The following is a 243,558-nucleotide window of genomic DNA, read 5'->3' on the forward strand; positions in this document are numbered from 1 at the left end:
AGTGACTGTTGTACCTGTCCAACTGCATTTCAAAGAAGGACTTGAAAAGATACTGTTGACCTTATAGGCTTTCCGTGGAGGTCAGCTACTGTGTAAATAACAGAGACACAGAGCCACCTCCTTCCTCAAGAGGATGGTCATCACCAGCACCTCTCCTACGGTAGCAGAGATGCTGTCGCTGGATCCAGGGAGACAAGCAGGTGCTGGGGGAAGCTATGAGGGGAGGTGTTGGTATCATGGGAGTCTGCTGAGGATGAGGATTTGAACTTTCAGGATGAAAATCCACTGGAAAAGCAAGATTCATTAATTTGCTGCTTACAAGAAACCTCCTGAAATTGTTCTCACAGGGTTTTCTCATCTGCAATGAAAGTTGAGTTTTTGTCAGGAAAAAGTAGTGAAAACACACAACTAAAAGGCTTGGGACTGGAGGTTGGTAAGCCGCTCCTAGCCATGACCAAGGCTTTCCATACAGCTTGTATGGAAAAGTAACAAGTAACTTAATTTTTGCATGCCTCAGTTACCTCATTTATAAAACTAGAATAAAGATTACTTTTATCACCAATTACCTTTGGTAGCTCCAAATAATATTTTTTAATCAGTGCCAGGTGTATATTATCTGACAAGCTTTTGACTACGTCTTTTCATAAATTCGGTATCAGATTCCACCTTTTAGAAAATAATCTCCCTTTCTGTACAAGTACTTAAAACAATGACATAGACTGTGATAGAGACAATGGTATTTAAGAAGGCAGCTGTTTAAAAACAGTTGCCTGACAGCGAAAGATTAGTCGAGACCATACTGTCAAAGCCAAGTCGTCTTCTTGCTACAGAGGAAGACCCACTCCTTATTGAGATGCTGATGATAACGTCATCAACCGAGGAAGGAGGCACATTAGCCCCTAATTGCCAGAGCCACCCCACTGAGTGTGCCCTCAAGGGAGAACAGATTTACCAAATACTGCTTAAAGCTCATTCTGCCTTTCAGGGGCATCACATGCCACTCAGGAGATGAATTCTCGCAGCCACTACGCTCTTCCTTTTTCAGCTCGGTGCTTTCTGTGTGAGATTGTTCCTCTCAGAAAGTGTGTGTATTCTGCAGTGGCTGTGTGGGATAAGATACACACAGTGCCTTCAGCAAAGGGTCGGTCTGTGCCTGTCCCCTGTCCCCAGCAGTGACTGAGCGTTGCTATTCGGCCTTACTCTGGATGGCTTTTTGGACTTCATGTGCAGAACACCACGAGAGACTATCATATTTCATCTCCTCCTTTATGGGTAACACCCGAGGCAAGGACTTTACTATCACACACCGTGGTTTATAGGGGAAAACTCTTTTACCTCTTCTCTCCAGCTTCTCTACCAGCCTCACTCACCAAATTCCTCTTCCAGAATTAAAAGCTCAGCATTTGAGGGAGCACGTGTCCAAGCTGGTACCTCCTTTTCTTTCCTTCCAGGGCTTTGCAGCTTACCTTGCAAAACCAGGCCCCTCCAATACAAAGTTCAAAAATTACCAACGTGGTGTAAGGGTCAGAGGGAAGAAATGTGCTTCCAAATAATACCTTTGTGTGTCTGGATGGCCTCAGATTCAGCCAGTGACCTTTTCTTTCCTGGTGAAGTCCTATATCCAGAGGGAACTGACAGTGAGCTATATCTTAGTTAGCCAGGAGTTTTGTGATTCTTTAAAAATATTGTAATGAACTATGTTTAATTATTTCAGGAATGTTTGAATGTTTTATTTTTGCTAGTTTTGATTTAGGTCTGTGTTGGTTGAGTGTCAATAGAAAACTAAGAAATTACCTCACTGCACCTGCAGAAAGGAACTCTATGGACACCTATCCCTTAGATAACTTATTCAATAGATGTATAACAAAATTTATTAAAGAATTGTTTGATGGTTATCATATAACTAGAGATAAATTAGATGCTATAGAACAAGAAAAATACCATGAGGAAATTAAGTAGTTAAAGGTCTGTACACCCCAGAAAATGTGATTAATGCATTGCAGGTGCAGTAAGGGAGCCACTCTCTAGGCTTGTACACCCCAGAAAACTTAATCAATAGTAATTGTCTAACCAGGACAGCAACTTTAATAAAGTGCTGTTTAGCTGGATAAAACTTGTTATCCATTAACCAAAGATAGATGAGGTGTCCTGGTAGTAATTAAAAGAAACAAAACACCTATATACCATGATCCAATAAACTGGATGGACTGAGTGTCTCTTAAAAAAACTTCGATGTTATAGGGTATAAAAACGTCTGAAAATTGTTATTTCTTTGAACATGTCTGTGGTGAATAAATTCTCGATTTGGTCCAAATTTTGACTCAAGATTTTTGTTAGGAATGTTTGTCTAACCGCTTTCTTGTTGTTAGATTTAAAGCTCTTTAGTTCAGAATCTGTGCACCTGTAAGAAAGATCATGCCAGGAGCCAGAGAGGTCCATATTTGCAAGGTTCACAGAAATCCCCTGGAAAGGCTGTTGGAGGCAGATGCCTTCACATCCCAGCAGGACCACCCTCCTTATTCACCCTCCAAACTCTTCAGCCAGCGTGAGCAGCACATTGTGCCTGGCAGCTGTGCTCTGTAAAGTATCCCCTGAGCTTTCAGGTTTGGCAGCATTTCTGAAAGGGTTCTGCTTACTCTTCCCCAGTAAAGCTGTTCCTCCCTTACTCCAGCACAGAGCCCTTAAGGGCATCTGCTTTCCTTGAGCCAGCCTTCAGCCTCCCCTAACCAGCAGCTGCGCAGGGATCTGCCACACCAGACTTAGAATGCTGAAAGAACAAACTAAGGAGCTTCTTGGCTTTGAAAGAAAGAGATCCTTATGAATATTCCTGTTAACCTAAGGAAAAGTGATTGTATATCTTTTGTCTGCCTCAAACCCTGTGCCAGGCTGTCTTCACCTACTCCCTTCTACCACAAAGCAGAGATTCAGGTGGACTGGAGCGCTCAATTTTGTGCAGAGAGAGACCAAAGATGGCCCTTATCCCTGTCCCCTGGGTAACCTTAGAACATGCAAACATGGATTGGATTTTGTGGTTGTGCTCATAGGATAAGGACTGAACTACTTCACTAAGCTTCTCAATGCTCAAGGAACACTAAGCCCAATATAACTTGCATGGTGAAATGTTATTTATACAGAGGATTAACAGATCGCTCAGATAAATGGGTTTGTTTTGATTGCTTATCTGCCCTGGGGAGGGCAGAGAAGCAACCCACATGATTTTACATCTAACTGCAACAGCCTTTTCAAAGAAAACTTCAGTAGCATGACTGGAGTTAGACTGCAAATCTTCAGTTTCTGTTGAATCCACTTATAGTACATGACATTTTCCTGCTAGGTTTTTATTTCTTCTTTGCCTGTAATATGATTGCTGGGTTTGGTTTTGTTTTCTACTTTTCTGTAATGCTACACTGCGAGTTACCTATCTGTGTGTTCTGGGCTGATAATCTTGGTCACTCTTTTGGTGATGGGAGAGGAAATAATTCATGATTGGAATCAGTTCAGGCTTCACAGCATTACACACATCACTGAGTATTACTGCTCTTGTCTCTGGAAGCAGAGTCAGACTACATCTGCCAGAAGCATCTGGCTTTCTGAAACTGGCATAGGTAGTCCCCAGCTCTCTGCAAGTGGTTAATTTGCCTGTGTTTGGAGGTCAGTCTGCTTAGTGCAAACCTGATTTATCTAGGTTCTGACTCCCCCTTGGATCTTCTCTGTGATGCTACAGTTTCTAAGGCTTTGTCCCAGTTATCATTTGCCAAACAAAGCATCTGGTCTGCAGCACCCTGTGAGATATCCCCTGGCTGCATCTCCATTTCTTTCCTTCCAACGCATTTACTGCTTTGCCAGGGCATGATCCTCCTCAGCTTCACATGTCTGATACCCAATGAGAGCTTCTCATGACAGCAACAGTGCTCATCCATGATAAATGGGCAGCTGTTGGAAGCACTGGGGATCTCCAGGTTCCCTCTGAAGCCAGAGGATGGAGGGCAGTGGGGAGACTGGGAGCACATGGCTGAAGGCAGCCTGACACAACATGCAAGTGAGCTGGAAGCCCTGCCCAGGAGCCCAGGTCTGTGCTCACCAGACATGTGTGAAGATCAAGGGCCAAAGAGTTTCTGGGTTATGCCTTTCCTCTCTACAGAATGCTTGATTGTAATCTGTCAAGGCTGTGGACCAACTTAATGACTGTGGCCAACAACTTCCGTTTCATTTTGTTTGAAAATGGACCATAATGGATTTCAATGTTTTGAAATAGCTGTTTGTTTAAATCATGGTGTGTTAGACATAAAATTCATCTCTAACTGTGACCAGGCACCAATACCTCTGTCTGTTGCATCTCTCACCTGACCCCTTCCCTCTTTCCTGGAGCTCAGTGTGGGTGCTGAAGCCCACTGGAGATGTGCAATGGACACTCCAGCAGCTTGTGTCCCTAGCTGAAACCCACTTCTCTAGGGCTGCGTGTGAATGGCAGGCCTGACCTTGCAGCAACGCTGCTGCCTTTGAATGCAGGAGGTGTTTGGAGCCCTGAGGATCTTCAGCAGCCCACAGGTACCAAAACCCTCTCTGACAGCACATGAGGCTTGGCAGCAGGACAGCAGCCAGTCATGGCACGGTGGGTAGGATGGGGATTTTTAAGCTGGACTTGAGGCAGAGCGCTTTAAGCCTCTGGGCTGTGGCATCCCAAATGGTAGGGAAAAGGTGTCATGTTCAGGCCTCCTTCGGGATATGAATAGCTGAGAAGTTCTGCAGGTGAGCTACTTTGGGTGTTGAGCTGTTCTTTGTTCTCAGGAATGCTGCACAGCTCCCTGGGAGAAACCTTTCCACCTCTGAATTTCACAGGGTTTTAAATTCATCGGTCAGATGACAATCAGGAAGACCAGATGCTTGTTTGTGCTCCCCCCCCCCCCCCCTCCCTCAGTAGATGAGATGAGCCAGAGTAGGAGGCTGTATCTGCTATCCAAACCATTTTTTGTTCCTCCTTTTTGAGGTTTGTTCAAATGAAGGGATGAAGGAGCCCGTTGATATTTCATTTGCAGGTCTCCCCTCCCAGGCAAACGGAGCAAAATACAAGAGCTTTTTCTCCTCCCCAGCTTGCTGTTCTTCCGGCTGAGTTCTCAGGCTCCCTGGGGGTTGTGTTCTGCATGGAGCAGACAGCAAAGGCCAGCAATCTGTCAGCTGAGCTCTGGTGCTGCCCTGCACACGGCCTCACCAGCACAGACCGCATGTCACTGGCCTGCCCAGAGTCTCTTACAGTTTGTGCCAATTCTCGTGTCTATGCCATCGTCAGAGCCGGACACAAGTAACTGAGGTGCACATTGTGTTCAAGAGGGTTCAGTTAAATTTTGGATGAAAAATAGTAAGGGACAGGTAGCTTCACTGATACCAGGGAATGGCTCTATACAACAGGCTTGCCGTGTCCATCTGTGCAGGTATAAATCTACTGACTGGAGCATGGTGATAGTGCTTCCAATTTCCAGTGAGATCCAGCTGTGTGACTTCAAGGCTATGGTGTAGATGCGCATAAAACACCATCTGGATATAAAGGGGGCATCCCATATGGAGTGTGTTATAAATGATCAGAGCCAATATCCAAAATCAAAGATTTATTTAACAAATTTGAAAAGCAATTTCGGGAAACGCCACGATAAATCAGGACAACATCGATCGAATGTTGGGTGGACAATCCGGGAGCAGGAAAGGGTGCTTCTCCGGAGTACTGCCCACAAATTCGGGGTCTCAGGGTAGGTGTTTTATACCATTTTTCTACCTTGAGGAGAAAACAAGACGGTAACAAAGAACCCGAAGAACACGACATCATGTACATAACATAATCATTGAAATGTCTGGTGTCCGCAAGGGGTATCTGAAAGAGTTTCCTGAGAAATTGAAAAGACGTCTGAATGAAAAGTCTCCGAATCTTCTGTCGGAAGGTTTCTGCAGCCCTCTGCCCAGATTGGTATCGGATCTCCTGATGAACTGTGAAGATGTGGTCAGTCCATGCTTAATGGGCCGTTTCCCGGTTATCTCTCTGGCAGATGTCGAGGTAACACCTTTGGACTGTGAAAAGACTGTGGTGTGCAAAGAGATGCCCTGGAACTGTTTCCAGGAATTCAGGGGTTTTTACATTCCACTGCAAAGTTTTAATACACACAATTTTGATCCACGAATTTAATACTATGTATCTATTACAGAGTGGGAAGTAATACCAGCAGATGCAAAAGCTAGAGACAATGCTCTCCTGTGTATTGTTGGCTGTTGAATTTACTGGGTCAGAGCTTTGGGATCCAAATCTTCTAATATTGCAATTTTTACTGGTTCTTGAGCATATCTGACAAATTCACAGCAGCAATTTATCAACTACTCTGCTGCTGATAAACCTCAGGGTATAAATAAATAAATCAAGGTATAAACCTCAATGCAGTTTGATTCCCTAGGTCTTATCTTCTATAGGAATTTCTGGTTTAGGTGTAATAAAGCTTATCAGTGTAAGTGTATTAGGCAGCAGCCGTGGCATAGTTAATGCAGCTGATAACAGCAAAAAAGGCACAAGCATATGCCGATCTTGTTTAAAGAGTTGAAATAACCCATCAGATTAATTTTTCAAGATGCAAACCTCATCTATAAAATGAATGCCCACCCACCTTGCTGAGAGGAGATCAGGCTTTAGCTTGGGAACCTTTTGAGGCATGAATTGTACCCTCTCTCAGACCCCGTAAGAGCAGAGCCGTATCAGCGCTGCGGTTAGAAGAGCCTTCAGGCTGACTTGTCATACCACAACTTGGGTTTCTCCCATGTGAGCACTTAATTAGATTGAACTCTGCTAATTTAAGATAACAAGATAAGGTTAGCCCGGTTAAGTGTATGTGGCGATTTTATCTGCTATCAGCGGCAAGCTTTGTCTTTTTCTCTTACGTGTGTTTAATTTGCAATTCCCCACAAGGTGTTATCAGCACTCACCTGAATGAGAAGAAATCAGCAGCTGCAGTTCTGCAGGCAGCAGGCAGCCCTGGAGAGTGAGCAAGTCATGGAGCACTTTGCAGACCTTCAGGGGGTGACAATGGCCCTTGTTTAAAGCAGGGTGGGGGCTCTGCCTGTAAATAGTTCTCACACACAGAGGCACACACGTGTATCTAGCTAGACACAACTCTGCAATTTCTCAGACTCTGGAAAATGGAAAGACCTTTTGAGCTTTTTGTTTTTTAAAAGCCTTTTGATACCATGTTTCGCACTCTGTATGAAGTGAGGACAAAGACAAAATGATTCCGTGATTCAAGGGAAGCTGAGATTCCCATATTATCAGTTACTTTCAAGATAACTGTTAAAAAGGTAAAAAGAGGGCGGTGATGTAAAATCATAGGCTGAAGACACCACAGCTGAGTGTTTTCTAAAGTACGAGAGATTTCCAAGGTGGGAGCAGAGGTGCACGTTTGTGTCCAAGTGTGTTGGAAGCCTCGGCCCTGACTCTCACGAGGGCACGGGAGCTCACTGCTAGGACGCCAGCAGCTGCTCTGCTAAGCCAGGGAACTGCTGATCCCAGAGTACCTGCTGTTTGTGTCTGGAAACAGCTACCAAGATTTCCTCCAGAAGCTGGAGATGTGAGACGCTCCCAGATGAGCAGCATCTCCTGGTTAGTGACGTGCCATTGGGACCCCACATCTGCTCCTCTGTGCTGGTGTTGACGATCCAACGCTCAAGAAATCAGGACAAACTCTTAAGTGCTCTGACTACTGGTTGTGATCTCATTGCATCTGCCTGGACCTGCAGGGGAGCTACAGTGGGAATAGCAGCATTTCCCTAAGCTCCATTTGCATTTTGTAAGAGCTGACTTCAACCTGCTCCATGGTTTGGAAGGCAAAAGGCAGAACAAGGATACAGGGCTCAGGTAACACTATTCCTCTGTCGGGAGCAATGAAGATGGAATGAATCAGCATAGATGAGAGAAAAGCTATTTTTGCTTCTTTGTTCTTATTATATTTATTCTCATTAGCATAATTCTCAGAAGTGTTATAACAAATTAATAGTGTAACAGTATAATTATCATATAACACATAAACATATATAATAACTATTATATTTGATGATTATGTTATTATATAATGAGATATACTAATAAGCAATTAGTATAATTATTAACAGTATAATGCAGAAAAGCTATGTGCCTTCCTCCCCTGAGAATGGTCACCTCACATCCAAGTATAGTGAGAAACGCTGAAGGAATGCAGAGAAAATGTCCTCCCTTCTGTTGTGTGCTATCTCATAATAATAATTTGGGACTTCAAATAAGGAGCATAAACTCCCTCAATCCTGTACAAAATAAACAATAAGAAGAAACAGTCTCACCCTAGAAGTGTCTATAACATTTGTATAAGGCATCTGTCCTGCAGAGAGAGGGTGTTGTTTTGGAAAGCTATCTCTATGCCTTGATTTTACGCACCATATTCAGCTGAATACTTGCACCTTATTTTGTTACAATTCTGGAATATGTTCAAGTTAACCTTTCCAGTTTCTCCTCATCCTGTGACTCATGCAGGTGTCTCAGCTCATTTAGAAATCAGTCCTATCTGAGGTCAACCTATCTACAAAATCAACTACTTGGCAGATGTCGGCACCTCAGCAATTGTGAATTACCTGCTGCAGATCACTGATAATATATGTAACCTCCAAGATAATTTTGTCATGCTAAAGCTCACTATTTCTTCTTCTTTTTTTTTTTTCTGACTTTCTGAGGTTAGAATCTGTAAAAATACATGAATACTGTAATGATTCATTTTTCTCATCTCTGTAGTTTCTTGAAGCTCTCATCTTCATAGTTTTTTTCAGATGTGGTTGACCCAGATCTTGACTCACAAGCTGTCCACTTCTCCCCAGCTGTTGTCCATGATCTTCAAGTGTGCTTCTCCCCTCCCCTCCTTTAAAGATAGGAATTGAACTCTTTTTACATGTTTTCAAAGGGTTTGGATTTTAACCATCAGCAGATACAGTGATCAGTCAGTTAGCATCCCCATTTTGAGACTAACTTCAGTAAATGGCAGTAGCATGGGACAGATTAGGTGTATAATGTATTGTCACTATCACATTTATCTAACACTAATCAGATATCTGTAATTCTGTATTCACTAATTGGTAAATGAACTTGTGCTGCCAGATAACATTCTCTTTTTAGGCTACAGAACAGTTTAAAGGTCCATGTTTGGCACTGGGTATTGTAGCTCAGGAGAAAAAAAGTTGATGCTGTTAACTGGTGGTGCTGACTGAAACGAATGCTCCCCTGCTCCTCTCTTTGTTTGCGCTGAATGGCACCACCACAGAAGCAGCAGCCAGCGAGCATCGAGAAACAGCCACAACCTTTCTGTATGTGCAGCAAAATGCTATGTTGAGAATAAATATTTGTCATACCCTACAGGTCCTGCAAGGCTGCAGATGAAAAAAAAATCTAGTTTCAGGCAACAAAGAAATTAGTGCTACAGCTAGTCTTTGCCTATATTTATCGACCACATCCCCATGTAATTTTTGCAATGGTTTCCAGTATGTTCCCCTGAAACATGAGAATGGGGGTTAATAATATTAAATATTAACATAGAAGCTGGGTACTAATGCCTGACCTTATAACTAGTCTAAAATTGGATATTTAATAACCATGAGACAGGGAAATCTCTTCTAATAGCATCTTGAATCTTTAAAGTGCGGCTTCCCCTGCTCCATTTCCTGCAATGAGCTCTCATCACAGCCTCTGCAAGTATTTGTCTAAAGTCTTAACTTCACGCCAGCTCTCTTTAATCTTTTAAATATTGGTGGTAGCACAGGTTTTAGTGTATTAGGTCTTAGTGCAAAGGTCTCCTTTGCTGCCTCTTCACCTCTCCTCACCTTGCCTCCACATGAGGAGACAGTTCCTGGCACGTTTAATTTACTAATACAGTTGTAAACAGCGTTCCCAGCCTAGGATGCTGTCGAAATGGGTTTGCATTTAGCTTTTGCCCCTGAGCTGGGCCTGTGTTAGCTTCTGTGTAAGTAATAGTTTTGTTTCCATCAGTGTAGACAGAAGATGAGCTTGGACTCAATGCCAGCTTGGGACTATTGCAGAATGCAGTGCTGCTTTTTCTGTCTCCTCCTTCCTCTGAAATATTCCCTCTGTGTTCCCTTTCTGACAGCTTGCTGCATGTTTCACTACCAAGCTAACCCTGAAGCAGAAGAAGACAGATGTGGTGAGATGTTTCTGGTGAAGGCCTGGTATGGCAGGCAGTGAGGGCAGCATTTTTCTGCAAACCTGCATGAATACCACAGGGTCAGCACGTGGTGTGATCAGACGTGTGTGACCCCTGTTATGTGCAAAAATGGAAGTGCCAGCTGCTACTCACAAACTTAGGGGGTGGGTCAACTCTTGGAGCTCCTGTAATGAGTAATGCAATAAATGGACACATCTGAGAGCCAGGACACCATCCAGGGGGACCTGAATGAGCTTGAGGAGTGGGCCCATGTAAAACTGATAAGAGAAAACCAGGCCAAGTACAAGGCTCTGAATCTGGGTCAGGGCAACCCCTGGTGTCAATACAGGCTGGGGGATGAACAGATTGAGGGCAGCCCTGCTGAGAAGAATGTGCTGGTACTGGTGGCTGAAAAGCTGGCTGTGAGCCAACAGTGTGCACTCACAGCCCAGAAAGCCAGCCAGGTCCTGCATCCAAAGAGCCCTGGCCAGCAGGTCAAGGGAGCTGATTCTGCCCCTCTACTTCAGTCTGGTAGGACCCCAGCTGTAGTGCTGCATCCAGCTGTGGGGTCCTCTGCACAAAAACCCCATGGACTTGTTGGAGGAAGTCTAGAGGAGGGTCACAAAAATGATTGAAAGGTGTGAGCACCTTTCCTATGAGGAAGTTGAGGTTCTTCAAGTTGGAGAAGACAAGACTCCAGAGAGACCTCATGGCAGCCTTCCAGTACTTAAAAAAAGCTTATAAGAAAAATGGAGAGAGATGTTTTAGCATCCGTGACATCTGGCCCAGTCAAGGCCAGACTGGATGGGGCTCTGAGCAACCTGGTCTGGTTGAAGATTTTCTTGAACATTGCAGAAGGGGTTGGACTAGAAGACCTTTAAAGCTCACTTCCAACCCAAAATGTTCTGTGATTCTATGTAATGACAGATGTCATTGCATGGTTAATGTCTGTGACTTTCTCATGAGATTGCTTGTGTAGAATAGCTTCTTGAAACTGTATTTTGCTAACTTCTCTCCTGTACAAAACCATGGACTTCATCAGTAAAAACTGGCACTTTCTATCAAAGCTTAGATAGTCCTGTAGTGGTTTTAATAATATTAATGCAGCTTGCCTAAGAAATGCATCAATTTTCATTTCTTTCTTCTACTGGCTTGCCTTGCTAACATGGTGAACAACGTGATATACGGAGCACTGCCTAATTGTCTTATTCTAAGAGAACCCGTTTGTCTTCTCTTACATAAGAAAGGCTTTTGGTAAGGACTGTATTGAACTCTTGATACAAAATAACTGCTTAGCTGAAGGATGACAGTGGAGACTGAAAAGTAAGAGCTTGGTGCCAAATGAAAGCCTTGAGGTGGGGATTAGTGTGTGTGACTCATGTCAATAAATCCAGCCCAGTGTTTAGTGTGGGCTCAACCATAAGTAGTGTCCCCTTCAGGTTCCCAAGTCATCTTTGCAGCCTTGGGTTATTAGGGTTATTAGCTCAGTTATAGTCTTGCTTGGCCAGTCTCTTTACTGCTTCTCTCAAAAATTCCAGTATGTAGTGGGGATCATGCAGCTCCCTGCATCACCTCCTTTTCTGAGGCTCTCTGGATGGCTCCAGGGGGAAACACAATGCAGAAACACAGGGCAAGGGAGATGATGAGCTCCAGTATGCTCACCCCGGAGGCAGAAGAGTGCACTTGCATTTGTGTCAGCATTTGTGCTGACGTTGGCGCTGTGCCCTGGCTTCCACCGCGGTGACCCTGGAGCAGCACTGCACAGATGCAAAAGCCATGGGAGGAGGCAATGGGAGAACCACTAAAATAAACATGAACAGAAAAGGATTATTGCAGCATAAAAATCCTCGTGGCTGATTTTAGCAGGGGAAGACCACAACAGCAGTATAGTTACATCCAGGAAGGAAGTGTGTCACTTGCAGAGATCTTTAAGCACAGACAAGCGGTTCAGAGTGGGTAATGCATAATATAAATAGCTCCTTAAAGTCTAGGCTGGTGCAAGTTCACCTGGCCATCTATCCTAAAAATGCTTAGAAAGTAGTTCTAAAAATACCACACGCAGTTGCTGTGGGATAAACTGAACTTAAAACTTCCATTATGTTCCTGTAAATGAAGATTAAATTAGTGAGATGAGCACCAGTCCACTAAAAGAAAGGAAAGAAACTCCCTTCTTTGCTCCTGAGACTGGCTAAGGCAAGACTGGAGACACATTCACACACAGAACTGTACATAAACTGTGGAGTTTGAGTAAGGGAAATGAGATCAGTAACAGTTGTTAGTTATGAGTCATCCCTTCACAGTTTTTTGGACCATGGGAGTGAGCAGCATGTTCCAAGCAATATGCTTACTGGAGTAAAAAATTCAGTCACCACAGCCTATTTACATCAAACAATATTATTGTGGCCATGGCCTCCAGGGAAGTACAGAGCTGAAACCATAATGCAACTTTTGATAGCAAATAGAAGTAAATAGAAAGACTGAGAGGAAAGCTAATTTAATGCATGTCGTTTAGTTAAATATTTATAGAAAAAATTTTGCTCCAGTATGCATTCTACTGAAGGCAAAATGTGACTCTCCCCTGTTTAAATTGTGAGGTGAGTAATATTTAATTTAAACTGAAAATGCTTATTGTTAGATCCTGTAAGGTTGTATTGCAATATCTAATTTCTAAATGGCTGCCTTCTTTCTTCTGCATACAGAATGCAGAGCTAAGCACCCCAGCTTCCTTTCTGGTGTACCAGGGAAGAAGGAGAGGGATGCAGAAAGAAGAAGCTGCATACTTACTTGCTGGGCTTTTTTGTCAGCTGCAATTTGTTGTGTACCTGCAGCTTCTTTGTTCCTACACACCACACAGGGAAAACTCTTCTTCTAGTCTAAATTTGATCTATTTCAAACAGTCTTTTGCTTTGTAAACATTCCTTTAGTTAAGGAATGTGGTTCTGAAACATATTGTCCAGTTGTCCCCACTTACTGCATCTGTAAACTAGACCACTCTCAGATTAAGTTAAACCACGAGATTCTCCAGGAGCACATTTGGTGTGTGTGAACCACAAGTGCATGTTCACTCCACTGGACCAGACGAGCTGGTTTCAAGTAACCCTCCTAAAAGGCACCTAATGTAAATTTCAGGGTTTCAGCATGAGTTGTTTGATTCTGCTGATCCTTCCTATAATGCTGCATTACTTGTGGTGCAGACAGAGCCCTTCTCTCAGGTCACTGCAGGTTGCTTGGACTGAAATGTTTTTCTGCTTCCCATTTAGCAGTGGCCTATAGCTAGTTCTCACCTTCACCAGCATTCAGCTGTCTTTCTGGAAATCATATTAAAAATATATCTTTCTCTATAAAGTGCAAATCAAATATTAGCAGACAGCTGACACATAGTGAAAGCAAGTCACCTGATTATGGAAATAAAAGTGAGAACCAGCACTTCACTGATTTGTAAGAAAAACATCTTTAAAAGTTCAATATGTGTCTGCTTCGCATCTCCTTAGCTGCATAATCACTCATACTTTGAACTCTCCTGAAAACCTGGTAACATAGCTACACGTGAGAGAGCAGATTTCTGGCAAATCCCAGCTTCCCTGCATTGGAACAGGCAGGCATTTCTTAGATACCCGGATATGATTGTCCACAGCCCTGATTAGCACTGTTAATATGCTATGTAACTGAATGCCTCCCTCACTCAGAGGATCAGGGGTACAGAAGGGATTTGTGTCTCAGAGTGCTGCTATTGCCAGTCTGGCAGGCCCTACCCTCTCTGTTCCAGCTATCATTTCCTGCATGAAGAACCACACTCAGCGAGATGGAGAAGGAGACCCTTTGTTGGGAGCTCACCCAACAAAGTGGTGTGTGGGGCATGCTCAGAGCAGAGGGTGTCCCTAGTGCAGGTACTGCTGTGCAGAACCTGGTTTCTCACACTCAGGAACTTTGGTGTTAGGCTGAGTTGCTCTCCACTGCCAAGGCAGAGCTACACCACAACTCTGAAGCAACACTTCAGGTGTTTGCGACAGGATAAATAGGCAAGAAAATGGAAGCAGCTCCTGAAATTAGGAATTTCCCCAGGTAAGCAGAGCTATGGAGGTGGAACAGGTTGCAATGAACATAATTTCAGGGCACCTGAAGTTTCTGAACTGAAACCTCTTTGAACTCACTGCATTTTAACAACACAGGGGGAAGTACAGAATAATTAGTGTGCAGAAATACAAACTTCTGCTTATTTCAAATAATTTTCCATTGTAAAATTTCTCACGAATACTGCCCTTTAATTACCATTCACACAAGTGATTTAAAGCCTATCTTACTGCTCTAGTAGAGGCTATTTAAATTTGAAATCAAATAATCTTCTATAGGCAAAAGGCAGAGACCTCATTAAGAAGAGTGGGTAACCTATGTAGGATTTCTCCAAGCCAAATGGAAAGAGAAAAACAGCCTCTGAAGGCCATGGCAGCTCAAAATGGTAGGAACTTACATAATACATTGCATATAAGTGTGTCAGGAACTACAACCTGGCCTGATGGAATGAATTTGAAATGCTGAGGAAGGCATGCTGGCTGCTGAAAGCATATTAGAGGCTGGAAGCCAGGAAAAAATAAGGAAAAGTAATGGAGAGAGTTGTCCTGGGACAGATCTCCTGGAGACAGAAAACTTGGGCAAGCAGAGCTGAGAGGAAAAGCTGTCTTGAAATGAGTGAGCAACACAACAGGGTGCTGTTCATTTCCAGATTGTTTTGGGAACATAGGCATGCATGTACTTCCCTGTAAACAAACAGGACTGCACAACCAAGAATAACCTTACTCATATAATCTTCTCTTGCTAGAAAATAAACCCACAGTGCCATTGAGTATTGGCTGACTGAAACAAAACAGTCATATAATAGGAGCATGTTTGGACAGCCAGCTCCTGCTGCATCAGCTGTTTTGTTTTACCTGGCCCTTCATGCACAGGAATGCGGATGGAGGAGGGTCCCTTGTCCCTGGGAAGTGACATGTCTGGTGAACCAACCCACCTCTGATCAACATCTTAGCTCTGAAAATGATGCCTTCTGATTGCATAATGGATATGTGATCAGACAATCTGGCCCAGGGCTGTCTTCAGTGAGCAGGAAGCAGCAAAGCACTAAGGTGTGGGAAGTTGCACTGTGGTGACAGGGTCAGCTGAGCACTCTGACAGTGCTTCTTAAACCAATGTGTATTCCTACAGCGTCACTGATCTAAAGGAAGATCCCAGTTTTAAAGCCTTGGAGCACAGCCAACAGGGAAACTTTCTGTGACAACCCTCCTGTAGCTCCTCACAAATGACACTTTCCCTGTGCAGGCAGGATGCTGGAGGCAGTCCTAAACATTACCTCCAGCAAACCATGGGAGATACACAGAATTTCCTGTGGAAGATTGAGTTGGTTTGGATTGGTTTGTTAGGGTGCATGGCATTTAACATATTTTGCAATGGCCTTTTACAACAGAAGGGTGAGAACAGAAATCTAGCTAATTTAGGAGTAAGCTTGCTGAACTTGTGCAGGGACTTAGATGATGTGGTTGCTGTAATAGCAAAGGACTGGCCTCAGCCTGTTTAGAACACCCCCATGATCCTCCTGCTGCAGTGTCTTTGAGGCTAAGCTTTCTGGCAGTTTATATGGTGTTGACCTTTAATATCACTTGGAGGTTATATTCAGGTATTTTCAGGTGCCACAATACACCTGTTGTGTAATACAACTTCATGGCACAGGCAGGAAGCTGGGCTCTCACACAGGCATTACCTTGTTACAAGAAATAGAATCCACTAAAAGTATGGTAGGGACCTGAGGGGGGTTTCCTGAGCACTGGAGGAGAATTTCACACCAAGGTCATCTTGGAACAGCTGTAAGATGTGCCCCCTCAAACTTACCTCAGTCCTGTGCACTGAGAAGGAGAAAACTGTCCAGTGAGCAATAAACTGTATCACCTGTAATCCCTGTAGCTCATGCCTCCTCCATGGTTATCAAACACTGCAGGTCTTTCCTTGCTTAAAAACTCTAACACTGATAGCTGAACCCCAAAATGTTGTTTTCCTGACAGAGACCTGCTGCACAGATTTGGGCTGTGTCACTGCCTGGTGTTGACACCAACCACCTAGTTCCCTAGATGACACGCTCTCTGTGTGTGTTTACATAAGGTTACCACCATTGGATACCTCTGCACCTGCCACACATACTGAGGCTTGTTCCTGCTTAACAGTTCCCTCCACTGTCTCTTCCGGTTCCCTATCCAGCATGGGAGGCAGGTCTGGCTTGCCCCTTGTTTTTGTATGACCACCAGCACAGCTGTGCATGCACATTCCCAAGGGCACTGTGCACAAGAAAAGGAAACAGCAGAAGGGCACTTGGCTGTGGTATGTGGACCCTACCTACTCCTGCTGCTCCAATCTTTGTGTTTGCTCCATGGCTCTGTCCTCCATCCCAAGATGTGATGCATGATAATTCCCACGGGATCCACGTGGAGCTGTGTCACCTCCAGGCTGGGCACTCCCATCTGGGTCTGGGAGCAGACCTCAGAAATACAGTTCAGGACGAGTTGCATTAGGATGACAAGGTAATGTCTTGGAGACAAACAAAGCAGGACCCTTTGGGCTCCATGATCAGCCCTGCCACATCCACTTTAAAATCCCTGCCTCCCACCAGGGTCTGTCTTTGGCTACTTCCCAGCCTTAGACCTTGCATAGCCTGATCCTGCATTTCTGCACAGCCAGCTCTTGAAAGCAGGTAACAAGCCTGGTATTGCACCCTTTTGTGTGGGCTGGCAGGGAATTTCCAGGGGCTGCAGCTTGAGCACATTCTGCCAAGCAAGTGGTCAAGGCATCAAGGGACCAGTAGGGAAGCCCATGCAGGATGTTTTCCTGCCTGCTCTGTTGCCCTCATGCCTGCCAAGGTGCCACAGTACCTGCCAGCCTGCTCCCAAATCCCTGTCACTGCCAGTGTTACTGCCACGGGTCACCCACTCCTTGCTACATATTCACTCATGCTTTTATGGAGGTATCTGTAATATGCTCACAATGTGGTCTCTTTGGTCAAAGTCTTCTATGCTTAGAAAATTTAAAAAACAAACAAACAAAAAAAAAAACCCAACAAAAAACCCCAACAAATTATTTGAACAGCCCTGGTTGCATTTATCCAGCAGTAGAGATGGTGAGGAGAACTATGCCATACCAAAACTACTGCAAACATACTTTATCCTGCTCATACCTGTACCACATTCCTATGAATGCCTGAGATAAGATCTTGTCCCATACAGGAAATCTGGAGCGTCCTGATCTGTACAGACTCCAATTTAGGCTGAACCTCTGAGTTGGACGACCTCTGTAGCTGACATGTAGGTCAATACAAATGCATTCAGGTTTTGTGGTCACTGCCCTGAAACTCCAGACATCTAACTCCTTCCCAGTATGGGCGATCACCTTTATTCCCCCTGTAATTCTGTAAGGACTTGGTGTACAGTGCCCACCTCTGCATCACTCTATGTGTGTGGTATGAATAAGTCAGAGCATTGGAGGAGATGATACCTGGAGGGCCTTGCAGAACAACTTGCAAAGACTTACCAGAAAAGTGTCACACCAAAGAGCACGGGATTTGCACAGGAGCTGCAGTTCAGTGCTTCTCCAGTGGCACCCTCTGGTTGACCTCCCTGAGCACTACAGATATGACTCATGATTGCTCACAACACCAGTCATCAGCAGGGGGATTCCTTAGGTGTACTTTCATTTGCTGTGACAAGTTACCGTTCTGCAGAACTACGAAGGTCTTGGCACTCAGAAAACATGAAGAAATTTAAAGCTTTGTTCAAACATATAGGCCAAAGCTATGCCTGCAAAATATTCACATGGCTCAGGCTGTTTCAGGGGTGACTGTGCAAACCATATGCTGGTATAAGCTCTCTTGAAAAGCCTCAGCAAAATGTATTTTAGTTTCAGGCTCAGCAAACTGTTACTGACATAATTCAGTCAAAATACAACATGCTCAAAAGGAATATCACTGTCTGTTCACTTTCAGGGCGACACCCCTTGCCATTTGGCCATGAGCAGGTTGTCTTGGGAAAACCCCAGATGTTACAAAGAAAACTAAAAGTCATGTCCACATGATATAACTTTCAAAGAGATTGAACCTGGGAAGTTTTACCTGGGTCTTGCCCAGGGTAGTCCATCTCAAAACCAGATGTCCTTTTCCCCACAGATGTCTCCAAGGCAGCTATTTCCAGACCTTTCTTTCCTTAACTGTATTCATGTAGTTAGAGCTGCAAAAGCCAGGTGGGTCAAATTCCTATGGTCAGACATAGCCACAGTGACTTTCAACTTTGTGCTTTACTGACCCCCTGAAAGTCCAGCAGGGAAGAGTTCTTAGTAACAATCTCATGTTTGCTGGATGTGGGATGGACTCTTATACCAGCAGCACAACTGTCCAAGCCTGCTCACCACCTGTAAGGTGGACAGATAAAAGGGGGGTTGGACAAGGAGCCAGGATACACACATTTAAGTAGGATCTTTGGTATAAATGAGTCTTGAGGAAGCAGATCTGTTTGAATACAGTTGGTGGAGATCCTATTTTCTACAGGGTCCTCTATGGAGACCCACTGACCAGATTGTGTCCGCAAGGACAATGATAGTGTTTGCTGCTCCATAAAGATCTCTGGTGCATGCAGCAATGAATCTCCTGTTTTTAACATAAATGAACATTTTTAACACCCTGCTTAATGGTACATTTATGGCAAAGAATGACTGCAGCAGAGGATACAAAATGCTACGTTTAGGGACAGACTTGCCTGTGAGTTGGAGGCCTCTGAGTAATGAAACTGTCACCTTAGACTCTCACCCCTCAGGAAAATGGCCAGTTGTATCAAGCCTGCAGACAAGAAGTGGTGACAAGATCAGCTCTTGCCAGGCCTAGAAAAAGAGTTCTTCCATCAGCTTCACATTGCTGGCTTAGGAATGAGAGGAGGATAGTGGAAATTCTGCCCATCCTAACAGAAAGTGGTGATGTCATGGCTGTTACACCATTTGCTTCAAAAAGGGATAGAAAGCAAAACCGTAGGGACATCTGAGGTTGTGGGTGCAACTCCATCATTGTTGGTGTTTGTTATGTCACAGTTTTACCCCAAATCCACAGAAGTCACAAATTATTGTTGGCTTCATTATGGGAAATAATGCCCTTTTTGAGCAGTAGGTTGCAACTTGCATATACCAGGTAATGAGTAAAGACCCAAAAACCCCATGTGTTGCAAGTAATGCTGTAATTCCAATTAATAATTGATAGGTAAGGAGACTGAAAATGCACATTCATTGAAAACAAATGTTAATTCTCAGTTCCATAGTTAGAAGAATGAGTGACAACAGTGACGTGAGGAACAGATTGAATATAAATGGAACATGACCAACAGCAACATTTGAAGTGGCTTCTAAAAATGGGAACAGGAACTACAGAAGGTCAAGCAAAAAAGCTCAGTACTTTCCTGATGATGTATTACTACCATGTAAAATGGGCTTAAGCCACAAAAACTGTCAAGTGTGTAAAGCACAGGCAAGCCTTCTGTTGAACTGTGGGCTGAAACAAAGGTCTCATTTAGGCAGAAAGAATTTCTGTCAAAACAAAAGCCTGCAGTGTTACCTATCTTCCTGGGCATCTTTAATCGCCACAGATTTCTAAACATAGGCCAGGAGCCTGTGCATAGCACAAGGAGAACTGTATTAGCTGTAAAAGGGAGAGAAACCTCCCACTGTGCTGCAGGACCAAGAGAGAAGATGCCTTCTCCTCCTGTAACTTTAGAGGTAATCCATTGACTAAGGAACCTAGAGAGCAGTCCAGCTGTCATATGATCATCCAGGGCAGTAAATGACCCTCACTACTCAAGTCACTCATAGGCTGGAATCCTGCTTGTTCTTTGGCAGTGATGAAGAGCATAATCCTACTGCCTTGAGGGGCATTTAGTCCAACCTGGTGGAAATGCTGCCTCCTTCTGTTCTTAGCCTTCATGTAGCTCAGCTCCAACTATTTCAGTTTTATTTAGAGGCAAACAGGAGGAGCCTCATCAGAGGTTACTTAGCTCTGTCACCTGCACCCCCTGCCTTACCACCCATAAAACAATCCAACAAGAGCACTGTAGGCTTTGGGGCAAAAAAAAGAGAGCATTTTTCCAGGTTCTACGGCTGATCCTTGCTACCTAGGCACAGAGAAGCCCTCTCTCCTTCCTGTTTTCACAAAGTCTTATTTCACATGCAGCACTGACAATTGTGTAAGTATTGTGCTGTAGTTCTAGACATACAGCTCCAAGCCAAGAGGCATTTTGAGGCTGTCCTGCCTGCTCCCCATGGCTATGCATAGAGCCCACTTACAGCTCTATGTAAATGGTTTCTCTGTCCACAGCTCTGGACAATCTGCAGAGGTATCTGCACTGTGGCCACTCTTCCCACTCCTCACCTGAGGGCTCTCATCCACATCTCTCACTTGGGAATCACAGAATCACATAATGTATAAGGTTGGAAGGGACCACAGCAGGACATCTGGTCCAGCCTCCCTCAAGCAGAGTAATCCTAGAGAAATATTAACAGAATGAAAATGTTAAAACAGAGTGGAAGGGAATGCAGATCAGCCAGCACTGTCTTTATCTACCGACCAAAGGAGTTGAAACTGACAACCCTTAAACCCCAAGAAGAGTGGAAAACACAAATAATGGGTAACTGTATATTTTCAAAACATTTCAACACATGCTCAAAAATGTCAGAGGCACAATGAAAAGGCACAGTGCTGTATATTTGTAGCTAGATTTGGAAGTGAAATCTAATCATTGTTACTCCAAAAAGGGGAGTTTTATTGACATACTTTTTTGACTTATCACAAGAAATGAAAAATGGAAAGATTGATCTGCCCAGGACACCCTCCAGACGCAGTACAAGTGAAACATACTTGTGGGGTGCAGCATTTCAGCATTTAATCTATTTTATTCTTGATTTGAACTGCCAGCAATGAAATGTGAGACTGGGCTCTGAGAAGCAAAGATCAGGAAAAACCTTGAACAATAATGTGATGATAAATGGAGTGGAAATGGATAATAAATCACAATGGATTAACAGCAAGAATAATGCATGAGACCTAGTGACTATCAAATTATGTGAAGTCATTTGCTGTGAAGCAATTACCTTCCACAGCATTTCCGATTCTCACAGTAAGTGGCCAGCTCTATTGATTCAAGATACGTTTATGATGTCAGGAACTAAAAAAAGTGCTTCCATGCCTTGGGAAGGTGATTTCTGTTAATGCAGTACTAGGAGATACTGCCACCGAATGTGGGACAAAGTAACAAGAACACTGACTAATGCCAGGGCCATGTTTACTACAACTGTGTTACTTGTACAAAAATGCAGAAGAATATGCTCACCATGCTGATTAATTTAATTCTAGTTGTTACTTTAGCTTTAGTCTCAGACTTGCTATTAATTCAGTTGAATAATTTTAAACTGTTTTCTTTCAGGTAGAATTTTAGAGGGGAATCTCTGCACTTCTATATTTATGAAATGTTAACCTGTGCTAAAAACACAAGTTGCTATAAAGCCACTGTTTGCCAAAAAAACCCCACCTAAATAAATAATAAATAAATGCAAAACATAATTTACTATTACCTGAGAAAATTTACCTGTTATCTGCTGGTGTGAGAGTATTAGCTAGCAGCTTAAAAAAAAAAGATGTTTTCTGCTATTTAGGTTAAGCACAAAGAGATGAAGTGTAATTTGCTCATCCAATTTTTGCACTTCCTCCCTTCAGTACAGTATCTTTGCAGGCTTCAGGACTTAGGCTGGGGAGCTTTATATCAATGATACTGCATGGCTCGTTACTCTGCAAGCCAAGAGGCAGATTTCAAAACTTGAGTGTTCACATCCTTTAGGAAGCAGGCACACTGGTGGGCCCTTAGGGTGCCATTACACAGGGGTTACATTTCTAAAGGGACATTATTGTGGTTGTACGTGGGCTCTCAAAGGCCAAGGAGGGATGCAAAATGAAAGTGTAGGATTTGTCTGCTTGTTTTTGCCCAAGAAAATAAAAAAAATCTAAAAGAAAATGCTTTGGACATACAGTTTAGTCACGACTGCAGATCAGCAGTCAGAAAGGTCTGAATTAAAACCCAGATTGGCAATACCTTCTAATGAAAATGATACTGTTCCCATTTGCTGTAGCACTTTAGATGCCTGAAAGTCACAAAGTCAAAGACATTAAAATATTACACAAACAAACAGAAGATAAAACTTACAGGGGAAAATACAGTTAAATCATTGTGCAAAGCCAAAAGCCACTGCAAACACAGAATTCTGAGAGGATTTATCCAGCTTCAAAAAATTAGAAGTGGTGGGGAAGTTCTCATAGCATGTACAGCTCAAATTCAGCTACATCTCTCATTGCTTGGAACTTCTGTGGCTGAGCAGGTCAACTTTGAAGCTATCTTCAAAAACAGTCTTTCTGAAATCTGAATACACAGTGGCTAAACGAGATATAGGGTATAGATTACCTTTTCTTTAGCCTTTGCCTCTGATTTCTGCAGGGAAACTGCTGCTCCGGGTTCAACCTTTTCAAGGCTTCTCTGTCCACAAGCACCACTTTGAAAAGGTGCACAGTGAAATGGGAAAGGAAAAGCAGATTGAAACGTGCTTGTGAGCATGAAATTAACAAAGCTGCCTGAGACAGCATGGTGAAGCTTTAGCTGTGTTGAGGCATCACCTACATCATGAAACCATATACTACTAAGTTGCTGAGGAAGGTGGGCAGCAGGCACTGATATCTCCACTACAACCTGCACTTTGCTGTAGAGTTACTGGCGCTTTTTAGAGCTTAGACGCCAAAGGAAAATGGTATAATGTCTATAGAAACACAAAGGAAAAGCATTTAAGTCAGTCCTAAAGGTACAGCTGGAAGCCCTCTGGCAGAATTGTGCACATTCCCTCCAGCTCTGAATGTCACAAAAGACACCCACCACCTTTCCATTGCTTGTTCATTCTTTACTGAGGCTGCTTTGTGCTCACCAGGTGTGGTCTTCAGTTGTATCATCTTTGTAATTGTGCAGGATGTGATCTGCTTCGGGGATTAATTACAGCTGGTGAGGAGGCTGCAGTCTGTTCCCTGAGACCTTTGCTTTAAATATTGCAAAAGTTTGCTTTTAGAGCACATGAATATGAGAGGGAAAGAACTTCACTTTACACTGCAGGGCAGGCTAGAGCGCCAGGCTCTGCATTCCCCTGGGAAACAAGATATTAAAAAAAAATCATTAATGGGATAGAGTAGCAAGGCCATGCTAAACTTGACATGAAATGATCGGCAGCACTGTGTCAGCACTGCTATGGCTGAAAATGTAAAACAAGAACAGACACAAATTTATTTACATACTTGCATCTGTGAAAACTATGTGTATTTAAAGGGTCAATGAAAGTTATCTTGTAGTGTACTTGAATAGGGAAACCAGTATTAGCTGTGCTAATGAAATAGCACTTTTGATAATTTAAGCTGCGTCTTTCCTAATACTGCCTGGAGAAGTGAAAGGCTTTTGTTGTCAAAGATAGAATTATGTGGTTTCGGGGAAAAAAAGCCCATGGAGGGGGTGTTGTTAAGAAGAAAAGTATTTGGAGTAGAGATACTGCTGATGAAAGCGGGTAACAATTCAAACAAGGAAGAAGAGATAGAGAGAGCAGCATTCTTCTTACATTCCTTTAGCAATCTCTTCCGAGGTGCCCAGTCACTCGTTTGGGAAAGCCTTTGTGTTCTCTTGGCTATTCCTGCTCTTTCACCCTCTGTCAGACTTCAAAATGATACTTCCCAAATCTCTCAGGAATGCTCTGCTAGCTTAACTTTGTTGGGGTAAATGGGACACAGTGTACAAAGTGGAAACATGATCCTGCTACGGCTGAATGTATTTACAGTGAATTGAGAATACGGAGAGGAGAGCCCAGCTGTTCCTAGGGTGACAACCATCATTATGCATCTTCAACTTGTTATTAAAAAGCCTGTAAACAGGCAGCTAGAATGGATCATCTGAAGTATTTGCTAGCACTTTTATTGGAACAAAATTACATACCATTTCTTCCAAGCTACCAAAAAAAAAAAAAAATTAAAACATGCTTTGGCATGGCCTTCAGGATGATTAATGATAAGAATGAACATTCCTTTAGGATATACAAGTAGGAAAAGAGTAAAAAACATCTAGGACTCCATTGCTGTAGCTGAATTGCAATTCTGTTTCCATGAAGAGAAAACAGACTCAGAAGGGAGAGACATTTAGCTTTGGGTTCACCAGAGGACAGATGTGATCCAAGGAACGAGGGGTTCAGAGAGAAAGAAAAACACTGGGAACAACAGTAGGCAGGGGAAGAAGCAAGACAGGTGCTCAGCCCTCCAATTTGAGATTGTCCTGAAGGGCTTGGCCAAAGCCTCTGTTTGTCTCAGTCACCTCAGTGCTGCTGGGATGGCAGATTTCCTCACATCCCAGAGGAAACTGGTGAAAACTGCCACCCTCACTAAGTAACCTTATAATGCAGTACTCACTAGGCTGGGCCCATCCCACCACCCCAGCCAGGAGCACAGGAGCACAGGGGGCACATCCCTGGGGATGGGGACAGGCTGGGACATGGGCATGGCTCGGTGGGACCTATGGCCAAGGAGGGCAGGGCTGTGGGGGGCTGGAGGGCTGCTGGGGGCTGCTGTGGGCTGCTGTGGGGTCCTGGGCCCGGCAGGTTGTGAAACCCAGTGTGGCTGACAGGGTCAGGCAGGGCTGTGAATGCCCTCAGGGCCTTGATGCTTTTTTCCCTTCATCTTCTCTGGGACTTTTAAATTATTTTGCTGTTCCTCTTGAAATTTTTCACTTCTTTTTTCCAGTCCTGATGCGTACATCTAGGTCAGCAAGTGGTTCCTCCTGATCTGACAGTGGGTACAGCAGGCACCCAGTGGATCCTTCCTTTTCTTTCTTTGCTCTGGGAGCCTCTGGGGAGGTGCAGGGCCAACAGACCTTTGGTCCAGGCACTGCCCAACCCCCGGCATCAGGCTGAGGCAGAGGGGCCCTTCAAAAGCAGGGTGTGAGGGTTAGCAGGAATGAAAGGAGGATGAATGATGGAGGAGGTACTGACACGTGGATTTCCTGTAGTAGAGGTGTCAGAGCTCTATTACTGTGGAAATACAATAGGGACAATATTTTGGGGAGAGAAGGATTATTCTGAAGCACAAGGTCGCTTATTCTTCCAGTTATTTCAAGTGCTGTAATAAAGGCAAAGGCATACTGTCAGCCTAAGGTGAGTGAAAGTGTAAACAAGGAACTGGAGCAACGTCAGTGTGGTGCCTGCACAGCCTCCTCTTTATACCAACCCATGTAATTAATTTATGCATTTGGACTTGCTACATTTCCTTCTCCTTTCTCCCTGCTGCCCTCACTCTCTGCAGGACATTCATTCCTCTTTCCTGCCTGCCGTCCCACGTCGCCTCTGGCTGCCTGCCCCTGCCTGGCCTGGCAGGGCTGGACAGGGTCCCAGGGCTCCCCAGCTCCGCTGCCACCACTCCTGGGACCTCAGGAATGTTTCAGAGGTGGCTGTGGAAATTTTACAGTGTGATAGTTTTCATGGGAAAGGTGGGTTAATGAAGTCATTAAATACTTGCTTATCTCTGGCAGGTAAAATTAGAGAATCACCTTCACTGGAAGTGTTTCAAAAAGAGTTTCACTGCTGTTTCCTCCTTGTTTCTCTTCCACACAGACCCCTGCACTGTAAAGCACTGTTTCAAGCTTTAAACTAGCTTGTGTTATGTTTTGGTTCATCTTGTGGTTTGCTGGACCAATTCTGCTGTAACATTTTGGAACATCCCAAAATAATTTCCTTTTTTTCCTCTTCCACTACTGCATCTGTTATCAGGAGTGCATCACCATCTGTTTGGTTGCTTTCACCTATTTTACAAAGCAAAAAGTTTTACCCATAAACATAAAGAATTTAATTTGAACAATTAAGGAAAAACAACTTAACTGGAACCCGCTGCCATAATTTCAAGACTTTTCCCCCAGTAAGTAGTTTGAGGAAATGATGGCAGCTGGAGTCAGTGATGATTTGGTTTATTTTTCCAAAAGGGATTGAGTCTGGCTGAGTTGGTAGTCTGCAGAGTTGATCTTAAACTGCTAAAAAGGCTTTCCAAACAAGGTGATGAAAAATCTGAGAATATTGTTCTCTAAAGAAGGAAAATGTTGTTCCCCATAATGGCAGAGTGACTGAGTTTCTGTTACCTTTGAAAACAATTAGGGCTTAGGAATACATATTGGAAGGGTTATATCATAGATTCTGCAACAAACATTTAAATTGTAAGTTTTCCTTCATTATTTTGTGAAACAGTCTTCTAATTTTTATTATTTTTATTAGATTCCTCTGTTGGAAAATTATAAAGTCATTTTCAAATGGAATTTGCAAATAACTTCAGTTTAAATTCAAATAAAGCATTGTTAAAACCCCAAACTCATTGGTCTGAAAATCAGTACATGCATTTGGAGGAATAGAATGAGATACTGTGTCTTCATTTAAATTTTTTAACTCTAGTGGCTGAGACTTCACATTTTCAGGGTCTCTCAAATATGAAGGAGATTTTTATTCTTTAAAATATTGTAAAGCAAAGTTTTAAATTCCTTAAAACCAAATAATTCCTAGAAACTTTAAAGAAAATTAGTCATTGGAACACTTTCTATAGAATTTCAAAAAAGCAAAACAAGTCTCATTGGCTTGTAAGACTTACTTAAAGCAAAAAATATCTACATCTGGGTTTTTTTTAAAAAAACCCAACAACCAAACACCCCTCTCTCTCCCCCCAACCTAAAAACCATCAAAAAACCAACAGAAAGAAAACCCAACAAAGAGTGAACCTGGAAAATTCCCAGTCTTCTCAAACAACCCTGGTGTTCTTCTCATGCAGGTATTGATCTGGTGGTATTAAAAAGATGGGGGACATGTGTGGTGGACTTCATTACATCCTTTGAAATTCTTCCCCTGCTGCATTTCAGTTTTAAATTTCAATTTTCGAGTGCGATACTGCTAACCTCAGAATATTCATTATTCTCTGCTCTACTATTTTGGTACTTTATAGATAAATTTAATTTCAAAATAAGGTTAAAAAGTATTCCTTACTATAAGGATAGTCTTGTGAGGAGCTCTTTTTTTTACTTGCTTGTTTGTTTGCTCAGGAGGCTGTATTCAGCTGGAGTTGCCAAGTCCTCTTCTCTTGTAATTAAAAGGGAAGAAAAGGAAAGTATGCAGTGGTTTGTTTATTCAGGAGAAAATGTTTGATTTATTTAACAGATTATATTCTTGAAAAGGAACAGGGACAAAAATAGATCCTGAGCCAAATTCTGCCTTGAGTTACATCTTGCTTAAGCACAACCAGAGCCGTGCTAGGGAGCAGGTCCCTGAGACAGGGAGGTTGTGGTGGGCTTGAGTTCCATCTCTGCAGGGACATGTGGGGAGATAATAAACCTGCTTCGATAGCTGGAAACCTGCACTTTGTTCTGCTCTCCTGCCAGCTTCAACATCTGCCCTTGCCCAGGGGACGAGCTGGGGAATGTTCTCTGCACATGTGGCACCCCCATGGTGAGGAGGCTCCCAGGCTGTGAGTGACTGTGGAGAACATGCCATCCTTACTTTCCTTCCTTCTCAAGTCCAGACCTCCATGGACACAGCAATAAGGGAGTGGAGGGGGATGGGAAAGAGTGCAGATAATTAGCATTAGTCTCTACTCTCTTCCAAAAAAGCCCAAACCACAATTAAGGGATTTAAATTACTGGGAGATGTAGCTGCGTATTTAAGGAAATTAGGATATTCCAGTCAATTGCAAAATAAAAAAGAGAAAGGAAATAAAAGATTTCTTAGTGTTTGTCATCTACTACACATTGCCATGATTCAGCTTTTCCCTTTCTTGGGTGGAATGAGATGATAATAGGACATTTAATGTTTTAGAGCTTGACATCCTAGAAGAGGAAACTGATAACAAAGGCCAGTGCAGGAGGGGTATTTCTCTGCTACTCACTGAGAGAGACCAACAGCTACTGTTGAGGATGTTTGTGTTCAAGCTCTGCAATTCTATCATTATAAAGGTTTGATATTTTGATCCTCATTTCAATCCCTTCTTTACATGAGGCAAAAAAAAAACAAACAAAAAACAAACCAAACCTGAACAACAGCAGGTGCAGAAGGTAGAATAAAAACCCAGGGGGAAAAAACGAGATGTTATGTAAAGTATTTTTCTGGTCTCCAGCCATTTGCAGCTTGGGATCACCTTAGATAGAAGGGGTGATTAATATTAAACAGTATTTGATGGCTTTTTCTTCCTTTTTTGTCCAATTGATCTCTCAACTTATAACAGCTTTCCAGACTGCTGGTGACAAAGAGCTTTACAGCTTAATGGTGTACGGTGTTAGGAGGTACTTTCCATTACTTTATCTATTTTGTTTCATGTCTTATGATTTTTTGTGTTCTAAGAGAAAGTTATTATCTGTTTTTATTTCCAGCATCAAAGATGATTTTATCAGTCTCTGCCATTAAGTCCCCTGCCCCCTTAATTTTCTTTTCCCTGAGGGACGGATGACCTGGAAAATAGAAGGGGTTATGAAATCCTCCCAGGTACATTTAACAGAACACACAGCCACAAACTGTCTCCCTGCAAAAGCAAAAGCAACAGCCTTAGACTGCACCACTGAGTCTTTCTTGAAGGAAGAACGTCTTTGTGCAGGGTAACACTCAAATTTGAGTTCTAAAAGCAGGACCTTGACCTTCTGCCAGTCTAGTTGAACCAGCTTTACAAGTATCATAAATCCTGGGCTGGTTCAAAGCTCTTGAAAAACTACACTTTGTTTTGAATCACAAGCAGCAACAGGACTTTTGCACTGCATTCCTATGACTACTTTAGGGACAAATTTAAACTTTGGAGAAATAAAATATTACTTTAAAGTTTTTAGGTAATGGATCTATATTGGGAAAGTATTTTTAATATTAGCAGCTAGTGTTTCTCCTCTGGCTCTTCTTTCTTTAGCATTAGTTGGCCATATTTCTCATCAAACTTCAGCTGCTCTTCAGTATGGGTGGGGGGGCTTTATTTTCCAGCTGTATTTAGGATATGCAGGAATCAGAAGGTATTAGGAAGGTCTGATGCTATTATGCAATGGTTCTACTGCCCCACCTGCAGGCCTTGGGGTTTTTACCTTTAAATCTGCTTTGTTTGAACCAAAGAATTCTGCACTTCAGAGGCAGAGGCATGTTTAAACAGTGTCCTGACATGGGTGGAATTGAAGACCTGACAAGACATTTTATTGGGTTTGGGTCTGGGAATAATTTTACATTGGAGAAGGTCAAAACACTTGTATTACACCTGTAAACCACAATATTTGGTTCAACTACGGGTGTTTTCCTGCATCACTTTGCACTCCCAGGTTACTCTGGTTACATCTGCAGATGCCTAAGACCAGTCTGGAAAAAGGGCTTTCAGAGGTTGTAAGATAAAACCAGTCCTTGCTTCCCTGCAGCAGGACTTTGGCATGAGACCCCAGAGTGAAACCACACTTTATCTCAGACATAGCTGAGAAGCTCAAGGATAGAAAGGAGGATGGGACCAGCTGGGAAACACTAAACAAATCAGCCTGCATGCTCACACCTCATTCTAGTCAAATGGCCTTGAAATGTGTTTACGGATAAAAGAGCTGTTGTACTCTTTGGCTGTGCTGGGAGTTACCGTAGGAAATCAGTGTAGAAAGCCTGGGTTAGTTTATTAGCTTCACAAGTCTTAGCAAGTTATTTTGATTTCTATGAAAATATTATTGTATTAAGAGGCTTTTGATAATGGGGCCTTTCTATGTAACATCACTTTTACTGCTGGTCTTATTCTGGTAATAAGCAAAGTACAAGGAACAAGCACATTGCAAAGCAAAGCCACAAACCCCTCTGACTCTGGAACTGCTTGCAAAGCAGGACTGATGACTGGATGAGGAATCTGATCATGGCCACAAGGGAGACAAAATGTATTTCAGGCCCTTGGCTGAGCACACTGGCAGGAGGCCACAGTGTGAGGGGCACTGGCACTGCACCTGCCTTGTCCTGATGATGGTTCACAGGTGCACTTCCTGTGCTGGCTCAGAGTGTGGTGTCTAACAGGCATGAAGCCTTGCAGAGTAAAAACACCTAGCACCCCTTCGCCTATCTTTGCAAGCAGCTCTCACCCAGATGATCCCTGAGACCTCCCTTGCTTGTGCTGCTAATTAGGCTTCTAGTGCTGTAGCCAAGAACCAGTACAGCCTCTGCCAAGAATCAATAAAATGCAAAGCAGCCCGCAGCCAGTATGCAGCCCATTAGATACCAGACCCTCATGCCAGCGTGCTTTCCTGTATCAGCATACTGTGAAGCCTGAGAGGAATATCTGAAAAGGAGTCACTGCCTCTAGGGTCTTACATGTATGTGCAGTGTCCTTGGGATATGGCTTTCCAGAATGGGATGTGATCAGATTTTTAGCACTGTTACTGCAGAAACTAGGCAACCTGGAATGAGCTGACTCCTGATATCCCTCAGAGTCATGCTGCTCCTGGCACAAGAGTTCTCTGCACAGCCTCAAAGAGAAAATGTGCCCACTGTGACTGTGAGCCCTCTCCCAAACTTACATGATCTCAGTGTAAATCACTTTTATTCAGGAACTTAAACATCTCCACAGTGTACAATGTTATATTTACTCCTGTTTGCTTTTTTCAGTAGGTGCACTTTAGGGATACTTTAACTGCATTCTGTTTATGTATTGGAGTATTTCTATGAACACTTTGTGTTTCTCATGGAGAACTCACAAAGTATTTTCAGGACAGCCTTTGTATGGATTATGAACCTCCCTTGGCCTTGTACCCCAGCCCTTTATATTCACAGGCCACCAAAGCACAACAGGCTGCACTGATAGTTTGTAACACAATCAAACGTGATGCAACAATGAGGGGTATGCATCCCAAATAATGTGTCCCACATGGCCAGAAGGGACATCAAAACCTCTGGCAGTTCCTTGAGTCTTCAGGTCCCAGCGAAGGCAAAATCCTCTCCTTTGCTTTCCCATGTACTGTGCAAGATGCAGTGCAAATTATGAACTGAAACAGATACTGGTCAGTTTTCTTAATCTCCTTGTCAATACATGCTATGTACAGCTCATCTTCCCAGGCACTTTCAGTCTTGTCCTCAGGGAGGAGAGTTAAACAAGTTTTGCTCTGTGAGGCAGTAGAAGGCTTCATTGCTTTCTGCAGGAAAGGATGGTGTACTCTTATCCAGAATAAGTGCAGGAAGGCTGTTTGGGTTACCATTCATCAGACAGAAGAGGTTATGGTGCTTCGGGCTCCCACAGTGTGAGGACAAGCCCTTGAGCTGGAGGCTCACATGACCCTATACTCAACATCTACCTGCTCTATGACATTCATTCTCCCTTGGAGAAAATACCTGAGAGATCTTGAGACACCAGCAGTGGCATTTGGTGCCTTAACACCATCACAGCATGCAGAGCTGCCACATCCACAGCCATCTGCCCAGCCTACCTGAGCAGTCAGGTGGGGTGGGGACAGGGGAGCCCTTCAATTTGTCCCATAGAATGATGTGAAGTTGCCTCTGCCGTGTACTCCAAGAAGACTTGCTGAGCAATCCTGCAGCATGCAGAGCTCAGCATAACACAGAGACATCACTGCACCAAGCACACACATGATGGAAAATCCACAGTGCATTCCTAAAAAAGCAGTGAGAAGCACTTCTGTAAAAGGTTTTTTTAATGGGGTGCTCCATTTCACGTCAGATAGTCAGAACCTGAAGGAAATAATTTTGGAAATACATCCACCCAGGCATGCAAAGCAGCCTGGAATTAAATAACATTCTTGCCCTTGGGGTGACCTCTCCCTATATATGCCTCAGTATCTGACCTTTACACAGTATTTTTGTGGGGAGGCACGCACAGCAGAAAAGATGGTGAAGGAGAATTCCTCTCTCCAGCACTTTGGGCAAGCCTGGTACTGCATTAGAGCTGCAACATTTCTGCTGTTAGTCAAGGAGGAAGGAAAAGAGAGGCAGCCCTCGCAGCTGGTTCTCCTCTACCTTGGCTAATGTTTGCATGGGAGCAGGGAGAATCATTAACTGCCCCAGACAAGTTTTACTGCCTCAAGGTCACAGAGTAATGGTGCACTGAAAGGCCACAGAAATGCAGCAAAACAAGTCTCTTCGTGCTGGGGAGACCAGAGCACTTTGTCCAGGAAAGGTAGACTCCTGTGTACACCTGTAAAGCTGCATCCAGGTTTGCTCCTGGGATCCTTCATCTGTGATGCTGGCATGGCACAAGGACATTAATGGTGGACTTTCTAAAACCAGTTTCATATTTATTTGTTATTTATTAATTTATTTTAATTTTTATCATTTATTGCAGTTCCAGGGGAGAAATTAGCCCTAGATGTCTAACCTAGGTTGTCACCTACTAAATTTCTGTCATCCTAGTCTAGTAGTCTCCACAGCCTTGTTTTCCCTTTTTTTTTTTTTTTTGCTTCCTGTTCTCTGGCTGGTATCTGTGTTGCTAGGAGGATTAAACTCAGTGCTCCCCTGTGAACACCTGGCAGCTCCCCCACTTGCAATGTGATTAATGAAACCTCTCCTCCTGACTGAGAGCAAGAAACTTACCTCCTTTCTCCATGCCCTTGAGCACAAGCAAAGCCTTTATCTGAGGTCACAATTTTCTTGTAGCCCACAAAGCACAAGCAAGGCTTGTCCTCTCAGTGTGTGACCACCTTTAGGCCCTATTTCTCACTCCTCAGGCCAGGTGGAGATAAAGAGCATTTGTGAAGGAGGAAGGCAGATTCCACCTCCACAGCTTCAATGGCGTGCCCTCACCAATAAACAGGTAGGTGCTGCCCTCCCCTAAGGACATCACCTCTTCTATCTCCCTTGATTATGAGTCAAACTTCACCTGTTCCACCCACCCTGCAGTGCTGGCATCCTATTTCCAGGACAGAGGTCTGCTGCTTTCAGTTGTGCATGGTGCCTGAGGTCCTTGAGCCAAGGACAAGTCACAGCACTGCAAGCACAGCTGCTATGCAGTGTCCTTAAGTGCTTAAGACTTCATTCCACAGATGTCAGACCAAGGTCACAGAACCTTCCTCCCCACTCGCCTTCCTCCTTCTTTCCTTACAACATGACCTGGTGCATGGTATCCATGTGAAGTAGCATCCATCCGTCCATCCATCCATCCATCCATCCATCCATCCATCCATCCATCCATCCATCCATCCATCCATCCATCCATCCACCCACTCCTCAGTCTTAGAATTTACAAACTTAAAAGGTCAGTAGATCTCACTTGGCATGAGCAGGAAAAACACACAGCCAACCTGTAGAAAGAGAGATGTGTTACTCTGTGTAGGTTTCCTTTGTGTAATGTAAGCACGACCCTGAATTTTCAAGGCTTCTGCTTACCTGCTTTTTTGTTGCAAGAAAGCTGGAGCTGTTAAATGCTTCCAGCATTCAATGCCCTCATATAATGCAATTAACATTTTGACCACTGGATGCTACTCTTGCTCCAAACATCTGCACAAGGGACTGCAGGGTGAAGACTTACTGGCAATACAATCTTGTAATTTTTTAACCTAGAACCTAGTTAAATCAGTCAACGACCTGTGAAGAAGTGTTTACTGCCTGCCCATCAACTGAAGATGAACAGTTAGGAAGTTGTTATGGTGATATAAAGGAATGTCTGCATCAGCTACACACAAGCTGATGATTAAATTAATGGTAATGGACTGAGATTTTAGTAGTGAAGGAGCAAGTGATTTTTCAAACCCCTTGGCCTGGGATTTCTCACACATTGACCAAGATAAAGAAATGTTTTTGTATGTATTATGCCAGTGGTGCCCAAAGCCCAGAAATAAACTACATTTTTTAAGGTACTTTTGACAATTTATGCTGCTCTCTGCTTACTATCACACCTGCCCTAGAACAGTTAGTAAGCCTTATGTGTAAGCAGGCTCTTTTACCTTTACTATTATTAGTCGTTATCATTATCATGATCATCATTGGCAAGCATTTTTGAACATTTCCCTTTCTCTACTTATTTTGCTCTCTATTACAAGCCTCTCCCCATCCTTCCTGCATGGCTCCCACACACTTTGTCCCTGCTGCTTTCACTGATGTGAAGCAAAGCCTCCCCATCAGATAAGCACAGTTGCTATGGTTGAGATATGCCCAGAGCAATTCATCATTTATTGATTGGTACCTCTGTGAAATACTTCCTATGTGCACACTGTGTTGCAGGAGCTCCTGTTTTCATCTTCCCCAAAGGAGGAGGAAAGCCTTTTAAGTATGCATGATAATTTGTCCACCCTGGGCACCATGTGGGGAGCTGATATATCCTCCTACAGGTGGACACAGCCTACACCCCATGTAAACTGAAAACTTCTGTATGTGGCTGCACACCAGTTGTGCACAAAGATGATTTTTCAGTACTCGGTGTTTTCTTTTGATTCTTCACATATTGCAGGAAACATCCAGGAACAGTTCCTGGAGCAGGGCAGTGTTTTCTTACAGTATAATTCTATCTAGAGACCCAGTAACTTATTTACACATTTTCTTATCATTCCACCGTCCCGTATCTGCAAGTAGGCATCTAGAAGAACAGGTTTTGCAAGCTTTTCTGAGGTTCCCACGTGATCTCTGGGCCAGTTTGCCATGTCTGCAGATACACCTTGCTTGAAATCAGAGGTAAAACTGTTCACGACATGAAAAGTATGAATCCTCACAGACAATACCCAGATAGGGAACAACTCAAACGTAATTCACATTGCCTGTTTTAGCTGCTTTATGTAAATTCTTAATGCTCCTAGAGGGGTGAGCCAACTCATACATGGCAGAAACCTAATCCAGGAAGAAACGTAACTCATGATGGAGATGCTGGTTTCTGGCCATTTGTGTGTTGAATGGCAAAGGGAAGGCTTAATCCCTCTGCATACCAGTGCAGCATAGAGTTGTTAAAACCAAAACCAAGCAAGCAAAAAAGCTTTCTCTTTTTGACTCAGTGTTATCATTTACAAAGTGGCCGGCCAAAAATTCTGAACCACTTCCTTAATCTCATCCTGATAAATTCTTAGAGAAAAGATACTGAAAATAGTTTATTTATCAAACTTCCTCTCTCTCCATTTTGTTTCTACCTTTTCTCTGGAAGACTGCTAGTGGGCTGATGTGATATTGTAACACAGAAAATGTGGGAGCTTTTTAAACTGACATGTAAAAATTCTTTCAAATTTGAACTTCTTGATCTAACTCAGCTTGCTTGCTAGGACAGAGCAATCTACAGCTGTTGCTACACTCTTGCCCGTTGTCATGATTTATACACCAGATTAAGGAGAAGGATAATAAAATGACAAAGTGTAGCTCCATAGCGCATGATCCTCAGTGCTTTAAATTAGAACTGTCTCTAGTGAGCACAAGAGAGGAGCAGAATTTGACCTGCAGGCATATTTTTCACCACCCCATCTGTTGCCCCAGATACTAGGGAGGGAAATGGCCATTTTGCCAATTTTTCTTTCCTTTAAAACGATTTTGCTTATCTTTTCTTTCTTGAGACTCTTCCAAATGACATAGGAAAACAACATTCAAACCAGGGCACAGTAGTGGAATGCATGCTACAAGCCAGAACAGCATAAAATATTCAAAGAAGGAATACATGAGTATATTCAGGTCAAGCAGAGAGGGATTCCTGCAGTCAAGAATCCTTTCAGTGGCTTGAACAAATCATTACTCCTTAGTAATCATTTCCCTAGGAGGCCTTCTTCTTTTAGCTCTCTTCAAATGAAGAGCTGGTGGCCTGACATTTGGTCCCTGGAGCTTTTCCATCAGATTTGCCTTCATCCCATGTCAATCTCTTTCCAAGCACTTGAAGAAACAACTTTATCTTCCTGTAACTCAGAGTAAGGAATGCAGGACACCCAGAATGGAATAGGTCAAGTCCAAAGCATGAGATTATCCTCCTGAATTTAATCAAGAACTGGTTTCTTTGGAATTGCTCATGAGTCAGTCAAAGCGGACTCTTGGCCAGATTAGCTCTGAGAGTTTCAGAGAGAAGGATCCACCTGCAAGCCAGAGCAGCATCTACACCAGCTTTACCTATAAGAGCTTTGCTTTCCCCTCTCCCTTTTTTCTAGCTTCAGGACCATTATTTCCTGCTATGAGCTAGAAAAACATCTGTTCTGGGTGAAGATGGAAACAATGGGACACTATTATTGTGAATTATTTGCCTTTTACTAAATCCATTTGATTCTCCATTCTGGCAAATTCAGGGCCAACAGTCTATTTTGAGGTTGGCTAATTGCGAAAAATTCCCTCCACAAATACTTTTGCCTTTTTTTTCTTCACATATTCTGTATGTGAGATTGCAGGAGTGACAAGCCTCTTTGCCATACTTGGATCTTGCTTAGAGCAACCAATATGTGGGAGTTCAGAAAAGTTCAAGCTGCTCATTTACCACAGCAATTTACCAACTTATGGAATGAAAGCTGCTAGATCAATAAATAAACATAGTCAGGTTTTCAGGCTTTCACATAGAAATATAGGCCTAACTCAGTAAATGTCCACACCTGAATGATTGGACACTCATGCATTCATCATTTCATGTAACTTTTCAAGTATTTATTCCTGAAATACTCCTGAGCTCTATTACTTTACAGATAAAACTTTGTAGTTCTATCCTGCCCCATGGAAAAAGCCAGCATGTACCAAATACTGATCTTGACTTACACAGATGTAGGTTTCCTGGAGGTCCTGAGTTCTGAATAGCAACATCCAGGCTTCAGGTTCTACCAGCTGCTGCTGAGAAAGAGCTTATTTGGAGTCTGTTTTCAGATCTTAGAAATGTGTTGAATGAAAATGGGGGAAAATGTCCCTAATTTTCTTATCTCCCATTCAATCACAAACAGTATGTCCACTGCTATATCTAGAAAAGAAGAGCCCTGGACAGTCAGTCATTTCAAGTCCAAATTATCTGACAGTGGTTGCTTCAAACACTGCTGCTCTCTGGTGGGATCTGGTCCCTGTAAATATTTCTTTCCATCCTCAGAAGCAGATAAGTGATATCATATTCCTGCTGATTCAGCAGGGAATCACTGGCCTCCACAAGCAGGCAGGTAGTTCCCTCTTCCCAGGGCAGACACTGGGACATTACTCCACCAGTGAGGAGTCCAATGAAACATAAGAATTAACCTCTGGGTCAGGATTTCCCTGTCTGATTCTGCACACTCCCTAATTTTCCCTTTCTTTAAACCTAACATATGCTCCATCTCCAACACATTTAAGTAATATGACAAGCACTGAAAAGTTTGTATATTTAATACTGTAATTGGTCCACATGTCCCCTCTCTGGCTCTCAATGTGCCCGTTGCCTTCTTCATTACTGCTTCTTATCACCACACATATTTATGCCTGTACATAGCATGCAATTAATAAAATGAAAGCAACCACATTAATCAGACTTCTTCTCTTTTCAGAGGCATCAGCATTTGTATAGAAGACTGAGGAAGGAGAGCTTGCTCCATATGCACTTTCATCTGGTGCTGCTGGATCCAAACCCAGCACTGGTGTGCAGAGCTGTTCCTAGCAAGGGAAGCTGCCAGGCTGCCCATCTACTTCAAGCCTACCTGAGATACCCATCTTTAATTGACATTAAAGCCACATTTACAGCATCATCCCCCCAAAGTGGTACATGTGCTTGGCAGTGGGAGCAACAGTAGCAATAACATGTATTTTGTATGATTTTTCACCAGGGATGGTGGACCAGTTCCTCCAAACAGATTATTTACAGAGATACTCCCGGTTTTCATACTCCCTGCAAAGAGCAAGCAGCACGTCAAAAAGCTCTTCTTCTATCTAAACCTGTCTTCTAATCCCCCAGACGTATTCTTAAAACTAAAATACACTTGCTTTCTTCTTTTATTGTGAAGTCACTCAACAATTAGCCTGCTGAAGACTTGTGAAAAATTTAATTCATACTAATGAGGTGCAGTTCTGATTGACATCTGTCAAAGAGGGTAGGGGAAGGTGGAGAAAATTGTATTTCTAAACAGGGATGGCAAAATGGAACCTCCTTGCGAGAACCCTGGGCAAATCCCCTTCTGGAGCATAGCAGGTTATATCCAAGGTCAACCAGCCTCCACTGATAAGGGCTGTTGTGAAGAAACACAGCAGCTCAGGCCTGCCCTCCTGCCTCCTGGGAGCTGTTTTTAGCTGAGACTTTACCCCCGGCCCTGCTGTGCTGCACTGCTGCTGTGCTACAGTGATGCTGTGCCCTGGCTGCTGCTGCTGTGGTGCTGACCCTGATCCAGCTCCTCCAGATCAGTTTCATGGCTGGCCCTTGTACATGTCCTGCTGTGCAGACTTGCTTGGTGACCACTCATCTGTGTCTGATGCTGATTGCTGCCCTGGACCTGATCCTGTCTTGCCTTGTCAGCAGCCCAGCTCCTTGTTGATGAGGACTCAGCTTTGCTGGCCGTGCTGCCAGGGAGCAGCACTGTGCTCCTCACAGCACCCTGACTGGTTTTGGGCTTTCTGGAGAATGATTTAATCACATTCTCTAAAATTGCCTTCAATTCAAAACCCAAGTGAAACTGAATTGCCTCGTGTGGCCACATGCTGAAGCTGTTTCTGCCCAGTTCATTATTTCCAATGAATATTTGTCAATATTTATACTGCATCCTTAGTAGAAGTCAGCTTGTCTAAGCTGAAGTCAATATCAACTATACTGATTCATGCTGGTTGAAAAATCTGTTCACATTTTCTAAATGCTTCAATTGAGTTAAAACCCTTCCACCTTTAGAACAAGAAATATCTTGTGTTAATATCTCCATGTTAATATTTTCCCTTTATGTAGATCAGAGGCTTGAGGAACGACATTAGCACTTTTCTTCAGTGCCATTTATAGCTTTTGACAGCTTCCTGACATTGATAAAGCGTGTTATGAAAAGCAGAGTCAGCAGGCTGAAGACACTGACTGGGTTATGTTTTTATTAAAAGCATTATTCAGCTGTCACACAAAGTCACACGTAAGTATTCTCGCGACATTCTAGCAAAGCAATGTCATATAAGCAAAAGGTCTCCGTTTACCCTGTTGCCTTTGCTGTAAGAATACCACACCAGTTGTAGGACAAGGGAATGGGGGCCTTGAAGCTCAAATCCACCCCTCCTAGTTTGTGGGTGTTCCTGAGTTCCTGGGCCCAGGACACATGAATTCTCAAGCTATCTAAGAGAGGTGTTACCCTCCAGATAGACATTCCAAAATCTAAACTAATATTTAGAACCACTATTTTGACTCCATTTTTCATGTGAATAAGTGCTGTCAGATTGATCTGTGTTATAAACTCACCTCTGAACTCAGTTGTAATATCAGTGGAGATTATTTGGACTACTTCCATTGCAGCGTGTACCTTATGACAAACAAGACACCTCTTTGCATACTGGACTCACCACTAAAGCTGTGTCTTGTGGAGGTATGCCCTAACTAGCTCAGGATCTGATTATGTGTAGCTGTGCAAACCCAGGGCTCATCTGCTGTTTATATTTCTGCTTCCCCATGGCTAGATTACAACCTGCAATTCAGTCTCTCACTCTGCAGCTACATTACTGAAAATACCAGAGTTAGGTACTGCAGAGCTGGCCTGGAGTAGCTGCAGTGATTGGCACAGCAGGTCCTCCTGCCTTGTCTTGACACAACAGGGTGATGGACAGCAAGAGAGCTCCATAGAACAGGATCACAGAGTCGTTTACATTGCAAAAAACCTAACATCACCAAGTTCACCACTAAACCCTGTCCTCAAGTGCTACATCTACCCATCTTTTGAATACCTCCAGGGATAATGAATCAGTCACTTTCCTGAGCAGCCTGTTCCAATGCTTCATAACCCTTTCAGTGAAGAAATTTTTCCTAATAACCAATCCAAACCTTTCCTGGTGCATCTTGAGGCCACTTCGTCTCATCCTGTCACTTCTTACTTGGGAGAAAACTCTCACTACCACTTCTTTTCAGGCACAGGGAGTGGAGAGTGATAGGACCCTTTCTGAGCCTCCTTTTCTCCAGGCTAAACAACCTCAGTTTTCTCAGCTGCTCCTCATAAGAGCTTTGTGCTCTAAGCTTTGTGTGAGAATATATATACTAATAAAAATTAATAACAATAAATAAATATGTCTCTGTTTATTGCAGCATCACAACTAAAGATGCAATGTGATTGACTGGGCCTGCAAAATGTGTTTCTGTTTGAATTTGGCATCGTTCTCAGGTAGAGATAATAGTAATAAGCTTGTAGGAGTGATATAAAAATAGTAACTAATGCGTTTGGAAAATGAGTTCTGAGCACAAGACATCAGATCTGTGGTAAGTCTTGCAGCTTGATGTAAACATAATATTTGGTGTTTTTCCCCCAAGTGTCACTGTCTCCCAGTTCTTGATTATGTATGGCATTCAGCTCCATTTTTCTTCTTTTCTTTATGAAGTAACATTAATTAAGCTGTTTTGATCCCAGTCTGCACATGAACTAGTTGAGGACAACACTGTGTCATTAGAACTGCCCAGAAGGCAGAAAGGTGAGTCTGAGGGCAGGAAGCTCCCTAAAGTTTCTTGATGGGAAAAGAAAGTTAAAAGAATCAGAATTATATCAAATGCCACTTTAAAAACCATTTTCATGATTTTGGAGACTTTATCTTGTCTTAAAGACGATAAGTGGCAATAAAGAGGCTGGAGTCTGGCCACTTACCACTGCTCACATGCTCAGCACACACACATCCATTAAGGCTATGAAAGGGTACATTCTTGCCAAATCCTTTTAGTATTTATATTTCTGTTGACTATAAAGAAGAAAAGATAAGGTAAATAAAGACAAGCCATGTAAGAAGCTTTATGAGAAAGGAAGGCTGTTGGAGCTTTGTCTTTTTTTGTCTCTGGCAATGCTGCCTCGGAATGTCTTCCTCCATCTGCTGTCTTAAGGGCTGTTTTTGTTCTCTGGTCTGCTGGTCTCTCCTTTCCTCCTGTTCTGATGGGAGTGAGGGATCCATAGGGTTGCAGGGTGGGAAGCTGCAAGCCATGCATGAAGAAGCAAGAAGGGAATCCACTGTCAGCAGACCAGACTGCTGAACTACCACCCCTGTAAAAAGGCATTGCACAGCACCTGGAGGTGCTCTGGGGGAAGCTCATAAACATCACATGGAGGGTGCTGGCATTTTCCCTGGCTTGATAAATAATTCCATGCACCTTCCAAATGTTGTCCGAGGACAGTGAGACAGCGCAATGGCAGTGAGGTGGCAGCTGCCACAGAAATGGGTCGCTGGAAGAGTCATGCAGTCAAGGCAAGTAAAAGCCAAGGAAATCATCCATGTGAAAACTGACTTCCTAAATATCCACACCTTCTCTTATTGTGTGCACTTTTGTGCAGAGAGATGGAGAGTGTAAATTGGTGGGGTACTTATAGTCAGACAATTTGAGACAATTGTAGCTTTGGTTTTGGTTTTTTTTGGGGGGGGGGAGGGGCAGTGGGCAGGGCTGACCAGAAGCAGTGTACATCCTCTTTAAATATGAAAGAAATGACCACTTAGAGGAAGCTCTTCTAAAAGCTCTGTGTCCCCCGGCCCTTATTTATTATTTAGTTCTTCAGCTGACGTATTTAATACTGCAAGGCACTCGGAGACTCTAGTTTGAAAGAAATACGCTGCACAATATCAAGCTTCCTCACAGGAACAGGATACATCTTCAAATGTTAATTACTTTTTCATAATTAGGCAAACCTCTTTTTTACTGCTCTGCTCAATAAGGAAAAAGAATGTGCAGCATGTCTTTATTTTCTTCAGGGTGCATGCTAAACTCCCCTCTCATTTTCTGTTTTGATAACAGTGAAAACAGCACACCAGTGAATTGACTCTGACTCTGTCTTGGTACAGAAGAAGAGAATTAGCTGTGTTATTTGTGATATTTTCTCTTAACGCTGAAATTGGCTGGAGACACAGAGCCTCATAGTGATTTACTTTATTAACCCTAAGGACAAACCATATAAAAGCTGCAAAAGAAACTATGGGCCCTGTCACAGGCTGTTTTATGTTGACAGCAGTAGATAATTAAGTTGAATGCACACCGAAGATACCATTATGTACCATTATCACAAGAGAAATAAAAATAGAGAGTTCAGTGTTCAGAGACAACAGCCACAAATATTAGTTTTCCACTCAGAAAAGCAGGGTCTGGCTCCAGGCTGAACAACAAAACCTTTCATATGCTTGTTTCTTTCAGCAAACCAACACATTGCTCATAAAGCTCCTCTGAAGACCTCGATTAAATGATTAGTTATCATGAATCCGTGAATTGCAGGACCTGCTGCCTTTGAACTACAGTGCCTAGAGGTGTCTGTGAGTGTAGGGGGGCTGTAAAGCATTGATTTCTGGTTTTGAGTGAAAGGGAGCACATACAAATCCTTTCAGCAGAAGAAGGGAGAACAGGCAATCAGCTGTTTCCTCAAACCTCCTGTTGTGCTTTGCATTCTCCCAGGGCTTTACAGAATGGATTAGGAGTTTGCTCTTGCAGCACCCCTTACTGCAGTGCAAAGTGAGTGTCATTATATGTAGCACATCCCTGCTTGGAGCCAGGAGCTCAAAGGACCCACTTGAAAGAGATTTAAAAGCACAAGGCTGTGACCAAAATTCTGGGTTGCTTTGTGGGGTCCTGCCCTGCAGTGGGGTACGTACATTGACGTGCCTGGAATGACTTTCCCCCAAAACAACAAAGGAAAGCCGTCTTCCCGAGTGCACACTCCGAACATTCAACAGCCTCTGCTACCACGAAGGAAACAGAATCTGTACTGAAACCAAGTCTAACTATTATTCAGATTCATATGAGAAACTCTGACTATTTATTTAGTGAAGTAATGGGAATGAAGAATGTGTAATGAAAAAAAAATTTTGGGAGAGTAGGGGGAATTTCTCAGACACAGGAGGTTCACAGTTATTCATCCAGTTCACATTTATATATTGATCTGGAGAGCTGCTGCTGCGGCAGTGAGGACTGAGATTGAAATTCTCAAAGCATGAACTGAGGACAGCCTGAGGTCAAGGAGGAGCTGAGACATACAAATTTGGAATGAAGGCATAAACATTTATATGTGGCCCAGCTTGTGCTGTAGGAGGGCAGGGTACTGTTTTAAGAGGCGTAAATTCTTTGGGTTAGGGGGCAGGTAACTGCACATGCACTGCTCGCCATCCGCCAGAAGTGAGGCTTTACCACAGCTTACGTCCACAAGCCTCAGTAAATGTACGGACAAACAAGAATGCCTTCATTTAGCACATGCAGCAATATATAATTCAGACACAAAACCTTCAGGCTATTGCAAATGAAAGGAGTACAGTCATTTTCTCTTTGAAGGGAAAAAACTAAAACCGGAACCCACTTGGGCTGCGGGCTGACTGGTGTCTGATTTCACAGAACCACACCTGTGCCTCCTTGCTGGTGACCGGCAGGGAAGTGGCTGACCCGTTTTTGAGAAGTTCTGGTGGCCGTTTAGGCTCTCTGAGAAACTGGATGAACTCTGGGCTGCTTTTAAACAAATAGATATGTTATAGGAAAAGAAAGGAGGAGACTTGCTTTATCTGTTTTGTTATGGCTGAAATTGGAAGTACGGTCTGTCTTCTTTCGGGAAATTTCAAGGCACGATTTTTGCAAGGAGTTTCAAAGTGAGCTTTATAAGATCAGGTGGGAACTATGTTAAGACGTAGCATAGTTGGCTTCACAACAGTCTGGAGGAAAAACTGACTTACATGAGCTGTATCTGATTTGTGCATCTCTTACTGGAAACATTTCTAAGTGAGACTGTGATGGAACTGCCTACTCACTATAATAATGGCAGCAGGGAGTAGACAGAGTTACTAGTAAAATATTAATGAGGTGAATGAAAGTTTAATCTCAGTGTTCATAGTCTATTTTGTTGCTCTTATTTTCACTTTACATTGTCTAGCTCAGTGGAATGCCTTTTCAATGAAAACAGCTATATACTTAGAAGCCTGAAACACAGATTATGTCTCTTCAATAGTCTAGATGTTACATTATCAAGGAGCCTTGACTTCTTGTTTGTAAAATGGGTAAGGAAAAAATGTCTGAGGGAATTCAAAAGGCTGGAGTCCTACGGCTTCTGTTATGCAAGCAAGCAGACTTTCCCATTAGTCTTCATTCTGCCTGTAAAATACATAAACAATTTGAGCAATTTTAGTTAATTGGATCATTGCTTTTTTTTTCTTCCCTTGTAACTGCACTCCTACATATTTCTTCTGGCCTTAGTTCTGCTTTTTTTTTTTTTTTTTTTTTTGTCTGCCTCTAAAAAATAATAAATAGTACTTGTGTTTTGGTTTATCAGTAATAAAGTGAACCTGGTAGTACACATTCTTCTCACAAAAACTGAAAGTTATACTGAAAGTTAACTACAATTCAAACCTAAATCCTCTGGTTTTTAATTACCATGTAGTAACTGTACAGCACTGCAGCCTTAAAAATAATTTAATAATGAGTTACTGAAGACATGACCTCATTTTTAAAAATTTTTATTCCCAGTATCAATTTTAGAATGTGAAAATGTTCCATTTCATCCGTTTTCTGAAATAGAATAATTGTGACCAACTAATTAGCAGCAGTTAATTGACATGGATTTAGTTTAGCTAAGGCTTTATCTACAGTACATTTACTACAGCATTAAAGCTTGCTGTAGATGATGACACATGGTAAAAAGAAAAGACTGTGCTCTCCAATCAATATGTTTGTGTCATAACTGGAAACAGCTAGAAGGCTTGAGAACACTTTATCACATCATTCCTGGAGCTATAATTGAGCAAATGCTATCAAAGACAGTTGTGGTACAAGAGAAACAGGTAATGAAAAGTTAAAAATGTTTCTTCTGCTCACAAGTGAAAGTAGCGGGCGGGGGGGGGGGGGGGGGAGAGGGGGAAAGAGAAATATGAGGTATTTCTAGATATACATTTACAGCATTCGTGCATCTGTGTGCACATCTATGCCAAATTTCTCGTATGTATCTCATGCAAAATAAGGTGTGTTAGGATATTTGAGGACTTAATTAAAATAAGCATGTACTCTTCCGTCGTTGGGAAATAATGAAATAACCAAGAGAGACGCAAATTCCAAACTCATGTGGTGCTCTAGCCCTCCCTCTAGTGCCTCTGTAGCAGATTTAACACGGGATTTATTTATTTATTTATTTACTTACTTACTTACTTAAAAATTTTACTTCCCACCCCAATTTTTACTTCCTTTTACCCCACATTTGCCAGCACCTCTACACAGTGGGTGCCGAAAGCTGCCATAGGTGGGAGGCGCAAGTCCCAGCTAAGTCTTTTGCATGCATGCAGTCAGATTAATTACAGGAAACATGCTCATGTAGGCAGTTGAAGCTTGGTCCTTTGATGGAAGTTTTAGTTCCTGTAAGGATTTTGGGATTTGACCCAGGACAAATAACAGTCTCACAGCTAGCTGACCACTCTGTAATGCTCGTGGAGGCTTCTTTGTGGTGGTCTACTTGGCTGAAGACCTCCAAGTTCTTTTGGAGGCATCTCCAACAACCCTGGCCTCAATTCAAACATGTTCTCACTCAAGTGCTTAGAACTGTGGAGTGTTCGGCATTTAACCAACTTAGGATTGGTTTCAAAAGTGGCCTTGGACTTGGAGACACTCAAGCATTTAAAGAGGTGGAAAAGCACCCACAGATATTTTCAGCGACATTCTGCATTTTGCTTGTAGTGAGGCATGATCCTACAGGATTTTAGAATCCCACTAGGCATCTGCTTATCTATCCCAGTGGGTACCATGGTATGATCTTGACCTGTAGACACTAAGAGGTGTGAAGAATTTATTTTCCACAGAAGAGTTTTAGCAAGAAATACATCAATCATAACTATAAACTCTTTGACTTGTGAATCAGATGATACCAGCCTAAAAAGGGTCTTACACGTTCAGTGTCTCTTTTTGATTGTACAGCTAATTTGGCATAGGCAGATCTGATTTTAGGGACTTTTAATGCTTCCTCAGGAGGGACATACTGCATAGCATTTCTGATCCAGTGTATGTCCCTCTTCGGCTGCCAGGACTTTGATCCAATTAAGTGCTTTATGGGTTATGCTTGGTGCATCAGGCAATAATCTAGAGGGAGGGAGTGTGCTTGCTTGTCTGTTTTCCTTCCACTAATATCCCGGTGATATTCACCTGGCATATGGTAAATATAGGTTCGTTACAGTTTTATTTACCTGTTATACTGGTGGTTCAGTGTCGCCCCAACTTTGCCTGCTTTTCAGAGTTTGTTCTCATGCAGCTTCAAGAAAACAATGTATATTTTTAGAATTTATCTTTTTGTTTACATATTTCTCCTCTGGGAGGAGAAGGGTGACTGATGGTCTTCACCAACGAGGTCAAAGAGGTGACAACCTATGTAGCCAATCTTGGGCCTTCTGAAAGAATTGTATATAAGATGGAGCCAGAAAATTAAATATAGAACTTTCCTGTTGACCTTCTTGCTGCCTGCCTCATTCTTTCGTGTCTCTACTGGAGACAGTTCAGAATGTATATGTGCCCTTTGCTAACGGGGTTTTGAATTTTTACTTTGCAAGAGAGTTATGAGGAAGAGGCTACAAGGTGGGCCAGAGAATGATGTGCTTAGCTGCATCACAATGAATATTTATAAATGTCTTCAGAAGAACACAGCTGAGCAACATGGCTCTTCTCTCACTAAAGCTGAATGTCACACCCTTTTGATCCTGTGAACTTTTTTTATATGCACTGGAACCATTTCCATTGGAGATTCTGATCATGATCCTAACCCATGGCAGAATGCTTTCCCCTGAGCCTGGGACAGGTTTATGGGAGCTAAGGGCTTAATTCTCTGCCCAGAAGAGGTAGTTGGGTGGAGGTCTAGCTTAATAAAATCATTCTAGGCTTTGAAAGAAGCCAAGCCAATGGCGCTCTTTGCTGCATTTTGAAATAAAATGAAAATAAGAGAGTCTTAAATGTATCTTCTTCAATATACATTGGCTTCAGCAGTATTAATACTTTGACACCTTGGTCTTTATTCACTTCTGACTGTCTTGCCAGTTATTTTCAATAAACAGCTGATCTAGGGGGAATGTATTTTAAAACTGGGCTCTGACTCCACAGCAGGAGACCAAGCCAATCAGAACAGCAGAGTGCTGGGAAGGGTCCAGGGTCATGAGTGGGAAATGAAATGTGACATACAGCCATAATGTCAGGTGTTTCTGTGTTTGCTGCTCTAGCCATATTCCCTGGCAATAAACATTCCCTGCACATGACAGGCCCAGTACCACTCGGGACAAAGTTTTCAAGTCCTACATTTAGGTGATTAGAAGTTCTAATAGGCTTGCCTTCTATAGAATCATAGAATGGCTTGGGTTGGAAGGGACCTTTAAGATCATCTAGTTCCAACACCACTAAAGTAGACAAGGACACCTTCCATTAGACCAGGCTGCTATACAACATATACATATTGTATATATACACATATACATGTATGTGTTTGTTTTTATTTTTTATTACTGATTGGAGGAAACACGAAATCACAGGCACTGAGTTCACCACACCCCTAGTCCCATTGTCCTACACTTCTGTCCTTTTTCACAGACACAACGGGACCTTCAGGACAGATCCAGTCTTTTCTTCTCAGTTCATGTGTTCACGTTCTGTGATCACAATTGGAGCCTGTAGGCAACAGTCACACAACTTTTAACAGGCTTCAGTTTGGGTAACAGATGCTTGCTACAAAAATTCCATCTCCTTGCTAGTCAGAGCAATGTGTAAAAAGGCAAGACGTTGTATTAGGAGATGGTGGGTTTTGACTGTCTCTCTTGCATCTAAAATTTTTCTGGGCAGGACATCTGGAGATCTGCTTGGGATCTGGTATCACATGTAGCCTCACTGCTACTTTGAGAGGGCCACAGCTTCTAGGGAAATTGAACAGCAGAGTATCCAGCAGGACTGGGAAGGGGATATTTCTAAGCTTACACACTGAGTTCAGCAAACTGGGAGCAAGACCGTGCATTCAAGCTGCACTTGGATTGAACAGAGCAATCCTTCTCTGGGTGGGTGGTGAGTGAATCAGCAGGGCTCTACTTTGCTCAGACTCGGGTGGGCTGGTGGGAGTGTCACTAGCAGAGGGTACTGAATCAGCTCTCCAGGTAGTCCTTTCCTGATACCTAGCCCTTGCTTTTCTGGATGTGCTAGTGAAATATCCCTTCACCTACAAGAGACAGTGAGATGCTGACAGCTTCATTGCTCTGCAAGCTGGTTCTTGACAGGCATTACAGAGTTGCCAGGGCTGCTGGTAGTGAAAAGGACCTGCAAAGGAGGACAATTTTTATTGCTACTGATATTCTTCCACTGTGATTATAGATAATGTATCACATATCAGGTGGTCAGTGGGAAAGATTGGGACTTCACGTGGAGTACTGGGGGGGGAAAAAAATCTATTTTTTTAATAGAAGCAGATGTACCCTCTCAAATATCCATTTGAATTTCTTTTTTGAAACAGCCATAAAACATATCTGACATATGTGGGATGAGTTTGTGTTGAGAGTCATATATTTGGGAAAAAAATATAAACATGCAGGGTATATTTTGATTGACTTCCTATTTTCATGGCACCACTAGAATAACCTCCTGCTGCAACTGTGCATATCCTTGAATATAAACATGCTTTCATTTTCCCTAGCAAAAGCTCACATTCCTCAGCTGCCTTGTGGATCAAAAACTACCTGGATTTGCTGCCACTGTTTGTTATCCAAAGCAAGGACATTCTGAGTTGGCACCTCATGACTCTCTATTGTGCTCTGCTTTAGCATGTGACCGTGCATGCTGAACGCTGGGGACAATCTGGCTATTCACACAGCCCTACCGTGGAGGCCTTGCCGCTCATTCTGCACAAACATTGATCTTTTCGAACAATCAAATCCATAGATGTCAAGGCCAGGGATTTGAAAAGGGTGAAGCAAAGATCTGTTTGGTAGCTTAATATTCTCGGTAAGGCAGCCTGCCAGTCAAAGTATATAATGAAAACTTCTCTGCACCTAATGATATTTTAATAGAAAGAGCTGTGATTGCAGCTAGGATTGCAGCTAGAACAGTTGTTTTCCTTTCAGATGCTTTAGTCTCTTTAAGGCAGCCATGACCATCAGGTTGCCTGATGTAAATGCTAGTGAGTTTTCCAGGGCAAGCTCTAAAGTGGGAATAAAATCACAGCTTAACTCTGTTAAGCAGCACAATTTGTGTGGGTGAGTATATTTTGATATACAAACAGAAAAGATTCCACAGCTGCACAAAGGTGCTGGGCCGTGTCCAGAGAAGGAAAAAAGCTGGTAAAGGATCTAGAGCACCAGCCTTGTGAGGAATAGCTGAGGAAGCTCGGGTTGTTTAGCGTGGACAAAGGGAGGCTCAGGGATGATCTGATCACTCTCGACAACTACCTGAAAGGAGGTTGTAGCCAGGTGGAAATCTGCCTCTTGTCCCAGGCAGTCAGCAACAGGACAAGAGGACACAGTCTTAACCTATGCTCGGGGTGGTTTAGATTGGACATTAGGAAGAACTTTTTCACTGAAAGGGGATTAGACGTGGGAATGGGCTGCCCAGGGAGTCACCGTCCCTGGAGGTGTTTAAGGAAAAATTAGATTTTGCACTTACTGCTATGGTCTAGTTGACAAGCTGGTGTTTGGTCATAGGTTGGACTCGATGACCTCGGAGATCTTATCCAACCTACCCGATTCTGTGAACTGGATTTCTTCGGCGGTAGCTTCCTCCCGCCCGTCGCACCAGCTGCGGGCAGCAGTTTGGTTGTGCCTCTCCACACCGAGCCGGTGCCACGCGGTGTAAGCCAGCACAAGCCGAGGTGCAGCAGCACTGCAGAGCCAGGCGCTGCCCTGGAGCCAGGGTACAGCCGGTGAGGGTCTGGCGAGGGGCAGGCTCGGGGGCGACCCACCCGTGGGGGCCGTGCGGCGCTCACCTGCGCGGGGCGGGCGGCGCGGGCTCACCTGGGCGGGACGCGCCGCTGAGTGACGGGCGGCGGCCCCGCCCCGCGGGCACGGGCGGTGCCTCTGCTGCCACCCAGGCGCCGGCGGGGGCGGGCGTCGAGCCGAGCCGAGCCGGGGAAGCCGCGACGGGCAGCGGGACGGGCGTGGGGCCGCCATGGAGCCCCCGAGGGACCAAGGTAGGACGGGAGGTGCGGGCGGCTGGCGGCGCTGGCGCGGCGGGGACGGCGGTGGCTCTCGCAGCCCTTCTCTGCTCGGCCCGGACCTGCCCAGCCCAGCCCTGCCGGACCAGGCGGCGCTGGGGCCCGGGGCGGTGCGGACGGGGCTGCCCGCGGCCTGGGCAAGGCTGTGCCGGCCGTCGGCTCGGGAAATGCGGAACCGGGGCCGGGCGGCGGAGCTCGGGGCAGCCGCCGGGCCCCCCAGCCGCGGATGCACGGGCAGCGCATCCCGGCCTTCCCGCGGCGCTTCGCGGGGAGAATAAACTTTATACTCTCACCCTGCAGTAAAAGTAAAGCTCTACCATTTTACGAGTGTGCAACTTTTGATTGACCAGCGCTGTTCGCGGGGTTTGTTCCCTTTTAATTCTCTCCAGCCCGGGGTTGCTCCACAGCTGGCAGCAGCGTTTGGGCAGCTGTCCCATGGCCCCTGAGCGGCAGCAGGGCTGAAGCCTCTGTGGCTCTGTGGTGTTTCGCTGGTGTGCATTTTGCCTGGGAAGACTGTTGTCTTGGCTGCCGTGGCTGCTACACTCTTCCTAAAACTTCATGGTTTTTTGAAACGCAAAAACTTTGGGACTGCTTGCCCAAGAGAGTAGTTGGTGCTCTGACGAAAACTGACCTGAATTCAGGCAAAGCACGTTCTCTTGTTCTATAAGCTTATGCCACAGAGGTGTATTACATTTATTCAACCCATTCATGAATCACTTGGAGCCTTTTGTATGGTGTGGTACTGAGCTACATGCCAGCTGCTTTCCACTCGATGAGGTAGGATAGGCTGGGGTCACCAAGTTACCTGCAGTAAGCTGGCAGAGCTGCTTGGCCCAGCTCAGTGTCTGCGCCCTTGGGCTGATTTCATTCAGGGTTTTCCTGCTTGGCATGCTCGGGATGGCAGGAAGCGTGCACCTGTGGCGGCTGCGATGGTGGGGGTGGCTGAGCTGCTGGGAATGTACCCCTTACTCTGCAACAGTCAAGCTCTGTGCTCTGCCAGGTGAGCTGATTCGAGTGCCAGCCTTGGTTTGCTCCCAGTCAGATGTTTTGAGGATTGTGTAGTACACCTATGCAATTAACAATGCCTTCTGAGTTCCTCTGTACTTACAGAAAAGGTCAGGCTATCTCTGCCTGACCAGAACGTAATCTGGTGAGGGGCTGAATCACCTCAGGGAGGTTCCTTCAACCATTTTGAAGTCCTGTGTCTATCTTCAATACAAACATAAATTAAAAACAAAACAACCCCCTGCCCCCTCTCCCCCCTCCCCCCCCCCAAAAAAAAAAAAAAAAAAAAAAAAAAAAAGAAGGAAAGAAAACAACCCCCAAACTCTATTCTTGGGTGCCAACAAACAGAATTGTGGCTGGAAATAGCACAACTGTCAGTTTGTTCAGAATTTTAATTCCAACTGCAGGAGCATTAAAACTGATTTCAGTGTTTGTCCCAAAGTTCTTGAGGCTCTCCTATAAAAAAAGGCAAAGGTCTTTATTGCATCTGCAGGGTCTTGAACAACTTCTGATGGGAAAAGGAGAGTAAAATAACATGATCTTTTGAAAAACTTTAGTGGCTGTCCTGACACTTACTAGAGGCTTGTTTGGCTATAGTACTCATTTCTGTTATAAATTGCTTTGTGCAAGGAGGGTATTGCACCCCAGGATGTTTATCGGAGTAGTGTACCTAGTGTGATGTAAGGGACTGTTACAGAGCAAACATGGTGCAACACCTTCTTCCTCTGCCTTCTTTTTGGAATAATTATGCTGTTTTCTCTTCATGGTGAGGTGAAGATCTGCAGGTACGGTGGGAAAATTTAGAATAGTCAACACATTTGTGCCAGTTAATTAAAGGCTTCTAATATCTTGCCAATGAGACTTCAAAGACCACCTTTCTTGGCAAACTGGAGTGCTTGCATTGGAAACTGCTTGATGATACAATATTATTACTCACTAAAGCCAGCCTATGTGGTTAGAGTCCAGGCTGCCAGGCCCTGTCTCTGGGGCCAGCTTAAACATTCTGGATTGCCTCTTCCAGCCAGAAATTAATTTGTTCAAAATTGCAAGTCAGAGAGGTTGCACACTTTGTTGTTACGGTGACAGCTTTCTCAGCTGTAGTTAGGAGGTAGGAAGAAAGTCTAGGTTATTGTTAAGACTGCAGCCAAAGTAGACAGGGCTAATGCTCCAGGTATAGAATGTGCTTAAGTCTCTTCTCTTCTCTTGAGCAATCAGGTTTGGTAGCAGTCCTTAAAAAGTTGTTCCTACCTACCTACCACCAGCAGCATCAGAATCACTGAGCAACTTTTCACTTGAAATGTCTTTGTTTTCAGCAAAGGGATATATGGACTGGCTGGATAGCTCCATGTGGTTCTTGGTGCACTCCAACAGCTCTGGAAATAGTCTCTTGCTCTGTGGTTACAGGCACCAAAGCTGTAGTGTCAGCTCAAGCCAAATGGATATAATATTATCCTGAGATGAGGAGTCCCTTGTTCTGTTGCTTTGCTTTAACTAGTCCTGAACAAAAATCTGATTCACTGTATGGACTTAGTTGCTGAATAGATTAATAACTGCAGTTGTGCTTTCACAAAGATGATGCTGTCCCCTCTCCCTCCCTACTCCCCATCCAAAAAAAACCCAAAACAACAAAAAAACACCAAAACAAAAACCCCAAAAAACAACCAAACCACCACACCTGATTTTGCTTGCAAAAACAGTTTCTCTCTGACTTTCCACTGTTACTGTTGGTGCTGGTAGAGTTTACCAGTGGAAAAATAAGGATGAAGCTACTCCTCCTGAAGCAGTGTTCTGAATGAGGATATTGTGCCACTGAGCAGTCTCACAAACACAGGCACCACAGCACAGTTACCTTGTAATGATCCATCTCCAATGTTGTGTTCAGGGGTTCCTCTTATGCTTCAGCAGCACTTCCCTTATGTAACCCAGTGTCTTTCCAAATCTTCATGTTTTTGTGGTACTTTAAAAGAGTCCCAAAACACTGCATGTGATTTCTTGAGAGACTATGTAAGCCTTTCTTTTCCTGTAGCCTTGACTTCCACTTTTGGGGCTGACAGAATGGACTTTAATATTCTTTTTTTGTGCAGAAAGAACTTGTTGCTGGCAGTAGGACAAGTTTTCCCCCATTGTCCCATTGGACAAAGCTGCACCTTTTCCCGCTGCTTTATTTGTTTTCTTATCACTAGGTACTTGCAGTACTGTAGGTATGATTTTCTTTTTCACTTAATGTGCAATTGTGAAATCAAACACTTGTAAGTAAATGCAAGTGGACAGCTGTTGTGGGAACTGCAAAGGAAGAATGATTTCACTGATCTGAGCTTCTGTAGAAGTGACTTGAAGATGACAGAAATGTCAGAAGACTTACATGAGTAAGTTCCTTGAACAGCAGCAAGCTTTCATTTCTTTTGCATGAAAAACTGTATTGGTGGGGGAAGTCTTGTTCTGACTCAGGCTGAGGGTCCTGACTTGGTGGGGTGGCATTACATAGTTATTTGATGGCATTGCTGTCCTCCTCTCTCAGCCAGTGCATGAATGAGGTACAGAAATGTGGGGGATCAGTGTGCTGTGTTGGAGGGACGCTGGAGCAGCTGATGCATAACTTGGGTGGGCAGCTGGAGGCTGGAGCAGTGTCAGCTGTTCCTGCTTTCTGTAATGCTCCAGCACTGAAGGGTAACTTGAACTCTTCATTCATGCTCACACCCACTTCAACAGGATATGGATAAGGGGGCCAGCCCAGTGCTCCAACTGTGGAAAGAATCTGTTGCCTGTGGTATGCATGGATCCCTGTCTCCTACAACGAGTGCTGTCCCAAGCAGTCAATACAGTCCTTTAGTCAGGCAGAGTAAGGTCTACTCTCAGACCTTTTGGTGCAGGGAAAGCTTAGCTAAGGATCTATGTTCTTTGATCCTTCAATGAGGCCAAGCTATAACAGCTTGGGGCTTTTAAAATCCAACATGAAACTGGTGCAATTCCTTTTTGTTCCAGTTTCCCGCACTTTGAAGCAGCCCTCGGGTTCCTCCTTTCTCCCACTGTGAATGCCCACCAAAGCAACATGAGGCCTTGGAGGCTCAGGCTGACATTTCTGGCCTAAAATAAAGCACTGCAACTTGGCTTTGGTTTAAGAATGTGCTGGTGGAGGCTGAACAAGTGCCTTGCTCTGCTTGATCTGGATGCTTTGTGGGTAAAGTGGGAACAGCTGGTTTTCATGGCTGAAAGTTGGCTGCCATATGTTAACATCTCTCGTGGCCTGGGCACGAGTGCTGTTGAGCTGCTATAAACCCTGCCTCGTGGCTGTAGAGCACAGCCCCTTCCATCTGCAGGGGCTGTCAGTAACCACATACTGCACTACTCTGCCTTGGGAATGTTATCTCTATTCTTTTTTATGTTGTTCATATCTCTATTCATGCTCCTGTCTATCTTGTATGTACATTTTCCCCCCTTGTCTTCTACAGTTGCTGAATACAGCAGCTTTTTACTGACAGCTTCTGCTCTGTGAGCCGTATGTCAGTGTAATCCCAGGAGGAGCTGGGTGGTAAAGGAAGTGGGTGTTGGGGCTTTTGATGCTCTCTGCCATGCACTGACCCTGCTGGGTAAGGACATCCCAAAATTTGCTTTGGCTGACCTGAGTGTTGTAAAGGCTGGGAAGGGAAGGCTTTGTCCTCTTTCTTCCCAACTGTTTGCTCCTTTAACAGGAAGATGTCCTGCCAGTTTTTATTGGTAGGAAGTCCCTCAGCCGGTATAGAGAAGTCTTGTGGGAAAACAAGGGACTGGAATTACCATGTAAAATCAGTGAGCTCTTTGTGCATTGCTGATTCCTGAGGGTGCTGGACATTGCTGCAGGTAAGGGAGGGTATGAGCTATATCTCTTCAGAAAGTGATGTTTCCATGGCAGCAGATACAGTGCAGGGAGTGTTCTTGAAAGGCAATGTTTCTTGACCAATTTTCAAAAGAAAATAGCCCAAACTTCTCCTAAATTTAATAGGAGAGAACAACAGTGTCATTTGCGGAGTCCTGTGCAGCAGACACCTGATGGGTGTGGCATTTTTGTGCTTTTACAAGATGGTTGCCTCCAGGTAGGAGAATGATGACCCCACTGTTGCCTCCACTGGCATCTTTGTAATATAGGCACTTCTGATTTGAAATTTGCTATATGGAGTAAGGGAGGTGTTTACCCTTGTTCTTTTAATATCCTGCAGTGAGTAAGCAGAAAAATGTCAAACAAAGGGTGACTGAAAGGGAAAGCAAGCATTAAGTGAGATTAAGCACTAAATTGAAATGCTCTTGTTCAGCCAACACTGTCACTCTGTGTCAGCTTCAATTTAAGTCTCCAGAGGGTCATCTTTCTCTCCTGTTAAAGGTGGACAGTGTCTTCAAAATTGCTCATATTTGTGTGTGTTAGCCAGAGTGATTGGGAACCTTCAGTCAAAATCCTTGAATTGGAGGACAGGCTTTCTAGTGCAAGCCTCCTCTTCTGAAAAGGGCTGCAGTACTGGCTGCAGACCAGCTACCCAGAACTTTCTAATCTAGATCTCTCCTGAAGGTTCAGTGTCATTCCTGCCATTTTCTCTTACTTTTCTTCCTCCTTTTCCTCTGCCTCTGGTTAAGGAAGCAGAAGTGAAAGAATATATGGCTGTGTGTTGGCTTTGGCTGTTTGGCAGATGATGCCATGAGTTGGGCTAACTGGTCTGGAGTATCCTTGCCCTGCTATGAAAACACTTATTTCTGGCAGAGGTGTAGATGGCTGTATGGATTTTGTGCTAGTACAAGTGGTGGCAATCAGCTGCAGGAGTCTGCAGCCACTTGTCCCTGGCTGGGGTGGGGGGAGAAGCACAGCACTGACTGCCAGCAAATGCTGGTGTGTGGAAAAATGCTCATTGTGCTGTTACTTGTTCCTGAGCAGAAAGGGGTGGATTGATGCTATCCAGAGAGAGGCCAGGGCTACTGCTGTGGTGTGAATGCTGTCACTGAAAGAGGCAGCTTTCCTGTTTTGCAAGCTGACTGCTCTATTTTAGAGTGTGAGAGCAGAGCAATTAATGTCCTTGGATGCTGACTGACAGTGGAGTGACCCAGCAAATGCTGCCTTGGCCAAACCTGGACTGCTCCCTTTTCTGCAGAACTGAGGTCTATAGGAGCGTGCAGTGACACATGTTTTGGAGTGACAGGCCTCTGAACTGTCCCTCTCCCAGGAGAACAACAAATGTGTGCTGTACTTAAAAACTTCATAGATAAAGAGGAAGCACACTTAGTGCGTGTACATGGAAAAAAAAACCCTGTTTATTGTTAGTGTAATTAAAATTTTAACAATCTAATTCAAGAATTCATTTAGAAAAAGACTATTATGCAGATGAAGTCTTAGTAATAATAAAGCTGACATACTAACTTAGTTTCTGCACCTTTTTCTTGGTGGTTTACTCATCTTTCCCCTGGCTTCTGAGGCTGGTAGTATCATTTTGATGGTGGCAGGGGTATTAGAGCAAGTTGTCCTATTGTGACTCCTTTTCTGGGAGGAATAGGATGGTAGTGGTTTCTTCCTCACTGTAGGATCCACTGGAATCCTTCTGTTATATTCGTTTTTTACACATCTGCTGTTTCTTTCATGGCTTTGCAAGCTCTGTGTTTCATCCAAATCTATTATATAAAGTGCCTTTTATATATGCTAGATATTATCCCTTTGCTCTCTGTTATCTCTAAAATCATTTTGTCCAACTGCACATCTCCACTGGTGACTGATGATTTTCTTACAGCCATGGGGTCTCCACTGTCAACCCTGTGCTCTTTTACTTCCCGTGTTGTCACACTGTGTCTCTACTCTGAGACACACCAAGTAAAACAAAGCCGCAGGCAAATTGAGAAGGATAGAGACAGAGCAAGCCTGACAAGTTTTTAGTCCTGGGGCCTTGCAAGCTTGGCTCAAAGCTTATGTCCTGTCACTAGCAATGGCAGTTGTTGTACTGTGGAGTAACAAAGAGGCTCGGGAACACCTGCAGCTTGCTGGGGGTGATGGGTTAGGCAAGCAGCGGCAGAAAAGCAGGTATTTTTCCTGTTTTGCTTTCCCTTGTCTAGCAGCTAGAGGGAAGTGTTGCTTCATCAGAACCCCTTAACCCCCAGACAGAGATGAAAAGATGTGCCAAGGGAGGCAACCTGGGCTGCAATGAGTGTTTTCAGACAGGTGCTCCTCCTGTGCTTTGCTAGGATTTGAGCCCATGTGTGACAGTGATGTTGGTTCATGAGAAAAACCTCAAAAAAGTTGAAAACAAAGCTTTGTAAGTAATGTTTTTTAACTGCTCCCTAGCCTGGCAAAGCTGTGTATTTCAGTTGTGAGCATTGGGGATGTTATTTATGTCTGCTTTGCATTGTTTACTTTTGCTTAAAGTATTTTAATTAAACTGTTAGTAGGGGTCCCAAGATGAGCAAGAAGTGATTCTACTCATCTCTCTTTGTCTGTTCTCTGCCTAAATGTGTAATACATCATGGCATTAGAAAGTCTTGATTTAGTTGATCAGGATAGTAGAATTTGAAAGAAACTCCCCTTATGCTTCTACTGGAGTCATCTCTGTCTGCTATTCATTCAGTGTTCTACAGCACTCCAGTCCTTGGGAATAACTTATAGTAGTGGACAGTTGCAGCTGCTGCCTTTGAAGAAGGCGATTTCACTGAACTCGCATCTTCTGATACCCTGTAGTCCCTGCAGGAGTACATCAGAGTCCTGATGTGTCCCTTGCTTTTCCTCACACAGGTTCCCAGTAATGGAGCTGTACAAGGACTTGCCTATAAGTATCTTTAAAGAAGCTGTCCTTTAAGTAGGAACCAGTACTTCCTACTCAAAAGAAGGGTCGGGGTTATGAAATGAGCACAGCTCCCACTGGCTAGAGTGCACCTTTCTCTCTGGTGTCTGTATTGTTATGCAGAAGAGAAATCCGTTCAACACATCTCAAAAGTGTTTTGTCTACATCTGAGGAGTCTCGAGAAGCAGGCTGAAGGCAGAGCAGAAAGCCCCCAGATCAATCACAGTTTTTAACCTGCTGACTGCTCAGAGTGCTTTGATTCCTGCTGACAGAGGTTAGTTCAGTGCCTGCACACACACAGGCCTCAGTGTGCGTGAGTGGATCACACGCTGCCGTACAGGCTGTTTCCATAGCACCAAAAAAATCTGCACCAGGCAGTCCCTGAAGAGGCTGCAGCTGACGTGCATTCAGGGGTGAGGAGCATCAGAAGTAGTACCAGCCTAGGCATGGAGTGGGAATGGAGCCTGGTTTAAATATTGACTTTCCTGTTGCCAGATGTTACCCTCTTGGCAGAAGGAAAACAGGCTCTTTTACTGCAGTGTGCTTTGCTTGGAGCTGTGTGCGCTTAAAAGCACCATTCATGCTCTGTTTCGTCTCCTCAGCAAGCTACTGCAAGTGTTGTGCTCCAATTTTTTTTTTTTTTTTTTAACAGGGAGTTTGTTCTTGGTTAAAAGGAAAGACCTGAAATGACTTCTTGTCTTTTTCTTTAGACTGCTCTGGTGCCTGCATGGCAGGTATTTTTACCTTCTCGTGCTCTGAGCTGTGACAAGCCATTTTGTTTGTTGCCTGGGCAGACTCTACAGGTGCCGTGCAGCTCTGGTATCTTAAGTATGTCATGTATGGGCCCTCAAGAAAGGGATGGGCCCACCTGCTGTGTTCAGAGCATTGCCATATGGTCTGTCACCACCTCTGGAGACACTTGAAGGAACAGGGAATAGAAGTTCCTGCAAAGGACCCCAAAGAGAACTGTCTGGACATCTGATGAAGGTCACAACCCTAGCTTGCTGTTGTCTGAAATGGCAAACTGGTGTTGTGCTGCTGTTTGCCAAGCAAACGTTCATCCCTGGTCTTCTTGTTGAGCCAGACTGAGCACATTGTGGGTCTGGCTCCCTACTTCCAGGGCTCAGGCCTTTGTTGGATCCCTGCTCACTATCTTTTTCCACCAGCTCCTGGTCCAGGGCGTGTGGAGACCTCAGCCCCAAGCTTAGGCTGGGGGGTTGCGTCCCAAACCTGGATTAGGGTGTGTTGGAGGGATCCTGCGTGTCATAGAAGTTGTTGTTTATGTAGTTTACCTGACAAAAACTCTACTGCACTTCCAGTTGGCTGCTACTGTCATATGATTTAAGTGCTGTAATTTGGAAGGACTGTGAAACGTTACTGTTATTTTCTCCAATAAAGCAGTCCTTAATTGCAGTAAAGATGTATTTTAGATACCCACTATAAACCTCCTTGCCTGAAAACTCTGATGAAGGAATAAACAGTTGCTGCTACCATTTAAACAACTGTTTGTAGCAATCAGTCTTAAATACTAGCTTTCCCTAAAATACATTTGAATTTCTTAGTGTGCTTCCAGTAAATGCTGAGGTGCAACAGAGACACCTGTATGTACTTAGCAAACTGCTCCTTGGACTTTGTATATTGGTCTCGTTAACACTTGATGTAGCAGAACTAGTGTGGACACTAAGCAGGTCCACACTAAGGTACACTTCTTTGGAAAAGTAAAATGCAGTGGCTGAATGTCTCTTTTTGAATATTGTCTTGATTTTTAGATGCAAACAAATCTTGCTTTCCTGCCCTTCAAGTTAATCTTTAAATAGTCAGCTTAGTTGTTTTTGATTTTCTGGAGGAATCTCTGATTATTGTAGAGGGAAGTATTCGGTTTTGAACTGTGGTGTCTCCAACAGTTGACTTTTTTCCAAAGAAATCAGTCTACTGCAAATGCATTCTTGATTACTCCTTTCCAGCAACCAGTGCTGACATTCAATATAAACTTGTTTAATTATGTTTAATATCAAAAGAGGAAAAAGCCAGCAGCTCACCAGGCAAGTAACAAGTGCCAGAGAGGTGCTTGCATGTATTACAGGACATGGCCACTGTGTGCTGGGCTGCACTAACTGCCCACTGATTGGGTTGGTTGGACAATACAGAACACTTCTGCAAAGAAGCAGGAGTTTCATGGTTTTGTTGTTGTATGTATGGGGATCCTTCAGGTTTAAATGTGGTTTTGAGGAATTGGTTTTAACAGTCCAGCAATCCTGCAGGGAAGGTGGTTGGTGCTCTCAGAGCACAACTGCAATGGTAGGTGAGCCTTCTGCCTAATGTATCCCTCTGGGTGCATTAAAACACCAGTTTCTGAGCTGCAAGTTGCTCACACTCTTAAGTGTGTAATTTGTTCCCGTAAATTATTCTGGTTTAAGGCAACCTGCAGTATCAGTACAGGCTGGAGAATTAAGGGATTGAGGACAGCCCTGCAGAGAGGGATTTAGGCTGGTGCTGGTGTATGAGAAGCTGGACATGAGTCAACAGTATGCACTTGTAGCCCAGAAAGCCGTAACGCATCCTGGGCCTTGTCTAAAGCATCAGTGGCTAAGTGGTCAAGGGAGGTGATTCTGCCCCTCTTCTTGCATCTCATGGGATCCCGCCTGGAGTATTGTGTCCAGCTCTGTGGTCCCTAGAACAGGAAAAACTTGCACCTGTTGAAGCAGGTTCAAAGGAGGGCCATGAAAATCATTGGAGGGATGGAACACCTATTGTATGAGGAAAGGCTGAGAGAGATGAGCTTGTTCAGCCTGGAGAAAAGGTGGCTCCAGGGAAATCTTATTGCAACCTTTCAGTAGTCAAAGGGGGCTTATAAGAAAGATAGAGACAGACTTTTTAGCAGTGCCTGTTGTGATAGAACAAGGGGTAATGGTTTTAAGCTGAAAGAGGGTAGCTTCAGACCAGATACAGTGAAATTTTTTACGACGAAGGTGGTGAAACACTGGAATAGGTTGCCCAGAGAGGTGATGGATGCTTGATTCCTCAAAACAGTGAAGGTTTTTGGTGGTCCTCTGGACATTTGGAAGGTCCAGTGGAAACACTGGATGGAGCTCTGAGCAACCTGATCTAGTTTAAGATGTCCCTAGCCGGGGAACTGGAACTCCCTTCCAACCCAAACCATTCTGTGGTAAAACACAGATACTGACCAAATCTTTAACTGTGAAACTTACACCACCCTTAAAGGGTGTTTGAGGCATCCTGCTTTGCTGCCTTTGTGTGTGAATTGCAGATGAACATGAGTACTATGGTTCATGAGCAGCAGTGAGCAGGGAGAATTAGTTTCTGCACATTTCTGTACAGTAGCAAGTGAAACCAGCTGGAGCTGATGCTTTGAAGCTGAGTGGTTTCGATTGGCTTCTGTGCCTGTCACCTTGCAGGCTTTTTGGCATGACAGATTTTTGGAGATTGTATAAGAAGGAAAACAAATTGAGTGTCCGTGGAATCAGCAGAGTGATGTGCTGAGTACTTCCTCCGTGGTGAGGAAGTGTTTTTGGGGTAAATGATAAAAGGGAGAGCTTTAGTGGAGTGAATGTGCAGACTTCTTTAATTCTGTTTTAGCACACTGGTACCTGAAGTCTTTAGTATGCTTCTGTTTCTTATTTACAATTCAAGACCAAACTTCCCCTTGGTGAATCCCGGAAACATACTTCCCTCCCATCCCAATAAAGAGTATTTTCTTATTCAAAAGCAACTTTTGAGAAAGTGAAAATATGAGAAGAGGGATACAAAAGTCAAAGCAAGACCTCTGTGTTTTGTCAAGAGGAGCTGAGAAGACTTTTTAATATTTTTAGAAGGGAAAACTGATCAATTAAGGATAGAGCAAGTGTCAAGCAAAGTAATTTCTCTAGTCTTCCTGTTCCAGGGTAATATTACTGGAGAGACCTTATTTCCCCTTCATGCAAGGTGATGCCAGCAGCATTTCTGAGGGATGTGATGGTTTCTTAGTAATAATGCTGTGTCACAGCCCCCTGCTACAGGCACACTTGTAGATGGGCAACTGAGGACTAGCAGTATGCAAGGCAGTATTTTGACTTCCACCTCTTTAATATCCTGGTCAAGTTTTTTACCAGAATTAAAAATTGTGAGTTGCATTATTCATAGCTGTTTATGCTCTGAGTTATTCTGAGTGGTTTTTTTGGGCTGATGGCCGAGCTTTGATGTGCCAAACCTGATGTAACAATAACCTGGGTACCAGCTAGAACAGTCTTTAAACGTAGTTTGAAAACTTTATGGATCCATTAAACTAGGGCATGACCAGTACTCAGAATGGCTACAAATATATGTATTACAGTTGTGAAATGGGCTGTGTGGTGGATTAGCTTGTCCAGTAGGGAGTGATGCTAAACTTAGATTTCATGTAGCAGTGTAAAGCTTTATTCTTGGAGTTTGCGCTGATGTTCTGTTTCAGGTCAAATGCTGGGAGGAGGCAACTTGTGGAACAGTGCAGGTCTGCAGCAGCTGCTCACTAAAATCGGTGGAGGCGTGCTTTTGTTACCAAAAAAAAAACCAACCCAACCACAAACCCCAACATAAAAAACCCACAAACGACCAAACCCACATAAAACTAAAAAAACCCCCAAATCATCCCTTTCCCCTCTTTTCTTTCATTTCCTGACTACTTGTAGACGTGAAGCTCAATATCCTTCAAACTTTGGTACTTTAAGCCTGCACTTCTTTTCTCCCCTTGTAGTTTCCATCACATCAACTGCACCAGAATCAGGAAAAATGCCTGCCTTCGTGTTCATTAGATAGGTCTTTCTAGTTTTGTCCACTATCATATATTTCAGTAAAATGAATGGTTAAACTCACTCTGCTTACTTTGCTGTGCAATATAAATGAGGAGCCTGGATACGTATCTAAGCATGCTGATATTTAGGAAAACTTCCCTTTGTGTGGAATGGACTGGAACACAACAAGATGGTGCATAAATATATTAATATTGCTTGGAGATCTTGAGAGATTAGTACTTTCATGATCTGATCCTGTGTAGGTTGTTAAAAAGGAAATACAGGTTTGCCTGTAATGTCACCCAGCAGCAAAAAGTGGCGTCTCATGTCCAAAGTCTAATCTGATAGAAGTGAATTTGCTCAAGTCTTCTAGGATCTGGAAGTCCTTTAAAGCTTTATATCTTTTTGTGGAATCATCACTGGACAAACTTGGTTGACCCTTTTCTTTGCCACCTTCAGCTTTTGGAGTGATTAGTGTTTTATGACTGTCTGTTGATTTATGTGACAGCAGTATGTCTCTAGGCTAACAGTTTCATTTAATTTACTGTCCTAGTGTGACTTGGATGGGGGCAAATGTCTCTTAACAGGATTTACTCAGCTCAAGCAGCATTAAAAGCCAGTCAGGGACATATCAATCGGATAAAATCTCAGAATACTTATTAATATAATGGCAACTTCAGCGGTTATAATACTCTAAAGGTAGATGCATTATCTGCATTATATTAGGGAAAAAAAAGCTAGTCAGTGCATTTGGTTTGTTAGTGAATTGCTGCTGGTTGCTGCATGCACAGTTGCAGGATTCTCCCTCTTATCTCTTAAATGAGATTAGGAGCTGTGCAGAAGTATTCAAGCCCATGTCCTGAGTTTGTCCAATTTGCAGCTCTGGCAGGATGTGTCCAAGGTCCTTTAAGTAGTGATAGCTATTGCTCCAAATCAGTTTGGAAACACTGTAGGAATTGGTGCTGCACAGCTGGATGTGGAGTTTAGCAGTATGGGCAAGCAGCAGCCACACTCCATCTGGAACAGGACACTTCAAGCACTACATAGTTGAATGGGTGGCTGGTCAAGTGCTGGACTATAAAAGAATAGGTAATGTGTCTTGTTTGATGCTGCAGGGAAAACAACACAACTTTGAGTTTTCAAGTGAGGGATTCCCCGTAATAGTGAGCTGCTGCACAAGTACTTTATACCAGCCATCTGGTGGTGTGCCATTAGCACTGCTTTGTTAGCTCTTCCTTCCTTAAGTTTAGGAGGGTGCACTGAAACTCTGCAGTGTGAGAAATGTGGATGAATAATAAGAGCTCGTCTTCATTATGGGCTTATCTGCTTGGGAAAGCTGAAACTGGCTCAGTGCCTACTGTCAACTTTTAGGACCTCTTGGACAGGCTAGTTCTCTGAAGGGTTTGTAGCAAACCCCATTACTGGTCTAAAGGTGTGAATTGACTGGCTGAAGAAAGGTTGGGAGCAGGTTCTCATGACCTGAGACATTTCTGGGTCGTATATGTCTGTGCCTTTATCGCACTAGTGCACTTTGCTGCTGATTAGGCAGAGTTTTACAGCTTCACAGATATTTCATACTATGCTCTCAGATAAGCCTAGAGCAAAAATGTTAATAGGATTTCTATACAGCTTGCTGCTTGCAGTTGCTTGTCTTTGAGAAATTGTACTTTAGGTTTTATGTAATTACACTTGTTTGACAGCACAAGTCAAAACCACAAGCTTAGTCAGGTCTTGAGAAAGGAAAAAGAAACTTGTGGTTTGCCATTACTGCTATGCAAAAAGCTGATCTTTATCATGGATAGCTGAATAAGGTGCCAGGCTACAGCAGGAGCGCACCTTAACCACGCAACCAGTAAATTGTGTGTGGTAAAATTAGCAGTGGTTTTAGAAAATGTCACTCCTTTTGGTGTTGTGTGCATCCTTTGTGGAAGCCCACATGCAGATTACTGTGGTCTATTTTGGGGAGATTTGTGTGGTTGTGCTAAAAATGACTGTGTCCTGAGTGCAGAAGTGACTCTCCCAGTGCTTCTGAAGGGCAAGCTGACATCTCTAGATGAACTGACGTGTTTGGAAGCTTTTGTATCAGCTTTTTTATGGACTGAGGAACTTTGCTAGGGGAACCTGAGAGCATGTACTAGAGAGAGTTACTGGGAGGATAAAGGAAATTGCACTGGAGTGGATGAAAAATAAATTGAGGAGTCTGAGAAGGAAATTCAAAGGCTTAACTTGAGCCTAGTTTCCTTGGGCTTTGTACAATTCATAAAGGGTAAAAGGAGGAGAGGCTTCTGCTGAAAGGCTACTTTAGCTCAGTGACACTGGTGGTTTATTTATCTACTGCAACTTTTTCAGTCTGCAAGAGTGAACTCTTCCTGCTGCAGTGGCATACATTCACTTCCCTCCTGGAGAAGGGGTGTGAGGGGGAAGTAGATGGCTTTTGTACTTGGCAAGAGCTGCTTCTGTGTCTGGAGTCACATGTCAGGCCCAAAAAGTTGCTTACTCATTCATTTAGTGTGCAAAGTTTAAGCCTGGCCCTTTTATGAAAATACAGGAGACTTTTTTCCTTTCCCAGAATCTGTCAGTTACCTTTTTCCTGCAGCCTCGTAACAGAAACCAACGTAGTCTCTACTGCTGCAAATGCTTTTGCTTTGCTTGTTAGCCATCATAATGCTCCTGTATGCTGGGGAAATGTGTGGAAATGAGAAGTCTCCCATGAAGTGTCTGTCCATATGTCAGTTTAGAAAGTGTGGGAGAAAATGGAACTTTATTCTGTCAGCAGGTAGGTATTTGTAAATCTTCACATGATGAAGGGTAGGCCACTGACCTCCCCTAAGGCAGGGTGCCAGGACCCTTTGTGTTCTTGAAGAAGAGAGGTTCTTGGAGGAACCTTGGAGAATCTGGAGGAGCAGCCTGTGACTTACAGCAGCCATTGTATTAATCACAGTATAGTTGAGGTGGGAAGGACCTCTGGAGGTTCAGCCCCTCTGTTAGGGCAGGGCACCTGGAGCTGGTTGCCCAGGACCATGTCACAGAATGGTTTGAGTTGGAAGGGACCTTAGTGCTCAGTTCAACCCCCAGGCATGGGCAGGGATGCCCCCCACTAACTAGGCCACGTTACTCAGGGCCCATCTAACCTGACCCTGAATACTTCCAGGGATGGGGCTTCTACCACTTCTGGGCAACCTGTTCCAGTGCCTCCCAACCCTCTGAGAAAAGATTTTCTTACTAATTTCTAATGTAAATTTCTCCTCTTTTAGTTTGAAACTGTTCCCCCTTGTCCTGTCACTATCTACCTGTGTAAAAAGTTCTTCTTCCTCTTTTACAAATCCCCTTTATGTACTGGAAGGCTGCAATGAGGCCTCCCTGGAGTCCTCTTCAGGCTGAACAACCCCAGCTTTCTCAACCTTTCTTTGTAGGATCTCTCATAGGGAGATCATCTTTGTGACCCTTCTCTGGATCAGCTCTAGGAGGTCAATGCCCCTCTTTGCTGAGAACTTCAGAGCTGGATGCAGTGCTTTAGGTGGTATCTCACAAGGGCAGTGTAGAGGTGGAGAATCACCTCCTTTGACCTGCTGGTCACTCTGCTTTTAATACATCCCAGGATGCATTTGGCTGTCTGGGCTATAAGCACACTCTGGTGGCTCATGTCCCGCTTTTTATCCACCCAAGTCCTCTTCTGCAGGGCTGCTCTCAAGGTCTTCTCCCAGCCTGTGCTTGAATCTAGTATTGCCCTGACTCAGGTGCAGCACCTTGCACTTGGATCTGTTGAACGTGATGAGGTTCTCATGGGCCCAATTCTTGAGTTTCTCCAGGTCCTTCTGGATGGCATCTTGTCCTTCTGTTGTGTCACCTACATAGCTCAGCTTTGTGTCATCTACAAACTTCCTGAATGTGCAGTTGATGCCACTATCTGTCATCGATAAAGATATTAAAGATTACTGATCCTTGATATCCATGTCCACCTCGATGACCATGTCCAGGTGGCTTTTGAGTATCTTCAAGAATGGATTTTGTGAAGTGCTTACCCTTGACCTGTGTTGCTTGCATCAAATTGTGTGCTGCTCAGTTGCTTCTGTACTTCTGCCCTTGATAGTAAATGGTGGAATTTCTGTGCTACACCAAATCCAGGCATGAACTTGGTAATTACATGGTGGGAACCACTGTGTACTTCAAGTAATTAAGGTATTGTTGGTATTATTAAGGTACTGCCAGGACTATAGAGGGTGCTTTTTTGGTGCTTTTTTATTTTTAGATATCACAATATGTAATTCAGCTTAATGTGTAATTGAATTTGCTTTGTTCTTAAAACCTCAGTGTCAATTTCATCGTGGAACCTGGTAACACAGAGTGGGGATGATGGAGTTTTCTGGAGCTTCTTTTCAGAAATGGAGGTTCTGGGATGCTGCGTTAAAAGAGGGAGGTTTGCTTTAAGAGTGCGGAAAAGCAGAGTTGTCTTCTGAGGGAGGCTGGGAGTTACTCCAGAGTCACTCAAGTAAAACTTTTAATTGGATTGCAAGGTTACATACTGAAGCTTTGTTTGAAATAATCCCATTTTTGCACTGTAGTCTTTCCTTCCAAATCTTTTCCAACTATAATCTAGCTGCAGCTCAGCACTGTTTCTTCACATTTTTGACAGGGTCAGTCTCTTGCCTGAGGGATTGGAGTCTATAGACAATGGCAGCATAACTGGGATAGGCAGCTGAAGTGAAGTAACTAAATACATTCCTCTAAAATCTATCTGACAGTGTTTTGACTCTGTTAATCTCACTTGGAGTGTTCTCTCTGTTTGCAGGGTTTGATCTGACTTCTCCAAAGTCAGTGCAAACTCTGATCACTGGTTCTGGGGTGCTACTCTGTCCTTTGGCCTGGACCTCTTCCATAGATTGGAAAGCTTTTTACCTGTTACTGCTGGGGCTGACAAATGGGACTGCTTTGAGCGCTGTTTGAGACACACAACTTTGTCATAAAACAGGGATTCCTGCCTAATCTTCTAAATGCTGAAACACTTATAAGGTAGTAGAGAATGTGTGCAAATAGAGATAATTTTGTCTGACATGAATGGGTTAAGTATTTTATTGTAGTATCAGCTCGTCTAGTCGCAGAATATGCTAGAGTGTGGATCTACTCCCTCACAAGAGCTCAGGAAATTAGTCTGAGTTTATAATTGGATTTAGAGGAGAGATGAGAACTGCTGCCTTTGCCACAACATGCGTCAGCAGACTGAAATACTGTGGGCTGAGACTTTGGTTTAAGAGAAGTGCAATACTGGCAACCCTGTGATTCCTACCTGTAACATTTGGAAGTGTTTGTGTTGCAGGGAGATACATCTTCTAAGAGGTGGTGATCGTTGGTGGTGGTTTTTTGTTTGTTTTAGTAAGAGTAAGTGAAGGCAGCACTGAAGCTAAAGAAAATGCTGGAGAAAATATTTCTGTACAAAGAACTGTAGTGAATGATGTAGTTGTATCAGGCAGAGCTGGTCCAGAGAAAGCATGTGGGGGAGGCTGAAGTACTGAGATTAATATCATGGTGTTGAGTTCAATCCTGCTAGAAGACAACAGATACTTAACCCCTTAAGCCACATTGTGCTCACCATTACTAATGGGGCTGCAGAAGCCCTTGCTCATACTATTCAGGAATTGCTGTAGCTGTGCAACTCCATGCGTGTCATGCACAAATCTCAGGGGACTGAAAGAAGTGTCTGCTGTTAAAGGAAGGGGAGAGAGCACAGTGTGGAAATAGGAGCAAATTTCAAATTTCAGGCTTGTCTAGTCTTTGGGCTTTTGTTCTATTGCTTCACAGCATCTTTTTCTCTTAATGCAGTTTTAAGCCCTCAGATCAGGTGCTGAAAGGCTTTACTTGTCTGTAAACTGGTAAGACTTTGAAGATCAAATTGATGCTACAGAATCTAGATTGGCTTAAGATGCTTAAGTAGCTTTATGGCTCTTAAAATGGCTTATGCCATATAAAACTCTGTTGGACTGGGGAGAGGAGCCTGACTGTTGCTGCCTGATTGGGACCTACCTGGGGAAGATGGGGGTGGTGGAAGACCAGCTGGCTGGGAAGTCTTTGCCACAGACACAATAAATGGAAGGCCACTTATCAATCTTCCCTCGCAGCAAACTGCAGAAGTTGAAATTCAAACCAAGTACAGGCTGAGAAGGCAATTGAATCTTAACAGGTGAGATTCAGTCTCTTGAAATAAGAGACTGAATCTTTCTGCTATGTCCCCAAAGAGCAAATGCTTCTTGCACCTCTTCCCCCTGTTTGTCAACAGTCTTCCCGTCATTTTCCCCCATTTTCTTTTGCTTGCTTGATTAAGGGCTGGAGTCATGATAGTCTTGCCAAAAGTATAGGCTGTGGTGCACAAGTTTGGCAGCTCCAGGTATCAGGACACAAACACAGGATGTTCAGTGTGGTGAAGGTGCCTGTGAAGCAGCAGAACTCAAGTAGATCTTGTGGACTGGTTATTTGGATAGCTTGTCCAAAATACTGTTTAGATCATGTTTTAGGGTCGCTTCTGCATTCCTCCAGTCCTGAGGCATGAGTGGTAGCCTTTCCTGAGTTTGTTTGTATTAAACAGTGCTGAGTACATAGCTCAGTTTCTTCAAAGCCCAGAGATGGTACTCATTCACGCTTCATCAGGGCTTGGTTTCTGTAGGGAAAGAGGGATATAAGGTTTCCACCTATAAACAAACTGTTGTTCTGCTAGACCTGTATGTGGGAAAAGCAGCTTCTCCACAAGGCTACCGGTAACATCCTATCCTTGCTTAGCTGCCTTCAAAGTAGAAGTGCTTCAATACTATATTGCATTGCATAAATTGTTGCTAGAGCCCTGGGTTAAGATGGAAGCTGCAGACCTGGGTAGCAGGTGCTAGCTGAAGAAAGAACCACACCTGAGACTAAGCAGGCAAATATCTGGTGAAAAGTGTTTGCTCAAACCTAACAGCATTTCTCGCTGTGGAGGGAGTTCCCTTATGATTCATGAGATGCACAATCTGTACTGACTGTTAATGCTAAATAGTTACCTGGGAAAGCTTTCAGTACACATTGTAACCCTAACAGAGGAGATTACAACATGGTTAATGGTAGGAATCATGATGGTAATGCTTTGCTGAGGCTTGCTGAGCCTTCCTGAGACACTTCGTGACATTCAGTTGAACTTGCCAGTTTGGTTCAAGCATCCTTGACTAAAGGAATCTACCTTTGTGCCAGTCTCTCAGACACCAGCTTCTAAAATAAATAGATGACTTAAGCACTAACCTCTTAGTTATCCTGAGGAGTTAAGGGCAAATGGGTGCTTGTTCTGGAATGGCAGAATCTTTGGTTTTAATCTCTTGCATAGTTACCAAAGCCCCACTGCTACTTGGCTCTGGAACAGCTCCTTCCTTAGGCTTCAAGATCTTGCAGGTACTGCCTTACAGCTGGTATCTGCAGTAACAAACAAGGTACACAGTAAAACTGAATTTGCAATGCAGGGCAAAGAGCAGAGATACTTGAGGATGCACAGTTAATTACTCTAAGCCATGTAACAGAGGCTTATACTTAAGCTTCAGCTCCTTAATATGTGTGTCTTGCCCCAGGAAGGCAGCATCCATCTATTAGGGTATGGCTCTACAGCTTCAGTTCCTCCTCCAGCCAGCAGCACGTGCTCTGAATTATTGTAAAGAAGAGGAAGCTCATCCAGCAGGATATTTTGGTCATGGGAGGGCCCTTTAGAAAGGCCTCATAATAAACCTGTTTTTATAGTGTACAGAAATCTTGATTCCTGTGACTGTCAAGAGCTGCTAAACTGCTCAGAAAGCTTCGCACTGCAGAGAAAAACCTTGCTTTTTAGTTCTGTGCAGCTGCTGTTTCTCATCCCCATCCTGCTTTTTTTCCCCTTGGGCCATCACTTGAATTTGGAAAATCCCTTGGAGAGAGATTCCTCCTCCAAGTGCACCACAGAGAGCAGAACCTATCTTCTTCAGACTGGCTTTAGGCAGTATGGGGGAGTGCTGCCTTGCTCTGCCCTGAATCCCTGGGTGTGCTAAGGACCTACTGGGGAAGAAGCAGATAAAATGATTGTCATGGCTGACAGGGGATCTCTCAAAACCAGGGATTGTCTTCCCTGAAGTGGATGAGTGTCGCAAGCATGACACGAAAGATCGACACTCACCGCCAGGTTGGGAATTGAGGAGCGAAAGAGAACATTTATTATGATTTGGGGTTTATATAAGATTTGGAAATTGTTCAGGGATTGGGGGTTGAGAGGAACACCTCTCTGACCCCAGCGGTCAATTTGTCCTTCCCCCTGGAAAAAATATGTATTTACAAAACATCAGTCTTTATTTATGTTATGTGTGTGAGAAAGCTCCAGTCCTCAGAAGGCTGAAAATCAGGGTGACAGATGAGTTAGGAATGACAGCCAGAAGTTGTCCTACAGCAGATTTGGAAGGGTGGACTGCAGTCTTTTCTCTTTACAGAGAGATTGACTTGTACTTCAGTTTGAAGACCATCAAACTTCCCTAAGTGATGAGGAAGAAGCTTGTTCAGGAAAATAGCTTCCTTCATCACCAGGTAGGATTTGTACCTGAGAACAAGTGAGGAGCAACACTCCTGTAAACTCCAGCAGGTAAGAGAGCAGGAGGCTGATGTGTTGAGGTGATGTGTTTGGGAGGTGCTATAGCAACCCATCTGTATGCCCACTATAATTGAGGTTAATGTGAGCGAAGAGAGGAATTTGAAGTAAGAAGCACTTGCATGGTGTCCCTCTCTTGGCAATGACCTTAGAACAGTAATACTTCTGTAATATTTCAAAAACTAGAGATTGTCTTGTGTGACTTCTGGGCTTGTGCTCAGGCTATGCATAAGGAAGAACAAAAGCAGAATTCAGCCTCTCAGGTGGACGCTCAGATTTGTAATTCAGCAAATCTTCCCTGTAAGCCAAGTGTATGTTCTGGCAGTGGGCCACGTCCTGTATGTGTCTCTGACTACACTGAAGAGGTGTTGAAGACTTTGGCCCATACAGATTTCTGTCAGTAGAGGTAGCAGGCCTCGTTGGTGGCTGAGGCTGGCAATCCAGATGTCTCTAGGGACACGAAACCAACTTTTGCACTATAAAGATATAGGACGAGTACCAGTTTTTTTTTTGAATGGTTGGTAATAGTTAAATCTGAATGTAGAGAATTTCCTGTAAAAGACAAGAATGTTTGCTCCAGGAAATGCCTATGAAATGGTATCCTTGGTTGTTAGCAGGGATCAACAGATTTTCATAAGGGGTTCTTTTTCCCATAATAGCTACTCGCAGTTGTAGCCGGCTAGTGCTGACCAGTGTTAAACTGAATGATTATCTAGGACTGGGAAAAGCCGCAACGTGTAGCCTCCCCTTCTCTCTCTCTTTCTGTGTTGGGAGAGTGATGGTAGAAAACACCCAGCTCTTTGTGTGCCACATCTGATAACTTGTCATTTTGCCTAACCCAGTTAGCACAACTACTGCCTGAGCCTTTTGCACAGAAGGCAGCCCCTGACTGCTGAGTTATAAAAGGGAAAGCTGCAAAGCACAATCTGTAGCTATTCATATTAACAAACTTGGTTAATAGAGTATATTATTACTGTAGCTGATTTACAGTTTTCTGCTCCCTCTGGATGCTTTAAGTATAATCTGTGACCAAAGCTTTAACCTTTGCCAGGTGAACTTTGCAGTATTTCTGGTGGATGTCACAGCCACGTGTCAGAAATGCAGAGGGGCATTCTATTTTTTTTCTTTTCAGTGGGTTTGGAAAATAGCAGAGACCTGTGTTTCAGGGTCCAGCACTCTCATTGTTATGAGCCTGCAGGTACTCTGCACCAGAAGCGAATGTAGGTCTTTAGCCTAAAGGAGCTGCTTTTTAATTAGCTGGAAGGTCTGTTCCTATGCTGACTGACTGACTGCAGTGGAAATGGCAAGTTAAAATTCCAGAAGGGGTGTGCTTTCTTCTCATGTGCCTGGGTATTACTTTGCTTGGACTTGACTTTGGCATGCTGCAAGGCTCCTTCACTTCTCTGGAATAATGCCTGATCAGCTCTCTCCTTACTGTAGCTTTTCCTTACTGCTGGAAAAGATTAACTTCCATTTGATTAAGCTCCTCTGTGTGCAGGCTGCATTGAGGATCCCAGGTGAAGGTGTGGGGTTTGGGAGGAAATTATTGTGCAGCTGTAAAGGTGATCTACATTGCTGGTAAGCTTGTGTTTTCAGTGAAAGAAGTTGACCTTGAAATAAAAATTAAAAAATGTAGTGAAGTGCTGCAAAACTGAGCTGAGTGCCTCTTTTAGGTAAGAAGCATTTCTGCTTCCCAGAGTTGAATCTTAAAGGCCTGGCATGAAGTCAGATGGCTTATGTAAGGTGATCTTTCTTTATGTGTCAAAACATAAATACATTTCAGGCAGTGCATTACTGGCTACTCTAAACAATGCTGGTTGAAGCACCAAGGACATAGGACAGTGTACTTCATAAATATTTAACAACCCCCTCCCCCAGACAAAACTCTCTCAGACCCAGATATGACTAGCCTCATGAGCAAAAATCATATTGCACATTAGAACACTTATCAATAAACCCAGGTGGTGTTTACAGCCCAGCCTTCAGAGAGGAGTGCTGCTCTCTCTTATTCTGAACTTGCACTGTGGTGTGATACCTGGGCAGCAGAGACTGGGTTCTCACTCGTGGTTATTACACTGATGGAAGCAGCTGGAGAAATAGCTATGCACGCAGAATTTTCCATTAATCAGAGGAAAAAGTCCAACACAGATGGTATATAGGATAGATTACGGCTGGTAATCCTTTTGTGTCCTAGAAGATTAAGGATATCCTGGTGTAGCTGCAGTCAGCTGACCTTTTTTTATTTAAACCACTGAACACAGTTGATGCAGTTCTGCAGAGGACCAGGGCTCTTCCAGAAGCCGTGAGCTGTGCACTGTGAATGTTTGTTAAGGGAACAGTCTGTTTAAGTCCAGCCTCAGTTATAAATTTACCGGAACTTAACTTTGTGCCATGTAAACAGCAGCAGCCACAGGATGGCTCAGAAATCGCTTGCTAGATGGCTCTATCATATGTGTCAGAGCTGAATCCTCTGAGGAGGCACAGTGGGTGTCATGTGGGGAAATGGAGGGTTTTTGAATCCTGTTGTCTGGGTGGCCCCAGAAAGCAAAGATGAATGCTTCAGTGGAAGAAGAGGATGGCTGCACGCTCTGAACTGACTGGCATGGATCTATATGAGGATTACAAATCACCCTTTGATTTCAATGCTGGAGTGAACAGAAATTATCTTTACTTGTCGCCTGGCATAAACCTTTCTCCACCTGGATCACCTACGCTGGCAAAGTCTGGTAACTTCCTTCTTTTCTTTCCTTAAAATCTCTACATAAAATGCTTAGCAATTAATACCTGTAAAACTTCTCAAAAATCTATGAAAGTTGGTCTGCTGTTGATTCTGGTAGTGTATTGGCTTCAGTGTGTCATGTAGGTAATATCTCATGTGTTATATGTTTACCAGCTTTATATTAATTGTTATTTATTCAGTAGAAAGGCAGTTTGAGGGAAAATGAAGTGGCAAGAACAATTAGGAATGAAACTTCTGCAAGATTGGAAGAATTTGTCTAGTTTGACTATTAGATATTTTGGGGGAGGAGGTAGAAATTGCGTTTTTAGTAGGACTTCAGAGCTCTGGATAGTCTAAAATCTGCTTTTGCCTTAATACTGAAAATCTCACTGATTAACAAAATGCCCTCCAAAACCTTTACTCCATTCTACCTAGCATTTAAAGTGCTGCAAATCTTCCACCTGAAGATACGAACTCCACTGGGGCTGCCTGTGCTGTGCTGCAGTGGCATCTGTTTAGTGCTTAACCCTATGAGTTTCTTTCTGGTGACCTGTTGTACAGAACACCCATAGCTGTGCCTCCCAACACATCCTAGTCTGGTTTTTCTGTCGTCATTCCTTTCCATTCCTTGCTGCCAGATGTAATCTTTCAAAATAATTTAAAATACAGAAAGCTTAGACCTGCTTCAGATGTGGCAAAGTTACACAGGTGTTAACTTTTTTTAATGGGCTTGTTACTTAAAATTTTGAAGAAACATGCATCCCTTGGGGAACCACTGTGAACTATAACAACCCTCCCTGTGAACTTGATGAGCCAGGAGCTACTGGGAAAGAGTGGTCAGCATTCACTTCTGCAATTACTGCATCTCCCAGCTTTTCTAAAGGAGAGGGGAAGCAACTCTCTGTGTCAGGTGATGATATATCAGCATTACCACCAGCCTTTTCTGGGCTCTATTTTCTTTTTCATTTGCTTTGAATGGACATCTAATTAGCATCTGAGAGAAGCACAAGAATTTTCTCCCCCAAGTGGAAGAAATATGTCTCACTTTGGCATCTTCACTGAGATAAATGGGAGGCACTTAAATCTGATCTTTCTTATATGCTGCAGAAAAAATGTGCTCTGTAGTACTGAATGTTACTCATATGTTGGAGTGGTTTTATAACCTTGCAATAGGTTGTTCTCCTGAACTATAACAGGCACCTTTTTTCTTTAGCTTTTCTTTTTCTGCCAACTGTGTAGTGGTAACCACACTGCTCATTCAGAGTGTTGCATTGCAGAACACGCCCGTGTAAAAGAAAGCTTTGTGAGGGTTAACCTGTCCTTACCCCAAGGCCGCTCATCCAAAATGAAAAGTGCTTCTTAAAACTGCTCCTGTTTGGTGCTGATCTCTGAATTCAGGCCAGGGAGGGAGGAATTTCTGGTAAAAATAGAGCATAAATGTGGATTGAAACTCACCAAAGCAAACCCCAAATCAGAAAAACTGAGTGTTAATTGAATTACTCTTAATGCTTTGCCTACCCTGGCAGAGTAATAGGGACTTAAATGCCATTTCCCTGAATGTGATCTATGGAGTCCTAATCAACTAACTTGCTCATGTCTGTATTTGGTTCATTTAAGTAGATTTAATAAACTGCTGGGAAGATATGTTAATCTTAGAAATAGAGACCTAAAAGCTGACCTTAAAGCTAGGTAAGTTTTGTCAATACTATCTAAATCTTTATGATTTTTCCCCTAAACAGGTTTTTTCATTCTATTTGAGGGACATGAAATGTTCATTTAAACTTGGTTATAACAGAGAACCAAATGACTGAATTTTAAGTCCTTCACAACTCTAATGATGCAAGAGAACTAACATAACGAAAGGCATCAAGTTGAAAGCTGTAATAATAATTTTACATAACAATATAAAATAATAATAGCAACAGTTCTGTTGGCAAAAAAAAGACCACAAGTGAGAAATTGTCCCTTAGTAGTAGTTTGAGGCAAAGAATTTCCATCTGCGGGGTGACTGCTGATTTCCTGGTTTCATTTCCCATACCCCACAGAAATATCTAAGGTGGGCTGTGCATGTTTCCTTATGAAGTTGTTTCAAAGCGAGGATCTTACTGGCTGTCAGCCCTATTTTATGGGATACATTTGGGTTGTAGCCACACCATTGTGGAGGTCTGTGGGTTGCTAGCTGTGTAGACAACTGCTCCTTGGTTAGATGGCCCAGCATAGCCTTGCCTATAGCATGGGTGAGCCCAGTGTTTTGTAGATATTGAACTGAGGCATGGGAGCTAAGAGAACAGAGAGGTGAACAGTGACAGGAGAGAGAGCAGAGGTGCCAGAGTGAAGATTGATGGGAAGGTGTTAGCATACTTCATGTGGAGCTCAAAAAAGTAATAAATGGGAGTGGTTCAGAAGGCAAGATGAAGAAGGCATGGTGAGATGTGCAGGGTGAGGTATGGAGGACTCTGAGTAGCAGTGATTTTCTGTCCCTAAAAACTTGAGGAATGTGAAGGGAAGGAGAGATCATTCCTTTGCTTCTTAGCATTGTGCCTTAAATTCCATTTGGTAGGTGAGAACAGAACAGTCTTAAAAAATGAGTTCCAAGGAGAAGCTACATTCCCCAAACAAAAGCTGTTGCTGCAGGAGACAATCCGGCATGTTTTCTTACTAGTGGATTCACTTGATTTATTTTTGGTGATTTAATCCAGATGACTCCTCATAATCCGATTGAACAGACTTTCAGCTGGTTGTGCTAATGCTCTTGGAGTCAGTGTGGTTTTGGTAGTTGCAAACTTTCTGGAATGGCTTTGTGATGGCAAGCAAGTGGTCCCTGAAGGGCTGCACATGAGAGCAAGGTCAGGAGTCATAGCAGAACATACTGAGAGGGTGTAGGCATCGAGGAGAAATGCAGTTCAAATTGTTTTCCTTCAGGGTAGGTTTATGTAATTAATAGGTTAAATAGCAATTTGACAAAAAGGTGTGGCATTCTTAACTGTTAAGGCAGTATGTTGGTGTATAAAACAAAAGTTATCTGATTGTGAGACATAATTCTTTGTTTTAGGTGCTGTAGTGCTGTGCTCTGGTTTGGGTGTTAAAGTTCTTACTGCCCTAGGTTTCTGACAGAAAGTCTTTTATTGGGAAACCCACAGGACCTACATTACGTTTGTGTAAAAGACACATATAAATCTCTGGGAAAACGTGGCACAGATCTCATGAATAAATGCAGAATGAGGTTTAGTTTTCTTCCTGTAGGCTTCCTTCTCAGTGCACTCTGTGGTAACAGCGTTCACAAAAGTTCTGTCCATATAGCAGTGTGCAAGTATTCTGGACACAAGTACAGGTAGACAGCATACTGTTTTGGAAAGAATTTGAGGAATTGAACTTTACCTGAGTTTGGTAATTTGATCAAGAACAAGGATTCTTTTTTTTCCGCTTGACAGCTGCTAGGAGCATGTTTCACAGAATGCCTACAACTAATTACAGACTCACAGAATCTTTTTTCCCCTGTTTTTTCAGTTGCTTGTGATGTTAGCTGTTTGACAGCGAAATCACAGTGATGATTAATGAGTTTTTGATTCTCAGACCAAAGGATTGTATGGAGTGCCATCAGAAGCTGCTGAAATGAGAACGGAATTTTATTGGTTAGATGGTTCATTTCTAGAGTGATTATTAGGAAATGTTACTTAATTCATCTTCAACTTAGATGAATGATGTATTTATGTACAAATATACACACACTCTTCCTTGCTCCTTATTAACAAACAATCCTGATTTCTTTCCTTTTGTATTTTAAGATTTTTATTTACCTTCTTTTTTTTTTATTATCTGTAAGACTGTTTTACCTCTTGAATAGAGAATTAGTTGTGGGAATCCACAACCATGCCAGCATGCAGTCTCCCTGCAATTAGAACAGAATTCCTTGTTTTTGGCAAACTTTGTTTAAGTGTCAGCTACAAAGACTCAAAATGGGAAATCTTTTGCTGGAAATTTTGTTGCATAAAAAGGTGTTTAAAATGGTCTTCTTACTGCAAGCACTAAGGACTAAGAAAAAAGAATCATTAAAGTTATTGCATCATAGTAATACAAATAATATCATCCTCCTTCCTTTCCCTGAAGCTATGAAAAAAAAAGTTGAGGAAGACCATAGTTTTTTAGGATGTTTGTGGTTTATATAGGAAGAGTTTTGGTTTCTGGATCTGGAAGGGGGAGAGGCAGCAGTTTGAGTGGATGCACATCCTTATCAGTCCCTTCTCAGTACTCTCTGCTTTGTAGCAACAGCCTTTTTTCCTGAGCTCTGTCTCTGGGCTTCCCATCTCTCTTTAAGTCCAGGTGCAAACCAGCAGCTTACTTCTAGTTCCATGATATCTGCAACCTTCTAGCCACAGTGGTCTCAGTTACTAGGGACAGAGAGATCCAGCAGGGTACAGAGGAAGAGTTGATACTTGCAGTGCAGTAGTTTTCTCCACTGTTGTAACCTTGCTTGTGACTGCACCCAGTGTGCTCAGAATGGACACGTTGAAACCTGATCCGAAGGGTAGTAAGGGATGGAGCCTCTGCATCGGCCTTGAGCATCTCCAGTGCTTCCAGAGTTTCTGTGCCAGGTGAATGAGACACCAGAGTGTGCACAGACTCCTGGGTTGTGTACGAAACACTGGTTGAGACATAGTGTTCTGCGCCTTGGTTTCTCTCACGGAGTAGTGGGATGTGTTGTTCTCAACAGGTTTCCAGTCTCCCATTATAGCAGTAGTTGCCATTACATTGAGCTTTAATACAGCTTGATAGAATGAAATATAAAATGCCTTTGGTTTCTTTCCTGTAGTTGGGGAGCACGACTTTGGTGTCCTCTCATCAATTTTCTTTTTTGCACTGGCACAAAAGAACTGTGTGCTAATGTTAGCTGCTGTTTGGCAGTCTGGTGATAATCTGACTTCTAATGCTTTATTCATCTCAAGGGCTGCTGAGGAGTGACTCCATACCTGAGGTTGGAGAGGATGCTGCTGCTACAGTCAGTATGGCAGAAACACTCTCAGAAGAAGAACGTGATGAGCTAAGAAAAGAGCTAGCCAAGGTAATTCTTCTGCAAATGGCTCTTAAACTTGTTTTGATAGTGAAAATCTGGGATAATGTTATCTTTGAACATACAGTTAATGCTTTGCATAGTTATTCTGTGAGTGTCTAAAGCTGGCACTCCTGTGTATTGCACAAATAGGAAGGAAGGGGGTCAAGGAGAAAAGAATAGCCAGTTCTAGTGATGGGGAATTAAGCTGGGACTGCTGAATGTACAGACGTGAATACCTAACCCCACCCCACCCCCCACCCCCCCACTTTTTTTTTTTTTTTTTTCCTTGATTGAGAAAGGGGTAAATCAGCAAAGAGAACATGGTTGGAAGCCAAAACCCAAGTATTGTCTCAACTGGTGTGGAGTAGCTAAAGCTGTTTCTTTCATGAAGAATGCTTTGTAGTAGTATCTGGGTGGGTACTGTATTGCTAATGTCTAACCATGTTACTGTTCTTGTCCATAACACATTTTTAAGACTGAGAAAATGTGGCATTCTTTGAAGGAGAGACAGGCAAATATTCAAGCCTGATACATGCCAAAGTCACGCTTTATTAAGCAGCCAATCTTTTTTCTTTACTAGCTCTGTGGGACTTTAGGACCCTTATGAAAGACACTAACTTAAGCCTGAGGTTGGCAAACAAAGATTAGCTTTAAATTAAGCACATTCTTGTATTTGGCAGTCCTGAGTATCATTTCATGTCAAAGATAGTTAGGGTGGGCTGGTTCTGCTAGGATATGTCACACTGGACTTTGGACAGATATCCAAAACAGAGGAAGCATTGAGGATACTGTAAGGAGTGCAATAAGGAACTGTACTCCTGTAAGGAGCTTAAATGAGTGGGCAGCCTGATACTCTAAAGTAGGGTCATCTTGCCTGGATGAGGAAGTAGGATTGGAGGTATGCCCTTGCCTTTGTACATATGGCCTTAGTACCTCTGTCATTTGTATAAAGCTCACAGATGTCATTGTAGAACTGTGCTGACATCTCTGGTCATGTTTCCAGGAGAGGCTTAAGTGACCATCTGAGTAAAGAGGGAAGTATACAAACAGTATTGTTTTCTAGTTACAAAGCAGGTGTTGTGTGTTGTGTGTTTGTGTGGGTTTTGACTGCTCAGTCTGCTGCCATTTCCACACCCGCTCTAGGGAAGGCACTCCTGTGGCTGGATCCAGTCCACAGGTGCTGGCTTAAGCCATAAAAGGACCTTTCTGTTGAAGCAAGGAGACAAAATTTGTGTGTGGATCAGACATGCTCTGAGCTTCCTGATACTGGTCACACATTGGTATATCTTCTGACGTGGAAGTAGAATACAGGCTTGGCTATTGTCTCAAGGTTTGACTAATCTTCAACCTTTGCATATCATAAGTAATAATTTCTAACTATGCAGTCTTTTAGTTACCAACTTCCTTGTACATATTTCAGTAACAGCTAGCTGCAGGTAGATTACTTTCTCACTAGCTCCTGTAGTCTCTGTTGGATTTCCCTTTTAGTATTTAGGAATGACTGTGAGGCAATGTTAAAAACCTCTGTTAGACCTCCCATTACTGAGTCTAGTAGATACTTTAACGAAATACATAGTTAAATGGTTGGGTATATTCCTTGTTAACTGTTAACCGCTTGTTAACTCTCATGCCACAGGTGGAAGAGGAAATCCAGACACTCTCACAAGTGCTAGCTGCCAAAGAGAGGCATCTAGCAGAAATCAAGAGAAAGCTGGGAATTAACTCACTACAGGAACTAAAGCAGAACATTACCAAAAGCTGGCAAGATGTTACATCAACCACAGCGTATGTACCAGCTCGTGATGATTGTTTAGACTGTTGAAGTGAAAACTGTGTATATGTTGTGTCATGTCTAAACACTCTGTTCTTGTGAGATGAGTAGAAATAACACAAAGTAAAGTTGTATTAAAACGTCTCTGGGTAAATCAACATAGATTTTTTTTTAAAGAACACTGCAAGCTGTATCTCATGCGAAAGAAGAATGATTGACCAAAATTTGAGCTATTATAACACACTTTTTTTGTCTGATAGATCCGAGATACCGCGGTGCCCTAAGTCCAACAGAATACCCTTCTTTTCTACTCTGAAAAATTGTTGTGAACTGAGCCCATGCAGAAAGAGTATGAAGTCACAGTTACTGTTCTTGCCAAACACAAATGTTAGCTTAAGGTCTAGAGCAAGCTACCTTCTGCAGTTAATGACCACAGAATGTCACAAGATGTACCTCAAACTTGTTATGGTGAATTTTATTGACAGAATGGTGTGGTACAAGAATTTAGGCACTTGGCACAAAAAATACACCTTTTTCAATGTGTGTGCACAGTGTTGTTATTTTGTGTTTTGTTTTCTTTTGTATTTTTTTTTTTGAGTTGTTTTTTTTGTTCATCGGGGTGTTTTCTGTGTGAGTTTATTTTATATTTTACTAAATCCTACAATAGCAGATAGCATCTGTTCTAAGGGTGGGATAGTAGGTGCATGTTGGTGAACTGGGTCTGGTCAGAGGTGGCAGAGATGCTGTAGCCAGAAGGGACTGCAAAGGCTCAAAATAATGTTTTAAGTAGTTTTTCCATTAGACCCCACAGCTGAAGTGTTCCTCTGCATTTGATACAAATAGACACACATTAGACATTTCCTTATGTGTTCTATTAAAATAACTAAAAACTGAATGTTTTTTTGAAGGTACAAGAGAACATCAGAAACTCTATCTCAGGCTGGTCAGAAGGCTTCTGCTGCTTTTTCTTCTGTTGGTTCAGTCATAACCAAGAAATTTGAAGATGTCAGGTAGGTTTCTTTGCCTTTTCCCAAGTAATTGCATTTTAATTTAAGCAGGTGATCACTGCAATAAATGTATGCTGTTAACATACCTAGTGCTTCTAAAAGCTAATCTGTCAATAGCCTTCAGCACCTGTTTTAGGGGAGGTAAGAGACTTGCTGCAGAATCTGCTTGTATGTCCTCACTGATGCTGACGAGTTCTGTGGTGTGTGTTTTATGTAGGCGAGAGAAGCAATGTGTGCTACCACCTCCACTGCTGCTCTTACTTTTCTGGTGTGATTTCAGGTGGCACTGTCTGCCTGCCTCTGGGATACACATAGCACTATCATTTCTGCTCTCTTTCTCAGCTTCTGGAATATTATATTTAAACAACTAATATCTTTAACTGTTTGTGTTTTGTTGTTTGGCTCTTTTTTGTCGTTGTTGGTTTTTTTTTGGTTTTTGTTTGGGTTTTTTTGTTTTGTTTGTTGATTCCTTCCAGGTGTGTTTTATTTCTTTCTGAGCTGTTCTGCCTCATAGAAGTGGCTTGATTTTATTACATTTTTTAAGAGACTGTTGGCACTTTTCAATTCTTAACTATTGTTGGCATGCAACATATTTTGACTTTGTGCCAAATGACATAGCCCTTCATACACATTAGGTAAGTCTGCCAGTCGTTTTTAGAACTATTTTGAGCTGCTTGCAAAAATCCTGCTGGCTGCAATACAATCAGATGCTTAGCTTATAATTCCTTGATTATATAATTCTTACTGCTGGAACCTATACAATTATTCATCTCCACAGGTAATTTGTTGTTGTTAAACCTATTTGTCAGTTATTGGGCAAATAAAAATTCACACATTTTCACAGAATATTGCTACTTTGCCAGCAGTGTAATAAAATCAGCCATTTTAAAGTGCTGCCATTAACCTCTTGCTTTTTGAAGTCTAGTGAGAAAACACTTTGAGTACAGCTACACAGTTACATATTTTCCTTCAGATTTATCAGAACTTCCTTTCTCTCTTTAATGCTTACTCTGGCATTGTGCAGACTACAGGCATTTTCACATTCCTTTAGGTAAGGTGGGCACAAGAATTGCTTCTGAAACTAAGCATGTAGTCAGACTTGTCTTCGTTAAAGTTTTTTTTTTTTTTCTCCATTAAAGATTAAAGTTTTGTCTCTAAAAGGTAATTTCTTCTTTTCTCCAGTGTTAGTAAGCGTAAAACTGAGGCTCTTTTAATGTCAGGGAAGATGTTTCTTCATGTTCACCTGGTAACTATCTCAGAACATGAAATCTTGAGTATACATAATTAATTAATCTCTCTTCCTTGTTAGAAAGAAACCCACTAAAATGATTCTGCAAGGTTTTTTTATCAAGAGACAGTATAAGGTGTTGAGGTCAATGGCAAGCAGGATTCCTCCTTTCTCTGTACAGTGTTTATGCTGTGGCAGAGTAGAGATTTTCCCCTTTTTGTGTCTATTACAATGGCTGTTTAGCATTGTGATTCTAACTAAATTACTAGAATCTAAATGTAAATTAGTTTATACATTCTTTGTTCATATTTTGTCCAGTGAAACAGTCTTTGAAATGATCACTTTAGCAGTGCCAGTATTTTAGTTACTTCATCTACATTACCTCTGATCTAAGAAAATACTTAGTGTTTTCAGTAATTAAAATTCCTGTTTAACAACTTCTATCCATTGCCTCTCAGCCCATCAATGCACACCTGAGTCTGACTTAATATTTTCTGTATTCCCCCACTAAGTAGTTAAAGACAGCAGTAGGATCTCTGTAAAGATCTTGGGATTTGTCTCCTAGAGTACTAACTGGGAGCTGTTGTCCCTGGGGAGCAGATGGGCGGGCAGAGGCACAGGATGCTTTGAGAACTCAGACTCCAAGTGAGCTCAGGTATAAGAATAGCAGCCAATCTCAAATATGTCCTATTTAGCATCAGTGAGACAGTGGGAACCTGGAAGACTTCACTGTTCCTTTTGGATGCAGATTTCACCTGCTCACTTAACAGGAGTCTTTTCTACCTTAAGGCTCTGGTGTTCCCCAATTAGTATTGGACTATTGCACTGGACAAGGACAAACACAGACTCAGAGCTGTCTTCTACTTCAGGAATACCTTAAGAGTGTCCTAATTACTCCTCTTAGTGGCTCTGTGGGTGTTGAGTACCCTTTATCAGAAACAGGACCACTGGGAAGGAATGTAACAGTATCAGAGAAGTCCTCACTGTTGGTGTGCTTCTCAGGGAGAATCATGGTGATGAAAATTCAAGGTATTGTTACAAATTCAGGGGTAGCTGTGTTTAGAAAGCAAAACAAAAGTGTGAAGAATTAGTGCTGTTGAAGATCTTAATTGCACTTGAAACAAAAGATTGAAAGCCTTTAAGTTTTTTTGTTTTTCGTGAGAACCAAATTCATCTGGAATTCAGCAAGAGAATTCATGTCTGAGGGTTATATGGCTACTCAAGGGCAAGTCTGAGCTTCAGAAAGGTTTAGATGCTTAAATTTTTTCCTGGAAGTGAGAGTTGATGGGCCTGATACTTGAACTAATACTGAATATGCAGGTGCAATTTTGTTCTTAAACTCTTGCCTTGGCTTAACTGTGGCTTCACTTTCCCTTGAATTGTTTTGGTTGAGGGACTTCTCAGCTATAATGGTGTGATTTCTTTTGTGTTGGACTATTTCTACGTATTCCATGCAGCAAAGATCACACACAGGTCTTCATTCGGGCACTGCAAAGTGATTTAATAGGGAGTTGCAAAAGGGAGTGAGGCAGCTGCTGGGGCTGTGATTTTGGAAACTACTGAAATGGAGAGGAAGGGAGGACTGGTAGTGCAATGTCAGTGTATTTTTTGCTTCCTTTTTGTATTTGTTTCCTCTGCTCTTTGTTATGATGAAAATGAACTCTGTTCCTTGTTAGGTTTCTCTTTATACCTTTATTCTCTTTATAAGAATTCGTTGAAGTTTTAATGAGCTAACCTTTCTTCTATAGGCAACATCAGTATTCTGTGCAAAACAATAGCAGTACCAAGATGTAACTTTTGAGCAGTCACGACTTTTCACTTGGCTCTTCTTGCACTGTAATCCTGTAATGGAGCAAAGTCCATCTTTGCTTTGCTCTGAGATTGCAGAATAACTTTCTTTGCTTGCTTTAGAAGCCTGATCTATGACCATGGGTTCCTAAATACTGTAATTTAGCAGCATATCAGCTGGAAGTATAACTACTAATGGAAGTAACTATGTATGTTAGCTGCTATGTATGTTAAGCTGTGTTTTCTAGGCAGGGACTCTGGCATACCTCCTTGTGCCTTTTCAAAATTTGAGGCAATGGAGTAGCTTTAAAAAAAATATTGTGTAGAGGATAAGAAAGCTTTAATGTAATACAAAATACATGGAAGATTGGAGAGCAGCTTACTGTGTCTTTTTAAATTATTGTCTTTTTTAAGCTAGGGGTTTGCTTTTGAGCATTGCAAAGAGGGCTTGTCTTTCAAACTGCACAGATGCTTAAGTGTGGCATTCTGTCATTTGAGAAAAGAATTACAGGTTCTCTTCTTCATAAAGCTGTTCAAGGCTTAATTGTGCCTTTTGCATTACCTGAAGAATAGGTGGTTTATGTTAAAAAAATGAACTGCATTTATCTAATTCAGTTCTCTTACAAACTAGATCGTTGTGTGATAAAACTATGAAATATCTTGTGGTGTCATTTTGCAAACTGGATACTGAGGGTATACAGAAGTGTATTGTACAGCAGCAAGTAAATTCTTCATGAATACATGAATAGCTCTATTAAATGATGTCTGAGATTAAACTTTTGTAGACATCTGTTAAAAGGTCTGCAATATACTATAGGTTGTTTTTCAGTGTGAGCAGTTCTATAGTTTGTAAATATATTTATCTCATCCTCTTTAGCCTTAAACTTCTTGCAGTGTGAGGGGAATTGGCTGAGCATTGACTGAAACTAGTAAGTGTTGGTGTAGCTCTGTAATAAAACCTGCCATGTAGCAAGTCCAGAACTTGTAGTAATCCACATCACAGTGAAGAATATAAATTACAGGCGAGAAGACAATCAGCTTCTCTGTGTTCTGGAAAAGCCTGTGGAAGCCAGACCATAAGAATGAAACACAGGAGAAACGGGATTGGGGAAATAGATGAAACATAGCTGTGCATTACTGATGTGTCAGGAAAGCATCCACCCTTGTGTATCTGATTCCCAGTACACTGTAACTACAAATCAACCTATAGTTGTGCATCTGCCTTAAGGGACCCCAACCTTAAGAGAACTTTTAGAGTGTGTTGGTTTGGTGGTTTTTTTTTTTTTTTTTTTTTTTTTTAATTATGGTATTTTACTGATGAGCCCTCATAAAGAATGTCTTAAAACTTGTTCAGCAGTGAATATAGAACTTTTCTTCTGTGACTGCATCTTCTGTTGATTGTACTGAGATGCTAATTGAAAGTTTGGAGGTACATCTTATGAGAGAATTGTTTCCCTTCCCTCCTCTCCTCCCCTAGCAACCGCCTGGAAAGTATTCTTTTGGAAGACATCATAAAGCCCAGACAAATTTTGACATTCCATATATAGTTATGAAAAACTGAGATCATCACTTGTAATAATTCTAAGTTACTGTTGTGGTATTTGGTAAGAAATATTTAACATATAAGACTTCTTTGTATCTGCAGTAAACAGGGATTTTCTGTATGGAACTAAATTAGATGCCAGGTGGTGTTTTGGCTATTTGGGAGCTCCTTCATCTGTATCCAGTTACCTTCAAGGAATGGATATGTTTTCTTGCTAGATGAACAGTAACTGTATAGCAACACTGGCAGGTTATAGAAATCCTCCATGAATTTCAGAACACAGGAGTAGGACTTTATCCTTGCTCCCAGCATAAACCTGACCTTGAATACTGACTGCTGTGACTGCTTTTGTTGGATAATGTATATTGATGAGTAGATAATTTGTATTGATGACTGTAAAAAACTTACACTGAATTGAAATGAAAGCCTTCTGAATGTAGAAGTAATTCTTTCAGTAGGAAGATTAGCTGATTAATAAGACTCTCAAGTGTTTGTTACTTGCTGTCACCAAAACTGTGAGCGCAGCATGACTCCTGTTGCTTGAGAAACTTAAAGAGCAGACAAACTGTTGCAGCTAAGCAGAACAAGTACTAACAAGCATGGCACTTAAATCTTTCTAAAAGAAAAAAAGGTTGCTGCAGCTTTTGCTCTGATGTACGTGTGTGTGTGTGTGTGTGCATGGCTAAGCAATTAAATAAAGCAAATCCAAGCAGTTACTAAGACTGTGTAAGACTGTTTGGCTGTTTACCAAAGACAATTTACAGAAGTCAGCTCTCTAAGCCAACTTTCTCTCAATGTAATTCTTAAACTAACTTTTCGCTTTCTTTTCTCTTAATGCTGGCATTTAGTATACGCTCCATACAACATTCAATTAGTATGCCTATTATGAGGTAATGTATGCATAATCCAGCTGTTTGGTTTATTTATTTTCATGTGTGGAATCAAGTTGGATTGAACTTAAGTCAATTAACATAGTTTTATAAAACACAAAAAAACCCCACACAGCTTTGTAGTGGATTTCCTGTATTAACATATAGGATAAAATTTGTTTATTTTCTGGTTAATGGAGGCGGTTATCAAACATCTGGAAAGTGAAATTTCCCGACTGTTTGGAAAACTGTAACAGCTTTTCCCTGTCTGTTAGAGTGTAATGGTACTAAGTGATTCTAAGTTTAAAAGGCAGTAGCTTGGCATATGTTTTTGGAAATGAAAGCTAGTTAAAAAAACCACAAAACCCTGTGGTTTCACAAGAAGTCCCTTGGTGATCTGAGGTGCTTTCCTTTTCTCTCTGCTTGCTTGGCACTGTGTTCCTCTGTCTCCTGAGAGTCTGGTTTGATGCATGTCACTGTGTGCTCTCCCAAGGGAAAGAGGGCTGCTAAGTGTGGGTGACCTACACAAATGCCAAGCAAAGGAAGAAGGGAAGCAGTAGACTTCTTCCGAAAAGCACCCTTGTCTTCAGTATTTATATAACACATTTTTGAGTAATCCTTAGTCCTGGTCCAGTGAAGGCAAGCATTTTCCATCCTACGTAAAGGCAGAAAACATGTAAAGAGTGTTGCACATATTTGCTCATGGCAGGGACAGTCACTTGGAGCATTAAGCCACTCTTCTGACTGTAATGAATTATACACCAGCCCTCAGCACTGGAAATCTCAAGCTGTCCTGCTTTTTGTATGCAGAACTTATTATTTGTAATTACAGCTGCCTTTGGCACTTAAAGGCAAGGGGAGTCTCACTTAAATTTAACATGCTAGCAGAAGATGCCACTGTGAACCATGTTTTATTTATTGAACATGAAGCAAAGTAAACTGAACTAGTTTTCCTATAAAAAGTGAAAAAACTCTGATGAGCTCTCTTCAGCAATAATGTATTAGGCTAATCAGAAGTGATGACTAAGAATTTCTGAACAAATGTTTTAAGCCAGAAATGTGTTTGAAATCACTGAGAATAATAAGCTAAACCTAAAATACTTGCTAGTTCTCCCTTCCATGTTGATATGAAGGATCCTATCACTGGGCCTGGCAATGTTTAGTTGCCAAAGATGAAAGTAAGCCTGCAATTTGAGTATGTTTGAATTTTAGTTCTGTAGTACCTGGGGGGATCCAGATGTAAACTATTTTAAGGCTATCTTTAGAACAGGGAAAGATCCCAAAACAAATCTCATGTTGCTTTTGGGAAAAAGCAAATGTCTGCTTGTTTTGTGACGTTTATAAGTTAACTAGATGTGGTTTTAATTCTGTGGCTCCTTTTTTCATTTTCATAGAAATTCTCCTACTTTCAAATCCTTTGAGGAAAAAGTTGAAAACTTCAAGGTAAGAATTTCTAAAACATCTTGGTGATTGTGAAGTTGTGGATGTGGAGAAGAGACTCAAGTGGATTCTGGGCAGCCTATTTTTCAGTTACTGGTAAACTGTTGAAGAGATGCTTAGATGAACATCTTTTTAAGTGCTGTGGAAATGGTTTCTCTGCCTAATGATTTGCAAATAAAATAATAGGCTGCCTGCACCTCATACAGGAGGATGCCTGCAGAAGAACTAGTAGCCAGCTTACCTGCACAAACAGCTCGTATTAGGTATCTAAAATAATTAATACCTAATACTAGGTATCCAAGATTATCTAGGCTTTTATTTAATGCCTTTCTAAAGACTAACACAGGAGAATAACTTGGGATATATCTCTCATTTCTGGCATAAAAGACAAAAGGCCTTTGCACCTTAATTTAAACTTTACTCCCAAAAGCCTCAAGTACTAGAAACAACTAGAAACATTAATAACTTCTCCAGGTAAAAACTCACTTTAAAAATAACTAATCTGTGTAACTGGAACCAGATTTGTCTTCTCCTGGGCACACTGAACTGGATGAAAAGTATGCAAGTGATAGCAAGGGGAACTAGGCCTTCTCTTGCAACTAGTTGGCATTAACACCCCCAGCTCCCACAGAGTGTATGTTGCAAACATGTTACCTGGAGAAAGTAAAATAGTTGCTCTGCTCCTCTAAAGATGTCAGGAATTTCTGTTGAGACTCAAAACTGTCCCAAGTTCTTTCTTAGGAAATAAAGTGGCGAGTTTTAACTCTGAATCTCCTAAAGATTTCATAGCTTGAAAGGCTGCATACCTTTATCCATTTGTTACTGAGGGTGTGTCAACTTTCGGACTCTGGAATCAGCCCTGGAATAAGGGCTGCTTCATGTATCTCAAAGTCAAAGGGAGACTGCTGTGTTAATCTGCTGGTGAGTGTTTCCTGCCAGATATGTACGGATTTGTTTTAAGAATATTGTGGATGTCTCCTAGACCTGGAAAAGCTGCTTTGTTGAAGAGAGTTATTAAACTGGTGCAGATGTACTAGTTTTGTACAGTTAACTATGTTTGGCATGCCAAGTAACTGCTGTGCTTTGTTTGCTCTCTCTGTGTTCTAGTCCAAAGTTGGAGGAAGCAAACCTGCTGGGGGAGACTTTGGAGAAGTTCTCAACTCTGCTGCCAATGCCAGTGCCACAGAAACTATTGCAGAACAGACAGAGGAAGAGACCCACTGAGATTTCTGCCTCTGTCCTGCCACCCACTGCCAGATGCTGCAAGGAAAAACCAAGCACACTTGTAACATTCTCTGCGCTCTTTCCACCAGATGTGCTTTTATTTAGCACGTAGTTATTTTACCCAATTAACTGATACCAAGCTTGTTTGTGGGTTCAAAATATTTTTGAAACGAAAATACATTGTTTGGGGTTTTGTGTGGGAAGGGGAATTTCTATGCCTTTCAAGCATTTAAAGGATATACCTGTAATTTGAAGATGACCTTTAAAATATAGCAATGAAAAAAACTCTTTTGAGAAATTAATTATATTGTATAGATACTGTGGATACATAATTTCTTTTCAATCTGTAACTACTGTTCAGCTTATTCCTTATGAATCTACTGCTGCTGCCAAACTGAAGCTTGTTCCTTTGCTCCCTTGCCATTGTTTCAGTCGAGTGTTGCCTGCAAGGGACACTGGACTAGGAGACCAGACAAGGAGGAAGGATCACTCCCAGCTAAAGAAAGGACTTCAGTTTCAGGAGGCTTTACACAAGTTATAGTAGCAGCACACATGGGTAGGAGTGTACTGTCTTTTGAGCATGTTCGTCATACAGCAGGTGTGAACAGGTAACACAGAACATGTAAAGCTTGCCCATCTGTCCGTGCATTGTCCACCTTGGAAACTTCTGACCAACGCAGATGGAAGCAAGATGCCTCATAGTGCTGGTTTGGTTCAGTCATCATAACATTTTCCAGTCTTGTTTTTTGTACAGGATGTCACTGTGGTAAGATAACACTCTTCTGAACATTTGACCAGTCACAAATAGATTTGTCTTCGTTCACATGTGGTGGTGTCACATTCACACTAACAAAGCATGGAATGGAAGAATGAGCCTGACCCCAGAAATGTTTCTTTTTTAGTCATCAAGAGAATTGCTCCTATAGCCTAATGTTGTTTCCCTTGTTAGGCTGAACCTTGAAAATATCTGCTACACCATCTTACTTTTTTTTTCATGTATGTAAACCCTGTACCTCAAGCAGCACCTCTGTTCCTGACCCCAGAAGTCTGTTCTGAGAGGTGCACAGTGTCATCGCTCAGCATAACTCTCCTAAAAGATGTACCCTCCTACATCTTGTTTTGTCTGCTGTACTCCTCAGATTTCTTGTGTTTCATATGTTTCTGCCACATGGTTAGAACTGGAACCAAGTTTTGCTACATTTGTGTGAAATCTGTGAAACTTCAACTGCCACAGGTGTCTGGAGGAAAAGAAAGTTGGCTCCTGACAACCTTGCTAGCATGTCAGATGTAGAATGTGTGCTTAATTACATGTGAGAAGCTTAATAAAAGTGTATGTGAGGAATGTATTGTCCTGTGAACATGAAGGATAATGTAAATAAGTGAGGACATTTTATTTCTAGTTGAAACAGTCCTTTAAGTTTGGTTCAAAGCAGTGCTGTTACATACTACTGTACTGCTGGGAATCTGCATGGCTGAGCTTGGCATTTCTAGAGAAGAGTGAGCCTAGGTTGCCTTCTAGTGGCTTACATAAAATTACAAATCACAGAGGAGTTAGAATTGTAAGCGACCTCTGGAGCTCATCTAGTCCAAATTCCTTGTTGAGGCAGGGTCACCTCTAGAGCAGGTTGCACAGGAATGTGCCCAGGTGGGTTTTCAATGCCACAGAGTGAGAATCCATGACTTTCTTCAGCAGTCTGTTCCAGCGCTCTGCCACTACGTAAATTTAAACTGCCCTGGTTGCATCATGAAGTTGAGAAAACAGGTTGACATGTTCCCTCAGCCTCTGACAGCTCCACCTTAACAAAGGAACAGAGAATTGAATGATACAGAGAGAATGGAGCTCCTCCTCTTTTGGGTCAGTACCATGTAGGGCAGGTTCTTCTGGAACATGATCCTTAGTGGATGGGTCTTTTATTTATTTATCTGACAAAGAGAGGTTATCTAGTCCTGAGCTGAACTTTCTGTTTTCTGAAGGAAGGTGCTTTTGTTTGGTTTTTTTTTTTTTTTTTTTTTTTAGGCCACATGGCAGTCCTTTTATTGTAACACACTATTACGATCTAGGAGCTTTTGCTGCATCTTCCTCTGTCCACACCTTCCTTTCCTCGTGTGCAGGTAGCTTTGGGGCTGCTGTGACCACTGAAGGTTTGCTTTCAGGGCTGGTGTGGTAATTACAGAATCAGTTAGGCTGGAAAATACCTCTGAGAGCAGGGAGTCCTACCTATGACCAAACAGCACCTTGTCAACTAGACCATGGCACTAAGTGGGGCTCCAAAGGGAATGGCAGAAGGCTGTGCCAGGGAATGTTCAGGCTGGGTATTCACAAGGTTTTTCACACAGACTGTGTTTGGGCACTGGAACACGCTCCCCAGGGAAGTGATCACAGCACCAAGCCTGGCAGAGTTCAAGATGGTGCTGTGCAGGACCAGGCGTTGAACTCCATGATCCTTGTGGGTCCCCTCCAGCTCAGCTTCTTCTATGGAGTGCCAGGTCCAGTCCTTCTCCTTCCTTAAACACTGCCAGCGACGGTGACTCCACCCTCTCCCTGGGCAGCACATTGCAACGTGTAATTCCCCTTTCCGTGTAGAAATTCCCGCAGATGTCCAGCCCTCCCGTTCCCGGCGCGGCTCCGGCTCTGTGCCGCCATGCAGTCACTGTCGCCTGGGGGCAGCGCGGCGCGCGCTGTCCCTCACTCAAGATGGCGCCGCCCGCTTCAGCCCGGCGCGCTGCGCCTGCGCCCGGGGCGGAGGAGCCGCCCCCGCTCAGTGATGGCGGCGGCGCTGCGGGGCCGCGCGGCCCGGCCGTGGCGGGTGCTGGTGCCCGCGGTGCGCTGGGGCAGCGGCGCCGCGCCGGGAGCCGCCGAGACTCGCCCGCAGCGAACGGAGCAGCGCCCGGGCAGCGGCACCGCGGGCTCCGGGCTCCGGCAGGTGAGGGCGCGAGGGGATGGAGCCGGGGCAGCGTCCTCGGCCCTAGTGAGGCCGCGTCTGCAGCGCTGTGTCCGGTGCTGGTCTCCTCGGTAGGAAAGAACCGAGGAGCTGCTGGAGAGGGACCAGCGGAAGGCTAAAAAGAAGAGGAGAGGTCTGGAGCATCTCTCTTACGAGGGGAGGCTGCGGGAGCTGGGTCTGTTCAGTCCGGAGAAGACAAGACTGAGAGGGGATCTTATTAATACATATAAATACCGCAAACGCCAACGGGGTGGTGCCAGAGTGTTTTCAGTGATGCCTACCGACGGGATAGGGAGCAATGGCCATAAACTAAAGTACAAGTAATCTCACCTCAACATGAGGAAAAACTTTGCGCTGAGGGTGGCAGAGCACTGGAACAGGCTGCCCAGGGAGGCTGTGGAGTCTCCCTCTCTGGAGACATTCAAAACCCAGAAACCCACCTGGGCACATTCCAGCGTCATCTGCTCCAGGTGACCCTGCCTTGGCAGGAGGGTTGGGCTGGATGGTGTCCAGAGGTCCTTTCCAACCCTAACAACTCTGATTGTCTCTTCTCACCACTTCACCCTGCATAATATGTAACCTGCAGAAATGTGGACAGCCCATATTTCTTATTAAGAGGCTCCTACAAAAATGTAATGTAGAAAGCATGCAAGCAGTTTTGGTTATGTAGAATGCAAGGTACTGCTGCACGGGCAGAGCTGTGTTCTGGCTTTTTACAGGCTGACAGGGAGGATGTGGAAAATCTCATAATGATTTTATTGGATCACACCAATGACCTGTTAAACCAGTATTCCAGAGACTTTTAGTGGAAATATAAAGGCTTTTACGAGTGAAACACCTGTAGAATTGTATGTGTGTGAAGCTAGCATAAAAAACATCAGGACAATAGTTAAAAGGATGCTGTATATTATTGTAAAAACCCACAGTTCTCTGGGAAGCTGTCCTTGTCTGTGAAATTAGGATGGTGTGCTTGTCAAGGCCTGCGCTCTTACAAGCTGCTGCATGAAAGATTTGGCAGGAGCAGACCCTGCTCCTAAGTGCACAAGGAGGGTTACAGGATTGTGTCCCATATCTTATGTCCCATTTGTTTTCCTGTTACTCCACCATGAATCGGTCATGGAGAGGGAGACCGTGAGCAGCAGTCTGCTATTTATTGAGGCAGCAGTAAGTAGAATTCTGGAGCAAAGGACCACCCCGTCAACAGCTGTTGATCCCTGAAAGGTGTAAAAGATTTGTCCAAAACCTAGTTCACCATTGTCAAACAGGAATAATATCAGAGGTGTGGTGAGGCCTTGATAGCTGGCAGCCTTCATCCTTGGTGTTGTACCCAAATGGGTTTTTTCCACATGCTTGTTGGGAGTCTGGGGATATGGGAATGTGAGTGCTTGGAAGTCGGGAAAGAGTGAGGGGTAATACAAATGTAGAGATTTTGTGAATAACCATCACTTTCTCTAGCAGTGCACTGAGTTTTGTCATGCTGATTTTCCCCACAGATTGTGACAGTGCCCATTAGCAGACAGGTAGGGAAACAGAAAAAAAGCTCTCTGTGTGTACTGATGTATTCCAGAATATCTCTTCCAAACTGAAAATCCCTGACTTCTGCTTCTGCCATAGGTGGAAGTGATTCCATGGTGGTGTTTATCCTTGACAATAATTTTTTTGTAACTTTTTTTGGTTCTGTTTGACCATACCTGTATCTGGGATTACTTGAAATATGCTCCGTAGGATGTGGAGATTAATGCTGTGACTTACTTTAACAGGACTTGTTTGGTACCTCAGATGTAGAACTGGAAATGCCTGTTGTTGACCTGATATCCCAAATAACTGCATAATCTGTAACATTCTGTTTTCCACTGAAAATCCACACTAGCAAGGCCTTCTGTGCAAAGACCAAAGGTTTGTCTAACCCAGGGGCACAGGTGGTGTCCAAAGGGATGTCCACGGAACAGTTTGGGAACAGAATCACTTGATGTAGCTGTAGCAGATACTGAATGCTGCTTTGGGGATTTGGGGATTTTAATTCTTTCCTTTTTTGTTTTCTGTTGAAGTGAGGAGCTGGAAACATTATTTTCTATCTACATAATCTCTTTCTATCTGTAAATGAACTGTTATCAAGGCTTTAAAGCTTCTAAACGAACAAATGTTACATTGTATTCACAACACCATTTTCAAGTGGAATCATACACAAGTACAAATAATGCATTACTAGAAATCAAACTAGTGTTTTAAAATGAATATGTTTTAAAATCAAACTAGGGCTTTAAAATAACAACTCTGAATTTCTGTAGCTCACTTTGCTGAGCAACTTTTTCACTTGAACCAGAGGAAGTAAACTAGCTTGCTTTGCAGTGCCTAGTGATGTTCAAAGCATAATAATGAGATGAAGATTATCATGAGTCTACTTTCATGCTCTTCTTAGCCCAGGTAGTGCTCAGTGAGTCTGTGATTAATGTTTATTCACTGATTGCTCTTTGAGGAGTTTACTGAAGAGGGAGTGGGTTTTGGTGAGAATGAGATAGTGGAAAGTGGCATGAAACGAGAGGGAAATGAAAGGGATCTGACTGCAGTGTAATCTGTTCATTTTGTGTAGTTTTCTTGAAATCACATCGTCACCACTTTTAGCTGATCCTTGATTGCTGGAAAGTATGTCATTTAGTAAATAAACTTTCCACAGCTGGGAGCAACCCTGATGCTACTTTGGTAAAGCTGGGTAATACTTGTGGTAGGATGCACTGGATGCTGATGGAAAAGCTCAAATATTTAGGAGATCTTTTGATAAGATCCTTCTAAGAGGAGCACACACTTCCCTCAGGAGAGGGTCTGGTGGCTCTAGCTGCTGTCCCTTCCTGGGGTCCCAGCAACTGCAGGATCTGCTTTGGAAGCAGGAGGAATGTGATCTTGCTCATCCGTTACCTGAGCTACAGTCAGAGGAATACCTGTGTTCCTTGTCTCAGCTGACAAGTGTTGCCTGTCTTTTGCTGTGCTTCATCCTGTAAGAGGCAGAGGTGGTGTTTGGATTCTTTGTGTTTCTCTTGCTTTTGGTAAGATGCTTGGTAATGTTCCTTGTATGGGTTTCCTATGCCAGCTGCTCCTTCATTTTTGAAACTGGATGAACTGGCTGATAATTGGTTGGCAATGGCTTAGTTTAGGCAAATATAAGTAAACTTGATAAATGGGCATGTCGACACGTGTTTTTCTTCAGATGTTTCAAAAAGCACGGTGATGATACTTTTCCTAGGTACCTCTTAAGTTTTTTTGCAACAATGTGTGCTGCTGACCTTAGAGTTGCCTGGTGGTGTCTCTGCTGTATTGGTGATTTTTTAAGGGTTAGGCTTTGTGTTTTAGCTTTCACCTTCAGTTTACAGTTCTGTTGTTACCATTTTGTAAAAAGTGAACCTTACAGACAAGGCACTTAAATGTTGATTAAAATTGTTGAGAAGGTAGCAACTTGGTAAGCCAGATATCCTGATAAAACCACACGATATTTGTCTACAGCAGGCAACTCACTTCTTGCTGTGTCTCCCGTCTGCATTTTTATGTTAAAGATTTGCATTATAAACAACAAAGAGAAAAAGACAGGTTTAAAGTTGTTTTTTTCTCTCTGGAATTGCTTAACGAAATCATTTAGAAGGACCAAATGCTTTTAAGTGGTGCCATCATTAATGGATTAAAGATGCTTGCCTAGCAAAATAGGAAACCTTGTGTTTAGGAAGGATGAGACAATTTTTGATACAGGTAGAGAAATGTTTTTTGAGCTGTATTATTAGCTCAGTTACCAAAGTTTGAACAAAATGTAAGGATAAAGTCGCTAATTAAGAACAAATACGTATTTTTTTTCTCTTCACTGTGAACTAAGTAGTCTAAAAATGCTTCAGATACGAGTGAAGTTTGTCAAGCGTCCTTTTAGGTAGAAACAAGCTATCATTAAGTGACCTTTGCTGCTGATCCACTGTAAGTGTCACCGCGTGATGGAGCTGCTCTGTTGGGACTTTCTCACGTGAGAGTAGCAGGGTACAACCATGTCAGGGACTGAGGAAGTTGACCTTGCTCAGAAGGAGGGATCTGCAGCATCGGGTGAGCATCCCCGCCCGGCACAGCAGAGGGCACCGCTCGTTTCCAGATGCCGCAGCAAAAGCAGCGCGTTTGAGGAATTTCCTATGGAATTCCTTGAATACTGTGTTTGAAGGGAAGGCATCTATTAAGAAGAAACGTAACTGATTTTGTCTGAAGTTCACATAGAAGGGATTGGATTGGTATCAGTACTTTATAATATCTAATTTCTGAAAGAGATTAGAAATTATTCTTCCAGGCACATACATGTTTTTAAATTAACTTAGCCACGGGTTCTTTGCTGAAAGCATTAGTAAATTCGAGGAAGGTGTCTGTGTATTAAAATGTCACTATTTAAAAAAATAAAATATCAGTATTCTTTAAGAAAGAAAATGAAAAAATATTTTCATAGGTCATATAAAGAGCGGTTTTATCTGTTTATGTTTTAAGGGAGAAATTAAAAACTAAAACACAAAAGTGACAATTTAAAAGGAATGTATTACATTTCTGAAAACTACATGTTTATCTTTATTAAAAAATGTGTAGTTGTCTTGATTTTGCAATATCTGGCCATCCTCAGGTTAAAATAACGTGACATTGGATGTTTTGAAATTGGATAGTAAAAAAATTTAGAATTATTTTCATCTAATAATTGATGGGAAATACTTCTCTCAATCTGTCTTCCCACCTAAGTTAGCATTTAGGAGATGATTTTCCTGAAGTTGCAGTTATTTGAGAGCAAAAATGCTGATCAATATTTAGTGCAATTTTCACTTGTAATTTTCATAGTGTGATATTTCTTAGTATACCCATAAGTGTGTGACTGGAGTGCTTTGCTAGTACTAATAAATAGCATTCTTTGTTTGATTACAAATATAGCAGCATTTTATAAAACCTATATGCTAAGCACAGAGATCGCTGTTTTAGGTGGATTGTCTTCTGGCCAGCATTCAAGTACTGGAAACTGCTGACGAACTGAGAGAGGGACTTGCTAGCTGCGGGGTTTATGGGATCTGGAATGAGTAGTCTTTACCTGGAAGTTTCTCTTGATTTGCTTTGCCAGATTGTAATTCTGTGTTTGACAACCTTGGGTTCTGTGTGTTCGTGCTATGCTGTGAACACGTCCTGGTGCTTTCAGGTTTGTGCTAAATAGGTGCTGTGTCACAGCCTTCTCAGCATCCTCTCAGCTGGATGTGCCTGAAATGCTTGTTTGTGTTAAGGTAGGAATGAACCTGTTTGTCCTTCTTTTGACCTCTGTGAAGGAGCAGTTCTGTCTTGTGAATGCTCTGGCTGAGGCACCAAAACTTGTCTGTTCTGCCGGGGTTTGTCCCAGCTGAAGGCACAGTGGGGTCTGTCACTTGACCTGCTTTGCATGTGACGGAAGTGCTCGAATGACAGGGTTTTGTAAGGCTCACAGTGTCAGAGCAACACTCTCTGAAAGGGAGTAGACAGGAGACTTCTGACGTTGGACAGCTCAGGAATGATGCATGCTGCCCCTTTGGAGGACTTAATTATAGTACAGTGACACTATCACTTGTTGCCTATCACAGCCCTGTACTCAGGGACACAAATTCATGTGGGAAGGCCCTGGGCCCTTTGTCCTTGGTTGACTTGAGGAAGTTGAAGATCACAGCTCTGGAGGAGTTGTCTCTGTAACTTGCTCCTTCAGATAGCTCTGGGTTGGTCAGTGGTTGCTTTGGCATTGCTGGAGGCCCATGAGTGGTAGGTTGATATGCCTTTGATGATGGGCTGTCAGAGTGAAATCCTCAAAATGAAACTGGCTTGGGACTGCCAGTATCATGGAGAAAAGGAAGTGCATGTCAGCTGCCTAGGCTGGATTGGCTACATGTGAGATATCTGGAAGAAGGTGCATGTAACCATAATGTGACAGTTAAAAAGGAATTGAAATCCTTTCTAGTGATCACTATTATCAACAGGATATTTACATCTCCTGTTGCTGTGGGAGATCCTGGTTATTCTCCTATTATGACTATTGAAACAGCATTCTGTCCCCCAGGAACCTGGGAAAAAAAAGTGCCTGGAAGAGCAGGGTAGTGATCAATGGAGAAAGATAGACATTGGGCTCAAAACACCATGGGCTGTTCTCAGGACTCTGTGTGCTCATCTGGTTAGACTTTCTTTTTGACATAATCTGTTGCAGTAGGTTCACCTACTTTCTGTGATTTAGATGCTAATGTTCTATTTGTTTGCTATAAAGTTGTCCTTGAAAGAAATATGTAGATAAATACTTCATGTTTTAAATTCTATATAGGAGTTATTTAATTTTGAGAAAAACAAGCTGCTTTATTGTGACCAAATTTTGTGCTATTTTGTGTTGTGAAATGAAGTCTTAGCTCAGCGTTGTTTCATAAATGATCCACCTGGCTAGTCAACAGCATGTTTTCAAAGCTGCAATTGAAATTCTTTATGAGAGTCTTGTTTTGCAGTCTCTTTGCTGTGTATCCAGTCAAAATGTGAAGATAAATGGAAAACCTTCCTTTTACTAGAAACACAAAGAAGCTGGTATTGAGTCAACCAGTGCAGCAGATTGTACATTTATGAGACTTGTTGGGTAAGCCTTAGTGGTTTGGGTATCATTATAGTGTGTTAGCAATATGACTTTCTGGTTTTAAATGGGCAGCTGATTGATGAAAAAGTTTCAAAAATGAGTCTAGAAGCAGCAGATGATTAATTTTTGTTATTCAGCTGTGCTGACCTCCCCCTCCCCAGATATCCTCTAATGTTTTACGTTATTCCTCCTAAGCACATGCTCAGTTACATAAAGTCACAGGGGAAAAAAAAAAAAGTATGTTTTTAAATTTTAGTCATGTGTGTCACAGTATATAGTACCAAAACATTCAGACTCAAACACAAGAGTGTAAACCTTTGACTCTTCTCATAATGATTCTTCTCATATAGCCATAATTGACTAAAAAAATCACCTTAATTTACATTTACTCTGATAGCACAGTATTTGTTGTAGGACATATGAGATTAGTTGGTTAATTGAAAAAAATGACATTTGTTTTGTGAACAGTACTGCTACACTTGAGTTAGTAGCATGTAGTAAGGCATTGGAAAGTTAAATATGTTTCAAAGTATTCTGAATAATTATGCTCTTTCATGAGTTGAAGAACAGTTTGTATACTGCATCTCAATGATAAAGTTAAGAAATCTTAACCCATCTCCAAGTAGAAAAAAAAGCTGCAAATAGCTTTAACAATGGAGATTTCTAGACAACAAAGAAGTTTTGATCCTGTAAGTACAGTTCAGGAAAACCTGTTGAATATTAGGCACAGCACCCAAATCCTATTCCTCTGATCTTCTGTTTTTCTTTTGAGATCTGCATGATCCTTCTTGAAGAGTGTGATTATGAGAGACAAAGGTCGCTTTCACCATGATATTTTTCTGGTTTAGCACTACATGTATTTGGTTAATTGTTATTTGCATCTCTTTTAAAAATGTGCTTAGTTCACAATATTACATTGCTCATTATTATGAGGGCAATATATATACAAATATAAACATTCAAGCATATCATGTGTTCTCTGCACAGGTGAGATATTTTTAATTAGAAGTTGTTCTGTATGCAAAAATTAAACTAGGTTTGGAATATGCTGTATTCATCACTCAACCTTGCAGTGAGTACCAAAATAGGGAGTTTGATGGAAGGTTGTTAGTGAACAGAAATTTATATCAAGTAGTGTATGACGAAACTTTTGTTGTTTTTAAAATTGAAGTGTAATCCTTTCCTAATCTGCAGTCAACTTACAATTTTAAACACTTTTTAAAAACTTCCAGGTTCACTGTGGGAAGTTGGCTTAACATTTGTGTCTGTAGCCAAGCAAAGTCTTCCAATACTCTTTGCCAAGAATGACAACCCTTATAACTCTCTATAACTGTGTTTGTTTCCCTTTGGACAATGCTACTAAATACGAATAATCCTGTTCTTGGTAAAACTGAAGTTTAGTACTCTCCATATTTTTTCTTTTTAGGATGAGAAAGGTTGGTAAACAGGAACTGTAACTTGGACAAAATGAAGATACTGTTTCCTGAGAATAATTTATTCCTGCATTACATGAATTCCAAAATAGAATCCCTATAGATATCCCTATCCCTATAGATATTTTTGTGCCGTAACCTATTTCTTTAAGAGTTACAGTTCTTCCTAGGTGGAAGTCAGTGAAGCAGTACAGTTCTTATACTTCTTCTTTTGGAGTAATGGGCCAGGAAGTTTTATGGCTTGTATGGTATTTGCATTGTTGAAAATATAACGCATGCTTATGTATCTGAGGCTTAGACTATTGATTTTTGGGCTGGAGACCATCACTGGGGCCATCCAGGCTGACTTTGACTGACATAAGGCACTGAATTTCAGTCAGAGACTTTTGCATTTACCCCGTCAGGTGTGTCTTTCAGGTAAATTTGTGGACTTAAAAGTTGATAAATACTCTTTGCTCTTGTGAGACCCCACCTGAAGTACTCCATCCAGTTATGGGGTCCCCAGTATATGACAGATAGAGCAAATCCAGAGGAGGCCACAACAATGATGACGAGGCTGGAGCACTGCTCCTGTGAAGAAGACAGGCTGAGAGGGCTGGGGTTGTTCAGCCTGGAGAAGAGAAGGCTCTGAGAAGACCTTTCTGTGTACTTTCGACATAAAGTGAAAGTCTCTCTCAGTCTTTATTAGTAGGGCCTGTAGTGATGAGGGCAGTGGTTTTAAACTGGAAGGTTTAGGTTGGATAAAAGGAAGAATGGTGAGGGTGGTGAGGCACTGGAATAGGAAGCTGTGGATGCCCCATCCCTGTAAGTGTTCAAGGCCAGGTTGGATGGGACTCAGAGCTGCTGGGTCCAGTGGCAGATGTCCCTGCCCCTGGCAGGGGGCATTAGGACTAGGTGACCTTTAAGGTCCCTTCCAGCCCAAACCATTCTGTGAAAAAAGTGTGAACTGTAGTATGTGTGTGTAAGAAAGCAACATCCAAGTTTCTATTCCAGTGTTACTTTTGGTGTTTTCAGCCTTATGAGGGCAGTTGGATATCCAGTTAATGTAACTATCTAAATGGGATTTCCTAGAGGCTTTTTGTTAGTGTTATTGTAATTTATTTAGGAGGATATTCTTCATATTCCAGTGCGTATAGATTAGCTGATTTCAAATGGAGTGGCAAGAACAGCTCTAAGTTCTTTTAGTTCTACAGCTAAGATTTAAAATACTGTCAGATTGTTTTGTCCAAGCTGCAGAGAAGGCTTATGGAGGAGATCATGGTGAGATATTCCTCATGGGAGAGGGTGCTTTTCTCCAGAGTTCAGTTCAATGTGCTCATAGCTATGTTGGGACTTGGAGACTTCCAGCACACGGATGCAGCAGGCACTACGAGATTTTACCTTCAGGTTAGCAGTGAGAGTGAGGTTCTGTGCTTCCTAAAGCCTAATCCTGAAGTGTGAACAAAAACAAGGACTCAGGGCTTTCATGAGCAGGTTTTTACAAAATACTATTAGGCTTAGACAATAAAATCTAAAATCCACCAAAAATCTTAATATCTGGAGTGAAGTTGGAGTGATGCTTTGCCAAAACACTTAATTGCTGCTTCTCACAAAGGGATAGTTAAATGCCTCATTTCAGCTTCTTATTTCCTACCTTTTTGGCTGATGACTTTGGTTTGCTTTTTAAAATAAAACCGTATTTCTTCACAGTGCTGAGGAGATTGTATGGATGTTCCTGTTTTGATTGAAACACCAGATGTTTGCTTTGCTTTCTGGTCATTCTTTAGGGGCGCTTGCAGTTTTAAAATTGTGATAAGAAATAACTCTGGACAATTAAAACCTGAAGTATGCAAAGTTTTTGAAAGTTAATAAAAATTTAATAAAGAATGAATAAATAGCAGTCAATTCACCTCATCCTCTTATAGGCAAAACAGAGCTGTTTCCCTTGCTTTTTCCAGTCATAAAATCTGAAAGATTTTTTTCCCTCCAAATGCTACAGTTTTGGAGGAAAGTCTTCTGATGCTCACTGTGTTCTTCTTGAATGTCACTTTTGTAGTACCACATTGTATTAAAAAGTGGTTCTGTTTTCTTCTCCCCTCTCCTACCTTTTTCAAAACTTACCTTTAAAAAGTTGGGTAAAGATACTATCTATGTTTACTCCAAAACTATAGAATTAGGAGTTTGCTACCGTTGATGGTGCAATTCAAATCATTACTCAGACTGGGAAGAGATGAAGGAATATGGTGTCTGCTGGAACTCTCAATTACACTGTCATTTCCTCTCTTGGCCTGTAGATATTACATAATTAATATTAGACAAGAATCCTTACAACTAAAATACTTCCCTTGTAGAATTCAGAGCATGCTAGCTAGTGTGGAAGTGCTGTCTTCATGGAAATTTGGCCTTGTAACAACTGTTGCATAGGAAGTGATTCATATGAAGCTTTTTTTATAAATATCTTGTATATATATCTATATATATCTGCATTTCTTGTAAATATCTAGCAGGGAAACTTGCAGTTTTCTCCTTGACTGCTTTCAAAGCTCTTCTTTGTGACTTTGCAGTCATTAATGTTAGATTTTTCCCCAAGTTACTGCTTTGAATCACAAATCCCTGTTTTATGCTTTCTGTTTGGACTATTTCCTTTCAGTAGTTTTATTAAATGACACCAATCTTGCTTTTGTTTAAGCTTTGTTCAGTATTTAGTCTTCAAAACCTTTTAACAAGAAGTTTAAATCTGTTCTTCACTTTAATCTTTTTGCACAGAATAAAGTGGAAAAGTCTCTTGTTTAAAGGAAACTGAAGAGGTCTTCCCTGTCTTTGTAGTTTCCCACTTTGGTTTGTAAATTGAATCAGTGGGGAAAGAGCATAAGCTTCAGTTTTTTGATATATTTTTTTAATGGAACAAAACCTCAGGCCACTCATTGGAGAGGAAAAAGTGCTGTATTCTTGGGAAGATAAATGCAAAACAGAGTGGAGTTTAAAGAACACACTCTGTGTTCATGCTGTGTTTGGTTACAGTTGTGCCTGTGCTGTATGTGGGATGATGTGCTGTTATTTCTGAGCATTAGTAGGTGAATTTTGTGGCTCTGTATTAGTTATGTGTACACTAGGTAAATTCTGTGTCCGTGTTTATTCCTATACAGCTCTGCCTAATCCAATCTTCCTATTTCCTACTCTGTTCACAGTTTCACCTGTCTGTTTTATCCATGAACATTTTGAATTTTAAAACAATAATATTTTAAAATCCTCCCTTGTACATACTGCTGAATTAAACACTGAGCTTCAAAAAAATTCTAAAATGGCCTTATACATTTTGGAATCACTGGTGTCACGCTGGTCTATTGTATGTGTTGTCCATGTATGAGTGCCATATATTATTAAACAATTTGCAGATTGTCTTTCTTAATACTGCACAAGATGAGTGTCATTGGCAAATAAGAGGATAACAAGTAATTTGGTACTTTTTCCAATGGTTGTCAAATACTAGAGAGATGGAGAAGAGATGGTTCCTGTCTTTGCATCACAGTTCATATTCAAGTCCAAAAGATTCTCCTGAGTTACATTTCATCTTAGACTTCCGATTTCATAGAATCATAGGATGACCTGAGTTGGCAGGAACCTTAAGGATCATCCAGTTCCAACCCTCCTGCCACGGGCAGGGACACGTTTCACTGGACCAGACTTCTCAGAGCCCTGTCCAACCTGGCCTTAAGCACTTCCAGGGATGGGGCATCCACAACTTCTCTGGGCAACCTTTTCTTCCATGTACTACAGAATACAAGCAAGTCATGTATTGTATGTTGCAAGCACAAGTAGTTATCAGATTTTGTTACTCTTTATGGTTATATCTGTTGATAATAAGTAGGTGAACGCCTGGCCCACGGAGCTGTAGTTTGTGTTGTTTGAAAAAATAATGCTAGGCACAAATCTTCTCCAAAGGAGTGGGTTGTATAATACTATAGTTAGTGCTGTCTACTGAGGTAGGTACTGATGGTGTTTTCTGCATCTCAGAATGTATCTAAACAGTGGGACAGGGTTTAAAAAATTTGAGGGAAGGAAAAGAACAATTATGTGTCACCTTTTCCCTTGAGTAGAAGTACAAGTGGTAGAGACTCAAGGTGGGATGTTTTGCCCAGTGCAGAATTGCTTTAGAAGAGGAGACAAAATGTCTGTGGCTGCTCGAGGTGTGGAGAGCTGTGGAGGTTTAGGGGGAATGCTGTCTTGGTAGATAATGGTTGTCCAGTGGAATGAGCCTGAATATTCAAAGCTTATTTGGTTTTGAAGAAATGTAGTTTAGGCACATACTAGAGGTTGGCTGTATTTTTAGAGTAAGTAAGTAAGAAATATTAATCTCGGCTCTTATACTTTAAATTTTTTTTCCCTAAATTTTTCTTTCCTACTAATATGGGAAGCAGAGTTTTTTCTTTTTCTTTTCTTTGGGAAAGCTCTCAAAATCACTGGTTACTGCTAGGCACAAAGTTGTGGTCACATTCAAAGTTGAAGGTAGAGGAGTTACATGAATTTATTTGGTTGAGGGGAGACTAAGAGCTGTTCAGTCTGAGATGAGTAAAAGGCATGATGCCTAAAGTTTGAGTGATTGTATTCTGAGATGAGAATAAGATACATGGAGCTTCTCAATAACAACTCCTCAGCATTAGAACAAATCGTTTAATGTATAAAAAGAAAGCAGCACCTAGGGAAAAGGCTTTCAGATGTAATTGCTTGTGTGCTTATATGTTGAAATTTCAGTCACTGTAGTCATAGGTCAGTCCACTTGGTGCTCCTCATGAATGTTCAGTGCTGTTTCCTGGGATAACCTCAGTGCCAGGGAAACTGTTGGTGAAAACAAAGCTTGATGGTTATTTGTAGAGGGCAGTTTCCCTGGGGAAGAAGAGGACCCTGGAAAAATGCCTTGGGAAACCCCATTCTCAGTGCCATAAGCAGAAGGCTGATTGACATGCTCTCTTATGCAAATTGTTACTAGAAAGTTCTTAGTTCTCTGTGTTATCATAGGTTGATTTTTGGTGCAAGAATTTTAATATTCTTAATCGTTGTCCCCCACTGGACCCTTCCCTCAAACCACACCTTAACTCCTCACCCACACCAGAGTGCACAAGTACCCCTGTCTGACCCTAAACTCTGCCTTTGGCCTCCTGCCTCTTTCCCCCTGTTACTGCCTTGATCCACTTTGGTCTGATACAGTGTTCGCCTTATTGTTGGTTATTTTGTATTACTAAAATAACTTTTCACACAAGGGATCGAAGCTGTCTCACTCTCCATTTAAGTCTCCATTGGGCCAGAGTCTTGAGGAAACTCAAAGGGAGTCTGGTAGTCTGGGCTCAGACTCCAGGAAGTTTCAGTTCTTCTTTAATAAATTCAGGAGAGTTCTCAAGTTGGCAATGCTTCTTGAGCTGCTTCTGGATGGAAGGCTGTTAACTGTTGGATGTCAGCTTTTGTGGTGTAGTGTCTGAGTTGGTCCTGCTGTCTTTAATGTCTTCTGCATGATGGAGTTCTGACTTAAATACAGCTTGTTGCATTCAAGTAAAAAGTAGTAAAAGAGAGAAGTTTGGTAAATAAACTGTATGAATCTCTGTGAGCTGTTACCCCGGTAATGCCTTCAACACTTAAAAAAATCCTGGGATTTAGGTTTATATCTAAGCAACAGCACGTACCTCCAATAGGTTATAAGGTATGGAAAATTAAGGTTTGCTGGGCTAGTAGGTAGTAGAATTGTTTGTTGAAATAAATGCCTTATCAATGTAAACCTGTTCAGTGGGTAGCTTAATATATTGGGATTTTTAAAAAATATTCTTTATAGCAGGCTCCAGTCATCTTTCCTGAGTAAAACAGTACATATTGAAAGTGATTTCAGGAGGTTATTTGTTCAGACCCCTTATTCCAAGCAGGATAAACTTAATTGAGGTTGCTTAAGGCCTTTTCCAGTCCCATTTTGGGTATCCAAGCTGTTGGGGCCCTTAGCTATTGAGGATTCACACCAATTTATTACTGCAAGTTGGCTTTTCCATTTTGTTGTCTCGTGTAATTAATTTTGGACAGAAAGGTCTGTCTAGCTATGGATGATAGTGCTGAGGAAAACCAGTGTGATAGTTACAGAGGTTTATGTTCTTTGCATGCTGCTTGATGTTAATATGTCATTCACCCCTTAATTGTAGCAATCAGATTACCAATCTCCCATCTCTTCTCATCCATCTCTCTCACATTCCAGTGTGCATTCTACTTGCCTTTGCAAGCAGACATAAAGCGTGTAGCCTGGGTTTTCAGATGTTTTGCTCAGTGGGTGGGATAGGGCCACCCTCCTTGTACAGTCACAAATATTATGTTGCATTCTTCCATTGGAGTTACTTCTTTTGTTTGGATCCTTGTGGGGTTTAAGTCTTTGACTTTTCCCACTCTGTGGTTAATATGTATCATCTTGGAGAGTTCTGTTGCAGAAAGAGCTGCTGTTTTTTCATTGAACTATGCACGCTGAGAGTGATTGGTATCCAAATATTTATGAAAAAAACTTTAAAAACCAGAAGTTAGAAGGAAAATTAAACAGATTTGGCATGTAAGAAGGAGGAGGGTAAAAAAAGCCTTTATACTTCAGGTACTCGAAAAGAATGTGCCATTTGTGCTTCTGAATTTTGTAAAAATCTCCAGTTTTTGCAACTTGACGTGTTATCAATGCATCATATATCAGAGCTGCATGGCCAACATTCCTTGAGAATTGGAAAATTAGAGTGCTTAATAAATTGTGTTGCCCCGTTACTGTACAGTCTTACTGTTTTTCTGTAATGCTACTGTGGAGAATCCAGTTAAGGAGATTTAGAAGTCGTAGAGGAAAGCATTCAAAATGTCATTAAATCTCTTTAAATGCTTGAGATAAATTACTCTTTAATGAGATCTGCTGTAGGTTATGCAGAAGACAGGAGAAAATACTGCATTTTATCTCACTCTGTTTCTAGAATGTCCACAAAAGAGTCCTTGATGACAGTAACTAATGGCATCTCTTGAGGATTATTGTATACATAAATCAGCTATTTATGCTCTTGTGAATTTTTTTCCAGGATGCAGAATAGAGAACACTGCAGACTTGTAGGCCTGTGATAGAATTCTAACAAATTCCCTGTGGCTTCTTGGAAAACTGTCCACAATGAAGAATGGCAAAAAATTTCTTTGTATATTATCATCTGTATTTTGCTTTAATCTGTTTCTAGTAAGCAGTGAGCACATCTGTCACTGTGTAAAGACAGCATTTGTCTGTTGTGTACAGAGATTATTTCACAGACAAGTTTGCACATGGGAGAATTTTTCATCTGTGTTTTTTCTTGCTGGGAAAAAAAAAAAGGAGATGTTATTAACTAGAATAGACCATTTTTAGGTGATGAAAACAGGAAATCCATAAGATATTAGTCTACTCATCTTCATGAAATGCTGTGAGATTTTTTTAGTGTAGAGAGTACTACCGAGTATGCCATTGTATGGAGGCAGCATGAATGAGGTGACTGCCATTTAGTGAGTGTAATTGCTGATTTACTGTCAATTGTATTAATTGCTTAGCAAAAAAATCTCAGTGTTGCTCAGTGTGTTCAGATGTCATTGCTAAGGATATCTACGTAGATAATGTAGGAAAATCTCCTTCAGACCAACTCTTGATTCTCTCTACTAGCTCAGGCTTTGTTCAAATGATCTGCATTTAAGAAAAGGCAGTTCATTTGATGGTATGGATCATCTGGTGTGGTGTCTGATTCCACAAGCATTGATTAAATTAGTTCAAACCATAGGTGGACCTCCTCATCTCCTGCTGAAGTGTCAAAGCAAAGCTGCTCTTTACCTAAGATCTGAATTTAGCTGCAGAGTTTATGTTTGTTACCCTGCAAATCATAACATCCTACCATTGTGAGTGTTTTTGGTGTTTTATTTGTGGGTTTTGGGTTTGTTTGTTGTTGTTTTGTTTGTTTGCTTGTTTGTTTTTTCTTTGGACCAATTTTCTAATTAGCTTGCCTTGCAGTGAAAAATAATTGAAAATAATCTGGGATAATATGATAGTAGTCCATGTCATCCTGAGTTTGTGTTGCTACCATGTTCTTATCTTTGCCCTTCAGTGGAAGACTTCTGAATTTTGCCCTTTTTTGTGCCTTCGTTTCCCTTGAAACAGGTTTTGGTAGTTCAGTATGAGTGTTGATTTGTAATCCTCTGCCCAGAGAGAGTCATTTTGGGGGGGATGTTAATTTTGAAATGTTTACTTCTATTTTATGATTTATACACTGATTTAAAATTTTCTGCTGTCCCCTTAATTAATATAATAAATCACATTTAAATATGTCCTCTTACTGTTTCCAGCATTTTGCCTCTTTTCCTTGGTGGACTTACAGATGCATCCTGGGTGATTAATTTTCATGTACTTGAATTTAGAATGCATAGTGAAATTCAAGCAATGCTGTGTTTGGAACCCTATATGATAGTAGCTTTCCCATGTAAGATTCTACTGCTCTCTTTGTGGTTTACCATGGCCAGATACTTTCTTTTTATGGTTGGTGTGCACTTATGCACATGTTGCACATTTTTCAGCCCTTGTCCTTGGGATGCTGCATTTAACAGTTCCTGTTTCTGAAGCAGCAAATGTACCAGGTATCAGATTTTTAGTTTGGAATTCCCAAGGCTTTGTCCCCTCAGAACAATCTGGGCTGTTTATGTCTTCCAGCAGAGGTGGAATTCAAAACTGTCTCTTGTTTTGACTTCTCTAAGAGTAAAAGTTTCCAAAAGTACAAATGGAAAACGATGGCATTATTCTCTGTTCATATAAAATGTGTATGGATTTTCAGCATCCACTTGAAGCAGTCAGTGGGAAAGTGTGTTGTTGAAGCTGGCAGAGCTCTGAACCTTTAATTGCTTGATTATTCAGTTTAGTTCTTCTGCTGGTTCCAAAACAGTTTGGAATCTTGCACAGAGTAATTATGATCAATTAACTGTACTAAATGTGGGGAAAATTAATAAGTTCTATTTTTTTAAATCTATTAGCCATCTATAAAATGATTTCCTTAGATTCACTTTTGGATATGTGTCGCTCCAAAATTGCCTTTTCATTTATTCCTAGCAAGTAGGCTTTTCTTACTAATTGCATTTCAAAGGTGACAATCTTAAAAAGTGGTCATACTCAGGATATCGGGGATGGCATGTGGGAGATTGAGTCTCACTTGAATATGACAGGATATTTTCACCCAGCGTATGATGGTAAGCCTGTGATGGCTGAGTTTTCTCAGGTTACAGAACAGAGATCTTTCACTCCATGAAGCATAGCAGGAAGGTTTATATTCTTGCATTTTCCCAAAACTCTATGAGAAGAAACTGGCATTTTGTTTATTTAGTTACTTTTATTTTGTAGAGTGAAAAATGAGAGTAGTGATGGTTCAATTTTTTTTTTAATGTTAGATCCATCCTGTGCATGCTTTCTACTTTTGCTGCCTTTGCAAAATGGTTTTGTTCTTTAAAATAAAGACTTAAATATTATTCATTGTTAAATACTTGCATGAACAGCTCCAAGGTACTATTTCAGGTTTGGTTACTAATTCAGGTTTGGTTTTAACTGAGGAGATAACAAAGAGATGACTGGTGTTCTTTTTGGGAATATCTCCTACATTTGGAATGTGTTTTTAAATTCATTTACCCAACCAGTAGTAGAACTGGCAGATATTTCAGGAGATGCACACTGTTATACTTTTCTTTGACTGAATTAATGAAAGCTTTACCTTTAATGTGTGAAATGCTTGGAGTTGGAGAAAGGTACCAGATGCTTCCTTAGAAATCTTGCTAAAAATGTGATGAACATGTGAAATCTCTACTTGCTATTCAGTGAATGAAGCCTTTTTGTATGTTGAAAGTTTAATTTAAATCCTCCTTCAGACAGCATGTTTTGTGAAATTTTTTTTCTTTTTTATTATTCATCTGTAGGATCCTTCAGAGAAATCGGAATCCTTTGCATCCATGCTGAGACGCTCTCCTTTAATTCAGATGGGGCCTGCCAAAGATAAAATTGCCATTGGTCAAATATTCCATGTTGTAGAAGATGATCTTTACATAGATTTTGGTGGCAAGTTTCACTGTGTGTGCAAAAGACCAGAAGTTGATGGAAAGTAAGTAATAAACTTATGGTAGGTGATTGACATCTGTGAATGACATCCTGAAATTCTTAGATAAAGGGACTTGAACATCCTCTGGACTGACTTAGGATAGTTTGTGTGAATTCTGGGGTTTAAAGGATGGAAGTTAATGTATTGTGCAGAATGAAAATACAGTCATAAACAGATCTGCATAGCTCATCGTTGTCTGGAATTCAGATTCCTTTACACATTTGCATTATTGCTATCTATATTATTCCAAGTTATGATGAGCAAAGGAAGTTACTGGGTGTTTAGTCACTGAAAAAAAGGGAAATAGTTGTCAAGCACTGTTTATTGAAATACTTGGGAGTTCTGTGGATGTGGAAATTCAATCCTGTGTAAGCAGTCTTTGTAGGCAGTAGCTATCTCTGCTAAGCATGGATACATGAGGTGATGTACTGGGGAGTTCATATGTTATTTGTGCTACTTTTCATAGCAAATGATCAGTGCTAATGTGGTCAAATATTCCATATTGTAGCAGGTGATTTTATACAGATTTTGGTGTCAAGTTTTACTCTGTTCTGAAGTAGAAAAACTGTGGTGGAACTGGAACAGTTGTGCTGGGGAATACCGTATTTAGAGAGCTAAAAGAAAGCAATGAATTCTAGTGGAAATAGCATTTATAGGACTTCTAAACTGTCTTTGGCACCTTATAATTATGTATTATTCAAAGATCTCTTGGCTATTTCATTTGTCTCTAGGTTGCTTTAACACTTATTTTTTAATACATAGGCAAAACACCATCTTTTTGAATTCATAGCATCTGAATATTTTAATCCATCTCTTTTCCCTCTGTTTCCCCTAAGAGAAGAGAAGCATCTTTGTTAATCTGCAACGTCACTGTTTTTGAAGCATTAAATATGATTCCTATGAGAATCAGTTCTGAAATAGTTGATTTAACAAAAGATTTAACAGAAATAATCAAACATTTGTGTGCAAGTCTGTTACAGTATTTTATCAGAGCACTGATAAAACTGATACTTTTATCAGAGCACTGATAATACTGATAAAACTCAGCTTCTTTTTTTGACAGGTTTGTGACTTTCAGAGCAAATGCATTTGATGTCCCAGGATGACCTGAGTCCTTTATGCCCATTCCATTTGGCAAAGATTTTCTTAGTCTGTTGCTGCTACTGTAGTGAAAAAGACCTTGTTGCTGTTTGCATCTCTTGGTAATTCCAAATGGAGATGAGCTTTGCCTTTCCCAGTCCCATTCTTGCATGCCTGAGGAGTGTTTCTATATTAGTCTCCATCTCTGACCATTTGTTTGGTTTTGTGGTGGAGTTCAGACCATAGCTCCCTGTTCAGCTGCAGCAGCCGTCTGCCAGGCCTGCTCATTCTGCACATTGGGAAGGACCCTTGTGAAGCATTGAGGAGTTTGTCCTTGTAGATCTTTGATGTCTTCTGGGCACCTTTTCATGTCAGGACAGCTTCTCTACCCTGAATAACCCAAAGTCTACTGTCCTGAAGCCTAGGTCTGTCTTCTGCCACTTTCCTTTCTCACTTTCCTTCAGCATTGGAAGCTCTCATTGATGGTCTCTGCAGCTGAGACAGACAGCAGCTGTCACATTCCCAAGCAGTTCTTACCTGCCTGTGTGTAACATGTCCTGCAGAAAACCTGTCCTGCTTGGGTTGTCAGGCACCTCTGGTAATAAAGTGTCACCGGGGCACTCACTCTGATTGCTTGCTCCCTTCCATGTTTGTTCCTGCTTGAGCACACATCAGGACATTTGAAGTGCCCTGTGACAACCAAGGCCTGCAATCGTGGGGTGGCTTCTGGTTGTTTGAATGAAGCTTCATCCACTCCCTCTTCCTGATCACACTGTGCACAGCAGACACCCACCATGAGTCTCTGTTGCTATCCTCTCCAATTCTGGCCCACAGCTCTGAACAGCCTCCTTGCATGATTCATACCAAAGCTCCGTGCTCTCCTGTCCCTTTCTTGCTTCCACTGCAGCCTCTTTACCTTGACCCCTGTTTGCTTGTGCAGTTCTTCCCAGGTTTGGGGAGGGGGAGCTTTGTGTTTATCTTCAAATCCCTAACTGCCATTCTCTCAGCTTGTGAATGCTGAACCCCCCACTTGCTGTTTCCTTGTGTGGTGTTACTGTTTTGTCATGGTGCTCTGGAATACTGAGATGGCAAGATAAACTGGGGGAAAGGAATGAAAGATGTCTTCCTTAAAAAGCTCATAGGCAAACAAGCATCTGTCCACTCCTTACTTGTTCTCATCTTACCCTCAATAACTTATGCCTTTCCTGGTGGTGCATGTTGCAGAGGTACAGGGGAAGAGGAGGCCCAGGGAAGCTCTTGTTTGGAGCAGGTGCTTTAGAGTCAGTTGTCCCCTAAAGGCAGGGGAACATAAGCCTGGGGCTGAGAAGACCTCGACCAGTTATACTTTTGGCTGCCTTTTATAATGATAAAAACAAGCAGATCCCTATAAAACTTGTTTATGCTTCCTTCTTACTGCTTTTGAGTGGGAGTGGAGAGATGGAATTTAATAGCCTGGGTATTTTTAATGAAATTAAATTTGGTACTAAAGGGGGTAGTTCCCAAAATAATGGAGACAGCATTTACAACACTGAGGATGTAGTGGCAGTGGATATAATTGTGTTGCTACTCTATATTTAAATGACTTAAAGCATTCATTTGAGATGTAGATGATTGATTCAAATCCCTTTTCTCCTCTGTTCAGACCAGAAACCTGAATTTTTATCAGACTGCTTAAGTGTTTAAATGCTATTTAGAAGATCTAATTCTCTAAATAAAAATATTTAAATAAGAAAGCAAATAATATAAATAATTCTTGACAGCTTTTTCCAATTAATTTGTGTTTCTGGAACTGGAATTTCTAAAATTTACCTGAAATTACAAAAAAAATGCAGTAGCAAGCAATCTTTTGCCATTTATGTAAAGAGATATCTTTTGAGGATATGTGCTTTTGATATTTCCTTGGTCATTTGGCTTTTTTCTCACCAGAACTCAACTATTTTCATGATATTATAATACAGTTTTCTTTTTCTTCTGTGATGTCTTGTGCTTTTTGAAAATGTTACAGTTTACTTGAAAAGAAACAAAAGGTTCTTGGGTGTAAAACTTATTCTCTTGAACTGCTCAGTCCTGTTCCTAACAGTTGCGGTTTCTTGGAATGTCCACCTGAAAGACCCTGTAGTGCTACCACCATGTGGCCATAAGAAAGGATTTCACCCGAAAGACTGTCTTGAGTAAAAAAGCAACTGAAAAAAAAAAAAGGTGTCCCTCACTTGGAAAATTTGAAGTAGTTAAGTAAATACATTTTTCCCCTCAGTTCCTCTAAAAGAAATTTTAGCTTTAAAAAAGAAAAAACCAAAACAAAAAAACCCACTTGAAACACCTAAACCAACCCCCAAAGAAAACAACACAAACTTCAAGGAAAAGAAACCTTAGAACAGTAATGCAAAATTTAAATTGAATAAGCGTTTGAAGAACCTGCTAGCTATTTTTGTTTGGTTTTCATTGATTGTTTTCCTTTTTTTTGGACACCTCTTTCATAGAATTGCAGAAGATACATTTTGTTATCAGCACTGATGGCATTGAGATTGGAAGAATGCATTGGTTTAGTTAGAGAACAAATATATTGTGGGTAAAATCTCACTGAGGTCAGGCAAGGATGTATTTGATTATAAATATCAGTATAATTTTGTTATCTGGGGTTTATTTACTGTGGCAGGAGTATTTATTACCCTTATGATTTCAAGATCTCACATAATATATGCTCTACTTATTAAATATATACTACAATTAGTAAACACATTTCTTTATACACTCTGACTTAAATGCTTTATTAAATTTGCATTTTATGGCAATAACACAGCAATTCTCTTAAATATCCAAAGTTTATACAAATGAGAATAGGTCTAATCTGTAGTAAAGTAAGATTCCTTTTCAGCAATGGGAAGAAAGCCTATTTTTTTCTCTCTTTTAACATGCAGAGGAATCGAAGTCCTAAAGAAGGAAGTGTCTGTCTTACATCTCCAAGTAAGCAACAACTCAATCCATGGCAAAAAGGTGCTGTTAAAACCTGCTTCTGTCATTATCAGATGGAATTCTTGAGAAGCAGAAAATATGAGAAGGGATTGTGCTGACACTGCCTCTTGCATGGTGTGCACCTGTACTCTTAATGACCAATTCCTATCAAAAGCACAATGGCTTTCAGCTATTTTTTAAAATGTAGGATTGCAGGACCAGCTTCCAAAGAGGATTAAACTGCACCTCTCCATGCCAGTGTAATGAAGCTTTATTTTCAAAGGCTGCTGTAACCCTCCAGCAACTCCAGTATTATCAGGCTGTAGGATCAGAAAGACACTTCCTTTATGCTTGAGTATGCAGCTGGTGCAGGGATTTCCAGTATATCCTGTGGCAATTTTACTTGACACCTTTTATACAGTGCATATTTGCCAAACTGAAATAGTAGAGAAGGGAAGAAATCATTTGATGGCGGTTGTGATTTAGAACGTGACAGCTTAATGAGCACCATAAAGTATTACCTAATGCTGTTTCTGCAAATTGTATCAAAATATTTACTCTGTTTGAATGCCTGCCAGCGTGAATTTTATTTGGGAAACATTTTAAGTTCTTCTCTTTTTGTTCTATTTTTAAAATATTTTATAGATAAGGTCAGAATGGAATCCAATTTAAACTAAACTGGTTTCTTAGATTAGGTAATGTGAACAAGGCTGGTTATTTTTGAGCACATTCATTTTATTAAGACAGTCTTAAATTTGTGTTGAAAGTAATAGGGAAAAGTGTTTAAAAGATCTTGTAAGATTAAAAAAATCAAATTTCTAAAAAAGGAAAAAGAGGTGCATGAAGAGAGCTGCTCTTCATGGGAAAGGATTTCAATAAGACACTGTTTGGTTTAGTTCCAGTTTGTGTATTAAACAGAGTCACCATGTGTTAAGCTGGAGGGTAAGTTTGGAGTCATCTACTCTGTTTTGATGCCATGTGAATATGTTTTTTGAGTGAGTGCATCTCAACCAGAATGAGCTGCCTCACACAAAGCACCCTGCTCTCAGTGCAGCAGAGACCCTTGTACAATGGGACATGTCAGTGTCTGGTTCGGTCTTTGCTTGCTGAACCCTCCTTTCCCTGACTGTTGTGTATGTAATGGTGCAGTATTACTATGAAAAGGGTTAGAGAGAGATGTTGGATAACACTGCCTTTAAAATACGTAATGACCAAACAACTGGCGGAAGGCTGTTACTGATTGAGAGAGTCAGCATTTGGCTCCCATTCCCAAGGCCTTTGCTCTTGCTTTGCCAATGGAATCACAAGCATCAAATTCATGTTTAACCATGTTTACTCCTTAGAGTATATATTTCTTGCCTGTTCTGTACTGTTGCTGACTGGAGTGGTGCTGGTCTGCCAGCCTGGCACATCCTTTGGCTTTCAAGCTTTGAATGTTGATAGAACTATTACTGGTTTAAAAAAAAAAAAAAAAAAAAAAAAAAAAAAGGCAGCAATTAATGTAATTTGTAAAGAAAACATGTCTTGCTGTGTAATGGTGGGTTTCGTTGTAAATGTTTGTTTTTACACTGGTACTTCCTTTTTTGCTGGCAGTTGCCAGCAAAATAGCACTTATCTATAATATGTAATTCTCAACAGGAGAGAAGGGAATTGCTAACCAGCAGTACAAGTGATACTATAAATGATGCTTTTGCAAGTACCATTTTCAAACTTATGCAGATGCAGAAAGAACAGGTCATGTGAAAGAGATTGGCAACCTACAGAAATTTAGTGATTTGTTAAAAATTATTTATGTGTGTTGAAGTTATTGATAAAATACACAGGATGCTGGATTGGTGTGGAAAACCAGTTTTGATTTTTGTGATGATGTCTTGCTTAGAAAAGGAGGTCCACTGAGAAACATTTTTTTAACTCCCAATTTTGGTATGTGATGGGAATGAACACAGTTCTGACAGAATTTTCTCATTCTATTTAGGTGTTCAAATTATTGCTGTTAGCTCACTGGCATTCAATCAGTGATTTCTTCCTTTCCCTACTTCCCTTTTGTTGTAGTTTTCATTCCCAATAGATCAGTCGTTTTCTTACAGGTTTGTCTAGTAGTATTCACACTGTAAAAAAACTCTTACAAGAGGATTGAGAAAATGTGTAAGCACTCTGTCGTGGTTTAGGAACAGCACTCCCAATTTAGTATCCCCTTGCCCCAAGACTCTCCCCCACCAGATGCCTCTTGCTTGCTCCCTGCTCTTTCCTCCCTTTCCACTTCCTGCTCTGGGACAGAGTTGAGAAAAAGGTGAAAATTAAGGATTGAGATAAGAACAATTTACTGGAAACAGGAATGAGATGAGAAAACCAACAGTAACAGCAGCAATATCAGTAACAAAAGTGTACAAAAGAGGGTGATTTACATGCAGAGATGCCACTGAGGACCCCATGACCGTGTTTCCCCCTCCTGCTATGATTTTTCTTAACCAAGCCATGCCCTTCTTCCTGGAATCCAGAATCCCTTATCTCCATCCCTGGCAGTGATGTGAGATAGTGTAGAATAACAACCTAGGCATCCCTCCCTCCCTCCCCCCCTCCCCCCCTCCCTCTTTTGCTGCCATTGCCTCATTCCTGTGCTCCATTGGTAACTATTTATACCTGATTTATACCAGGCTCATTCTCTGTATTCTTTTTTTTTCAATACTGATTGTTAATATATATTTCCAATATAAATATAACATAGTTACATTTCTAACTAATTACACTTTTATATTGTTATATCTATTCTGCATTATGCAAGTTAGTAAGTCTTTTTTCAACTTGCATATTATTGCTCAGCTTTTTACCAATACTTTACCACTGAACTGGTAGAATTTGCAGTTCTGTTGTGTGTTTTTAAGCAGTTACCATGCTTTAGAGGTTGCTGTATATGAAGCAGTATATGATATGTTCCTTCTACTATAACATTTTTGGAAAGTTTTGAAATAATTTTTGCTCATTTATGCGTAATTAAAGCAGAAATTACAAAACTTACTAAAATATCTGGTATTATAATCTTGTTTAGTCAACATGACCACTTACCTGGTCTTTCCCACAAAGTTATCTTTATTCTTTTGTCATCAGCTGAGATTTTTTTTTTAGTTGTTTAGTTTTTTCATTTGTTTGGAAAGCATTTCTTGCCTATTAAAAAAAAGAAAAGTAGTGACATAAGCAAGCAACTTGGGAGAATTTGTAAGTCTCTATGACAGAGATTTCCTTTGTGCCTATAAGGTCAAATGGTTTAGATCTATCAGTGCCATGTTGCTGATATTTGCAACGCTAAATGACTGTCTGAAATCAAAGCAGTCTTTGTGCTTTTCTGCTCCTTCTTCCAAGTTCTCCTACCTATCAGGTAAGCATCTTCTTATTGGAGGGCAAAATTCCTCTGCATTTTGAAAGACAAACTTAGACTATGTTACAATTTTTGAATTTTTAAGTAATTATGATGTGTTCAAATTTGCTGAATTATAAAATGAAGAGTACACACACACTTTCCTGAATCTCTTCCAGTTTGTATCTTTTAGGGAAAACATAACCAGACAGCCGGTCTCCACATGGTGAAAACCAGTCTCTTTCTGTGATTAAAATTATGAGAATGTCATGTTGAAATTCTCTGTGGACCAAGGTGGTTTTCACTAGTCATTAGCAAACTTGGGTTTTGGCACTCTGGTCAGCCTTTGGTCTCCAAACTATGCCCAAATACCAGGGAGAAATGGTAAGCAGGACTGATGATGTTGTCCTGTTCCCACATACCAACATTGCAACTTAGAAAGGAAGCCTGATTATTTATATTGAAGAGGACTAAATTCAAGGAGGTGGCAGGAGGTGCCTTTTCTACAAAGCTTCCATATAGTGCAATTCAGCATTGCTCCGAGCCCAAACAATGCTCGTGGTGCCACTCTGTCTGCTGTCAAACAATTTCAGCTCATTTTTTTTTAAAGCAGGCACGAAGAATAGCTGTGTGATTGCAAATTTGGTCTGTGTGCTGCAGAAAATAACCTCTAACTTATTTATAGCAGCATGCATTTTAGAAATTACAGCATTTTTATCCCCTATGGACACAGCTTATTATTTGCTTGGTTACTTTACAATTGTGACTGTTTTTGCCACCCACTGTATATCATTCTTCAGTGGTTATTTTCAACCACAAATGGAGGTGATGGCTTTGTGTGGTTCTGTAATACGCAAGACAGTGCTTCCAAAGTTCCTGGAGCCCAAAGTCTGTAAACATTTTTTTGGGGGGGCTACACTATTAGTTTTTCATCCAAGATAGGTACTTTAGAGTTTAGTTAATGTAATGATACCATGGGACAGGTGTTGGTTTTCAACAGTACAGCTAGTCCATATTAATGAGGCAGCATTTGGTTCAGAAAATACAACATAGACCTAGGAATACGGCCTCAGCAGTGCACGAGCCTGCTAATCAATTTTTATCCTTAGCTTTTGCTTCTATCATTAATTTAAAGTAGCAGAGTTATGAGATCCAATGACCTTTGGAAGAAAAAACCCTCACAAAACTAGTAGCATTTACTGATATAAAAAGTTTTGCCAGTTTTGTTTTCCCAGGGCATCATGATAATTGAGAGAGAGAATATGCTGTATAAAATGTTTTGGGAGAACAAAGCAGACCATAGGTGGCCTGGAGCTTTTTTGGCAATGTCAAAGTCTGTAAATACTCTTTAAGCTACACTTTTTTCTCATATGTGAACGTGCACACATACACGATTGGAGAAAAAAAAAACTCTTGGTAAACTTATTACTACATTGGAAGGCTTGAATGTTGTCTTTAGGAGATGAGTAGTTAACCTCTCTCTTTTCCCCTAATCCAGGTGCTAGCTGTCAAGGACTGCAGAAACTAGAATTACAAACTCATGACTTGGCAGAAGAATTAAAATTGTTTCTAGTATTTGTTCTGAGATTGATGAGAATAAATGACTTGAATTTATGTGTGCAGGCTACTAGGAATTTTTCCCCCTCACCTTTGAGAAAGCTTTGTTATTAGCACACAATTTCACTTAAATACCTATGGTAAAGTGTAGTTTATTTCCTCAATAGCTAGATAGGGCTCACAGAATCTCAGCCAGAGTCCAGATGCAGAAGATTATGGATTTTATTGAAAACTTTTAAAACCCTCCCCAACATGTTTCACTCATCAGTGACTCTGGGTGAAGTGGATGAGGTAGGCTCCTCCCAGTTATACAAATGTGGTGCTTTTCAGGAGTACAGACAATTGTACTTGACTGAACCACAGAGCAAGTTGCAGGTGTTTCTGGCTTAAAATTTGGTCAGTTTGACCTGTACTTGTAACAGAGGTAAGGGTTAGATGAAAAAGCAGTCCAGGTTATTGTAGCAGTATAACTGCTTTTATTAGGTTGGGTGGAGCTGTGCTAAACCCTCCTGTCAGCATGGTGAGTTGAGCTGCAGTGCTGTGCTGATGTGGCCTTTGATTTCATTTTGGGAGAAACGTTTGGCCTAAACTGGGCTCATGTGCTCTGCATGGCAATCCTCTGGGAGGTGTAGACTTGCCCACAGACAGAAGCTATTTAGTTTCTAGGTTGAGAAACTGAATTAATGATGTTTGGGACCAAATGTGAATTATAAGTCTTCATATAACAAAGATCTTACTAAGGAAAATTAATGCTATCATATAACCATGGAGTGGTAATTATTCACCCCTCTGGAATAGTTTCAGTAAGTGAGTCTGAGAAGGGAATTAACACAGCTAGGGAAACACTGCAGGTAATATATATCAACCTCAAGCTCTTAGAAGGCATGAGTCAGGCCTCCCACAAATAATGATTTTAAAGTTGTTTTTATTTTTTTGTTTATGTCTTTCTGGGTTATTTAGTTTTTGGGTTCACATATTTCTTTTTAATTTGGCGGATCAGGAATTTTTAATTAAACCAACTTTTTTTTTAAAGTGGCAATTGATCTTCTTCTGTAACTGATAAAATCGTTGATATTAGTAAAGGTGGAGATGTACAGAATTATTTCACTGATAATTCCTCTCAGTCTGGTATGTAATATGAAGATTACTCAGGCTGGAGGCCAGTAACTAGCCATATACCCCAGGGGTCAACAGTGGTCCTGTTTAACGTTTTCATTCATGACCACAGTGATGGGACAAGAACGTACCTTCAGCAAGTTTGCACAGACTACAAAACTTGGAGGAGCTGTTACACAGGGTGGTTGTGCTGCCATCCAGAGTGACCTCAACAAGCTGGAAAAACAGTGTGATGGGAGCCTCATCCAGTTCAGCAAGAGAAGTGTGAAGCCTTTCCCCTGGGAAGGCACAACCCCAGGCACCACCAGGATGCAAAGCAGCTTGCCAGAAAGGGCCTGTGGGGTCCTGGTGGACACCCAAGTTGAACATGAGGCAGCAGTGAGCCTTTGTGGCAAAGAAACTGAATGGTGTCCTGGCTGCATTAGACAAGCAGATGGCAGGATGCAATCCTTCTCCTGCTCTTAGCCCTGGTGAGTCCAGACCTAGAGTGCTCTGTCCAGTTCTGGGCTCCACAGTTCAAGAGAGTGCAGTGAAGGGCCCCTAAGATGCTGAAGGGACTGGAGCATCTCTCTGATGAGGAGAAGCTGAAGAGAGCTGGGGCTGTTCAGCCTGGAGAAGGCTCAGAGGGATTTGATCAATGTGTGGAAATACCTTAAGTGAGTGGGCAAAGGGTACAGAGCCAGGCTCTTATCAGCAGTGCCCAGTGATGAGACATGGGGCAGTGGGCACACAGCAACACACAGGAGGTTCGTTCTGAACATCAGGAAAGAGCTTTTTACTGTGAAGGTGACTGAGCACTGACACAGGTTATCCAGGGAGGTTGTGGAGTCTCTGTTCTTGGAGGTACTTAAAAGCTGTCTCTGGCCATTGATGATTTATTTAGTCACGCATTTTTATTTGAAGTCACTGGTCGGTACAGAGGGATGGTTCAGCACAGGGAGGTGTGGGTGTTTACTGCAGCTTGGAATAGGCCCAAGAGACTGATAAAATTAATTCTGTTACTCCTACACACCAAACCAAACCCATGACAGATGCTTTTCTTCCCTGATGCTTTCTGTAACTCCTTGTCAGCCTACTTGGATGCTGTTATCCAACCAGGGCACAAACCCAGGTAAATTCCTACAAAGCAAGGTAAGGCTTTTAAGGCTGTGTGTTGCCAAACTGGGTAGGGGATTTGGCTGCTTTGCTGCTACTAGGCAGCACAGCAATTCTGAATTAAAAAATGTGTGGTGTTTAAAGGCAAAAATAAATAACATTTTATTACATGTCTGTTATTTAAGACTAATTGTTCTCCTTTTCTGCTCACTAATATGCTAACAAAATTGACAGTCCTTGCTTCTTGTCTTGCCACATGCACTTGTGTGGAGCTAGGACAGGAACAGCAAATGAGTATAATTTTCGTATCCAGTGTTCTGGAGCAAGAAGCAGAGGCAATAGTACTAAAGCAACACTTAGGTTGTAAGTATATGCCCTTACTGAGTAAGGAACATCTGATAACACTGTCCCTGCTGTTGTATTTGCTTACTTGACTTTTCTTAAAAAAAAAAAGAATGTTCAAGATAGAATTTAAAATTCTAGGTGGGTATTGCTGTTGTGCTGGAAGAACCGCAGTGTAAATAAAGACCCATATATTTAAAAAGAAAAAAAGGGGGTTTGGGAAAGTGTTCTAAGAGTATTCAGTAGCTGTTAAAACTTGCCTTAATAGAGTTTGGAGTCTGTGTGTGGTCACTGCTGCCATGGCTCTGTCAGTATTTTAGGCACGTTAGCAGCCAAGCAGGGATGCAGATGTGTTTTCCTTTGTGAACTTGCTGAACATAGCCATGATTTATGGACACTGAAATGTGAAGTATGATGAGAACTAATCATGGAACATTTTTTAAATACAATACCAAAGCTCTTTTTCCTTCTGTGATAGCTGTCAAGAAAGGCAAATTTTCTGTTTTCCCATCTTAGCATTTTACAATTTCTTTTATTTTTTGCCTAAAGAACTTAAAATCCAGTCCCAGCTTGGGTGAGAATTAACAACAGCACCCCAGTTCTTTAAATACTGAAGGGATTGTTCTGAAAAATACTGAAGCTATATTTTGAATAATCTGCTTTGAGACTTGGCAGGCTCTGATCACATGGAACAGCGCACATAATGTGGTTACACTGTGTGAGCATGTACCCACTTAACTGAGAAACTGAGATATAACTCTAAAGGCAGATAAATAACCATTGGGTACAACAAAAAATGCCAATCATTTATTAGTGTTTGGTGACTTTTTGTTAGTAGGGTAAGAGGAAAAAGGCTTAAGCAATTTTTCTTTGATTTATGATCTTATTAGAAGAAATGAAGGATTACATACATGTCCTCTGAAACCTCTTTTTCTTTATTTTCAGAGTACTTAGCAGGCTTTGCAAAGGCAGTGAGATCTTACTGAATGAGTTTCATGATTCCTATAAAACTATATAAAGCATTTCTTTATGGAAATGCTCAACATGCATGTTTAACCTGTCTGAAATCTTCTGGAAGTAACAGAGTGTTGGTTTAAACATTAAAATTTTTAAAAAGTTATAATCTACAACATCAAATCCCTATCAGAGTTTTCAGGTCTTTTACATACATCATAGGGAAATGTAAGTAGCATACGAGTTTAATTTATCTGCAATTTGTACTCATTAACTTCAAGTATTAACATAGAGATCCTAATCTCAGCGGTAATTATAAGTTAATTGCTAATCTGTCCTTCCACTTGGAGAGTTCAGTTCCTTCTTTTCGCTTGACTTATATATTTGAAGTTATCTAAAAGTGATTTAATCTTTCAGATCAAGCAGTGCCTGCGCCACCTCGCTCATCCTTGGGTCCCTGGTGCTGGACCAGTCTTTTATCACCTAAGTCCTGGAGTTTGTTCCCCTCGAAGCCTTTCAAGACTGTTCTTGGCAGCTGTCTTGACAGGGCTGCTGGAGACGAGACTGAAGCTCTGCTTCCTCCAGACACAGCTCAGTAAACAAGCTGTGATCCTCTGCTTGGCAGGAGGCAGAGCTGCTGCTGCTGCCAGCCTGGGAGGGGATGCAGAGCAGCAGTGATGCGTGGCAGCAAATACAATATCCTTTTCTGGGGCTTTGACTTGAATAATGCATTGCTATGATGTGGAGGTTTGTGAAGTACTTGCCTGCTTCTGCAAGATTTATTAAGAGTATGCTTAGCTTGGGCCTGGAGTACATACCAGTGGTGCACATAGCTAAAACTACATTATAGTGAATGGAAAGGAATAATGTATGGCTAGAGTAGATTATGCTAATCTGCTAAGCAGTGATTTAGGCTTAAAAAACCAAAAATGAAAGGAAGTTTGAGGGGATTTATCATAGCATCATGGAATGGTTTGTGTTGGAAGGATCATTAAAGATCATGTAGTTTCAACCCACCCACCATATGCAGGGACACCTTTCCCTAGACCAGGTTGCTCAGAGCCCAATCCAGCTGGGCCTTGAAGGGATGGGGCATACCTTCAGGGGTGGGGCATCCATAGCTTCTCTGGGCAGCCTGGTCCACTATTTCACTGTCCTGTAATTATTTCCGTGACCTTCTTCTGGTCTCAGTACAACAGGTCCACATCCTTCTTGTGTTTTGGGCCCAAGAGCTGCGTGCAGTAGTCCATGTGGGAGTCTCAGGAAGGCAGAGCAGGGGGACAGAATCAGCTCCCTTGACCTGCTGGCCACACTGCTTTTGATGCAGCCCAGAGCACAGGTGGCTTTCTGGGCTGCAAGTGCACATTGCTGGATCATGTTGATTGTCTTGTCCACCAGTGCTCCCTCCTCAGGGCTGCTCTCAATCCATTTTCTGCCCAGCCTGTACTTGTGCTTGGAATTGCCCTGACCCATGTGCAGGACCTTGCACTTGGCCCTGTTGGCCTTTGTGTCGTTCACATGTGCTTATCTCTCAAGCTTGTCAAGGTTCCCCGGGATGGCATCCGGTGTGTTGACTGCATCGCATAGCTTGGTGTCATTGGAAATCTTGCAGAGGGTGCATTCAGTCCCACTGCTTTCACCCTCTGTAAACTTCCTTTCTGTGTTTGAATTTGTCCAGGAGCTCCTTGGTCATGCACTTAGGTGTTTTGGTGTTTTTGCCTAAATGCCTCTTAGCGATCTTTGAGTATTAACCAGCTTTCTTGAGCACTCCTAGGGCTTTATCCCATGGTTTTTTCTTTCTCCCATGGTCCTTTCCAAGCAGATCCCTGAACAGGCTAAAGTCTGCTCTACTGAAGTCCAGGGTAGTGGGCTTGCTGTGAGCCCTTCCCACTGCCCTAAGGATCTTGAACTCCACCATTTTATGGTCACCGCAGCTCAGGCTGCCCTTGAGTTTCACATTCCCCACAAGCCCCTCCTTGTTGGCAAGAACAAGGACCGTTACAGCACCTTGGGAATGATTGGGATTGTTCAGCCTGGAAAAGAGAAGGCTTCAGGTTGACTGAATTGCAGCCTTCCAGTACCTGAAGGGAACTTACAGGAAAGATAGGGCAAGACTATTTTCAAGAGCATGTAGTGACAGGACAACGGGGAATGTGTTAAGATTGAAAGAGAGTAGATTTAGATATCAGGAAAAAAACTGTGTATTGTGAGGGTGGTGAGGCACAAGTGAGGTTGCGCAGGAAAGTTGTGGATGCTCCCTGCCTGGAAGTACTCAAGAACAGATTGGATGGGCCTCTGAGCAGCCTGGTCTAGTTGAAGGTGTCCCTGCCTACAGTGGAGGGCTGGAACTAGTTGGTCTTTAAGGTCCCTTCCAACCCAACCCATTCTATGTTTCTATGACCTCTCCTTGGCTCCTCTGTCACTGAAAAAGGACATTACCATCAACACATTGCAAGAACCTTATGGACTGTTTATCCCCTGGTGTGCTATCCTTCCAGCAGGTATTGGGGTGGTTGTAGTCCTCCATGAGGGTCAGGGAATTGTGAATTGTGAGTGTTGCATCTGCTTGGTTTTCCTGGTCAGGTGACCTGTAGTAGGCTGTAATGTCACCTGTCCCTGCTATCAGTTTAATCCTGATCCATAAGCTCTTGGTCTGCTCCTCACCCCTTACCATTCAGAATTGGTAGAGTTTGTCTCCATTTTCTTCACATCATAGATCAAATTTGAAAGGGCTTTCTCTGAGAATTTCCCATTCATTATAAGAAAAAATAATCATGCTCGATGTTAGTTCTTCTTCTAGTTTTGTTCACAGCCTTTAGATATATGAATATTCCTGCAGCAAGATATTTAAGGACCCTAATATTAGTTGAAAGGTTAGGATTTTCCTCCTTTAAAGTGAATTAAAAACTATTCAGTAGCATCATTGATGAGATCCTTGATAAGATTGCAGGCATACTTTGGCATCAGTACTTTTACATAGTGCCAGGATACTCAAGTGCAGTCGTATGTCTTATATCTAGTGTGCAGGGTAGGCAGGCCTGCCTTATTTAAATAAGGCTCTATGTAGGTATAAATACTAGAAATTCTTGTGCTGTTTTAAAATAAAGTACCTGAGGATAGAGTCTTCACATATCTTTAAGTTACTTGCTCTCAAGTTGTTTGCCAAGAAAAAAGTCAAAACTTCAAGACTCCCAAAAGCTTTCTGACTAGCTCACACATAAGGAAACTTTCAATTTGTGGGTTCAATTCTTTTTTCTGGCATTAAACACATCTCTTTTTTTAGTATTCTGGAGCTTTCTTCTGTAGCTGCTTAACATAGTAACATTCTAGTATTTTGAGCTTAAAAACTAAAATTGAAAGAGCAGTAGAAAACATGCTGTTACCATCTTAGCTATTAGTGATAAAATGAACAATATTCTTTGTGTTCCATTCAGAGAAATCCAAGGATTTGTTTATTTTAGAATACAATTTTCTTTTCCTTTTTTCCTTTTTTTTTTTTTTCCAATTCACAGTCTTAAAACATACTAAACAGTTCTGTTTCACTTCATTATGTATGACTTTATCTGTAGTATGGTCTGCATGAGTTAAAGAGCAATTGCTGAATCTCTTATTAGCTTTATGCTAATCATTCAAAAACCTTAATACACTTTGCAAGCAAAGATTTCACTCTTTGGAAAAAAGTCTGCATATTTTGCATATTGTATAGTGAATAGTGTCCCTGCTCACTTCTGGGGGTTTGGAACTAGATAGATAATCTTTAAGGTCCCTTCCAACCCAGGCCATTCTGATTGTGTGATAGGAAGCAGGTGAAGGTAACACTTCTGATGTTGTGCTAGAGGGCTACTTTGGTTTCTTAAACATGCTCACAAGCATGGTGATGTAAATAATAGAACTGCCATTTCCATAAAGGGAAAGTTGAAAAAAAAATCATTATTTGAAGAGTAGAAATAATCTACATAAAGTGATTTTTCCCCCCTGCTAATAGATAACTAAGAGGTGCATGTGCAATATCATGGATGTGTTGAATTTTCCCCGACCCATTATTTGCACAACCTAAACGTGTGTGAAATACAGAGGTATAGCTGTGGTTGTCTTGTTACACTTCTCAGTTCCGTTGAGCCTTTGCGGTGGGGATTTAAAATTACAACTCCGTTCTTACCGCCTTTGATGTACCTTTTGAAGGGACATCGGGCTTGTGTAATTCCAGATCCCATGCTCAGTTTTCCGTCTTGGTCGAAGTGGCAGCCTTGAATTGGGTGTTGGTGGGAGGGCAGGGCAGGAGGGCACGTTACCGTGTTCCTTAAGGATAAAATCCATGAGTTGGGAGTGGCAGGCTGTCTGCAGAGCAGCGCCGTGTCCCGCAGGCCCCGCCGGGGTCGGGAGCGCGGGGAGCGCCGCGGTGGGAGCCCCGTGACCGGCATCTCCCGGCGCCCCGCCGCTGCCTTCCAGCGCAGGGCCAGCCACCGCTGGCTGCCGGGGTGAGCGCCCAGCCATTCTTCCGCCTTCACTTCCTCGGCTCTTTAGCCCCCATTGAGCGTGGAACAGTGGCGGGGGACAAAAGCTGTATACACTGTACAAACAGAGCACTAAAGCGGCAGTACACTGACTCATTCTTCGCTCTGTGTGAGAACTGAGGGGGACTCTATTCACCGCCTTTGTGCCGGTGTCTGTCAACAGCGCTGTTTGAGGCCAGCCCCATTGTGCCGGCCAATGTTTCTTATTGACCCGAGTCTGTGCCCGCAATGTTCCCAGGGTCGAAGTTGCGAGCGAGAGAATGTTTGAAAAGGGGTAATCGTGGGCTAAATGCGTTTTGCTGCATTGTCGTCTGACCTATTAAATCTAAACTGCGGTCCGCGTTCATGCAAACAGGTAATTATGTAGTCACAGCTGCAGCCATTGACATCTGGTTACCGCCCCGTGGAAAAAGGGGATGGGGTGCTCGCCTCTTCCTCCAGGCTCTCAAACGCTGAACTTTAATGATATTAACTGAAAATAGAAGGTGGATTAGCGAGACTGACAGGTCAACAAGGTGGATACTTTATCCTAGTAGGCAGAAATAAGTCTGAGTGCAGTTGCTTGGGTATTTCTGGTGCCTTATGCATCAGATTTTTCCCATAGCTGCAGGCTCGGCTGGGCTCTAGAACCAGTTATTATTTAAGGGTATTAGATCAGGAGAAGCAGCAAAATATTTCTGTCATCCTGTTGTGCAAAACAGTTCTGCAGACAGCCACATTTATTTTTTACTTGTTTTTATTTTTTTTGCAAGCTGCTTACAGCAGTTCTGGTCCCCATAGGAAGAGTTGCCAGGATTTCCAAATAACAGACCCTCGTTATCAATAAGCCAGCATTTCAAAATTTATTGGTAAGTGTACAAGGGTGATAAAACATTCCTGGCCATAAATTATTTTAGGAAACTGTTTTCTTTTAATGTACTTTGGAACTGAGGGCATAGTATTTGCATGTAAATTAGTCTGACACATCCTCTTTCTCATCCCCCTCTGCTCTCACCCTTTCTACTGAGAGGGAAGAGATCTCTGCATAGCATACAGAATTATTAAAACAGCTTGCTTTTCTGTCCTGCACCACTTTCAGCGCTGGGATAGATAACAACCACTATAAAAATTAGGCGAGAGGGCTGCAGGGTCCTGGGTGACTTTCATGGCACATCAAAGCTGGGAGCACAGTCAGTGCAGGGCAGGAGAGAAGTGCAGCCAGCTGATAAATCCCTCCTTTAAGGGATCACTTGCAGGAATGAATGGTTATTTGCTTCTCCGTGCATTTCCATCCCAGTGCTGCTCCTTAGGAGTCAATTATTCTGAAGTGCTGTTGCAATGTGGACTGTCATGAAACAGGGAGACTAGGTGTTACGTATTATGATATAAATATATAGATGCATGTATATGGATGTAACCTTCCAATATATGATCTTCTAGCATTATGGGAGGACTGTAATTGCCAAAAGAGTGAAATGTTCTCCTTTAAACATTTAAAGGTATATCAACTGTTACAAGTCAGAGAACTGGTTCTTCATTCATGGAGCAGAGAGGAAGAAATGGTGGTCTGCTCAGATTCAAGGAAACCTGTCTGTATTGTGCATCTCTAAAATTGCCCTGTGCAGGCATCTGTTATGTACTTAGCTTTTTCTTTCCTTTTTTTGTCGGTTGACTTTTACTTGATTTCTGCCTTTTTCTACTCCTTACAGGCGTCTAGGGAATGGACTGAGTTTCTTATGAAAAAAAGCAAGGTTAAAATGTGCAAACCAAAAATATTTCAAATGTATGTAGAAATGTGTTGGCATTTCCGTGTTTTTCGGGCAGAGGACAATAGGGAAAGACTGAGTCCATCTGCCTGCAAAAGGCAGTTAAATTGCATCTTTACAATGATTTGATTCTGTGGCTCTTCAATACTTACTGCTCTAGGAAGGAATTTCTTAGTAACATTTCTAGGCTATACCAGGACTATATACAGTCTCTTTGTTTCCTCTGCATCAACACAATTTTTTTCCAAATATATAGAAAGTTCTATTTGTGTGTTCCACGGTAGATGTATTAAGTTCATAAAAATACTATATAGGCTTAGGAATTTGGTTTTTTTCACTTATGTAGCTCTGTCTTCTAAACCACTTGCCCATTTCTCTGCTTAAAAAATGAATATTCAAAATACAGTATTTCCTTTCCAGTACCTGCTGTTATTTTTTAGTATAAAGGGAATACCAAGGAATTATGTAATCTAAAGAACTCAATTGTTTAATTCAGTGTTCTCTTCAGCTGTTTTATCTGTAGAGGAGATAAATGAGACTGAAGATTTATCCTGTAGAGGTCTGTAAATGCCTTACACTCCTTGAAATACTTTAATTTTATAACTGAGAAAACCTGTTCCACTTCAAATATGAAAAGTTAGGATGAATTTGAAATGGGAATTGTTAGCAGAGATCAAGAAGCTTCCTGGTTAAATTGTCTTTTTCCCTGTCTTACCTAATAAGTAAAGCTTGATCAAACTTTTAATTTGGGTACTCTAGTTTTGATGTCGTGTGCATCCTGTGATGTCTCAGCTATAATTCTCAGCTGTCTCTTTATGTAATTCAAAAGGAGTTATAAGAATACACTTTTCAAAGAGGCAGACTTGACTTGTCTTTAGATATGTCACCCAACTTACTGAAAAAGGCATTAACCACGGCCGCAGTCTTGTATGTTTGGAAGATGGTGCCGTATAATGAAAGAAAAGTTGAAAACTCAGATATAAGAATTATTCTGTGCTCGGTAGTTTGCAGCAATAAGGTAGTAACATCAGTGTAATCAAGGGAAGTCTTGCATAGTATACATAGTTTAGCCTCATGCTTCAGCTAACAAGACATTATAGACAAAATTCTTATAGTTCTAGACAAAATAAGTGAGCAGAAATAAAGAGTTCTTGGATGTGTACTGAAGACTGATTACCTGCACGTGCAATGATGGTGCTCAACATTCTGGCCTGCACTTGGTGGAGAGTAACTTCAGTGTGGGCTCTGAGGTTCTTTCTGAAGTTGTTTTACTTTCTGGTAAAGTCCACCTTGAATATGATGCATATTTATGCAATTTACATATAGTGCAAATATAGGCATAATCTCAATGGCCTTAGTTTCATGTACCTTACTTGGAAGGAGAATGAAGTGTGATTAAGACCAAAAACAGTTTCTACAAGAAATTGGTTGGCTTGTTTCAACAAAGGGCCCCAGGATATCATAACCAATGTCTAAAAAATCCAGCATGCTTGGCACACATTGCCCCCATGAGTTCAAAAGAACTCTGTGGAAACTGAAATGACCTTTCTAAAGATATATTTGAGGGCAGACCCTTTGAGTACGGGAAGTAATGTTCCAATAGTACCAAGTGAGACAGCCTTTTTCCCATACATGATGTTTTGGATTACATCTATACAGAAAATATGGCAGAGAAGCATAGGAATATTCAGTACCTACAGATGAAGGCTTTCCTGCCACCACTGCTCCTTCTAGGATGTCTTCATACAGCCTGTGGCTTTATGGTTCTGTAAACTCTATCCAGCTGAATTTTAACCATTTTCCTTACAAAAATTTCCTTCAGTTTTTTAAAAAGTGCATTTATCTCAGCAGAAAACTGAAATAGCACAAAACATTTGAAGTTATTATTACTAAATAAAAAAGCCCTTTCAATTCTTAAGGCCATCTTAGGTGATGTGCAGCATTGTCTAATAATGAGACAACTTATGAGCATGTTCATGTAACCTGTGTTGGGTTCTGGATGTGTTGAAATGAAGAACTCAGTGTTGCTTTAGAGAAACACAGCTATGGGGAGGATCAGATGTTTTAGCTGTTAACATACTGTCTAAAGCAAAGAACTTAATTTCAAAAAGGAAAAACTTGTACACTAGCAAGATCAGATCAGTAATGGCATTGGAAGACAGCTCTGGTTTTCCTGCCACCGGGGCTAATGCACAGTAAGAGCAAAGAGGTGGGATTAGCTTACAAATTACCTCGTTTAGACTCTGTAAAATTCAAGATTTATTTCTGCAAAGTAATCAAAGGCTCCATTACGAGTACTTTTTATACTCTGCAGTATGAGGGCAGCTGGCTAGTCAACTACATTTTCTGGTTTTATAACTCTCTAGAAGTTGACACAGTTTGCTTTTTCTTGTTGGTTTTATTGCATATGGACATTTCCCATATTCAAGTTCAGACGATTTTTTTCTCTAGTTATTAGAATGAAATTAACTTAGCTTTTCTCTCAGCCACATTGTGACTGATACTGCTTTTCATTAGGGAAGATGTCCATTTACAGACAGGATGCAGTGCTTAAACAGGGTTTTGGAACAATAAAGTATAGATGCAAACAGCCTCGGCGAGGGTTTCCTTTTACCCCCCTCTGACTATTGTCACAGCTTCCCCTCATTCAGACCAGTGTCAGTTCTTCTTTGTGTGAGACCAATAGATAGTATTGATAGATCAGCATATGTGTTTATGTTTCATCTCTTGTAAAATAAAAATGCAGCTCTGGATTCTTCAGATTACCTCATTCTTCTTATAAGAACATTGCTGCTGCTCTGCAGCCTTTGAGAATAAAAAGAGAAACTATTTGGAGAGTAAAGAATTTTTAACAGCCTATTCTTGCTTTATTTTTTTAAAAGGAATTTCTGCTCTTTGACAAATTGAGGTATTTTTCTTTGAAAGAAAATATACATGGCGATACACACCAAATTAGTGCAGGAGAAATCCATATTCACTTTTAGAAATACTGCTAAAAGGTATGATGCTAACTACCTCATTAATTCATTTTCATTTATGGAATTGATGAGGTAAAAATGTTCAGGGCTTGGAGACTGCACAGCACGGGTAACAGGAAAGCTGCTCAGGGATTTTTAGGAGAAAGATGCTTATACCTTGGTGCTGCTGGAGAAGGTATGTGCAGCGGAGGGTTAACTCCCTGACACACTGAAGTGTCTTAATTAGAGCTTGGCAAAGAGCCACGGTCAGTAGAAATACGCAGGGCCTGAGACAGCAGCAATAACTGGTGGTTTGAGCCTCTGGCGAAGTCTCCTGCATTCAGCAGCACACTCTGCCTCTGCCTACCTGTTGTGGGAAAGCAAGATACTGCTCAGAACTGAAACAAAGCAGCCAAGCATTTTCCCATCCAGCTTCACCATTTTAGACTTTAAAAGAAAGGATGTGGAGATGTGGAGAGCGGGGAAGATACCTGTCAATAAAAATAGCTTTTGCAGCGCCTCGCTGCACAGAGTGGCCTGCGGCTGAAGGAAAGGAGAGTGAAAACTGCAGAGCAAATCTGGTTTTGCACACTGAAGGGAGTGAGTGCAATGCTTGCCTTAAAATAGGAAAATGGGAGAATTTGAAGTTTGAGGCTGAGAAGATTTTAAAACATTGATGACCTCTGGTGATGTTTTTCAAATTGGGAATTACTGCATGTGTTTGAAGAATGAGCATGATTTACTTTTAAGAATTATTAATAGATACTTCTTTCCCAAGGTTATAGCCTATTTACAGTCCTGGTAGGAAAAATATAATATCAAATTTCCCAATTAATCCTATATTGTCATAGAATGGATGATGCAGATTGAATGTAAAACGAAACACCAAACCTGTTACTAAAAAATTAAATATAAAACTGCTTATTATTTCAGGACTACGTTGCTGGATCTTGCAGTGAGAAATACAAAGATACAGATTTGGGATTGGACTGAGCTGATAACATTGTGTCTATAGAGACACACATTCAGAGACATAGTAGGGTACTTCTCTAGCTGGTGTGTCCATAAAATGTGTAGAAGGGCTTTTCTACAATGTAAAAAAAGCCCAGAATTTTTAAGACTGCACCTTGATATCTCTGTGAATGCTGAAATTTTTCATACCTGTGTTAGAAAAGAAGAAAAATGTGTTGTAAGTTTGAGGAATTTTCTAGAGGTACAAATAGTAATTAAGCTCTTCTATTTCTCTCTAAATTTCAGTGGAAATTAAACACCCAGATCCAGTCTGTGAAGGCCTGAGAATTATTTCCTTTTAGGTACAACGGCATTGATAATGCATTGCAGTCCTACTGTACAAAACCACAGTACCAAATTAGTCTTCACTGGTATTAATCCTTAACAATAAATAACAAGATTGAATCAAAACCACACAAGTGTGTCTCTTTAAATCTCTAGGTAGAGATTTACTTCAGTTCATCCAGATTCTGCATTACATGTGATTACAAATCACATCAATGACTTGCAGGTCATGGCAGAGTGGAAGTCCTGCTGGTTAGTGAGGCACTGAATGGTCATTTAATCCATGCCGGTTGTGTGCATAACAATAATCTGTTGCTTTAGCACCTCACTGGAGCATTTCTGGAGTCTCGAACTCTACCTTCGCCTGTTGAGGGACAGCAGAGTGGCAGTGCCAGTGTTGGCCACTCATGTCAGGCTGGTGGGGTACCATTGTGGACCTGTATGAGTAGATTTTTGCGGTATAGAGAGAAATCTGAAAAACAGCTGTGAATTGGAATTTTCAGTTTGCTGGGATAAAAACCCGCTTGGAACAAGTTGGTAATGGTTCTGGAGGGCTGTCTTCTGTTTTTATGCTTTCTATTCACAAGTTTGCCTTTTTGCCTGGCATCATACATCATCTCAGATGAACCCATCAGAACTTTCTAGCAGTGATAGTCCACCTTGCAAAGCAAAAAATAGGAGCTGTTCCCATAGCATTCAATCACAGCCCTGGCTGCTTGAGATGAGATGGACCTTCTTTATGAAGAGCATCACCTGCTTAGATCTTGCTGCGTGAAGAAGGGTCACCTTCTGCTTGAAAAAGATGATATCTTTTAATTTACAGTAAATTTGAGTAGCAAAGAATTCTGAGTCCTGTGGAAGATTTTCCAGTATGTGTTTGGAGTTTATGGAATTGAGCTTCTTGGGTTTATCCACCTGCATGATAACTCTGAGACAACCAGATCTTGTGTGGACACTTAGCTGTATGCCATGGATAGTTGAAGTGTCTCTTCCTGCCTGATGAAGGTGTGGGTTATCCCTTCCTACAGCATCTTTGAGCATGGATTCTCTTCTCTTCTCTTCTCTTCTCTTCTCTTCTCTTCTCTTCTCTTCTCTTCTCTTCTCTTCTCTTCTCTTCTCTTCTCTGGGTATATGCAGCTGCTTTCAAGTTAATTTTACAGCACAAGTTGTGTGTTTACATTCTCTGTGTGTTTTCTAGGAGAAATATTTGGACATTCAGTGATTGATCTGCTTTGTCAAATGTTTGTGCAATTATTTTAAATAAAAATGGAGAAGCAAAGTCAGTACTTAAATATATTTCTGTGAACTGTTTGCATGTGTGTTTGTTTATTCCAAGGAATGTAGCAGATCTATGTGAATTTGTATTTAGAAACTTGTAAAAATAACATTTTGACCCAGTTATCTGAGAGCAGTTGCTTTATGAAAGAACTGCTAAGGATCAATGAAGACCTACCGTGAGAAAATACAAATTGGAGTGCATAATGAAGATTTACAGTGAAAAACTGCATAGCTAAATTATTAGAAAATTAGGTATATAGCATATGTTTCCCTCAGATTCTCAATGTTTGATGTCAACATGTTTTGTGGACAGAAGGGAAAAAGTCAGTGTCAGAAGCTTTACATCGATAAATGTTTTTGTGCCATCTCCCTGGACTTCTAATAGCAAATTAGGAGGGCAGGTGCTATACAACACATGCAAAACTCAGTTAAAACTATAGTGCATTAATATCCATGGATATTTCATGGTCTGAATGAAAAGATTTAGTGAGTTTGCTTCCATAGGATGCTGCCTTTGTTAATGGTAGCTGCCAGTATTTTCATTATTGACCAGGGTGATGGGATCCTGAGTGTGCTTGTTAAATGTGGAGGTGATGTCCAGCTGAGAGTGGCTGCTAATCCAGTTTGTAGTTCCTTTAAACTGTAATATGACCTTAGACTTCAAAATTCAGTTGATAAGTTGGGGAAGGGGTCTGAAAAAACTATTAGCAATCGGAAGGTACAGTTGCAAAATGTTGGACATAGGCGGAGATGGGCGTCAAATGGTAGACAGTGATTCTGCAGAGTAAAGTCTTGCTCTTCCTATAGTTAAAAAACTATGTACAAGGAAAGAAAATCATATATGTCTGCTTCTCCCCCTTCCAAAGAAAAAGAAAGTAATAAGGTATAACTTGTCTGGATTAATATAAAGGATATTTTTGATTAGTGTTATTATTTTGATCCATGATGACTTTTTTCACCCTTCTCATGTTGGTGATTCATACAGCTTCTTACTCCATCCTTCCTCTCCATCTCCAGTTGAGAAACCAGTGAGTCTGTCCTTTTGTCAAAATGATTTTCATTTTGTTGAGAGTATTTCTTAGGTCTGCTGGTGCGACAAGTCTGTAGATGTCATGGAAAAGGTTTGGGTTGGGATGGTGGCACTGGCCTGTCTCATTTTGTTGGGAGGAGCCCCGTAGCTTCCAGGTGTATCTGTGATATCCTCAAGCTGGGACAGAGAGTCACTGGTCAAAAGACACATGTGGCCTTCCACACTGCTCTGTGAGAATTTTTAAATTCACTGAAGTACAGATGCTGTGCGTGACCTCCTGCCACATCAGATGAATTTCAGTTACAGTGAGTTTGCAATGAATAAACTATGATATTGAGGGTTTCCCTTGGAATAATGGCTTAGCTCTGGACAAACACTTACCTACACCTATTCAGTGAAGATGTACCTTTTTAATGTAGGATCTCTTGGTTTTGATGAAATTGTGTTAAAACAAGTGCTGAGTCAGTTGCATGCATTTTAATAAGTGTAAGTACATGAAAGGAGTAACAGTTTGTTCATCATGCATTTTTCAGTCACTTCTTCAGATTTTTATTACTTCAAATGAAAGAAGTTGTACAAGTATACAGATTTTAAACTGTTTTTAAAAATTTAAACCAATTAAAAGTTGCATTCCTGGTGAGAAAAAAGAAAAACTTTTTGCTGAATTACTTCCGGTTTAGATTTATACTTAATTTTTACATCTATATTTTTATGCTAGTGATTTTTAGAAGCTTTTGATTTTTGTTTGAACAACAGAAAATTTCCGGGGTATCTTTTCGTTTTTCCATTACTGAAATTTTCTTCCAGATAAGCGATGAGATTCGCAGCCTTAGAATGTTTTTGTTTAAGGGTAGCTGTTAAAACTACCTTTAAAGTTCCTTTTAATCACAACTATTTAACTCGTATTTGGGGCTATTTGAAAATAATTGATGTTTTTAAGGTGTTTTGAGTGGATGCAGAACATGAATTGAGAGAAAAAGAACTTCCCAGCTAAGCTGTTGCATTTACTCCCTCCAGCCTGCCTGGGAGCTGATTGCCTACCCTCAAAGCCTCTCATTGTGGCTGCCTGTGGCTTCTTGAGACAGAAACAAGAACATAAAAACAGCTATTTTGGGTAAGGCAGCAATACCTCTTGCAGTACCCAGTCTCCAGCAGTAGCCAGTGCCTGGGGAAGGTTTATGGACAGGGCAATAACAGTGCAGTGCTTTTGTTCAGCTTCCAGCTGGAGGGGCTTCCAGAGCAAGAGGTGATGTTCTTGTGGTTAATAGTGCTTCAAGGAGTGTTTGACTGGGGCAGGGGAGACCAGTGAACTTCTGTCAACTGTTTCAGCACCTGCAATAACTTATGGCAAAGTATCACAGCCTGTGTGATAAATGAAATTATTTTTTTCTTTGCTTATGATGCCAGTTTTATTTAATGCCTGCTTATTCCTGCGTTAGAAGCAACAATGAACCATTTTACCCACTTGGAGCTTTCCATGACTCAAGATTCAAATACATTTCTGTTTCTCACACAAAATTGAAGTTTACCAAGGGTCAAGGGCTACTGATCACACCGTTCAGTCCTTTCTTTTTGAGGCTGAATAGCCACAGATTTTTTTTTTTTTTTTGCTGTTCTCTCCACAGTTGGAAGTTTAACTATATCCTTTCACGGGCAAGAGGATCAATAAAGGGGACACTTTTTAAAGCCATTATTTTGTGCAGCAGCATAAAATATTTTCAATTTAGTTTGGTTTTTCTTGGGTAAAACCAAATACTTGATTTGGCTTTTGACTGCAACAGTCTGAAGCAAATGTTTTCTGTAAAACTGTCTCTTGTAACCCCATGATACTCTTTCTGAGCAATAGAAAATAGTTAAGTGTGCACATGAAGTATAGATATTTTTCCCTCAATGTGACTTGCTTCACACTTACCTGTGGTGAATTTCATTTGTCACTTTGTATCCTTATCACCATAAACTCTGTGAGGAGCTTATGTAGCTCTTTCTGACCAGCAGTATTGTTATTAATGTAAATGGTTTAATTTTCTTATTGATTTTAAGAGGAGAGAGTTTGTACACTGATTGAAGTATTACATTTCAGTGAGACTTGACTGAAGATTTCCCTTTACTGAGGAAATGAACCGCTTGATTTTATCTTTTCCACTCATTGATGTGATCATTATCTTTCTTATTCCATGACAGCTTAGCATGGTGTTCTTTGTGGGGTGGGCTTTTTATGATCTCCTTGGAAAAGACCTTGTGAAACCCTCCACAAATTAAAGAAAACTGTTGTGAAGTGATACAGATTGGTAGTTTGGCTGCTTTCAGCCTCACACCAATCCATCTAATCTGTTACAGTCTCTCTTAGTTTTCCCACTGAGAAAGGAGGCAGGAGTGTGTCTAAGGATTGCCTCTCCTCCCCTTGTAGAAGCTCGGAGTAGTTCTTGGAACACCATTTGGACAGGCTGCCCCATTATTACAAGGTGACTAGTGTCCTGGGCTAGGGAAGAGGAGAAGGAAATTCAAGGCAAATCCAGTGAGTGAGAAATGAGATATATGAAAATTTGACATAAGTGGAATGCTGGCAGTCATTGCTTGTGTTCTTTAAAAGTAACCTTCTTCTTGGCACCTGGGCCACTCCTGTCCACAGCTTGAGCAATATGGTGTGATACAGAGATGTTTAGGGAAGTCAGAGAAGCAGTTTTTTCGGAGTAGGCTCATTGACTCCACTGGAAGTTTGATCATGATGCACATGAGAGGTTGTTGGATAGGTGAAACCACCTTGTTTAACCACTGTCTGCCCCTTTAGCCCAGCCAGTCTGTCTGTGAGTCCATCTTTTAAAACTCTATGTTAGCTCGTGTGCTGGAGCATGTCTGTCTCATGAACATGAAAGAATGCAAATATGTAACTACAATTTTTAATTTGCTGTTATCTTTTAAAATAACTTATTGTACTGGTTATTAGAAATTGTCAGTAAGAGACTGGATAGCAGCTCTCATGGTGGGCTCTGTGTGTGGGATTATTTTGAAGACAACTGTTAAATTAACACTTGGATCAAGTAGAAAGACTCCAGGGTATGCCACAACATAACCTGTGAGGTCAGTAATGTTATATCAGTAATATAAATCAATGATAATCACAGTTATTATTATGGTAAATAAAAATAAATGGCATTCTTAACAGATAAGCAGTTTGGAGTAAATTTACTCACAAGAAATAAATATGATTAAACCAGTGCATTCTTTGAAATCATAAAGCCCAGGTCATCACCTTCATATTTTCTGTGTGAATAATTCTGGGATTATTTCTGGTTCTGTTATGTCTGCTTTCATTTCATTACAGACACAACTTCATCAAATATTAATAGGAAGGGGTGTAGGATAAAGCCTTTGCATCTTGTTCCTTGCTCTTCCTTGCTTCCTTATCAGCAATGAGAGTATCCTGGAAGTCATGGTCAGCTGCTCCTGCAGAGCCGGCAGATGGAGAGCAAGAACGCTGCTCTGTTTCTATGTAAAAATGAAATAAGGAGTTGCTATTGTTTGAGGAGGAAGAGAGTTAAAATGTAATTAGCCAATCAATATCATGAATAGAAAATGAAATCTGAGAAGGTTTAATTTTGAAAACACTCACTGCAGGTACTGTGTTCTCCCCCTCCTCAAATCAGTTATTTTTCTCCCCTAAAATATTAAATATACTCAAAACTTTCTGATGGGACAAATTGATGGTAAATGCATGCAAATGCAATCCAGCAGTGTGGCTAGCTTCTCCCTGAATAGTTTCTTTTTGCTTCTTGCATCCTGCAGCTGATAGAAGGATATGATAACAGAAGTGCTGCTTGTAAGAATGCTTGTGTTTCACCTGGACTTGAAGTTGGCACCTGTCAGGTATTCATTGGCAAATGATGATAATTATGTGGGTAGGGGCACAGCCTCCCTCTGAAGGCAAACAACCTGAGCAGCTGGCAATATAGTACATATCCCATTTTATCAATCAGTCATTTCCCTAACAGACTATCTCCTATTCTGGAACTCCTTTTTTCTTGATTTGAAAGTACAACTTCTAGGCATTTTGCAGAAAGTTGCTTTGTAGCCAACTTTAATCATAGCAGAAAGCATTAATTATGTAGTAACCTATGTGATATGTTCTGACAAAAGTGTAAATCTTTCTGTAATATTCTTTTCAATAAATCAGATAACTTTTAAGGAAAAAAAGTTTCTACAGTTAAAATTTTGATTCATGAGAAAAACATATTTTAATTCAGATAATAATGAGCCTGTTAAAAATCCCAGCTTGAAAAGTCTGTGCACTTATTCAGGATTCTCACTTGTGGCAAGAAAAATCTATTATTTAAAATAACTGATCTGTGGACACTGATGTTATCAAGCCTAAAACTTCTCTCACAGTTTTAATAGGTATTTTGTGGGCTGTTCATAACAGTGGGCCTTATGTTGTACAGTCAGTGCATCCAGGCTCAGCTGCTCGTAGTCTATAAACCTGTTGTCTTGAGGTTTTAGTCACTTTGAGTATTAGTTCCATATGATGGATGATGATAACAACTGTTCTTGGAAGTTTAAGAGTGAAGTTTAAAAGCAGAGTTTTGCTCATCTCTCTCTGTAGATTAGGGTCAGTGGAGTTTTATTTTATCAGGACCCACCTCCTGCACCCATCATCACGTACGTGTGCACATTCCAGTAATGCTGTGGGAGGAATAGCTAACATCTGTCACAGGCAGTCCACTCTTGTTTCTCTTTCTTTCTCGTAGGGGTAAAGTTTCATAGGGAATTTTGTTTTTACAGATTTTAATTTGTATCTAATTTTTAAAGTTTGTTTCTTAGCAGGAGCCTCAGCTGAAGGAATGCAGCTTGCATTGAAACAGAGGTGTGCTGCAGGGTGGCTCTCATGTAGGCAGGCACTCTTTTCAGAGCCTCTGTCTTGAGAACTTAAGTTTTGATTGGGGAATAAAAAACTCCACAAGCTTCAGTGTCAAGAAAACCGTTAATAGGTTATAATAGATGTCTGCCCACTAGAAGATCTTTTATATATCCAAGCTCTTGGAAATACCTCTAAGTCCAAGAGATGAATATCTTCTAATACAGTGCTGTGTTTCATAAGTCAGTCTGCCCGTCACAGGAGAGATTTGATGAACTTTTGGTAACCTGTTTTGCCAAGGAACTTATAGCTGTTGCTTCCTCAAGCTGGCTGAATGTCTGAAAGAGTGATGGTGCTGTTGCTAAGCACATGTTACTCACCTCTCTTCTATTCTCTGACAGTTGAGAAGTCTGAGTCTTTGGATGGTTTGATGCAGGAAATTAGCAGGAAAATGCTGTCCACAGGCAATGGTGGAATTCAACTGGTGTTCTCCTCAGTTTCCAGCACTTAGAGGAGGTCTGACCATTTTGTCATCCACCTTTGAGAAACAGTGAGAAAGCAGAGTGTCTGAAAATGACCTCAGAAAAAAACAGTAACCCTGCTTGGCTAGTTTAAGATGTATTGTTTCTGAGCTCAGACCAGTATCAGTCATGACATTTTTTTCAGTATCTTGGTCTTGCATATCACAAGGTAGTGCATTCAGTTTTGTGTAAGACTGTAGTGCAGTTAGGACTTTGCTATCTGTAATCAAGTTTCTTTTCATTGAAACTGATATTGAATCTTTAGTCACAAGATGCCCCACTAGTACAGAATCAGGAAATACGTGGGTCAAATTTGCAGAAGTTGGATTGAAAACACTTGAGCTTGTTCATTGTTGCCTTAGGTATTCAAGGTTCAATGGACCTATTGGAGTGGGTCTAAAGGAGACTTATGAATATGATCAGAGGGCTGGAGTACCTCTTCTGAGGAGGCAGATTGAGAGAATTGGGATTGTTCAGCCTGAAGAAAAGCAGGTTCCAAGGAGACCTTATAGCACTTTCCAGTATTAAGGGGGGCTACAGGAAGGCTTTAGAGGGATGGTTTACAAGGGCATTGATAGGACAAGGGGTAACAGCTTTAAGGTCAAGGAGAGTAGATTTAGATTAGATATTAGGAAGAAATTCTTTGCTGTGATGGTAGTGGGGCACTGGAACAGGTGTCCAGAGAAGCTGTGGATGCCCTGTCCCTGGAAGTGCTCAAGACCAGGTTGGATGGGGCTTTGAGCAGTCTAGCGGAAGATGTCCCTGGCCACAGCAGGGGTTTTGCAACTGGATGATCTTTCAGGTCTCTTCTAATCCAAACCCTTTCTTGATTCTGTGACTGAACTGGAGGAAACTTGATGAGTTGTTTAACTACTGATGAAAGGATGGGTTTATGGTACCAAAGGAAGATTTTGGATACCTGTGACAAGAACTAGACTGTGCAGTGAACTGGAAGCAAAATGGATGAGGCAGTTCTGAGTAATGCTGAGCTGCTGAGTTATTCTTTAAATTGTATTTTAGTAACTCCTGCTAAAAAGCGTCCTTTTTCAGTCTCTTGCTTTTGGAATTAGCTGTCCATAAACAGTCATCACATTTGCATTTTTAAAAAGTTAGGGTGCTCTAAGGTGCCATGAAGAGAGATCAGTGCGTGGTGACCAGTGTTATCACCACTGAGAGCCACCTCCTTTATTGATCTTCATGCAGAACACAGCTGTCCTCAAGTCAATTTAGTAATTTTACCTAATTGAATTGCTGAGGGTTTTTTTATTTGAATAAATGCCTAATTCTGTGGTTCAGGTTTTCCAGCTTAGATCTGTTGTTTGTCAGGTTTTTCATTGTGAGTTAGTATTATATCTGCATTAAATATTTACAATATTTTAAAAGAATTACTTTCTCTGTGCCTTCTTTTTGCCTTGTAGTTTTAAAAAAATCACTCCATCTCACATTAAAGACATGTGAGGTATTCTGCCGCATATTTATGCTTTAGTAACTAATTCAGCATGATTAAAGAATTTTGCTTGTATTATTGGTATACTTTTCAAATTAGAGTTCTTTATTTTTCAAGGAAAAAAAAGCTTAATACTATTGTTAATTGCATAAAAGAACTAACATTCTCCAATACCTAGATTTAATTAGATTTGGAAATACGTTTAAATGTATCTTTGATGCTTCTTGTCGCATGCACAAGGTGGGTGCTGGATTTTTGCCTGCAGTTTGACTAGAGGACATTGGGTTTCATCTCAGTCTGGGCTTGTGCTTGTCAGAAACTGAGCTCACAGGCAGCTCCTTCTCACCAGGAGCAGGGATGTGCACATGCAAGTGCTGTGCGGCGTATCCAGAGTGACAGCAAAAAAGTAAAAGGGAGGAAAAAAGGAGAAAAAAAAAAAAAGGAAAAAAAACCCCTGGCTGCAGCCTGCTGAGCATAAGCAGCTGCTGCTCGCTGTCTTGTGCTGTGAGAGCACCTTTCTGACAGGTTCTCAGGCTCAGCTCCGAGGTCAGCGTGGGATTAGGATGGGAACCCACTTTGCCTCTCCTGACAGCTGCAATGTTTAGTCACCGCACGGTGACTTCAGCCCTGTGGCTTCTAAGGAATGTTTAATTAGTTTGCCTGCTATCAAAAATTATCTCAAGCAGAGACACAAACATATGTTGGAATTGGAGAAGATATAGTGGGGGGGCTGGTGAAGGATGGCATTCAAAACATTATGAACATTTTTTATATAGATTGTTACAATGCTAAAATTTAAAGTTTCCATAGGTAGCAATCCTAAAGTGAAGAGATGCTTTTGTTATACATAATTATTTTTCAGACATCCCCAGAGAACAACGTTTCTTCTCTAATAAAAAAGGATGTTGAAGCAAACAAGTAGGCTGCTGTTCTCTCCCGTGGAGTGAGCGCTTGGTGGGAACTTGAGGAGCCTTGGGAAGACACAAGTGCTGTTGTGTGAGGAGAGCCAGCCCTCCTTGCCAGCACACTGTGAGCACAAGCCAACTTGAGCAAGTTTGTTATGGATAAAAGCCTTGGATCTCTCCTGCTTTCCCTTGGGACTGGCAGTGTCTCACTGTTAATTGTGACTCCATCGCACCCAGAAATACTTCCTGAAAACCCAGCTCTTTTCCAAATAGCTTTTAATGCATGAAATGGATCAGCATCCCCTCCTTTGTAAGCTTTCTGTAAATAAAACAAACTGCATTTAAAGGTTAAAAGCCTTTTCACTGAAATGTGTATCTGTGTGGCTTGTGGTGGGAGCAGGGACACAGGAGATGAAACGTGGCAGCAGCCGCTGGGTTTCACAGCCACACAAGACACAACCTGCAGCCCCCGCTTCCACTGTGCTAAACCTCCTGAGAGTGGTGCTTCTGGGAGGGCATTTTCCCACCAGGTTGAAAGCTAAGGAGCCAGGGCCTGAGGGGACCTCGCTGGCCTATGGGGTGAGTTGCTGAATATTTAGGTTGCATTAGACCAGCAGAGACTGTGGTAGTGAAATATATGGATGCACATTTATAGGAACCCTAAAGACTTGCCTAGCTATGCTGGCTGCAGAACAGGTTGGGTTTTTTCTTCTATCCTTGTCTTCTACTTTTTTTCTTTCTTTTATTGACTGGACTTAGAAATAGGTTTTTTTCCTACCATATTATTTGCAACTTCCTTGTAGTATATATAATCCCAATGAACCTCAGTCTGTATTTATTTTTTTAAATTGTTCTGAATTAACATGATGTGTACTTTTTCAAATACATCCTGAGTAACCTTGTAGCCTGTTTTTAATTTTTTCTTGTCCTCCATCCTGCTATTTAAAGCTCAATTAACTTTTCATTAAAAGTTTGTAGGCTTTACAATATAGAAATCATATCACCTCACCTGTTTGGTGCCTCTGTGGAATAAAATAGCTTTTCATATTTGTGATCTTAGGCTCATATGAGGAGTTGATGACAGTGTAGGGAAAACAGCCTGTTGCATATCCTAGGCTGTACAAATAGCTGTCAATGAGATGTATCTCTGTACAAGCTGTCATGTCAAATTACTAATTTCTGTCGCTGACTTTGCAGTTCTCAAGAGGAATGTTGTAAATATTAATGAAATATGTTTTTCAATCTCCCAGTGCTATAGTAAACTATTATTCCCATTTTATGGAAAAAAAAATTACAGTGTGGAAACTGTAAGATGCTCATGAATATGGACATTTTTGGCAGGAGTAGGAAGTAACTGAATTTATAATATCTGTGTTTTAACCAGGAGACATTATTCTTTCTGGCTGAAATTCATTGATTTGCATCATAATTGCAAAGGACTCTTCTGATAAATGGCATAAATGTTGCTGTGGCTTTGCAGCATCTGTTCTCTGGCAGTCAGACACAGTCAGACTGTGGAGCAGCTTGAAGTCAAGTGAAGCATCCACCTCTGCTTGTGCCAATTTGCAGAATTGTGATGTAATGGTGGGTGTCAGCAGGATTTTTCTCCTCTGCTGTACAGCAAGAAGAAGAACTCAACACTGCCTTCTTCATTAGTGTTTAAATTATTTTTTTGCTTACTTAAAGTTTTTAAGAATAAGCTAGGAGGGTTAATACTTTAATGTGTAACACTGTGCACAACAGTATGTAGTTATTTCATCATCCCTCAGTCAGTTGCTAAACACTGACTGATGTTTTAAGAAATATTTCTTAATGCTAACATAGAAATGCTGTATATGGTCCTGTAATCAGGTGTTTACTTTTGTTTTGGATACAAATTTATAGAGAATTACATGTCTTTTTTAAAAAATACAGATTTTGCTATAAACCCTGTAGGTATTATCCATTGTGTATTATAATTGTTAGTGGGCTTTTTCTATTTTAGACTTCTTTGTAGGGAAAGGTTCCTATTAAAACTCATTTCAGAAAAGAAAAAAGCTTAGGAAGAGTACTGAACTCCTCCTGACATCTGTAGAAACACATGGTACCAAGAAAAAGAAAATGGAGAAAGTCAGATTATTCTCCCAGCCTGTGCACAAGCTGGAGTTGCCACTTGTAGACTATAATGAAAACAACCTCTATGAAGTAGCACAGTAATTATGGTATGAATGGAGCAGCTTAAGACTGTTCTCTTCTCCACAGAGTGCATATTGCTGTGTACTTGGCAGTTGGGGGTTGGCCCCTCTCTGCAGAGAGCCTGGGAGCATTTGTTATGTGAGATTTTGCTACCTAGGATTGTGTAATTTGCTGACAGCTGTTGTTTCAGAGATAGGCAGAAGTGTGTTCTTATTTCTTCCTTATCCTGGACATTCTCCAGTTCCCCATCAGCCTTCCTGTTGTCTCTGTTACTGTAGAGACAATACTCTACTTCCTGTCTGATGGTAACCAAATCAAATCATTTCTCTAAATCTAACCAAACTAGAGAAAACCTTAAGATGTGCTAGAAAATCTCCATATCATTCACTGATGTTCTGGGTGGATGGGAGAAGTCATCCTTTTCCCAGAACTGGTGTGTTTTGGCTGTCACATTAGGAGTCTGGTCTTCAGTTAGGAGAATCATAGAATCACAGAATAGTTTGGGTTAGAAGGGACCTTAAAGGCCATTGAGTTCAAACCCCCAAACTGCCATGGGCAGGCACACATTCCACTAGAGCAGGTTGCTCAAAGCCCCATTCAAATGGTCTTAGATCCACACCTCTGGACAACCTGCTCCAGTGTTTCCCCACCGTCATCATAAATATGTCTTCCTTATGCTCATCCTAAACCTCCTCTCTTTCAATTTAAAATCTTTGGCCCTTTTCCTGTCACTACAGACTTCAAGCAAAGTCTGTCCCCGTGTCTCCAATAAGCCCCCTTTATATGTTGAAAGCTGCAATGAGGTCTCCCCTGAAGCCTTCTCTTCTCCAGGTTGAACAGCCTCAGCTCTCAGAGCCTTTCTTTGTCAGAGTGTTACAGCCCTCTGACAATTTTCATGGTCCTCCCCTGGTCCTGGTCTGGCAGGTCCATGTCTCTTCTGCTGGAGACCTCTGAGCTAGATGCAATACTCCAGGTCTGGTCTCAGGGAAGCAGAATAGAGGGGCAGAATCCCCTTCCTCCACCTGCTGCCCCTGTTGACGTTGTCTTTCAGCCTGTGTAGCTTGCCATTCCTTTTCTGCTCTAAACCTTTGGCTTTAGAAATATTTTGAAAGTTTTTACTTGATTTCCTTAGCTTTTATTTCAGTGTATTTTAGCATTCAGTGCAACAGATGTATTCCAGAAAGAAGGAAATGCCATTTCTCTTTTGGGAAGAAATTACAAAAATCTTTCATTTATGAGAGAGGAGTCAAGGGAGTTCTTGTCTAATAGAGTAGTGGAAGATAACATTATTGGCAGAGAATTAATTTTACCTTTGCATGTAGAGTATTGATAAAAATGTGGCATGTCACACACTGATGTGTTCCCTTTCATTAAGTGTGTTGTGCGAATGACAGGGAATTGAGTAGGAAGCACTAATTATCATCCACAGTTTTATGTATAATTGGGCCTATAATGAGAAGTGAGAGTGGTTTCTTTACTGTGTGCTTCAGTTCTGAAACATAAAAACACAGCCAACAGCACTACGAAGAGCTGTCCTTATAAATTCACTCAATTTGATACCAGAGTTGATACCAAAAATTTATTTGGTATTAAAATAGTGCATTGCAGATATGCATAATGGTACCAATTATTTAAATGCACATTTTATGCAATATATGTAGTTATATCCTCATTTTGAGGGAAAAGCAAAAGAAGGATGGAGGAGATTGAAACAACAAAAGCCCACCTGAACTTCTTTGTGCTGGTTATGCCTTGTGATAGTTCTGTGGTCTCTATTCCTTGTGCGATTGTGATGGGGAGGGCTTTTCAGTGGAATGAGTTGCATTTGGACAGTTGTTACTCATGAGCATGATGTGTTATCTGCTGGCTGATGTTTTGTGTACAGCTGTTAATTTTTATGTTACTACTGGATTATCTGCAGTAGCAGTATTACTGGGCAGGAGGTAGGCAAGTGAATATGAATGTTTCCTATGAAATATTGCATCTTTCGGCAAGGGCTCATCTCTGAGGTATTACACTGTGCCGTCAGCACTGGGGAGAAACCCGTCACCTTGTGGGACTTGACCTGAGGAGACTCTTTTGAGCAGATGAACAGCAGGACCCAAGGTACTTTATGTGATGGGTCATCACACAGCCATGGGTTGCTGCAGCAGCAGCCTACAACGCTTACTAGTTCATAGTGACTTTGCAATAAAGTTGAGGAAGAATGTGTTACAGGTGACCAAGCCTGGGATACAAAGTATCACTAAAGATGCTTTGTTCATTTTCTGGGTGTGTAATTTTCAGCATATGATCTTTAAAATTAACCAAAAGCCTAGAAAAATGGAGAAGAGATAGTTAGTAATATTATAAGATTTCCTTTTCTTTATGTTTTTCTTCTTCTTCTTGTCTTCTTTAATCATGTGAAGAAAAGTGTAGGACTTCTTTATCTAAAAAACATCTTGATCAATTTATTTCTTTTCTTAATAGTGCTGTGTGGAATAATCTAAGGGGATATAGAATATTTCTGATGATTTGAAGATAGACAGTTTCCACTGTGTGTCAGGGTTTTTTTGTGGAAACATTTGAAAGGCCCAGTTTCTAGTAAGTCAGTATACAAGTATTGGCTGTCACTGTATTCTGCCAGCAGCCCTGGGAGCTGTTAAGTTGCATTTATGCCATTGTTTAGCCAAGGGCAATTGTATATGACTGGTTGAGAACAGAGATGGCAATTTCCAAGTGGTTTCCTGGATCAGAAATTAAGCCAGAATCATAGAAAGGTGTCTCATCTCAGCTTAAGCTAAATGAACTTTGCGATGTTCTGGGGAGCTGTGGTAGACATGGAATTGGTACTATGGATTGCACTGTGGGCCTGAGTCAGAGGTGCCTGACTGCATGGAAACCTAGCAGTCATGCCAGCCCTGTGCTGGTTCTCACAGATGTCCTCTGTGCCTGAATAAGAGCTTTCTAGCCCAGGAGCATCCCCCTGGTGTCACTCTGAAAATGGGACCCAAAGTTAAGGGTGGCACAAGAGGAAAATACTATGTGTGCTAAGTTTCTCATCCTGTCTTCTACCCTTAGATCTCCCACCATTTCTGATTCTTGTGCCTCTTGTGCCAGTACAGAACCTGTGATTCTGAGATGCCTCCATCTGTTTTCCACAGTTCTGTGCCCTTTCTTCCTTGTTTCCAGCTCAAAGGGTCTGGTCAGTTCTGCTAGCCTTGTAGTTGCACTTTCAACAAGGAAGGGGATCAGAAAGCCCCTTGTGCTAGTAATTACATGCAACTTCTGTACCAGTGAGAATATAGCTTGTCTAGTGTTTGTCATCGGCTGCAGGATATTGATGGAGATTGCTTTTTCCTAAAGCATTAAAAGCTGCATACAGTATTTATGTTATGCAGTAAATACAGACTGCTACATCTGCCTACTGAGTCAGAGCAGAGAAACAGGGCACGCTTCTCTAATTTGTATGTGTTGTGCACTTTTTCTCAGGCACAAAAGTGCTCAAAAAGCAATCAGAGAGATCCTTTTGTAGCTGTTTTCAAAATCTGACCAGCCACCAGGAACCAAGGAGTGATTCATTTTCATCTTACATTTTTCTAAGTTCTTAATATTGTTTAATGCATAGAAGGAATGGTATTTATGTAATGAACAGCTATGCCATGCTTTGAATAGTTCACAAAGAAGATAGAATTCCTTATTTCTTCTTGGCATTGGCAGGGTATTGCTATATTAATATGCTTCCCAGCCACAAATGGATGTAATTTTTCAGGATCCTATGAGCAGAGAGACATATTTATACCATATTTACCCCAGTTCACAAATGGGCAGCTAAGGATCAGAGATTAAGGATGGAAGTATCTATTATAAATTCTGTGAATTATGGTTACACAGCTCGAGCCATTTCATCTTCCATTTCTCCTCTGACTTTGATACCTAGCACTCTTCCTGCAGCTGTATGAACCAAGCAGCTGCCTTTGCAATCAGAGCCAGTATTAGATACTGGCCTGTGCCTCCAGCACTTTTCCTTCAGCTGCCTAGGCAGGCAGGCAGCTGCTTTTATGTATTAATATGTGGAGTTGGCATTGGTTATTAAGGCAGCTGCTCGGCTGCCCTTACAGCTGGAGGAAGGGTGTTTCCTACTAGGAACAGCTCATAGGAGTGGAGAGACTTCAAAACAAGGAGGGTATGGCCTGGCTTTTCATCTCTAAGCTATATTGCTTAGGGCTGCGAAACTGTGTGATTTCATTAGGAAGTGTATACAATTAATGGAAGTAATTGAATACGTTGAAGTTACCTATCATTTTTTTTCTTCCGCATTTTATGGGTTTAGACTGGTGACAAAAGTCACCATGTGACTTGATTTTTTCTAAAGCAGAAATGTTTATATTGCTTAAATTTAACCAATTGAGTTGAAGTTTCATAGTGAATTTAAAACCTGGTAGCCCTACCTCCTCTAATTGTAGAATTACTATTAGTATCTGTTCAGAAAAGTTTTAACATCTTTTTGTGATTTTCATACACAGAGGTTAAATGGGAAATTGTGCATGTCCATCCTTCCTTGTAGCACTTGGCTGTTTATTTAGGGTACTTCTATGGGATTTAAAGACTCAAATGAATTTGAACCTTGAGCTCTTACTTCTGCCCTTACTTAGAGAAAAAGACTGAGTGCTTGCATCACCGTTCATGCAGCCTTTGACAGATGAAAGCTCTACTCTGCTGTATTTCATCTGGGCATCAACAGCCAGTGGCAGCTTGGTTTTAGAAGGCCTTGTCCATCTGAAACTTCTCCTGTCAAATTCTCGAGTAACATAAGGCTTAGATGAAAAGAAGAATGGGGATTAGTGAAAAGCCTGAAAGTGCTGTGTGTGACATAAAGCCATGCCATCATTGGTAAGTGACATAAAGCCCACGACTAAGCTACTTCAGACTTTGTGGACAATGTTGAATGAAGTAGCAAAATTCTGCAGAGAGCACCAAAGTGCTTCTGGAAAGAGGAAAACAGTGGAGAGAGAGTAAGCAAGGCGATATTTAATATTCTGTTGAGTGGGTAAAGCAGGCATCAATGGTGCAGCACTGTGCGCCTCTTGAGGATGTAGCAAGCTTTCATATGGGGCTGGTGAAATAAAAGAGGTCTTTGAGGAGTAAATAGGAAAGTGTGAGAGGACCTCAGTATTGATGGGAGCACGTTCCTCTCTAGTACTGGGAGTCCTACGCACCATAAGCTGCTCTTGGAGTGTAAACAAACACCTCTTGGAAGAACGTGGCATGCTTTTCCTTTGATGTTTCTGAGAAGTTCTGAAGTACGCGTAAGAAGTAGTCTTCCTCTTTTTCACACCCACCTCCTCACACCACAGAGTTAAAATTACTTTCTGCTTTTTCCTATGGTATTTGCAGTATGTCGAGTGAAAGTGCTTTCTTTTTGTTTTTTGGTTATAATGAAAATCACTTCTCCCTTCAAAAGTCTTCAGACCAAAAGTTAAGTTTGTCCAATACTATTTTTAGGTGCCGATTCAAAGAAACATTATTACCAAGTGTAATTTCTTCTTTGATATACAAATGAGGTTCTTTTGATGTGGGGTAGTTTTTCCTATAGCAAAGCAACTCTTCAGGGCAGTTCATTATTAGCAAGCAATTGTTAAATGTATTCATCTGTTTGTACCATGTAGGCAAAAGTGATTGTGGTGCTCCCTAAGTAAGCTTGTTGCATACCCCTTGGTCTATACCTCCTGTTACTTGTCCTGCTGAATTCTGTCAGATTTTGAATACTTGGAATAAAATTATCCGCTGTCATTTTCTCTTGCTGGTTGTTTATTTTTCTTTCTGTGCTGCAGAAAGTGTCAAGCATTTCTGAATATATATTGCCTTTTTTTAACGTAGTGTTATCCTGTCCAACTTCTGGACAATACCTTGAAATTTGACAGGAGTGACCTTCATCAGGGAGGTGCCTCATGCTACTTGCTTGATAGTGCATGTAGACTGAGCTAAAGTAGCAGACATCTGGACACATACATGGATGTCTTTGGTGTCGACTGGTTTGTCTCCCAGACCAAAGGCAGCTGGAGCATTAACAGCAGAAACTCATGTCCTACAGCCCAGTGAGGGAGGATTGATAAGTAGCCAGGAAGAAATGGTGATTTCTAGACTTGTTTTGTTTCTCCTGGTCAGAAAAAGAATGATTTGCATTTCACTGTCCCTTGATCACCGTGCCAGTTGTCAGTCATATGATTAGAGAATCAAGTACCATTTTTAGTGTCAGATGGTAGTTTGCATGGGGTGCCAAGAGTAACAGCTAGTAGTAGTGCTGATCTTCTCATGGGAAGAAGAGAAAACTGAACTGGAATTTAGAAGTGTTGGGCTCTTCTTTCTGCTCTCTACTGTACTTCTGTAGCAGTAAAACCACTGGTGTTGAGTTAAACTTGAATATTTACCTAAGGGGCTGAACTGTGAATGTTGGAGAAACTTTTTAAATTTTTATCTTTAGCTTTTGAAAGCTTTCTTTACTACCTTAACTTTCTTACAGCTTTCCTTCATGTCACGAATACCAGAATTAACGAAGTATTAAAGGGAGTTTATTTCATAAATTCTTTTTTAATCATTTCAATATGAAAATAATTAGTGCATGGATTCAAATCCTATTTCTAGTATAGAAGATAATTCAGTCACATCTTTTGATCTTGGCTGGAGGAAGAACAAAAAATTTGGCTTAGTTTAGACAATTAGCTTAGATATTTGGTAAACAAGTTCAGCTGTTAGGATGGTGAAACTGTCAGAGGGTTTTACCCAGGGCCAGTTGTAAAAACCCTTTCTTTTGCAGAAGTTTCTTAAAAGCAAGTTAGATGAATTTTTCATCACGGTACCACCTTTGGTATAAAAGATAAGACTTTATGTCTCATCCGACCTTTAATTTCTCTGATTTTGATCAAGTCTTTAGAAAGTAGCTGGATATTAAAGAAGGCTTGCTTTTGAGACACTTTGAGGCAAGTACAGTAGAAAATTCAGCATTTCAATATATTATGTGCAGCAAACATTTCAAAATTCCTGAAATAAATATTTCTTTGTGCTGCTTGTAAAATACTGTCTTTTTCCAAAGAGTTTGTGTTACCTTAGAAGTGATCTAGATGAATGAGAAATGCTCATAAATACAGTTTCAAAGTAATCTGCTCAACTTCTTTTGTAAATGACCATGAAATAAGTAGGAGTGAGATGGGGAAGCATTTGGCTGAATTATTGATACTACTATTACCTGGGATTGATTCTGCCACCTCGGTTTGATTTTGTGTGTTTCAGACAGCTCCCATTCCTTTCCATTTGCATGATAATTGTTGGAAGAAGCTGAGGTGGTCAATCATATGACCTTATCTCTAAAACAATTTGCTATCAGGCTTTGCTAAACTGTAATTTGAGTAAATATCTTCTGGCTCATCAAAGGCTTGTGCTATTTAACAAGAAATAATCTTTTGTTGTGGTTTCTCAACTTCTGGCCCTCCAGTTCCCTGTTTTTTTTCATCTGTGCTTCTTACTGAAGAATGTACACTACTTACAGCCTTGTACCTGGGTTGTTTTCTGTTCAGGCTTGAAAATGTTAGGGGAAAAAAACCCAAAAAGATGTGAACATCCAGTATCACAATCAAATAGCAGTATCTGGTATGAGGCTACACACATTATAGTTTAATTAAAATCTGTCACTCCTTTAATACTTGTGTGTGCACACATGCACAAACCAGTTGACTGCTGAAAGGGAAACTCTTTAAAAAGGTATATTGTTGAATGTATTAGTTAGTCATTGCATAGAAGCTCTTTAGATATCAAAATCAGAAAATAAGTCTTGAAAATGCTTAAGAGTTACTAACTTACTTTTCTCCCCATTACTTAGTATGAAACACTCTAGCATCTTAAGTTAGAGCAGTCTCACTCCCATGTCTTGGAGGATTTTTCAGACTACTACACTGCTACTCTGAAAAATCTGAATATTTTAATCTTTTTGAGGATGCAGTTTAGTTACCTGCAATTGATATCAAACAGCTAACCTGTATATTACTGCACAACCTGTGCGATTACTGTGCAAAGCAGTTTGCTGTGAAAGTTTTTATTTTGCAACACCCACAGCATCAACTAAGGATAAATCCCAGCTGTTTGAATATTTAGTTCTTTAATTTCACTAGTCCTCTTTTTTATGTGTTGGGGTTTTTTTCACTTTGTGCAAATTTTTACAGAATAATAGATCTATACAACATTTTTAGTCCATTGTTACCTTGACAATTATGTTATGTATGAATTTTAAATGTAGCTGTAATCAGAATGGTGCTAGTACTGCACTGCCAAATGACAGAAATGTTATGAATTATTCTTTTTACATCACAAAGATGGATAAGCATGTATTTGGCATCCAGGCTATGATGATGGTATTCCAGGAACATTCAGTACATACTTCCTTGGTCACTTCCCAGTCCTTCCAGCGAAACTAATTCAGTTTTCTAAGTGAGGCTGCAACATTCAAATTATGCCTGATAAAGCTAGAAAAATCCCGCTGAAATAATTATTTCAAGCTAAATCTGTTCTCTATATCATTACACAACATGAGTGTGAGGCAATAACTGTTCAGGTTGCCAAAGGGAACCCTTGGACTTCCCCGGAGCCACTTTGCTGTCTCTGTTGCAGCACCAAGGTTATGGCAGTTGCTGTCTTACCATTACTCCAGCTCTGCAGTGGCTGGTCCCCCACTGCCATTCAGAAATGATGGTGCTCTGTCTTTTGCCCACAGAAATTGTTCTTGGGACAGAGGATCCAATGTGCAGACAAACCTAAGCCTCCTGCCAGGGATTTGCAGTTCCCACCCAACAGTAATTGCAGTGCTAGCTGAACTCTAAAACTTCTGTGACTTCTTTCTGACTTTTACTGCATTCGGTGAAGCAAAGCCATCAATTTGCTATTTTATAGGGTGTTAAGTGTGGCAAGTTGCTAAAATCCTATGTTAAATAAAGTTGACTTTCTAGATATTAAATTTTTTGTATGTTTATACATTGTTTTATTTATATATTATAAACAAAAGTGCATTTCAAGAATTAAAAATATTCCTTTGCAAAGAGCGATACTTTAAGGTTCAGTAATTGCTCCTGTAGTTGCTCATCATATTACTGGGAAGCTTTTATTTGATCGAATCTGTTCTGCCTATGAAAGGCAAAACAAATAGATTAGGTTTTGTAAAAAGAAAGTTAAATCAAGTATTTTAAAATTTCCATTTAAGACTTTTTATTTACAGTGTGGAACAGGTAGTGGCCTTTTAGCTGTCACATTTTTCTTGGTGTTATTTGTGTGTATCCATCAGTACTGGGGTTGAATAACCTCACCTTAACCATTACTCTTTCTTCCAAGTTTCTTCTGGGGGTTCATGTAACTTCCTAAGTGTGGTTAATGCTGAAATGGGACAGAGTGAGATGTGGCCAGGACAGAGACTGAAAGGGTGGAAGTGCAGCGTGCTTTGAGTGCAGTGTGCTTGTTACATAAACGAGGTGCTGCAATAGTGTCAGCCTCCCTGGAGTTCGGTTTAAGGTTGGGGTCCATCAGCACAGTGGCGCGGTGGTGATGACAGGGCTGGAGGTGCATCTCTGTGTCCGGGTACTTATGCACTGTGTCCTGGCCGCAGGTGAAATTTCTGCAGGTGATAGATGGCTGAGCAGGTACTGATGATCAGTCCTGCAGCAGCCTAAACCTGTGCCTGCCTCCTGGTGCTCAGCCCTGCTTGGGCTCTGCGGGCGTTTTATCACCCACGTAATCTGAACTTGTTGCCAAGTGTAAGAGAAACTGAATTTGACCTGGGAGACTGAATGCCTGTTCTTGCTTTGTGTGGTCATTAATGTTATAACTAACACCACTGGCTTCAGAAGTGATATACTACAGGCAGGGTATTTTTAAATGCACAAGTAAATCCTTTCAGAGTTGATAACATTTTAATGGAATTGACACATTAATAGGCAAAATCGTTTATGTGTAGTTTTTACTTTTCCCTACGTGAGAAAACTTTCAGAATGATTGTTTCTACCCCAAGAGTATTACTAATTGCTTGGACCATCAATACTTTCCTTAAATCTTTTGTGGAGTACAATAAGCCTCCCTGTCCTTTTTATAGGCAGAGTGGTAGAATTTCACCTGCCTTTTAAAATGCAGATAATACATTGTTTGGAGAAGTTTGTTTGAAAAGGTGGTTTAAGCTGGAATGAGTCATCACTAGGGTGCTCTGTGTGTGTGCATGTATTGGGAACTTGATACTGTGGGAAAGCTGCAAGGTGCCTTCTAAGGTGATGGAAAAGAAATACTGTACTACAATTAGTTTTACTCACAAACAAGAATGGGATTTTGTTATCGTGATTAATTGCGTCTTACTGTGCTCCACCAGTAGATAAGCAATAACAGGAGCTGGAATTCTTGGACCATAGTGGGAAAGAAAAGACTAACAAAGTGAAAGGTATGGAAGCAGTCTTGAGATCTCCCTTGCTTTCCCTAACAAATATAACCACAGTGCCCAGTTTCTGAGATAGATGGAAGTGTTAAGCAATTCCCTTTTCAGTGACAGAGTTTATTTAAAAATGGGTTGGGACAAGCCTGTTCTTTGTTTTATTAGTGTTACTGAATGTTTAGCATAAAGTTGACATTTGAAAGGAGGACTGCCTTTAGTACAAGACTAATTTGTAACATTTTGGGTTCCCATTTTATTCCAGGCTTATGAACTTTGAATACTCCATTGGTTTTCATTTGCTTTAATAAGATCCCTCCAATATGAAACACCGGCAAAGCTTGTTGTCTTTTGGGATGGTAAGTTAGGCAGTAAGATTTTTCCAGGCAGCCTGGGAAAGAAAATCAGAGTAAAAGGTTAACATGGAAAACAAAAAGGGTGTGTGACCTGGAGAAGTCGATGGAAGGGTGATGGGTGGATGTGCTGGCCTTCTTTACAATTATTTCCACTCTGGTTTATGTATGCCACCACTCTAAGTCTGCAGTAATTCACTGGCAGAATGTATTTAGTTTGCTATTCCGGAACATCTTCAAAACCTATTAAAATACAAGACTCATTCTTACATGTCAGAAACTAAAGGTGAACATACCAGACATGATTAGTTTGCTGTAAAACAGTTTCCTGCATCTATAAAAAGGCATCGTGAATTTTATAAGTTTTTGAAATCTTTGGATTATTGAAATACATTTTCATTAATTTTTGAGAATATAAGCATAAATGTTGAGTAGAGTCTTTTGCAAAGAAAGATGGGGAGGTGACTTGCATATTGTTTGCATATTATCAAGGGCTGGGTGTAGAACGTACAGAATGTACAGCAGTTGCAGGTAACAGAAAATGAGACAGGATCTTAACAGCTTCCATTTTCCAGTTCAGGAATGTGGGATATAGACCAAGATGCTTGGTCTTCTAGGAGCTGGTATGAGCATTGGCTAGGAAAAAAGATCTCACTGATCTCTTATATCCCACAACACTGACTAGAGAAACTTTTGGTGCCATTTTTTAAATCACATAAATGCTGATAAGGAGAAGGGAGACAGCAAAGGAAGTTATATGGGGAGTTTCAGTTAAAGTGTCTAAAGTTTGGAGGAAAATACGAAGAGTAGAGTGGAAATGTATTACATTCATAAAAAATACTTACTGCTCTGAAAAGAAGTCCAGCAAATGAGAGATATTGCCTCCTTACTTTGTTCATTTGTTCTTCATTATTTTACTTTGGTTTAGGGGTTTATGGGTTTTTTTGGTTTTTTTAGCCCCAGTTCAGCAGCCACTTGTGCAGGCACATTGCAGAGCTGTATGTGTATCCCACAAAAATCAGTGAGTTTATCCATGGCAGTGACATGGACCACAGCTCTTACAGAATTCAAGCACTAGTTCACAAATATGTCAAGATTTGAAATATTGTCTGTACACATTTGTACAAAACCTAACACAATCATGCTCTGGAACTGGGCGGATTTAACAATAACTATGAGGGGGAAAAGGAAAATTCTCTAAAAATCAAATTAAATTTTTGCAATTGGCTGATTTACATTATAATCTTGGTTTTATGAGCACTTACTACTTCCACTGAAAAACGCAAAATAAGAATTAAAATATATTGTCCGTTCATACCCAGATTCTGTATTAAACAATTATTTTTATTTTCTGATGGTTTTTATTCATGCATAGAACAGGTGAAACATTTTTCTTTCATGCAATGTAAGCTCAAGTGCTCCAATTTTAGTCAGATATTTAGCCGTGTTTTATCTAAAGGAGTCCTAGTTTGGACATCATTCTTTGCAGTCACCTCTTTTCCAATGTGATAGGGATAGAGATATCCAGTTCGTTCCATTTGCCAGGATCTCATGGCTGTCGCAGGATGTTTTAGGAAGGACATCCAAGTGGTTCCATACAGATGCTGGCACCCACTCACCTCAATCGCCTCCAGGTGCGGGCTGGTTTTTTGCAGTGCTGTGTTGTAGCCATTCACATCCCAAGCTCCAGCAGGACGTGCTGGCTGATCTAGAGCTGGCTCTTCCCATTCAGGTATCATTAGACCTGGGTGAGGACAACCTTCTGGACAGTGGAGCCCAGCAAAAAAATGTGTAATTGTTCTAGATTTGGCAGAGTCAGGGCTAAACAAGATCTAAAAAAATGTCCTTGTTCTGAACTGACTGTCTGAAAAGCCACTTTCACCGTGCCCCTTGGAGCCCCTGACAGTGGGAGTCTAGTGCAGCTGTATCAGGTCTGGCACCACAGAGAAGCAGTTTTGATCTGTGTGGTTGGGCAGTCAAGAGGCTGTCAGAGGTGTTTGGACTAATTCCACACCCAGGGAGCCCTGCCAGACCTGAACTCTGCCCAGCTGAGTCATTCCTCTCTGCACTGAGCTTCCTAAAGCGCTAGACTGGTGTTTCCAAATCCAGAGTAAAATGCTGTGGACACCTCTCCCAGATGACAGAACTGTTTTATTCCCTTGCTTTGTGGACAGGAGTTGTAGGAGCTCTTGTAACTCAGTTTTCTCTCCAGAGAAGGCACACTAAGATAACAGTGCATACTGTTACCTGAAAATTCTTTTTCTGATGTGCAACAAGTATGTCAAAACCTGCCTATTTTGCTGGAGCACGTCCTAGCAAGGTGAGTGTTTGAGAGGAGGATTGAAAGGCTCAGTTTTATTCCAGATTTGCATCTCCTGGCTCCGTTTTCCCCTTCAGAAGGGAGGGGATGGAATTTCAAACCATTGGTTAAAGAGTTGCAAATATTTGGGGAAACAGATAAGTCACTGCTAATTGATTCCCTGGCCTCATGCTCCCAGTTTTGGAGGTGCTGGCGTTAAAACTGAGGCATGAAGCAGTTTGAGTTAATGATCTCTGTCAGATGATTAGATGGCACCACACATGTTGAACAGACTAGCTGGAGAATGGACAGGAAGAAAAGGAGAATGTGGCATTAGCAGGCACAGCTCCAGGAAAAAAAACTTACGGTTTCTTCTGACTTTTGAATGTAGCCAGGAACTTGAACATATTTAAATGAGACTGAGCCAGGACAGTCCATCAGTAAAGAATTGTTGGATTGCTTGTAGATTAAGTAGGTCTTATAAAAACAAAATAAAAATGCTTACCAGTAAGTGATGATCTTTGCCCTCTGTAGAGGGGCTTTTTACAATAATTTGCTTCCACTGGACTGGTTTTCATTGCTTTACAGCATTTATTTCATGGTAGTGCAAGTTCATGGTTTACATTCTCTTATGCTGCTCTCCAGATGACTGACTCAGTATTCAGAAAGGTAGCAGTATATGTATTATTTTTTGTCTGATTATTTTTTCCTCCTTTTTAAGCTTCAATTTGTTAATAATCAAAGCCCACGAATGCATCCATCATGTAGGAGACATTTTACTATCTGTAGTTCAGCATTTCATCAATTTCATTATTACAGTCATAATAATATATGACAAAGGGACAAGTAGACCCAGAATCCTTGTATTATTTGATGAAATGTGAATGTAGGTGTTTAATGCCTGAAGAAATTATTTCTGATAAAAATAAATCTAGGCTAAAGCTAGTCATGTGGGAGAAACTTAACCCTTTTCACTGGACCTGGGGAAGTAGCTGATAACTGCTGCGGCTGTTTGACTCCCTTGTTCAGATTAAAAAATAAATTAAAAGAAGGAGGAAGGGAATGAAAGAACATTTCCTTACCATGCAGTCACACAAGCTATTGTCTGTGAGCTCCCTGCCCCCGTCTCTTTCACCCAGGCACACACACACACACGCACACAAAAAGCCAATTTTGTGTCCTTCTGAGCACACAGATGTTCCTCTTGGCATCCCTACAGTATGGATAGGGGTTTTTTTGCAGGCACAGAATGTGAGGCGTCTTTGTTGGAGACAAAGTGTTGCCTGTGGTGGGAATTGCTGCAGTGATGGGAAAGTATCGTAATGTATTGTTGGATTGCTGTGTTTTTTACCCCAGTAGAGACAGTGCATTAAAGTAGCTTTGTGGGCAGTGAATTGTTTGAGCCAAGCCTGGCTAATAACACCCTCTCCTTGGCAAGCAGTCACACAAGGTATGGTTGGCATAGTTTGGATGGTCACAGGATTTGTCGCAGGCATCTGCAGCAGCTCTGCTGCCTTGAGTACAAGTCTGAGCAGCCGCATGTGGTGAGCTAATGAGAGTGCTCTGACTGTGGAGAGAGAGCAGTCGTGCTTTCAGCTCTTCATTTTTTAGTGTTCTGTAGATCTGGTATGATACAGGCCTTCTTCTAAATTATTTTTAGGACATCTGTTCTGGAGTTTCTGTGTAAAGGGTCTAAGAAAACAGCTTAAAATGTTTAAATTAATTTCTAAGTAACATTGGAAACTAATAGCCTTAAGTGTTTGTCTGAGCTTGTATACAGAATAGGGTTCAAATTGTTTCTTGTGCTAAAGTCTGCCAGAGAACACGGTTCTTCTTTGGGCGCAGTTGATGACATTGTCTGCCTAAAGCTCTGAATCCAGAGCTCTTCTGTTGTTGATGGTACCATGCACGAGGAACACAGACCTGGAAGCTCGGGATCCTTTGTTCATATCATGTTGGGTTTTTATCTCCATTCTTCAAATATGCACACATTTTCTCATGACTTTGACTCTTCTGGTTGGCAGTTTTGTACTCCCATAATAAGTCTGTGATGTGAAAGGTCTACCTATGTAGATCCAGTGGAAAGACTGCACGGTGTAAGTTGGAGAAAATGGGGTCCAAAAAGAGCTTATAGGTTAAAAATTCCTTGGAAGAAGCTGCTTTTAGGAAGTATTTGGAGATGGGACTGTAGAGGGGAAAGTTACCTGACTCTGCATAATAATCATTAATTCTTTATTCCTCAGTTGCTTCCTCTAATGACGGAGTCTCTATTCCTTCCTTTTTCCCCTAAGTAGCTTTATCTATCTCTAATTTTTCCATTGTGGAGAAAGATGTAATAATTTAAGTTTCTGTAGTTCTTTCATCTTTCCACATCTAAGAAAAAAAAAAAACCCACTGCCTTATTTGGTATTTTTTCTCAGTCCATGTGTTCCTGTTGTGTTTAATAAGAACTTAGCAGTGGTTCTCTATTGAGCAGAAGACAATAAAGTGGTTGTAGAAGAAGGCATAAGCCAAATGAGTAGATCAGGAAGATGGCTCTTGTCCTTGTACAATGTCACAACAGGTGTTGCTAGTTCATTTCCAGGTGTACTCCACATACTAAATGCAGATCTGCTATCATGATTACACCTGCTTTTTACTATTTTCAAATAAGCTTTTTTCATCCTTGAGGCCTATTTCCTGTTTGTCTCTCCAATTTCACTGAATTGCATAACTATACTTTAAGCTTTTCCCTCTTCTTTCATTCCCCTTTTTAAAATTGCAAGCATGCTCCTGTTCCCGTGTCAATGTCCCCTAAACAGAATTCTCTTTAGAAACCCTTTCTACCCTTCTGCTGTCTTTGGTGTTAGGATCCCAGGACACAATCTGATGTGGTATCCAGCAGCTTTCCCTGGAGGTTCCTCCTTGTCTACTTCCAACCTGCAGCTGCCATTCTTGCCTGCATGTTGCTTTTGATTTATCCAACTGTTCATTTCTTCTTTATTGTCTCCAAAACAAAATTTTCTGAAAAGTTTGTTTTGATAGCTATATACAGTGATAGTCCATATTTCCTTAACCTCAAGCATTATAGCATTAGGTCAACCTTTGTCATTTCTAGTATCTTAATAGTCTGATAATACCTTGTTTCATGCACTTTTGGATGGTTTTCCCCTCCATTTAGCATTTCTAAAAGCTGCCCTTGGTAACCTGAGTTCACTCCTAACGTTGTGTGCAGCAGGTGAGTGGTTTATTAGGTGACCTTTCTCATTGGTAATACCTTGCCTACCCACCAGGTTCCCCATGGATATTCTTTATAGGTTTTCCTCATCCATTTCACAGTTTCATGAAGGACATATTTTAAAAATCTGAAGCACATTTGAACACTGTCCCTCTCCCAACTCTGATAAAGATATATTAATATGTTAGGCTTTTTTAGCAGAAGGTGGAACCATCAAATATTTGCTCTGCTCAAAGGCAAGTGCATAGCATTCTGCAGAGAAGTGAACCTTCGCTGTGCTTTACACTCTTCCTTGGCAGGTCTAGGAAATCAAACTGACAGTGTCAAACTGGTTGCATTTTTAAGGCACCATTCCCCAGTAAGATTTTCATGTTGTCTCTGAATAGACTTTTATTAGCTGTGAAAGCCATTGGAATGAATAACACAAGTGTTGGCTTCCAAAGAAACGTTCCTGCCCAAATCTGAAAATGTTCCTTTTACAGGAGCACCATGAACTCTTTTTCATCAAAAAGTCTGTTCAGTGTTAGTCCTTATTGTTCACTCATAGTGTAAGTAGCTGAGATTGTTCTTGAGGCATTCATATAAATGGATACTAACAAGGAATTGAAATTTCAAGAAATATTATTTGATATACCTTAAGATGTTGGGTAATGTTCTCTGGTGTAGAAATGCAGGCATATGTTCCAGATGTGCGCACTCAGTGATGCTTCAAGATGGTTTAAGAGCACTAGAAATAGTTAGGTTAATAATCTGTTGTTACAGGGGGACTTTTTCTCTGCCAGATCCCATTTTATGCACTTTTAACTTTTTCAGTCCGTACTGTCAGACATTTTTAGCTAAAATCTTCAGCTGAGTGTCTTGCAGTTGTCTGAGCAATCTGCATATGCTGCATCTTACAGACCAACTGTTACATAAATATGACTTGACTTTTGCCACAGTGAACACTAAGGGCAAGCCAGAGGGTAGATGTGACAGGCAGTGCTTTGTGCAGGCACCAACAGCCACAAGGAGAGTTGGGGAAACACTAGGGAATAAGGAAGTTCAGGAAAGAGGCTGGTACTTTTCAGCAGTCCTTTGGGAAGGAGCAGTCCTCCCTTGGCTTTAGCTGGTTGATAAAGAACCATGTGGTACCTCCGGATCCTCTTGTCTTAGTCCCATCCAGTTCTTCATCCTTTTCTCTCAAGCCCATCAACTCTCTCTACAGATCTCACCCACATTCTCCAAAGTTGTGCTCCTCAACCTGTATCTCCTCCAGATCCTTCTCTCACTGCCCATTCTTCCTCTGAGACCCCAAACCATTAGTGCCCAGCCTTCCCTCCTCTTTAGCACCTTCTGCATCTCTCCTGTTGCATTCACTTGCAACTGAGAATTCAGGTATCTGCTTCAGCTGTTCAGCAGCTCTGTTTTCTGTCTTTAACATGGTTACCAGCACTCACTGCCACTTCAACAGCCATTTTAGCTGTCTCTACATGTCTTCTGCATCCAGCTCTCCCAAGAAAAGAATAAATCCAATTTATGGCTATGATGAGGTTTAAATAAGGCCATGGACAGTACTTTCCATCAGTGCAGATGGGAGCATCAGAGCAGGGTTAGATGATGTGTCTGCAAAAACCTGCTGACAGTATGTGAATTATCCTGGTTTGCTGAGGATTCTCCTGTGTGACAGCCACTCCAACTGTAAAAAGCTTGTTGGTTGAGCACCAAAGCTGAGCAGGTTTTTAAATTCATTGTCATTGTTCCCATAGCTAGTATCATTACCCAGGTAGTAAGGGGGAGTCTGATTTGAATTTTGATAAGAACCATGTCTGAATTATCAAAATGTACTATTTTTAATCCCTTATAAGAAAACTGCCAGGATGGCTGGTGTGACGGGGTTGGAATCAGCTGAGTGAGAAAACTGAGAAGCATTGCAAGAAGAGGAAGACAACTGAACTTACTCAATACTGGTGACAGAGAAAGTTATGATGGGGTAAGGAACTGAAAAGAGAGTGAGTTTGGCTGGATAAATGGGCTGGGACTAGGATGAGTGAGGAGGCAGTAAGTAAGAGGGGGCAAGAAAATATGTCTAATAATTTTTTTGTGGAATAGAAAAAGAAGACTGGAAATGCTTGGTCTGAGATCTCAGGGAGACAGCAAGAGGCCAGAGAAGTTCGGATTTAGAAAATGGAGTATGTGTAGAAAGGGAGTAAGATTGAGACCACATCTATGAAGAAAATGAAGACAGTATTGTGGAAGGTGAATTTGAACTGTGGAGGGCTGAAGGTTTAGGAGTACATACATGAAAAGTATCTGACTGAGCCAAGGTCTCAGCATGAGAAATAGAAGGGGTAGGAATTACAATAGTGATTACTTGTGGAAAGATGGATAGAAGAATGTGAGCTAGAGCATACTTCACATGAGTTTGGTTTGGGTTTTTGGCTTCTTTTTTTCCACTTGTGTACCTTTATCTTTCATCTTTTAAGCAGTTTGCCTGGCTTCTGGTGCCTGTAAGCATGAAGGGCTCTGGGGTTTTTTAGTGTTTTGTAAAATCGCTGGCTAATTTTTTATATAAATTAAAATATATAGTCTTTATTTTTTAACATTTTATAAGTTACAAAGCAATATTTTAATCAATAGTTAATAGTTAATTTCATTGTTTAAACAGTGGAAAAAATATAAAAATTTGGACTAAAGTTTCAGATTTCTTTTTTCTTTCATTTTCCTCTCAAGTTAAAGGATATGCTTTACATTATAGACTGAGAATGAAACTGGCATAAATTACTGTATGATGACATGAGTATATCTGATACAAGTTCTTAGATGACAGGAGCCACCTCTTGCAAGTTTCATTTGTCAAAGCATACCTCTCTGTGCCATGGAGAAAAGGTTACAGCATTCATCTTTGATGTGATATGAAGTACATTTTAAAATATAGATTATTCTGTGGATTCCTTCCCTAAAAAAGGGAATGATCCTGTACCAAAAAGTTTTAGTAAATGCAAATTGATTCTTGCAGATACTGTAGCAAAAGTTAACAGTGAGATGATTTTTTTTCTTGTTCTAGTAATTAAAAATTGGTTACTTTGGGTTTTGTTTGACTTGAGGAAAAGCATGTTACCTTTTTAGAAGTGATTTACAAATAAGAAATTCTACCAAGACTCTAAATGTCCAGACCAAAACAGAATTAGATTTAAATATTTGACACCTTTGGCTGTATTCTTTTGCTGTCACAGACACAAATGCCAATGATTATTGATATCATGATAGTAGCAGAGTGTGACGGTGTCTTCGCAATGGCTTGTTTGATGTTTTTCTGTGACAATTATAAAACAGTTCTTGTCAGGCTTTGCATTTACCTTCTTTCAGCAATAGGAATGAAGACTTAGATGTTTCATTCACCTATGTCTGTGCCAGCTGTCTGGCATCTCAATAGCCAACAGTGAAGACAGAGGGAAGGGTGACAAGGTCCCTGCACTTGAGTCCCACAGGATGAAGCTGCCAAGGCTTGACCAATAAATTATGACTTTGAACAGCTACATAAGCATAACTAGAGATATTATTTTACCCCCTAACGATGGAGTGGACTCTCAAACTCTGCTGCTTTTACCAGTCTGTTCAGTAGGTTTTTTTTCCCCCCAAGTGTCCATGCATGCAGTGACATCAGCACTTCTATAAGCTCCAGTTTTCCAGAGGGAATATTCAAGTGCTTCAGGGTATTTTTCACATCAGCCTCTAGCTAATATGCCCAAACTCTTTGTGTATTCATTTCCAATTTCTGCTTTAGATGGTGGTCAGTGTAAAGTGGGGTTTAGCTTTAGACTTCCTCAAGTGCATAAAACCTGCTGGTTTTAAGGATGTTTGCCATAGGATCTACTTATGCATTGTTGTTCCAAAACACTAGGTGACAATGGCTGTTGCTTAAGTTGATCGTTTCACGAACTTTTAAAGCATTTTGCTAAGTGCTTCCAAGAATATGAGAGGCTTTTATCTGCTTCTATCAGCAGAGTATAGCCTATTTCCTTGTAGAAGTATGGATTTGGAACAAGGAGCAAAAATATTCTGAAAAATTATTAAGCAGGTGTCACAAGCAGTAACTGCTCAGAAGAAATGAGAGCGTGTTTGCATTCGTAGTTCAAGGAAAGAGGAAAACAAATGGAGTAGGAAATAAATACAGCTGAAGTGGTAATGGGTTGATGAGTCACAAGAAGCGAGATTGCATTTTCTGACAGAATGTAGCCAGCAACCTTGGAGCATTTCTGTGAAGTGTTTGATTGCAGAGAACAGAGATGCTTTGAAAATCCTATTTTGAGCATCCATCCCTTATTTGAATGACTGGATGCTGTGGTAATAAATAATGGATGAATAAAATTTAAGCCAAAAGGGACCTTCAGGTCATCTCTCAGGACTTCACTGTATCATGAGACATGACATTTCAGCAGGTTATCCTGAACTGAACTAGCACATCTGTTTTGACATCTCTTCAGTTGAAGCCATCAATGGCTGAAAAGTCTCAGGGCTTGGAGTTTTTTCCTCTTAATTCATCAATATTATTTGCAAATTGTCATTCTCATCTGCATTAGTTGGACTTCACTTTCCTGATTTATACCTGCTTTTCCCAGACAGCACCTTTTAGTACCAGTATTTTCTTTCTGTATAGACAGCTCAATCTTTTTAATAACAGATCAAGATCTTTACTTGGTTATTATTTTTTTATGCATGTTCTTTGTCTTCTCTTTAACAGTGTTTAAAGAAAGGCAGTCAGCAGGATACTACCCCACGATACTGCTCTCCCAGTATCTCTTCCACCATCCACATTCTATCTGTGCAAAATTCACGGGACCTTCCTGCTGCCACTTGCTTCCATCACTGCTATGTACCAAACTGGGCTTTGCCCTTTTTGCCCCAGCATTGCCTAGGAGCTCATTCTGACGGGGAGGGTATGTGTTATGACTGCTGTCTGGACCTGCTGCATGCAGGATTGCCGTCCCCATCACTTTACAAGATGTAGATTTTTACATAGAAATGCACTGCCTTCAGCTTGACAGTAGTCTGCTTATTTCATCCATATTTTCTCTGAGCTAGAATTTTGTGTATACTGGCAATGAGGGAGAAGTTTCTGGGAAGTGTTGTGCTTTTGCAGCGCTCTTTCACTGTGGGGCATCAGAGGGTGACCTGGATAAAACTCATACAGAGCTGTACTCCTTAAGCCACCTGTAGGGCGTCCCTTTGCTGATAAAGATGAGACCAGTGTGAGCTCAGGCAGCATCTAGGAGTGCTTCAGAACATTTTTTTTAGAAACAAAATGGATTGTTCTACACACAGCTTTGCTGCACTGCTTTGCTGCTGGCTGCAGTTAGTTAGAGGTGGGCTTGCTTCTGGGGATGCTTTATCATTTCAGTATTACTAATGAGGAGCTACAGGGTGATTTTGAGTGGATTTAAATGGTGGTAAGAATGGTAAACACAAACTCTGGAGAGAAGGTGATGGTCAGTTTATTTCACTACCTTTGCTGCTCTTGTATTCTTTCTTGGTTGATAATGTGGTGTCTTTCACATAATAAAAAAAAAGAGAAAGTGAAATGGTTTCAAATTTCGTGAACTGTTCTGTACTGTGCTAAGGCACTGAAACAAAGCCTCTTGAATAATGGATCTGAAAAACACACTTTGAAATTCTCTCAGTTCAAAAATGAAAGGCATTAAGACTTCTGATGGCATTCACTGAGAGTACGATGGCTCAACTCTAACCATGTCTTTGGAGTGTTTTATATTAATTGATTTTGTATGGAAGATGATCCAGGGATTCATTTCATTGCAGAAAGCCATCACTAGACTGTGCTGGGGAACATCAAAAAATAATGATGCAAAAAGTGTAAAAAAATCAAATTAAATTCTCTAAGCTAAACCCTCAATGTAGGAATTAAACCCCAGGTTTAAGAGTTGCCTTTCTACTCCTTTCAGAAATGCACATTCCTGAGGGGTGGGACAGAGGGCATGGAAGGATGGACAGCGGATGAGAATGGTCATAGCCAACCCTAGCAAGTTCATTCATCTTTGTATTGCACAGGGTATTGTTCCAAAAGGAGGCAATGGAGACTAAGAACCCTTAACAAAGTAGAGGATAGATGAGCCAAAATATTCTGCTTGTCTCAAAATATTAATCCTGTATTTTTATAGTATGAAAGAGAAGGTATCTGTGAATGCACTTTTGAAATGAGTGAGAAATATCAGCCAAGATCCAGTAAGACTCAACCATTTCTGTAATTGCATTGTTATTTTTGTAGCAATGTTTCCAAGAATAGAAACTTTGTTGCCTTAAATTTTAAACTAATAACTTGAGGAGTTTTAATAGAAAAAGGACTGCTTGCTAATTTGTGATCACATGCAGTTTTAAATAATGGATAGTTTAACAAAAGGCTTTAATGTCTACACCTGTAATTTAGAGTTTGAATAAAGTTCTTAATGCCATTTAGTAATAAGGATGCTTCCTTTGCATGTGAAATTGCACACCTGCAAAACTACTGTCCCATTTTCTTGGCCGAAATTGGTATAATTTGGATCCTCATTTTTAGTTATAGCCTCCTTGTTTTAACATGCTCATCACTTTCCAAGGCAAATCCATTTGTAGACCTTTTGCTGTAACCTGGAATGACTTTTAAGTTAAAAAAAAATCTTCTCCCCCCCACAGCATTCTTAATTAGCAGGAGCTGAAATATGGCATTCCATATCCTCCCCCTCAAGTTTTATTATGCAAAAATATTGAGGATTTTTGTTTCTTCATATATCTTTCACATAGTAAAATTACTTTAAAATTACAAGTTTAAAATCTTGACTGAAGAGTTTGGGGAATTTTGGCTAAACCCTCTAATTTACCATTAAGATTTTGGAGAGATTTAAAGCTTCAGTGCAAATGTGAAAGGATCAGCATAGAGACCAGATTGCAATAAAAGCAATATAGACAGTCAGAAGGAAGCTTCCAAGTGGCTTGAGTCAGAAAGTGCTCACTGTTCCACTCATATGATCAGCAAAGAGAAGACCTACTTTTTGTAAGTTAAGACACAGTAGTTTGATACTTGCATGCAAATATCATAGTCCCTACTTTTAATGTAGTAACAGGACATAAACTTTAATTTTTGTATTTGTTTTTAAAATTTCTTTAGCATCATTAGCAAGGCTGTACTGTGTGCTTTCTCTGTGCTCTTATATTCTGTGTTACATTGGTGATGGGTGCTTGCACAGACTTACGGTTCAAACAAGAAAACGATTTTCATTTTGCTTCTTTTCTAGTTCTTCTCCATGACAGTTCAAAAATTACAAAGAGCACTGAAGCAGTTATTTGGGTTGCCTCTAACTTAACTAAACATCATCTTCTGGAAGTAGATGTTTGAGGGAAGGTACACCTTGTAGCTAGTGCTTTGCCCACTCCAGAAGAGTTGGAAAGAAGCCTGCAGGTACACATTTAAAACAGAGAAAGCTTTTTTTGGGACACATTGCTCCTTGGCTGAAGTTCAGGCAAACGTTTCTGGTGCATCAGTGGGTGCTCTGGACACTGACTTGAAAAGAGGTCATGGCTCAGCAACAGCAGCTGCTGGATTCCCACCTCTGAATGTGGGTGTTAGGTGGGGTCCTTCCATTCAAAATCGGGGTTCCCAAAGGGTTAAAATTCATAGCTGTTGAAAATAAATTCTGTGGAAGTGGATCAAGCTTTAAGTCTACTTGCAAAATATTTTTTTAAGTTCTGGAGAAATTCTTATACCTTCATTTATGTATGTAACTAAACACCTTTGTCTACTTCTCAGTGAATTTAATACTTTTGCCTGGCAATAGGAAGTGGTAGGAGGAAAACACGTGGATCCCTGAGAAACACAGTGGTTGGGGGTTGGGTGAAGGTCAGTGGTACCTGCTGATGGTCACTGGATAAGATGATCTTGAATACCAGCATTGTTACTTAAAAATAAAGCAAGTCCTTTTGCAAAGTGGAGTAAGTAGATGGTTTCTTTCCTTTTACACTGGTGTCCTGTGTCTCCTAGGCCACTCTTCCTGAAAATAATAAAATGCCTGCTTTGTTTCTGGATCCTGCTTCAAGCTTCTGCTTTAACCATAGGATAGTTTTATCTGTTTTAAGGATAAACACCTTTGTGGATAGAATATGATTACTATGCATACAGTAACCTATCATTTCCTCTTGCTCTAAAGTGTGGTGGATAGACCACCACTGCATGTTGTGTTCATGTTTCTGCTTTTTCTGCATCATCCACATACTCTTGAAGTGTTTTAGCTGTAGGGAACATCTGTCACAAACCCAAATGTTTATATTCATATAAATTGGCAGTTGTGTCAGCTCCTCAAAGAGATGTTCATTGTGATCTTTTTGTAAGCAGATGTGCTGTGACTGGAAAAGCTTCTTTAATAATTAAGTACGATTAAAGTATCTGGAATCTGTTCCAGTTACTGAAGCAGCATTGAAGATTGTGATTCTTCTTACAAAAATACAATTACTTGGATTTTGCATTACAAACATACACTAAAGTCATGTCTGGAAATTGGAACAAAGTTCTCTGCAGACTGTACAGTCAGCAGTGCTAAAATTGGAGGACTTGTGCTTAAGATTATTTATTTATTTATTTTCAGTAAAATTAGACACATTAATCATTAAAAGTACAGTTTCTTTACAGATTTTCCATATGGACTTCCCTGGTTATAAATAGTACTTTTAAAGGCTTGATTAGAAAAAAAATTGTTTCGTCTATTCACTTGTAAAACATCACTGTAGTCAAGCAACCAGCCCAAAAGGAACTGATGCGTGATGAAAGTAATATTTTGTATTTCAGTTACAAAGATGGAGCTCAGTATCTCTCCCACTGTGTGCTGTCAAATAGGGAAAGGACTTCTAATTCAATTTAAACCTCATTCAGTTCAGTTTCTGTAGAAATGTGTTGGACCCTGAAGGTAGTTTTCTCAACAGCTACCTGCTGTAGATTACTGGTGAGTTGCTTTTCCTGTTGGAGGAAAGAGAGAAGAAAAAGGCAGAGAGATGACTGTCTTTAAAATTTGTTACAGAACTACTAGTGTTAGTCTTAAGTTTTATTAGATTTAAAATATATTAAGATTTTTTTTAAAGTGGCACAGAGTGCTGTAGTTCAAAGATGGGAGTTCAGTGTCAGGTTTTAATAGTTTTATGCAGTCTTTTCAGTGATGTTTTCCTCTTCTTGGCTCTACTGTACATAGTATAGTTTCCTAGATTTCTACATAATTCGCCTGTGTTTTCAGTGCTTTTTTGTCACATGCTTTACATTTATCCCTTCTTTTCTGTCTTTCCAACCCTCCTATTTTCTCATTGAAAGGTGTCTGCTCCTTCTTATTTCTTTCCACAGACCATTTCTCCCGCTCAGATTTCCTTCTCTCCCTTTTAATTTGCCCTCTCTCAGAACCTAGTCCGCCCACCACCATACATTGATAAAGGCAGTAAAGTCTGATATTTTATGCTGAAGATATTGTTAGAGATCGGGAAAACTTCATGACTAGAGGCAACAGCAAAGGCAACCCATCTAGCCAGCAGCTGTCAGTGAGGTGAAGGTTTGGTTCATGCTACAGAATTTTCTGGGAATTTCTCCCATATACCAAATGACTAAAACTACTTGTCTTCATTTACTGGTTTAATATATAAACTTATATTAATATACTTCAATGAGGAGCTTTCCTCTTTGTTCTCCTTCTTATGCCAAAACCTTTTTGGGGACCTCTCTTCTCAATAAGCCTAACTAATCCCGGAAGATTAATGTTCTTATGCATTGTCTTTTGATTTCAGCAACACTGAAATGCTGCACGTTAGGTTTCGTAAATAATTCTCATCAGTTGTGAAACTGTTCTGTTTTGCATTTTGAAATGCATATATTTCACAGAGAAAAGGACAGAATTGATCCCTTCCAGCTATTTAGGTAACAACCAAACATAAGCTGTGTCCTGTCTTTGGTAGCTGTGCCATACTCTTCACTGCAGCAGTAGTTACTTGCGTTTTGGATTGGTGAGGGCCTTCACTTTTTTTTTTTTTTTTTTTTTTTTTTTTTGTGTGTGTGTGTGTGTGTGTTTGTTTTTTTTTTTTTTAAGAAAATGTGTGTTATTTCCAGTGGACTCATGCAGATCATCATAGGATTCACTGGGATGAGTGCTGGCAGGACTCTTGCTGACTGAGTACCTACCCTATGTACCCACATACCTACTCAAGGTGGAGGTGTCAAATGCTCTTCAGTCTGGATCATTGCTGAGTATTATCCAGGATTAACAAAGAGGCAAGAGAAATGAATGTAAGATAGCACTGACAGAAAATGAGAGCAAAATAACACAAAAACAAAACCCACCATAAATGCAAGTCCAGGGCCTTTTCTTAGGATGTTTAGTTTTCCAAATGAATCTCGGTTTGATGAGCTGAAGAAAGCTGAAATCTGGCTCAGTTTTGCTTCATGCTAGTGAACAGTTGTCAAACAGAGAAGATTGTCTGCCCAAGATGGAGGTGAAAATGAGCAAGGTGGAAATGGTGCAACCAGACTTCACTGTTACATTTTTTTTGGGTTGGTAACTGGAGAATATTTGAAACTTGCTCTTGCTTTGCTCAAGATAGTCAAGCTTGCTGCATCTTCAGCTCTTTATGATTTGACTAGGGAAAAAAAAAGTACAACTTGAACTTTCAAAAGAAGAACAGTTCTCAATTTTATTGCTGGACTTCAATCAGTAGCTCTCCAGGTGCATTCTAAAACTTGCTCATATTTTAAAAATCTTCACAAATCTTTGGCATGGCCATCTTAACACAGGGTCTGTTTTAAAAACACGTTGAACGCTCACATCTTCTGACTTAAAAGGAAAAGGAAAGGAAAAAAGAGAGCATAAAACAATAAAACCCAAGCCTGTAGGCAGAATGTTTCATTACAATAGTTGTGGGGTTTCTTTTTAATTATATGTAATAAAAAACTTGCAGATGATGCTCACTCTTTGGATGGAGGGATAAGACAAGAAAAGTTCCTTGCCTGAGGCCCAGGGTTGGAAATATAAACCATAGTTAGCTAGCATTGTACTTTTTGATAATAGCAATGTCACCAGTGATCTAATGACGACTTTTCCTCCCCTTTGATGATATGTTGTCCTGCAGATAATTATTGGCATGATAGCAGATGATACAGTAAAATATTTTGATGGAAGACACAAACAGTTTCCCATGTAATAGACTGCTTTTTTGTAGAGTCTGTATTCCCACAGTGGGATCTGGTGGTGTCTGTTCTTCAATGGGCAGGATTGTATCAGCGGAGACTGGCTCTGTGGTGGTACAGAGTGTGTCCCAGCAGTTTTAGTGCTGATGACATTACAACAGCATTGGACTTCATTGCAGCGCTTGGTTTTCTGTGGGGCTGCTGCTTGGATCTGCAGAGAGGAGAGGGCCTTAGGGAATGCAAGACCAGTGTTTAACAAAACTTACCCTCTTCCCCCTCTCCCCTTTTCTTCACAGAAAATATCAGAGAGGAACCCAGGTACGCCTGAGACTGCTGGATCTTGAACTGACGTCCAGGTTTTTGGGGGCAGCCAGTGATACAACATTGTTGGAAGCTGATGCAGTGCTTTTGGGACTTGCAGAGGGCAAGCAAACAAAGCCAAAGGAGTAAATTTACTGCAAAGAGATGCACTTTGTGCTCTATAACAAATTACATAAATTAAATATTTCCTCAGGAAATAAATGAAAATTTTCTGTCCCTTAGTAATGTAAAAAATGAGATCAATAAAAGACCATAAGCACATTGTACCTAATTCTTGCTCTGTTTTTATTCACTCATCTTTCTAGCTCTTTGCCTCTAGATTTAAAGGTGACGCTTAACTGAGCTTCTGTAGGCTAACTGAATGTGTTCGTATTCTTGTATAAAGAATTTCAGAGTCTATCATACTATCCTAAAGGAATGTCGATTTTCCATGGAGGAAGTCCAAAGCTTGCTGTCATGGTGCTGCTTCTTGGATGGTGTTTCATACAGAACAACATCAAGGGTTTCTGATTTCCAAGTTGCAGTGCAAGCTGTTTTACTGCTGATACTAGGTTTAATATCTGTTACAGTACATCAAGCTTTCATCTCCATCTGCATGAAGAACTAGAGATTATTCTTTGCTTTAATCAGAGCTCCCATTTCCAATGCATGTTAGTAAATTTTCTCTGGTTGTTCATAAAAATGGAAAGAAGCTGTTTCAATGGAGTTGTCCAAGTGTAGGTCTTAGTTTTCTGTAAATATATTTAAGATAAATATAGTGGGTGTTTGAACACACAACCAGAGAATCATGCTATGGCATTTCCTATACCTTTTTGGAGCTTTTGTTATCAGAGAACAGTCTTTTGATTTCTGATATATCCAAGCCTGAATTCTGCACAGTCATTTGTGATCTGCATAGTGCCTAACAGATGTGCTGAGGGAAAGTGAAATTTTCCATTCATACCACTGAATTGCAAAGGAAAGCCTGTTTATTCTTAAAATATTTTTCCCAAATGTTGGACTAAAATGAGATTTGTTAAGACAGTATGCCTTGTTTGTCTGCAGTGACTGTCCAGTGACAATGTGTTTCTTTTATATGTATGTTATTCAGCAAATTGCACAAAATTCAGCAAAACTCACACTGGCTTAAGCATGTATTACCCAAATCCACAGACACCTCATCTTTCTGCTGGAGCAGGCCACGTGAGCAGTGATGGAGCCACTGAAAGATGGTGTAGCTCCTTCTGCCTCTCATGACTGGATGTTTCAGTCCCGTGAGGGAAGAGGAGGTAAGGGATCCCTAAAGAAGCAAGGTACCAGAGAACCAGTTCCAGGCTGCCACAGCTCACACAATCCCTTTCCTTACCTTCATCTATGAGCTGCTTGGATAAGAAGGCATCAGTGCAGAAATGGGGAGCAATTCTGTTAGATCACAGCTGGCTGGTGGGTCTGGTTGCCACTGAAGCTCTGCAAGTCTTCATATGGTCCAGAAGAATTTATTTAGAACAGGATACAAAAGTTTTAACCTGCTTAGACATTGTAATTTCTTTTTTAAAGGTTTTTGTGGGAGTTTTTTTAACATATAAAAAGAAAACCAAAAGGAAAGCTGAAGTGCCTTTTTGCCTGGAACTACAGCTGTATGCACAGTGGTTTGATTGTTTCTTATACCTCTGGCTAAAAGAACACCTTTGACCAAATAAACACAAGAAAACTAATTTCCTACCTTTGCCCTTTCGTAGCACTGAAACAAGAGGACAGAATCATAGAATTATTAAGGTTGAAAAAGATCGCCATGATCATTGAGTCCAACTGTTAACCCAACACTGCCATCTTCACCACTAAACCATGTCCTTAAGTGCCACATCTACAAATTTTTTGAACGCTTCCAGAGGTGGTGGTTCCACCACTTGTCTGGGCAGCCTGTTCCAATGCCTGACATCACCTGATATGGGAAGTTTCCAAGACAGATCTCATGCATGATCTGTCAAGAAGAATATTTTTAGTTATAAAGTATCTATTTATCAAAATACTAGGAGGAATCACACAGTAAATGCATAACCATCCTGGGCATGTTTCAGCAGATCCTTTTATAGTTTTGCTAACTGAAATTTTGTTTCTGAAATCGGTATGGATCCAAGCAAGAGAGAGGAAACAAGCAATGAGAGCTTATTTTGTTGCTTTAATTTACTCATTCATCTTATTGATCTTAATTAGGGGATTTTGAACATGAATTTCATTGGGAGTTAGCCTCCAGGTAAAGACTTATTCTATCACTAGAGTAGGAAAAGAAGGCCTTTTTAAGAAGCCAGGAGGGATTTAAAATATCAAAGAAATCCTGTCTGTTGAACATAACTCATCCTACATGCTTGATCAACCTTCAGTAAGAGTGATTTGAGAGGAAGTATATGTGTTAATGTTTTGGGGCAGAATGAGAGTTATTTCACAGTAAGGTAACAGTGATTTTATCAAACCTTCCTCTGGATAACCTTTAGAGAAGTAACTTTTGGAGGCTGTAGCGGTCACTATTTCAAATCCAGCTTAGTGTTCTATTTGAAAACCCAAGGGCTGACATGAACTGACCCAGTCATACAAATTGCAGGGTTGAACCTCCAGTGGCTAGGCTGCTGCTAGTATTTGTGGCCTTTGGTGAACCACTTGTTGTCCCGGTTCATCTTTGGTGACCTTCAATTATTAATTGGCCCTCCAAACTCTCCATACAAAAATTGTCCCATGGAGGAGTCTCTGTTTGGGGTAGCCTGTGCCCATTGCACTTTGCCTCAGTTCTGCACAACTCCCAAAGGCAGAATTGCAAAGGCAGAGCAGGGAATTCTGAAATGTCTTTGTGGTAGGCTGTTGCAATTGCATTTCATAGCTGTAATACCTGCTTATACCAAGAACTTGTGGAGACTACACAAATGTCCTTAACACAGAGTAAGAAACCACCAGTGTTCATTACTGAACAGCCACCATGGAACAGCTGCATGACCAATATCTATAAGACTTTTACTCCAGTCTTTTATCAGAGTAGAAATTGATAATGCAAGCAGGTATTTCTAGGGCCATCCATACAGAAAAATAAATGCAGACTCTTTTCTGCTGGTTGCTCCCTATCCCCAGGAGTTCCCTTTTTCTTCATGGCCACATTCCTTTTTGCTCCTCTCTGCATTTTTTGCTGTCAGATGTGCACAGGTGTATGTACAAGAGCCATGCACAGTGAAATTTCCTTGTCCACGTGGTACAGATCCCTAAGTGGCCTTGCTTGTGTCTTGGTGTGGGCAGTGGTATCAATCTGAATTTCTGTTTGGAGGTCATTCTTATTTCAGGTAAGAGGGTAACATAAAGGACATTTCTTTATGTTAGCTCCTGCTAACATAAAGGCTAAAGCTAGCCCAGCAGCTCCTGTGGCACTGTGCCCAGCCCAACCACCACCTGGAATACACTTATTACTATACTACACTTATTGTTATACTACATGTAGGACTAATATGAACCAAATGAATGCTACTTGCACATATCAAGATTCCAGCTGTAAATGGAAATGCATCATTTTGCTGAGAATCTTGAGGGCAGAATAAACCAAGTTCTGCAACTGTGTTCGTCTGACTGCCAAAATCAGGAATTTCTCTACGTGCCATCCTAAATTTCCTAATTTTGTCTTACTCTGAAGCACAGACCAGATGAGCAAAGTTCATTACTAAAATCAAACAGGTTTCTTCTCTCACCTTTTTTTGATTATGCAGCTGAGAAGACATTTGTTTCTTGATCTGTTTCTCAGACATTTGAGGTTTTATCCCTGTAACAGTCTTGAGTTTTGAAAGTGTCGAATGGTTTTTTTTTTTTTTTTGCTCTAAAATTTCTCAGGTAACAACACAAAGCCCAATTCATTAGCAGATACTGAGTTTTCATCATCCTCTATCATATTCTGCTTTGCATGCTGCCCACATCTCTTAGTTGACAAATTTCTCACATAGATTTGGGTGAGCATGACAGATTCACTTCAAGTAGTTGTCATTCATGCTTTGTGTAAAATTTGCACTTGGAATTGTAACACTGAGTGGTCAGCAAGCAGCATGAAATGCATCCTCAGCAGAGGGAGGAGGAGGAGGTGGTGCCATCCCGGCCTTGGTTGGGCCCTCTGTGGGTGATTCTGCAGCAAAAGGTTGTGGGCAGGCTCAGATCTTCCCCTCTGCTCAAGCAAGGAATATTTCCACACATTCTGCTGGGAGGACACTTATCTTTTCTAGACCTGTAACTGAAGTGCTTGTGAGCTTCACCCTAACCCACTTCCACTTCTCACTCCACTCATGTGCCTGAAGGTCTGTAGTGCTTTCTGGGTTTACAGATGGGGTTACAAGCAAAGTTAGCTTTGATAAAAACTGAATCAAAGCTGGCTTGGGTTTTAGCTGAAGCAGTATTTTCTCTTTTGTGTTTATTCTGGTCCTGTTTTGGAGGCTTTCATAAATTGTCCTAGAATTCTACCTTTTATTTTATGAACAGAACATGAAACACTTTATACATAGTTGGAAAGCAAAATACCTTTATCATGACATGGAGTTGGAAGAAAAATGATCAATGTTCAGTGTTCCTTTGATGACTGATGTGCTATAACAAGACCTGGTAAATCCTCCTAGGCTTGTCTGTCCTTTCATATTCCAGGCCTTCGAGTGATGAGATGGGGAAAAAGGGAAACACTGAAGAAATCAGGCCTGCCTATTGAAAACAAATTAGCATCTTGCCACCAAAGCTTTGGCACTGAGCTCGTTTCTAAAGAAAAGAATACTTCACATTTTACTTCCATTTAGGGCATTCTGGAAAGTTTGGGTTCCTCCTTGTTTCTTAATACTGTCACATTTATAAATCAGGAAAATTATTGTTCAAGCTTTTTATTCTTTTTCTGGCAGTATTAATCCCATATGCTGGGAAAGCTATTCCAGTCTTCTGTTTTGGCTAGAGAGCATTTCTACTAGATACAAGCACGCACTCTATATGTGTTATTTTTTAGTTCATTATACATTCTGGGGAAGTGTTTATCGCATATAAAAGGTCTAGACTGCCCAAATGGGGCTATTACATTGTCATCTGGCCATAACCCAAAATAAATATTATCCCTGGTATGACTGCATTAGAATAACATGACAAAGATCTTAAACACCTCTAAGTGTTCTTGTTGCCTTCCCGGTTGTGCCTCATTCAATCAGAGTTAAGCCCCCTGATGCACTCACTGCATGGTGGCTCTAATGAGGAAATCTGCCATTTGTTAACTTCTGTCTGCAGCAGGCTGTGTGTCAAGAGCAGCCAAAAGTTACACTTCCCAACTGGGTTAAGGGATCCAAGGCATCCTTGGAATAGATTCTGTAGTCTGTAGCTTTGGGTTAGCTTCTGAAAGTGGTGGTGTATATAAATTGTTTGAAAACGTTGTAAACTGGGTCTTTTTCTCCCATCTTATGAGAAATCAAGGAAGTACTGAAATACCAGCTCTGTTAATGTCTTTCACACAACAGCAGCTCCACTGGTTGAATCTTTGCACATCTTCTCAACCTCAAGCCTGGTTTGTGTTTAAGACATGATGCATATGGGGACTGAAGTGTTATTTCACTGCCTCAGTCCAGGAGTATGGGGAAGAAGAAATTTAAGGTCTTCAATACTTCTCTTCCCTGGGACAGGAGTTGTTCAGTTCTTCTCAAAATGATGTCACTGATTACAAATAAACCCCAAAACTAACTGAAGTTGAAGGACACAGTCTGACATGCCAATTACCAAAACATACAAACACATCAGAGGAGGGAATTTTCGTGTATGTCCTGATCTGCCTCACCAATGTTTGGACACAATGTTGAACATCTTTAGATGGTCGTGGTGACTGAGAGAGGTGCCTGAGCACTTGAGGAAAGCAAATATCACTCCTGTCTTCAAAAAGGGCCCAAAGGATGACACCAGCGGTGCCCAGTGCCAAGACCAGAGGCTGTGGGTACACACTGAAACACAGGATGTTCCCTCTGAACATCAGGGAGCAGTTTCACAATGTGACAGTGACTGAGCAGGTTGCCCAGAGAGGTTGTGGAGTCTACACCTGTGGAAATAGTGAAAAGAAATCTGGACATGGTCCTGGGCAACAAGGACAATGGGGCCCTGTTTGAGCAGGGGGAAGTGGACCTGATGACCTCTAAGAGTCCCTTTCAACCTGTACCATTTTGTAATTCTGTTTTCATCTTACCTGTCCACTCTGGCTGAACACTGCTGCTTTTTTGTTTCTCTAGCTTTTTGAAAGCTTGGAGCTCCTGAATGCCCTGACCTGGAGATGATTTGCTGCTGAGCTAGGAGGGTTCAGTCTTCTCTTTGGGATCCAGTTGTTGAAAGATAGCAGGGCACTGAGGTTCTCCAGAAGTAGGAAGGGTGGAATCAGTATCTTCTGTGTATCCTTGAGGCTGGTTTGCTCTTTGTTTGGCATGGCCTTCCCTGCAGTCTACGGGAGACTGTGGCTACTGCCTGTGGCTGCTGCCCTCTCCTGCTTCCAACAAAGATATCATTCCTCCTTCTTTATTCCTACTGTATGTATGGGCAAACTGAGAATAAGCTCAGTGAGACACATTTCCATTGGTCCAGGCTCTTGTACAGTGTGAAAAGGATGTCCACCCCAGCTCAGAGTTTGGTGCCAGCCGCGCTAAGGTAATGGGCAGTGATGTCAGCGTGACTGGCAGAAGTATCTGGTAGCTGTCCCTCAAGGAGGGCTGATGGTCCTGGACTCCCGTACGTAAATGTCCTCTCCTGGTTGTGACTGGCTACCTCCTGCCTGGCCTGTCTGCCAAAGCCTTTGCAAGAGCCACGCTGTAGCAGGCTAGCACGGGTCTAGCTGTTGAATTGCTCGACCTAGAGAAGGACATTTGAATAGGGCAGGCATGGTTTCCTCAGGTTCACCTAAGAGCAGGTGTTGATGCGTTATTTCATTACCTCTTGGGGGCCAGGCTTTGCTCTAAGTGACGAAAGGTCTCACACACTGATTTGGGTCCCTGTTTGCCCTAGAAGATCACCGCTAAATTCTCAGTGGTGTTTGGTTCTTCAGCATGCTCAGGGAGGATGTGCAGCCGCGGAGCTGGGCTTTCCCTGGGCCGGGCGGGCAGTGCGGAGGCAGCGCAGACAGGCAGCTCGAGCTGTGAAAGAGCAGCGTCAGCTCAAAATCTCTGCCGTGCCCTTTGCACCTCGGGCTGCGGCATCTTTGCACACGCTGGATCACCGGGGAGCTGAAGTTTCATTTACCGACTGAACGACTCTGAAAAAGGTCCTCCCCGTCCCAATTAGCGCTGCCAGCCGCCGGCCGCAGCGGCGGGTTAAGCGGAGCCGCCTGCCCGGGCGGCGGGCGCGGGGCCGGGGCAGCGGGGAGCCGGCAGCGCGCTGGGGGGCTCCGGGCGCCGGACCCTTTCAAGCGCTGCGGCGCGCCGCGTTCTTGTGTGAAAAACAAGGGGCACAATGCTGGAGTCGTAACCTCCTCACCCCTGACGGCATGGGAAAGTGCACTCCTCAGCTGTTGGGTATAGAAAGGCTGCTGCAGGCATGAGAAATGTTCATAAAAATGCCGTTTAGAGCCTGCCCTTCTACTCTGCACATGTCATCTTGCCTATCAAGCTGCCTAATTGGAAAATTAGGCTGGCCTTAATTTAGAGACCTAAAAGTTCATGCCAATAATTTCCCAGAGACTCCTTTTTTTCCAATTACTATTACAAGTGGTTCCAGCGCATTGGAAATCTTTACTTTCTTTACAAAAGAAAAAAATACACCCGGGAAGAGCAGATCTTACATTTCAGAAAGACATTCTCTGATTTCTATGTGTGAAATTGTATTGTTGTGCATCCTGTGAATGATCACTCAGAGATGAATGTGAGCCCCTGTTGTTTTCCATGCATCATTCCTTATTTGACTGAACACAAAGAGCTCATCGTACTTTAATTTACAGCATGTTATAATCTTATTTTGGAGCTTAATGCACCTGCTATTTTCTATCTGCTGAGGCTCTGAAAGCGGCAGTAAGCAGAAGCTGCCTTGCAGCTGTAAACATTTACCCCCCAGGGCCGTGTCTGCGGGCACCACTGATCCCGAGTCATCTAAGGAGACCTGAGATGGTGTGTGGGATCAGGTCCTGGTTGAATACTTCCTGACTTTTTGCAGTTAGGCACATGCAGGTGGCTGCACTTGATGCCTTTGAGATCTCTGCTCTGAACTGTGTTTAGGTGATCCGGTGAAGATTTCCTCTCTGAGTCTGGCTACTGTCCACGTGAGATCCCAGATAGGAGAAAGGCAGTGGTGACCAGGCACATCAGGCTGTCTTGTTTATTCTCAGCTGCTAGGACAAGGAGGAAGGATTTCTGCTGACTCCTACTTGTAGCCTGTGGGCAGGAGCTGTGCTCTTCTGCCAGCTGGGCAAGGGCTCATGCAGGCAGGATGGCCAATGCTCTTGTTGCTCCTGCCGCTGACACAAGCTGTTGGCTGTGTTGGAAGCTGGATGGTCTGACAAAACCTCTCACCATGTCTCTTGATAAGAGTGGTAAGAGTGGCTGACGTGTACAGCAAGGGCCAAAGCATGACTTGATAAATCTGAAAGTCCTCCAGATTTTTGTCATTTTGCTGAAAGCTGCAAGCTGGAACCATGGGAGCAGGAGAGGCCCATACCTAAGATGATTTTCAAGGTCAGTATTGGGTACCTTGACATAGATGCAGTGTGCTAAGGCCACGGACATATCCTCCCTGGGTCCTGCTAAGCTGTTTGGAGAGGCTGCTGCTCTTGCACAGCTACTCTGCTACTTCCCACCCAAGAAATTCACTCCCAGGTGAGTTCCCAAACAATTTCAACCCTGCTGTTTGTTCAGTTGAAGTCTAGTTCATCATAATGGTTGCTTGTTTCAAAAGATGTATTTATAGGGACGGGGTGGGGAGATGGAGGGAAGGAGAAAAGGCATCTGGCACAAGTTGGGGCTGTTGCCTTTCCATTTCCAGGAGAAAAGCATGACTGAACACTATGGCAAGAGGATGCCCATGGGTGAGACTACCAGGCACAGGTTAGGGGCAGGGTGCAACCCCAGGATCAGGGTTTGTGAGGTACAGCCATTCTCTTGGTGCAGCAAGGCATGCATGTGAGCAGGATTCCAATTTCATCTCCCCTTAAAACTGTAGTCACATAGGCTGGGCTGAGATCTAATGTTGATGCAGAAACCAGGGTTCACTTAAAGAATTCCTATGGGTGAAAAACATCAAGATAAAGAAATTACAGTGAACAATGTGAAAACAAAGCAAACAAAACTCCTGCTCCTCTTGGACTCTATCCACCCTCCCTGCAGGCATATAGCTTTGCATGGGAAGTCTGTTGATAAAGCACCCAAGTGTCCCTGTCCCTGTCCCTGTATTCATGACAAAGAAGTGCTCTTACTGTTCCACATTTACCAAGAGGTTTTGAAAGGGCAGGAGGTCTTCCTTGGAGCAGGATTGAGTCTCAGATGAGTGAAACTGAGCAGTGCAGGAGCTTGTGCCAGTCTGAGAGGTGTATAGCGTACAGTAAAGAGTACAAATGTACATGTGTACTGAGGGAAGAAAATAGACCATAAAAGGCTTCTTTCTTCCATTTGCACAGAAAGACAAAAGCCTGCTGCTGACCCTCTGCAACAGTGCCTCTGGCAGGACCTTACTGCATCTCTTGTCTGCATTGGTAAGACCCAGAACTCAGCTGAGCCCCTCCTGTGAAAGGGTCAATTTCAATGTCTCTAACCTTATTTTGGGTGCCTTGTTTGCTGGTAGCAGTGAGGGCAGCAGGCTGGAAGAGCTGCAACCAAGCACCTTGATGCAAACCACCTTAGCACCTTGCGAGCTTTGAAGAGGGGCAGCTGGGGAGGCCCTTTGCCCAGTCGTTAGCCCCAGTTTACCTGCTCTTTATTGAAAAGCACGGTTGCACATACACATTGCCCTATTCAGGGACAGGGGACTTGGTGGTCAGCCCTGCCAAGGATCTGCCCTCTGTACTTGCCTTTCCTCTAGTCAGGCCCACACTTCACCAGCGTGAAGTTAATGGGAGTTATCCTCCCTGCCCTCTGCTGCTTACAATGGAAATTAGTTCAACAGGATGAAAGGTTGATGGTGGGAAAGCATGTCAGAAAATACAATGCAGAGAACACAGCTCTTGGGAGACAGCTCTTTGTTTTGTTATTTGAAAGGGCTCAGGATTTAGTCAAGGGGGTGTAGTTATAATTTACTTTAAGGGATGCTGACAACTGCATTTGTCAAGTTAGATTATGGTCACACTGTCATAAAGGATCATTCTGTTGTTTTACAGCTAGTGTATAGATGCATAAGTACTTTGGACCTCAATGAGGATAAAAATATGGCTCTGATCTGTGAAAACCCATACTGCTGCCTAAATTTCTGTGCTGCTCCATGGCCCTTTGGTTGTGATAGGACTATTCAGTGCGTATTTTTGAGCACTTGAATGAATTTTAAGTCTTTGTGGATCTGAAGTAGCTTGACCTTCTGACAATCACGCTCTTAATTACTTGTCCTAAATACAATCAGATTGAATGGAAGATACCTAGATATTTTCAAATACATGCGAGCTCAAGAGATCAGGCTGACGTGGGCACCTTGATCTGCCCGTACATTCTGAAATTATTTAGCAAACTGACCTCGTCCCCATAAGCTTCAGTTTTGCTATCTGTTATCATGCCTTTCTTACCAATATATGCTAATGTGCTCACACAGAGTCTTACTATTTGCCACCTCTCTTTTGTTAAATTTTTAAATTAATTTTCTCTTAATTTTTAAATTTCAAACTCCCAAAGCCTAAGGAATGATCTCTGGTGTTTGTTTTGTGTTTTTTTTTTTTTTTTTTTTGTTTTGGTTTGTTTTTGTTTTGTTTTGTTTTTAGTTTTCCTTAGAAAACTGTCACTATTTATATTTCTTAATCAAATGTTTCCTTTCCCTAAAAGGCCTGCATGTTTGAGAAAACCAAGTACTCCCATGAGAGCTGCCAGAACTGCAGCCCAGCGTCTTTGCTGGGGGGGAAGATGCTTAGCTAGGGTACAGGTGTTTCTGGGGAGCTGAGCCACATGGGGCAGCTTTGAACCACTTCAAGCTCCTGAGATGAAATATAGCCCCTCTCAGACTGCGTGCACCAGTGAATGTGGGCAGGCCCCTGCATGAAGCAGGTCTCATTTGAATGTAAATGACAGGATTTTGCTGCAGTTGTCCACACCGAGGTGCTAATGAAGAAACAACTTCAGCCTTCTGAGTTTGGTGTTGTTTGTGTCAGGTCCCTTGGCATCCCTTCTCTTCGTGGGAAAACGGGGATAAAGAACTGCGTCTATGCATGGGTAGACAACTGCCTGGGATGGTTTTTTCTTTTCACATTACTTTACACATAGCCCTTTCCCTTCTGCCTCATGCTTGCTACTCTTCGTGCTGTGCTCCAGGAAAAAGGTACTTGAGCTTAGGAGAACTTTCCACCCAGAAAGGTTATTCTGAATTTTTTTTTTTTTTTTTTGCATGAGGGTGCATACATTCAAACACACTTCTCACAGCCGGGTAGGCAGAAGGGGATGTTGGCAGTGTAGACCAGTTCATCCAGCATGGCCTGCGGGTACTCATCTGAACTGAGGTCCTTCTAGAGCACTGCCTTTGGCGTTGTAAAAATCAGGTTTAACTGGCAAGCCCTGACTTTATTATGTGATGCTGTGTTTTCAGTATAGGAATACTCCGATTTTGAGTCCAGCCATTCATTTAGTTCCTGAAAAACGTGTCCGTGTCTGGAGGCTCAGGTGGGCTTGGTCACTGAAGCTGGAGCTCTCTGGCCTCCAACTATTCCCAGGTTCACAATCCCTTGAAACGCTGGGATAGTGAGGCACCGTTGAGATCGTCCCGGCGGTTTTTGCTGCCGGAAGGCCACGCAGCGCGCCGCGCGCGGGCTGTGACAGCCGGGGTGTGGCCGGTGGCCCAGCTGTCCCGCCTGCCCCGGCGCTGAGGGCTGCCGGGCGCACCTCAGATTAGCCATGTGGCCAGCGTTTAACCGCAGCGTTACCGAGCCACATCCCAGCAGCTGACAGCCTGAATAATTTACTGCATGCAAATGGTGGGACCTGCTGTCTCCCTCAGCGCTGGGATCCGATTGCCACAGCCCATTAATCGTAATTGCTGGTTCGTGCTGACAGCACCGGGGCCTTCACCCTGTGAGCCATTAGGCAGCTACCAGGAAGACCGTCCCCCCTCCATGTCCTCCCCCGCGAGGGAAACTGGGACATTTTCATGCTTTTATTTTTATTTAATTGAACTGCAAAGCCGAACCCGGTGGCTCCCATATGCTATCGCCCCCAGGCCATGCAGGGAAGCCCCTGTCCCAGGGGAATGCTGTGGCTTCAGAGTCTAATTGTTTCCGGAGGGGTTTGTGATGGTTGCCCCAAGTGGGAGGCAGGACGCTGGGTATGGAGAAGAGCTTCCCTGGCACAAATCCCACTGCGGGGGATGGGGACACCAGCCTCACCTTGCTGGCAGGGACTGTCGCCCAGGGTCTCCCCACTGCCCTGCAATGCAGCATCTGGCATGACCATCAGGCCTTTTCTAAACACCTAAAGCAATGGAGCATCTGCTCCCTGTCTCATCTCTTGGATTTCTTTGCCAGTAACCTTCTTCATGGCAGCCCAGCTTCTCTTTTTCATTTGCCATTTCCAGACTACCTTCCCCACCCTTAGCTGAGCCATCCCCTACTTTTTTCAGATACCCTCTCTGCATTGCTCAGGTATTTATTTTTTCTGCTTCCCAAACCCTTGTTCTTCTGCAAAGCAGGTTTGGTCCTCAGTCTCCTTTGCTGATTACCCAACTCCTTGTGAATGCACTAGCTTCCAGTTTTGGGTGCTTTTGCAATGGGGCGGTAGCAGGATTAAGCTCCCAAAACACAGCAATCATGTTGATTGGGGTGTTTGTACAGCGTCCTGAGCACCTGGGAGGATGGGTGGCACAGCTGAGTCAAGGGAAGAGGCAGAAAAGAGGAAAGATTTACTCTGTGCCAAAGTCTGCAAGAGCAGGCTAGAAGGAAAGAAGGAGGGGAGCCAAGGGGACTGGACAGTGGAGCAAGAGCACGCACGGCCCTGGAGCAAGCCTGGACCTGGGGAAACTCCTAATCAGAACCGGGCACAAAGGAGCAGGGCTGCTTGTTTTGGCTTGCAGTGACAAATGATTGTTCTTCAAGTCGTCACCTTGTAATTGATGACTGTGTGAGAGAGCATGCCCACAGGAACAACTGTTGTTTGAGTGGCTGGGGGATGCAGAGCTGGGCAAAAAAAAAGCCCCTCTGGAAATGGTGGAAGGAGCCTGTTTGGCATCTCTAAGTATGTGAGCTATTTCAGGTATGTTTGCTCAACTTCTCCGTTACTTGCCAGCACATGATATAGCTATGCCTGTGTGTGCCTGCAAGCTGTGTATGAGAGAACATGTACCCTGGTGCAATGATATGCAGATTTCCTTTAAAGCTGTCACCACGGACCCCCATGGATAGCAGATGAAAATGAGATATGCTGGTGGATTGCTGCTCTTTTTGATACAAACTGTATTTAGTCTCAATCAGCTCTTAGGCATTTGAGAAGTGGGAACTATTTTTCTGATTCCCTTTCTTCATGTGCTCTCTAGCACAAATCACAAATAGCACAAGCCCTCTGTTACCCATCTCCCCTCCCTGTCAATCCATGTGCTTAGAATATGCAGCTGAATCCAGGCAAAAATTTTGGAAAATCTCTGCTGGAGGAAGGACATCATCTGATTCCTTCCTTAATTAGAATGTAAGCTTGATTTGTCTATCTTGAAATGTGAAAGGCATTTGTATATTAAGCAAAGATTTAACAAAGGCTTATTTCAAGCCTGTACAAATGAATGCAGTTCTCCTGCCTACTCAGTTTTCCCAGGAATATGAGCATTGAGGGTGAGATGGAACTGCTTTGTGTCCTTCTGGTGCTGAGAAACAGAGATGACTGAGGGCAGGTGTGATAGAGGTCTATAATATTGTTTTATGCTGGGGATTGATTTTTCTTTCAATGTGTGTAAGGAATAACTTTGCCCTCATGCACAGAAGGACTTTGTCCCCAAAGCCTTGCTGCTCATCATGCCTGGTGGGATGGCTCAAGCTTAGAGGAGCTGTTTCCCATCCCACATGAACACTGAACACTGAGCTCCAAAGTGATGCCTTTTACCAGTTCAGGCCTTCACAGAAAGCCCCTTCAAATTTCCACTGTAATAAGTATGAAAACCTACAAGAGGGAAAAGCCCCCAAACCACCACCACCACCACCAAAACAAGCAGTTTTTGAATTCAGTTCCCGAATGTCATGGTTTTTCATTGTTTTAATCTGACACAGTTTATTTCTGAGCCATCGATACAGCATGAAATCTCTAGATATCTAGAAATCTCATTTGAAATGCTAGAAAAGTGGACTTCTCCTGAGCTTATTCTGGCTTCATCTCCCATGTCTCTGTTGTGCTGGGACCAGACAAGCCATAGAAGGCTGCTCAGCAGCACTGCAGGTGCACAGACTGCTAAACACAAATATTTTTTGCAAGGACAAATTCACTAAGCAAGTATTATTTGGACTTTTTTTGCTTAGGTGACACTGCAGTATAACCCTCTGTGGTGGTGGGATGTCCCATGTGCCCTCTGGCTCTGCAATGTGCCATTTTCCCTCCCCTGGTGCTTTGCTCCCCCTTCTCTCTTGGCTTTTATATAGAATTATTGCGACAGCAGCCTAGGGGACGGGCAGGAAGAAGTGACACTTTGATTGACCATTTTATATAATCTTTAACAATAGAATGGTTTTAGTGACTTGGTACAGCCTGTACTCAACATAAAACCCAGTCTGTTATCGAGAAGTGCTTAGATGGGGAGATAAGCTGTTAATGCTAGTGGAGGAACATTACTGCATAAGAATACAATGATGATATTTTTTTCCCACTTCCACTCTTTTTTCCTTATTGAAAATGTTCCCTTGAGCATTACCTGATAGACTTGACTTCTGCATCAGGTCATTGTTTTGGTTGGACAGGCTGAGATCTTTTCCTTATTTTAGCTATTGCTAAAATAACATTTTTTCCTTCTTTTCTAAGTATCTCAAGATACAAGCTGATCAAGACACACATGTTCCAATCTGATAGAAAGAAGTTTTTATATCCTAAGAAGTAAACCCTTGTTCCAGATTACAGGGATATGTATTATCTAGTGATATTAATACTTAAGTAAGAGAAAACAATGTAATGAAAAATTCCCCCCTTTTCTTGGCTGAAACTCTTGCTTAACTAGCAGCTCTTGTACTCCATACAAGAATATGTGCTGATGGGCATCCAAATAATATTTATATTATGTAAATTGCATACAAGAATGATACTTGGACAGTCTCTCACCAGAGCCACCCTTTGGGATTCGTCATGGAGGAATTAGAAAGAAACTCACCTGCAGTTACCCTGGAAGTGCTCAAGTTTGCCAAGCAGTGGGAGAGCAGGGAGAAAGGCTCTTGGCTTCCTTGTATTCAAAGGTGAGGGGAATGGAATCAAGACTCCATGATCAGTTCTTGGTATGTACACCTCAGTTCTTGAGTCTGCTGGTTGTCTCTCACCTCTGCAGAAGGAGGAGGTTCTCCAAGACAGTGGGAGCTTCTGGCATCAACAGACGGATCGATGCCCTCATGAAACTGGCCCTTCCCAAGGACCCCTCCATGGCATCAGGGATGCTTGTCACACACAGGACATCTTAGTAGGTCTGTCACACCACGTGTCGTTTCTGTGTCAGCTCCCTCCTGCTCTGCCAGGCAGGAAAGCACTGTGCAGTCTGGAGGATGCCAGGGGGACTTCTGGGTGGGAATTTCAGGGGAGATGGAGGGCTCTGTGATGAGAGATGATGTGTGGAGAAGTACCTGGATTGAGGAAGGATTGGTGAAAGAACCTGCCCCTTGGGAATAGCAAGATTTGAAGGAATCCTGCCCAACCCCTCAGCACAAAGGGGTCGTGGGGAAGCACCTGGTCCCAGTGGCTCTCCTGACTTGTGAAGTGATGAAGTGAGAGGCAACAGTTCTGCAGAATGGCATTGCAGAGAGGAACAGTTCAGCCTTGTAATGTGGTGGGGAGGGCAAGTGTCCCACTGGGGCATGTAATAGGAGAATGGCTCGGTAGGACCTACAACCTCATCCTTGCCCTCTGCTCACACTTGTGTGTGTGGCCTCCACTGGGGCAACAGTTACAGTTTCAGTTTCAGCACTGCAAAAAGGTCAGTTGTTGAGAATGCAGAGGGAAACAGTACTCAGGGACCTGGGATACATTTCTGAGGAAACATTGACAAATCAGCATTGTTTGGACTAATGAAAATACGGAGGGCTTCAAGTCAGTACACATCAACTGTGGGGAGCAGTGTTTGCTGTGTCCATGGAAGGCAGGAAAGAAAAGTGATGGTTTAAATCACAGTAGGAGAGCATTTCTTTAGACTTCATAAAATAATTTCTATCAGTAAGGAAACTGAAGGAGCAGGATAAATTGCCAGAGGGAACTTGTGCAGGTTTTGTTACTGGAAGCCTTTAAGAACAGCTCAGACAAACATCTACCCAGCTGCTGTCCTGCCCTGGCTTCTTGAACTCTCTCCTCTCTAGGACTTATTCAGCAGAGGGTGTTAAACGTGTGCTTGACTCAGTCTGGAGTCATCGGCTTTGTCTTGGCTAGGATACAGGCGTTATAAAAAGTGTTAAAATTGATCCATATTCAGGAAAGCATTAAAACATACAAGTCATTTCAGGCACGTTTAGCACTCAGTGGGTTTTGTCTTGCGTAGGAAGGAAAGGGTTGGTAACAGAATGTCTTAATTAACACGTTTCAGAACTCCAGTGTGGATGCAGTCGTGTAACTTTCAACATCCCCTTGCTGGCCAAGTTGAAAGCAACGCTGCCAAAACTTTCCAACACGTCTTTAAAGCCTGACCAAGGAGCAGCCCAGGGGGTTGAAATCTGTATTTGAAATGAAGCATTTGCTTAGTTTCCATACTGGCTGCAAGGGCACCTGGAGGGAGGTTTTGTGTCTGGAGTCAGTGTCTATTCAGCAGGAGGACATGCCATGGTGGATGTGTGCAGGATGCACCCATCCTTTGCCAGCAGCCCATAGCCCTGCACACAGCTCTGCCATTGGGACACAGCCTTGCCCACGGGCTGCTCTCCCTAAATCTGCACTGGCCTGGAGTTTCTGCCCAACAGGATCACCATGCCCAGGGCTCCTCAGAGCATGTGGGGTGATTTCTGGTCTCAGCAGAGCACAGCAGGCCTGGGGAAGTGTCAGCCTGATGGTGATGAAAGTTTGGTGTAACATCCATTTGTCTGAGGACCACCAGGATGTTCAGGACTTTGCCAGCTCTGCTGGATGCTGGGTACTGAGAGCAGCTTCTGCCTGCCCCAACACTCAGCCCCAGTAAATTGGTTGCCTCCACTTTGTCTGCTCGCATTGCTCCATTCATTACCTTAGCACTGATGTTGTTATGCAGACAATGCCTAATGAATGATGAAATGTTAATTAATTAATTTTTTCTTTTGAAAGTTTTTTGGGGTTTTTTTGTTTGGTTGGTTTTTTTTTTTTGTTTTTTTTTTTTTTTTTTTTGTGGTGAAGGTCCTTCTCTAGATCCTGGATCCTGCATGGCAGGGTACTTTCCACTTAAGTTTTTTGCGAAGTTAGTGGAAGAATACAAATTATGTGCTTTTGTATTTTAAAATGTAGTCAGTTTAGAGATACTTTAGAGGTTAGAAGACTCTGTAACATATCTGACTACCTTCATTCAAGAGGACATATGTTCGATATACATGAACAATGTTTTACTCCACTTGTGGAATGAATATGAGCAATTGCTTCACACAACTCACACTGGTACTTTTCATTTCCCTGTCAGAATATGATTTATATCAAACTATTGTTGTGTTTATGTCCCCTCTGATTTAACACTTTTCATAACTTTTCATGCTGGAGACTGTCTTCTCTCTTGCTTCATTTAAAACCATCAGTTTTTTTTCTTACTGTAGGTTTTATGGCAGAGCTTTACATGCTCTGCTTGTATCTTTGCTGACCTCCAAGGCTCCACAGGATATATTAATTTCCTCTAAGCATCTGCGAAACCTTATTGGTTTTTAGCAGGACTTTATCATGGCCTAAAATTTGTGTGTCCAGTCTGAAAAGATGTGATTTTTTTCAAATGTCTGGTGGATTTGCTTGTTTATGGAGATGCTAGATGGCATCCTGTGCAGCTTCAGGCAGATGCTTCCAATAGTAATGCTTGTAATTGCAGCCTGTTTTCAGTATAGCCATTGCTTGACACTCATGGAAAACACTTAGCTACAGCTTTCATCATCAAGAGAACCCATTTTGCAGTACATGGATGGATGGATGGATGGATAGATAGACGTCAGCCAACTTCGCTGCAGTGTGAGCGTGTTTCCATGTACACACAGCTTCACCTTCTGCAATCCGATACCAGGGTGAGGACTTGAAGGATCATGTCCTTTTGTCTCCACAAAACCACCAGGGAAGTCCCTGCTCTGTTCTCATGCATGTCAAAACCTCTGTTAAAAGCAACAGGACCTGTGTTTTTCCCTGTGTGTTTCCTATGACACACACAGCCACGGAAATCAGAAATAATACTGTAAACATCGAAGTAGCCTGGTGTAAGAAAAGGCTGGCAAGACTCTGAGGATGAGTCAAAACTTCATTTTTAATCCCAGGGCTGGCCGGCAGTTGCTATTCTGTTATCAACCTTTCTTCACCCCCCAATATTTTGATTCCAAAAAAAAGAGACTAAAAACAATAATTGCTTGCTTAGCAGTGATTTCTTTATAAACATTATAAATAGATGAGTACTGCACTGCCCTACACCGAGAGTTTGAAAAGGGTATTTAGAAGGCTCCTTAAGTTAAATGAAGTATAAGATCTTTATTGGTCTGTGAGCTGTAAGTGCCTGTGGCAATCCAGGGACAAACCAAGACCAACAGAAAAAAGAAAAAAAGGACTCTTTGATAAATAACCTTTCCATATTAAATGCACATCAATCTGACATCAACAATTAGCTGTCAGGTGCTTGGCTTTGCTAGCAAAGGCCAATTTTCAGATTAGTGCTAATTGCAGGGCGGGCTGACACATCAGCTCCGAGCCCCGGTAGCCAACAGGCCGGGCAGGAGCGGGTTCAATAGCGGGAGCAGGGGAGGGCTGAGGCTGCCTGTCTCCAGCTTGCTGGCAGTTTGACTGTAGACTAAAGTAATGGAGCTGGCAGGGTGGAATCAATTACTGGCCAATGAAGATTTTCCCACAGGTCGAGGCTTGGGAAAAAAAGGACGTTCCTGCTGCCGAGACAGCTGGCATGGACTGTCCACTGGGAAAGGAGCCTGGAGAATGAGAAAAAGAGGGACAGTTCTCGGTGATAAACTGGTGACAGACTATAAATTATGAAAAGGGGATTTGGCAGAGGATTTAGAGCTTGCTACCTCTGCTTTTCCCTCCCCCAAGATTTTAATGCCAGCCATGCTCACTGAGTCATTCAATTATCTTAGTTAGAAAATGAGATGTGTTAGGAGAAAAAGCTCAGAATATTTTTTTTCTGAGCAGGGTGTGCACACGTGTGAGCTGAGCTTTAAAAACCTTTACACGAGCAATTTCCTCTCTAAGCAAACCGTCGGGCTGAGCCCCTCAGTGCACAGCTTACTAATGCTGCTGTGTCTGGTGCTTGCTCATGAGACAGCTGGATTTCTGCAGTGCTGTTGCAAAGGTCACAAAACATTTTGCCTTTTTGAGGAATCCAAAATTCCTTGTCCTGCTCCTTTTCTGTAGCAGTTCACTTCAGCCCTGAAGAAGACAGGAGCAGGGCAGGAGTGTAATCCCTAGCTCTGTGTTTTGCTGCATCTTGGCAGAAATGCCAGTGATCTACTTGCTCTAAGAAACACTGTCCTTCACTGGCAGAAAGAGCTGGGAACAACCAGTTCTTTCTGTGTAGAAAATCAGATGTTTATGCTATAAAAATTAAAATACAACAGTTTAAGCATGCACCTAAGTGAAATCTGTATATATCAGAGTGACAGAAATGCCAAGAAAAAGGTTCAGATTCTGTTCTTTCTTCTCCTTTTCAATGTATTTTCATGTTAGGGTGAGGATTAAATTGCTTCTTTCTGTCTCCTTTTTTGTACTTGGGGAGGAGTTTAGTTAGAAAAGTCAGGAGGCAAAATGTGAGCACTTGTCATTTTTTGCTGTATTCTGAATAGTGTGATCAGAAAACGGAGAATCTTTGGGCTATTTTTGTAGCCTCATTTTAACTGAACAATCTCTGTAGTGGGATGCTTGTGAGGATGATGGACTCATCTGGGGTTTACGTTGGTGTGACTGTGTCTACATCAGCAGGCCTGATACATGACATGGGTCTGAGCCTGTGTGCCTGTGTATGGATGTCTGTTGGTAAATCTCTTTTTACATTTGTGCACTCCAAAATAAGGCATAATGAAGGTGTCCTATCACCCAACAACTACTAAAGACAAGTTTATGCACATTTATTTTTCAGTGCCTGGTACCATGGGGCAGTTTACCTGAGAGTGGGGTCATGGCCCTGCAGGGGCTGCCCCAGCTGTCCTGGTCCAGGAGCTGTGTTGAGCTATGGCTGCAGGAGTTATCTTTGGCTTCTTTTGTTTTGCCTTCTGTTTTCTAAGACTGCATGATTTTCTTGATTCACAGCTTTGAGCTTTTTTCCATGGCCCTGAGGAATAGAAATCTACTTCTTAATGAAAGCTGAGATTCTCGTGTAATGATTTCCATTTGGGAGCTGGGACTTTAGGAAAAACACCCGTTATCACAAGACATTATCAAGAAACATCGCAGGAGAGTTGGCAATGCTGAGTTTAGGTTAGGTATGAAAGCCTTTGTGGGAGGCTGGTAGAGAATACGAGTCTGGTTTACATCAAGTTTAACTGGATCTTTCTGAAACTTTTAATTGCGCATATCAGCATGTGGATGGAAAAGAGCTTGATTGGCACATCAACTTGGCAGGGTCTGGAAAAGGATTTCTCTTATCTGTGCCAAGTGCTGGGAGAAAGTAAAGAAAAATTCAGCAGTCATATGGCTCATGCAGAGCCCCTTTCTCCTTCCCACTCCTCCATGTGGTTGATCCTCTTCTCACCCTCCTACCTTTCTCTTTTCCCCTCTACGGACACCAGAACAACTCCCACTGCTCCAGGGGAGACAGCTACCCCAAGAGACTTTTCAGTTGCTTCACCAGTTCCTGTCACCCTTCTTGGCTTCAGCTTTGTCATTTGCATCAGCTCTGCTCTGGCAGGATCTCACTGCGCCCAGGCTCAGGCAACCCTGCACCATGGCCCCTGCCACCCTCACCTCCACCACCATGGACTGCAATGGTCTAGCTTAAGCTGAAGTCCACCTGCTGCTTTTTATCTCAGGCTTCAGCTTTGGCTTAAGCCTGAGATCCTGGTTTTTCAGGATGAAGAATGAGGGGTTGCTGCTAAGGCAGATAAGAGTGAGGTGATGTTAATGTCAAAGAAAGTGAAGGTTTCTCTTGGTCCTGACCTGCCTTCCATGGTCTCTCCTGGCACTGTTTCCTTCCCGTGCTCTCCCAACGGCTGCACTGACATGCAGGCTGGGGCAAATGTAAAGGTGTATGTGGGAAGGACGTGCTGCTCCCAGAAGAAAGGTCATAGAGTATCTATTGTTGTTTTCTTGTGAACGGTGACAGATATCCTTGAGCCCTTGTGGAAGAAAATCTGCATCTGGTGACTGAAGTTTAAAAAGAAGCACAGTGATGGTCCTGCTTTAGATGTGTTTCCTTGCAATTGCTTAATTGTGTCTGGCCATGTGCTGCAGAGGATCCATCAGATGCCCAAGGCATGCCGAGTTATTCCTAAACCTGATGGTGTTCTGGCCTCACTACTACTTTTCCTCTTCTCACATTTTTTGGCAAGTCTGTCCTCAAAATTGTATTAGCCATATTCAATTTCTGAAATAATTTATCTGATACTTATTTTTCTAAAGTAATTTATCTTATCCAACCCTGCTGACAGGTCTGGAGGCTGAGCAGTTTCTTTTACGGGAAAGGAAGATTGGGCGGTGCTCCTTCTCAGTCACAGCCACGAGACACTATTTTGAACTGCAGTTTGCTTCCTTGGGTCAGGCATTTCCTGTTGGGATGCCCTGTGGGATGAGCAGCCCCAGTGCTTGTTTTGGGGTTAGCCAGGCAGGTGGGAATGGTGACTCTGGTACCTGCTACAGAGAGTGCTGGCAACTAAATGCCAGCAGGCTTGAGCTGTGCCATGAACTCAGGAGCTGTCCTCTAAGGACATGCAGGTTGAAGGGGTTTTAAGTGTGTCACATGCATGTTGGCCTGGCAGCAAGTCATTTTGATGGAATGGAGCAAAAATGCACCCTCAAAGCCAATGTACTCTTGGCTGCACTGAATCCTGCAGGGTACCTGCAGCTCCTCGCCAGGGCCTAATGGCAGGATAACAGTGGACTTAGCTAAATTAGGTGATGTCTTGGCTGCAGAGCACTATAGTGAGATAAAAAGAGAAATTCAAATCTGACTGGTGTCTTGGCTGTGATTTTTCATTATAATTGTTGAAAACTCCCTTCTGTGGGCTGCATCATGTGGCCATTGCTTGTTAAGGGAGTCTCTGTGTCTTCTGCTTGGTCTTGACTGTTTCTTGATTCATCTTTTAACAGACTCACCTTCCCCATGTGACAAGTAACATTCAGAATAGCAGAGAGACTCATTAATGGATGTGAATATGTGAATGTGAATATGTGGCAGGCATGGCACTAAGATGTCAGGCACAAATCCAGCCTGGTGGCTGCAAAGAAAGAAAAGCTGAGTGACAGGACAGCCTCTCCCAGTCATTTCCATGGTGGAAATCTCCCATTAGAAGTATTCAAAGTGCACTGGGAGGCAAATAGATGAGACAAAGCTGATTTTTATATTAAACAAGCAATGTACTGATTATATATTTTATTTTAATATGTAGTTCAATAAAATCCCCAGGGATAGCCTTTTTTTCAGCATTGAAGCCTGGCTTGCCATTTGCTAACTGTCAGAATCTTCAGTGATTCTTATTCAGCAGTGGAAGAGGCCAAATGGGCCAAAAGGGAGGTGAAAAGCTCTTCCACTGGGTAAGGGAATTACCTTCATCATTCAAAGTGCCATCTTCCAAAGTTTCTGCTTGAAAATCCCTCCCTCTTCCCAGAACAATTCTGAGCAACTCCATTTGTAGGAGGAAAGCTACTCAGAGTAGGTTTTCTGTGAGGCCATCTCCATGTCTCAGACAAACATGTGGTCCAGAAACCCTGCAACACAAGCTGCAGCAGATATCTATGCTCCTGGAGGCTCTTCCCACACCTTTTCCCCGCCTCTTCCAGGGAGACAGATGGAGAAATAATTTTGTCTGGTGAAAAGCCATCCAGGAGGGCTACAAAGCCTCCTATCACTTGTGTTTTCCTTCCTGTCTCCAAGCCCTTTAGTCTGGATTTGTCCACACAGAGCCCTGACAGCAGCATTGGCACAGCTCTGGGCAGCTCTGCCGAGTGTCCCAGCAAACACGGCTGCTCGTGCAACAATGCCATGGCCCAGAGGATATCTCCACCCAGGGACCTGAGCTGATTCCAATCCTGGAACACTGAGGAAATAACTGAAAGCTTTCAGGCTTAGGTAAAAGGACTAGAAAAAGCTCTGAAAATGTGGAATGGTAGGAATTAAGTGTGAGCATCCTGAAGAGATCCTCTTTAAGTGCTGGCACAACAGACCTCCCTGACAGGAACCACCTTCGCCCTGCTAAGGGACGTTTTCTGGACAAAAACACAAAGAGAAAATCCACTCAAAGACCCCAAAACTGGTTGCTGGTACCAGTTAGTCTCCCCCTCCATAGATGTGCTCGTGCATCCCTGCTCACACCACTTTGCAGTGATCCAAGCAGGCTTAGGTGCACACATTAAAGTTCCCAAGATGGTATTGACTGCAGGGTCACCAACACCACCACAATCCGTGACTGGGATGGATCTATAGTGGTGGAAGCAGCTCTAAGTTTCCCTAGCTCATACAGATCCTTCCAGTGGCCTGAAGAAACTTCATTTCTTACAGAGGATGTCCATGAGCCAAAATGTGAGGCATTTTAAAGGACTTACTCAAACCCACTATGACTCATGCAAAAATAAAGCATTTAGGGATATGAAAAGACCATTTATCCCCTCTACACACAAACCCATTTTTTTATCCTTTCCACATTGTGAGATATTTGGGAAAGAAGACTTGTTGTTGCTCTCAATCCAGTGCTTTATGACCATGTGGTATCTCATTTTCTCTGAAAGGAAATAATGGAAAAGCATCTTTGTCCGTTTTGTTGGGGTTTTTTGTTTTTGTTTTTGTTTTTGGTTTTTTTTTCCCTCTCTGCAGCAATTCAGGCTATAAGACAATTAAAATTACCAAGATTTTCTCTTCATGTTTTGTCATGTAAATATATAAATTATCATGACTGGGAGGGCTGAAAAATTGTCTATGAAATACTGGTAGCTGACAGATTAAGGCTTCATATCTTAGATAATGGTCTCTTAACCTGTTCATCAACTCAGTGTAAAAGAATATCAAAATATTAATAAAATATGAAGTATTCCTTAGAACTCTCACAACCTCCAGCACCTGCAGACATGAGATACAAACCTCAGTCTGCTCTCTAGGGATGGCAGTGCATGTCCTTGCTGGTCAGACAGTGTTGGAAGAGGGGGTGAGCTGGGGACAGCATGCCCTTCTCTGAATGCAGATGCCACAGGACAGTGCTCTTATCAAGCACTCTCTCAAGGACCCTATTCAAGATTTATTTTTCCTCCTCTAAATATCTTTTTTAAATTACTGCTGCTTATTTTTACAGCTTTCCCAGAGTCCCCTTTCCCCAGTTTGTTTATAGTTAGAAGGCCTTTGCTTATTGCTCATCCTAATCACTTGCATCTTAGCCCCACTGAACCTACTTTCCTCATCCATCTCCACTTCCTGCTACTGATTTCACTTTCTTTATGGATCTCTTTAGGTGTTTAGCTTTTCTTTCTGTTCACAGTTACCAGATCACAGACATGCTTCCAGGATTAACTCTTACCTTGCAGAAGGATCTCTTTTCCTAAGACAGCCAAAGATGTCTCTAGCTTACCATCAATCTTTACCTCTGAAGCAAAGGCAGATGACCTCAGTTTGCACCTGATTAAGGGCAACATTCACTGGTTTTGGCCTGTGAGGTGACCATGGGGGCATTGGTCCCTGGGAATAAAGCCTCCATGCCTGGCCTGGCTATGACCTAAGGGCATCATAAGCTGTGGCACTGCTTTTCACTGTGAACCCTTCCTTCTCACTTCCTTCCTCTGCCTCCAGCCATGGCTGTTTTCCTGAATAGTTTTTTGAATTCATTTGTATTTTTTTCCTAGAAGCCCTTTTGAACCACTGATACATGTTTCCACTTTTCCTTCACACTGATGTAAAGGCTGGCAGTGTCACATTCTTGGCATGTGTAAAAACCATCTCCTGAATTTCTCTCAGAAAGTCTGTATAGCATACATCCTTACATTACTTGCTTGCCCACAATATTTTCCTAATCTCTATGCTTCCTTGGCTTATTTGAAGTATGCTTCTGATTCCAGTCTTAACAAAGAGCTACTGCTTCCACATTTGTTTAGTTTCATACAAGAGAGGCAAGGACAAACTCTCCAGCTTTTTATATCTACAATTCCTCAGTAATTTTCCCACCTTATCTATTTATGTCATGTGCACATTATAGGTATTTTAATGAAGACACCAATGCTAACTCAGCATTCATTTTATATATTCAGGTAATGTGCACTTAAGCATGTTGTAGTCTGCATTGTCCAGTACAACATATTTTCATTCTCTGCCAATTGCTAATTGGGTAGCACTTGCCCTAGCACTACTATTTTCATTCCTTACAAGTGTCTAAGTTGCTAACCAAGTTGTTTTTCTGTAGTTGCAGGTAATTTATTTTTCTCCATGGAGATAAACACGTAGCACTCTTATTCATGCTGTTTCATCATTTAAAAATACCGATTATCTCAGAAATCCTGAGGGTTTTGCTTGATTCCTCATCCTCCCCAAGTTCCTTATGAAATCCTCTAAACGTAAAAACTGATTGTAGACTTAAATACAGAAGAACATTTGCACATCTCTGGTGATGGTCACTTACTAAGATTATCTTGCAGGATGAAATCATGTAGTATGTATTTATAGTTTTTCTTTCCTCAGAAAGTGCTTTTGAACCTTACAGTGGCCATAATAAGCAGAAGGGCCTCATATATCACTGAAACATATAACCCCAGACATAAAAACATGGCACTTCTGAACATCTGATCCTCATAGGCCTCCTCTTTAATGGAGAGGTGGAATGAACACACAAAATTACCCTGCTGTCAGTATCTCACTAGTTTCCAAAGAAGGTGATCTGAGCTCCAGACGTGCCCAAGGATCTTGTATCATTCCTACAGGCTTAAAAACAAGGAGTTGTAACATTGTGATGCCATCTTGTCTATCTGGACAGCACAGACAGCCTGAGTTCTACAACTCATGATGTTCATGCAAAGAAGGAAAAATTATCTAAAAAAAGAAGAAAAGGAGAAAAGGTGCTTCCACAAATCCTGCCATATGTACCATTGGGTCAGTTAATTCCTGTCTGCACTCTGAGATAGAGCTGTATCTCAGCCTTACAAAATGAAAAAATTACAGTCTGTTTTGCAGATCTAGTTGTTTTCTGTTAAGTCAGCTTCTGCACCCCTTTTGCCAGCAGAACTTTCTGACTCATGCTGCCTGCTAACTTTGGCTCAAGCCTGGCTTGGCACTCTCTAAAACCAGGGAGTGTCTCCAGTGACTTCTGGGGACATTGGTTCCATCCTGGATTCCTCACCCTCACCTCAGAAACATGCTACAGAGCATCATGACTTTTTTTTTTTTTTTTTTTTTTTTTTTTTTTTTTTTTTTTTTTTTTTTTTTTTCTAGAATTAAGTTTTTGTTGTTTGGGGATTTTTTTCCCCCCCCCATGACTGAAGGAAACTCCAGCTCAAAGTGGCTTGTGGGACAGCGTCAAAAGAAACATGCTGATTTTTTTTTTCTTTCTCTTCTTTGGAGTAAAACATTCTCAGGGGCTCTTGGATGGCCTTCCTTTTCACTCCCAACCCTGAATGAGGCTGTTGGGCAGCGTCAGCTCTGCTCTGTTGTGCTCTGCTCCGCAGTCCCATGAGTACCCAATGGAGTGACTGATACTGCAGCCTCTCCTTATGTGCACAGACCCTTTGAAGTCACTTCAAAGGGGTTGTTTGCAAAGGGGCTGCAGGTACCAGGCGGTTAAATATGGCCAATACCGTCTCGACTGTTTAACGATTCAAACATTATTTCTTATGAGCAAACAGAGGCATTTTTTTATATTGTTGACACTGATCCTCTAGCTTAGCAAAAGGCACTCGTGCAACATTTTCTGCCTCAATTTATCATCTGCCCTAGGCATTCGTTGCACTTTGCTCATCATTAGGGAAGAAATAAAAGCCATTCACTAATCCCCAAACCACTTTGTTCCTCTATGGCCCTTCAAAGAGCAGGGCCCCTAAATGGTGATTAAGGACTCTGGAGACCTTTCTCAAGAGAGATTCCTTTGCGTCCCCATATCAGGTAGAAGGGATCGAATTCTCAGGCTGGGCAGTTTTTTTAATTAATACCATGGGACTGAAAATAAAATAAAAAGATAATTATATGGGGCTTTTAACCTTTTTATAGGCTTTTTATGTTACCGTTAAATAAAACCAACTCTCTCTGCTCAGTTTGTGGATTGAGGGCGATGGAGTTAATTTGCAGGCTGAGGCAGAGATGGCAAGGGTAGGAAGTTAGGCTAAACTCTACCTGCCCTCCTGCTGAAGAAGCAAGAAGCCTTGTACCCTCTTGCCCTTGGCCCTGAGATATTGTCTGCCCAAAGGCAGAGGAACTTCCACTCCTCCAGCAACACGGGGATAGAAGACGCCAGGATTTGTTCTGAGCCCCAGCCCTGCAGCATCTGCCAGACACAGGGCTTTGAGGCGAGTATGCTGCATCTCCGGGGACAGCTGCTCATGTGTGGAGCATCCTCTCCTTCAGCCCTAGGTGTTTGCTGGTGGACATGAACCCTCAGCACCAGCAGCTGTGGCAAACACTTGGTGCAAGCTGAATTTTCTCACATATGTGTAAATTGTGGGGGAAAAAACTGACATCTGTGGTCATTTGCATGGGTGTGAGTTGGGGGCTGGGTAGGAGCTCAGCAGAAAATACCTGCCCCAAAAGTCGGAAAATTTAGAGGCCCCCTTTCTATTTTATGACATGTCTATTTTTTATCTGTGTGTTTTTTCTTCTTGTTGGGACTCCTCTTCTGTAAGCCTGTGCCTGATGAATACTGATTTGAGACATGAACTCTAGTTAGTTTTTCATCCCCTCTGAGGCTAGATGGTCACATTTCTTTATTTTCCTTTGAGCACAGCAAAGCTGTTTTAGTTCTGATGCTGTTGTTAGAGGCTTGGGGGCACAGGTGCATGCGTGGGAGAGTGGAGGCACAGCCACAAGTTGGAACACTCTTTATGTCGCTGTTAGGGAACTTCCCCCTTTTACCTCCATCCCCAACCAGAGAAAATGCAGGATTTCAGAAGAAGCCCTGCATGACAATAATGAAATATGTTCCATCTCTTACAGCTGGCTTCAAAAGCTCAGTGCGATTGAAAATTGTGATGAGTCAGTAATACCCGTGAAATGGAAATAATTGACATGGTTCTTCTTATGGTAGTGTTTCTAGGGCTGCTTTGTTGTGAGTCTCCCTTTTAAGAGAACAGTGGAAAAGTCTTTATTGCAAAAAACAAAAAAACAAAAAAACAAAAAAACCCCCCAAAAAACCCAAACAAACCCAAACAAACAAAAAAACAACTCCTGCAAAATACCCCTCCTGGTATCAGTGACACTCATGTTTTAAAAAAACAAAAAATCATGAAGTCACCTCACAGGTAAAGGCAATGGCATTGGACCTGTAAAGGGGTGGTAGAACTGCCACCACTTCCACTGGGATGGTGCAGGAGCCCTCAAGAAATGACTCCCAGGAAGTTCTAGAAGTTTGTGCTTTTGGTGCCCTGCGAGAAGAGGAAGAGGGCAGTTCTGCAGCAGCAAGTGAGCTTTAAAGCTTCACTGTTATCTGCAGTATCACAGTGCTTTGCCAAACCTTCTCCAAGGAAGACAGTTTATGCATTTTGTACAAACCACTGGCTGACCTGCTAAGCTGTATTCTCCTCTCAGGTCAGGCCCTGTTGTAGTGTAAATCTGGAGTAAGCAGGTGTGAGCCAGTGGGGGCTCAGCAGCCCCAACTGAGCAGAATTTGTCCCTTTGGTTTTTCTCACCCCTGGCGGATTCATCTGTCATTGAGAAGAAGCAGAAACTTATAATTAACAGAGAAACAGGAAGGGAAGAGCAGAGTTCAAAGCTGTCTGCCAAAAGAAAGCGATCCCAGCCGAGTCTCCCATGATTGTGTCTGGGATGACAATCGCAGCCCAGCACTTCCAAGGACAGCTTATTGTTGTGCCGTGCTCCTCGTCCTCAGCCGCTACTATTGTCCGCCTGCCCTGCCTCACTTGCCGAGCTGTAAGTTGCCAACCCAAAATTAGGACTCTTCAGGGGCTAAAGGTCAATTGGCAGCTTTGTGATCTTTCTGAGGATGTGAGCTATAATGAAATCACAGAAAAGTTTTCAAATGATGAGCAATGCAGTGGCCGAAGGGGTGAGCCGAGTGATAAGGAATGGAGCAAAACTGGGGGGGCTGATCCATTCCTCTGGGCAAATTTCTATACGAGCGCCGGTCTCATTTCGTCCGTATAAAACAAGCCCGGTTTAACCTATTTAAAATAGGGTTAAAAGGGGTCATAAATCTCTACAGGAGTTGAGGATCCGCAGAAAACTCGATCTGATCTATTTTACATCTGTTTCAGGTTCTCAGCCTTATCTGCCTCAGCTGCCTTTGCTCTTTGTGGCCGCACACAAATGCCATTAAACAAAAGTCCTTTTGCCGGGGCTGAGTGGCAGGTATAGGGTGACCGTGCTGCGGGGGCAGCGGAGGCGGCGGGGGGGAGCGGTTGCCGCCGACAGCCCCCGCAGCCCGCCTGATTGACATTGTAAATCTATACAGAGGGGTTGTTTGAGGGGAGCCCGTCAGATTGACAGTGTAAATGTGTAACACACACACACAGCCTGGGAGAGAGGAGCCTGCCGGCGGGTGGGAGAGCGCCGGCGGAGTGCCGGTCACACGGAGATTGAATTACAGCTGCATTAGATCAGAGCTGTGGGAAACGGCACCTCCTAAACACACACACGGCCGGCGGCGGGAGGGCGGCCGGGGAGGGCGGGCAGCTGCGGGCCGGGCCCGGGGCAGCGCCGGCGGGGGAGCCGCTCCCGCCCCGCCGCTCCCCGCTCCCGGCGGCAGCGGGGAGCCAAGAAACTCCTGGAAAAAGGGGAGAGGCCGGGACGGGAAAGGCGGGATGGCAGCCCCGCAGCTGCAGCGGCCAGGCTCCAGAGGGGATTTTGCTGGCTTTAGGCGATACTTTTGAAGATTTGCAGGTTTACAGCGTTTCACTGCCACTGTGGGGAAGAATCTTAAGACCACCGACCCCCTCAGATACCAACCGCCCCCTAATCCTTTTGATTGGCCATACACTCCCCTGGCATCCCACGAACCTGCGGCATTAGAGCCTCCGAGCCGAGGGCCGGGGCGGGGGGGAGCCTGGAAAACTGAAACATTTTAAGCTCTATTAGAAAGGGCAAAAAGTCAGCGGGCTTTGAAATGAACGCGCTCAGCAGGAGCGGTGGAAGCATTTCCAGGAGACAGCGGGAAGGCATTTGTTTTCTTGGCTGGCACCAAAGCGCCGGCTCGCCCTGCCGCGCACAATGCGCGCTCCTCTGTGGGGCCATCGCACCTCGGCGTGGGCAGCCACCCCTCTGCCCCCCGCCCTCCTCACCAGCCAGCCGCCCTTCCGTCGCCCGCCAGAGGAACCCTGTGCGCTGACTTGGCTCTGCTGGGGAAGGAAGAGCCTGCTCGCCCCCCTTTTAGTCGCCTGTGTTTGCCCGTCTCCCCGACGGCTGGATGAGCAGAGGTCAAAAAATGATCATAAAGGCTCCTATCCACAGACCACATTTAAAACAAAACAAAAACAAACAAACATTTGTTATTTTTATTAGGCAACCAACTTTTCAGTATAGTATTTTTATTTTATTTTCCAGTGTCTCCTGCTTTGCATAATCCCTTCTCTGCCCAACTCTACTCACAAACACTGGCCAGTCCATTTCTAATTTCTCAGCCTCCAGGCTAATTCTCACAAATAAAACTCAAGCCAAAGGGTGAGACAATGCCTGACATAGGAGCTGGGGCTCCACAGACTCCACAGATCCAGAGGGCAGCTTGCCTCCAGCTACAGGGCAGGATCTGACCTACATTTTACTGCACTTGAAGTCTCAGAGACTTACTGTGAGGCTGATCTGTGCAGCTTGGCTGAAAACCAGAGCAACTGGCAGCAGGCAGGGAGAGGCTTTGGCCAAGCCCATGAAGTTGTTCAGAACTGGGAAAGATGTACAGGTATGCTATGAGTTGTAATGAGGTCCCTGCTATATAAAAGCCAGACACATTTTTCTCTGGTTTTCCCAGGCATTTATAGACCGGACCAGAGGCCTACGCTCTCCACAGGTAAAATTTCCTCAGTAAAGGCAGACCCCTGGCACTGTCACATTTTGTCACAGTGAGCTGCAGACTGAAAGAAGCAGTGAATGGCTTGCACTCAGCATGAGGGGTACACAAAGGCCACTACACATCCTCTGGGAAACTTCCCTGGTTTCAGGTCATTTCACCAGAGGGAAACTTCCCTGGCTTCAGGTCATTTCACATTTACAGACGTCATAGCTAATAGCAAAATCAGTCCTTAATTTCTATCTCTCTGACTGACCCAGGTGCTCAAAGAACCTTCTACCAAAACCATTCAAACTCATCCAGGTTGGCTGACCTGGCCTAGATACGTAATTCCCTCAGCTATGGTGGCAGAATTGCTGAGGTGTGTGGGATGAAGAAGACTTTGAATGGCAACTGCTCCAGCGGTACCAGCTGCAGCCAGACCAGCCTTGTGAACCTGGTTCACAGCAGGGTGTCCTTTGGCATCAGGATTCCAGGCTGGCTGTCTGGGCTTGGCCAGTCTTCCATTATTAATCAGGTTGTCTGGTTGCTCTCCAGCATGGTTTTAGTCCAGTCTCCAAAATGCAGAAGGGATAAGGCCACTCTCTTTTGAGGGGAAAGAAATTTCAGCTGTGTGTATACAAGCTGTGTTGTGGCACTTGGCCTCATGAGCCCTGGTCTGTTTATTTAAGAGCATAGACATAGTTCAGGTAGAGTAAGCCCAGAGCTTACAGGAGGGGTTTGCTACTCCCAGTTCACAGACAACCTGCCACCTGACAGGCTCTGACACTGCTTTGGTTCACAGGAAATTAAATCTCAAGACAGAGCCTGGCTGACTCTGTGAGGAAAATGTCCTCTCCACTGCATCTTTTTCTCAGTCCCCTTGCTCACAGGCCAGCCAAGGTCAGGGAAAGACACATGAAGATGGACAGATCTTTATGTCTCCTTCTGTAAGAGATGTCTGTGTTACTCACTGCAGGGGGATCTTTGAGCTCTGACTGCTTGCAAACCTCATTCCCACAGGGTTTCTTACTACCTATCCAGAGTTGCTTACAGTGCTGTCTGCTACAATATTTATAAAGCAAATATACAATATACACACTCAATGACATCATGGTTGTTTACAAGTTTCTTCACTTTTGTAAAGAGTGTGAGGATTGTTCCAGAAATTTTTGGAAGACAGCAGACCCCAGAGTCATGTAATTTTGATATTCATACTCTATTACACTTATGAGACTTGGAAAGATGTGTGGGGCAGTATCCCCCACTTCTCTATCTTTAATCTGCAGTAGCTGCCATGGGCACAGCTGTGCTCTCAGTGACCAGATCACTGCTTGATCTTGTCATTCTTCCAGGCCTTACCTCGCTGGAGGAGATCAACCCAACTTTCTCGTGAATCTGACACCAGATGTGGGAGAGCACTGGGGAGCAGGTGCCCCACTCTTTGGCCCACAGCCAAGCGTTGTCCAGCTAGCACTATCTGTGTGAAGATCTTTCGTCTGGCACAGAGACAGTTTCTTGTTGCATTCTTCCAGCTCAGCCTTGAACTCCTAGGAGTGAAGACGTTACTCCTTCAAGATGACCCTATAGGACTAGAAAATCTTGTTCAGTTACTCAAAAGCCTTAACTGGAAGGAAAGGAGGTGCTTCTCCAGCTTGTTGACTGGTTTGCGGTTTGTCTCCCCTCACTGAACAATTCACTGATTCTGGTCTTGCTACTGTCACCCAGGGGTAACCCTGTGCTGGTGATCAGTGCACCTCTGTGAAGGGCAGAGAGGGATTGCTTCTACCTCCTTGCAGATGCTGCTAAGCAGTTTGTTGTCCTGGAAAAAAGAGAAATTATTTTTTTAGAAGAATTTGCTAGTTGGCAGCAGATAATTGCAGAAGACATTTTGTTGTACAAAATGTACACAACAACAAAGACTTTGAAAAAACAGAGGCTTTTACACTGTGCAAGTTTTATAGTCTGAAAATTCTTCATGGCTTTATGAGCCTTTTTCATGGCTTTTATGAGAGGTAACCATTAAACAAGGTAGGAAATCCTAGCTACAGATGCATTTGAGCCTCAGCCATCCTGACAGGTGTTGGCCTTTGGGTGAGAAGGTGCTGATGCAGCATGGCAGGGCAGGAGGCAACACTGGGTCCATCTGCAGTTCTGCAGAGGATGATCAAGGCTTGCAGTACAAATAGCTCACCTTTGAAATTCCAGTGCTATCAGGACTGAATCAATGTAAATCCAGAAACTCTGGCCATCAGAAGCTTTCTGTGGAGCCTTTGTGTAACAACAATTCCTCAAAGCAGGACTCTTTCCCAAATGGGATTTTGGAGTGAGAAGTGCTTCAGTTTACTTTGATTATTTAATTAATTTACTCTAAAACATAATTTTAAAAAAATTGCTGTCAAATAAATACTTGTGAACTTTTCCTAGATTATGATGTTGCCAATATTTCCGTAAATTCAGTTTGGAGTCTGCCTAGTGTCAGGAGTCCTCCAGCCCTTTTAACTTCAGAGAAGACCCACCCAACTGGAATATCAAGAAATAGCATGACGTTGTCCTTCAGATAAGTTGAATTTATTGTGTCTGGATGAGATCCTGACTCTTCATTTACCTGGAACAGGTAAATTTTCTCCTTGTTTACTGCCTGCTTGCAATGTAATTTCTCTTTTCATTCTCACGACATGTTAAGGCTCGACAATTGCATTTCATGTTGGAGCTGCTCCAGTTTTCATGAGAGATGAAGCAGTTCAGCTAGGGAACAATCCACAACTGTGACTTCTCTGCAGGACTCTCCTATCTCACATAACCACTGATCCCTTTCTGAGCTGAAAGCAAACCTCCGTGTGAAACACATTGATACGGCCACCTCAGCACACCCCTTTCTTTTCTTTTTTTTTTTTTTCAACCTGAATTCCTGCTGGCTCCCAATGCAAATCATGTCAGTCCTGCTTCACAATAGAGCAGGAAGGCTTTCCACTGGAAAAGCATTCAGTTTTGAAAGTGCTTGTGGTGCTGGGGAAGCTCACAGGTTGCAGCCAAGCAGGGCAAGATCACACTTCCAGGAAAGTATGACTAACCCGATTTCCACATTGACTTAGCACACAGAGTGCCCTGGTAAATATAGCACCTCAGAGGTCATAGGGATGGGGTGCTGGGGGTAGAGTTCAGTTAACTTATGGCCAGGCAGTGCAAACCAGGGGATTCTGCCCTTTGATGCCAGCTGTGTTATTGGCACCAGCTCACTGGATGAGTGAGATTAACTAGTGAGTGTGCACTCACTAAGGTTTCAGAGGAGGAGGTGATTTCCTGGATGAGCAGAAACGGGACGGTGTGCCTTTCAGAGCTGGTGGGCTGTGGATAGAGGAAAGTGTGTGGTGGGGAGGAGGTTACCAATGAAACAGCTTATTAAGGATGGTGAGGCATTGGAACAGGTTGTTCAGAGAAGTTGTGGACATCCCTGGATATGTTCAAGGACAGATTAGACGGAGATTTGAGAAATTTGGTCTAGTGAAAAGATCCCTGTCCATGGCAGTGAGTATGAAACTAAATGGTCTTTAAGGTTTCTTACAACTCAAATCATTCTGTGATTCCATGATTCTGTGATTCTATGACATCTTAATTGCTGTTAAACCCCCCTTGGTCTCCAAAGGCTATTTACAGAGTAGCTGTATGTGTGAGACAGCACTTCTGCTGCTGGCAACAACACAATGGCCTGTGGTCCTCAACACCTATTTGCCTACAAGTTGTTCAGGGTGTTGTCTGGTCACGGAAGATAAATGGCCCTCTTCTCCTGTCTGCACATGCCGCCCAAACAAGGGGTCATGTTTTGGATGCAGTGTCAGAACCCTGAGGGACCTGAAAAAGAAGCTGGGTACTGTTGCCCTAACCTACTTAAAACTCCTCTGATCACTCTCAGACAGATGCTCTCTCCTCTTTCATTGCCCCTTTCCTCCTAACCATCTGCCTGACACTTCTTTCAAAAAACAGTTTCCTTGCATGAAAGCTAGTAATGAAATGTGTCAGTATTTTCATATAAAACAATAATAGTTCTCTTTACAACGTAATGATGTATGCAGAATGCACTTTTGGGCAATGCCTTGGCACTGCCTCTCCCTGGTGAATTTATCCAGTGTTTCCATAGCATCTCTGCTGGTGATGAATGAGGACACCTCTGCCATGTGCCAAAAGGTGCCTGGTGCACCACCAAGCATCCACAGGAGCTGTCCTTCAATGACTGCAGTGCATGATACGGCAAATACTGCATCATTGTCATGTTCACTTTCCTTTAGCTTTAATTAAAAGAGGAAAGATTTACAGGAGCATTGAAAGCATTATAAGAAAACTTTCCACACTTCTGAATTTTTATTCCTTTCAAAGAAAAGACTGCAGGAATTTGTATCTGAAAGTGTTCACGTACACTTAAACAAACAAACTGCAGACTTGTTTGTTTACCATGTCCAAAATCTACTGGAAACTGGAGAACGTCCCACTGAAAAGACAAAAAAAAAAGAAATCTTGTGGAACAGTTGAAGCAACAGAAGTGCAGTCTAGTGATTAGGACAGGTGCAGGACTGACCGGAGGTCTTTCTGGCAATGGTTTTATTCATGGTTTTACCACAGCCTTCCTGTGTGCCTGGCCAGGAGCTGCAGGGCCGGACAGCGTTAGCACTAACGTCTGGGCACACACTGGGAGCAAAGCTCTGGGATTGCAGTCAGAGCACTGGGAGCACGACTTAGCTCCTGAAGCAGCTCATGAGCTGCTCTCACAATCCAGGCCAAGGAGTGTGAGGCCATCACATGGCCTGGTCTGGGGCAGAGATTTGCAGAAGGGCCACCATGGGAATGTTGTCTCATGATGAAGGGGACACGGGTATCAAGTCAGCCACGGCATCACTGCCTCTAGGCAGGCTGGCTGGGGTTGATGCAGCTGGGACAAAGCAGGATTTTGGGTTATGACTTTCTGATCCCAAATCTGGGGTAGCAGATCAGCATGTGGCCTCCTCCCCTGCATTTGCATTTCCACCTCATGTGGTCACAGTGGAGATTACTAGACTTGGGAGATGAAGTGCCCTCATTCAAGCCCACCTTAGGGGAAGGAAGGAAACAGGACTGAAATGCAGACGGTCATTTGTGCTCTCATCAAAGGGGCTTCACCTTCTGCTCTCATCACCCTCTGGCTGAATTTCCTCTCCATGGGAAGGATAAGTGAGGTGGGTGAGGGAGGGACATGGATTCAGAGGCAGTGGCCACTATTTATACCCATTGCACATGAAAGGTGACCGCTCTGGCCTGCCCATGTCCTCCTCACTGGCCACCTCATCAGGCTCAGATAACAAACAGCCCTGGCTGCCCAGCAGATCTGTCGTGGGGATTATCTGCTTGTTTGATGTGATATTTAGCTGGTCTCAATCAAAAATCTGATCACATCAGGTTTGCATTAGCTTGTGTGGAGGTAGTAGTTTCACACGCTGACATGGTAGCAATTAAGTGAGTTGCTACTGGTTCTTACCCCAGGGTACAACTTTGTTTTGTTCCTTGCAGATTAGTGAGGCTGCACGAGTTTCCACATAGTTTTCTTTCCTGTAGACCCTGACTATTTCATGTTGAACCCTCTGGGACTATTTATTAGACCACACAAACAGTAATTATTTCCCAAAGAGGCCGATGGTGTTCCAGACCTCTTGCATGGCCAGTTATAAAAAAACATTATGAATCTTAGCAAGGGAAAGAATTTCACTAAAGCCAAAGAAACCAAATAAACTACACAAATGCAGGGAATGAAATAATTTTGAGTAGTAGGAACAGAAATAAATATCTCTTCCAAAATGCATCATGATTCCTTTCTTGACATGGGAGGTGAGAGTGAAGGAGAGCACCTCCTGAGTCCTCCTTCATTTCCTCCCTTGGCTTCTTGCCTTGGCCAAAGCCACAAACCTCATCTCCTCTTCATATTTAACCTTCCTGAGGGACCCAATTATGGCCGCTCACATCAGCCCACTGGGAGAACCCACGTTTGTTTTATGACTGAAGCTGAAGGCCTGACACACGGGAAGGGGTTGGATGTACCCCACCCTTAGAAACAGCAACTTACTAGGAAAGAAAGAAGTTCACATGAAAAAAAAGTGAGATGCATAAAAGGTATAGCAAATCAAGATGAACGCACAATTACACATGCAACTGTCTAAGCTGAAACTCAGCCTCTTACCACTACAAGAGCAAATGCTTTCACAAGACAAGCTGCTTTCAGATGAACTTTTAGTATGTGACAGCTTTTAATCTTGGGGACGACATTCCTCTGTGTGGCAACTGAAAAACCCTATGTCTTGTGATGCCATATGAAATCACTGCTGTTCATGACTTTCTGGAGTTCCCTCCTACAATATTCTGAGGCAGTCATGCAGAGGAAGTATCTTATTCCAAGCTCATTGTGTTTCTCGTAGCATTTGCATGAGTCAAGACTGAATTATTTTCATGTGAATTGAGGGACTAAATTCACATCTATTTACTTCAAAAATGTAAAATTACACAGCCAAAGTTTCTTCAATCTTCTAAACCAAACCATAAAAATACAGGAAGAAGAAAAATTAATAAAATAGCAATTTGCTGACTGGCCAAAGGCAATAGATGATCACATTATCCTAATATCATCTTGCTAACATACACTAACTTAACGTCATTAAGTCATTTAACAGCAGGCTGACATTTATTGATCTCACACATATAGAGAGTCTCTTACTCTTAGTAAGTGACTTACACTTAGTGACCTCAGCTACCATTGCTACTGGATGACTTGGGCAACTTCTATCTGCTGAGTGTCCTGAAAGCTCTCTGAAGAGCTGTCATTGCTCATGCACAGGACTGGCCCCAGCAAAGCTTCTAGATGGGAACTCACCAACACTGGATGCTTGGCATTGCCACAAGCACAGCTATGCAGAGGGAGTGAACAGGCACAGGGAAGTCAGTATGAGTGTTCTCAGCTCTGATGCCTACATTTTGGAGGGCTACAACATACAAATACAGCTAACACATGGAGCAAGGAGGCTGGTGTTTCTAACAAGCTCAGCTCGGATCTTTGCAGCAATTGTCACAGCAGCTGTTAAGTCCGTAGATCCTTTGAAAGGCAGACATTATAGCTGTGTGTTTGTATGATGGCAAATCCAGCTGTAAGCTACCAGCTGAGGATTTTCCTGAGAGAGCGAATGGCCTGCTGCAGAGACCTGACTCCTGTCACGTTTTTTAGCTTGGGAAGTCACGCCCCTGCCACTTGTGCCTCTCAATGCAGCTGGCAAGTGAGAAGCAGTTCAGTGCCATGCAGCTTTCCTTTACTGGTACATACTCTTGACAGGCAGTCTTTGGCACCACTTGGCAGAGGTGTCTGCATCCAGGCAGGATTTCCACAGACCCAAATCTGTCTCTTTTAACATCTGGAGGGTGCTGAGCTCTAGGTCAGGAAGGTTTCAGCTCCAGCAGTTGCAAACTCTCCGTGGCTAGGAGTCAGTCCATGGGCTTCTTAGCTGAGAAAGTGTATTTTAGCTGGCCTGCATCAAACTCATCCTCTACCAGCAGCAATGTAGCGGTATGAACAAGGCCTCAGGGAAACCAGCCACAGTCCTTGGTAGACTTGTCCCCCTCACAGCAGGGGTTACCTGTTAGTACTTCTTGCACACTGCTACACCTAGGCTCTGTGCTGGGGAGCACTCCACCTGTTCCAGGCTCATAAAATCCTGAGGACCGTTTGTCTGTCTCTGAAATTAATAGGACTCTCTCTGACAGTAGCAGGAAAATGGCAATTTTTATATTCTTGTAGCACTTAAACTAGGAAAGCAGTGTTGTATCAAGGAATACAGTGTGTGTGCATGTTCCAAGAGATTTCACGGATAACATAAATGCTATGGATTTAATGCCCTCCTCCACAGTTTCACCAACAGAGGGAAAAGCAACATAGAGCATTTTCCATGTTATTGGCCTCAAATCCAAACAGACTCCTTGTCTTCCTCTTGGTTGAAGTTTAGATGCTGTTTTTCTTTACAAAGACACAGGTGACAAAGACTCCAATAAGCACAATTTCAATGGCTTTCTGAACTTATCCCATGACAGAGCAGGCGTGTTGTATTTTGTAGGGCTTACAGGGTATTAAGACAAAATCAACTGACAGTTCAAAGGAGGCTGGGAACAGAAATTCTTTTTTCATTTATTATACTATTCCTGATGGTAGCTACCACTTACATTTCTTGCTGTTTACTTTTCAAGAGGTCAACAACCAGTGTCTGCAGGAAGGATGTCCCTGGGAATTACAATATTCTGACTGTGTAGATCCTTCCAGCAACTTCTGTCTTTTACTTGTCCAAGGTAGCTACCGTCTTTCCATATTTTCTTTTCTTCACTGCATCTTAAATTATGTATATATGTTTCCCATTAGCCAAAGCCCCTCCTCCCTACTACTTATGAGAAAGTGTAACAATGATGATATCGACTTCCAGTTTTGAGCCACAAGATTGATATTCCTCCAAAGTAAATACTGGCCTTGGCGGTGCCACAGTCAATATTTACTTTGAGTAAAATAAATCTTGCTGACAACCAAAACCTGAAGTCAATATTGGCTTGCTGTAATCCAGCTGGTATAAAGTAATCAGTTTCCTTTATAATACCTGAATGCTTTTTGCAAATATTTTCAAGTTAAAGGTGGACTCTACATTCTTGTGGTTGTAAATGCAGTACTGAAACCATCCCCCCATTTTCAGTCATCACAAACCTGAGAACTCTCCAAGAGAGAGCATGAAAGCTCTTCTATCTCAGAAACAATCTGTGAGTGACTGATTAACTATCTCATCTGTGTACTTACTCTGAGGCCCAATACTTCAATGTTTAACAGTCTCCCAAATCCTTAAGAGAGGCAAAGTTTGGGAAAAAAAAAAAGAAAAAAAGAAAAAAAGTACCTTTTACTAGAGCAGGCAATATAACTGAGAAAGTGGGTAAACTGTATACGCAAACATTAGATCTAAAGATCTATAGAGCTAAGATCTTAGATCTAAAAGTCTTTTCTGGACTCTTCCAGAAAACCCTGCATTTTGTTTATTTATAGCATTATGTCTACAGCAATATCATTGCTACTACTACCTCTAAGGACTGAAATAATATCTTCCTCCCAATCCACAGGGAAACTGTTTAGTACTCAAAACAGGGCTTTTTAAATGGAGTTTCTTTGGCAACCAAGTTCCAGCAGCCATCTCATTTATCTGCTTTGCTGTTTATGTATTTATTGATCAGATACTCCAAGCTCAATAATGTTGAAGCCTGTTGGCTACCACCACCTTTGATGAATGGCAGATTCGAACTAATGGATATGCTACAGGTTTTATGGAAACCTGGTGAAGAAAAAGGCCCTAGATTGGTTGTCTCCTGTTGGCCATGCCAGAGGATTTGATCTGGGTAGTCAGCATGCCCAAGCCCTCTGCCCACTGCAGCATCTTCTGCTTCCTGCCCATGTGCCAGCCCATGAGTGCAGGCAGCAGCACCATGGAGCAAACTGGCAGGTACAGATTCTGGGCCAGAATCACGATGTAGAGCATTACTCCATAGAAAACAAGGTTTGATTAATTCTGCTGACCATGGGAAAGCACCATTTAAAATTTTTTTTGTGTGTAACCAAGTATATTGTACCAGTACACAAACCAAAAGAAAGTTGAAATGAGGTCATTCATTTAATTTGTAGTTCCAGAAGGGGTGGGCATCTTCACAGAACATTTTGCAATTACTGTGACCAGTGCACCCAGAAGCCTCTCTTTTAGCTGGAACTCTGTTCCACTGAAGTGATTGTTGTAGGCTACTGTGGCCATGAAGTCTGAGTGAAGCTCCCTCAGGCTCATATGGGCTTTGCGTATCAGGACACAAATCATAAGCCACTTTCCATATTCAGTGAGAAAACAGGAAAAAAAAACAGAGAACTTTTGAATGACTCACTGATGGGCTGGGGTTTTTTGTTCTAGTTGGAGCTTTTTAATTTCCAAATATAAATAATGAGTTGCAAGAACTAAAAAATAATTAACTAGATTTAGTTCTGAAGAAGACTTGTAATTGTTACAGTGCACAGAGTTGCTTTGCTAGATTAGTTTTCTTTTGGTTCAGGTTACTTCTGCAAAGATGTTGGTGGTCCTCACATATTCTTAAAAGATATCTGAACAGAGCACTCACCACTCCCTGCAGTGCAATTCTCTCTGATCAGCAATCTCTCTGGGAGGTCAGTGTCTGCAGCAGTTTCTGAGTTGCGTTATAAAAGAAATAAATAATAAAAAATTATAATGTTTACAGTCAATGGAAGACCACAGGTGCAAAAAGCAGCAGACTCTATCAACTGTTAGTGCTATGGTAAAGCCTAGTGTTCCCCTCAATAATACTGTAGCCATTTCAAAGGAGAGGGATGTTTTCCACCAGGAAGAGGAAGATATGACAGGACATTGCTCAGGAATATTTGCAAAGATATAAACCTGGGGCCAAGTTAGGGATTATTTAATGGAAATAATGAAGTTAATGATGGCACATGGGAATGCCTTCCATATTTCTACATGGCATCTTCCTCACGGGCCACTGGTTTCCTGAGTAAAGCAGGCCATGATGCAGGGTGCATTCTGCAGGTCCTTCCCTCTCTAAGTTTCTCCACATTCACAGAGCCTGACTCTGCTTTCCTGCCTGCTAAAGCACCAGAAGTGCCTGCTCATCTGCAGAGTGCTGGGTCACCAGCTACTTGCTCACCTCTCCCTAAATTCTAGCTCCTTAGCTCATTGAAAGCTACACTACAAATATTTTCCCAATTTACTTACCAAAGCAATTGGAGCTATTGCATGGATGGAAGTGTTTGTAAATGGCAAAAGCAGTTATGAGCAGAAAGCAGGATGTGCATGATGGTATGAGGACACCACCTCTGAAGCCTTGCACAATAACCCTGTAAAACACTTCTTTCCATGGCAGGTAAAGTTACCCTGCATTTCTCTGGGCCAGCCATTCAGTCTATACCTTCAATAATGCAAAATATTGTCCTGTACCCTGAGCTGAAGAGGCTATCATGAGACAGGCAACCCAGAAAGGGGCTTCAGTTTCTAAAAAAAAACAGGGTTGGGGGATAACGTAAGTGACAACATCCAAGTATTAATGTGACTCTCACAGAGATGCCCTTTAAAGCTGAGCTGACTCACAGGGAAGCATTCCACTGTTTCTGAAACATAGGACTTGTTTTCCCCACTGAAAAGACAGGAAAACCCCAAACCAAAGAGACTTGCGATATTTCAGTTCTCTGTAATCCAAGTGAAAGCAAAATAAAAGCATAGAACTATTGGAATTTCCCAGAGGATGGAAATTTTTGCCTAGCTGCCATCCCACAACGTCAAGGCAGACTGATAGCTCTTTCTTTGGGCCTTTCCTTTAACTGTGCCAGAGTGGTACAGGAAAGCCCAGGCCATACTTGCACTAAGCCTGACTATTGGTCATTAGCAGCACACCTCTGCGTTCACAAGCTTGTGCCTGGCCAAAGAGAAGCAAACACAGATTCAGGCCGTGTCGTGTTTCTGGGTAAGTGCTTGGCAGTCCCCCTTCCCTGTAAGAGCTTGGGGCCTGCCTCCTCCTGATCACGCCGTGCCTTTGCCGAGGCTGACGGCGATAGCACAGGCACCAGGCACTGCAGCCCACGGCTGAAATGAGAGGAGCCCCGGCCTCGGTCTCCCTGCAGGGGCTCCCCGCCCGCCCGCCCGCTGCAGCTGCAGACCCGCCCTTGCTCACACGCGCGCAGCTCCCCGCTATTTTCCTCAGCATGGGAAACTGGAGAACGTGGAGAGTCACTCTAGGCTAGCAGGACAAGGACTATTAATACCAGAGGAGCATGGCCCCGGGGCTCACTGCCTCGGTGAGAAGGACAGGTTTCAGCCAAGGCTGCTGAGGTGACAGCAGGGGTCGGTAGGACCCTGGCAACTCCTACAACTCCAGCTTGATGCCCGTGTGGGCTACGTGCTGCCTGCGTGATCTGAGGGGGGTCTAGCGTGCTCAGCACTTGAAAAACATCAGGACCATGGGCAGGAAGATTTAACTAGAGATCGAAAAGTTTAAAACAACAACAGCAACAACAACAAACCACCTAAACCAAATCCAGTGCTGAGTCTAAAACGTGATCCATGCAGAGGTACTTGGTGCTGCTATGTGACGTGGCCTTGCTGTCTGACGCCCGCACTAATAAGCAAATGCCATGACTCAGGTAATCTTCCCTCTGTCTCTGGGTCTCATTTCATTTTGCAAGCCATGGCATGAGCTAGCTTAGCCTTGCCATAAAAAACTGACTCACTTCCTAAGGGCAGGCTAAAATAGCCTGAGGATTTTTTTTTAAATGGTGCTTTTACCTTCTTAGCCACAACTGAAAGACATTGGGGATTTCTGAAGATTAAAAGAAAATAAAATTTAAAAATCAGGTTTGTTAAACACAGATGAGATGGTCTTTCCAGCCCAGTTTTCTCTGCCTCTGTGAGTTGCTTCTTTTCAGAAGAGAATCTGTGCCTCTCCGGTGTCTAGTGCTTGACAATCAGCACTTCTTCTCTCATCCCTGAGTGGTAAAGCCGGGGGGAGGGAGAGTGCTGAAAGTAAAGCAAAGAATTGTTCAGATTGCCTAGATCCCTCCAGGAAGTGATCTTTCTGCTTTTACTCCAGACACACGCCTCCCAGCTAGCCAGCGGCTCCAACTAATTAGCACACGTGATGGGAATAGGAAACAAAGCCACAAACAATAGTAGCGTGGGAACGCAGTGTAAACTGCAATTACATAGACCCCCCCCTCCCCCGGCCGCCCCCCCACTCTGCCCTTCTCCAAATAAATAAATAAAGGCACAAATAAATAAATAAGTGTATAAATCCGAAATAGCTGCGGACAGTACAGCAGATAAGCGTGGGAGGCAGCGCAAACCGTGCTGGGGAGGAGGTGAAGATCGGCGTTTGCAGGGCAAGCAAGAGCCAGCTATTATTTTCATTCCATAGTTCAAATATATCGAGGCTGCTTCGTTTCCTTTTGTTCAGCGTTGGGGCACAACAGAAAAATGTGTTTGGGGAATTTCAGCACTTGCCAGGTCATGGGGGAGGTCACTCTACTTTTGTTGGGAGAGAGGCAGAAGAAGAAAGAGGGCAATCAAATATCCTCCTTGAGACAGCTTACAAGCACATGTCTCATGCTGTCAGGGGGCTAGGCTCCAGTGTGACACTTCCAGCTTCTTGTCTTCCTGCCAAACTGAATATGATTGGTATACGTTATATATGTGAGAAGTGGTCAGCGCTTCCCAGGCCGACCACAGCTCTAGAACACAGTATAACGGAGCTATTGTGTGGGATTAAACACATTTGCTGTGGTTTAAGCATTACGAGCGTGTGACTGTTTGCACTTGCTTTCGAGCACTGTCATTAATAGTGACTGTGGAGGTGCTCATAGAGAGCTCATCATCCTGGCATCTCAGTGCTTGCACAGTTATGTATTGAGAGCCATGTCCCAGTGGTTTGGTTTGCTGACAAACACAAGGGATTTTTATCATGTCTAGAGCAGTATGAATCAAGAGAGGTCCGGGTATGCCTGCAAAGTAACTGCTGTAGCTGACCTGGCGTGCTGCTTTGATAGTGTCTTTTCCCATATAACTGAGATTTTCTGGAATAAATCTTTCAGATGGGGGCTGTTTTGGAAGAAAACTATTTCCCGTGGAATAGTTTTTCATTTTTAGAAGCAGCTGAAATGAAGGTTAGTCAGAGAATAGTGGATATATACAGGGTACAGGTTTTGCACTGCTATACTGGTCAGCTCTGCAGGGTCCACAAGAGTTGGCTTTTCTGAAACCAACAGGAATGCTACTGTTTTTAAGAACCGTGAGCAAGACTAAAGTAAAGCATGTCACAGGAAAATACCCTCAATGTCAGGCAGGATGTTACAAAACTTTCAATGGTGCTTCAAAATCTCAAAATTATGACCCCCCAACTTGGAATCAAAATGCTCAAGTCAAATGGTGGGTGCAGTATCTAACTCTGTTCTGGCAAAATCACAGTGACACTTGTTTTTTCTGTGGTTTATTTTTGTCCTGGTTTTCCATAATGTGATGGAAGAGACAACTGATGATAGGATTGGCTTTGGTGTTCTCCAATACCCAAATACTCTGACTGTCTGGAATAAGGTTTCATATTCAAGCCAATCAAGTTTTGTCATTATTTAAAGCAGGCAAATCAAGTTACTTTGCCAGGATCTCCATGATGAAATCTCAGCAAAAGTCCTAACCACATTTATGGCAATTGAAAATCCCAGGCACATTCTCACTCTTGTCACACATGCTAAACATCCCCTCACAGTTCATCTCTCTGTGGCTGGGGAGTCTCCTGTAGTGTCTGCTTCCTCAGGTCTAACTTTTGCTCAGGTGGCTGATCACTGTGGGACAGCAGCTGTCTAGTAAAGCCTAGGGCAGAAAGGTGTGAGGTGAATAAAAGTTATCATCTGAGAGAGAACAGATGCTTTTCTGGGAGTCAGTGCTCACCACTTCAGATACATAGTATTCACCATATTTATTTAACTCATGTGTGCAATGGTCATAATAGCTGGTACCTTAGAAAGTCATGGATTATTACTTTGATTTGCTTTATTACAAACTGTGCTTACCAACAGCTACAGGGCATGCTCAAGTTTCATTTTTATTTTTTCACAATGAAATTCAGTTCAAAGAACCATTTTAGGAAAAAATATTGGTTTTATTAGCAAAAAAAGCCAGGTTTTCCCCTTGAAAGAGCATAATATAAATAATAGTTTTCATGGTGAAACAGAAGGTCTGTGACTTGTTCTCTATCCTATGCCCCCTAGCAAGAATGAATAGTACACACACATTTTTCTCAAAGCTGGAACTTATTGGCAAAGAAAACTCAAAGTAGGTCTCAGACTGTAAACTCTTTGGAGCAGGGACTTCCATGTATCACTGTATGAGACAAAGCACGGTTTGAGCACTACTTTTAAAACACTGAACTTGTAAAATTGCACAGGAAAACAACTACCCAGGCTGTTCCTTGATGAACTGTGAAGATTTCTACAGCATGAAACCAGAGCAAGTTTCTGTATCCTTATTCCTCAGTCCATTTATGAGAAACTTTGTAGGAACAGAACAAAACTATTTTGGCAAACTACAAGAACTTGGTTTAAATAAAGGTCAGGAAAGGGAAAGCCTGGTTTTACTCTGTGATATTTGGTGCAAACTGTACTGTGATACTTGGGAGTGATCACTGATATAAGCAAACTACCAATTTACAGTGAAATTGTCACCATGTTGGGATGGTGTCAGCAGTTGACACAATTCTGGGGCCATTGTCCCCTCTAGATTTGGCAATGCTGACAGAGGCTGTCCTGCCAATAATGTGTTGCTGACTTTTTGTGTGATTTTACACGAGGTGCACTGTTAAACATATATACATGGTGTCACTTTCCCGTGATTAAGATCAAAGGTGGTTGCAAGTCAAACCAGAATTTTCTTCACTGTGCCATTTCAAGTTTGCTTCCTTTTGCATCTGAGACAGCCATTAATTAACATGTCCTGGTGTCATTCCTCCTGTAGGATCTTCCTGTGTCTTGTAGCGTCTTTCCACAGGACAGCCTATGCTGTGGGAATGGAAGAAGGGATATCTATGGAAGAAGCTGGCATATGTAAAAGCCTTAGGTCAGATGGAACTTTGCATAGAAAGGCAAAATTTATTGGAAAGGAAACCAGGTAATAAAGTAGCCAATCTATCTCTTCCCCCCTCAATCACAGAGCTGATGAAATAGGAGATAGCTTTGCCTGTCAGCAGCTTGAATGTGTGGTCACAGATTAGCCTTTTGCACAGTTATAACCCAGGTTTTGAGATGAGCTGAAGCCTAAGCAGGTAAATGCAAAGAGAGCCTGTTGGAGCCATCTAGACCAGTTATCTGTTATCTGCTACTCTTACTGTGCTGACAGTAATCTTGCTTATTCATAGCTATACACTGCTTCCAAAAGATGACACTTGAAACCCATCCTGCAGCAGAAGCATTGCAGCTGGAGCATTCTGCTTACTGTAAAGACTTAAATGTAAATATTATCCCTGTCCTTGGCCAGCTTGAAGAGAAGAATATCTTGCTGATCTGGCTTATCACTACAGATGAATTTGAATATGTGATGTTTATGTCCTTTTGCTGCAGCAATGGCTCCAGCACAAAGACACTCATGCCTGCATGGTAGAAATTTGGGCCGGTGTGCTTGGAGAGCACCCCCAGCCTAACTTCTGATCTGGCTATTTGGACCTCTGGCATGTGCAGACAGGAATGTCAGCATTCAGTTCCTGAGGAAATACATTTATAGCCACAGTACTGCTAACAGATCATGCAAGAAGTCTAAACCCTTGACAGAGGAGGCTCTCTCACTCCCATTCACTTCTCCAGCACTTCCATCTGATCTGTGATAAATAGTTTTGCCCTGTGTCAGTGGCCCCAACAATCAACACTCAGCCAAAACTCCATAAAGAAAAAAAAACAAGATTTGGAGCAGCAGCTTCTTGCTTGCAGAGCTGATGCTGCAGCTGGATATATGCAGGGAGGGGAGGTCGGGGGGGCATGCTGATGTTTTTGCCTGGCTGCAATATGAGTGCCAGAGCCACCAGTTGAATTTGGCACAGTAACCATAGCAACAATGAGTTTCCGGGACTTGGGGTGACAGTTTGACGGGATTACTCTTCAAAGCACTTGCTCCCTTGGGAGAGAAAACCTAAAGGAAGGGGATGGGAGTTAATTTAGCACACACACACACTGGAGCAAGGGTCAGCAGTGGCAGGTCTCTGCTGGAGGGAAGCCTGCAGCAGCAATAAACAACACCATTTCAGAGCACTTTGAGTACCACTGAAATCACTATAGGGGGGCATCTTACAAAGAAAAATGTGAGGTGCACACAAAAACTAGCACCACTCCCTTCCAAAGGACAGTTGCCACAAGAGCTCCTGCATGTCTCAAACCTGAGTCTCTGCTTTGGGGTGAGGGCTTTACCCTGTCCTGCCACTCCTGCTTCCAGCACTGGGGGCCAGATGTGGCTGTAGACCCTGGATCTGGAAATGCTGAGTTGTGCCAGACCTGGAAACAATGGGGAAACTGGGGCGGGGGGGAAGTGGCAAGAGGGGGCAAGTAAAGTGTGGGGCTGTGTGTGATAGGAAGGGGTGTGAGATGATATGTTTGGATGGTGGGGTGACTGAGACACGGCATGGCCTCCCACAGTAGGAGGTGGGCATGTAGAAGGCGAGAGGGCACTGCAGTGTGAAACAGGGAAAAGGGAGGCACAGTGACAGTGTAGGGGACAAGAGAGAAGGCTGTCATCTCCTAAGGTTTGTTGCTTCATTGGTGCAAAACTGTTGTTGGGGGCTGAAATTCAACTCTATTTAGAAACGTCACCTTGTGCACTGTGGTTTTAATTTCCTTGGTCTTTAGTGAGCAATGGGCTGCTCTCCTGTCTGCCCTTCTGGTGAGAGAGATGTATGACAGCGCTGTCTTGGCATGTTGGTAATTTTGGGCTAATAAAATTTCCCTTTGGGCCATGGTTAACAATTAGACCAACGCTGTGGATCCATGCCCAGCACTAGAAAAGCAGAAGTGCAATTTAAAGCTGGTTTTGCTGTCTGCTCCTCCTAGTGCTGGATGGGAAGATTGAAACCACACACAGGCAAACGTTTCCTATCTTCCCATGGCTGCTGATATCCAACTGCCATTGCTCACACTGTGTAGAGGCACAGCTACACTCTACCTGCCCTTTCTTGTAAATCATTTGCAGAAGTCAGTGACTACACAAGCTCAGAAAGCGTCCTTGGAGGCTGCCTGGCCCCAGTGGTTCACAGAGCTACAGACAGGCGCAGCTCCAGGATCCAGCTGCTGGGAACCTGGGTGGCCACACCTCTACTCTCAAGCAATCGATGCTTATTCCCAAGGAACTTCTTCTACCATGTTTGTTTTCTCCATAGTAGGAGAAGACATATATGTGCTTGGATGGGAGAACTCAGATGTGTAGTCTGCAGGCCAGAAAGACATGAAATGTCACTGTGCCTTTCACTGACCTGTAAAAGCAAGTGGTGCAGGCAGACAAGTTTCACAACAAAAATATAGAGGCTGGAAAGGTGGATGTAATAGAAGTGCTGACACAAACTTAATTAAAGCACTGCAGAAAGGATAGCTTTTTTAAAAAATAATGTGGGAATAGAACACTTCTGTCATCTTCTGTTAGCTACTTACAGGTGGCTGCAGGACTGTTTCTATCTTCTTTACTACTTTTAGATTGGTCCTTACTTCCATTTCCTTCCTACTTGAGATGCTTTGCAAAAATATGGGCAACTCCATGAAATCTGAGGCAACCCTGTGCTGGTAACTTTTACCTAAAAAAATTGGGAGGTTGAAGGTAATATTCCTGGCCCTTGGAATGGGAAATCTGGGTTCATCAGCCCTTTGCTCTCACATGATGTTCATCTTGGTTATCCTTCAGTCCATCTGATTGTGAAACACGGAAGAATCAACTTAGAAGGGAGCCTTAGTTGAAAGGCTTCATGTAAATGAAAATTTAATTATTATGAAACCACCTCAAAGAGTACACCCTCATTTCACCTGTCCTATTTTGCCAGTACCTGAGCCTGAGAAAGCTGGCAGAATGAAGAGGACCTGTTGGGGGAATACAGCATTCAGGCTTAGGGCCCTGCTGAGTGCAAGGCAGCATGTACTCATGGTGAGCATGCCAGCCAGACCCCCACACATCCTGAATCCAGTGCTGACTTTTCCTGTCATTCCTTCCTCCTTGCCAGAAAATGCCATGTGCTTTCAGCTTCTTAAAAACTGTTCCTATTTCTGCCCACTGCCACAATACATGGTGGCGGGAATAGACAAGGAAAGGATGTGGCTGGCAGATTTTCAGTTTGGAAGGGTACAGGGAAGAGAGATGCCTTGATTTTCCTTGCATTGCCAACAAACTGAAAAATAGCAAGTTAAAGCCTCTTCAGCTTTCAGGTTTAGCCACCATTTTCACTCTTTTTTTTTTTTTTTTTTTTTTTTTTTTTTTTTTTTTTTTTTTTTTTTTTTTTTTTTTTTTTTTTCCCAAGGAGGGCAAGCTACTCTTACCCAGGCATTCCCTTCTTCTTTTAGCCTGGAGAAGAGGATCAGGATGACCTTATCATTCTTTAGAACTCCTGAAAGGAGGTTGTAGCAAGGTGGAGGTCAGCCTCTCCTACCAGGCAAAAAGTGACAGGACATCAGGGCATAGTCTTAAGCTGTGCCAGGTGACGTTCAGGTTGGAAATGAGGAGGTATTTCTTCTCAGCAAAGGTGATACCTGGAATGGGCTGCCTGGGGGGTGGTGGAGTCACCATACCTGGAGGAGTTTCAGAAAAGAGTGGATATGGCACTTGGTGTGGCACTTGGTGTGGCACTTAGTGTGGCACTAGCCATTGTTTAGTTGATAAGAGGTCTCTTCTGACCTGATTTATTCTGTGAATCTCCTCACTCAGCTCTCCTAGGCTCTTGTTGCCTCAGGGAAGCCCTCAGAAACGTCATCCATCCATCCATCCATCCATCCATCCATCCATCCATCCATCCATCCATCCATCCATCCATCCATCCATCCATCCATCCATCCATCCATCCATCCATCCATCCATCCATCCATCCATCCATCCATCCATCCATCCATCCATCCATCCATCCATGCCCCCCGCCGAGCCCCGCGCCGCGTTCCCACGGCCGCACCTCCCCCGCGGCGGGGGCGTGGCCCCGGCAGCGGCTGGCGGCGATTGGCTGGGGCGGCGGCGGCCAATGGGGGGCGGGCGGGGGCCGCGCGTGGCGGTGCTGGGCGGCGGGCGGCGGTGGGCGCGCTCTGCCCGGCTGCGTCCGTGCCCGCCGCCTGCGCATCCATCCCTCCCTGCCTCCATCCGTCCGTCCCTCCCTGCTTCCCTCCCTGCCTCTGCCCGCTGCCTCCTGCCTGCCCGCCGGGCGTGGGAACTCCATGGGAGAGACGGGCGCCGGGCGAGGCGCGGGACGCGCTCTGGGCGCGCTCCTCCCGCGCCCCGCCGCCCGCCGCCTCCCCGACGGCCGCCCGCGCCCCGCCGCCCCCGTCCCCGCCGTCGGTGCCATGAAGCGGGCGCACCCCGAGTACAGCTCGTCGGACAGCGAGGAGCTGGATGAGGCCGTCGAGGTGGAGAAGGAGAGCGCGGACGAGAATGGGTGAGCTCAGGCGGGGTGGGCGCCGTGGGGCTGCGCCGCGTCCCCTCCCTCCCCTCCGCCCCGCGGAGCCCCGGCACCCCCGAATCCCTGCGGTGACCGGTGTCCCGCTGCTCCCCGCAGGAACCTGAGCTCGGCCGCGGGCTCCATGTCTCCCTCCACCACCTCGCAGATCTTGGCCAGGAAGAGGCGCCGAGGGGTGAGTGCCCGCCGGCCGGCCGCGGCTCCCCGCAGCCCGGCACGGCCCCGCTGACCCCGCTCTCTGCCCTAGATCATCGAGAAGCGCCGCCGCGACCGCATCAACAACAGCCTGTCCGAGCTGAGGAGGCTGGTACCCAGTGCGTTTGAGAAGCAGGTAGCGCCCAGCGACCCTCCGCGCTGCCCCCCCATCCGTTCCCAGTAGGGAGCGTCACCCCTCGGTAACGTCTCTGGTTCTGCTTAAAACGTTTCGTGCCTTCCCTTCTCTCCTAGGGATCAGCCAAGCTGGAAAAAGCAGAGATTCTGCAGATGACTGTCGATCACCTGAAAATGCTGCATACAGCAGGAGGGAAAGGTAAAGTTTTGTGCGTGACAGCGTCAGCAGCCCTGCAGGGAGGCTGCTGTGGGAGCAGCGCATTCCTCAGCATTGTCAATGCTTACAGAAAGTGAGCGGCAGCTCTCTTACGTCTCACCAGGAATTAGGGACTTTCTCTACTTGACAAGATTCGTGGCATCACCAGCACTGAAAGGTTTTGCGGTGCTAGCTCTGAGGAGCTTTTCTAGAGGAGAGTGACTGCAAGTCTCTCTAGCAGTGTGTCAAGGCTATGAAGTGAATCAGCTTTTGGCAGCTTGGAAAACAGTCATTATTGACGTCTAATGCTTGTTTCTGTAATTTTCTGAAAGTTCAGAACAGAACTAGGAAAAAATACAGCATGAAATAAGTGGTGAAAGGATTTAGCAAAACTGCTGAAAGGCAGTTTTAAGAAAAAAGTACTTTGCCTGCTTAAGTCTCCTGATAAGTTAAGACTTGTGTTTTTAATGAATTTCAGTGTGCTGTGGTTTTACTTGCACAAGGGAGGCATAGAAAGAACAAAAATACTTTCCTCCAGTGTCAGTGAGCAATTCCAGTTTAAAAATGGCAGTCTGTGACTGGTCTTGGGACTTGCAGCATCACAGCACAGATATAAAAGAAAAGCTTGTTAAACAAAAAAGGAAGAGAGAAAAAAAAGGGCCTTGGCAGCTAGTCTATGGTTGGGAATACTAACCACATCCAAGTGAAATATGCTTATAGGGGAGGGTGGAGTGGGGAGGCTACTTGTAGACAATGACTAGAAAACAACATCTTAAGATTTCATTCTCTGCTCTTTTCTCTTAGGTTATTTTGATGCTCATGCTTTGGCTATGGACTATCGGAGTCTAGGATTTCGAGAGTGCCTGGCTGAAGTCGCTCGATACCTGAGTATCATAGAGGGTCTGGATGCCTCTGATCCTCTGCGAGTTCGACTCGTGTCTCATCTCAACAACTACGCCTCTCAGCGGGAAGCAGCGAGTAGTGCACACACTGGCATTGGACACATTCCTTGGGGCAGTGCCTTTGGACATCACCCTCACATACCTCACCCGTTGCTGCTGGCTCAAAATGGGCATGGTAATACCAGTACTACAGCATCTCCCACAGAACCACATCACCAGACCAGAATTGCTGCCCCACACGCTGAAACTTCCTCACTCAGAGTGCCCCCAAATGGCAGCGTCGGACCAGTGCTCCCGGTGGTCACATCTACTACCAAACTGTCTCCTCCTCTTCTCTCCTCCATGGCATCTTTGTCTGCATTCCCCTTTTCATTTGGCTCCTTTCATCTGCTGTCCCCCAACGTGCTGAGCCCATCTACACCGACGCAGTCAGCGGCTCTCAGCAAACCATACAGACCCTGGGGGACTGAGATTGGCGCCTTCTAAGAACTGACTCTTTAACAAGGGTGGGAAAGCCTATAAACCTAGCTGAGCTGGGTTATGCCACCCTTAAAGTTGAAGTTCTTAGTAACTGGGACAAAGGTACAGCTTCATCTTAACTTTGTCTAAAAACTGTCTCATTGGATTTTTCTTTTTGTTTTCTACATTTCTGTATTAACAGGTTTTTGTTGTTGGTTTTTTTTTTAATAGTTGCTGAAGTTGTTCAAAAATAAAATTACAATAGTGGTTTGTTAACACTTGTGTTAGATCTCTGCTGAGCATATAAGTCACTTTTGTAAACAGTTTGTTTCAAATGTTTCATTTTTCCTGAGTACATCGGACTGGCTTTTTATGGAAAGATACCACCTATTATTGTTAGCGATGGCCTAGTTTTGTTATTAATTTTCCAGGACCATTCTTCTCAGCATTTACAAGCTGTGTTTTTGTTAGTATTTTGACACTGAGATGTTCTATAAAGAATTACTCTTTTTGTAAACTATATTTGAGTCTTATATTTCTGAGCAAAGCGTTGACAAATCAGCCGGATCTGCTCGACCAGCTTTATCTAAGAGCCCAGTTCCTCTTTCTTCTGAAGCCGTTTGGTGTATTTGGCCATCTTATTCTTGTCCCTAGTAGATATTTGCTCACTTCTTAGAACCACTACACTTTTTTCCACCAAAAGGAGCAGTAGTATGAGTGGGGAGGGTGCAAAAGTCAAATTTCACGCTGTATTGGTGGTGGGTTTAGTTGCTGGGGAAGTTATGGGAATTAAAGTTGTCACCTGCAGTAATCTCCCAGCCAGAGCCGGTAGCATGCATCTTCATTTCTTAGGGCCAGATCCTGCTTTGAGTTACAGTGGAGTAATTGTTCTACTAGCCTGAATTCTTAGGTATCTGAGGTCAGACTCTTCTCTGTCAACTTCAGAATTTCAGCTGAAACGGTTGATGCTGGTATTTAAATGGCCAATGGAATGGTACAGTGGGAACCTGTTCAGTGCACAGCCTTGTTGCTTAACAGATGCATCTTAACTAGGTTATGTTTCTATTGTGTTTTAGCTGCAGTTCAGTGCCACTCCTCATTTTGTAAGGGTTCTGCTGTGTTCTTGTGTGCCTGAGAGTGTGTGCATGTACATACATTTTGCTTGATTTCATGAGAATCTTAATCTGAACAGGTTTATCGTGTGAGTTCCATTGGAAGGGGTTTGCCCGCTCTTGTATCTGTGTTGTGGCTAAATAAAGGAGAAAGAACAAAGTATTTTAAATGACATGCTTGTCTGATATGTATCAGTGGAGAATTCTATGGCAGTGGGTGTTACAGGAGATGTCGAACAATTGCTTTAGTCCTGCTGTGGGCATTTGTATTTACTCTTAGGTATTATGGCATGTGTAGCTATGCTGGCTGAGTACATGAAGAACCCCAGTGCCTTGTAGTAACAGGCAAGGGAAGGAAAATGTAGGATTTCTTTTGCATATCACTTTTATGTGCCTGGCAGTGTGTGGGCAGGTAGTGAAGATACCAGGGTTTCTGCTAATGAAGAGGTTAAAGCTGCACTGCGCTTGAATATTCTTAGTGACTTGTATTAACATTAAAAAGTGATCATCTTTACAAATATGAAGTCATTTTCTGTCTAACTCACGAAGTTGTTATCTGTCCTATAGCTCTGGAATGAAGTTTTGTGTGTTACAGTGAGGTTCAGATCACATTCAGTCCATTAGTGCTGAATCTACCCCTGGTCTCCAACTGATCCTCGGTCTGTTACTGAGTGGTACCACCAGTGTCTAACACCTTTGCTTGAAGTAAAAACTCAACAGGATTACAGGCAGAGAGGTTTTCTCCTGATGCACTCTGTCCCACCTGCAACTCTTTACCTGCAGAACTTCTGGAAGTACTTTACTTCTTTCCTGCACGTTTGAATTTATAGTACACTTGTTTTGGTAAATGGCACATCCCTGTCTGGATTTAGCTCTGCCAGAATAGCAGAAAGAACTCAGCCCTGTGGGAGACGAGAGCTTTGTTTAAAGAGGGGCTCTCAGGCCAATTAAGGAGTGGCATTGATGAGAGATTTCTTGGAAGACGGATTGCTGTGAGGCTGGAAAGAGCGGGAGAGCATTCAAGTGCATAACCTTGTTTTACCTTCCTTCTGAGGCTGTAGGAGACCACTGCTAGAAATGAAATGCAAAACACTGTGGGAGCTAGAAATACATAGGTGTTATTAAGGAGAGATTATAGAGCATAGTATTTCATGTAGAAACCTGAAATAAGAGGCTGTAAAATTCCAAATCCAGTTTCCTTTCACAGTGTGTATTGTCTCCTGTTTAATTATGCTCTGCCCTGTCCCTAACAGGTTTTTATAGCAAATTAACAACTCCTACCTAGAAGATTGCTATAGTGCATGCAACTATTCTTTAGATCTTTTAATAAATGGCAATGCTTCTCAGCCTTTTAATGGTTATTTCATTGACATTCAAATGACTTTGCCTCCCTCTAAATAGCTGGCTCTTTTGTGTAGAAAGACCCCTATAATTATTTTTGTCCCACTGTCCTACCCTTGAATGGACTTCAGAAGCAGAGTGCAATAAAAGTTTCGCTGCTGGTGTTTGTCTCTATATCCACTGTCTTCTCTTTCTATTACCAATGACAAAGGTATTAATGAAAAGTCCTAATTCATCTTTTGCAGTAATTCTATATTAATTTTTAGGGATTCAAACATCTATTGGTAGTTATCATAGAAAGAGATGAATGAATTCTAGCAACTCACAAACACTAGTAATTCAAATGGGAAATGCATGGCCCAGAAGCTGAAACACCAGGGTTGTAAGTCCAGGGCTGCTGCTAACTTTGTAAATCTGTCTTAGCAATCACTTAATGTATATCTGTTTTGCCAGCAGTGAAACAGGTCTCCTGTTTTGCTAGTGTTTGGTCTCTTTTCCTCAAGAGGCAGCTGTAGTTAGAAATTTTCTATATGAATGATAAATACTGTTATTTCTCAAAAACTACAATTCTGAGACATTCCGATATTTTTTCTTTCCTATAAGATGGTTTCTAAAGAGAAACCAAGAAAGGCAAAATAAGCTTGCTTCTCTAGGCAATAGAAATCTCCAGAGTCCAAAACGCTCACTTGTTTATCCTAATGCAAAAGAGCAATTCAGGAGCACAGGCTTAACCAGAGAGATGCTGGAAAAGAAAGGGAATGCATTTGTGTCTTGATCCCATGACCCCCCAGACACCTTCAATTGCTTTGGATGAAATGTGTCCATCTGCAAATCCTCAGGCTAAAGCTTTGTGTAGGATGAAAGATGATGTGGTACTTTATATAAGCTAATACTATCTTCCTTTATTAAGGAAGCTGGCTTGGAGTGCAGAATAAATTTAAAAGGCTGGTAAATGCTGCACAAAACCAGACACAAACCTCTGGAAATCCATTCTGTGCTTTGGTGTAAAGGAATAGCTGATGAAAGTGACATTTTTTAGCTTTTGGAAAGAAGCTGTCTGAAGTTCTTACGACACTTTCTGTTCAGCGCTCCTGTCTTAACACTAGTAGCATGACAGAGTTTATTAGGATCATGCTGAAAACCCCATGAATCCTGCCTATTGCTCTCTTCACTCACACATCAGCATGTGAGTCCCCAGGTGACAGGAGCCTTCCTAGACTATTGCATAGTGGTGGGAAATCTGCCAGGTTTCTTTGGTTTTTCCAAGCAACAAATAAGCCCAAGTGAACACAGATAAACTGAAATCCTTCTTCCTGTTTTATATTGTGTGCATACTCACAAATGTTTATTGCCAGAAACTCCCAGTTTGGATTGCAACATGCTCTACACGGTGCTGGAATTCTCTAGTGAATAATGTAGAGGCCACAGGCTTTGGGCTGGAAGGCAACAAAAATTATGTACAAAGCCCTTTTCTGAGGTCTTACATGAAAGGATGGAGATGGATTGTGGTATTTGTGACTCAGTACACTAAGGCACAAATATATTAATGTGTTAGCCAGCCTACCTGACCTTGCAGGGTCTGTGTGTGCTTTGCCTGTAACTGAATGACTCTCTCTCCTATTGCCCAGCTTATAAATAAAAATTAGAACAGTCCCTTTCTTCTGGAGCCAGAAGATGTGGGCATTGACTCATGCTTGCAATATAGTAGCGTGTCTGCAGTCATAGATGTCGAAATGCCAATGCCTTGTAAGATACAGATCCTCGAAGGTGTCTTTTGGGAGTCTTTTATTAAGGCTTTTATTAACGAAGTGCTTGGGTGTTATATGTTGTTTTCTCTTATTCCATCTAGTCCTGTGAAATTTTTTGTCAAGCAAATTCTACTGGTTATTCATGCAGCTTGAAGAAGTGGACCAAACTAAACTGCCTTGCTCTAACCCCTGCAGTGTGCAGTCTGCCCAAGCCTTCCCAGCAAAGTTCTTAGATGTAGGTTCTCTTCCAGCTGTTTATTTTTTATCTCAGTAAATCATGTAACACAGCTGTATAACTCAGGAGGAACTTATCTAAGTGCTCAGGACAGCTGAGCAGGGGAGACATTCTGCCCTGCTTGTAAACCCCCTAACCACATTACATTGTTTGTGCCTTTTCAGAGTCTTTGACCAGGCTGCTCATTTCAGGTGAAGCCTTCTGGCTAGGAAGGGGGGAAATAGCTGAAACAAGTTCTGCACACCTCCTGATCATTGAGGCAGCCTCAGCACAGCGAAGACTTTGCAGACCATGCTTTACTCTCTGCACTGAAGAGACTTCTTGGAGCTTTCCAGGTGGCTTCTCCAAGGTAAGCTATAAAGCCTAGGCACAAACATTAGTAACAGGTTAAATAGGTACGTGCATTTCTCTGTTTTGCTCTGCTTTCACAGAAGAAAGGATGTTTGGAGTCGGAATGTTGGTGAAGCAGTTCTGCAAGAGAATGGCAGGAGAAGGAAGGAAGGCTGATCTGTAGGATCAGAGGAAAATTGAAGCTGTGAACAGATGAATGAAGAGATGCATTGTTTGCATTGCCTGTGGCAAAGATACGGAAATACCTGATATCAGATGAAAAAATAAGCTGCATGCCAGTATGTAGAGAATTTAGAGAGGGGAAGGTAGTACTCAGTATTCATAATTTTTCTCAGTAGGAGCAACATACAAAGAGTGAGGCACATTATTTAAAACCAATAAGGTGGTGAAACAATGCATGTGAATGTCTTCATTGAACTTGATGGGTTATCCTCCTGGCTAAGGAGAAACCAGGGCTAGATGGACAATCAGTGGCTGTAAGAATGCATCATAGTGTGGTTTACTGATTGCATTTGTACCGTCTGGTCAGGTAAATGAAAGGAGCTCAAGGAATTAAAGCATGAGATGGGGAATTAAAGCATGAGGTGGGGCTTGACCCAAGTTGACAGAGAATTTGAAACATCAGAATAACTGATAAAAGCATCTAGTGACTGGCAGCCTCTTCCACAAACACCTCAGCCTTCATCAGCAGTTACCATCCAGCTGTTCGTGCTGCCACTTAGCTCCTGGGTTTAGATATGGTGTTTCTCAGTATGGACTTATGTAGGTATGAGGTCTCCTTCACAATTACATGAGTAGAGCAGGTGCATGTTCTGACCAGTAGTGGAAAATGAGCCCTTCTAGTGAAGGTGAGTATGGAGCCTCTTTCTGAGTCAAGGTACATCTGGCAGAGAGAACACAGAACTTCTTTCATTTTATATATATGTGCTGTAGATAGTGCTGATAATGACTAGGTAATCTTCTCATTGTCACCAAGCCTGCCTCCTTTAACGGCAGAGGCCATTTCAGAGGCTGGATTTCAATAGCAAAAGATGAAAAGAGAAAAAAAAAAAAAAGTAATTTGTTGCTGTTCAGGGATGGTTATGTGAAAGTTTGTGGGATTGGATAGTGATTAAAAATGTAGCAAAGGGAACTGAAATGTATGCTGTAGGAGCTCTTTTATATGCTGCACAGCAGGTATATATGTTACTTCATCAGGAAAACATCAATGTGATTGAACAATGTTCCTTGTATAATGTAGAAGCCCAACTGTCTGTAGATTGCCCCTTTGAATTTTTCTGGGATTCATTGCATCTTCTGTTAGGAGGAAATTATCAACAACAAGAGGAAATCCTGTACTAGTACTGAATAGTCCTTATTTTAAAGGTACTTCCCTTCTTGTGGGAATTGTATATAATCAGAACAACACTCCATAAAACAGATGAATTATTTTAGAAGGAGACAGGTCAGCCTTTTATTTAAAAGGTCTGACGTTATTGTACATAAGAAAATCAATTGTTAGAGTGGATGACATTCTTCCACTAGCTGCCTGTGCTTCCCAAAGGTGGGGCAAAGTTTGAGGCATTGGTAACAGGAAGCCTGGGCTCCTTAGAGACTTTCATGTTTTCTGGAGCACGCAATGACAGAATGACTCTTTTTCTTCCTCAAAATAGCAGCAGGAATAAGAATGATTAAACTTTACCCTGTTAAGAATTGGAATAGGTAAAGATGCTAATGGTGCACATACCTGTAGGCCAAACCCAAATATCCACTAGGTTGGTGTGGGCAGGGGAAGGTGCATTGGTCAGTGTTGTGCTGTAAATGCCATGCAAGAAGAAAGAGAAGCTCTTTCGAAGACAAACTTTTCCAATAGGCTTCCAAGACGTGGCCCTCTGTATTTCAGTTCCAGCTGCACAGGCCTTTCCCACCACACAAACCAGTATGGGCTGAGCAGGGGGCAGGTGCAGTTCCCACACGAAGCCAGTGTCTGGACTACCCCGTGGTTACAAATATGTTCTGGGATTTGGGGCGCCAAATTAACTAAACACACCAAGAAGGTGTGATTGTAGATGTAAAACTAAATGGTTGTCATTCCTTCAGGAACTCCTTCAGGTTGTCACCTGTTAAATCCATGCCTGTTTCAAAGAAGGCAGTTGAAATCCCATGTACTCTCCTCAGCCAGCCTTGAAGCTGCAAGAGCCCTGAATAAGATACTCTGTGAAGGAAACTAAAGCAAAGTATGATACTTTAGAATTCTTTGGTTGTTGCTGGTTTAGATAAAGGTTGTCTGATTTTTCTCTCCTCTCCTCTCCCTGCTTCTTCGTGGTGCTGACAGAGGTTTGCAGGACTCTTTACACAGCCCCCTCAGACCTGACCTCATCCTGCCAGGAAACAGACTGAAGGCTTATTTTCTGCCCCTGCAGCACAGCAACATCCTAGGCTGAAAGCACAGCCTCAATGGCAGGGCTGGCTGAGAGCCACAGGGGCCCAAGACTGGGAATTCCCATGGTGTGCTCCCAGAGGCAAAGCTGAAGGAGTGACACAACAGGTTTCCAGGTAGAAAAAATCCCTGTTTTTTTTTGTTTTGTTTTGTTTGTTTTGTTTTGTTTTTAAACTGCATCAATATCCTCATAATGTGCTGGCCAGACAGTCTGACTTTATGCTTTTGTTTAAATAAAGAGGGAGCAATAATGAAATTATTCTTTAGCTTTAATTTTGGCAGAATACTTTTTAATGGGAGAAAAAAAAGGTTCAAAATCCCCATCTTATTTCCAAGTCTTCTAGGAAGTACATCCTTCTCTCCATACTATTTTCATTGCCTTTCATGAGATAGATACCCAGTCTGTACCAAACAGTTGCTGAGAAAGCTGTGATTCAAGCTTTATATAATGCAATACTTTTTTATACCAGAGTCTATTGGGGAAAAGCCTGTTCAACTCAGCTCTCTGCATTGCATTAACTTTTATAACCTAAAACTCCCATCAGAAAGGAGATTTTTATGAGATTGCATTTGACACATCCCCAAAAATGTTCCCTTAACAACTATGTCTGACTGACTGAAAAAGGCTAGAGAAGACTTTGCCAGGGGCTAGTGCCACCTCAGATTTAATTTTTGGTGACAATGTCTGCTCCTCACTCATTTCCACTGTTGCAACACTGCTGTTAATCCTGTGGGACAGGGAGAGATGATGAAGATAATTTTGTACACCCAACTTCTATGCAACACCTAGCCTGACTTTGCTCCAAGATCAAAGAAGTTGCAGAATGAAGCATAGTCCAGGTGAGTGGGTAGGGCACCGGGGAAAATTTGAGACCCCTTTACTGTTTAAGCCTGATTCTAAAGAGTATTTTCATTCATAAGCTCCCTATCCCCAGGGCCTTTCAGTCTCAACACTATTGCATCTGCCTGTCCCCAAAGTTAGGTGATATTTGCAGTGTACTGCAGAGGTGTAGCACTATATTCTGGGTGAGAAGTTGGGACTCAGAATGTTGAAAATCAAATAGCTGAGCTTCTTGGCAGAGGTGTTTCAAACTGGATTGGTTTTTTTTTTTCTTTAGGACTTCTGCAGCAGTTCTGGATTCAAAGCACAGCTGCTCTTGATTTTCTGGAAGCCCCAGAGGGTGAATAGTTCTTCACATCAGCCTGAGTTACTTCCCACATCAGAGTTTCAGCACAGGGAACATTTAGGAAGCCTTTTTCTAGTTTCCTACTGCACTTAAGCAAATGGAAGCCAAAAAAAAAAAAAAAAAAAAAAAAAAAAGAAGAAGAATCCAGTTCCCACTTTACCCTTAACTCTAAGACTGTATTTTCCACTCTGAGGTCTCCTAACACATTCAGCTATTTCAGCAACAACCAGACCCCTTCACTACACCCTGAAGAAAGGAAATCCAGCCAGTGTTTGGAATGGAACAGGTTTTGTAGGCAAAATTAATAATTCCCTTAGATTTTTTTTTTGTGTTTGACTTCAAACCTCAACATTGTATTTCTAACACAGTCTTTTGTATGGTATGTACCAGGTCTTAAATAAATTATTCGAAGGCATGGCTTCGCTTATGATGTCTCAAATCATCATTGTTTATCAGTAGGGCTGAAGGTCTTTGATTTGCTACTCAGACCCCTTCAACAGGGAGGGATAAGTGGTGACACACGCAGGTGTTCTTCATGTGGACCAGACCGAGATAAGAATAGGTTTAAGGGGAGAAGAATACCCATTTGAGGGCTCTGTGTGATCATGGGGCACGTACAGCTGAAAACTCTGTTGAGATGGCACAGATTGCCATTGTGGCACTGGATCATGGTAGGGACATGACGAGGTGCCGGCTGGGATCTCAGTGGAAAATGTGCAGTAATAATAATGTCTAGGATGTGAAAATTGGCATTTAGAGTGCAGCTTTGGGAGGAGTTAAAGGCATGAAAGGAAACTTGTTGAGACTGTGGAAAGAGGTGAGGGCTGAGAAAAGGGGTCCATGTGTGAAAGGAGGGGATAGTCCCCTCAATCCTCTTCACTTGCCAGAAACTTCATGGTGGTTTCTGACCCCATGTGATGTATCAGTTGCTTGGACACAAGATGTAGGATTGCCATCAGATAAGGCTGAACCTTTATTCTGACTGAAATTGCCTCTGTTCATGAAACGAATGTAATTACTTGGATGAGTAGCTGACAATAAAACATCACTCCTTTTGCACAAGGTGGCCCAGATCCTGAATTTCTGCAGACACAGCTGTGCTCCTACAGTCTTCCCTGGGCACAAACAATACCATATATTATTTTCCCCTTAATTAATTGCTTGCTTCCCTTCTGTTGCCTCTCTAGTTCTACTGTCTGATACCAGGAGCAGTGACGAATGTGTAGCAGTAATAAACAACTAGATGCTTCAGCAAGGCATTTGTACCTACACATGGCTCAGTTGCTTAAAATGACCAGTCTCTAACTCGGAGCGATGCAGGGATGAATTCAAGGAATGAACAAGGAGCCCTTATAACCTTGGGCAAGTGGTCTTCACATGATGATGTCAGGGGAAATAAAAAGGCCATTAAGACTTGTTAGGACTTGTTTTGCAATCCTTAGCAAGGAGAGAAAAACAAAACCTTCTTACAGTGGGTAGGAAAACTCTTTTCTGGAGGACATAGGAAAATAGGTCAGTTGTGTCTCTTCTTAGGGAGTGTACAGAAAACACAGACCAGTGTCTCTGGGACAATTTTGGTTTATGCTCTGGCTTTCACAAGAGGAGGAAGGCTGTGAGGCAGCAGAGTGATTGCTGCATTCAGTGGCATGGCCCGTGGGAGCGAGGGAGCGCCGTGTGGGGCGGGGGTGTCGGCGGCACAATAGTGACGGGGCTGTTTGGGAAATGCTTTCATACAATTTTATGAGAGAGAGAAAATAGATGCCTATAGAAATAACTTTTACAACTCTGTTGATTTAAAAGAGAATGAGAGTGCAATGAGGGTGCTTTTGTTCCAGCAAAGAACTTTATAGTATGTATTGTGCCCTGACATCTCAGGCTTTCTGCATGTTAGGGTGCAATGGGCTGATTCCCCTGGGTTTTCCTTCTCCTCCCTCTGAGGCCAACAGCTGTGTCAGGTCTCAGTTCTAACATTTATGGCATAAGGGAAAGAAGATTTCTTTTAAAAACCAAAACAAACCAAAAAACCTGTGCAGAGACTTGGTACCATGGATAAAAATTAGAGGTTTCACCCCATTCTCTTCAGGGGGATGAGATCACAGTTGCAGTTGGAGATCTCAGTTTCTCCCTGGAACCTGTGGGATAAAGTCTGACATGGTCAAAATGGGCAAATAATGAATTCAGTGCCACTGAACACTGAGATATCCCTTACAGTAAGTAATCTAGTGTCAGAAAATATCTTCCTGTTCTGGAGCTGTACTGGTATCTCTATGGAGTAAAAGCTCTGCACTACTCCACATGCCTGTTCCAGATGACAGGTTATGGTTATGCTCTGGTGAAATAGTCACTATTCATAAGTTTGAATTAAGTGTTATTAAAAAATGAGAAAATAGTGGAATGCATCGGGCATGCTGAACTGTCAAGAGTCCTGCAGGCTCACAGACAAGCACACCTAAAAAATAACAGCATTTTCAGGCACCACAGCAAATCCTCCCCTCCTGGTCCCTGAACTTCCTCCTATATTCTCAGAGATAACCCAGCCTGCACATCATGTGCAAGGGATGACACAGTGTGACCTTGACAACATGCATGCCTTTATGGTGTCCCAATGAGCAGGGAAGGATCAGTGTTAGCAGTTTTTTTCTCAACAGATTTTTTTCTGGACAAATTGTCGAAGAAGTGAGATAAGGTTGAAACCATATACACCACTAGTCCCAAAACCAAATCAGGTCACTTTGACTTTTGAGAATCAGCAATGCCTTGATAAGAGAGGAAACCTGATGGCAAAGCACAGTGGTGCTGGCCAGAGGGTTTGCCTCTGTGATACCTCTCATATCACTAAGATGCCAGAAAGAAACCCCAGCCTTCTGGGAAGGAATGTTTGCCATCTGCTTCCCTCTGTTGACTGAGTTATTGAAGTACACGAAACTTGGGGACACTGAAGGCAAACTTCACAGACAATAAAGTGGGGTAGAAAGGCAAACAATACGCCAGATTCCTGGCATTTGTGAGCTGCTGGAGCTTTGCTCACAATACTGCAATGGCTGAGGATTGGCCCACTTTGCTCTTAGTTTAAGCAGCCCCTTTTAAGACCATGCTCTCAAAATGAGAAGACATGCTTTATGTGTACACACTTTCAAAGGTGCATCACCTTTCTCATGTCTAAATAATAACACCCCCAACCTAAACTTTTCTTGTTTGACAGATCAAGCTGTCTTTCTTTTTTGACAGATCAAGCTGTCAGTCACTGCTGTCACTTGGCCTACAATCAGGGAGGAAAATGAAGTAGCTTTCTTGTTCTAATGCTGCTTTTAAAACGGCAGCTTTGTGTTAATCACCACAGTTACCAAAGGCGGGCAGCAGTTCAGGAGAGCTTTCAAGAGTATTGCTTTCTGCCACTGAAATGTTGGTAAACTCACACTGGCTGTAAGACTCAGTTTCCAGTCCTTTATTCGGTGCTGTGGAAATGTAGCATGCGTTATAGAGGGACACTTTTATTAAACCCTAACAGCTCATTTGCACTGGAGTCTAACTGGGTAATATCTATCACCCTGTCCTTCTCTGCCTCGACCACAGAGTATACATTTCCCTCATGTGGGAAGGGAGAAATGGCAGCAGTGACTCATGTTTGACACTTGTGTCATTTGATATGAATACCATTTCCACTGGAGACTTGCAGGACCCTGGCTTGCAGTTCCTTTTGTTTTCTGACTACTTCTCTGGCATCCTCCTACGTGACATTGTGTTTGAAAATGCTAAAAAGGGATGCTCAGTTGACATAAGATTCCACACAATTTTTTTTCTGCTGACAACAGCGTGCTACTCAAAGGGGCTTCAGCTCTCCATAAAGCACTCCCCAAATTTGAACAGATTTATGTTTGCACTGTTTGCTTGAGATGCACTACACAATGGCATGTCTGTGTTCAGAAAAACTTCACCCGTGGCAAAGGCACCTTCATGGGCTTGACACAATCCTCCTCCAGGTCTACAGGTAACTTTGAAGGCTCCCCTGAGCTGGTTGGAAGAACACTGTAAGCTCTGCTTTATCTTCTGAGGATTAAACTGAAGTGACAAATCACCTGCTGGACACTTTTTCTCAGTTCACCCTGTGCTGAGATGCTGCTGCCAGGGATGGAGCTTAGAAATGTTGTGGTCCTCTTTAAAAGAGTAAATCACTTAAAGCTTTTTGGCAACAAGATGTGATCATCTGCCCATCTGCAGAATGTATTGGCTGGCCACCACCTGGTAGTTGTCAAAAATAGCCATGGGATCTCCTGAATGTGCCAAGGAATGCTGCTGCTCATTCTTGGTGGCCTGTGATCAGAGGCACGAGCTGATGCTTTGCTTGGCTCTGCCCAGCAGATAGATGTTTTAGGACTCTGGTTTTAGCTGTCATCACCAGGCATCACTTGTTGTTGTCTTTACTTCAGGCCTGCTATGGTACATAACAAGTATGAGTGGATTTGCTCAAAGGTCAGCCGTCTTTCAACACTAGGATGGACCAGATTCTTTCCTCATTTGGCTCCTGCATGATACTTTGCTCACTTGGAGTATCCTGCCAGAATCTTAAATAATCCTAAATTATATGGGATCACTACTGAACTCTCCTACTCCTAGCAGTTTCTTATGGTTCCCTTAAATATTCTGGGTGATGGAACACTGGGAGCATGTAGAGTTAAATCAAGTGAGCATAAATGTTCTATTGTTTATATCTTTCTCCAAAAAGGCTGACAAAAAACCTCCTCTTTGGGGTAGGTGAAAATAGAGGTGATCTTTGCAATTACCTTCACAGATGCCTGACTATAACTTATATAGCTTGTCCTTGACTCTATGTTTAGCATTTAACGTGAAGGGAGAATTACATAGGATGCAGGGGGCTGTGGCCTGACTTCCTGCCTTGTGGATAGGAAGGTTTGTGTCTGGGAGCTATGGTAAAGCAGGCAACTTCTCCCTGCAGTTTTTTTGCTGCCAACATGAGCCCGGTGTTGCCTGCATCCATCACATAAGGGCTTGCTCTTAACACGTGCCTCTGCTTAGGTACATGGTTAAAATGTAGAGTCTGCTACTGTTTTTATGCCTTGAACACACTCTTCTATTCTGATGGCTCCATTAATAGCACAACAAGGATTGATAAACTCATAAGAACTTTTCTGAGCAAACAGGAAGGTGGGAAGAAGGTAGCTCACCCGGAAAGTTCATCCATGTCAGAGAATGGAGAGATGCAGTTCCTGAGCTGAGCCACACATAAAGTCACAGGTATTTAACCAGATCACTTGTTTTTTTTCCTTGGTAGCCAAGGACAATATTTCATTTGCTGATACTGTTTCCATTTCTGTTTGCTGTCAGATACAGGTACTGCTAGAATACATGTGATGAATGAAAAATGATTGCCACAGTTTCCGATCAACAACAATGTACCTCCCATTTTAGGCACAATTGTGCTGTGGTATCTAAAAAAAGAGGATATTGTCTGAACAGTCATGGTGTGTGCATTTTCTTATTTACTCAAGTGACTCTAAATGTTTCCTTTTTGCAATGACTCAGCTTTTCATCTATGGGATTTTGAATGGCCCGTTTAGTGCCTGATTCAACATTAACTAACATGGCGGAAAAAAATTCTGTTTGTATAAGGGAATATTCACATCAGATCCTTTATTTGCCATGCAAAGATCAAATGAACAACCACACCTCTTGAGTGCTATTTTGTCTCTTTTTTAAAAGTGAAATTTACAGTCAATTTTAAACTTTGTGAGTTTAAAATTGTGATCAAAATGCACAAGCTTAAATTTATAACTGAAAAGATTTTACTTTGAGGATGTATTTATTGTAGCTGCTATATCACTATCCATTTTTCTTTAGAATAAGAAAACCCAAGATATTATTTCACTACCAAAAATTAATTCAATATTCTTTCAGGGATGAAAACATGAATGATCAAACCAATTAAATGCTAATGGAAACAAAAAAATTTGCAGTGCTTACTAGTGGTGTCCAGGTAAAGAACTCCTTATATGTTCAGAATGCCACAGTCATTTCAGCATAGCATAGCACAGAATAAAATAGAATAGACAATCTCAGTTGGAAGAGACCTACAGTGATGATGTCATCCTGATCACTAAGGGGTTGACCAAAAGTTAAGGCATGTTTTTAAGGGCATTGTCCAAATGTCTCTTATACACTGGTGTAGTAGTTTGAAGGCAAAACAAATGAGAGGCTCCAAGTCAGAGATACAATTTAATAGGAAAAAAAAAAAAAAGGAAAGAAAGTAAAATAAAATCGATGCAATAATACAAAAGACCACTGACAGAGTCAGAATACAACCTGAGCGTAGTGATGGAAGCAGTCCAGATGAGGTGGTCTTCCTGAAGCAGGGTCTTCCTGAAGCAGTGATCCTGTAGAAAGGTCTGGTAGCTCGGGTCCTCTGGGAATCCAGTGGGTAAGCGCCCCTCTGGTGTTCAGAGTCTCAGCTTATATCCAGGCTGGAATGCTTGGTTTCTCCCTCTGGGCGGAGCATCCCACAATGGGATGGTGAGTCATGTGATAAGGCCTGATGGGCCCATTAACAGGAGGTAGTCCAGGAGGGGGTTATCTGTGAGCTGTGTAGCAAAGGTGCTGATGGCCCATTAACAGAAGATAAGCCAGAGTGGAGGAGGCAGGGAGCACTGCCTCACCTGGTTTCAACAGTTCATGAAGATGGTGATAGAATATACTTCAACCCAGGACAACTGGCAAGCTTGAAGCATTGGCCAGCTCCCTGTGAAGTCTGTTTCAATGGCTGACCACCCTCCTGGTGGAGAAATGCTTCCCAATGCCCAGTCTAAGTCTCCTCTGTTAGCCATTCTCTTTTAAGAATCCATAAAAGAGGTCATGGTTTAAGTAAATTAAGTAAATCAGATTGTGATTAATGGGAAAGAGAGGGAAATAAAC

General features: G+C 42.2%; 2 protein-coding genes and 1 long non-coding RNA gene across 5 annotated transcripts; all 3 read left to right on the forward strand.

The window, feature by feature from the left end:
• Positions 1-50,352: 50,352 nt before the first annotated feature.
• On the forward strand, positions 50,353-174,635 carry TPD52 (tumor protein D52). 3 transcript variants are annotated; one of them, XM_066179760.1, is made up of 7 exons: positions 74,096-74,387; positions 79,324-79,439; positions 81,067-81,215; positions 82,110-82,211; positions 89,031-89,079; positions 111,228-111,409; positions 174,345-174,635. In XM_066179760.1, exons 1-7 carry the CDS (start codon positions 74,216-74,218, stop codon positions 174,496-174,498), a joined length of 924 nt encoding a protein of 307 aa, XP_066035857.1. In that variant the 5' UTR covers positions 74,096-74,215; the 3' UTR covers positions 174,499-174,635. The 3 variants fall into 3 exon arrangements, with proteins under 3 accessions (XP_066035847.1, XP_066035837.1, XP_066035857.1); XM_066179750.1 differs by lacking the exons at positions 74,096-74,387; positions 111,228-111,409; positions 174,345-174,635 and adding exons at positions 50,353-50,470; positions 90,184-91,646; XM_066179740.1 differs by lacking the exons at positions 111,228-111,409; positions 174,345-174,635 and adding an exon at positions 90,184-91,646 and having other exon boundaries at positions 74,075-74,387.
• On the forward strand, positions 128,778-129,216 carry LOC136287238 (uncharacterized). The gene is made up of 2 exons (XR_010720122.1): positions 128,778-128,883; positions 129,121-129,216. It is a non-coding gene; the product is annotated as an uncharacterized lncRNA (long non-coding RNA).
• A 51,418-nt stretch (positions 174,636-226,053) lies between the features above and the next one.
• Positions 226,054-228,758, forward strand: HEY1 (hes related family bHLH transcription factor with YRPW motif 1). The gene is made up of 5 exons (XM_066179780.1): positions 226,054-226,333; positions 226,454-226,529; positions 226,602-226,685; positions 226,802-226,883; positions 227,685-228,758. Exons 1-5 carry the CDS (start codon positions 226,116-226,118, stop codon positions 228,266-228,268), a joined length of 1,044 nt encoding a protein of 347 aa, XP_066035877.1. The 5' UTR covers positions 226,054-226,115; the 3' UTR covers positions 228,269-228,758.
• The last annotated feature ends 14,800 nt before the right edge of the window (positions 228,759-243,558 follow it).

The sequence above is a fragment of the Chamaea fasciata genome, unplaced genomic scaffold, assembly GCF_029207755.1.
Source record: "Chamaea fasciata isolate MVZ Bird 193981 ecotype frontalis unplaced genomic scaffold, bChaFas1.0.hap1 SCAF_1, whole genome shotgun sequence".
In the NCBI taxonomy this organism is placed as follows: Eukaryota; Metazoa; Chordata; class Aves; order Passeriformes; family Sylviidae; genus Chamaea; species Chamaea fasciata.

Coding starts and splice junctions, on each gene's coding strand:
- TPD52 (XM_066179760.1), top strand. CDS start 74,216: ATGCTTCAGTGGAAGAAGAGGATGGCTGCACGCTCTGAACTGACTGGC. Junction 74,388..79,323: donor ACCTACGCTGGCAAAGTCTG/GTAACTTCCTTC, acceptor ATTCATCTCAAG/GGCTGCTGAGGAGTGACTCC. Junction 81,216..82,109: donor GATGTTACATCAACCACAGC/GTATGTACCAGC, acceptor GTTTTTTTGAAG/GTACAAGAGAACATCAGAAA.
- HEY1 (XM_066179780.1), top strand. CDS start 226,116: ATGGGAGAGACGGGCGCCGGGCGAGGCGCGGGACGCGCTCTGGGCGCG. Junction 226,530..226,601: donor CCAGGAAGAGGCGCCGAGGG/GTGAGTGCCCGC, acceptor TCTCTGCCCTAG/ATCATCGAGAAGCGCCGCCG. Junction 226,686..226,801: donor CCAGTGCGTTTGAGAAGCAG/GTAGCGCCCAGC, acceptor CTTCTCTCCTAG/GGATCAGCCAAGCTGGAAAA.